Here is a 243,902-nt window from a genome sequence, read left to right as displayed (position 1 = left end):
AAAAGGCAGCAGAGTGAGTCCAGCCAAGAATTCCAGAAGGGTTTGGGTTGGGAGAGCCATAAAATCCCATCCCATTCCACCCCTGCCATGGCAGGGACCCCTTCCACTGTCCCGGGTGCTCCCAGCCCCAGTGTCCAGCCTGGCCTGGGGCACTGCCGGGGATCCGGGGGCAGCCACGGCTGCTCTGGGCAGCTCCCCGGTCGGGATCGGGGTCGGGCCTGGCCGGGTCCCACCCCGGGACCGGCATCGGGACCGGGGCTCGAACGGGTCTCACGGCGGGGCCGAGGCTACAGCGCCCCCACAGGGCGCGCCGCCCATTGGCTCAGACGTTGCCATGAGAACTTCCCTCGCCGCCCATTGGATCTTACGTTGCCATGGGGACAGACCCCGCCCCGCGCCCCCGCGAGGCTTCGCAGTGTGGCGCCGGCGCCGCTGGCCGGAGGGAACGCGCGGGTCGTCTCACTTCCGGGGAAGGGCCGGAAGTGAAGCGCGCGCCGCGCCGGAAGCGCGCGCGGGGCCTGCCGGGAGCTGTAGTCCCGAGGGGCGGCCCGGCGGCGGCAGTCGCGGTGCGGAGGTCGGTGCCGGGCGGGCGGGGGTCGGACCGCGACCCCTGGGGAGAACCGGGGGGGCCGCGGGGGCGGGACGGCGGCGGGAGGAGGGGGAGGAGCGGGGGATGGCGCCGAGCAGAGCGGGGCGAGGCGGGGAGGGCCGTGCGGGGCCGCGGCCTGTGCGGGCGGGGCGGCGCGGGCGGGGATGCTCGGCGGCACCGGGGATGCTCGGCGGCACCGGCGGGGCCGAGGATGCTCGGAGGGCCCCGGGGACGCTCGGGGAGGCTCCGGGGCACCGCTCCCCGCGGGCTCTGGGCGAGGGGCCGGCGGGGAGAGCGGGGAAGGGGCCCCGGGAGCGCGGCTGTCCCCGGAGCTCTGTCGCTGCCCGGGAAGGCTCCGCTCCGCTCGGCACGGAGCCGCTCTCCCGCAGCCTCTGCTGCTCCGTGCCCGCCCGCGCCTCGCCCCGCTGCCGCCGCCGGCCCGGTTTGCCCCGTGGCCGCGGGAACGGTGGCCGCGGTGCCCGTGTGGCCCGGGGCTCGGGGCCGTCCGGAGCCCGCACCTGCAGCCGGCACTGCCGCCCCGGCCGCCGCGGGCAGCGGGAGCCCGCGGGGCTGGCCCGGGGAGGCTCCTGCACCCATCCGCTGTCCTTGGGCCAAAGGAGCCACAGGAAAAAGAAATCCGTGCTGCCAGGGGCGTGCTGGCTGTGCCCGAGCCGGGCAGGGATCCTTGGCGCTGGATGTGCAGCCAGCAGGATTTCTCTGTCCTTTGTTCTCCTCACAAAGCAGCCGGGGCTCTGCCCCTTCCAACACCGCTGGAGTACCCCAGCCGGCTGCAATCACCGTTGCTGGGGTTTCTCCCGTGTCTCTCTCGGGGATGGGGGTTTCCCTCATGTAGTTGTTTTCCAGCGGATCGAGGAACCCCCACAAAGGCCCGATTCCTGCCCATCCTTGGGGATTTGATCTAACAGTTTCTGTGCTGCAGTGCCTGGTGGCACTCTTTGCCTGAGTCTGTTCCTAACAAACTTTCAGTGTCTCTTGTGCCGCCTGGGTCTCTGGAGTTTGCTGGGTGTGAGGCTCCAGGCTCCCATGGATTCTCATCCCAGCCGTTCCACTGCCTGTCCTGTGTCATCCTGGGCCATTTCTTCCCAAACCCAGTGTCCTCAGAGCTCCCACATCTCTCCTGTCATCAGACAAAACACATTTTGAGTCTCCCAGTGCCCCTGTCCATGGTGGTCCTGCATCCCTGGGTTTCCCTGGGGGCTGCAGCAGCTGCCACAGTTGGACGCTTCTTCTTATTTGGGATCAGGATCTGCAGGAGCAAACCCTGGGATCTCCCCCAGGCTGCTGGATGTGCTAAAAGTGATTCCCAGGTCGGGGTCCTGGTGTCAGATTCAGCAGATCCTTTATTCTCCTCCCTGTCCTCCCCAGTCTGGCTCTGACTGGTCCCCAGTAAGGCTCCCAGCCCAGCTGGGCTCTGCAGACAGGATCACCCCAACAGCTGGGCTGGAATCTTGCTTATCCAAGGGGATCTCAGTTGTTTCTCTTGAAACCTCATCCCCAGAGGGTTCTCTGTTTCTTATTTCTTTGTTCTCGATCAGAAAAGACCATTTCTATCAGCTTTATATTGCATTTACCCATTTGGGTTGGAAGAGAGTGTAAGGATCACCCAGTGTCACCCCTGCCATGGCAGGGACACCTCCCACTGTCCCAGGCTGCTCCAAGTCCCAGTGTCCAGCCTGGCCTTGGGCAGTGCCAGGGATCCAGGGGCAGCCCCAGCTGCTCTGGGAATTCCATCCCAGCCCCTCCTCACCCTCCCAGCCAGGAATTCCCAAGATCCATCCCTGCCCTCTCTCAGCTCAGAGCCATTTGTGGGAGATGCCTTTTTCCCACCCCAGGGTGGGTGAGGCATTCCCTACTCCTGCTCCCTGAGTTCCCAGGAGGAATGCTGCAGTTCATCTGCCTTCCTGTCCCAGGACACTGAGGGAGGGGTTCCCTGGGGTACCCCACACACAGCCCCCCATCTTGGGTCAGAGCTGGGGAGGGGGATGTGGCCAGTGCCCTGGCGTTGGATTCCCTGCAGCATTCCCTGTGCCACTCCTGCTTCCCCCTCTCCAGTGCCTCAGGAGTGTTCAGGGATTGGCTCTTTCCTCTTGGAGCAATACTGGGCTCACCCAACTCATCCCAAACCCCCTTGGCTTTGGGCAGTTTGAGCCAGGCTGGGATGATGCCCATGGGAGGGGGCACAGGCTGTGCCTAGCTCCAGCCTTGGGAATCTGGCTCCAGGAGCGCAGAAGAGCTCCCTGACTTTGTTCCCTGCTGTGATTTATCACACCAGGGACATTGCCCTCCGAGATTCAACCACAGCACATTTGGGGTTTCATTTTTGCCAAGTCAGTTTGCTCTGTTTTTATTGATTTCATCCTTGGAAAAGGCCAGGTGTGGCCCTGGCAGCCAGGGCAGGTTGGTGTCCGTGTGTCCATGGGGAAGGAACCATGGACAAGGTGTCACATCCAGAGATGTGGCCAGAAAATGGGGTGGGTTTATTTGAAGCCTTTTGGTTTTGGTTTTTTTGTTGTTGTTGTTGTTGGTTTTGGTTTTTTTTTTTTGCTATTGAAGTAATTTTGTCTTATTGGAAGCAAAAGTGAATAATTGGAATGATAATTGCAGGCTGTTAATTGCATGCACAGGAAGTCATTGATGGGGACAGTTAATGTCCACAGAATCCCAGAATATCCTGACTTGGAAGGGATCCACCAGGATCATGGAAGTCCAGCTCCAAACCAACTTTGTGTGTAAATGATGACCTTCAGTCCTCATCCATCTGATCTGAGTTTATAGAAAATCCCTGTTACTGTTTCCAAGAATCCCTACAGTGTATTTAATACTTGGCTGACAGATAAAACACCCCAAAACAAAGTTGGTTTTCTTATTTGAGCGAAAGTTATAAATAGGAAGTTTAACACAGTTTCAATAAAGAACATTACCAGAAGTACAGGTCTCTTTCTTCTCCTGCCTTTTTTCCCCTTTAAAGGGAATGATGGCAATAATCTACTTCATCCTGGCCTAAAAGGCTTTTAAACCCCCCTCATTTTCACCCCAGAGCCACAGCAGAAGCACCTGAAGCATTTGAAAGGCAGCAGCCATTCTAACCTGCAGTTTCTTTGTCTCCCCGCTGCTGTGCTGTCCCAGGAACGCCCTTCCCGCCGGGATGGAGATGTTCTCGCTGAATTCCCTCAAAGGTAAGAGCTGCCACAGCCCTGGGGGCTCTGTGCTCCAGGGGGAACTGGAGCAGGGGCTGAGGAGGAGTTCTTGGTGTGAGAGGGAGCTCAGCTGTGTCCTGTGGGTGCAGCACGGAGGGGATGTGGCAGGAAGCTGGGACAGGACAGGATTCCAGGGAAGCAGTGGCACTGGGCAGGGAGGAGCCCTGCAGTGTTATCCAGGGACACTGGACACTTGTTTGCTGTTCAGCTTCAAGTACAGTTTCTTTGCCTTTTAATTTTGTCCTCCTAAATATTCCTGTATCCCTCAGTACCAACTCCACGAGCTCTTTGTCCTTGGGATTTGATGCTGTAACTCCTGTCACTGTCACCATGGCTCTTTTCCCTGCCATTGCTTTGCCAGCCTTCCTTTCAGTCATATTTGTCCTCAGAAATCCCTGCAGTCACTGTTTCCTGTTTTAACTCGTGGATCTTTCCTGAGCTCTGTTACTTGGTCTTAGTGGATAGAATGGACTGAAATATTCCAGCTCTGGCTGAGGCAGAGGGACCCTCCCTCCATCCCAGGGAATTCATCCTTCCCCTGGCACTCAGGAAACCCAGCAGTGACCCCACCACTCCTGTCACTGCCCTGCTCTGAGCCACCAGCACTGGGATTTAGCTGAATTTATACTAAAAATCCCAGAATTCTTCCCAGTCTGGGGCAGGAATTGTGTACAAAGTCACCTCAGCTGGGATCAAAGCCCCTCTCCTGCACCAAATCCTGCCAGTGGGGGTGGAGAGATGGAACTTCCCTGGTGAGGGCTGGTGGTTTGTCATGGCCAGGCTGGGTGTGGGACTCTGGGATGCTCCAGCCCTGGGGATAAAGGAATTCCTGAATGAAACTTGGCTCCTTAAGGAGCTGCTGCCTCTGCAGGGCCTTGGCTGGAGGGGCAGGTGCAGCCCAGCTCCTCCCAGGAGCTGCCGGAGCTGGGAGATGGCCCTGGAGATGCTGCCTGTGCTGGCTCATGATGCTCTCTGCAAAATAAAGATACCTGGAATCGGTGACTTCTGGAATTTTGTCATAAATTGACTCTTCACTGCTGCTTCTGTGCCCACAAGATAATTTTTTATATCATTTTTGGTGACAAACCACCAGCCCTCCTCACCCCTGACTGTCCCTGCACACTGGGACTGCCTGTCAGCCTCTTTCCCCAGCTTTTCCAGCCCCTGCCTGTGTGTTCCCAAAGTTTTCCCAGCTTTTCCAGCCCCCTACCCATGCTTTTCCAAGATTTCCCAGCTTTTCCAGCCCCTGCCTGTGTGTTCCCAAAGTTTTCCCAACTTTTCCAGCCCCTGCCTGTGTGTTCCCAAAATTTCCCAGCTTTTCCAGCCCCTGCCCGTGTGTTTCTCAAGGTTTTCCAGCCTCCCTTTCCTTCCAGTCCTCCTTGAAGATTTTATTTCCAAACCACCTCAGTTTATTCCTGAATAAATAGTAAAAATTATGGTAAAACAGTGAAAATAATAGTTTGTGCAATGTGCTGTCAAAAGATTAACACAGGATTAATTCCCTTCAATAGAATTAGTTGTTTTCCTCTTTAGTGGTCTGGGTGATCTTTGCATGATTTTTGAATGAACAATCAGTTTTGAATGATTTTTTCTCATTTTAGTGGACCAATCCCTTAAAATTTGTAATCCAAGTGCCAGAATAACTTCATGTCTTTCAAAAAAAAGTGGGTTTTTTTTTGTTATCTGGTGCTGATTCAGGATCAGGGTTTGTGTTTCCATCTGGGTTTTTTGTGGTTTTGGTTTTTGGCTTTTTTTGTTTGTTTGTTTGGGATTTTTTTTGAAGTAAAAGAACCCACAAAGACAAATCACCAGCTCATTTTAGAGGTTCTAAAACATGAATACAGGAGAAGGCAATCTTGGTGTAATAAGACTTTTTTTTGAGTGTTCAACTCTTCTAAAGTTGTTTTTTTATTTTTTTTCCCCTTTTTTAAAAGTTTGTTTTGTTTTTTCTTTTTCCCTTTTTCCTTAAAGGGTTTTATTTGGTAACTTTGTTCATCTTAAACCTCTTCTCATGGAGCCCAGGCTTTGTAAAACTGAACTGTGCCATTGTATTAGTCAGTATTTTTTGCCTTATTGAAGATTTTTTTTAAAAATCAGAAAAAAACAAAACAAAAACACCTTTTGCATCATGATGCTTAACCAGCCACTCCTGGTAATTTTCCCTTTACACACAAAATACTCTGTAATAAAGTCTTGGACATAAAAATGAGACCCTAGTTTAAAGAAATACAAAACTTGATGGTAATCCCAGTACAGCCAGGGCTGATACAGATTAATTGCTTAGAAAAAAAGAAAATCAGATTTAAATAAATACTCCTGTAGGGTGGGAATTTCAACCAGCTCCGCAGCCTGAAGAATTTTATACCTGAGTTATTATATGAAATAATTCATGTAGAACTGATTAAAGGAGGAGTTGGGGCTGGGAGAAGTGGGAAACGCTGACTTATTTCATGGAGATCCTAAGATCTTTATCAAAGATTATCATTTTAGATTGCATAGATTTAAGATTTGATAAACATTTAAGATTTTAAGTTCCTTAAAAGACTTATTTTAAAGCTTATAAAGAGTTTAATTTTTCAGTGTTTATCGCAAATAACGGGCAATTATTAGCAAATAACGGGCTGCAGGAGCAGCTGGGTTTTAGGGGTACGGGAGGGTGGGACATGGCTCTGTGCGCTCCGGTGTTCCCGGCGGCGATTCCCGGTGTTTCCGGCGGCGATTCCCGGTGTTTCCGGCCAGAATTCCCGGTGCGCCCGGCGGCGATTCCCGGTGCTCCCTGGCCGCAATTCCCGGTGCTCCTGGCTGGAATTCCCGGTGCTCCCTGGCCGCAATTCCCGGTGCTCCTGGCTGGAATTCCCGGTGCTCCCTGGCCGCAATTCCCGGTGCTCCTGGCTGGAATTCCCGGTGCTCCCTGGCCGCAATTCCCGGTGCTTTTATTTATAGATTCTACCGGGAATACCTACTTTATTCTTTATCTCCGTCTAGCCTCTGTTCTAAGTCAGCCTTCCCAGGGCATCGCTCCCACGGCTCCGGGGCGCCGGGACTGCTGCGAGTTGGGGCGGCGGCCCGGAGAGCAGCTCCTCGTCCTTTCCCGGTCCGTCTCCCCCTCTCCGCTGCCTGTCCCCGCTCCGTCCCCGCCGCTCCCGGGCCGCTCTCGCTCCTCCCGCCCGCCGGGGGGCGCTGCCGCCGCGGCCGCCGCGCTGCCCGAGGGCGCAGGGCGGCCCAAGATGGCGGCGCTGGGGCTGCTGCTGCAGGCGGCGGGGCCGCTGCGCCTGTGCCGCGGCCCCCGCGGGCCCTGCGCCGCTCCCCGCGGGCTCTGCTCGGCCCCCCGCGGGCCCGCCGAGCCCCGCCGGGACGAGGAGGACGAGGAGGAGCCCGAGGCGGCGCAGGGTGAGCGGCGGGGCCGGCCGGCGCTCGGGGCCCCGCGCGGCGCTCGCGCAGCGGAAGGGAGGGGCGAGCCCGGGCCCGCGGCGGGGCGGGGGAGCCGCCACATCCCTCCCTCCCTCCATCCCTCCCTCCCTTCTTCCCGCGGCTCCGCCGGGACCGGGATGCGCGGCCAGGGAGAGGAGCCGCCGAGCTGCGCAGGTACCGGGGGGCGCCGCGGGGCCGCTGCGGGGCCGCCCCCGCGGGCCTTTGTTGGCCGGAGTTGGGTTTCCCCGGCGATTCCCCTCAAGGTCGCCGAGCCGGGCCTGGGCGAAACTCCGGCCGCCTCCGGTGGCTGACGCGAGAGGAAAATCCCCGTGGAGCTGCGGCAGGAGAGCGGCCGGGCCGCGCGGGCCGTTAGGGCCGTTCCCCGCTCTCCGTGCGCGGGATCCCGCGGATCCGCCCGGCGGGAGCCCCGGGCGGGAGCCCCGAACAGCTCCGCGGCACCGGGCCCGGTCCTGCAGCGGCCCCGGAGCCCGCCGGGGCTCACGGCTCCGGCCGCAGCTGGGAAGATCGTCCCGGTGGGATGTCAGGGGCTTGCGGGCCCCGGTGGGAAGGGTGGATGCCGTCGGAGTTGTCGCCGCTGTAAGAGAACGTTCAAAACTCGCCTTCGGTGCCGTGTTTTGAATCGCTTTTTGTTGGGTTACGGAGCGTGGAGAACACTTAGAGCTTGGAGGGATGCGAGTGGTTTTGTGCCAGAGGTTGTGACTTGAACCCTTTTTCCTTACAAAAATCGCTGGTTTGGTTTCAGTTTTCTTTCGTAGGCTGCATTTTGGGAATTTGGAGTGTTATTATATTTGAAGTTTGGTTTGTTTTTTTTTTTTTATCAGCCCTCATGCTTCTGTGTTCGGTGTTTTTTTCCCACATGCTCCTGCATTATTAAAGTCATTATTTTCTCAGTAATTTCTGGATTCTTTGGGTCTTGGTTCCATTTGTCTTTCAGAAGCTGCTGAGTTTTATCTGGGAGTTCAGAGTGGGACAGTCTTTCAGTTGTTACATTCAAGCTGTTCAACAGAGCAAATTAACTGCCTGCTAAAGCAAGTGCTGAACCACCCCAAATTATTGTTTAATGAGCTGCTTCAGGTGTTGCCCGAGAAAAGGAATAAACCAGGATTTTTTTTCTTTCCTCTTTTGTACTTCATCCCTCATCACTTTTTTCCTAGTGTGTTTTCAGGCAGTCCCTGAGTACTGTTTGGTCTTCAGTTCACTCATCCTCCCAGTTTGTATGGAGGATTGACCATGGAAGGCTCTTGATCTTGAGATGGGAGTGTGATGATGCTGGAATTGTTTCCAATAATAGATTTGTTTTGGATGAACAAATAAAAGCCCTCAGGGTGTTGTGAACCTGCCCTACCTGTCCAGCTGCTCCTGGAACACATGGAGATCATAAATGTCATTTGAAAAACGTCTTTCTGAGGTGGGTTCTGAGCCCTCAGCTTGTGGGCTGATGTCTCATTAGCTGTCCTCATTTGGCTGCTTTGTTATTAGCCTTGGATGCAGATGTGGAAGTCCACTCAGACCCAGGCCAGCTTCAGAAGTCACTGTTAGATCCACGTTGTTATCTGAGCCTTCAGGTTTTTGGCTCACACAGTGGGTTTGGGGAGCTCAGTCACTTCCCCCCGTTCTGAGGCTGACAAGGCAGGCTGCCCCTGCCCTTGGGTTTGCTCCAGGAGCCCTCCTCTGCCACTGATTAAATTTGTCCTGTAGAGCCACAGCAGAATTTGGGCTGGAGCTCTGGATCCCTTCCTGGAGCAGGGCAGAGTCCTGAGCAGCCTCAGTGGCTCCGAGGGGGAGCTTGGCCGCTGCTCCTTCTCCTCAGCTGGTGCCTCTTGCTTTTGGAGGAGCCTGCTCAGTGTTCCCTGAGCTCTCCTCCAGCCAGGAGCTGCATGTGGGGTTTATTCTGTGTGTGTTGAAGGGGGCCATGGTTTGGGGATGGTTTAAAACCCCCAAATTCCCCAAAAGCCATGCATTGGTGTACTCCAAGCTAAGCTGCCAGGTGGAACCTTCTGTTCCACTCCATCTCTGCAGTGGAACATGTCTGGGCTGATTCCTTGTGAAATGGATATTGTGGAGCCACAGGGCTTTTTTTCTTCCCTGGGGATTTTTGATGTATTGGGAATACGTTTGGAATTATTACTTGAATTTATCATATCTTTTTGAGGACTTTCGTCTTTGACAGTTTGTCCTTGGTGCTCATTTGATGCTTTTCCAGGAAGTAGAATTGGAGAGAAGAGAGAAACTGATGGATTTCCTCTGTCCTCCTTGAAGACTTCGGGCTGTTTTGTTTGTGCTCTGGTACCTGAGTGTTTCCGCTCCTCAGATCTGTAGGGGTTTGGAGGAGGCTGGGCCACTCCAGCTGCGTGGTTTGTTGGTTTTGGGGTCTGGTTTTTGTGGTTTTCAGTGTAGCTTGGAATTATCTTGGACTTTCACAATCAAATTAAGCTAAAGCGCTCACTGGCTTTGAGGAACTTTAATTAGTTAATTGGCTTCTTTGATAGCCCCACCCTGACTTGTCTGCTCTCCAAGACAGGCTTTTAATATTCCTGATGTCAGGGCTGTGGTGTGGGTGTCCCGTGTGGCTGTTTGGGGAGCACTGGGTTGTACTCCTTGTGCTCCCACTGACACAATTCCCACCCAAATATCCACCCTCAGCTGTGGCAGACTGAGACACTCCTTGGAGCAAGATGCTGCAAATCCCATTTGGCAGGGAAGGGAACATTCTGCAGATCCAGTTCTGCAGTTGGGGGTGTTTCAGTAAAAGCTCCAAGGGAGGGATGGCTTCCTGCAGGATGAGATCCTTTCAGCTCTGGAATTGGGGCAGGAACGGGCTGAAGGTGATCCAGCAGCCCTTGGCACAGTCAGAATGTGCTGCTGAATGTGGCATTGTCAGCTGGGGAGAAAACACTGCACCTTGTTGGGAATTCCAAGCCTGAGCTGTCATCACAACTGGACTTTGTTAGTCAGAGATCCTATCTTCCCCTCTAGAGCAGATTAAATATTTAGTGTTCGCTGAGGAGTCACCTCAGAATGTGAGAAACTGCCTCTGTCATAGGTAATTGCACTTGGGGGGGCATTATAAAAATGTGCTTCTTGCACCTCTTATCACAGAATTTCCCAGGTTATTGTTGTAAAAGAGGAAGCAACTGGAAGCCAAATCACCAGGCTGGTGCTGGAGATTTGCTTTTTGCTTTTCTTTTTAATTAGTAAATTGAATGGTGCATTTGGGAGTTGTGTTACTGCTCCTCCCTCCGTTAGTCCCACCAATGTGGAATGGAATAGAACTGCAGAGTGCCAAAATCTTGGACACTTTTCCAGTTTTCCTGAGCAGGCCAAAGTCTGAATATAGAGGAACTTGCTTCAGTTGATAGAAATAGCACATTTGCTGTATAATTACAGAAAATTGGCTCATAGTTTTTCATAAGGCTGAGACCGTTTTCCTTCTCCCTTGGCCAATATATAGAAGGTAATTCATGGACAAATTGTGTTCATAAATCAGAGTAATTCCTGCATTTCCCCTGGAGTTATCCAAGGCTACTGAAAGCATTTATCAAGATCCAGGTGGTTCTTCTATGATTTGCAAGAGGCAGCTTCAAAACTGAGTATCACCAGTGCATCTTGTGTGCTGAGCTGTGGAGCAGGCTGCTGGGTTTTGCTGGAGAGGGTGATGGGATCAGCAATGGCTTTTTGTTCTCCTTAGCCAATGTCCAAGGCAGTGCCAGGCCTGCAGTGGCACAGCAGAACTCTGCTCTCTCTGAACCTCCTGCGCTTTCCCAGTTGCTCCCTTCCAGCGGGGCCCTCCTGGGACAGCAGCATAGTGAACAGCTTCTCAGAGAGCATCTCTTGCTCTGCCTGTGGGACAGAGCCTCTCCTGAATTCTCCTTGCCTTGAACATCTCAGGAAGCGTCCAAGGCCAGGCTGGATGGGCTTGGAGCAACCTGGGATAGTGGAAGGTGCCCCTGCCCAGCTGTTGAATGAATGAATGAAATATCTTCAAGGATCTTTCCAACCCACCCCATTCTGGGATTATCTGCAGTTCCTGTGCTTCTTCATGGCAGTAACTCCAGAATCAGTTTCCAGCAGGCCATGGTGACACATCATGGTGGTGCTCCAGTGAGTGACTCTTGACTCCTCGTTTCTCCTTGCATTTGGTGGCTCAGTTGGAAAGTCTGGATTCTGATGGTACCAGTGATCTCTGTGCTGGCTTCTGATTCATTGCTGAAACTTACCCTGGATTCCTGCAGGGGATTTAGAAACTCTCTGAAAGGGAATGCTCACCCCCAGGGTGGTGTGCAGGGAGGTTACCCAAGTCCTGGCTGCCTGGGGAGTGTGTGTGGGGTGAGGCTGAATGTGTGATGGGCTGTGCTTGCTGCTGCAGAGAGGAGATCCCATCCCTCTCCCTGTTCCCTTCTGCTGCTTTTGGTACCTGCAGGACTGTGCTGGCTGATTCACTTATGAGCCCAGTAAAAACCTGTGGTTTTCCTTTTCCTGCCTTGGTTTTCTGTGGGATTAGGGCTGCAGATTGGCTCCCTGCACATCTGGCTTAGTGGGAGTGCTGGAGCTTGGGAGAAGGGGCAGTTGCCCCTCTGCACAGTTGGAGCTGTGAGACCTCCCTGTTTTTGAGGTGTAGGAACATCTGGAATTGTTATCACATTGGTCTGGTCTTGCTGGGCCTGCTGCTGCTGCTGCAAAAAAAGGCCCTTCCCAGTGCTGGCTATGGCAGTGGTGCAGGTAAGAGGAGCTGGAGCAGCTCCCTCACTGCCAAAACTGCTGGAGTTGGTTAGGGAGCAGGCTGGGACAGAGGTGGGTGTGACATGGCTCTGTCTGGGGCAGTGGGATGATGATGATGATGATTATTATTATTATTATTACTATTTTTAATGAGTGATTTGCTCTGATCATGAACATCCCCTCCCTGCTGTACCCTGAGCAGCATTTCCCTGTGGGGGCAGGGGCCAGTCCCACCTGCCCTCTGTCCTGCTGCCTCTGGGGCTGCTGTGTCTCCCAACACTGTTGGCAAACTTCTTTCCAGGGGGTTCTCTGGGCAATTCACTGAGACTAAACCACATTCCCGGGCTCTAATCCAGTCTCAGTCATTTCAGGAAGTCCTCAGGCATTTTTGTATGTTCCTCTGCTGGTTGGATCTAACGTGTACCTTGTGGGACCCTGGGTTAACCCACGGCTGGGGGGGACGTTGCAAACACCCAAATTGTGCAGTTGTTACTGCTCAGTTGGGTTTTGATATCGAGAAGTGACAAACAGAGCTGGTGGGGAAACAGCACCTGCTCCGTGCTGGTGACAGTGGCTGGGCACAGCCCAGGGCAGGGATTGTCCCCTGTGCTGCCCTGCTGAGGGACCCCCTGGAATCCTGGGGGCAGCTCTGGGCCCCTCCTGCAGGAGAGCCCTGGAGGGGCTGGAGTGAGTCCAGGGAATGGAGCTGGGAAAGGGCTGGAGAATCCCTGAGGGAGCTGGGCAGGGGCTGGAGAATCCCTGAGGGAGCTGGGCAGGGGCTGGAGAATTCCTGAGGGAGCTGGAAAAGGGCTGGAGAATCCCTGAGGGAGCTGGGCAGGGACTGGAGAATCCCTGAGGGAGCTGAGAAGGGGCTGGAGAATCCCTGAGGAGCTGGGAAGGGGCTCAGCCTGGAGCAAAGGAGGCTCAGGGGGCCCTTGTGGCTCTGCACAGCTCCTGGCAGGAGGGGACAGCCGGGGGGTCGGGCTGTGCTCCAGGGAACAGGGACAGGAGCAGAGGGAATGGCCCCAGGCTGGGCCAGGGCAGGTTTGGGTTGGACAGCAGCAGGAATTTCCTCATGGAAAGGGTGCTCAGGCCTTGGAACTGCCCAGGGTCCTCTTACCTGCACCAGGGATGGGCTGTGAGTGCCCATCCCTGGAGGTGGCACTCAGTGCTCTGGGCTGGGGACAAGATGGGCATTGGACACAGGGTGGGTTTGATGATCCTGGAGGTCTCTCCCAACCTCGGGGATTTGGGAGCTCGGTGGTGCCTGGAGATGCTGCAGGTGAACCCTGGATCCTCTGCCTGCCCCCCGTCCTCCCTGTCTTGGTTTGGAAAGACAGGAATCTGCTAAGGAAGGCAGGAGCCTCCCCTGAAATGGAGAATGCAATCCCTCCCCACCCCTCTGAATTGGTATGAATTTTAAATTAAGGGGCTCTCAGGCAAAAAATATGGGAGCAGGAAATAACAGTTCTTTAATAGGGAAGGGAAAAAAATAAAAGGATAAAATAAACAATGCAGTACCCTAGAACAGCACTGACAGAGTCAGAACTCAACCTGACACCCTGTGGGTCAGGGTGTTGGTAGCAGTCCAGTTGGAAAAGGGGCTGCAGCCCTCCTGGAGTGTCAGTTCTGTTGGAGCAGGGGGTCCTGTAGGAAAGGGGTGTATTCTTCCTCTGAAGAGCCAGTTGAAGAGGCAGCTGCTGTTCCTCTGGGGAATCCAGTGGAGAAGCTGTGGAGTTATTCCAGAATCTCCAGATTATATCTGGGTAGCAATTCTTGGCTCCTCCCTCTGGGGGAGCATCTCACAATGGGATGTTATCGTTCTTATCAGCCATGCAGTGATGTTCAATAGCCTCTTATCAGGAGGAGTGATTGTGATCACTCAGAGAGAGATAAGGAGAATTGCCCACTTGACACAAGACAACTGCCATACAGATGGGAATAGAGTATGTCTTGCCTTGCAATCTGGAACATCCCCTCTGAGCTGGTGCTGGAACACACCTCTGGATGGGACTGCACAGCAATTGGGAGACATTTAATTCCTCTTTTTTTTTTTTCCAGATTCCAGAGATTTACTAAAGGAATTTCCACAGCCTAAAAACTTGCTCAACAGTGTAATTGGCCGAGCCCTGGGCATTTCCCATGCCAGGGACAAGCTGGTGTACATCCACACTAACGGGCCAAGGAAAAAGGTAATCCTTGCTGCTGGAAGGGAGCCATGGAACTGCTAATCTTGGAAGTAACTTCCTGGAGAAAATCATGGAAGAGTTTTAATTCCACTTAAAAGTTTGTGATAATCTTTCAAACAAGAAATATTTTTACTATTTCTTATTTTTCCTGATGTTCATGTGCTTTAAAGGTCTATAAGTGCAGGTGCTGTTCCTCTTTTTGTGTGGATATTTTTCTTTTAAGTGACTTGCTGTATCTGGCCTTTCTCAGCAGAAGGACACACAGTCTGTGCTTAAAGGTGTCCTACTACCTTAGAAAATTAAGATTTAAAAGCTGTATTTTAGCCCTTAGGACACCTAGATTTGGTTGTAAATTCCAATAGAACAAATTCCAAAGCCTGAAATGTCCAATTGTGAGCAGAAAAGCGGAATTTCTTTGCAATGGAAGGAGGCTTCTAATAGTACTTAAGAGCAGAATGAAATGCAGCCTCTTTGTTTGTTAAATGAAGCAGAGGAAATCTGAGCAAACAGTTTTCCAGGTAGTTTGAGCTGTCACTGGGATGCCCGAGGCCCAAATCCGGGTCTGGGCTGAGCAGGAATTCTTACCTAGTGGTGCTCTGTGGTCAAAGCTGTGCCTCCTCCTGTCACACCAGCTCTCATTCCAGAGCTGAAAGCCCTTTCCAGCTGAAGTTTAACTGTAACCTACATTCCAGGAAAAGACTCAGTTCTGATGGCTTAACATTTTCCAATAACATTTCTGTCTAAAATTTCCCAGACAGTTTTTATTGCCACATCCTTTTTAAGCATCCCTGGATTTTAGGGCATACATTAGTAATGTTACTTCAGAGTTCTTCGTTATTTGTGTTTGTTTTCCTTGCTCTTTCTCAAGCAGTAGTGCAGTTTCCCAACTTAAATTTTGGAACACCATAGCCAATGCCTCATCCCTAAAATTTGGAGTACCCCAGGCAGTGCCTCATCACTTTAGTTTGCATAATTGGTTCCCATTCTTGCCAGCACTTAAAGAGATTAATGTGGAGAGTGACTTCAAATTAAAAGAAAAACTAAACCAGGAAAATGATAAAAGAGATAAAGGAGCCCTGGGAAAAAATGAGGGTTGGCTCACAAAGAAAAAACAACCCAGCAAATGTGGACAGAAGGACAGGTGAGAGCCCGGACATCTCTTGTTGGATGTGAACAGGGGCTTTCTGAGCACTTGGCTTTCCTGAGACACCTTTTTTCCCAGCAGGTCTGTGCTTTCCAGGCTGTGCCTGAGGCAAAACCCATAGCAATTCCCTCCCTGAGCCAGGTTCAGGGGCAGGAAGGCAGCCAGCCAGGTGCTGGAGAGTCAGGAGCCTGTACTCCAGCCTTGGGGTATCCACTGCTGCCTTTCATCTGTGCTGCAGAAGCAGGAGAGAATTCCCTGGGCATTTCCCTCTGGGAGCCTTGTGGCATCTGCAGGGCTGGGAGCTGAGCAAGCCCTTGATTTGGAGCACTTCTTTGAAGAGGGCAAAGTTCAGCTCTCAGCATTCTTTGCCTCTGCAGGTTTTCATGCTCCCTTGCAGGAGCTGTGGTGGGGCTGTGGTTCTGCCAGTGCTGGGCTGGAGCTGGGTGCTCCTGTGCCCTGTGAGTGCTGGGGAGCCTGGGAGCTGAGGCAGTCCTGTGCCGCTTCCATCACGGGGAGGAAGCACTTGGGAAGATTTCCTGGCTGTTGCAGCTGGAAGCTGTTGGAGAGGGGATCTGCTCCAGGGCACTCTCTGGCTGCTGCAGTGTGCAGAGGGACGCTGGGATGGAATTGTTCCCGTAATGTGCTCCTGGCATTTATCCCTGGGAGCTGACACCCTGTGACACCACAGCCCGTGCTGGACCTCAGCCCTGCAGCTCCTGTGAGGCTGTGGCACCCCTGTGCCCTGCTCAGCCTTTTCCTGCAGAGCTCCTGCAATGGAGCTTCCCCTGAAGGGACCAAGGCAGTACTATGTTCAGTTTTCTTCTGTATTTCTCTTCTTTGCCTGGGCTGCAGAGATGGGTGGAGTGGGTGTGCTCTGCTGGAGGGGAGAGCTTGCCCAGCTCACCCTGTGGCTCTCCTTGCCTTTCAGAAAGTCACTCTGCATATAAAGTGGCCGAAGAATGTGGAAGTGGAGGGCTATGGGACCAAGAAGATCGATGCAGAGCGGCAGGCGGCGGCTGCAGCGTGTCAGCTCTTCAAGGTGAGCCCTGCAGTGTGCAGCCAGCCTGGCCTGCTGGTGGGAGCTCTTTCTCTTTGCCTGTGCACTCCCTTAGTGGGCCCCTCTGGTAGTCAGGGGTAGAGGGTAAAGACCCGAGTCTGAATCCATTTGAGCTTAAAATCCCAGCTGCTCCAGGTAGTCCTGGTCCTTGTTCTTTTTGTCCTGGACCTTAATCAGCTCCTTAACATCTACCCCCAGCAGTTTCCCTCAGGGGGGTTTGCTGGTCACTAACTCCCGCTTCTGCCAGCACAGCTGGGTGTGTTTGCAGTTGTAGGACCTTCAGAGCCTCCAAAGGCTCTTTCCTCTTCATCAAAGCCAGTGTGGCAATTACACGTAGTAACTTACTGTTGCTCTCCAGTTATGCTTTGTTTGGCACTTATTTATGGCTGGAAATGGGTGTGTGCAGCCAGTATCAAACAGAAACAGTAAAACTATAAAGGTCACTCTTGAAGGTGTTTTATAGCTGAGAAAAATACGCAGTTTTATCTCCAGCTCTGCCCCTGGCTGTTCTGTGTTACCTTGAGCAAGTGAGACTGATTTTGGAGTTTGCTGTTAATCTATTCAGTGGAAACAGGCATATCTCTGTGCTCAGGAGAGGATGCTGTGGATGCTCTGGCAGTGAGACAGCTTTTGATTTGCTTGTGGATCAGAATGCTCTTTGAGGAAATGACCAGCCTTCAGAAATTCAGGAGGGCAGTGTTAAAACTCAGCTTCTTCAGCTGTTTAAGCTGATCCTCTGTCATCAGCAAAACTTGCTTCACTCACTGACTTCATTCCACCTCACTCAGTCAGCATTCACTGGGAATACATCTTGGTTTTATGCTCTCTAGTCCAGTTCCCTGCTTTCTTTGAGGCCGTGGAAGTTTTCAAAGGAAGCAAAATACCCTACTGATACATTTTCCCCAAGTTTTGGAAATGGCTGAAGTGTACTTTAGAACTTAAACCAAAACCCAATCACCTGAAACCACAGATTGAACATGCAAAGCTTTCTTTGCCAGCTAAACTGGAACCTGGCAGAAGACCCTTGTGATGGGAGGCCTTGTGTGATCACAGCTATAGAAAGAGCTACAAATGCTGCCTAAAAAGTCATCAGTTTGAGAAAATTAATAGTGTCTAATTAGTACAGAGTGAATACAGAGGCTTTGAGTAGAACAGCGAGCCAGGTGAACTTTGGTGTCTTAGGCACTCCCACAGCACAAAATAATACAGCTTTTTCTAATTCAGGGCCATTAAGGCCATTAAATTACCTACAGCTGTAACTTTTAATTTATTAAAATTAAACCTAGAACTTACTGCAGCAGTCTGGTAATTTCGAAATGGTGTGTGCTGCACTCTGGATATGTCTGGAGCTTCCTGCAAGGTTCAGTCCTGAATGGTGATGGTAGGAGAGTTTTTAATTACTGCAGGCTTGCTCCAGAACCTGACAGGTTAGGGACATTTTCTTGCTGCTTGTACAAAAAACTGTTCCTGGGAAATGGAAGGAGATGACCCGTTCCCTGAATTCTCACCCTGTATTATTCCAGATTATGGTAGTTCAGACTAGCCTTCCCAAAAAGATGTATGTCCTGCTCTGAGGGTGCTTTCAAAACTTGAGGGTGCTAAATACAGCCAAGAGTTTGTAAAACCCCAATAAATCCTGGCCCACCCATTCTAAGGAGCTGTGTGGGGCTGAGGCATACCCTGGGAAGGGAGGGTAGGGACCAGATTCACCATGGGACAGAGCAGTGGTGGGGGAGCGTTCAGAGTTCCTGCAAGTGCCTTTGCTCGCTGTGTCTTTGGGGAAGGCTGGGGCCGCTCCTGCCCCCGTCCCCAGCAGGGTGTGGGTGCCCAGAGCTGCCCTGTCTCTCCTGCAGGGCTGGGGCTTGCTGGGCCCCCGGAACGAGCTCTTCGACGCCGCCAAGTACCGGCTGCTGGCCGAGCAGCTGGGCTGTCCCGACGAGCGCTGGTGCTCCGAGGGCAAGTGGCGCTCCAAGTCCGGGCCCTCCCTCGCCGACCTGTCCACCTGCTGGCGCCGCATGGAGCCCGACGATGCCATCCAGCCCATGGAGCAGGGCAGGATGCCCAAAGCCATGAGGAGGGAGGAGCTGGAGGAAGGGGAGCTGGAGGAGGGGGAGCTGGAGGAGGGGGAGCTGGAGGAGGAGGCCATCGACGTCTCGGACTACCTGCCCATGGCGCACCAGGACGCCCGCGCCCCCGGCAGAGACGCCAGGTGGGTCTGCCTGGGAATGCTGAGCCGGGGCAGAGGGAAGGGAGGGTTTTCCTGTGCCTGGGGAGGGCTGGAGATGGGCCAAAGGAATAGTGGGGCAGCCTGGTCTGGTACCTGGCTGCCATCCAGCGAATGCATAGACTTGTTCCCTGCAGCTCTGCCCTCTGAGAGACTGCTGCCAGTCTTGTTACCTGCCTGATTCTTCTGTGCCTCAAGACATTTCCATCCCCAGCAATGGTGCATGTGCACTTACAGCAGGTTTTGACCACCCTGGTTTTGAGGGCAATGTTAAATCTGCTCCCTTCCATCCCCATAGCTGCCTGTTTGACTTTACGAGCACAGATCTTGGATTTTTAATAGGCAGCAGGAGCAAGATCTGTAAGAGATGTAGGTGATAGTGGTTATTTCTGTGATGTGTTTTTTAAATTCGGAATTATTAATTAAATCTGTCTCAATCTGTTGATGCCATCTGGTTTGTAGCCTTGGTGTAAAGGTCTGATCCCTCTGTAGTAGGTGGCTTTGCTGGGCTGGGTGGTTGTGATTGACAGATTTTAGTAGCAAGGGACAGCACGACTCTGCCGATGACCAGAATTACCTGGGCTTTAACCGAGTAGTTTCAGAGCTCAGCAGCACTCGTGGAGTGAGGCAGGTCTGAGCACAAGTGGGCATTTGCGCATCCAGCTCTACTCTTGTCCCATGCAGCCGAGGAGGGAGTTCCATTGAAATGACAGATGACAACACTGCCATCCGTGCCCTGACGCAGTTCCCACTTCCCAAAAACCTCCTGGCCCAAGTGATTCAGATTGCAACCTCTTCCTCCACAGTCAAGGTAAGGTGCTGTCTGACCCCTGCCAGGGAGAGAGCTCAGGGGCTCCAGCTGGAATCACTTTGGATGCTTTCTTTGGGCAGCAGAACTGGGGAGAGGAGGGAAGTTAAAACTAGGCCTAGAGAAATCAGTGTGAACAGCAAAGGAAAGACTTTGTGGTGAGAGCTGAGGGAATGTCTTAACAGAACCATGAGGAACGTTGCTCCTGAGGCCAGGGCAGTGGAGGAGCTGCTATCTGAATGAAGGAGGTATTTTCTAAGGTTTCCTTTCCCCATATACCTGCTACAAGCACAAGTTTGTGTTGCTGGGAGCGATGTGTAACTTCTGTGCTGATAGAATCTTTCCACAGCTCCATTCTTGCCTGTATCCGGTGATCCTCCTTCCCAGGATGTGTCACCCACCTCCCAGAGCTTGTGCTCAGCAGAAAGGAGCTGAGCTCCACCCTGAGGCTCTCAGGATGCTCCCCACAGTTGTCTGCTCTCACTTTGGCTTAGACAGCACCTTGTGAGCTAGGGGGATGGAGTTCAGTGCAGTAGCCTTCTTCCAGTGCTCCATTAAAAAAATCCAACAAAATCCTACAAGTCCAGCAAAAAAGCCCATGGTGAAAGGTCAGAGGGGCCACATGAAGAATTGCTGAGGTCAGCTGGGGTTGGTTCAGCTGGAGCAGAACAGACTGAGGGCAGAGCTCAGCCGGGGCTGCAGCTCCTCCTGAGGGGCAGCTCCAATCTCTGCTCCCTGTAGCAGGGACAGGACCCAGGGAACAGCTGGAGCTGGGCCAGGACAGGTTTAGGCTGGAGATCAGGGAAGGTTCTTCCCCAGAGGACGCTGGGCACTGCCCTGGCTCCCCAAGGAATGGGCACAGACCCGAGGCTGCCACGGCTCCAGGAGCACTTGAACACCGCTCCCAGGCACAGGTGGGGTTGTTGGGGTGTCTGTGCAGGCCCAGGGCCGGGGCTGGCTGGTCCCTGCTGTCCCACGGAGCCCCTGCTGTCGTTCCTGCAGGAGTACATGCAGTTCCGCACGGTGGGCACCAAGACCAAGATCTGCAAGCTGACGCTGCGCTGGCCCTGCCCCATGACCTTCGCTGCCAAGGGCCGGCGCAAGGTGGAGGCCGAGAACAAGGCAGCAGCTCTGGCCTGCCAGAAGCTGAAGGTGAGTGCCCCTGGCTGCTGCATCCCCTGGGGATGTGCCTCTGGTTAAAGGCTCCTTCCGCCTCACTCGCTGGCTTTGAGCCTGACAGAGGATGCTGGAAAATTCCTGAACTTTGGCTTGTGTCGTGAGCTAGTGCTTAATGAGCTAATGCTTAATAAACATCTGTTTCCAAACCTTGGGATTCACAGCATGCCAGAACCACAGCAAGGGACTCGACAACAGGGTTTTGCAGTCATGGCTGCTGTTCCTCTGATGGGTCTGCTTGAGACCTTGCAGGTGTAGTATCAGGGCAGGTGGTTGGTTCTGGTGTGTCTGGTCCTCCAGAGTTGGAGTGGGATCATGTCTGGTTCCTTGCTGTGGCAAGAAAAGCAGGAATTGGTGGGTTTGGGATGGTAAGCAGTTGGTCTATCCAAACATGCGCTCCAAGTGCTCTGTATCCCAGCCCTTGGTGTGAGCAGCCTCAGACCTGACGGTGTTGTTTGCCTGTTTTCTGCAGAGCCTTGGCCTGGTGGACAAGAACAACAACCCCCTGAGCCATGCCATGTACAACATGACTTCCTTGAGGGAGCTGGGTGAGAACCAGAGGAAGCCCTGCCACATCAAAGTCCCCGAGGCCACCCTGCGCAAGATTGAGAACTACCTGAACCACGTAAGGCTCAGCCCCCTGAGGATCCCCCATGCCTGATCCCATCTCACTTCAGGAATTGGATGTGCTTGAAAGCTTCCTGTCAAAATGTTGAGGGAGTTCATGGTTTGATTGTTGCCGCAAAACCTGATCAGTCTCTGCTGCCCTTTGGGGAAGGGAGACCCTTTCTGGGCAGTGGCAGTTCCCTTTTGGAAGGCTCTGGGATTCTTAAGGTTGAATCCAAAATATGTGATTGATTAAAAGTTCAGCAATTTTTAATCCCATGAACATCTGGGCCAGTGCTTTGATTAGTGTTCTAGACAATTCCTGACTTCTTGCTCCTTGTAGTTCTTCCTGTGGGATGTAGGACTTCAGTTTTTTCTTTTGCCAAGACAGAATATTTCTGGCTTAGCCAAAAGCTTGTGTTTTGCATAAGTTCTGTGTCTGGGTGGTGGTGTAACTTGATAGTTTCCAAAAGTTGTCTTTGAGGGGCTGTTGCATTGCAGAGCTGAAGTTACTGGTCTGTGCCTGTCAGTTCAGGCAGCAGCACTAATACCCCTCCTAAAACAGGGAATGCAACAAGGAGCACACAGGGGGCTGCCCAAATTAGTTCTCACTTTAAATAACCTCAGTTCAGAACATGACTGAGTTACCTAAGATCTGAGGAGATCTTGGCTGAGTCTGTTCCAGGCACTTGCTCCTTTCTGTCCTTCTCAAGACCAGCACTAACCTTGCTGTCCTTGCCTGCTTCCTCCCCCTGTCCCAGTATCCTGTGGACATCAGGGAGTCCAGGCCCCGGATCGCCGATGACATGATGAACCTCACCAAGGAATCCGGTGCCATCAGCGACGCCATCACGGGGAAGACCTACATCCCCATGCTGGAAGCAGAGGAAGTGCGCCTTAGCCAGAACCTGCTGGCCCTCTGGAAAAGGAGAGGAGCCTCCTGGCAGGAGAGCCACCCGCTGCCAGTAGACCCTCACAAGGACACCATCCTGTCAGCCATCGAGCAGAACCCCGTGGTGGTGATAGCGGGAGACACGGGCTGCGGGAAGACCACGCGGATCCCGCAGCTGCTGCTGGAACACTACATCCTGGAGGGCCGCGGCGCGCGCTGCAACGTGGTCATCACCCAGCCCCGGCGCATCAGCGCCATCTCGGTGGCCCAGCGCGTGGCGCAGGAGCTGGGGCCCAACATGAGGAAGAACGTGGGCTACCAGGTGCGGCTGGAGAGCAAGCCCCCTGCCCGGGGAGGGGCCCTGCTCTTCTGCACCGTGGGCATCCTGCTCAGGAAGCTGCAGGGCAACCCCAGCCTGGAGGGCGTCAGCCACGTCGTGGTGGACGAGGTGCACGAGCGGGACGTGAACACGGATTTCCTGCTCATCCTGCTCAAAGGCATCCAGAAGCTGAACCCCGACCTGCGCCTGGTGCTCATGAGCGCCACCGGGGACAACCAGCGCTTCTCCCACTACTTTGGGGATTGCCCCGTGGTCAAGGTGCCGGGCTTCATGTACCCGGTGAAGGAATACTACCTGGAGGAGATCCTGGCCAAGCTGGGCCGGCACCGGCACCGGCACTACGAGATCAAGGTGGGTGTGCAGCGACGGGGGAAGCTGTCCCCATGGATGGGGCACTGGCTTCTGGCCTGTCAGCAGGGGGGCAGTTCGGGCCTGGGACTGCTCCTGCTTCCCTGTCGTTGTTGGACACTGTTGGATTAGCTTTAATTCCGTGCCAGTCCTCCTGAGGTGAAGTCAGCTTAGTAGAACCCCAGAGTATTTTGATTAAATCGTGCATAAAGATGACTTCGCATTGGGGTCAAGTTGCCTTTGTCTCCCTTATGTGGGAAGTTTGATGTTTGAGTAGGCTGAGAGTTCATTGCTGTATGTACATAGACATGTTGTACAGAGTTGAATGTCTGCACACTCTAGGCAAGCCTGGCCCAGGACTGGGATGGTTGTGGGTTCCAGCACTGTTACCTCAGTGCTCACCATCCTGCATGACTGAATTCCCTGACTGCTGCTTTCTGCAGCTGGTCTGACCCTCTGGAAAATGCCCTCCAGACATGTGCAGTGCTCTGGGTAATCCTACACCAGTGGTGGGTCATGGAGTCACACAGTCACAGAGGTTGGCCAGCGTCTCCAGACGTTTTCTGGTCCAACCAGCTGGTCTGGAGTTTGTCAGCCCATTTTTCCAGCCTGGAGAGATCCCTCCCTGTGGCTGAGCAAGTGTCTGGAGTATCAGCCACTTCTCCCAGTCCTGGATCATCAGCAAACTTGCTTGAGGTATCCCATTGCCTCCAGGGCATTCTTCCCGTTTCTGTTGTGGCAGGGATTTTATCTGAGCTTTAATTGTGTGTTTCAAAATCCTGAGAGCTACAGAAGCTGCTGCTCGGAGCCTGATGGATTTGAACTCCCAGATATGTGTGGCAGTTTTGTCCACAAAAATCTCGTGGCAATTCTGTTACTTGTGAGGTGCTGTTCATCAGAGGTGCACAGATCTGGACAGTGGGAAGGGACTGTGCATTCTCTCTGCACAGCAGGGAAACTGGCAGCGCTTGTGACCAGAGCAGGCTTCAGCTGGAGCCCAGACCAGGCTCCTGGCTCCAGGTCCTGGGCAGGCTGTCCAAGTGAGGTGTTTGCTGCCTGCAGAGGGTGCTTTGGAGTGCCCCTGTGCTGTGCTGACACCCCTGAGCCCCCTGTCCTGTCCTGTCCTTCCCAGCAATCCGATGATGAGTGCGTCCTTGACCTTGACCTGATCACCGACCTCGTGCTGCAGATCGATGCCCACGGAGAGCCAGGTGAGTCCTGCCTTGCCCCGAGCTCTTCTTCTGCTGGGGGGAGAGAAAGGGAGCCCCTCCAGAGCCTTTGCAGAGACACCACAGTGCTGAGCCTCTCCTGCAAGGGCTCCTGAATTCCTGCTGGTCCAAGTGGTCTCGAGCCATGTGGCACGAGCAAATTACGAGTCTTTAGCTAAGACAGGGTTATAGGAAATCAGGGCAACCCCAACGAAAGGAGGAATGACAAGGACGACTTTATTGATATCAGAAGGCTAATTAATTACTTTATTATATTATTTTATACTCTATTATACTATATTACACTGAATCTGTGTAAGTATTTAACTCTGCTGACTAGAATTTTGTGACTGTCTCTTGACCAACAGTCTGGACATGCACTTGGCCCTGATAGGCCAAGGAAACAAAACACTGTCACTTTGCATAAACAATCTCTATCTCTCTACATTCTACTTTGGTGCAGCAAATGAGATAAGAATTGTTTCCTGTTTCTCTGAAGTTCCTCGCTGCGATTCCTAGAAAATATCCTTAAGAAGTTGTGCCTTGCTCTTCTCTGTAAAGAGAAATGTAGCTACACAGGGTTGGACTCCTCAGTGCCCTGGGCAGCTGTTCCAAGACTTGTTTGTGCTCCAGCACTGGGAGCTTTGTGCTGTGTAATTACCTTTTCTATTGGAGCCCCATCCCTGTCAAATACCCTTGCCTGGAAGGTGATGTGTTTGGGAAGGAGGCAGGACTCTCAGGTGACTTCAAGAGATTAAAGTGTTTCAAAGCTCTCATGGGCATTCATTGTCAAACTCCAGGTGGCCTGGTAGCTTTCTGCCCTGGAAATGTGTGTCTCCAGCTGGGGAAAAGCACTTGGATTTAGAGGCTGTGTGTTCTTAACTGGTGTGTTCCAGGTGGGATCCTGTGCTTCCTCCCTGGCTGGCAGGAGATCAAAGGGGTGCAGCAGCGGCTGCTGGAGATGCTGGGCTCGCAGAACAGCCGCTACCTCGTCTTGCCAGGTGAGAGGGCAGGGCCAGCCCCTTCTTCCCAGGATTTGGGAGAATCTGGGACAGTTGGCTTGATGTGCCCCTTCAGCTTTGCTCTGCTACAGAGCTGGTGAGCTTTGATGTCCCAGCTGTGTAATGGTGTGTGGTAAGTATGAGTAACTCCTCCTAGCAGAGGCTGAGTAACTCCTGTGTGTGATCAAAGAGAGTGGCTTCACATTTGCCTCCAGCAATTTGGAATTAGGCAAGGAGAAAGCAGCTCAGTTCTGCACTGCTGTAGCTGCACGCTGAGTCTACCCAGAGAAGATCTCAGGACCTGTTCCATGGGATGCAGGTGGACTCTGGAGCTGAGCTTTGATCAGTGAATTTAACATTGCTTGCCCCAGGAGGAAATTTACAACAAAAGCCAGCTTTGCTCTGCAAAGTTGTTAAGGGTTTTGGCAATTTTTTTTTTGTTTTTGAGCAGCTCTGCCTATTCAGTGTCAAACCAGGCCAGGCAGGAGCGGAGTTTTGAGCAGCTGAGCTGTTAATGAGTGCAGGTGTAGTTTGGTGGAAAGTGCCTGCTCTCCTCTGCCCCGCCGTGCTCTGCCAGGAATTCCTATGTGGTGCTGAGCTGTGGCAGAGAAAGCTGGGATACAGGACAGCCATGGGCCCTCCACGAGAACCACTTCTGACAAGCCCCATGTTGCAGTGAGAATCCCTGCCCCAAGGGACTTTTGAGGAGGGGCAGCTGCAGAGCTGGACTGTGGGAGGGAGTGGGATTTCTGCTAGGGATATTCCTGGGATGCCACCAGGCTCTGGGACAAGAGGTGAGCAGAGCTCCTGCTGCTGCTGAGCCACAGGTTGAAACAACTGAAATGAGGCCTTCCCAAATGACTTGTGGGAAATTTTTCCTGGAGTCTGGCTGCCAGGAAGCTGTTGGCTGTGCCCACTGGCAGCTGGTGTCCCCATTTCTGCAAGAGGTGATGGTACGAGGAGACGCTCAGCTGGGCAGGTCTGACTCTGGTTTGGTTTCCCAGTGCACTCCAACATCCCCATGATGGACCAGCAGAACATCTTCCAGAGGCCTCCACCAGGGGTCAGGAAGATCGTCCTGGCCACCAACATCGCGGAGACCTCCATCACCATCAACGACATCGTGCACGTGGTGGACAGCGGCACGCACAAGGAGGAGCGCTACGACCTCAAGACCAAGGTACTGCTGCCGAGCTGCCTCTGACTCACGTGGGACACTCTGGGGCAGAGCGCTGTGGTCAGAGGAGTATTTGAAGTGCCATTATTGGCATGATGGAGCTGCTTCCTGTTTGGCCCCTGGGGCACAGGCGTTGACAGGCGTTGTGTCATTTGGGGAGAGTGTTTGACTCCTCATTAGTGTTTGCTGTGTCCAAGCTCTGGGCCAGGCTCCCCATCAAATTCTGAGTTTTTTCGAACAAATTTAAGGCAAATCCTACCCCTTTCCCAACTCTGTTTCACCATAGAACACTGGCAGCTTTTCTGTTTGCTTTCAGCCTTTTTCTATGATTTCATAAAAAACATCTTGCTGGCCCTTGCAGGGCAGCCCTGACCTGTTAGATCCTGCTCCTGTTTCCAGCTCTCCTGGCCTAATCTCTGTTCCTCAGCTTTTCAAGGGGGATCTGCTGCCCCCTGGCTCATTCCTTGCAGTGCTGGGCCCTGAGCCTGGGAAGGCTCTTGTTTGTACACCTTTGCAACAAAGTGAAGGCAACTGTGCTGCTGCCGTTGTTGGAAAAAGGAATTGTGGCAACATCCTTCTGCCCCTGTTCTAGAACATTATCTCCCAAGGCCGTTCACACCTTGGAGCAGTTCTGGTTTAAATCCAGCCCTTTGGCATTTGCCCAGTTTTATCCCAGTTCGGAATGCAGACCCGGAGGCAGGGCTGGGATGGGGAGCCCTGGGATGGGACAGGGACAGGTGTCCAGCAGGTGGCATCTGGGTCCCATCCACGCAGCCCCGGAGCTGCTGCTGGACAGAGACCAGCACTGCACGAGGCAGGAGAGTGGGAAAGGCTTCCCTGGCCCTTTGGGACCATTCATCACTCGTGAGAGAGTGAGTTCTCTTGGCTGGGAGGAAAGATGGCAAAGGGAGGGACTTTGGGTATGGGCCTGGAATGACAGCACAAGAGGGAATGGCTTCCACTGCCAGAGGGCAGGGTTAGATGGGGTACTGGGAAGGAATTCCTGTCTGGGAGGGTGGGGAGGGGCTGGAGTGGATTTTCCAGAGCAGCTGTGGCTGCCTCTGGATCCCTGGCAGTATCCCAGGCCAGGCTGGACAGGGCTGGGAGCAGCCTGGGACAGTGGGAGGTGTCCCTGCCATGGCAGGAACAGACCAGGACGGGCTTTAAGCCCAAAGCAGTCTGGGTTTCCGTGGTTTGAGCAGGCCAGAGCTGTGGGAGCACTCACCCTGCTGCTGTCCCCACAGGTGTCCTGCCTGGAGACCGTGTGGGTGTCCAAGTCCAACGTGGTGCAGCGGCGCGGGCGCGCCGGGCGCTGCCAGTCGGGCTTCGCCTACCACCTGTTCCCGCGCAGCCGCCTGGACAAGATGCCCACCTACCAGGTGCCCGAGATCCTGCGCACGCCCCTGGAGAACCTGGTGGTGCAGGCCAAGATCCACATGCCAGAGAAAACGGTGAGCACGGCACTGCCTGTGGGGACTGAGAGGGGGCGTGGAGCCCCGGGGCAGGAGGGGGCAGAACCCAGAGTGCCGATGACTTGAGTTCGTGCTTTGCTGAACATGGCGCTGTCAGGGAAGTTCAGAGCAGGAAATGTGTAGATCCCTGAGATCACAGAGTGTGTCTGGAAGCTTGAAGGAATGGAGAGGGCTGAGTCATAGCCCTGTAGGCAAACAGAGAGGGAATTGTGCTGCAGTCTGGGTTCCCGAGGGCTCTCACAGCTGTATAGGAAGCAGGCTCACTTTTTCCCTTTTCCCTTCCCCTGCTGTGTTGCAGGCAGTTGAATTTCTCTCCAAGGCTCTGGACAGCCCTGACATCAAAGCTGTGGATGAAGCTGTGATCTTACTGCAGGAGATTGGTGAGTTAATTATGTGTCCTGAAAACATGTTTGCTGTTCTCAGCATGGGAATGGGACTTGGCACAGGCTGCTGTGGGGCAGACTGGGCAGGATTGTCTCTGGATGGGGATAGCAGTTGGCAGTGACTTCCCCAAACCACGTGCGCTGTGCTGTTTTATTTCCCACACTGCTTTGCTTAAAATTTTGGGTTAACTTTCCAATGTATAAAAAATTAAGGGGAGACTATAGAAGGAGGTGGTGATCTGGAGTTCAGAGGTGGGTGACAGAAGGAGGGGAAGTGGTGATCTGGAGTTCAGAGGTGGGCCTTGTGGATGCTCCTGTGGCTGTGACAGCTGTTCTGTGTCCTGAGCCCAGTTACACCTGGGGGTTTCTGGGTGCTTACTGCAGGCCCCTGTCCCTGTGCCTCTTTTGGAGGTCACCCCAAATCTTCCCAGCCCTGGCAGTTCCCCCATCCCCTGGTTTGGCTGCGCTGGGAGCTGATGGATGTGCCACGTGGGTGTCTCTCCTGCAGGAGTGCTGGACCAGCGGGAAGCGCTGACCACTCTGGGCAAGCGCCTGGCGCAGATCTCCACGGACCCTCGGCTGGCCAAGGCCATTGTGCTGGCCTCCATCTACCGCTGCCTGCACCCGCTGCTGGTCATCGTGTCGTGCCTGACGCGGGACCCCTTCAGCAGCAGCCTGCAGAACCGCGCCGAGGTGGACAAGGTGAGGAGCCCCCCGGCACGGGGGGGGAGCTGGCCTGGGGGCTGCCCGTGGCTCAGCCGTGTCCCTGTCCCAGGCCAAGGCCGTGCTGAGCCGGGAGAGCGGCAGTGACCACCTGGCCTTCGTGCGGGCGGTGGCGGGCTGGGAGGAGGTGCTGCGGCGCAGGGACAGCCGTGCCAGGGACAATTACCTGCAGGACTACTACCTGTACGGGCCCAGCCTGCGCTTCATCAACGGTGAGTTCAGAGCCATCCCGCCCCTCCCCTGGCCCCAGGCAGCTGCTGCACAGGGAGGGACGCGGGGCACAAATGGGCTGTGCTGGGCTGGTGACCCTGGGACAGGGCAGGGTCTGGCTTTGGCCCAGGACAGGGCTCCTGTCCCAGTCTGGGCTGGTACTGCCCATATAAGGTGACTTCATTCCATGGGGGGAAGGAGAGGGTGAATCTCATCCCTGGGGCTGTCTCCTTTCTCCAGGCCTTGTCAAGCAGTTCTCTGAGAACCTCTATGAAGCCTTCCTGGTGTCGTCCCCATCTGACTGTACCATGCCCTCGTCCGTGTGTAACCAGTACAGTGAGGAGGAGGAACTGGTCAAGGGTGTCCTCATGGCTGGGCTCTACCCCAACCTCATCCAGGTACTGGCACTGCCATCGCTCTCTGGGGATGGCTGACACAGCAGGTGGTACTGGGAAGTGCTGAGGTGCCAGAGAAGCTTCTTGGGAGTGAGTGTCCAAGCCAGGCATCCTGCCCTGGGCTCTGGCCTGTGCTCCATTGCTGTCCTTGATCCCCACTCATGAGGAGGGGCCATCCCAGCTTGTGTGGGTCCATGTTTAGGTTCTCATCACTGGGTTTGGGAGCCATTGAAGTGGCGTTTTTCTCCTGTTTGCTGCCTGAGGTGGCATCTTTCTGTTCACGTTGTCTGCAGTGGCACTGAGTGACTGCCAGGTGTGGTCACCCCAGGAATGCTCCACTAACCCACGGAGCTCCTGGGAGAGGAGGGACATCATCCCCCTCCCCATGTCAGAGCGGGGCTGTGGCTCTCAGGGCTGGTGCAGGTGTGTGACAGTCCCCTCCCATGGCAGGTGAGACAAGGCAAGGTGACACGCCAGGGGAAGTTCAAGCCCAACAGTTACGCGTACCGGACCAAGGCCGGCACCGTGCTGCTGCACAAATCCACCATCAACAGGTGGGTGATGGGGAGGGGGGTCCCGCGGGGCAGTGGCTGTGCCGGGGCCTGGCCAGGCTGACAGAGCTGCTCCTGCAGGGAGGCATCCAAGCTCTACAGCCGCTGGCTCACCTACTTCATGGCCGTCAAGTCCAACGGCGGCGTCTTCGTGCGCGACTCGTCGCAGGTGCACCCGCTGGCCGTGCTGCTCATGACTGACACTGACATCCACGTGCGAGGTGAGTGCTCGGGGCGCCCAGCCTGCTCCAGCTGCTCCCTGGCTCCAGGTCCTGCTTCCCGAGGCTCTCGGGCTGGGCACGCATTGCTGTGGCAGGGCCGCAAAGGTGGTGGTGTGTGAACTGTTCCCAGCTGCTGCTCTGCAGGGAAACAAAGCCAGCCCTGGCAGGCTGAGCCTTAGGGCTGTGCCTGATCATCCTGGGGGAAGGAGCTGAGCTGGCAGGATCCCACTTGTCCCTGGGGATGTGTCTGTTCAGCCTGTGGGGTTTTGGCAGTGCTGCAGTCAGTCTCTAGCCCAGAAGCTCAGCAGAGCTATGCCATCGGTCACCTCCTGTGGGAAATCAGGAGGATCCCAGAGCTTGCCTGGCTTTTGTGGAGCTGTCGCCCAGCTGAGTCCCCAGACCGGCTAAAAGGAGTGTGGGGAGGAGCTGCCTCGGGGGCGGCGGAGGAGCCCCAGCAGCCCCGGTCCCCTCACGCGCTCTCCCTCCCCCCAAGATGACGGCTGGCGAGCGACGGTGTCCCTGACTGACAGCGACCTGCTGGTGCTGGAGGGGGACTCCTACACCATCCGCCTGCTGCGCGACTTCCGCGTGTCCCTCTCCAAGATGGTGGAGACGTGCCTGTGCTACGAGATGGCCGCGATCCCCGGGGACCTGCACCACCAGCACAGCCAACTGCTCGACATCCTGGTGGATCTGCTCAAGGGCCCTCCCGGCAGCTTCGGCTCGTAGGCGGAGCTGCAGCCTCGTGTGGGGACTTGTAATTTGTATAAAGATGTTCACAAATGTTTATTTAAATAAAGTTCTATTTATCCCTTGTGAAGTCATCTCTCTCCATCCTAGAAGATTAATGTTGTCTGAATCTCCTGCTGTCGGCTCCGTGCATGGTCACCGCGTGGGAAGAGCAGCGCAGTCCTGCCGGGAATGGACTGGGAGTGCCGACGGACCCCGGCTCGTGGATGCCCACCCGCCTCCTCCGCTCGTCCCTGACCGGGAACAAGGCCACGGCTGCTGCGGGCCTCCTCTGCCCCCTCCCCACGGGGCCAGAGCTGCGCCGGGCTCAAGAGGAGGACGGATGTCCCGGCTGTGCCAGGATCGTGGATGCAGCAGCTCCGGCAGGGAGGGGATCGCAGATCGTTGTCTCTCCGCTCTCCACACGGAGGAAGCCCCGAAAGCTCCAAATGGAGAGGAATTCCACGCGGGATCCGAGGGGCGCTGCCAGCCCCACCACAGTCGTGGTGTCTGAGTGTGAGATGTGACTCGTCCTTCCCAACCTGCCTGTACTTCTCGTCCTCTTGCGTTGTTCCTATGATTTTTTTAAATTCCTGTTCTCCCCACGTGGAGGAGGCCGGATCCCTGTCCCTTGTGCGACACAGGACGTGATTGTAGCTGCCAGGCTGCCTGTGAGCGCCGCTCCTGCGGGAAGCCAGGAGCAGAGGCACAAAATCCTTTGTTTTCTATGAACAGGGACCATATTTCTGTGGAAGGAGGATTGTGACAGGCACAGCACTCACTGAGGAATCTGGAGTTTAATCCCAGCTTTGCCTTGGATTCTCTGTCCGAAGAAGACAGTGACCTACCTCACAGGGCTGTTGTGAGGGTCGGGGTTTGTAACGGGAGCCCTCGGGCCCAGGGCTGTGCCCCCCGGGGCCTGGGCTCCTTTCTTTTTATTCCCATTTCTTACACTCTTTGTACCTGCAGCCGGGAATGGGAGCGAGGCCGTTTCCATGGCCCCCGGGGCCACCCTTTGGTTCTCCCAGTTCTACCATTTAAGTTCCTGCTCATGGGCTTTAGGGCCAGCACAAGGCCTGGGGGGCCCTTCCGAGGCCCCGCTGCCCCCGGCCGTGGGGGACCCTCGGAGTCCTGCAGCCTGGGGTCACTCCAAACTGCTCATCTTCATTTCACTTGCTTGAGGTTGTCACTATTATTTGACCAGTGTTTGTTTCTTTTGGCCTGTATAATGGGCAGTATGGTTTTCCCTTCCAGCAGGTTTAAAAAAAAAAGAAAAAAAAATACAAAAAAAAAAAAGACTAAGCTATTGTCTAAATGGTTCCGAACTAGTGTGATATTGGGATACTTCCGTGGCTGTTATGTGATACTGGATCTTTTTACAACATAGATTAAAGACAATAAAAAGGGATAGAGTAGGAACTGCCTCTGTCCTCTTCATTCTTTTCTTACTATTTTTTTTTTTGTAAAGGTTGGAATTTTGTGCCTTTCCCTGGGTAGGGAAGAGCAGCAACAGCTGCTTCTCTGCTGGGAGAGGTGCAGAGCTGCCCTGGGGCTGTGAGGGGCTGCAGGGCCATGCCATGCCCCCACCCTGAAGGGACAGGGGGCACAGGGGGCACATGGGGCTGGTGCTGCTGGTGCCTGGAGAAACCAGCCCAGCGTGTCCCACAGCTGCCCATGCATGAGGAGGCCAACCCAGGCTGTCCCAGTGCTCCCGTGCCCGTCTTGGGGGCAGCTGGGGGTGGCTGGAGCTGGGGCTGTGCTCAAGGAGGGGCACAGGGCCCTGGAACTTGGCTCCCCGTACTGTTTGGGGTCTCAAGTCAGGTCCAAGCCAGGGTGGGAAACCTTTCCTTTATCTGTGTGAGTGGCCAGGGGCACCTCCAGCTGTCCCAGGTGTTCCAGCTGTGCCATGGGCACTGAGGCTCCCACAGGCCCACGTCCGCCCAAAGCCCCCTCCCCTCTGAGGCCAGGCTTGCGGAGCAAAGCCAGGGATGGGAATTCTCCTGTGGCTGCAATCAGACACCCAAATTCCTTCAGCGCCTTCCTTAGCGCTCTGCCAGCCCCACAGCAGGAGCCCCGGGCTGTGCCACCGCCCCCGCCCGGCCCTCCCGCCCCACAGAGCCACAGCAGCCTGAGGAGGAACATCTAGAAGCTTTATTTCAACCCTTTACAATAGTAAGAATCACAACACCAAGTCAGGAAATGTTGCTAAGGAGACGACGCTCTTACAGCCCCCGGGGAGGGGAGACACAAAGGCAGAAGCAACCGCTGGGCTGCCCCCGGAGCTGCTGTCTCACACCGAGCACTGACCTCCCCTCCCCAGCCCTCGCCTCCCCCACCGCGGGGCAGGGACAGCGGAGTCCCCCCCTCCTCGGGCCCGCCCTGCAGAATAATCCTATGACACAAAATAATAATAACACGTCACATTTAGAGAACACGTCACGCGCTGCTCGCGCCTCACAACAGCCCGGTGAGGTAAAATTGAATCCCCCCCACCTTTGCAGATGGGGAAACTGAGGCAGAGAGGTTGAGTGGCTTCCCGAGACCACGGAGGGAGCCGAGAGCCGGGATCGCCCTCCGGGGCTCTGCCCCGAGCCCTCCTGCCCGGCCGCCCGCCCCCAGCCCGCGGTCACTGCGCTCGCTCCTGGCTCGGTGCTCTGCGTGAGGGACAGCGGGGGCTGCGGGCGGCCGGGCGGGGACGGCGAGGGGCGCTGGGGCCTCGTGTGTGATCTCGGCCGGCGGGACCCGTGCGAGGAGGGCGGAAGGCGAGGGCTGCCGGGCTGGGGCTCAGGCGGGGAGGGAGGAGGGAGAGCCGGAGCCCCTCAGAGCCCTTTCCATGCTGCTGCTGCCGTCCGGAGCCTCTTTCGCCCCACCCGCCGGCTCCGCGGGCCGCTCGGCCTTGGGGGACATTTCCCCTCAGCCTGGAGGCCGCTCGGCCTTGGGGGACATTTCCCCTCAGCCTGGAGGCCGCTCGGCCTTGGGGGACATTTCTCCCCCTCAGCCTGGAGGCTGCTGAGCCCCAGCGCGGCCGCTCAGCCTCAGCAGGGCTGCGGCTCCGCGGGGACTCAGCCCTGCCCTCAGGGGAGCCCCGTCACCCCGAGGACGCCACCGACACCAAGCTCCAAGAAAAGTAGGAATTCTGCCTAGACACGAACACGCGAGGGTCCCGGGGCCCCTCTCACACACCACACTACGCGGGGACAGCACGAGGGGCAGCGTAGAAAACTACATTCAGTTTGCGGCCGGGAGCCGAGCGGGAGCCACGCTGGGGCGGCCGCGGCCTCGAGCCCACGAACTCGGTTACTTGAATGTTGCTGTTTAACAGTACAAAAAGCCCAAAGAACTGTGTACGCCACTGATATGCCGGGAGGCTCCAGCTGCTGCCCCGGAGGAGGCTCCGGCTGCCCGGAGGAGGCGCAGCCCCGCCGGGGTGCAGCTCACACCCGGCCCCGCCGCTTCCCCCAGCCCTGCGGCAGCTCAGCCCCTCCAGAGCTCCGCTCCCCGCCTGAGCCCTGCAAAGGCCTTTGCTGAGCATCCTGCCCGGAGCCAGCCACCAGCGCCCGCCTGGCCCCGCTCAGCCCCTGCCAAGCCCAGAGTGCCCCCAGTGCGGCCAAAACCAGGATCCCCGGCGCCTGCTCGGGACAGGAACGTGTACATTCAACTCGCATCTCATTCAGAGCTCAGCTCCCGTTTCCCCCCGGATTTGCTGCCTCCAGCCCTCGATGGAGCCACCGGTGCCCGCAGCCCCTTCCCCAGCAGCGTTAAGGTCTCAGCACAACCCAGCTCATCCCACCTCTCCAGACAGCAAACTAAAGTCATTCCCACCACACACGGCTCCTTCCCAGCCTAGCAATATGTACAGCCGCTTCCTCAAAATAAAGTTAAAAAAGAAATCCGTATTAAAACTGAAGCTGTCCTAGAAACACCACGGCAAACTAGTGTATCTGGATTTAGTTCATCAGCTAAACACAGGCACAACAAGTGTTAGAGAAGTGGCACAGAAGCACGGGCCGGGGGCTCAGCTGGGCCGGGGTTTGGGCAGGGACAGCCTGGGCACCGCACGCAGCCACCACTGCCCGGCCGGGGCCGCCCGGCGCTCGGGAAATCATCGGGAATGGGAGAAAAGCAGTGCAGGGAGAAGGTGACGTCACTGTCCCTTTGCAGCGGGGCAGGGCTCGTTTGCTTTTTGCAATCTCAGAAGATAAAGTGCAATGTTGCCACTTGCCTTCCTCCTGCAGTCCCTTAACCGGGACCGGCTGCCCCCCTTCGCCCGGGGCATCACCTGGGCACCCCGGGAATGTCATCCCGGGACATCCCAGGGAATGTCATCCCGGGACATCCCAGGGAATGTCATCCCGAGGCACCCCGGGAATCTCATCCCAGGGCACCTCGGGAATCTCATCCCAGGACATTCCGGGAATCTCATCCCGGGACATCCCGGGAATCTCATCCTGGGACATCCCAGGCCACCATCCCTGGGGTGTCCCAGGAAGAGCAGCAAGAGGGACGCGTTATCTCAGCCTCCACCTCCTCTTTGGTTGCCCACGCACATCTCCGGCTGCCGGCCAGCACACAAACGCTGCTCCCAGCGCCCCTCCCGGCCGGTGAGCCTGGAGCTCGGCTCCAACCCTGCCAAGGCCACCCTTGCTGCTCGCAGGCTGGGAACCAGGAGGCTCCAGCCTGGGAACCGGGCTCCAGGCTCACCGTCCTACCGAGGGGCTCACCCTACTCCTCTCCTCTACTTCTAATTTTCCCTCAATTCAAGTGTTGGAAAAAAAATCAACCAAACCAAAGGCAAGGCTGCCAAGCTGAAGCTGGTGTGTAGAATTTAGCAGTAAAGAAAGAAGGAAGCGTCACGGGAGGGCAGTGATATATACCGGCACACAGGGAACGAACAGGGCTCCGGGGAGCGGGGCCGGCTCCAGCTCCTCCTCCGAGCCGGGGCCGGCGGCGGTGGCTGCTCCGGGAGCGCCGGGGACACACGGGGACACACAGGGAGGGCAGGGAGCGACGGCACGGCCGCCTTCCCCGGCTGGGGTCACAGGGATGCGGAGGGGAGTGGAGAGGTGGGGAGGAGGAGAAGAGGGAGGAGGAGAAGGAAGAGGAAAGGAAGCACTGGGAGGTCTCTGGGTATATATAACCGCCCCTTTCAGGTGCAAATCTGCATCGTTTAAATTTGTATTCAGATGAAAAAGCACTTATGAAACTACCAGACGACTTTGATGCAAACTAGTACATTTTAATGCCATTTTATTAGAAACCATGCAAACTTTAATATAAAAAATACAAGTGCAATAAGAATCTTTGTGTGTAAATACAGATTCCGGGTTATCGTGTCGTTGTTGGCTTCCCAAAGAAATACTCCCACAAGCACGAGAAGCTGCAGGCTTCCCTCTGTCCCCTCCTGGAGCAGCCCCCCTTAGCACACGCCTGGTTCAGTTCTCTTTGATCCCAGTGTTTTGTTATTCTGCTTGCCTTTTTTTTTTTCTTTAAATTAGTTTGACCACCCAAGAACACTTTTCTTTTGCTTTGTTTTAATTTATTTACATTTCTTTTCTTTAGTGTCATTTGAAACGAGGAGCTCCAAGAGTGGTTAGATCTCCTTCCTAGTCAGAGCTGCAACTCCCTGGCACCAACCCTGCCCTGCTGCCCCCGAGGGCCCGGGCCGCCCCCGGGATGAGCTCCCTGCTCCTGCTGCCGCACGGCCCTGCTCATCCCGGCGCTCGCTCGGGTCCCCCATCCACCACCCCAAAAACCACACACCCCACACAGCCCCACACAGTCCCCACACCCCCACGGACCTGCTGCAGCCTCGGAACTCCCGGCCCGCACCCTCCTGCCCCCGCCACGGCCGCCTCCTGCTCCCTCCAGCCTCGGCCCTGGCAAAACGGGAGAAATCCCAGGGCTCGGCCGTGCCGTTAATAAGTTAATAAATAAACCAGCTCGGCACAAGGCACCCGGGGAGGGCTCGCGAGCATCAATTAACACATCTCGAGCATCAGTTACAAGTCTCGAGGTCAACACAGGCTCCACCTGAGCTCTCACAGCAAGTTTGCCCTTTACACATTCCTGTGCCTTTCGTTCTGGACATGGCTTAATCCCATGAACTCGCTCCATCGTTTTAAAATATTAAAAAGAAAAAACCCCAAACAACAACAAAGAAGTTACAACGGCTGGATATGTCAGTAAGAAGCCAGCACGGCAGCAGCGGTTAAATGTCCCTAACTCTCCTACGGGTCGGAAAAGAAGGAAAGAGAAAAGGAAACTTAGCACGGGTTCGAACACGATAAATCATCAACACTTCGTCACAAAGAATAAAAGGTTCAAGTCAACAGTTAAAACAGCCTAACGAGTGTGGAGGGGATTTATCAGCATCCCACAGGCGGCAGAAACTGAAGCGGCGAGGAGGGAAAGGGTTAAAAAAAGAGACAGAAAGAAAGATCACAGCTTATCCCTGTCAACTCGGCCTGGCCTCGCACCCAGGGCTCTGCTCTGCTCTGCCCGCCCTGGCACAGCCGGAGCCGCTCGGGCCGGCCCCGACGCGCAGCAACCCTCGAGAGTCCCCGGGCCAGCGGGAGGGCAGGAGAGGGAGGGAGGGAGGGGAGCCCTGCCCGGCCGCCGAGGGACCCCAGCCCGGGCGGGGCCGAGCGCTCCGGAGCGGCCCGAGGAACATCCTCCCCTTCCCACCTAAAGCCAGAGCCGGGTTAAGAGAGCCAAGCTGGGGTCCCCGGGGCGCGGAGCGGGGCCGGGGGTCACAAGCCTTGCTGGGAGGGCGCGGCCGGCGGCGGCAGCGGTGACGGGGAGGCGACGGAGCCCAGGCTGTCGCTGGCGGAGGTGCTACGCCGGGGGCAGGTGCTGCTGGAAAGGGTGGGGGGTTTGGAGACGACGATTTCCGCTCCGTGGTCTGTTCGAGCCTTGGCCTTCGCACGGAACGTCAGCTTGTGAGACTCAATCTGCAGCGACACAAGGGCAGGGGACAAGGGGACACGGGGAGAGGAGGAGACAAGGGACAGGAGGGGAATGGAAGACGATACCATAATGTCATCATTAGATGCCTGGAAGATAAAAGGCAATTTTCTGAATTAAAAGAAAGGCACGACAACCCCGCAGACGTCGCTAGCAGCGGTCGGGGACTGCGGCGGCAGCGACGCCGCCGTGCCCGGGGCTGCCGGGCTCCCTCCCCCCGGGCCCGGGCGGGGCCCGCCGGCACTTACTTGTTTCTTGGATGTGAGTGTCGAGGCTCTGCATTTCCCTTTGGTCGGCGGTGCTGAGGGCGGCCAGGGCCGGCCCCACGCCGTTCTCCCGCAGCGCGGGGGCCGCGGGCAGCTCGCCCGGCCCCGGCCCCGCTCCGTTCGCCGGCGGGAGCTGCGCCGGCTCCGCGCCGCCCTCCGCCTACAATGACAATCGTGGGCACGGGTCAATAGCCACGGCGAGGGAAGGGTGCGGGGACGGGAGGGGATGGCAGCGGTGATTCCGCTCGTGGGAAAGCAAATCCTGCCCGGCCCTGCGGGGTCTGACGGACCCCGGGGCCCTGGAGCTCCTCCGAGTGCCCTCGGGTTCTGGAGCGGAGCTCCCAGCCACAGCTGGGCAGCCGGGAACAGCTGGCACAGGGAATGCCAGGGACAAACCCCAATGTTCTGGGGCCGAGGGCTGGCATGGGGTCATGGCTGTGACACTGGATCATGACCTGGGGACACCCAGAGCAGCTGGGACTGCCCCTGCACCCCTGGATGTGTCCCAGGCCAGGCTGGACAGTGCTTGGAGCAGCCTGGGACAGTGGAAGGTGTCCTTGCCATGGCAGGGTGGCACTGGATGATCCTCAGGGTCCCTTCCATCCCAAACCACTGCAGCATTCCGTGTTCCCAGCACCTGGTGGGTGCCAAACCAGCAGGGCCAGGCTCACACAAGGAGCCCCTTTTCCCTCCCCGCTGAGCCATGGACCAGGACTGAGAGCTCAGAGGGAATCCAGAATCCCCTCCTGCTCTGCTTCACAGCAGAGCTGCTCATCCCACCTGGAGGCAGCAGCTGTCACTGGGCCTGGAGGAGAGCTGAGCCCTCCCGCCCTTGGAGGGGACTCTGCTGCCCTGGGGGATCCCAGGGGTGACAGATCCCCTTGGGAAGGCACTGGGACAGCAGCAGCACTGCCAGCACTGCAGCACAGACACCAGGGAGGGGAAACACTCCACAGTCAGACTGAATCTGAGCTGACTCCACAATCAGACCAAATCTGAGCAGGTGAGAATCTGCAACTTGGGTGGAAGCACCACTCCCCAGCACACAGCACCAGTGTACACACCAGGAGCCCCAGTTCACTGGAATTCTGTTACAGACATTCCAGATCCCTGCCAATGCAGGAGCAGCTTCTCCAGCTCCTTTTAGCTTTCCCTGAGCCATGATTTGCCAGGATGGAGTTTCCAGACAGGGCTGGAGACAGGAGAACCTGAGCAGTGGCCATGTCCTCTGCCCTTGCTTTGCCAGGAATGACTGAGCTCAATCCCCCTGGGAATCCTGCTGCCCCCAGGACTGCTGCTTACCAGTGCTCCCAGGCTTCAACAGAGCTCAGCCCAGCTCTGAGCCCTTCCTGCACACACAGAGCCTCACACAAACCAGGGCTGGGGCGCCCAGGGGATGCCAGTGCCTGGAGGGGTGTCTCCTGTGTCTGCCTGCCCTGCTGGCAGCTCTGAGGCTGCCCCCAGAGGGGTTTTCTCTGCTTCCAGAGCCAATAGCCTGTTTGAAACAGCATCCTCACAGATCTCACATTTGGAGAGGGACTTTTCCTGAGGGCCTAGGGTGACAGGACATGGGGCATGGCCTTAGGCTGAAGGAGAGCGGGGCTGGATGGGATATTGGGAAGAAATTGTTCCCTGGAAGGGTGGGCAGGCCCTTGCACAGGGTGCCCAGGTCCAGCTGGATCCCTGGCAGTGCCCAAGGCCAGGTTGGACATTGGGGCTTGCAGCAGCCTGGGGCAGTGGGAGGTGTCCCTGCCATGGCAGGGGTGTCACGAGCCCCTTCCAGTGACTCCCTGAGCACAATTCCCAGCTCCCTGCGGTTGTGCCAGGCCCACACATCCGTTGGGGAGGGAATGTCCCATCCCTGGGCACAGATGTCCCATTGCTGCAGCCAAAGCATGCAGAGCCAAGGCTGGGGACAGTTTGTGCTCCTGTGGGAGAAGGGATGAATCAGCCACGAGAGCTGTGCTCTGTTCTCACCCCCACACAAACAAAAAAGGGCTGAAGGACTGGGCTGGACAGATCCCTTCCAGCTCATGGCATTCCATGGATCTGTAAATGCTCCCAAGACTGCCAGGTGCTCTCTCCCAGCACAGAGCACATGCATCTCAGCAGCTTTCACTGGGGGTGAAACTGCCAGCCCCTCTGCTGGGGCATGGCCCCTGCCAGCCCCTCTGCTGGGCCCACAGCCTGCAGAGATCCCTGCTCTCAGGTTCCAAGAGTAAGGATGGAGATGGGCAGTGCCAGCCCTTGGGAATGCCCAGCAGGGTCAGGCACCCCGAGGTGGGTCCAGCTCTCTCTGTTCCAGCCTCAGCCAGGGCTCCATCCTCAGCCAGGGCTCCATCCTCAGCCAGGGCTCCATCCTCACCCTGGGTTCCAGCCTCACCCTGGGTTCCATCCTCACCCTGGGCTCCATCCTCACCCTGGGTTCCAGCCTCACCCGGGGTTCCAGCCTCACCCTGGGCTCCAGCCTCACCCTGGGTTCCAGCCTCACCCTGGGCTCCAGCCTCACCCTGGGTTCCAGCCTCACCCAGGGGTGCACAGCAAAGGCCCCAGGAGCAAGGAGGCTGTACCAGGCTGTGCAGGAGGAGCTGCACAGCAGGAGCAGCAGCAGAAGGACAAGAAGTGGATCAAAGGCATTCCCTGGCTGTGCCAGGCCCCTGCCCTCACCTTGACGGCCCCTCCGGCGGGCGAGTGTCCCACGTTGTCCAGAGATCCCACCTTGGCCTGGGCCTTCTCCTTGAAGTTCAGCTTCTGGTTCTCGATTTTGACATCTCCTCCCCCTGCAGGGACAGGGAGCAGGGCTGAGTTTGTTTTGGGGAAGCCCCCAGCATTCCCACGCAGTCCCACCCAGGAGCCCCTGGGGACCCTCTGGAGAAGGGTCAGGACAAGTTCCACAGTCACTGCCACAGCCTCTCTCCGAGAAAAGTTCTGGAATACCAAAGTTGGTGATTTCCAGCCGTGCCAGCAAACAGGGCCCTGGGGAATGCTGCACATCCAGGCAGGCTGGAGAGATCCTCCCTGGATCTGCTCCTGAGGCTGTCCTTCAGCAGAGGTGTGAAATGCCACCCCCACCGTCCCTCACTAGTGCCATTCCAAGGCTGGGTCCAGCTGCTTCTGTCCCTGTCCCTGTCCCTGCCCAGGCCCCTCCAGCCCAGCCACCTGGGCACTCAGCAGTGCCAGGGCACCTCCTGCTCCTCTGTGTCCCTGCCCTTCTCCCCTCCTCACCCCTTCCCCTGCTGCTCCAGCCCTGGCATCCCTGGGCAGCCCTGCCTGCCTGGGCAGCCCCTCTGGCACACACCCCACCTGCAGGAACACTGCAGAGAATGTGGAGGTCACAAACAGAGCTGCAGAATTTCAGCAAGATTTTTCCAGAATGGAATAGATTGCAGATATAGATATAGATAGATTCCTATAGATAGATATAGATATAGATAGATAGATAGATAGATAGATAGATAGATAGATAGATAGATACAGATAGAATAGATAAAACAGAATAGATAAATTAGATATAGATAGATTCCCATTAATCACAGAATCCAGAATGGGCTGGGTTGGAAAGGACCTTGAGGATCATTCAGTGTCACCCCTGCCATGGCAGGGACACCTCCCACTGTCCCAGGCTGTTCCAAGCCCTGTCCAACCTGGCCTTGGGCACTGCCAGGGATCCAGGGGCAGCCACAGCTGCTCTGGGCACCCTGTGCCAGGGCCTGCCCACCCTGCCAGGGAACAATTTTAACTCCCAATATCCCATCCATCCCTGTCCTCTGGCAGTGGGAGCCATTCCCTGTGTCCTGGCACTCCAGGCCTCTGGAAGTAATCTCTCCCCATCTTTCTTGCTCCCTTCAGGTCCTGGAAGGCCACAGTGAGGTCACCCCAAAACCTTCCCTTCTCCAGGCTGAGCAATCCCAGCTGTCTCAGCCTTTCCTCCCAGGGGAAATGCTCCATCCCTCTGACCACAGTGCTGCCTCCTTTACTGACAAATCAGTGCACAAACCCACAGATTGGAATAATGGATCCCAAGGATGATTCCAACCCCTCTGCGTGGACAGGGCCACCTTTCCCTGGCTGCTGTCCCCATCCCAGCAGCTTCTCCAAAGCCCAGCTCGTCTTGCTAAGCCCAGCTTTGCCTTCCAGCAACATCATTAAACCCTCAGCTCTGCTCTGGAAGCCTGGCATGGCCAACGGTGCAAACCAAGGGGTTTGGTGCCACAGAGGCAGCTGAAGCCTTGGCAGGGTGGCAGTGCTCCCATCAGGCCTGGACAAGGCAGTGATTGTCACCCCCGGCTCGTTACTGCCCAGCACCGAGCTCGCAGAGGTCGCGCCCGTGGCACCACGTTCCCAGGGCTCAGAGCCACTGGAGCGAGGGCTCCTGCCAGGAGAGTGCCCTGCTCTGACCTGGCAGCCTGGGCAGCCTGCAGGGCACCCCCAGAGGGCACAAAGAGCAGCCTGTGGGGCTCCTTCCCAGCCTGGGCACTCAACCCTGGCCCTCGTGCTGGTGGCAGCGCTCCTGGCTGGAGAAACGTCCCCAGGGACCAAGGGCAGTCAAGGGCACTGAAGTGACCATGAGCTCCAGGACACTGAGCTGACCATCAGCCCAAGGGCACTGAGCTGACCATCAGCCCAAGGGCTGACCATCAGCCCAAGGACACTGAAGTGACCATCAGCCCAAGGACACTGAGCTGACCATCAGCCCAAGGACACTGAAGTGACCATCAGCCCAAGGGCACTGAGCTTACCATCAGCCCAAGGACACTGAGCTGACCATCAGCCCAAGGACACTGAGCTGACCATCAGCTCCAGGACACTGAGCTGACCATCAGCTCCAGGACACTGAGCTGACCATCAGCCCAAGGGCACTGAGCTGACCATCAGCCCAAGGACACTGAAGTGACCATCAGCCCAAGGACACTGAGCTGACCATCAGCCCAAGGGCACTGAAGTGACCATCAGCTCCAGGGCACTGAGCTGACCATCAGCCCAAGGACACTGAGCTGACCATCAGCCCAAGGGCACTGAGCTGACCATCAGCCCAAGGGCACTGAAGTGACCATCAGCCCAAGGACACTGAGCTGACCATCAGCCCAAGGGCACTGAAGTGACCATCAGCCCAAGGACACTGAGCTGACCATCAGCCCAAGGGCACTGAAGTGACCATCAGCTCCAGGGCACTGAGCTGACCATCAGCCCAAGGACACTGAGCTGACCATCAGCCCAAGGGCACTGAAGTGACCATCAGCCCAAGGACACTGAGCTGACCATCAGCCCAAGGGCACTGAAGTGACCATCAGCCCAAGGACACTGAGCTGACCATCAGCCCAAGGGCACTGAAGTGACCATGAGCTCCAGGGCACTGAGCTGACCATCAGCTCCAGGGCACTGAGCTGACCATCAGCCCAAGGGCACTGAAGTGACCATCCCTCAGGCCAAACCAGGGGCCTCCAGCCCCAGCACTTTGGGATGGGCACAGCTTGGGGACAAACCTGAGATTCCCAGGAATTCAGGCAGAGTAACTGCTGTATTCTCAGTGGGGAGCAGGTAATCCCCACACTCATCCCAGAAAATTCACCCAGGGGCCAGAAGGGTTTCATGTGAGGCAGGAGCTGCCATGGGCTCAAGGCTAAAAGCACCCTGGTATGTGCTCTGAAGGACTGAAGGGAATTTCCTTTATGCTTCCATGTTCCATGAACATCCAGGGATGTTCTGAGTCCCCTAAAGCCTCTGTGAGCATGGATGAAGCTTCCTGGAGTGACTGTGGAAGCATCCCTGTTTTACTTCTCAAATGAGTCAAAGCTGTAGATTATCTTCATGGGGAAGAGGACATCCCACATCTCCTAATCCCCTTCTCTGCTCATCAAAACCACCAGGAACTGTGGAAGAAGCATTTTTAGGAACTTGAGGAGCACTGGGAACATCCCCTGAAAGCAACAAGCCCCTAAAACTATTCCAGTCCCAATCCAGGGCTGCGTTTAAGGGACAAAACTTACAGACAAATGAAGAAATGGCAAAATTCCTACCTGGCTTATGCTTGATATTTGCTTTAGATCCACACTTGGAGGACACTTTGGAAAGGTCGACTTTCTTGTTCTGGATCTGCACCTGGGGAGACAAAAAGCAGCAGCTGAGCACAGAGAAACCCCTGCAGACTCTGGAGGCCAAAGGGTACCTCAGGCTGTGCTCTGTGAGCCTGTGTCCCTGCTCTCATCACTGCTCCTGCAGATTCCCAGGAATCCTGCCTGGCATTCCTGTGCCACTGGCAGCCCTGGGGTCACCCAGAGCCTGGGGCCAAAGTGAGACAGAGAGCAGGACAGAAGGACAGAACCATCACAGGGCTGAGCTCAGGCACAGCCATGGGACACAGAAGCCCTGGAACAGGGACAATAAAAGCCAACCCTGCTGCCAGGGTCCCCACATGGGTTCTGTCCGGCCTGGGGACACGGTCACAGGCCTGAGGCCACCTCAGGGAGCCCTGCTGCAGGGCCAGGGCTGTGCCACCAGCTGCAGGCGCTGCTCTGCACCAGCACATCCAGCCTGGGGAGGAGAAGGCTCCAGGGAGAGCTCAGAGCCCCTGCCAGGGCCTGGAGGGGCTCCAGGAGAGCTGGAGAGGGACTGGGGACAAGGGATGGAGGGACAGGACACAGGGAATGGCTCCCATTGCCAGGGGCAGGGATGGATGGGAGATTGGGAAGGAACTGTTCCCTGGCAGGGTGGGAGGCCCTGGCACAGGGTGCCCAGAGCAGCTGGGGCTGCCCCTGGATCTCTGGCAGCGTCCCAGGCCAGGCTGGGCATTGGGGCTGGGAGCACCTGGGACAATGGGAGGTGTCCCTGCCATGGCAGGGGTGGCACTGAATGATCCTTAAGGTCCCTGCACTCCAAGCAGCCTGGGATTCTCAGAGGGATCTGGTGCCCAGCTGGAATGCACTGCTCCAGCAATCCACCCCTCTCCAAGACCAAGGCCAGTGTGAGAGCAGCCACCAGGTGGAAGCTGCAGGCTCAGTTCTGCTCCAGGTCAGTTCACAGAGGAAACCCAAGGATTTCCTTTCCAATATGAGAAGAATTCCTTGACCAGCAGCTGCTCTGGGAGTTTACTGAGAGCTCTCATGAGAATTTGCCAGAACTCCTCCTAGGGAAGCAGGGATCCTCCTGCTCTGTGTCCAGGGAGGAGCCCCAGGATGCTGCAGGGGGAGCAGAGCAGCCCAGCTCAGCTCCTGACAGGTCCCATGTCCCCAGCTCAGTGACACCCTCCAAAGGTCACTCACAGACCCTGATTGTTTTTCTCAGGAGTAAAGTTACTACAGCTTTAACCACCAGTCCTTGCTCGCTCAGAACTGAGATTACATTTATTTCACAGAATGCACTTGGAAATCTGCTGTTTGTTACCAGCTGTGACTCCTGACCTGAGATCCAAAGTGTCCCACCCTCAGGGAAGGGTCTGCTGGTAGGACTTCAGCAGGAGCTGGGCTTGCACCTTGGGATTGCACTTAGAGAGCCAAACACAGACTCTGGTGCCAGAAATACACTTTGGAGGTTTGGCTCAGGTGGGGAAGTTTGGTCTCAGCTCTCGTTAGCTTTTGTGTCCCTGAGCACGTCCCAGGGCAGCCAAGCAGGCCAAGCCAAAGGCCAGGGGAGCACAGGGACACTCCAAACTCCCTTCCCAAACCTCCTTCACCCACAGACATTGCTGGCACTTGGTGAAATCCACCTCTGCTCTGCTTTCTTGGAACAGAAAACTTGCTCAGAGGTTGGACTCCCCGGTCTTGGAGATGTTTTCCAACCTCAGTGGTTCTGAGAGTGGGAAATACTAAACAAAAAACCATCTAAACCTTTTCCCCAGGAACTGAACTGTGTTTGTGTTTCTGCTGGGCAGCAACTGCAGCTGCTGCTTTTGGGCACAGCTCCTGAGGAATGTGGGCATGGAGAGGAATGATCTCCTTGGGTAAGGGCAGGGGGGGCACCTGAGCAGAGAGCCAGCCTGGAGCCACTGGGGTGGGGTGTCACAGCACACTGTCCACCCCTGGGGTGTCCCTGCCAGCCTGGACAGGGCTGGCAGCAGCCTGGGACAGGGCAAGGTGTCCCTGCCATGGCAGGGGTGGCACTCAGTCATCTCTAAGGTGCTTTCCAACCCAAACCATTCCATGGCCATCACCTCCTGAAGTTCAATCAGGAATTGTTTCTAAACCACAGCACTGTTGTCCACAGGATTCCTGAAAGCTCTAACTGAAGGCACAGACCAGAAGAGACCTTCTAGACAGACCCACCTGGGAATTAAACATCGGGAATTCTATCAGAAGTGATCACAACTACCTGAGCAAGACAACATCTTGGAAGAGGTCACTAACATCACAGTGCTCCAAAGGGAGTGGGATGATACAAAAATGAATAAAATAAAAATAAAAACACCCACACTGCCTGTGCTGGAGGGCTGGGAATGCTCTCCTGGAGCTGCTCTGGGAGCATTTGGAGCCTGGAAATCAGCTTTTGGCTCAGAAAATGCAGAATAAAGAGCTGCTTAAGCAGCTGAGCAAGGAGCAAAGCTGGAGAGGAGAGGAGAGGAGAGGAGAGGAGAGGAGAGGAGAGGAGAGGAGAGGAGAGGAGAGGAGAGGAGAGGAGAGGAGAGGAGAGGAGAGGAGAGGAGAGGAGAGGAGAGGAGAGGAGAGGAGAGGAGAGGAGAGGAGAGGAGAGGAGAGGAGAGGAGAGGAGAGGAGAGGAGAGGAGAGGAGAGGAGAGGAGAGGAGAGGAGAGGAGAGGAGAGGAGAGGAGAGGAGAGGAGAGGAGAGGAGAGGAGAGGAGAGGAGAGGAGAGGAGAGGAGAGGAGAGGAGAGGAGAGGAGAGGAGAGGAGAGGAGAGGAGAGGAGAGGAGAGGAGAGGAGAGGAGAGGAGAGGAGAGGAGAGGAGAGGAGAGGAGAGGAGAGGAGAGGAGAGGAGAGGAGAGGAGAGGAGAGGAGAGGAGAGGAGAGGAGAGGAGAGGAGAGGAGAGGACACAGCTGTCCCCAGGGCTGGGAACACCTGGCAGTGCAGAGGGAAGGACAGGATGGTGATTCATGAGCAGAAGGACACTTCACTGACACAGTTAATCAGGCAAGGAAAGATCCCCCACATGCCAGCCCCATTTCTGGCAGCCTGAAAGAACAGGGAAGGCACCTGTGAGGTTCCTGAAAGGCTGAGCAAGGTAAGGTGGCAACATTGAGGTGGTTTATAGAATACAGCTTCTGGGAGTGCATGGGCAGGGAAATGCCACCAGCTGCTCCAGAACTGTCATCAGTGTGGCCAAAGGCACTTCTGGGACAGGCTGGGGGCAGCACCAGGGGAACAGACAGCAGGAACAGAAACAGGGCTCAAAACCCCCTGAGGGCTCCCCATGGACACCAGGCTCAAGGCCAGCATTCCAGTATCCTGTGGGAGCATTTCCATGGGAAACACTCCCATAAACACAGTGTAAATCATGGAAACAGCAGAGAGCCACAAATCCCAAATTCCCAGACAGGAGGGCAGCAGGGATGTGGGAAGGCAGCCTGGCTTCAGTGGCACAGGTGTGACTTCAGCATCTTTGGCCACCCTGGCAACCAGCCTGGAGGGAACCAGGTGTTAGGAACCCACATTTGGTTGCCAGTTGCAAAGATTTGTGGAAAAATCAGTCATGTAGAGGTTGAGCCAGCTGGACATGATCTCCCAGGACAAGTGGCCCCCAGCTGTCTCCACAGGCAGGTCCTGAGCAGGGTTTGTGTCACTGCCCCAGGCTCTGACCAGACACCCTGGGCACCTCACCTTATGTGGCAGCTGGCCATCCCTCCTTGGGAGCCCAGGATATTTAAACACCTCTGGAACAAACTTCCCGGGGCTCAGGTCCTTCAGTGTCTTTGAAGCCACCCAAACTTTGCATTGCTGAACCTGCCCTGTGCCAAACCAGCCCAGGTTTGTCAGGGCAGCACAGATCTGCCCCAGGGACTGAGCCCCCAGAGCATGCTTGGGCTCTCCCAGCCTGTAGGGGCTGGACAGTGAACCTGGCTTGCCTGGCAGACACTTGGAGCATCCCACACCCCAAACCAAGCTGCAGACACCACCAGATTAACTTTCTATTTTAATAAGCTCAGCCCTGCTGCCAGAGATACCAGCAGCCTTTAAATTTAGAAATTAATCTCAGCTCAAAGGTTAAGTCCCAGAGTCTTTGCCTGCTCCAAAGAACCTTTTATGAAACAAGGAGTGAATGAGTGTGGCTCCAGCTGGCCCTGAGAGCCAGGGGAGAGTAACAGGCACTGCCAGGCCATAATGGATCTGCTCTGGGGAATGCAGGCTCCAGGGATGTCAGGGGTGAGCTCAGTCCCAGGCTCAGCCACGTCCCCACCCCTGTGTTGGTCACAGCCAGCCCAGGGAGCAGGAACAGCCCAGGTGTAGCTGCACACTGACACAAACCCCACAGTTCAGCCTGGCAGCCCCACAGCGTGCAGGAATCCTCCAGGCTGAGCTGTGTCCAGGAGCCCTGGGCTCTGCCACAGCTCCTGCCTGCAGCACAGCACTCCTGGGGCTGGCACCCCCACCACAGCAGAGAGAAGCAGTTAGCAGACACACGGCTTGCCCAGACCCATACTTACATTCCCACCTCCAGGGACATGCTTAATATTGTCCTTGGAACCACACTTGGACTGAACATGGCTGTAGTTCGCTTTTTTGGAGACTATCTGGACCTGGAACGTCACAGAACGGAGACAACACAAGGGAAGAGGACTGGTTAGAGATGTCATTCTGCAGGGCACCAGGGGCTCCTGGGGCACCAGGGACCCTGAGCAGCTGGACCCAGAGCTGGGGGAAGGCACCAAGGAGGAGAGTGAGAGACAGTGAGGGACAAGAGGCTGCACAGACAGTGTTAGTGCCAGGCTGGGAGTGCCCAGTGACAGCCCAAGGACCCTGCAGAGCCCTGGGGGGGCTGGGCTGGGGCTGCCCAGGGCATGGAAACCCGCTGGGGCAGGGACAGCCAGCCCAGAGGGACAGGATGGCACTGCCCAGGGCATGGAAACCTCTCTGGGGCAGGGACAGCCAGCCCAGAGGGACAGGATGGCACTGCCCAGGCCATGGAAACCCGCTGGGGCAGGGACAGCCAGCCCAGGGGGGTGGGATGGCACTGCCCAGGGCATGAAAACCCGCTGGGGCAGGGACAGCCAGCCCAGAGGGGTGGGATGGCACTGCCCAGGGCATGAAAACCCGCTGGGGCAGGGACAGCCAGCCCAGAGGGGTGGGATGGCACTGCCCAGGGCATGAAAACCCGCTGGGGCAGGGACAGCCAGCCCAGAGGGGTGGGATGGAACTGCCCAGGGCATGGAAACCCCCTGGGGCAGGGAGAGCCAGGTGGGATGGGACTCTCCATGCCCTAGGAGGCTCCTGGGAGGTTTGCAGTGACAGGTGGCCAGAGCAGGGAGAGCCAGCCCTCGGAGCCACCACTCCCAGCACGCTGTGAGCTGCTCCATGGCCACACCTGGGCTGGCTCCAGCCCTGGGTAATGTCCCTCCACAGCCCTGGGCAGTACAGCTGGGTCTGAGAAACATTCTGCTCTTGAAGGTGGTCACACCTTCAGCTGAATGACCTCAGATGAGTCTCAAGTTAATGAAATCGTTTCTCCTTCACACTGACTCGGATTAAGGGTGTGAGAACGTGGTTGGTGGTGGTTTGGCAGTGCTGGGGATGGTTGGACTCCATGATCTCACAGGGCTTCTCCAGCCTCAGTGAGTCTGTGATTTTTAAGGCAAGAGGAGTGGTTTAGGTGAGTTCTACTCACAGCAGTAACTGGGTTAGACACCAGTGTTTACAGAGGTTAGTTACAACACAGGTTTAGTCTGGAGCTGAGTTATTACCACAGCACAAGCAGGCCCCAGCTGGGTCCTGGTTCCTACAAGGTGACAGGCTTGGAGCACAGCAGGGATCACCCAACACTCTCACCTGGGCAGGCTCCCAGAGCTCCTCAGCCAGGTCAGAAAGGCTGGACTCAGGAACAGCAGCCCTGGGAACATACCTGTGCCATGGAGTGTGGGGTGCTTCACTGACTCCCTAGAGGTACAAATCCTGCTCATTCCTGACCATTCTTGCCTGGTAATATTGGAATTAATCTGGGGCACTCCCACCTCACGCCATCTACTTGTACTTTGGAGTAACCCATCCAGTGGTGATGGCCTAAGGCTTGGAGTTACAGAATTTTGGTACAACTGGGTTGGGAATATTGCAGGAAAGCTGTGAATTCCAACATATTGTGCAGTCTTAAAGGAAGCAGCTGTGAACTCAACCTCTCTGCCTCGTTACAAACTGGTTCTGTGTGTGAAGAACTGGTTTAAGGGAAACTCTCTGACTCCAAGTTAAGCCTGTATTAACCTGGAGGTGAAAGAGGAGGACTCTGCTCTGGAAACCTCTCCAGCAGGAGTGGAGAAGGTCCCTCCCTGCAGGAGTTTCCCTGGGAACACCTCAGGGTGCAGGGGAGAGAAGGGGAAGTGTCTGTGCAAGGACAGTGCCACTGACAGGAGAGAGCAGGACAGCTGGAGAGGAGGGACAGTGACTCAAAATGGAAACGTTTTCCTTCATCTCCCCCAGAGAAAACTGTGAAAGCAACTCACTTTCCCATTGGGCTGTTTGGGGACCCCCTCTTTTGCTGCCACTTTAGGAGCCACTTTAGTGCCCGCGCTGGGCTCAGAGCTGGGCGCGGCGCCGGCTGACTCTGGCCTTTTCTCTACCTTCCCCTGGATGGAGACAAAGGGATGATTTCAACCAGCAAAAGCAGAACTCGGGCAGGAGCACAGGAACACGAGAGACCTGCTGCAGAGGAGAGCCAGGAGAACTCCCTGCCTGCTCTAGTTCCCAGGCCAAGGATCATCCCGTGCCCGGGAGCGGTGACACAAGGGCTCAGCAGTGCCCGGCTCTGAGTGGGCACCCTGGGGGCACGGAGCAAGGACTCACTTCTCAAAAAGCTCCTGGCACCCTTCCTCGGGATCCAAGCAACCCCAGGAGGCTGATCCTGCCAAAAAATTCCAACCAAATCCCTGGGGAGCCCAAGAGCAGAGCCAGCTCCTTCACGTGGAGGACGTGGTGCAGGTCTGGGAGGTGAAGACAGCCAGGGCTGGTCTGGGGCTCTGAGGGCTCTGCTGGACACACACCCCGAGCTCCCAGCTCTGATCCCCACCCAGCCTCGCTGCACTCAGCCTGGGAGCTCAACAGCTCCTTCGGTTTTAACTACCAAAAGGCAGGTGCACCCAGAGAGTCCAGCTGAGCAGAAAATCGAAGGAAAATTTACAGGTTTCATAAAAATTCAGCAACTACCTCAGGATAGTCATTGTTTTGCTAGTTTAGATGCAGGGAAGTGCAGCAGGACCTGCATTTTTGGGTGGGCTCAGCATAAATCCTATATTTCACTAACCTACAGACCAGTGAACAAAAAAACCCAATACTACAATTCTCAGACTCTAAAAACAGCTCAGTGTAAACAGGACTACAAAAAGGACAATTTGCTTAACAAGGCAATTGTTAGGATTTGATAGCTCTATGAAAATACTTAGAAAATGAAGGACAGTGCAATTAAATGCAAATGAAAGTCCCCTGAGCTGACACAACGAGGGCTGTGCTGTGCTGCTGCCCAGCCAGGAGCCTGCTGCCTCTGAGGATAAATCCATGCTGCATCAATGCTGTCTGGGACACACAACACCCAGCCAGGAGTGCCCTTGACTTTAATGTGCCTGAGAGCAGATTAACGCTCTCCCAGCATGGAACGTGCTCCCTTGGCAGCAGATTAAAGTTCTGGGCCCGGTTATTCAGCACCACAGAGCTGCAGCAAAGAGAATGGAAAGATCTGTGTCCCACTGGGGGGGAGGCACAGCCCTCTGGCTGCTGCTGACACACGTGGCCAGGCCAGGGCTGGGCTTACACAACAGCTAAGCAGGGCTCTCCACGTTGTTCAGTGCTCAGGGGCTGCAGGTGGATCCCACCTTTGTCCTTTCCAAGGGACATGCCAATGGTGGAAGTGCCACCTAAGGGTGTCAGGAGGCAGTGAGAGCCCCAAGTTTTCTCTCTGGTAATGGTTTTCCAGCACTAGCCTCTCCTCATGCCCGCCACGGGTGGTCCCAAAAGACTCATTCCACGTTAGCTGTGGGCCTGAGGAGTTGGGCATGGGAAAGGCGCTGTGCAATCCAGAATTCCCTCATCCTAGTGCACCACTCCACCTCCTGTACCGTTCAGCAGGCAGTTCCTCCACCCAAGGGCAAAGGGCTGGACCATGGACAGGACTGAGGGAGGCACAGGGTGTTTCTGTGCCAGGCTTGGGGCAGGAGAGCAGCAGCAGTGGAGCTCTGGGTTCTGCTCTGGAGCAGGGCTGGCTCAGGGGCGGCTCCGGCGCTCTGCCAAGCAGGACCCAGCGAGGAGCTGGAGAGAGCAGTGAGGACACAGCCACCAGCCCAGCAGAGCCCGGCACAGACCCAGAGCAGGCAGGGCGGGCAGGGCAGGGCAGGGCTCACCTTGCCGCCGCCGGGCTGGTGCTTGATGTTGTCGGTGGAGCCGATCTTGGAGCGGACGTGGCGCAGGTCGGGCGCGGCGGCGCTGGCGGGGCGCGGCGCTCGGGCCGCGGGGCCTTTGCTGCCCGCGGCCTTGCCCGGGGCTTTCTTGGCGTCCGCCGACACCGTGGAGGCCGTGGCGGCTTTGGGGGCGGCGGCTTTGGGCTTGGGCCGGCTGGCGGCCGCGCCGGGCGCGCTGGAGGCCGCGGTGGAAGGGGTGGCGGCGCCGCTCTTGGTGGCGTTGCCGGGAGCGCTCTTGGGGCGGCTGGAATCGGCTGAGGGATGGCGGGGAGGGACGGGGAGATCAGGGTCAGCCGCAGGAACCGCCCCGGTCACACGGCCCGGCAGGGCTGGGAGCTCGGGGATCAGCTCATCCCGGCCCTGCCGTGGCAGGGACACCCTCACTGTCCCAGGTGCTCCGTGCCCACCCAAGCCAGCCTGAGGCAGCCCCGTCCCCAGAGAGGTACAGGGACCCCTTAGTGACCCCAGCCCAGACAAAGGGGACTGGATTCAGACTGAGGAAACAGAGCCTCAGGCTGTGCCAGGAGAGGTTCAGGTGGATACTGGGAATATTCCTTCTGGGAATAGCTGCCCAGGGTGGCTCCCCATCGCTGGAGGGATGTGACACCCGTGGAGGTGGCACTGGGGACATGGTCAGTGCTGGGGATGGGTGGGCTCCATGGCCTTGCAGGGTTTTCCCAGCTGTTTCCCAGAGCCCAGGCAAGGAGGAGGGTGAGCAGTTACCTGAGGGAGACTTGGCAGGGGGTTTCTTGGCATCTGCCGGCTTCGCGTCCGTCTTGATGGCTGCCAAGACAAACACAGCGGTCAGGGGAGATCCCTGCACACTCCAGCCTGGAACCAGCCCAGGAATTCACTGCTCTGTGGGAGCACCTGCCCGGGCAGCTCCCGCTGCCACCACAACCCCCTCGTGCACCAATCCTTGTCAAAGGATCCTCACTCCGTGACACCACACACCTGGGGATGGGCTGCATTGTAACTCACATTAACTTCCTGAATCTGACAGCACTCACTGGGAGTATTGAAATCCTGCCTCACCTTCATTTCTTAAAAAAAACCCAACCAAGCAAAAAAAGCCACCCCAAAACCTTTCCTTCCTTTAAAAAGGAACAAAAGCAGCCCCACATTTGTCCTTGCCCAACCTTGCTCTCATTGCCAGACCAATCCTACCCCGTGCCAATTTTCTTGCACAAGAGTTATTGCACATATTTTGGCTCCTATTTTAATTGTATAAACCCAAAAATCAATCCCCAAACTGAGCTGCCTTTGGGCAAAGCCCAATGATCATGACCTGATTACACTGCACAGAGCACACTCCAAACCAGGGATGCAGCCACACTTCTCCAAGCAGGAGAAAACCAAACACCAAATTGATCAAAGCAAAAACCACAAACTGAAAAACAGAAATGGGACTTTATTTTAAGGAACTCTTTGATCGTGAAATTGTAGAGGTTTTACTATCAGTGATGAGCACGTTTGGGTAAATTCTGCCTCATTTCAACAGCCAAAGGAAGGCAACATTGAAATGAAATAATAAATGGAAAAGACCCAAGTTAGAAGTTATGAAAACCCTCATTTTTTTAATATTTAATTTCCATTAAGTCTCAGATTTTCAGATACACTCCAGCAGCTGTCAGGGTCCTTTATGGAATATCAATACCAAAAAGACCAAGGGGAAGAGGCAGATAACTACAGGCCAAGTTAGTCTGGATCATTCCACCCTGACTTTGCTAAAAGCATTCAATTAAACACCCCAGATAAGGTTCCAGCTAATGAGGTGAAACCCATTTGGATAATTTAATAAGGCCTAAAGGATGGATACATAATTAATAGCAAACACTTCAAACAAGGTGCTGGCAAACCAACCTAATTTCATTCCTCGAGACCACAACTTTAATTGGGGAAACTGCATGGACAGAACAGCCTTAGGTTTGTGTAAAAGGCAGAGGAATATTATGTTACATTAATATACAGAGATGTTTTGTCTGCTGGTGTCAGTGGGGAGCCAAATGCTGAACACTTCTATCTGTATGAACGTGAGGTGCTGAAAACCCAGACAGAGCCCCTGGGACAAGGGTCTGTGTGACAGACTTTGATCTGTGCCTGATCTGAAGGGCTGAGCACGGTCTTGCACAAACATTAAAGTCCCTTCCACAGGGAGGGGAGCAAAAACTAATGAAGAAATAAAATTAAAAATCAAAATATCAAGCCCCACATAACCCATGGCTCTCCTTTAGCAGAGAAAATGACTGACCTGAAAATACCTGAAAAAATGGAACTATATAATGTCAAACCTGGCCTTTACAGACACATTTCATGTGAGACAAGGACTGAAACTTGATGGCAGCTGTGACCCCAAGAGCTCCAGGTGTTCCCACTGACATCTTACCCAAACCACACCAAAGCGAACCCAACCAAACCCAACCAAACCCAACCCAACCAAACCACACCAAACCAACCAAACACAACCCAACCAAACCAACCCAACCACACCAAACCCAACCCAACCACACCAAACCAAACCACACCAAACCAAACACAACTCAACCAAACCACACCAAACCAAACCCAACCCAACCCAACCCAACCAAACCAAACCAAACCAAACCAACCAAATACAACCCAACCCAACCAAACCCAACCAAACCACACCAAACCAAGCCAACCAAACACAACCAAACCTAACAAAACCCAACCAAACCAAACCAAACCAAACCAACCAAACCCAACTCTGAGCACTGGGCTTGCTGTGGTTCCCTTGAGGCTCCAGGGCACCTTCCACCCTCTGTCCCACCCCTGCTTCCACCTCACCCAGAACAGGACCCCCTGCTCTTCCCATTCCTGCCTTCTCTGTGCATTTCCAGGTCCAGGTCCAGATTTCTCAGCCTCCCCATGGGGTCCCTCCAGCTGACCTCATCCTCCCTCACCCCAGGGCCCTGCCTGTGCCCTGGCAGGGTCCCACCACGTTCCTGGTGCCACAGTCCCTTGCCCTGCACCTCCTGCCTCTTGGAACAGCTCCCTGCAGCTCTGCATGGCTGCCTCCATCTCCTTTCAGCAGCAAACACTGCTTTGTTTGTGGCTCACTTTGAGCAGCAGGAATGAGCCCAACTCATTAGAACAGATCCTGCATTCCCGGGCTCCTGTTTGCCTCCAAGACCACACAAAATGAGTTTTACTCACAAAATGAGTTTATCAGAGAGGATATGTGGCTCTTGGAATGTGCAACACCTTCTCTACACTTGGTTAATTAGATTTTCCCCCAGAGCATAAAGTCTGGGATGCCCATCAGGCCAAATCCATCCCAGCACAGCTAAAACATGACAATTCTTTTGGGAAAGCTGGGATAGGAATCCATGCTTTGGGATTCAAACCATTCTGTGTCATTTTACACTTTTATTGACAAATTTTGTCACTGAGGCCCAGCCATTTGAAAAGACTTGAGAAGACTTAACTATAATTTTATCTGATATTAAATCTCTCAAGCTGCATTAAAAAGAGTGAGAACAGTGTTAGTTTAGCAAAAACACTGCTCAGGTTTCTTGTGGAACTCATGGGAAGTTCCCTCTTTAGCAGCAGTAGGAGTGGGACACTGTTTTTGGATGAAGCTGATGTGATTTCAGCTCCAAATTCTTCCTGCTCTACTAAAAATGCTCCACTTCTGCTCAACCCTTTTGGATTTCACACACCAGTTCAGGTGTTTCAAGTCCTCTTCTGAGAATTGCTTTTTTGAACTTTTATTTAGTGCTTATTCTGTTCCTATGGCAAAATACAGGAGGAATGGAATGCCCACTCTTAAATCGAGTGTGTCCAGTAATTCATTAACCCTGGATCACACACAGCTGATGGAGGGTGGCCCTGAAGGCAATTTGGAAGAGGAAGCCCTGGAGAGAAGAACACTTGAGCCACTGTCAGAATCCAGGCAATGATGGAGTGGCTTTTGAACACTTCCAGAGGTGAGGGCTCCACAGCTGTGTCAGGGCTGGAGAGCCTTTTCCAGGAGGAACATTCCCAATATCCACCTGAGGCTCCACAGCTGTGCCAGGGCCGGAGAGCCTTTTCCAGGAGGAACATTCCCAATATCCACCTGAGGCTCCACAGCTGTGCCAGGGCTGGAGAGCCTTTTCCAGGAGGAACATTCCCAATATCCACCTGAGGCTCCACAGCTGTGCCAGGGCTGGAGAGCCTTTTCCAGGAGGAACATTCCCAATATCCACCTGAGGCTCCACAGCTGTGCCAGGGCTGGAGAGCCTTTTCCAGGAGGAACATTCCCAATATCCACCCGAGGCTCCCCTGCCCAGCCTGAGGCCGTTCCCTCTCCTCCTGTCCCTGCTCCCCCGGCTGTCCCCTCGTGTCAGGAGCTGTGCAGAGCCCCTGGTCCTGCCCAGCCAGGAGGCTGCAGGTGCTGGAGGATGGATGTTCCCAGGAAGAATGGACATTCCCAGGGAAGGGGGAGCACTCACACGTCGGCCTCTTGGGAGGAGTGGGCGCCGTGGTTTTGGCAGCGGCCGCTGCCGTCACCGGTGACGGCGCCGTGGTCCGGGGAGCAGCAGAGGAGCTCCTGGAAGGAGTTTTGGGGGTGGTGGAGGATGGAGGCTTGGACAGGGAGGTTCTCTTCTCCGCGGGCTTCGCATCCGCGACCTGCAAGGGAGGGAGCGGCGTCAGAGCGGCCGGAACGGCCCCGGCAGAGCCCGGGCTCAGCGCCAGGGGAAGAGCCAGGAGGGGCTGAAAGGAACAGGAATCCCTGAAATGCCTCAGCACTTAATGAAGCCTGGCACTGCTGAAAGGTTATAATGCAATTAAAATATAATTGAGACGTGCAGAAGCGAGTGGTGGTGTGGAGGGCAGGAAACGGAGCACGGACGCTGCGGAGGAGCAGCTCCCAGCCAGGCCTGGCTCAGCTTGGACGCGGGGGGGCCTCTCCAGCTGGGAAACAAATTTTGATTTCTGGATAAAATGGAACCAGCAGAACACCAGCAATGCTCCTGGGAGAGATTCCCATCCTCCAGGAGCAGCAGTGCTCCCTAAGCTGGAATTTGTTTTAACAGTGAGGACATGAGAACTGGGTGTCCACTGCTCATCCCTCTTTCCTGCTGCCCCTGGTCAGGCACTTGTTTGTCAACTGCCTGATCTCTGAGGTATGAAAATACTGAATTAATGCAGGGGAATAAATACTATTTTATCAAAAAGGGATTCAGAATGATACAAAAACTTGAACCAAACCGAAGTCACCAGCTCAGAGAAAAGTGCAGTTTTACACCTGGGCTTTCATTTGCCTTCTGTTATTTTTAGTTAGTTCTAAAAGACACTCAAATGTAGTGATCTGAGCTTAATACAGCAGGACTGGTGGTGTTCAGCCATCAGTGAAAGCTGAAGAAATAGTTTTGATGTTCCTCTTAAACCTGAATTCCTCTACTCTCTCAGATCACAAGTTAACACAGGGATCATTCAAGGGACACCTCCCATTCCTGGGGAGTCCTAGGGAATCCCACGGGGATATCTTATCTGCTTATCTGAAGATGTAACACTGTCCATAAATCCTCTCTTTTGGGCAGTTACACATCTCCAGAGTTTTCTAAGTGTTATCAGTCCTCTCTGTGCAGTTCTGCAGTGACCACACATCACAAAATAACCACTGTTGGGAAATAAGGAGTGGTGTTCATGTGGATTTGTTTTTCTTTAATATTCATATCAAATGTCTCCTAGTCAGGTTTCCCATGTTCTTATCCTGATTTAGGAGTTGTACACAGAAAGAATTCCTGGCTGGGAGGGTGGGGAGGGGCTGGGATGGAATTCCCAGAGTGGCTGCCCCTGGATCCCTGGAATGTCCAAGACCAGGCTGGACAGGGCTTGGGTCACTCTGGGAGGGTGGAAGGTGTCCCTGCCATGGCAGTGGAAGGTGTCCCTGCCATGGCAGGGATGGGATGGGATGGGATGGGATGGGATGGGGATGGGGATGGGGATGGGATGGGATGGGATGGGATGGGATGGGATGGGATGGGGATGGGAATGGGGATGGGATGGGATGGGATGGGATGGGATGGGATGGGATGGGATGGGATGGGATGGGATGGGATGGGATGGGGATGGGATGGGATGGGATGGGATGGGATGGGATGGGATGGGATGGGATGGGGATGGGGATGGGGATGGGAATGGGGATGGGGATGGGGATGGGATGGGATGGGATGGGATGGGATGGGATGGGATGGGATGGGATGGGAATGGGATGGGATGGGATGGGATGGGGATGGGAATGGGGATGGGAATGGGGATGGGGATGGGGATGGGATGGGATGGGATGGGATGGGATGGGATGGGATGGGATGGGATGGGATGGGATGGGATGGGCTTTAAGGTTCGTCACAGCCCAGCCCAGCCTGGGATCCCTGACTGATGGCAGCTCATCAGGAGGATCTCAGCACTACACTCAGGTTTAATTCTCCTCTGTGATGACACAATTCAGTGCCAGGAACACGATGCCATCCCTGAGCACACTGAATGCCACTCCTGATCTCACCTAGCACAGCAACTCTGCCCTGCCCCGTGGCTGAGGGCTGGCAGTCTGTCCTGCCAGCGAGCCCTGGTGCTCCCAGAGCCAGGCAGTTCTTACCTTTGGTTTAGTCTCTTTTGGAGTTAGGGTGGAGGGACGGGTGCTGCTGGTGCCGGGGCGTTTGGTGCCTGGAGCAGGAGCTGCAGTTGGGCTCGTGGGCTTTTTGTTTGTGCCCGGGGTGGCCGAGCTGGGCCGCTTGGGGCTGGTGCTGGCCGAGGGCTTGGCCTTGGCTGCCGCCGCCTTGGCAGTGGAGGAGGATGCAGCAGGCTTTAGGGATGGGCCAAAAAGCAAAATCCAGGATAAAACCAAAGAAATACAACAAAAAATAGCGCATTGTAAACCAAAACATTGAGCTGCAACAACAGAAAAGTGATATTTTAAAGGAAACAAATAATAATAATAATAATAATAATAATAATAATAATAATAATAATAATAATAATAATAATAATAATAATAATAATAATAATAATCTTTCTGTTTTCTGAGTGCAACAAAGACTGAAATGCAGCAGCCTCCAGGGCTGGGGGATTCTGCCATTCAATTCCAAACCAACAGGATTTGTTTCAGCAGCATGGAAAGCAACAGAAGGAATGGCTGGTAAAGCTGGATTAGTAATTGGGTGCTCCTGGCATCCAGGGCTACGTGCAATCCACGGGCCGTGGCTTTCCAATTATGGGCACGCAGGGATTGCGAGCTCCAAATCCCCTGGGATCAGCTCCCGTGGTCACACGGGCAGGGCCTCGAGGGGACAGAGCCCCTGCCCCCCCAGCCCTGCTGGGGACACTGGGGGGACTTTGCTGCGTGCTGGGAGCTCCTGAGAGCACAGCTCCAAAGCCAGAGGGGCCTGAGCGGGGCTCTGCGTGCACAGAAACGGCCGGGAAACAACTCACAGAGTATGGCTGAGCACACTGTGAGGGGTTACTACACGTTTACTACGTGTTTACCACTGCTACGATCAGTGCACCAGCCAGGGAATTCACTGAAATGGAGTTTCCACGCTTTGATCAAAGTTTGCCACAGGCAGCTCCGAACTGGATGGGTTTGCTGCAGGGACAGGGCTCCCAGGGGCAGCTCAGAAAACAGAAGTGGGGCTGGCACAGCTGAGGAAGCAGAAAAGCTGGGAAATGAAAGCCCTGGAAGCAGAGATGGGAGCAGGGAACAGCTCCTACCTTGGTCTTCTTCTCGGGGCTGGGGGGCAGCTCCTTGTTGGGAGGAGCTGTGATGTCGTTCCCACTCACGGCCTCGGCTGCTTTGGGCTCCTCTGCCTTGGCTGGGGGAAGGAAGGCACATTTGTGAGTTTAAGCTTTTTTTCTTTTTTTAAAGATATGTGTTTTAGTTTGCTGTTATTCAACACAGCAGCAGCAGGAGACAGAACTGACACAGCACAGGCTGGTGTTAGTAGAAAAGTTCCTAAACCCCAGAATACCTGCAGGAAGAAAGATTTTCCCTGCAACAGGACAGGTTCATCCAGGTGCTGTTAGATTCCAATTTCTCACATTATCCCAGTGGGAAAAGCCAGACAGCAGATGAAGGAAACCTGTGGTTTACTTTAAATAGCAAATCTTCTCATCTTTTAAGTTGTTACAAGGAATTGTTGGAATGTTCATGGTGAAGTCCTGACTTCTTCCAGGTTTTACACTTATCCTGGAGTGGGGCTCTGTTCCCAACTATCCCCATTGTTACAGCTGCTCCTGCTCAACCTTTCTTCTGCCCACACCCAGAGCTGGAGCCCTCAGTGAGCAGGGAAGGCTCCTGCAGCCAAAGGGAGCAACAGGAAAGGCCACACAGGTCACAGGTGCCAGCCCTGATCCAGCAGCACAGGGACCTGGAGCTGCTGCAGGGCTGGAGCCAGGCTGAAGAGCTGGGAATGTTCCCCTGGAGAGAAGAAGGCTCCAGGGAGAGCTCAGAGCCCCTGGCAGGGCCTGGAGGGGCTCCAGGAGAGCTGGAGAGGGACTGGGGACAAGGCATGGAGGGACAGGACACAGGGAATGGCTTTGGCTGAAGGAGGGTACATTTAGATTGTTTATTAAGAGGGAATTCTTCCCTGGCAGGGAGGGCAGGCCCTGGCACAGGATGCCCAGAGCAGCAGGGTGGGCTGCCCCTGGGTCCCTGGCAGTGTCCAAGGCCAGGTTGGACACTGGGGTTTGGAGCACCTGGGATAGGGGAAGGTGTCCCTGCCATGGCAGGGGTGGGATGGGATGGGATGGGATGGGATGGGATGGGATGGGATGGGATGGGATGGGATGGGATGGGATGGGAATGGGGATGGGATGGGATGGGATGGGATGGGATGGGATGGGATGGGATGGGATGGGATGGGATGGGATGGGGTGGGATGGGATGGGATGGGATGGGGTGGGACAGTCCTCAATGCCTCTTTCCATCCAAACCACTCCAAGACTCCCACGAGAGCAGGAACATGGAGATCCCGTTCTGGCAGACACTGACCCCTCGCTGGAGCTGTGTTACAGCACAGAGCTCAAGGCCAGTTCCAAGAAGTGCCAGTTTTCCCTGTGATTGTTCCTTTTGTCCCCCAGGCTGTGACACTGGCTGGGGACAGGGAACACACCCAGGCTGTTCCCTGAGGGGCAGGAGAGCAGCACCCCTCCTTGTGTCCTCTGGAAAGCCAGAACCCAAAGCAGCCCCAGGAGCACCAGCACTGCCCTCCAACCCAGCAAATCATTCATTTAGGAGCAGTTTCCCCAAGTTTTCTCCCCAAATCCCTGAAATCCCACAGCAGCCCTTGGTGCTGCTCAGCACCAGGGGACAAGCAAGCAGCAGCTTCCCTCCAAATCCCTCCCAAGCCCTCCTTCCCCAGGATGCAGCTGCACAACCACCCTGCCCTGGGCTGGATCCTGCCAGGATCCTGTGCCAAGAGCCCAGCACAAATTCCTGCAGCATCTCCCCTGTCATCTGGGGATTCAAATCCAGCCTTATCCGTGTTGGACGCTGCTTTTTATAACCCTGAACAGATTGTGACAAGGCCAGGGTAAGGATTCCAGCAGTAAACAGCCTGTTCTCCACATCTTTTGGAAATTGCAGTTTCTGTTCCCTGGTTTCCTGCTTGTCAGACTTGACAGGAGTGTCTCAGAGGATGGCTCAGCCCTGCTACAAGCCAGGAAAATAAAATCACCCCGTGCCTCCCTCCCACCAGAGTATGGGTTGTTGTTTTTATGTTCTGACTCCAGGGTAAGCTCAGGATAAGCCTTTTTCCCCCCTGAATTGGTTTAACCCCTTCCTACCCATCTGGCCTTCCAGTTTTGCAGCACTGGGCTGAGCATCCTGGGCACGTAAGAGGGTTGTGAAGGAAAATCAGCAAAATGTAGAGGCTGAACACCTGCTTTAATGCAAAATCCTTAGGAATTGTGTCTGTTCACCTGGAAAACCTGTTTTTATTGCACCTGATCTCTATTGGCTCCTGATTCCTCCCCTGCATTTCAATAATCCTTTCTCTTCTCCTGGTTTCACCTGTCAGTTCCATCCACAGCAATGCCAGCAGCAGCAGTTGTCAGCAGTTCCCTCTCCTGAAAAACAACTCCTGCCCATTCCCTTCTCTCTGCTCCCAGAACTGCTTCATTTGGAATCCTACCAGTCTCAAATATCCCCCACATCAAGGTGACTTCCAGCAGGTAAAAGCTGCTGTCATTAATTATTTCAGCTAATTCAGCACCAACATTAAACCTCTGGCTAATGAGGGGTTGCAGCACCACTGACAAAATTCCCAGGATCAGGGAGTGCTCCGCAAATCCTGTAACACCCAAGAGGGTCAGGATCTGAACTCCAGAAGCATCCACATTTCTGAACCAGTGACAACATGAATTTCATGTTATTTCATGCTGCTTAATAGAAGGTGAGTAAAAAACAGGACAGGACACAAGGAATGGCTTCCCACTGCCACAGGGCAGGGATGGATGGGATATTGGGAATTGTTCCCTGGGAGGGTGGAGAGGCCCTGGAATGGAATTCCCAGAGCAGCTGTGGCTGCTCCTGGATCCCTGGCAGCGTCCCAGGCCAGGCTGGACAGGGCTGGGAGCAGCCTGGAACAGTGGAAGTGTCCCTGCCATGGCAGGGGTGGCACTGGATGGGCTTTAAGTTCCCTCCAAACTCAACCATTCATTATAATTATAATTATAATTTTTTTTTTTTTTTTTTTTTTTTTTTTTTTTTTTTTAATTCAGGGAAACTGGGTAGAGACCTTCTCTACCTGAGGGGCCATAACTCAGGCTCCATCTTGCACAGACTGACATTCCAGGATGCACAACCCTGCCCCATCCCCCAGGGATTACAGAAGGAGAGGTTTGGGGTTTAATATTCATTAGTCCTGTGCTCATCAGGACATTTGCTCTCATTCATGGTTTAATTACGAGGCTGTTCTCAGAGCAGAGAACTGGGACCATTTCCTAGTTAAAGGGAATATTAGGAAAAGCTGCCAAACCTTAATCAAATTTGTTCATTAGGCTGCAAGAATTATTTAGGAGACTTTTCAGTTTGCTTGCTGCCCCAGGCAGAGCCGAAGCCCCTGGAAGATATTTGAAAGGCATTTGGTTGGAGCTGCTGTGCCCCGAGCTGGCTGCCCCGGCTCCGGCTGAGTCAGCAGCACCAGGGAAGCTCTCCCGAGGGAAAGGGGCTTCAAGGAGACAGGGAAGGACATTCCCATCTGCCATCCTCCATGGATCCCTCCTGGGCACAGCCCTGCCAGCAGCAGTTTCTCTCCACACTGATGGCAGTGTGCTGGCAGTGCCTCCATCCCCGTCCCCTGTCCCCACCACTCCTGTTCCTAATGGTGAAAATCAGAATTCTTGGGCTGTCCCAACAGTTTCCTAGAGCAGCACTGCAAGAAATGATTCCTACCAAGAAATGATTCCTATCACGACTCCTATCACGACTCCTATCAATAAATCATTCCTATCACTGATGAAGCTCTAGCAGAGGGTGCCCAGAGCAGCTGTGGCTGCCCCTGGATCCCTGGCAGTGCCCAAGGCCAGGCTGGACAGGGCTTGGAGCACCCTGGGCCAGTGGAAGGTGTCCCTGCCATGGCAGGGGTGGGATGGGATGAGCTTTAAGGCCCCTTCCGACCCAAACCATCCTGGATCCCCGTGGCCTCAGCAGTCCAGCTGCAGGGACACCCTCAGGTGACATGGGGACACTGAGCAGTCACAGGCTGGAGGAGCCCAAAGAGATTCCAAAGTCTCCATCCATGGGAGGGACACACCTGGATGGGCCTGGAACAGCCCCCTCTGCTTGCACAAAGCTCTGGGCCAGGGTTAAACCAGTCCAGTCCAGTCCAGCCTAAGTGACTCCTGTCCCAGCTGCAGGGGGGGTGCCCACCATGCCCACAACTCCTCCAAGGGTTTCCTGAAGCCAAATCCTGATTCTGGGTAACTATAAATAGAATTCCTAACCAGAAGGAGGAAAAAACCCATCCCACCCACTCCTGGAAAAACCATCTCTGTGAAGTGCAGTCTGGAAGCACCTGCCTGCCCAACAGCTCCTGGGCACAGGCAGCCATGGAGTAACAGGACCAGGCAGGCTGGAGGGGCTGAGGGGAGGTCATTTACCCCAGTCCCCCCCTCCAGCTACACCTGACTGCTCAGGGGTGTTCAGTCTTACTCTGAGCATCTCCAGCAATGGAGATTCCACAGCTGGGAGCTTCTGCTCCTCTATCTCATCACCCTCCTGGTAAAAAAAATTAAAAGCTAAAATCTCACAGTTCCCAAATTCCTGGCAGAAGCTGTTTTACAGCTTTGCTGAAATCTCTCAGCAGTCACCCAGCATGGTTTGCTTCCAGCTGCTGCTGTTATTTTAATTTGCTGACCCATATTCCTATCCTGGAAAACCAGAGCTGTCTCCTCTTGTTCACAACCCCCCTGCCATTGATGACTTTTCAGACACAACCACAACCTCCTCCCTCCCCACGTTCCCTCTTCCAGGCTGAGGAGTCTCGTTTGGCCACTGCCTGTGCTGGCTCCCCAGGATTATTTATTTATTTATTTATTTATTTATTTATTTATTTATTTATTTGTCACAGCTCTCATTCCAGAGAGCCCCTGGAGGACCAGGTGTGCACTGAGACATTGGACTCAAAGGGAAGCACATGGAAACATGGAATTCCAGGATGGTTTGGGATGGAGAGACCCTAAAGATCATCAACCCCCTGCCATGGCAGGGACACCTTCCACCACCCCAGGCTGCTCCCAGCCCTGTCCAGCCTGGCCTGGGACACTGCCAGGGATCCAGGGGCAGTCACAGCTGCTCTGGGCACCTCCCCACACTCACAACCAGGAATTTTTTCCATTTATCTTCACCTGACCTTTCCCTCTTTCAAACATTAGGATTTAAGAATTGACAGAGTTTTTTCATTTGTTCTCCCTCTTTCTGGATTCCCCCAAATCCCTGTGCTGGAGGAAAGCCACACAGAAGCCTCCTTATGGCACCTCCATCCTACAAATCCAGTGTGGAGTCCCAGCTGCTGTGAGGTGATGCTGAGCTGAGCCAGGAGGGAGCAAACACAAACCTTCAGTTTTGTGTAACAGCTCTCACAAAATCTGCAACTCTGTGTGAAAAACCCAAACAGGCACGAAACCTGAAAAGCTTTGCTGTTTGTATTCCCTGAAGAAGTAAAACAAGGCAACAGCACTTTCAGAAATGCACCCAGGAGGATCTTTTTGAAGTTAAACTGTGTTACTGCACTGTTTTATAAATCATAGAGCTCAGGAGCAATGCCTGTGGGCAGCTCAACACCAACCAGCAGCTTAGGAAAGAGCAAGCATTCCCAAAAATCCATCCTCATGCCAAAAGGAAGGCTCTGCTAGAACCTGTCTTGGGCTCCTCTCAGCAGGCCAGAGGTGGTCCTGGTTTCTGGTCCCATGGTAGGCAAAGGCTGGATCTGTAACCCCATCCTGCCTTTTGGGACTGCTGCTCCTTGTGTCCCATCCAGAGGCTGCTGGGCCCTGCCCAGGCTCCCCAGGGAATGGGAACATTCCCAACCCTTCCCAGGAGAGTTTGGACAGCGCTCTCAGGGATGCCCAGGGTGGGATTTTGGGGAGTCTGTGCAGGGCCAGCAGCTGGATCAATGGTCCCTGTGGGTCTCTCCTGCCCCAGGATATTCCCCATTTTTCTATGATTCATTTCTCCCTCTAATAAAGGAGATTTCCACGGATGTTTGAGGCTGTATCCCCCAGATGCTGTCCCTCCCAGCTGTCCCTCTGGCTCTGTGTGGCAGTCCCTGTGTCACCTGCCCTGCCTGCAGCTGCAGCCCAACGTGAACCAGGCCAGGCATCATCCCCAGATCCCCAGCCAGGGATATTTAGCAGGCTAAGCTCAACTAAAACATCATTCAATGAAACAGCTCCATAATTCTCATCGGGATTAGAGTCATCAGCTGAAAATCCATTAAGAGAAATAGATTAAGCAATAAGGCAATGACCATCCTTGTCTTTACTCTCCCTCTTGAACGTAAACAAGCCCTGGAACAAAACCTGCTCCTGTGGAACCATAGAGAGGAACCAGCTCCTTCCTTGTCCCTCAGCTCCTTCCTCATCCCTCAGCTCCTTTCTCATCCCTCAGCTCCTTCCTCATCCATCATCACCCCAAAGGAGCAGCTGCATTCCAAAAACCACCCTCAAATAAAGCATTTTTGTCTAAGGCTCTTCAGAAAAGTATCTACAAATACAACAAATCTTGGTTTGGGCAGAAATATAACCCTGAGCTGCTCCCTCCTCCCCAGAAAAGGCAGAATCAACATCTCCTGCTTGACCCAAATGCAGAGGGCTCAGCATTTTATCTGGAAACAAATGCAACTCAGGCAACATGGACATTTTCGCTGGTTATCACAAACTGAGAATAAATCAGATGTCCTCTTTGCCTGCATTTGTAACCCTAAGGCTCCAGGATTGTTAAGACTCTATTTTCACTGCAGCAAGTGCAATCCTAAATCAGAACAACCTGAAGTGCCTCCCACATTCACCCAAGAGGGCACGGCCTGGACAGATGAGGCTGCTCTGAGCAGCACCTCCCATCACAGTGACCCACCAGCAGAACCACCCCTGAACTGCAGCTGCCTTAGCCAGCACATCCAGTGAGGAGCAGCCAAAAACAGGGCCCAGATTCCAGTTTCAGGCTGGCCCTAAAGCTGCTCTGAACGTTGGTGAAGCCCCAGACAATCTCCAGGTGCCCACCTGAGCTTGGGCAGTGCTTGGGCCAGGGGACATCCAGGGTATTTTCATGGAATTCAGAGATTCCCAGACTGGTTTGGGTTGGGAGGGACCTTAAAGCTTCAGTGCCACCCCTGCCACGGCAGGGACACCTTTCACTGTCCCAGGTGCTCCAAGCCCTGTCAGCCTGGCCTTGGGCACTGCCAGGATCCAGGGGCAGCCACAGCTGCTCTGGGAATTCCATCCCAGCCCCTCCCCACCCTCCCAGCCAGGAATGCCCAATTGCCAATCTCCCATCCATCCCTGCCTCTGGCACTGGGAGCCATTCCCTGGGTCCTGTTCCTTGAGGCCTTTGCCCAAAGCCCCTCTTCAGCTTTCCAGTGTCTGAAGGCATAAAACTGTCCCACCCTGTTCAAAATGTAAAATAGAGACAATCCTGTCTTGGAATACTCAAGCACTGAGGTGTCACTGATGATCCCATGAATTCCAGGGAGGTTCCCCAGTATCCCCCAATGCCAACCAGGCACAGAGCAGCTGCAGTCACTTCTGTCTTTTCTCCCCTATGGCAAACTCCCTTTCCTGTGCCACCACCACTGCAGTGTTGGCTTTGTACAGGCTTTTTTCCTGGGCTGACATTCCCAATCCCAGCACTAACTTAAATCAGTGCAAACCTGAGGCCAGGGCTCTCCCACCCTCACTGTTGCTGGGAGTCCTGGATTCTGTACTCCTCTAAAACACATTGTTCTGCTGAAAAAAAAAAATCCTTCGGGAGATTGGAAGTTAGGCTGGACTTCATGGAGTATAAAAAACCTGAGCTGAAACCCAGGATGGTTTCCTGATGCAGACACTGAGCTGGTGTTGGGTGTGACAGACCCAACCTGCAATTCCTGGTGTTCCAGAGCAGAAAACATCTCAGGGAAAGGCCAAGGAAGTGAGAGAAGGCAGAAGGTGAAGGGAGTGCTGAAGGACATCACTCCTGGCAGTGACAGTGCTGGAGGTGACACTGGTACAAATGAATGCCAATAAATCACACAGCACTCAGGTGTCAAACCTGTCCTCAGTGCTGGGAACAACAAGGCCGCTTGTCCAGGGAGATTTGATTCCTGAGGGAGCTGAGCAGGTCCTGGGGCTCAGCTCTGATCAGGACTAATCTGCAGCCAGGATCTCCTGGCTGAAAATACCCGCCCTGGGCACGCGAGGGCTTGGAGCAGCAGCGCCTTGGGGGCAGCTCTTAAAATGAAATTAAACTAAAATTAAACTACATGTGCCATCACCACATGGGCTTTAAGGTCCCTTCCAATCAAACCACCCTGGGATTCTGTGATCACACCAACACCCACCTGTCTGCAAGGAAGAAAAATAAGTTTCGTGTACAATTCTACTAATTCCTTCCATTAAAAGAACACAAGAGGAGCAGATATTTAGCAAAAAATCCCACAACCCTGGGTGGGCAGAACCAAGGAAGTCTACTTTAAGTGGAGATACCATACAAATGATTTGGATCAGGCTGCACAATTCTTTAAAGTATTTTTAGGCTGATAAAAGGTGCAAGTGACAGAATTTGTTACCCCAGGTGTGAGCACTGAGGTCAGGGTGAACAGACAGAGCAGGCAGAAAAAGAGAGGGGTTAACAAAAAGCAGGAAAAACCTCTTTCTGTCAGATCAAATGGATGCACTGAGCACTTTGCCTGGTGAGTGGATGGAGAGCTGCAAGGTGAGTGCTGAGATGAGGCAGGGAGGCTGATCAGGATCTCAGGATAGGAACTGAGTGTGAATGAAATGCACAGGAGGGATTTAGCACCAGCTCCACCTTCCAGCCAGCACTGCCTGCTGGGGGAGTTATTTTTACTATAACCACCTCTCTGCTGATTAACAGGGGAGAGGGAAAAATCCTCAGCACAGAAAGTTGGGAAGCTTTTCAGGAACATCTGAGGAATTTTTGTCTGGTTTCTCTTGCGTCCTGGAAATCCTTTAAACTGCACATATAGAAAACATTTCATTGCATCTACTGCTTGCTTTGCTCCCAGGAGAGGATAAAACCAGAGATTAAAGAGTAAAAACCACAAAGAGTAGAAAATAACTTTTCAAATTCTACGATACTGATGCCTGTGAGAGCTCTGCCAGCTCAGTTATCTCTGTACCAGCTCACCCAGACCTGTGATTGTGAGGACAACAAACAAGCTTTCATAACAAAGACTGCAAGAGCAAAATTATAAACCAAATGGTAAAAAACCCTCGGCAATCTGAATAAACCATCTGCAAAACACAACCCAGCCAGAACACTCGGAGCACTCCCATCCCAGTGACCTTTCCATCACTGATGCTCAGCCCCTCTGGGGAAAACATGTCAATCCACTTCAGATGAGGTTTTAAATGTTCTGTCTGATTTAAAGATCCCACAGAGCTGTGCTTTCAAACAGCTGTCCCTTGAGTTGGACAGAATTCACCAGCCAAGCCAAACTGGGGGTGCCAGTTGCCCAAAATATGAACCCTGCTGCTGGTTTGTCTTGTAGTTAAACTTTGGTGTCAGGGCAGGTGTTGTCAAATCCCATCACCCCCAAAAAAGTGGGACATGGAAAGTGTCAGGAAACACCACCACCCCCAAAAACTGGGATGTGAAAAGTATCAGCAAATCCCTCAAACTGTGACAAGAAAGGTGTCATCAAACCCCAAAAAAAACTGGCACATGAAAGACTTCAGCAAACCCCCAAAAATCTGTGACATGAAAGGTGGTGGCAAGCCCCTTCACCCCGAGAACTCTGACATGAAAGGTGTGCACAAATACTTAATTTTTGGGGTTTTTTCTGCTCCACATTTGCTGTCAACAGCTCTTTACTCCTGCCATGTTTCAGTTCCCAAGACAACTGATATCCCTCTCATGTTCAGGTACAAAATCAAGCCCAGGTGACCACGGAACACAAGGGTCTGACCTGAGCCCAAGAGAACATCCCCAGGTGTCCTGTCCAACCTTGGCTTGAGCCAGGACCACCCTGGGACCACCACAGGGCAGCCAGTGGCTCCCACCTGCCTGCCAGGAGCTGACAGCTCTGCTCAGACTCCAAGGAGCCAGGGCTATCCGAGCTCATTAAAATCTGTCCCTGGAGCCAACCGTGAGGAACCAGGAAACACTGAGAGGATGGAAGGGAAAGAATCTCTCCATCCTCAACACCCCATCCCTGGAAGTGTCCCAGGCCAGGCTGGATGGGGCTCAGAGCAACCTGGGATAGGGGAAGGTGCCCCTGCCCATGGCATGGATGGGCTTTGAGGTCCCTCCAACCCAGCCCATCCTGGGATCCTGTGGTTCAGTGAAAAGGTGAGACACATTGGCACATCACAGAGGGGAGTTTGTACTGCCCAAACCTTGTTCCACAGCTCCCCAAACATGAGGTTGGGACCTGAAGCATCTAGAGAGATAACTGGAGAAAGCAGAAGTCTCCTTAGGCCCAGCAGTGGTGAGTGACCAAAGGCTGCAGGGCCATGACCAGAGCCCGGCGCGGGCAGTGAGAGTGACCATGGGGTGTCACTCACACACCACAAACCCAGAGGAGAACAAACCCAGGGCTGTGTGAGCACAGCCCCTCGGGGACTGCCCTGCCCCGCTCAGAGAGCTCAGCTCACCCCAAGAGTTTTGGGGCTCCACCTGAGGAGCTCACTCCCCTGCACACCTGAGTTTTACCCTCCTGTCCCTCGACAACGTGACACTTTTCATTTCACATCAGTCCTCCCAGGGGCTGACAAACCAGCTGGCTACAAAAGGATGCAAAAATTCTCTTGCAAATCTTTTGTCTTTATCCCCTGACACATTTTCTCTACTCTCGTTAATGCGGGCGACAGACAAAGCACAAACACCGTGGTCGCATCCAAAATCTGGGAAAAAAGCAGGTTTATTGCTGGCTGGGGCTGGCAGGGGGGACACAGAGATGTTGTTCCAGGCGGGAGAACAAAGATTAACTACTCTTCTCACAGATTTTAAATCCGGGAAGAGTGACCTCATACACCACAGCACCATTGAAACAACAAACCCCACAGAATACAACAAGCTGCTATTGACCCTTGGAATGGGAACGGCTCCATTCAAACGGGGGGTTTGGGAAAGAGCTTCCAGAAAGTGACAGGGAAATTCCACTTTGAATTTCAGCACCGGGAAGAGCTTAACTCCATAAATCACTGCACCCATCACTCTTGTGCTCCCTCAAACTGAATGCCAGAAGCTTACGGGAAAAGCACAATCCGCAGATTTTTTTGGCAGGGTTTGCTGAGAGGGTTTAACTTTGCTATCACCCTGCTCTCACAATACAGCTCGTGATCTGGGGTACCTCTGCTCGGGGGAGCTGTGGCAGGAGGGGACCCGGGGGAGACCGGCGGGGACCCCTGTGGACGCCACGGATCTGAGAATCCATCGCTCAAGTTTAGGATCCCGACAAGCCATTAACAGCTGCTGCTGCACCAGACGCTGAGCAACCAGCCAGGCAATTAATTTCCCCCTTTCCCCTCCATTTCTATCTGTACAGACCCATCCTTTGTTCTGCCTGCAGAGCACGGCGGTGCCGGGCTCCCAGGTGCGCTCTAAAGTCACTCGGCTCTTCCCAGCTCCTGTCCGCTCCCTGCCCGGAGAGGTAAAAATTAGTAACATACCATCACGTGGTAAATCTCCTTGCTTGGGAGACGGAGAGCTCTGCACATTGCTGACCTCGATTTCTTTCCTCTCCAGAGGAGCCGTTTTGCCGGGCTCCAGCTCGGCGCCTTTGCCCTGGGGAGCATCGAGCCCCGGCGCTCCATCGCCGCCGTTCCTCTTGTCCCTCTTGCCCGCCGCCTCCTGCCGCTCTTTGTCCTGGCTGCCGAGCTCGGGGATCTGCTCCAGCTTGCTGTGGAACACGCTCGGGCTGCCCAGCTCTTTCTTGAGCGAGTTGCTGCCGTTCCACTCCTCTCGCTTCTTGGCGGCCGGCTCCTCCCGCGCCGGGGCCGGGGGCTGCGCGCCGGGGCCGGGGCTCGGCGGGGCCGCGGGGCCGCCCAGCGCCGCCTGCTCCTCCGCCACCGTCAGCGACCGCTTCATCGGGGAGCTGGGCTTGCCGGCCGTGGGGCTGCGGCTCTGGGTCAGGCTGCTATTAGGAGAGAGCAGCCCAGTGGCGACGTCTTCTCTAAGCACCGGCTCAGGGTATTTATCGGCCAGGTTAAGGGTTAGGGGCACCGACAAGTGAGAGCACTCTGACATCGCACGCCTCATCGCCTTCCTCTGGTGGGCAGCCCTGGCCAGCAAACTGCCCTCAGAGCCCAGCTGCTCCTCCATCTCCTCCTCCATCTCGGGGCTCTCGCTCAGGTCACTGCTTTTGGACTCGTCCTGGGCCAGCTCCACGGTGGTGGTCGGAGGGGCCGCTTTGGCTGCGGGAGCGGGGGAAGAGAGCCCGCTCTGCCCGTAGCTGTCGTTAAGCACCCCCAGGACACAATAGCCGGGGGCTCCATCTTTTTTCGCGGCCGCTTCTTTAGACCCCGAGTCGTTCGGCAGGATAGGCTGGAAATTGGGGTTCCAGACGCTGATTTCCTGCTCCTTCATGAATTTGCCGGCATCGCTCTCCGGCACGGAGAGATGGGGCAGCTTTGGCTCCGGCTGGCACTTGGTCTCCATCCCAGCCTTACCCACGGCTTTCTCCTGGTCGGTGATGGCTTCATTTTTACCCAGCCCGGGAGCGGCTTTTTCGGCTCCCGCCTGTCCCACGCGGAAATCGGTGGCTTTAGGGTTCCCGAAGTTGCCTTCTGCAGAAGGAAAGGTTTCCGAAATCAGGGACCAGCTCTCAAGGTGACCTGCAGCCGCCTGGTATTTCTTGCCCGGCACCTCAAATTCTCTTTTGTCTTTCTGAGCTATTTTTAGCTCTTTGTCTAGTTTTCCCTCGAAGAAGCAGAGCTTGTCCTCATCCGTGAAACCGGCGTTCTTAACGAGCCCGTCCTTAATCGGTCCCCCCGAGTTCACGTTCAAGCCAATCTCGTTAAGCTTCCCCTCGGTCCTCTGCCACTCGAATTCGGTTTTGCCGAAGTCTTTCGGGGACTCCATGCGGTGGAAGGCGGCCGGGAAGCTCTCGGGGCTCTTGCCCTTGCCCAGCGGGCTGTACTCGGGCTGCTGGTTGGAGAGGGACATCGCGGCGGCTCCGCGGCTCCGCTGCAGCGCTCGGCGCGCCGGGCTCGCTGCCGTGACGACACGGCGTGCCCCCGGTATTCGTGACAAACCCCGTCCTCCCCACCCCCTGCGCCGTCGCCTTCACTTACTGCAGGCAGCCACTAGTTCAAAAGAAACCGGCAGGTTGCATCCTTTTGTGGAGAATCCTCAGGAATTCACTTGGGGAAGGCGAGCGCCCGGCCCTGCGCTGAGGCTGCCGTGGCTTTATCGGCTCAGGGGAAGGGTTTTTCTGTCAGCAGCCTTTGGGGGGTCCCGACACATCTGGGGGGGATTTCGGCCTCTCCTTCTGCTCTGCCAAGCTCTGCTGTGATCGATGCTTTGATCGGTATCAGTTCCTGCTGATGAGCCATTCCGAGAACACGCAGGACCCAAGGTCAGCGATCCATCCCCCCGCAAACCAAATCAAGGCACGGCCCCCCCAGCCCAGCCCCAACAGCACAGTGCAGAATGAGCCCTTTCAGCACAAGGGCTTTGTTTTCTGTGAATTTTAATATATTCTTCTGGAGTCAACAGTGATCACAAGTCCTGCTGTAATGAGCATTTCACAATTCACAAACCGGATCGCTCCCGTAAGCAAGAGGACAAAGCTGAAAAGGATGGGATGGGATGTGTTTGGAAAGGTCCTGGAGTCTCAAATACAGCAAGATTCATTTTCATCATATGTTTTTGAACATGAACATATCTTACAATATTTTTAGCTGATTTAAAGACGCCATATATCTGTGTTTTGAAGCAGCTGCCTCTTTGGGTCCACAGAATTTGCCAGACAAACCAGACATGCGCCCCAGTTGACAAAAATACAAGCTTCGTTGCTTGTTGTCCTGGTTGCAGGTGGATTTTTTCTGTCACCCTTCATCCACACCAGCACTGCACGCTTTGTGTTGATCCATCCCAACCCAGCCTCAACACCTGTGATGTGCCCTCCTCAGCCACCTCTGTCCCAGCACCCCCACAACGCTCCTTCCTTCAGCTGGTGTGACTTGGACACCACTCCCCTGGTTAAACTGGGCTGCAGGTTGCTCAGAGGCTGCATCAGCACCAAACTGCAGATTCAGCTTTTATTCTTAAGTGTCTGGGGCAGCTTAATCCTTGACTGAGGCAGATTTTGCTCTCTCAACCAGGGTCACAGCACATCAACCATCCCGGGTATCACCACACTCCACTCTGGAGAAAATGTCCTCAGAGCTCATGGAAAAGGCCTCCCCTGCTCGAGTTGAACTGAAAGAAATGTATTTTTATACCCAGAGCCTGCAAGTTCCACTACGCCCCCTGAATTGAACCTGCTGTGAGAAATGCTACAATCCACACATTTATCTGCTTGTATTTAAGCTTGGGATTTAAGGCAGTGCTATATTTAAAAACAATGACTAAGGAACTGTAAGTTATATGAATCTTTCCTGACAGCCTCTAATTAACCAGAATAGTTCCACCCACAACCTTCACTTCTCAAAGAGCCTCAACAATTTTTCTCTGCTTTAAAATATTCCGAGGTGTCTTGCTGTGGGAAACGGGCTCTCAGCTCACGGCTCGTGCTCTCCCTCCTCCCTGATGTAGGACTAATGTTTGCAAGCACTTGCTCACTCTGAAAGTACTGACTGTGCTCCCCAATCTGGCAGGCCCTGAGTTCCTCTAATCCGTGTAATTACTGTCATTCCTCCATTGCTCACTCAATCCAAACCAAGATTTTTTTTACAGGAAGTCTCAATCCACCAGAGATCCCTTAAAGCACTTCCCCAGGAGTGAGGGCAGCCCTTTAAAGCTCTCTGAAACCACCTAGGAGCTTTCATTTGATTTTTTTTTTTGCACTTAGAAAGCAAATACCTACCCTTTCTAACAGAGGAGAAACCCCCCTTTGATTTTGGGGCTGGTACATCAGAGCCTGGGATCATGGAAGGGATTTGCATGACATGGAAGAAAAGCCTGGCTCCATGTCAGTGCACAGCCAGTAACAGCCTCTGCTGCTGCCTCATTAAATAATATTTTCTAATGCAGGAAATGAACCACAGTCAATACCTGGGATGCTCAGAAGCAGGAGAATGCTTAGCTATGAAAAATCTCCAAAGTCAGCCAGTATTTAATCTTTCAGGACATTAATGGAGGTAATGTAGAGTTCACAGACGGAGAGCTTCCCAACAGCCTCCTCCTGCCCACAGCATGCTGCTCCCAGAGCCCTGCCCAGCTCCAGTGCCCTGGCCTCTCTATCTTCTACCCAGTCCAGTTCTTTTAATTTCTATTTATGAATATTCTGCCTCTGAAGCTGTGCCACAGTGGTTGTGCAAGGCCAGGACCTGCTGTGACCAGCAGCTCTCCCACCAGAGCTTTGCTCCCTATTTCTTCCTTTAGATTCCCATAAACCTTTAATTCTCTGAAGAATTAAAAGGCAAAGTGGTCAGTGAGGATGAGCCAGAAAGGGTGGAAGGATGTTCAGAATACAGAGTTGGGCAGATTTGGAAAGGAGACTCAAGTAAGGGAGGGTCTCACTGGAGCAGAGCTGGGTTGGAAGGGAGAGTCAGATACCCTCAAAGGAGCTCCACCACTGCTTTTACCCTCAGGTCATCATGGAGGAACATTTCCTACTCTTCAAGTACCAAATCTGGGGTTTTCCTCTCCTCCTGGGCTCTCCACCACCTTTCATGCCAGGAGCAGTGACACCATGACAAGATCCTGTAGATCAGGCCTCAGTCCAGCTCTGCACGTGGAGCTTCTCTCACTGCCTCAGGGTCCCAGTCCCTTCCAGAGGTGAGAGAGCCTTCTCTCAAGGAGGAAGGCTCTGTTTTGCCTGTTCACAAGGAGGAAGGCTCTGTTTTGCCTGTTCACATCCTTTTATTAAACCCTGGCCTTGCTGGCAGGTCGAGCTGACAGGATCAGCCTGGGCTGCTGAGCACGCCCAGCCCAGTCTCAGTCCCAGCACCAACCACCTCTGCAGGCACTCAGATCTGCTGGGATGCTTTCACTGATCCTTTTCCAAGGGCAGCCATCCCAAGGGATGCCTGAGCCCTCCCTGGGCTGCTCCAGGTGGAGCTGGGCTGTGCCAGTCCCCGGAGCAGGCGGAGATCACTACATCCCACGTCAGCTCTGGTACCCAATCTGCAGCCTCCCAGCCTCAGCAGATGAATCAGCCTAGTGCTTCTATTTTTGCTTCACTCCCGAAGCTATTACTTATCCCTGCTAATGCTCTGGGGTTTTTTTTTGCTTTAATCTAACACAATCGTTTCTGTGCAGCCTCTTGCACTGGTTTCTAAGGCAACATCACTTTCCAGGATGATGAGCTCCTCGGTGCCAGCGTGGCTGGTGTGGTCTCTAATTAAGAGTTATTAGCAAGAACAGCAATCAGAGCGAGCAGAGCCACGAGGACATGCTCTGTGTGCCCAGGACCCTGGGATTTACACACTCTGCCCCCTGTGCTCACACACACACATGGGTTGTGGAACCAGCCCTGCTCAACTCACGCTTCACTTCTTCCCACAGGCTGCAAGAAGCCAGGCTGAAGGATAAAACTGGAATATTTAGGATTCTGACCACCAGAACCTTGCACTATAAGGTCAACATTGCAAAGGTGTGGAGTTGTACAAACCTTAAACACAACCTCATGTTTTATAGGATGGGTCATTTACAGATCAAACCCTGCTTTAGAATTTACATCAAAAAACAGAGATCAGCCAAAATCAGCAATCAAACACACTCAGAGTGTTTCCAACTCAATATTTGCTTATTGTGGGGATATTTCATAGCAGAAACCGAGCAGAGGCAACACGAGGTTCACAAATGATGCACAAGCCACAGACTGGCAACATCAGCCAGGGAAAGAGGTTTGGAATTCAGATTTCCCAGAAAGTTACACAGCACCACGAAGGAAATGTGGTCAGCAGCCTCAGCCTGGCAGACTCTGCAGCCAGAAGCGGATTTGTTTCGCTCCCAGCTTTTCTTGAAAATCTGAGAGTCAAGGATGAGCAGGAATATAAAATAAAGGAAGGAAATCAACCTCAGGAAGGCTGGCCAAGGACCAGCTCCAAGGGAGAGCTGGGCACGGCTGCATACGCTGCAGAGGAACCAGAACTGGTGCAGCAGGGTGGGAAAGCAGCCGGGGAAAACCAGGGGCATCTGCAGTGGGATCAGCTGCTCTGGGCAACCTCGAGAGAACACAGAGCTGTGGGGTGGGGAGGGAGCCCAGAGCAGCTGGGGCTGCCCCTGGATCCCTGGCAGTGCCCAAGGCCAGGCTGGGATGGGGTTTGGAGCAGCCTGGGACAGTGGGAGGTGTCCCTGCCATGGCAGGGGTGGCACTGGATGAGGTCTGAGGTTCCTCCCAACCCAAACCATTCAGGGATTCTGTGATCCTGTTGGATCAGAGGCCCCTGAGCACACAGCAGGGCAGAGCTGCACCTCTGGAAAAACATCCTGTAAGCTCAGCTCAGCTCAGCTCAGTTTTTAGCCAGGGACAGAAGTGACACCTCCCCAACACCTTCTGTTCAGGCTGAACCAAACTCACAGCAGGGCCAAGGGCAGGAGGGCAGCCCAGGGCCGAGGTCCCCTCTCAAAGCCCTGTGACACTGCCAGACCTGCCTGGTGACACCGTGTGGGGCTCAGCTCCCTCACACAGCCCTTGGGATAACTAACAGGCCTTTAATTAATGAACAGCCTGCAATATGATGACTCTGAGCATTTCCAAAGCATTGTTAGAGCACCTCTGTTATTACCAGCTCCTGCACACAACTGCATGAGTGCTGATGATCTCAGGATGACTGGCTGCACTTCCACATCCTTCAGCCCCTGCCCTGATTAACAGAGCGTTAATCAGCTGATGAATTCCTGTCAGACAAACCCAATTACAGTTTGGGGTCCCACAGGAGAACTACAAACATGGCATGACTGAAAGGTTACTGTGCAAATGCTAGACCCACTTAAAATAATGGAAACCAGGCAGGAAAAGAAAATATTTACAGCAAGAGCTTCTCTGTGGCTGCAAAAGCAAAGCAAATCCTGTCATTAGACAGGGATGGGCATTTCTTGCTTTTAAATGGATTTGATTTGCACACAAACTGTTGAGAAATCTGCCCTGCATCCGACAGGGTGACTGTGGCAACGGGCAGCACGACAGCCTGGCACGGGCTGGGGACAGGAGGCAGCCACAGGGATGGGGATGGATGGGGAGGAAAGAGGGATCCAGGCATGAGAGGAGCACTCCAGCAGCCCCCAGCCCCCATTGGGGGCAGGAATTCAGGAGCAGACTGTCAGCACCACAGGGTGGTTGTGCAATGAGCACTCGGCTGTGGAGCTGGCCCTGGGCTGAACAGCTTATGCAAATCAAAATCCATAAGAGGATACAGCCCCCAAACACTGAAACAAATTAATTTCTTTTTCTAAAATCGACTATTCTTCAAGGACAGATTGAAAAGAAAAATCTTCTGCCAGTCTCTCTTTGAAATAGAGCTTGAGGAGCAGAGGGAAGGGGGATGTCAGCAGCAGATCAGAATCCAACAGCCCAACCCTGGCCCAGTGAAAACTTTCCATCATTCTCCCCTTAACCATTCCCTAGCACCCAGCACCTCCTTGGAAATTCAGAATGGAGGCCCCTGATTGTCACCTCTAATTCCTAAATTGAGTTTTAATTCACACAAGAGACACCACAAAGGTTCAGTCACATTGGAAAGGCTGATAATGCCTGTGGTGTTTCTGTTATCAGCTCAGCTGCCTCCTGACATTAAAAGGTATAAAATAATTTTCCAGGAGGCTCTGGGGCAGTTCTTCCAATGGCAACGACAACAATGAGAAGCTGAAATAAACCCAAAAGAGGGATAAGGGATTAAATTTAAGAATTGCACAATCAGCCTTATAGCCAATGTTCCTAAAGCTGCACAGTCAAAAATAGAAAAAAATAAAATTACACAAGTGTGCAAGGCCTAATTTACAGGAGATGGATCCAACTGCTGTCAGAGAGAGGGATCTGCAGCATCACAGTTGCCATGACTCCCGAGGGAGCTGCACCACAACCCTGGCACCGATTTTAGCAGCACAGACAGGAGCTGATGTTTGCAGGGAAGCATCCTGTTATCCTGGAACACACAGTGTAGGACATGGGAGCCTGGCTAAAGAGATTTCATCACTGAACTTCAGCAGGGGGTCCTCCAAAATGCTTTAAAGTGGGGATAAATCACTGCCTGCCCACCAGGGGAAAGAAACAAGAAAGATGGAAAGGAACTGGGGACAAGGGATGGAGGGACAGGATACAGGGAATGGCTCCCACTGCCAGGGGCAGGGATGAATGGGAGATTGGCAATTGGGAATTCCTGGCTGGGAGGGTGGGGAAGGGCTGGGATGGAATTCCCAGAGCAGCTGTGGCTGCCCCTGGATCCCTGGCAGTGTCCCAGGCCAGGCTGGACAGGGCTGGGAGCAGCCTGGGACAGTGGGAGGTGTCCCTGCCATGGGAGGGGTGGCACTGGGTGCTCTTTAAGGTCCCTCCACACCCAGACCATTCCAGGATCTCGTGAGGATATCAGGTGTGCAGCAGGAGCCTCCCAGTCCTGCCTGACAGTCACAGGTGAGGTGTTGGCCAAGGTGTGGCAACAGCTAAAGGCAAACCCCCTGAGCATGCCATTGTACAGAACAGGAGCACAAACAGGAGGGGACACACAGTCCCTGTGACACCTGGACTTCCACAGAGATCTCGTGGATCCCTGCAGCCCTCCCAGGGGAGTGCTGCCACCACCAGCCCTGGAAATGGTCAAAAACATGTGGATGTGGCAGGGGGGAATGTGGGTCAGGGGTGGCCCTGGCAGTGCTAGGGTTAAAGGCTGGACTTCTCCAACCTGAACAATTCCCTGATCTCTGTCATGAACAAGCACAGTCACCTGGCCAGGGATGCCAGCACCTCTGCCCTCCCTGAGTGCTGGGCTCAGCTCGGTGCCACTGGGGTGTGAGTTCCCTCTCCAGGCACTTCCACACCACTTGTGCCAACTGAGGGACCCAGCCAGGCCCTGGGGGCCTTTGCAGCTCTGGAACAGCTGGTCCAGGAACGGCCAGCATGGATGGAAATGGAGACAAAAGCCTCAGTCATGGATCTGGATTTGTGGGCAGGGGCTGCCCAGGGAGGTTTGGAATGCCCATCCCTGGAACTCCTGGAGGTGGCACTCAGGGCTCTGGGCTGGGGACAAGGCTGGGATCGGGCACAGGACTCCAACCTTAATGATCCTGGGGCTCTGAGATGGCAAAGCCCCTTCAGCTGCTGCGGGAACACAGCACCAGGAGCTCCAGAACCAGCCCTGGAACCATGGAGGAAGCTCCTGAGCTGGGAGGGACCCACGGGGATCATTGATCCAACTCCTGCTCTGCACAGACCCCAAAATCCCAGCCTGTGCACCCCTGAGAGTGCTGTCCAAATGCTCCTGGAGCTCTGGCAGGGTTGGGAATGTGCCCACTCCCTGGGGAGCCTGGGCAGGGCCCAGAACCCACCCTCTGGGGGAATTCAGAGCTGGGCATTCTGAGCTCCTCCTAAAAACCCCAACAAAACAATCCTTGACTCTGTATACAAAGTGTTGAAAGGAGGAAAGCAATGGGAGGTTACCAAAGCCCTGAGTAAACTGACATCAGGACAACTTCCAGGTGCAAAATTTGTGCCAACTTACTCACAGGCTGCAGTGCTACTCTGAGCCAGGACTCCTCCAGTCCCTGCACCGTTACCTGTGCAAGAAATTCAGGAGGAGCTTTTCCTTCAAAAACTCCTGGCAGACAATGGAAAGGCTTGGAAGAAATGTTGGTTTTGTAAAAGATGCTGCCTTCAGCTTTCCCTTTGTTTTGTTGCATCATGCACCAAAGAGCATCACTTCTGCAGGCACAAGTTCATGCAGAGAACACCACTTCCACTAAAATAGAACTACTTCAGGTTATGCAACACTCATTAAAATTACAAAACCTCTCAAAAACCTGAGCAGCATGTTAAGGCACTCTGGAGCTTGGGGTCTGGTGAGTTAGTGGCTGCATCATGCAAACTGGCAGCAAGAAACTCCGCAGGAACAGCAGCAAACTTCCATGCCTGATGACAAGGCACAAATGGAGAGCACCTGAGGGCAGGGACAAACTCCCCGGCCCGCCTCGGCAGAGTGGGGTTCACAGAGATGCCAACTCTTTCTGAGGAAGCTTCAGAATGAGCACAAGTACAAGAATATTGGCAATTTCATCTCTAGCCATATTTCAAAATTTCTAAGAGCTGGATTCAGTTCTGTGGGATGAATTCCAGCTCATTTCCTATGAGCACAGGGACCTTGTTCCCTGGAGAACAGCCAGGGTGCCCAGCCCTGGATGCTGACCAGCCCATCCAAAGTCTCCCAAGAGGGATAAAGTCCCAAAATTTACATCAGTCCCACCATTGTTTTGTTAGAGCTGCTTTGGAAAAGGTTTTGATTCGAGAAGGAAACACATTTTGTGGATGAAGAGGCTCAAGGAGGCTCAAGCCAAACCAACTGCAGGAGGAGAAGGGGATGCAGTTGGTCTGAGGTGGGAGAAAGCCAAACCCTGCCAACAGCAGGGACCCAGAACATTCCCTGCCCCTGGCATCCTCCATCCCTGAGCAGGGTCAGGGGACACTGTCACACCCCAGCTCAAGGCCAGCTGCACCCAAACCCTCCACACCAGCTGGAACTCAGTCCCCACGGCTGACCCCAAGGCAGAGCCTGGCACCGGCAGCGAGCTGCCAGCTCTGCCTTTGGGGTGAGCCCTGTGAGCCAGGCAAGCAGCCCCAGCAGCCCCTGAGAGCAGCCAGCACCCCTCATGCCACGCTGGGATGCCCACGGGGGCTCATGCCAGGGCAGGACGGGCAGCAGGCCCTGGGCACACACACACCTCTGTCCGGCCGCCGGGGCACGGCTCTGCCCGCCAGGGCTGGCACCAGGGCTGGCACCCCCCGGGCCTTGGTGGGTCTCATGTAGCCCTTGAGCTGCTCTGCTGCCTTCACTCTCTCTTTCTTTGCCTCTTGCACCACTTTCTGCTCACGTTCTTCTTCTGTCTCTTTAGCTGGAGCTCGAGATTCCTTCTCTTTAGTTGTGTCCTGAGATTCCTTTTCTTTGGCTGTGTCTTGAGATTCTTTTTCTTTAGTTATTTCTTGAGATTCCTTCTCTTTAGCTGTGTCCTGAAATTCCTTTTCTTTAGTTACTTCTTGAGATTCCTTTTCTTTACTTACTTCTTGAGATTTCTTTTCTTTAGTTGTGTCCTGAGATTCCTTTTGTTTAGTTGTGTCCTGAGACTCCTTTTCTTTAGTTACTTCTTGAGATTCCTTCTCTTTGGTTATGTCTTGAGATTCCTTTTCTCTAGTTGTATTTTGAGTTTCTCTTTCTTTGTTTGTGTCCTGAGACTCCTTTTCTTTGGTTTTGGCTTGAGAATCCTTTTCCTTGGTTTTCTCTTGAGGTTCATCCCCCTCAGACTTTGACACCAGAGCATCCTTCAGGAGAACCTCCCCAGCACGAGGAGCATCATCCTTCAGGAGAGCAGGGCCCTCCTCTGCAGGCTGACAGGGACCTTTTTTGTTCCCCTTGGGCTGTTTTTGGGTAGTTTGGGCAGCTGTCCCAGCAGCATCAGGCTCAGTGCCCTGGTGTTGGGGTGAGCTGTGCTCATTCCTCATGTCCCTGCCCTGCTCAGCCCCTCCAGCTTTCCTGTCCTTGCCAGCTCCTGGCACAGCCTGGGACACGGCTGCCTCGGCTGGGGAGCAGCTCCCTGTGCTGCCAGGTGTCCCTGCAGGGGCTGGGGACCTCCCTGTGCTGCCAGGTGTCCCTGCAGGGGCTGGGGACCTCCCTGTGCTGCCAGGTGTCCCTGCAGGGACTGGGGACCTCCCTGTGCCCTTCTCTGCACAGGACACAGCAGCCTCTGGTCCCCCTGTCCCCTCAACAGCTCCAGAGGCTGCTCTGTGTTTTGGATCTGCTGCCTGATGAAGAAGCTCAGAGGGAGCCTTGGCAGTGTTGTGCTTTGTATCAGTGGGTTTTATTTCTTTATCATCCACCTTTGTATCAGTGGGTTTTATTTCTTTACCATCCACCTTTATATCAGTGGGTTTTATTTCTTTATCATCCACCTTTGTATCAGTGGGTTTTATTTCTTTATCAGTGGGTTTTATTTCTTTATCGTCCACCTTTGCCACAGGACAAAGGTGACTTTTGTCCTCGAGCTGGCCACCCTGGGAACCAGTCTCTCTGCTCTTCCCACCCTCCTGGGAAACCTCTTTTCCAGGTTCTTTGGGCTGCTCATGAGATCTCTGGGTCTGCATCTCCTTCTTAGCACCAGCTCCAGGCTCTTTGCTGCTTTTCTCTGCCACTGCTTTCGGAGGAGGAGGAGGAGGAAGGCCCCCAGTCCCTGCACCCCCTTCTCCCTGCTTTGGGAGGCCACAGGGAGCATCACCCCCATCCCCAGGGCCATTTGCTGGTGTCTGAGACATGGATTTGAAGTCCCTTCCTTTATTATTCCCAGGTCTTTGAGGGCCAGTGGGAAAGTTTTTAATATTTCTGTTTTCATCTACAAGATCTGTGTCTTCCACCCCACATTCCAGCCCAGCTCCCACGGCAGGCTGTGCCTCACTCCTGTCTGCTTCTGCCTGCAGAGGAACAGGCTGCCTGGAGGCATTTTTAGCCTTTTTACTGCTTCCATCATAGCCCCTCTTTTTAGATCTCTCGGAGACTGGGGCCAGGCTGGGATCTGACACTGCTGGATGCTCTGGAATAGGATTTGTATTCCTGCTGCAAGGACTGGCACCTCCTGCCTCAGGTTTATCCTTGATCTCCAGGCCAGCAGGAGGAAACATCCCTGCTCCTGCTTTATGCTCCAGCAGAAAAGGCTGCTGTGGGTCAGGCTCCTCCTTTCTGTGCTTCTCTTCACCACCTGTGTGTGATTTCCCTGGCTCCAGAGGCAAAGCAGGAGCCTGTGCCTTGGCAGGATCAGGCAGGTGACCCAGCAGCACCTCTGGAGTCCTGGAATTCTCTTTGCCCTTCTCAGACTGAGTTTGTTGAACATGTCCCACTGCAGGGAAGACACCTGGCTGCAGCTCAGGACTGTGCTCAGCCTTTTTGCCTTTCCCATCTCTGCTTTTACCCTTGGGCTTGTCCATGCCCAACTCCCTGGTGGGACTGTGCATCCCTACCCTGTGCCCTGGGGATTTATCTGCTTCCTTCCCTTTATTCACAGACCAAGCTTCCTTAGTGTCCAAGTTCCCTTTCTGTATTTCTGGCTCTGAAGTCTCTGTTTTATGGCCTGAAAGATTTGGCTGCTCAGAGAAGCTCCCAGTGCCACCCTGGTTTTTGGGCTTCCCCAGCTCCTCCTCCAGCCTCTCTCTTTGCAAACCAGACCCCTTCTCCTCAGCCAAGCTCATTTCCTTCCTGCCTCCAGCCACCTGCTCCTGCCTGCCTTCCCTCCCAGCCCCCAGGACAGCTGCCTGCCTAGAGGGGCTTTTCTCAGGCTGCTTCCTTCTCCCATCACTGCTCCTCTTCCTGGGTTTCTCTGCCAGCACTGGCACATCCAAGCTGAGCCCAGCAGCTCTGGCCTCTCTGCCTTTCCCAGCCAAACCCAGCTGCTCTGTGGGGCTGATGGTGGCAGCCACAGCAGGATTTTTAGCTCCCTCTCTGCTCTTCTCCAGCAGCAAAGCTTGGTCTAAAGCTCCCAAATCAGCTGTTTCACCTTTCCCAACATTTTCTTTCGGTTTCTCCGGTCCCAGCTCAATTGGCCTTTCCATTTTAGCTGCATTTTCCTGCAAGCCCCCAGCAGGGACACAGCCCTGCTCTCTGCCCTTATCACTGCCCTCCTTCACCTTATCAGCTCCCTCAGGAAAACTCCCTAAGTCCATCTTATTCTCAAGGAAAGGCTGCTGGAAAAAGCTCCTTTCCCCTTTTTTGCTCCTTCCATCACTGCCTCTTTTTTTGGGCTTGTCTGCAGGACAGGCCTGTGCAGCGCTGGCTGAGGGGTGTCCTCTGGCAGGAACAGCCTGGCCATTTTCAGGATAAACTGTTTCCTTCCCAGCCTCATCTGTCCTCCCTCCATCAGTGGATTTGCCTCCATCCTCTGAGAGCATCATCTGCTCTGAGCAGCTTTTCATTCTTTTGCCCTTCCCTTCACTGCGCTTTTTCTTCGGCCTGTCCATGCTGTGTGCCAGGCTGGGCTCTGTCCCAGCCTGCTGCTCACAACCAGGGACTCCTTTCCCTTGCTTTGGCTCTGCTGCCACCCCCCTGCCCCCTGCCTCACCAGGACTGGGATGTTTGGGGACACCCTGGGCCCTGCCCTGCCCAGCTGGAACTTCCCCAGGTTCTGGTGGAACTGGAACAGGAGCTCCAGGAGCATCTGTTGGGCTCCTCAGTCCTCCCTCTGACCCTCCTGCACTTTCTCCAGCTGCCTTTGGCTCTGCAGGGAGCTTGTCCAGGGCTGCAGCCTCCAGGTGAGGCTGTTTGAGGGATTCCCTTTCAAGCCCTTTGCTTTTTTCCCACTTCTTCTTGGCTGCTGTTTCCAGGGAAGGCTGCTGGACAGAGTCAGCGGGTGCTTCCTGCCCTGGAGATGGGGATTTGGGCTCCTTGTTTTCATGGGACAGGGGCAATTCCAAAGGTTTGGTCTGTAAGGGAGTTCCTGCTGCGCTCAGATTGACCTTCAGCTCGGCACCTTTTGACTCCTTGTCCTCCCTCTTCTCATTTTTCCTGGGGAAGTCTCTCTCCATGGCCTTGCTGGCTCCCTTGGCTGCAGCAGATTCCTGCACCTCAGCCCTGCCCACCTGCTCTGAGGGCACCTCTTTGCTTTGGCCCTTAGACCCCAGCGTCCAGCTGGCCCCTCTCCTTCCCTCTGGCTCCATCTCCTCCCTGGGGCTGCCATCCAGCACGCTGCATTTTGGGCCCTGCTGTCCTGGGGCTGGCACAGGGAAGGTGTTTTTCTCCTCCAGGATATGACTCCCAGCACTTATTTGAGCATCCTGTGGCACATCCAGAGCTCTGCTTCCAGGGGGTGTTCCAGGACACACGGCTGGGTGCTGCCACTCCCCCCCAGAGGGAGCCCTCCTGGCACCTCTGGAGGCTGTTCCATTCTCATCCCAGAACTCCATCCCTCTTGGCAGCTGGTTTCTCCTTTGTTTTGGTTTCTTTTTCTTTTTCTTCACCATGGCACCTTCCAAATCCCAGTTTTCCTGGGGGGGATCTCTGCAGCTCTCCACAGGCTCCGTGGGGACATTGGTGGCCTTTTTGTGAGGGACCCTAGAGCGAGGGGATGCTCCAGCACCACAGCCAAGCTCCACTGAGGAACAGAGGTCTGCTCTGGGCTCAGGACTCTTCTGCTGTGGGACACCTACAGGATGCTCCTCTGGCACATCTGTGAGAGGCACTGGGGCAGGCTTTGCTCTGCCAAACCCACGGTCCCTGGATTTGGGAGCGTGCCTGACTTGTGCAGTGGGAAGACCTGGAATACAGGAAGCCTGCTCAAACATCAAGGCCACTATTTGCTTGATAAAAGAAATAATAAATATATTCTCTATGTGGCTGCAGCCCTCTCAAACAGGCCCTACAGGCAGGATTTCCCAGCACTGAAACCACACCAGAGCCACCTCAGGAGGGCCGGGGTAGGTATTTACCCCAACACCTCTGTGATCTACCCCAAATCCATCCACCAGTGCTGTTTAAACACAAGTCTGACACAGGCTCTTACCCCACCAAAAAGCACCAGTTCTTGCAAGGACGTGCCATTGCTTTTTAAAAATGCATTAAGGATCCATTTTGTCTCAGCAAGACAAGATCAGAGAGAGCCTTTTTATATCTCTAGCTGGCATCCTTCCAGAGTGGGAAAACAGAAGTTTAGTGGGAAGATGGGAAGAGAGATGGGGGCAAGAGAGCCAAGTTTCCCCAGCAGCCAGGGAGGAAGCAGGGGGAGGCAGAGCCTGTGTCCCAGGGTCACCTGCTGTGTCCCTGGGGATCCCTCAGGGGGTGAGGAGAGCAGCAGTTTGTCACTCAGCCCTGGCCCACAAATCCTCCTCCACACCAAGTGTGAGCAGCACCAGCCCCTCTGGAGGCTGGGTCAGTGGAGCAGGAGAAAATCACATCTTCCTTTGGCAATTGCACAGCTCACTTGGGAAGGATCCTCCCTGGGAATATCCTCGTGAGAATGAACAGTCCTTTTCAACACCAAAATAAAAGCCAGTGCTGATGGCAGAGAGATGGGAGCTCTGCAATCCCCCAGCACATGTGAGCCAGTCCCAGTGATAAAGCACTCAGAGCACAGGGATTTGGGCTTTGGGTTTGAATGTGGGGGGAAAGAGCCTTGGAGAGAGCAGGGATCCGAGGGGAAGGGTGAGCCCAGCACCAGGAGCACTGAGAGCCACACAAAGACATTTCTGCTGGCCCAGGTGGCCCCACAGCCAGGAGCAGAAGGTGGAGAGTTCCCAGAGGAGGTTTCCATGAGGAAATGGAATTATTTTATAAGTTATGGTTTCTGTCCTACCTGTGGGCTCCTGCAGGGTTTTCTCTTCCTGAGGTTCTGCGTGCTGGACGTGGTTGTGCTCAGCCTCCTCCTTCTGTGTCTCACCATTCTCAGCAGGAGCAGATTTTTCTGGAAGGTCTTTATTTTCTAGTGCTCTTTTTGCTTCAGCTGGAACATGAAAGACAGGAACAGAAAGCTTCAGGTCTCAGGAGTACAAGCAGCCTGCAGCTAAACCCCAGCCCTTGCAAAGGGGTTGATTTTGTGTTTAACAGGAATGAGTTTATGAGGCATGGTTGGTTCACCCACTCACAATCCCATTTCAGCTGCACTTTTATACTTGGCACACGCCAAGGTGGGGGTAGAACACAAAGCAGGGGCTGTTTCAGGGCTTTTAAGCACAGGGTGAGGGTTTGTTTGGGTTTTCTCCTCTTTGTAATCAGCCCAGTTCAGACTATCCCAGCTTCCCACTGGGAATTAAAATCCAGAATGAACTCCATTATCAGCCTGGAGTCCCTGGCTAATGCTGATCATCTTGTATTCATCTATACCTTCCAATACATCCACACAGCCACCACAACATTCCTCACTCTGCATAATTACAGCCAGTTCTCATTTGTAAGGCATAATTACAAGGGAGAGCAGTTCTCTCTGTAATTAATTTTATTTAAATTTTAAACAGAAAGGGAAACGATGACAGGCATTGGTACAACAACTGTGCAGGGGGAAGGAAAGGACAAGTTCTGTGACTGTGCCCCGTGTCAGCAGGCACTGGGAACCTGCTGGGGCTGCACTTTGGAGCCTGGCCCTGGCTGGGGCAGCAGCAGTGCCCCTGTGGGGCTGGGCCAGAGCTGTGCCCTGGCTGCATTTCCCACCTGCTGCCTCCGGCGGCTGCTTGGTTTTCCCGGGAATTTCCTCCTCCCGGGGGCTCGGGGGAGGTTTCCTGTCCTTCATCTCCTCTGAGTGATCCACACAAACTTCTGGGACTTTGGATTCCGCCTCCACCTTTGCTACTGCTTCTGCAAAGGGAATGTAAAGAGTAAAAATTCCTGGTTTTAAATATAGATCAGATTAAATTAGATAAAAATCACTCCCTCGCCCAATTTTTTATCCTCTGTAAGGAACTGAAGGGTTTCCTCACTTTCAAAACCTGATTTTTAGGATCTTTCTACCTTCCTGCATTGTCTTGCACTTCCTCTTTCATTCATCCACCTGGGCCTCTCAGTCTCTACATCCTAGTGGGTTTTTTTGTTAAAACTTCTCTCCTGAAAGTTATCCTCATCATTAAACTAAAGAGAAGGTAAGAAAAAATAGCTCGCTCCAACCCCATCCACAACCAATTCATATGCTGCCTCTGCCCAGGACTATTTGCTGCATTTTAGTAATGTAAATATAAATAAATACAATTTTGGAGAGCAGTTTTCTCTCCAGAGGGATGGTGTCCCTGGAGAAATCCACACAGCACAGCAAACCTGCACATGGAAAACCAAACATGCCCTTCCCAGCATTCAACACCTACAGTCATCCCAAGAAAAGGTCCCAACATTATCAACTAAGCCTTTTAGTCTCTTCAGAAATTGTTTTCAAGAACCTCTGTTTGTCAGCTCTGTGTCCTACAGGATCTGGGCAATTTCAGGGAGAGCTGAGGGTGGTGGTGACACAGAGCCAAGCACAGCAGGGATGAGCCAGCACGGCTCCATGGCTGTCCTCAGACCACTCAGCACTGCTCAGAATGCCCAATGACAATTTAAAAATCATTAAAAACCTCTGGTTTTATGTTTTGTAAATGAAGAATCCCCATGATGCATTTTCTGTGTCTCCTGAGAGCAGAGCTGAGCTCTCCTCAAGGTGCTTCACCCAAAGCCAACCAACGCTGGGCTCCCTGACCTCAGAGGCCTTTTCCAACCTGAATTAGCCATGGGACTCTGGGATTTGGGCACACTCACCTGCAGGAGCCTTGTCCTGCTGAAGGGCAGCCTCAGATGTCAGCAGCTCCCCAGACACAGCAATGCTGGGGGCAGCTACAGGGCCAGGCTGAGCTTCCACGTTCCCACCATCCACAGCAGGGACAGGCTTGGCTGGAGCTGCAGGAGCAAACCCAGAATCCAGGCCGTGGTGATGGTTGACTTCTGCTGCTGGGCCAAACTCAGAGCCCATAATGTGCTGAGCTTTGTTATCAGCTGCTGGAGCAAATCCCAAATCCAAGGTATGGTAAGGTTCTGTGTCTGCTGCCGGAGCAAACCCCAAATCCATGTTCTGGTGGGACTCCACACCTGCTGCTGGAGCAAATCCCAAATCCATGGTCTGGTGAGATTCCACACCTGCTGCTGGGGCAAATCCCAAATCCATGTTCTGGTGGGACTCCACATCTGCTGCTGGGGCAAATCCCAAATCCATGTTCTGGTGGGACTCCACATCTGCTGCTGGGGCAAATCCCAAATCCATGTTCTGGTGGGACTCCATACCTGCTGCTGGGGCAAATCCCAAATCCACCCCGTGGTGGGATCCAGCATCTCCTGCTGGGGCGAAGCCGAGCTCTGTCCCCGGGGTGGATGTGTCATTGACACCTTTGGCAGGGCTGGCTTCAGGTGCAGGAGCAAAGCCCCCATCTGTGGCCTGGAAAGGGCTGGCTGCTGCTGCTGCTGCTGCTGCAGGACTTTGGGGAGGTTTGGTGTCTCCAGCAGGGCCAGCCCCAGCTTTCTCTGCAGGAAGGGACACGGCGGTGGGAACAGAGGCTGCACCTGGAGGAACACAGGCACCACAGGTCAGGGAGAACCCCTGGAAACTCCTGACCTGCTGCTTCGTGGAACAGCCAGGGCTCACTCCCTGTGTCTCCTCATCCCCCTGCCAGCAGCTCACCCAGGTGTTCCAGTCCTTATCCACTCCTGGCTGCATCCAGAGCTTCTCCTGCTGCAGCCCCCGTGCCCTGTGTGCCCTCCTGGCTGCAGTGGGGCTCCCATCTGCTCCCAGCCTGCAGCAGCTGCCTGGGATTGCTGCTGTGCCAAAGCTGCCTGATGCCACCCAGCTGGCAGGGGGCCAGAGCTGCTGGATCCTCTGCCAGGAGCACATTCCAACAGAGCCCAGCCAGGAAGCACAGCCAGCAGAGCCCCAGCATGGCTGGAGCTGCAAGGCACCTTCAAGGTGTCCCAGCTTCAGCCCCACTCCCTTCTCCTGGCAGGGACACCTCCCACCACGCCAGGTTGCTCCATCCTGGCCTGGGACACTTCCAGCAGCCACAGCTCCCTGGGAAAGCTCTTTTTCCCTCTAGTGCAAGACACAGAAAATGTGGAATCACCTGTGTGAGCCCAGCAGGTTTCCCAAGAGCAGGAAAAGTCCTGACACCCTCCAAAGCCACACACTTCATCCTAAACATGGTTTGTGCTGGTGGTGGGGTTTGGTTGGTGCTCGAGCAGGAGCTCTGACACTCCTGACACAAAATCCTCCCACGAATCCCAAATTCCCTCTATTCCTTCAAATTGGCCTTGTTCATTTTTCACACAGTATCTCCTAACACTGAGCTGGTAGCTCCAAACCAACATTTGTCACTTCACAGCACAATCAAACCTCTGCATTTAAGCTCCTATTTGCCTAAAATCCCCTTGAAGGAGGTTTTTCAGTCAGTTTTTGTTTAATGTTTCAGCTGTCCAGAGGCAAGCTTTTCCAAATGATCAGTGCCAGAAGCACTGGATCTCTCTGCTGCAGCTCCTCAACTCGACAGCCCCAAGCCCTGCCCACCCTCTGTGTCCTGCAGCTCAGTGCCCTCAACATCTCCCATCTATTGCTGACGACCAAAAAAAAACATTTCTACTGATTTTTTGAGTCACATCTAAAAATATCCTTCCCAACCAGTGGAAATTGTATGAAATCTAATTTAGATATTTAAACTGAAGTCAGAAAGAAATAGAAAAATAAAAAAAATTCCTTGTAAAATGGTACTTAAGGATCCATTTAGATAAAACAAATATTTTAGTGAACCAAACCAAAAGGATCCATCATGCACCAGCTCTCATTTGGGTTTGACTTTGTTGTGGGTTTTTTAAGTGATATTATGATCTTCTCCAAAAGAAAACATTAAGATTGTGATTTTACACATGAATAAGACTGTAAATAGATACTAAAAGCAGTATGGATGTTCCCTGGAGCATTAGGGAAATGAGTGGGATGAAGTATTAGGAAACTGGACAACAACTGGCACTATGAGTCTGGGTATAAATGCGTTAAAACTGGTTTTTTTTTAAAAAAGAATCTTTTAAAAGGACAGTTTCAAGGCCCTTGTGAATAGATCTGGCCCCTGGGGCCGCGGGTCAGTGGTGGCCTTGGCACTGCTGGGGAAGGGCTGGACCTGGTGACCTCATGGGGCTTTTCCCCCTAAACCATTCCCTCTGCTGTAACCACAGCCTTAGGGTTTTCCTGGAGCTAAAGTGTGGAGACAGCAAAGAGCCATGGAATCAGCTCCTGGACTGGGACACAACTGAGCAGGTTTGCTGCTTCTCCCACACCTGCAGGCACAGCAGATCTGTTCCCACCTTGCTGTGTTTCCCGCAGGAGAGGCAATTCCATGTTCTCCCACCCCCTGCCCCCCCTCCAGGCTGCAGAACTCACCTGGAGCCGCAGCCCTGGGTCCCTCTGTGGCTGCAGCCTCTCCTGGCAGCGCTGGGGCTGCAGCAGGAACGTTTCCAGGGGCTGCTGATGCCGTGGGGCTCTCGGGCAGGCTCGTCCTTATGGCTTCTGTGGCTGCAGGGGGCACTGGGAACAGAAGCAGCTGGAATCAGCTCCTGGAGAGACCTCGGATCATGGAGCTGCTGGCATGGGGGGGACACCCCAGGTGCTGCCCCAGCCACCCTGGGGAGGGAATCCCCCTCAGCTCAGAGAGAATTGGCTCTGATTGCCCATTCTCAGGAAAATAATTTGTGCAGCACCCAGGAAAACTCTTGAATCCCAGGAGAAGTGGCAAAGCTGGGGAGGGTTGGGCTACAAACCCTCCCAGCCCCAGCCCCAGCACCAGAAACACTTCCTACCCATCACCAGGGTGAAACTGTTCTCAGCTTCTTCACAGAAATAAAGATCCCATTGTGGGTCAAGCTTTGTAATACATAAAAATTCCCAATGGAATAATGCTCCAGTGGAGCTTCAAAGATTAAACTGTGACTAGAATTTAAAGGTAACTGTAAAATCTCAGAATGGTTTGGGTGGGAAGGGACCTTCAGGATCACCCAGTGCCACCCCTGCCATGGCAGGGACACCTCCCACTGTCCCAGGCTGCTCCCAGGGATCCAGGGGCAGCCACAGCTGCTCTGGGCACCCTGTGCCAGGGCCTGCCCACCCTCCAGCCAGGAATTCCTTCCCAATATCCCATCTAACCCCACTCTCTTTCATTTTAAAGCCATTCCCACTCCTCGAAGATGCATTTCCATTCTAAACTGATGTGAGCAGCAGAAGCAGTGCCGTCCTTGGCCAGCTCCCACGTGGCTGTGTCCCAGCCTGGTGTCCCTTGAGGAGGCAGACAAGGAGAGGAGCTGGTTCTGCTGCTCAGGAGCTCTCTGCCAACACTTCCTGCAGATCAGGTTTTTACCTGGTGGCTCAACAAAGAAAGAGGTATCTGGTCCCTTCATGTCCTGCTGAGCTCCCATCCAGTATTCTTCAGGGGCTGTGGGAAACAAACACACTCAGTCCAGCCCTGACACCACAGGGCTTTGACTTTCCCAGGGGAAGGTTTGACTCTGCTGGGTTTGGGGTTCATCCTCAGGGAATTTCAATTCCCTCTGCAAGAGGCAGCAGAACCTCTGTTCTTCCAGGATTATTGGGAGTGAGAGCTCCCATCTGACAAGAGTTACACCCAGCACTGGCCCCAGGAGCCAGCAGAGGAGTTTCTTTCCTCAGTTCTCCTGGACAAGTGGCTCTGGGTAGCCCTGCCTAAGCAGGGAGGTTGGAAAAGTTCCAAGCTCAACCTTCCTGTGACCTCCTAATGTAGAATCCCAGCATGGTTTGGGCTGGAAGGGACCTTAAAGCTCATCTCATGGGCAGGGGACACCTTCCACTATCCCAGGGTACTCCAAGCCTCATCCAACCTGGCCTTGGGCACTGCCAGGGATCCAGGGGTAGCCACAGCTTCTCTGGCTGTGCCAGGGCCTCACACCAGAACACTCCCCTGAAACAAAAACTGTCCATGCCAAGAGGAAACTTTCCAATCTTGACTCAGTTTTTGTATCAACTCCCCACCAAGATTCTTTAGGACTCCTGAAGAGGGATTTCCCAGCTGCAAACGCTCCATACCCAGGCAGTCAGAGGAAACATTTGTTTCTCACCTGCTTTTCCTGGCAGGAATTCTGTGCCTGACTCCAGGCCGATGAAGGCTGACGGGTCCAGAGCCTCTGCAGGGGAATACAGGGACCCCAGGAAAGGTTGTTCAGGTCCCATCATGGATCCATGTGGAGCTAAGGAAATAACAAAACTTTTGTTAATCACCAGCCCAAACGACTCCTCTCCTAAATTTCAAGTCCTACCACACCTGGACTGTTCTGCTCAGCAGCAGTTCAGATCACTCTGCATCAATGTTAGTTCTGCTTCACAAACCATAAATTCTGTATTTAACAGAACCTTCTGACAAGGCTTAAGAGAGTAAACACAGGCAAATTATTTCCTTTGGCTTTCTGCTTCTGCTCCCATGAATTCCAGCTGGTAATCCCTTAATAATCCAATATTGATATAATAATCCAAGAGCTGAAATCCTGAAGAGCACTTTGCAGCAACAGCTCCTGAGTATCTGAGCTTTAGCCATTAAAACAAGAGCAGGGAAAAAAATGGTTTGTGAATTCACAGCTGTGGAAATGTCCCTCGTGGATCCCCTGATGGGGAGACCCCTAAAAAGTTCCGTGCCAGGATTGAGAGATGGATGGGACTTTTGTTCTTTTCCGTCTTCAGGTTGTTGTTTATTTTTCTCTTATCCGAAGTTCTGCACACCATCTACATCTCAGACTTAGTGCACAAAGAGAAGGCACCAAAAGCCACAAGACACATAGGTTCAAGGACTTTTAAAACTATTTTGTCCAATTAACTCTTAGAATGTATTTTATTTCTACCTTTCTACTAAGAGAGGTAGAAATGGGTTCCAACATCAACCTTCATTTTCAGTACATGAAAATGAACCTTCAACCAACACCCCTGGGCTCCAACATCAACCTGAATTTTCAGTACAAGAAAGACAAGAGAGAGAAGTGCCCAGCTGGCAGCTGGGGAGGGCTGTCCAGGGGGGCTCACCAAGCATGTCCCTGGCAGTGTCAGCATGGCCCGGGAACAGCGGCGCGCTCTTCATGTCCGCGGGGAAGGACAGCTCCGGCAGGTTCTCCCCTCTGTGCATGCTGAAGGGGTCTGGCAGAGACACAAGCAGGCAGGGACACCACTCAGGGTGACAGGGACACCACTCAGGGCACAAGGAGCACCATTGGAACAAGAGGATGGAGGTGCAGCAGGTCCCAACACTGCACTCCAAGGAAAGGCTGCTTTTGGAGCAAACCCCTTCCCAATCAGAATTTGCACCCTACAGTAACACCCAGTTGCTCTGCCTGATTTTTGGGGCAAGTGGATCATGAGTGTTCCTGGAGGAACTGTGCCCTCCCCTCCAGGAGGAATCATCTTCCTCTGCCCTGAGGGACACAGCCCATGAATCTGAGTCAGGAACAAGGGCTGGGCCCAGCTCAGCCCAGAGCAGGGAAAGGTGTGGCATCTCTGAGCATTCCCAGCCAGGAATCCCAGTATGAGCTGGGGTGGTGGACTGGTATTTTAACCAAGTTACTGGGAAACGGAAACATCCCCCAGGGCCCCAGGCAGACTGTCCTATCCCTGGCAGTGCCCAAGGCCAGGCTGGACAGGGCTTAGAGCAGCCTGGGACAGTGGAAGGGGTCCCTGTCATGGCAGGGGTGGGATGAGATGGGCTTTAAATCCCTGTCACCCCTGCCCTCTGGCAGTGGGAGCCATTCCCTGTGTCCTGTCCCTCCATCCCTTGTCCCCAGTCCCTCTCCAGCTCTCCTGGAGCCCCTTCAGGCCCTGGCAGTGGGTCTGAGCTCTCCCTGGAGCCTTCTCCTCTCCAGGTGAGCACCGTATTTCCAGACACTCGGATTTCCTCCCAGCTCAGGGGGATTTGGCTGAGGGCTGTGACTCATTTTCATGCCAGAAGTTCTCCCTGCAGGGCTGAGAGCCCAGCCTGAGCTGTTCCCATGCCCACAGTGGGCTGGGATGTCAAGATCAGGTGAGCAGAGTGAATTCCTTTATAAACCTGTCAGATTATTTGAGATGCCAAGACAACATCATGTCTCGGAGCAAGATGCAGAATATTTTGATTTTGAGCTGTTTACAACAGTATTGTCAGGTCTGAACAACTGCCGTTCTAATTTAAAAAACCAACCGCAAAAAACAAGGGAAAAAAAAAGAGCATGACTGAAACCAATTTAAAACTAGAAGAGATTCTGCTGATGCTCCCTCTTTGCCCAGCAGTTGGATAATGTGGAAAAAATGGGCAGCTCAGATCTCTGGGCCAACCCACCTCTGCTCCAGAGGGAAAAGGGGAGGAGTGGGGGAGCTGAAATTTCCCCTCTTTCTTCCCAAGAACAAGGAATCATAGGGATGGTGGTCAGGAGATCCTTTACACCACTGGCCAGAGAATCCTCTCCTTGGGAGGGAATTTGTCCTCCCATTTTCCAAAGAGTGGGCTCACCAATATTGAATAAACCCACAGACTTCTGAGTCTGATGTTCCCATTTTCCTCCTGTTGAAAAGTCCTTAAAGCTGCTCTGTGTCCTCTGCTCCATTACAGGAACTCTAAGCATTTATATCCAATTGGAAGAGCAACACAGCACAACCCCAACTTTGATCCTGAACTTTATGTGGTGCCTGTGCAGGTGTGCAAGACACTCAAGGACATGAAACCTAAAGAAATGTGGTTTCATGCAAATAAACTAAAATATTCCTAATATTCAGGCCAAAAGAACACTGGCTGCTGGGCCAGGTATGTAAATTGCTCCTAATTAACAAATTTGACATCTGGCTCTTGAGCAGAACAACACCAATGTCCCGTTCCTGCACCCACACAGCAACAGGAGGGGAAACCCAAGAAACCTGTAGCTCTTCCATGCATTATTTCTTATCCTTGTAAAAATACATCAGTTCTTCACAGTCAGTAAGAACATCATGCCCTAAGAAGGCCTACAGTACTCAAAAATATATTAAAAAAAAAGAAGTTCAACCCTGTATCATTCCAGGTTGATTGCCTGGGATAATCTGGGCAGGACCCACACTTCTCAGGTGCTCCTGGAGCCAGCAAGCAATTTAATTTCAAAAATGAGGGGTAAAAAGGAGGATACTGAGGGGAAGCTGGAAGCTGCGGGGTGAAAGTGTATCAGTGTGCAGGGCTGGGTTGCACAAGGTGCAGCTCATGCTCAGCAGTGCCAGCAGCTGCAGAGCTGTGGGACAGCCCCAGCTGCAGGGCAGGATGTGACACAGGGACAGGCACTACCTGGGGACACTGCAGGTCAGAGGGACACATCTGGGGAGGTGTGCACTGAAACCCACAGTGCTCACAGCAGCTCAGCTGTGGGAGTCCCCCAAAACCTGCTCTGGGCATAGAACCCCAGAATTATTTGGGCTGGAAAAGAGTTCCAAGACAATCAACTCCAACTTTTGACCAAATAACCCCAAAACACATCGCAAAATGCTGTGTCTGCTTGGGCTTTGAGCACTTCCAGGGATGGGGACTCAGCACTGCCCTGGGCAGGCCCTGCCAAGACTGAACCACTCTTGAGTGAAGGAATTTCCCCAATATCCACCCAAACCTGCCCTGGCCCAGCCTGAGGCCGTTCCCTCTGCTCCTGTCCCTGTTCCCTGGAGCACAGCCCGACCCCCCGGCTGTGCCCTCCTGGCAGGAGCTGTGCAGAGCCACAAGGGCCCCCTGAGCCTCCTCTGCTCCAGGCTGAGCCCCTGCCCAGCTCCTCAGGATTCTCCAGTCCCTTCCCAGCACCCTCCGGAATTCTCCAGCCCCTTCCCAGCTCCCTCAGGGATTCTCCAGCCCCTTCCCAGCTCCCTCAGGGATTCTCCAGCCCCTGCCCAGCTCCTCAGGGATTCTCCAGCCCCTGCCCAGCTCCCTCAGGGATTCTCCAGCCCCTTCCCAGCTCCTCAGGGATTCTCCAGCCCCTGCCCAGCTCCCTCAGGGATTCTCCAGCCCCTTCCCAGCTCCTCAGGATTCTCCAGCCCCTGCCCAGCTCCCTCAGGGATTCTCCAGCCCCTTCCCAGCTCCCTCAGGGATTCTCCAGCCCCTGCCCAGCTCCTCAGGATTCTCCAGCCCCTGCCCAGCTCCCTCAGGGATTCTCCAGCCCCTGTCCAGCTCCCTCAGGGATTCTCCAGCCCTTTCCCAGCTCAGTTCCCTGGACTCACTCCAGCCCCTCCAGGGCTCTCCTGCAGGGGGGGCCCAGAGCTGTCCCCCAGGATTCCAGGGGGTCCCTCAGCAGGGCAGCACAGGGGACAATCCCTGCCCTGGAGGTTCCACGGGGTGACGGGGCCCTGAGGGCAGGCCCTGGCCCTTGGCCATGGATCCAGCCTGTGCTGATCCCCCTGGAGCCTCCTGCCCCCAGCACAGCCACATCCACCCACCATGCTGCCCATGACCACGGAGGGGTCACCCCACGCCCTCACCCCCATCCGCGGGGGGATCCCCGGAGCAGGGCTGGGCCCAAAACCAAAAACAACACCTGGAGAGTCCGGGGGCTGCCGAACGCCATGAGTGGAGCAGGAGCCCCTCAGGGATGGAGCCTGCAGGCCATGATTGAGGGGAGCAGGAGCCCCTCAGGGATGAAGCCTACAGGCCATAAAGGGAGCAGGAGCCCCCGAGGGATGGCATGAGGGGAACAGGAGCCCCTGAGGGATGGAGCCTGCAGGCCATGATTGAGGGGAGCAGGAGCCCCTCAGGGATGCCATGAGGGGAGCAGGAGCCCCTCAGAGATGGAGCCTACAGGCCATAAAGGGAGCAGGAGCCCCTGAGGAATGCCATGAGGGGAGCAGAAGCCCCTCAGAGATGCCATGAGGGGAGCAGGAGCCCCTGAGGGATGCCATGAGGGGAGCAGGAGCCCCTCAGAGATGGAGCCTGCAGGCCATGATTGAGGGGAGCAGGAGCCCCTCAGGGATGCCATGAGGGGAGCAGGAGCCCCTCAGGGATGCCATGAGGGGAGCAGGAGCCCCGGAGGGATGGAGCCAGGAGCCCATGAGGTCCCCCAGGTGCTGAAATCAGGGTGCTCCAGCTCCTGAGCCATCCTACCAGCCATGTCCATGGGTTTGAAGCACAGGTCCCTCTCCTCTGCTGACCAGGAGTCGTTGCGATCCAGGAACTCTTTGTAGGACATCTTCTCATCCATTATTTCTCCTGGGAATACTGACACGGGAGAAGAAAATGACCCAGTCAAAAGCCAAACATTGAAATATTTAAAATGGATCACTGCACTATGTGACATTTGGGTGTGACATCCCCAGGTAAGAGGGACTGGCAGCCAAACCAGAGACCATAATATTCATTTTTGAGTGGTTTGATCCAGCTCTTCAAATACAAGACCCAGAATAATGGGGATTTCTGTCTCCTGAGGCACATGTAAGATCAAGAACAGACTCACATGGAAGTGCTGTCCGGGTCCACAGCCCCCAGTTGTACAAAAGAATGAAACCAGAGGCCCTGAGGCTTTAAACAGGACAAACACAGTGGAAAGGTTCAAAATTAATACCCAGACTAATGACTTTTAGCTTTATTTCTGTTTTAAGCAGGCCTGAATTTGTCAACTCTTCTGAGGACAACATTAGAATTTTAAACTGGTTCCAGTTTCTTGTGGAAAGAAACAGAAATATTTACAGGGACTCCTTCTCTCATCCCCCATACAACATTCTCTGCTCTCTGCCAATACATCTCTTTATGCTTTTAATATTTTTACCTTCACTTAGGCTGACAATACCTGCAAGCCTGGAGCTCAGGAGATGAAAGTCATCACAAAATATCCCTGGATATAACCCTTAATTCAGTGCAAAACTGCAGTTGCTAAAAACAACCTAATGTTAAGGCACACAAGGACCAGAAGGAAGAATTCATTAAAAACACAACCCTGGTCTGTAAAACCAACAGCCTGGAGGTGTCAGGTGGGCAGAGAGCTCACAGCAAGGTGGGCAGAGACTCAGCTCTGATGATGATGATGATGATGATAATAATAATAAAGTTGTGAGAGAGAAGAAGGTGAAAAATGGCTTTTGTGGGGCTTGGAGTTTGTTTTACATCCTAAAACAAGGAAAGGTCACCAGTACAAATCATCAGGTGGGTTCAACAATTTGCTCAGAGAGTTTGGGTTTAGAGGAGCAGGAGGGGATTCCTTGGAGTTTTAAACATGTCCAAATCTCTGTTTTGGGTAAATATTAAATATTAATTCTAATTAATAATAAAATTAATAATATAAATAATTAATGATTATTTAAACAATAAATTAATAAAATTCATGCAATAATTGAAATTATAATACATTTCTATAATATAATATATTAGATAATTTAGGTTATGTATGTTATAAATAAATATAATACATAAATATATAGCATATATTATATAGCATATACATTTGATATATTATATACACATTATAGGTACTTCATTATATATTTTATATGTTTTCATGCACATTATACTACATATTATAGTATGTATTTTATCATTATAGTTCATATATTTTCATGTGGTTTATATTATAGATTACAGTGTCTTATATAATGTATATTATATAATATTTATATTTTTATAAATATATGTAAATTATGTCTTATATATTATTCTACACATATTTTTATTTATATATACACACAGACACACACACATATACATATATATAAATATAAATGCATATGTGTAATGGCTAATACAATTAATGTAAATATTACTTCCAGTCGGGCTCTGGAGCTCTGAGCGCTGCTGTGTCCCCAGGGTGTGGCCTGTGGCTCAGGGCCATGTGACACTCACTGTCTGTGTGACACTGTGCGTGTGTGTGACACTCCCTGTGTGTGACACTGTGTGTGTGTATGACACTGCGTGTGTGACACTCCCTGTGTGTGACACTGTGTGTGTGACACTGTGTGACACTCTGTGTCTGTGTGACACTCCCCGTGTGTGACACTCTGTGTGTGTGTGACACTCCCTGTGTGTGACACTGTGTGACACTGTGTGTGTGACACTGTGTGTGACACTGTGTGTGTGTGTGACACTCCCTGTGTGTGACACCCCCGGTGTGTGACACTCTGTGTGTGTGACACTGTCTGTGTGTGTGACACTCCCCACATCTGACACTCTGTGTGTGTGTGTGACACTCCCTGTGTGTGACACCCCCGGTGTGTTCCCTTTGTGTCCCCGTTCCCAGACGATCGCGGGCCAGGCAGGAGCTTGCCGGGGTTCGGGTGGCTCTGAGGGTCACATGGAGCTTAGGGCCCCGTGCTCAGGGACACCTCGGTGCTGGCACTGTGCCCCCAGTGCCACCCTGGGCAGGAGCAGGACACGAGCTCCGCCTGCCCCTGTCCCAGCATTCCCACCTGGGTGTCCCCAGCAAGAGCTGCCAGGGGCAGGGCAGATCCTAGAGAGATGCTGGTCCAAGGACACACAAACAAAATGGGTCTTTTACACTTACACACGCTGGGAAAGCCAGGCTGGGAATGAAAGGGAAATTCCAGGGATCACAACACTCACACCCCTTGTCTCCAGGAGAACAGGAACCTGAGCTGCCCTGCAGCCCTGCTCTGATCCATCCCATCCATCCCCTGCAGCCCTGCCCTGATCCCACTCATCCTGAGCAGCCCTGCCCTGATCCATCCATCCATCCCATCCATCCCCTGCAGCCCTGCCCCAATCCCACTCATCCTGAGCAGCCCTGCCCCGATTCATCCATCCCATCCATCCTGTGCAGCCCTGCCCTGATCCATCCATCCCATCCATCCCCTGCAGCCCTGCCCCGATCCCACTCATCCTGAGCAGCCCTGCCCCAATCCCATCCATCCCATCCATCCCCTGCAGCCCTGCCCTGACCCACCCATCCCTGGGCATCTCTGGAGCTGCTGTCCCTCCTGTGCAGCCCCAGCAGCGGGGCCTGGCACGGACACTCTGCTTTTCTGCCAGAGCTGGGAGCTTTAATTCTGCTCAGTGGCTCCATTTGCCGTGGCTGACTTCAGCAGGGGCACTCAGCAGTTCCCAGGCAGGGTGACACCACCCCTGCCTGCCCCTGACAAAGGACAGGGGGACACAGGGGACAAGCCCCCGTGTGTCCCGTGGAAAACCCAGCCTGGGCAATGCTGTCCGAGCCTGCAGCAGCTAAAAGCCTGATCATTTCAGGAGAAAATATTTTATTAGTATTTTATCTGATAATATAACATAATGTTGGTACTATTTTATTTAGCTTTGCAAAGTGCTTTGGAGATAAAGTGCCACTGCAATGTGTCAAGAGACATTATTATTATTTACCATTATTTGTGGTACAGAACAGCAAGGGATTTAATTAGATTCCACTGTAAATTCCTCTAGACAGGAGCCTGTCATTCGTGTGTCTATAAAACTATTTAAAGAAAAAAAAAATAGAAGACACTAAAAGTCCTTGACAGTGTGAGGAAGAGCCTGGGAGCAGTTAAAGCATTCAAAAACTTCCTCAAAGATGATATTATGATATTATGACACTAACAGAGTGCTGGGTTGGACCCACACTGAGGCTGATGGAGAGCACCCACTGCTTGAACTCTGAATATTTGAAACAAATCGATTTGTTAGCACTAAAAATACATTGGCATATTGCCATGATGAAAGATTTCACAGGGAAGAACATAAAATTAGGGTCAGAAAGGTAAACCTGAATAAAACCCTCCACTTTGGGGGGGGGGGGGGTTTAGTACCAGGTTGTGTTCATGCCTTTCAATACAGAAGGGAACCACACTTGGGGCTGGAGAAGGAGGGGGCAGCAGGAGACAAAAGGAATTGGGATGGGAAATATTTCCATTTGCCATCAGATGAAACCAAGTTGAGCAAAACTCAGTCAGTGTTTGCAAGCCCTGAGCTGCAGCAAAGCCCCAGAGCCGGCTGCAAGCTGCATCAGGAGCAGTTGGGAGCTGCCTCTGCCAAATCCTTCCAAATCCAAACCCAAGACTGGAATATTCTTCACACAATATTTTCACAACAGATTCAAGTTAAAAACCCAAAGCAGGCAGTGCTTCCCAGCAGGAATCCCGGTGCAAGGAGGGACGGAGGCAGCTCTGGAGCAGGGAGAGCAGAGCAGGGCCAGCCACAGGGACGAGGCTGGAGCAGCCACCCCTTCCCTGGGCCAGCCAGGACCCAGCTGCTCCTGCCAGAGCCAGGACAGCAACGATTTCTGGATCACAGTCACCATCAGCAAACCCCCTCTGCTCTTCCCACAATGTTTCCCAAGCTATGTGCCATAACTTCCAGCTTATCTGTCATCCCCACCCCATGCCAATATTCAGTTTCCCCTTATCAGACCTGGAACACAAAACATGATCTCAGATTTCCCAAGGACTGGGAGAAGAGGATTTTTCAGTTCCAAACCCAAGCTCCCCAGACACACCTTCTGCTTCTGACCTACCAACAAAAGACACAAAACAACAAAAAGGAGAAGCCAAACTCTTCCAAGGCCCAGTGCTGCCAGTGCCCGTGGATGTGCAGCAGCAGATAATGCACTCCACACAAAATGCAAATCTGACAGATCCCACAGACCTGTAAAGCAATTTTAGCAAGTATTAAAGCTGGCTGATAGCTGAAAATCCGGTTACGAGCCCTGATAATATAAACCAACGTAGGATTAGAGCTTACAAAGTCTTGCTTAAAGGAAAAAAGACCATTAACAACATACTTACAAAGCAAACTTGCTTCTGAAAGGAAAAACAAGGATCCCATGCAAGTAGCACCTTCTGTGCACTGCTCCCAGGGCAGGATGAGGGTGGAACATTTAGCAGGGCTGCTGACAGCGTGGAATTGTTTGTTTGATCATCTCTCTGCACAGGTCAGCTCGGTCACAGCACCCAATTCACAGCTAATCCAGCCAAAAGTGCCCCTGTGGCCACCTACCCCTGTGCCCGGGCTGGGAGCTGGGAGCTGGGGCAGGACACGCTCCTGGAGCTGCTGGCACACAGGACACCCCGGGAATGTCCAGCCAGGGGCTCTCTGAGCACAGGATTACCCTCTAAAGCCTTTTCCCTGCAGGAGATGCTAATCTTGGCAGGTCACTGGCCAGACCTCCAGCTCGGGGTTAAGGAGCTTCAAGATTACTGAGTGAGCAGCCAGGAGAGGGCCCTGCCAGCAGCCAGCAGGGAAAACAGGGAAAGGGAGGCTTGGGAGCTCCATTCCTGCAGAGGATCCCAAAAGGAATTTGCCCAGATGACCCTGGGATGGAGAGGCACAGTTGGCCTTGCTGGAATCCCCAAAGTGCAGCAGTTTTATCAGCCATCCCAATCAATTCCCATCAGCCCCACAGGGAATGAAAGTCCCCCGAGACAGATCCCCCTCTGCAGGGTGTGGGATCTGCAGCCTCAAAAAGGAGCTTCAGAATCAGAGTCATGGAATGGTTGGGCTGGAAGGGACTTCAAAGGCCATCCAGTGCCACCCCTGCCATGACAGGGACACCTCCACTGTCCCAGGCTGCTCCCAGCCCTGTCCAGCCTGGCCTGGGACACTGCCAGGGATCCAGGGGCAGCCACAGCTGCTCTGGGAATTCCATCCCAGCCCCTCCCCACCCTCCCAGCCAGCAATTCCCAATTTCCCACCCATCCCTGCCTCTGGCAGTGGGAGCCATTCCCTGTGTCCTGTCCCTCCATCCCTTGTCCCCAGTCCCTCTCCAGCTCTCCTGGAGCCCTTTTAGGGTCCAAGGTCTCCCTGGAGCCTTTCCTTCTCCACACAGGATGCTGTAAGGATTCCACATGAGATTGAGGCTGTTTTGGGAGCACTTGGTGCCTTTGTGAGGAACTGCCTGTGCTCAGGACATTTATTACCAGGAGCAGCTTCTGATTCCCACCTGAGGGATTCATGAGAATTCATGAGAACCCTGCCTGCATGTCCTGTCTGATTTTCAGGCACACACCCCTTCAGTCTGCTGCCCAGTGCTGCTGTACAGGATGGAATCTACCTGAAACATCAGGTAAAAACCCCAACAGGCAGCCAAGACATTCCAGGGTCTCCTTCCCTTGCCCAGGACATTATTTCCAGAAATTATTTAGGGTAAGGGAGGCAAATGTGTCCCCTGAAAGGTCACAGGGTACTTCCTCCAAGAAGCTCAGGCTCTCTTTGCGCCTGCTGGCTTTAGAGTAAACATGGAGTATCCTGCAGGAATACTCCCTCAATGCTTTATGATCAGTCTCCTCATTTTGTAAAATAAAATATTGTCTAGCTCAGTTCAGAGTGAAGGGTCTGAAAATCCCCGTGAGTGAGTTCTGCAGACAAGCTTCACTAATCCCCAAAATCTAAGGGATAAGCACAGACAGGAGCTACATGGGAAAAGATGTCACCCAGCCACCCAAAGGGAGGCTGCGCATTTTTATCCAAGGGAATAAGAGCTCAAGATTCCAAGAAGTTTTTGCATTTAATGAATGTCTAAAGCACTAAGCTGGCAGCCCTGATGGAGGACAGCTCACCCAGAGCAGAGCTGTCAGAGCTGGTTACTCCCTCCCTTTCCTCCTGTCAAAGTGAAAGGCAGCAATTCCATTGAGAACTGAGCTCTGAGGGGACTGGACACAGGGCAGGTTGGCCAGAGAGGCTCTGGAGTGTCCAGCCCTGGGCACCTCCAAACCCAGCTGGGCAGAGTCTGCTTTCCCTGCTTTGGGCAAAGGTGCTGGGCTGAGCATGGCAGAGCTTCCTCCAGCCTGCTGAGCCTTCACAGGCTCCTCACACCCAGCTTTTTGGAGAAAACACATTTCTGTCCTTGCAGGAGAGGAAAATTTAATCCCAGGAGCTAGTGCTGGCTGAGATGACACAAAATACTTTAATTTCCTAGAATATCAGAATGGTTTGGGCTGGAAGGGACCTTAAAGATCATCTCATTCCAACCTCCCACTGTCCCAGGCTGCCCCAAGCCCTGTCCAGCCTGGCCTTGGGCATTGCCAGGGATCCAGGGGCAGCCACAGCTGCTCTGGGAATTCCATCCCGGTCTCTCTCCACCCTCCCAGGCAGGAATTCCTCCCCAGCATCCCATCCATCCCTGCCCTCTGGCACTGGGAACCCACTCCCCCATGCCCTGGCACTCTCAAGTCCCTGCAATGAGAAGCAAATTAAATTCCACCACTGAGCTAGATGGGAAGAAGATGATCAGGAATCTATGAAAGGCCCTCAAGGAACTGCAGGGCATTTCAGAGGGTGCTGACAGTTCCAGAAGGGCTTTGCTGCCTTCCCTCTGAAATTCCATGAGGTTACATAATCCTGAATGCTAAAAGGGCCCTGTGCCTACAACTGTCAGAACCACTATCTCCAAACTTCAGAGATGCAAAGTCAGTAGCTTGAAAGTTCAACACAAGGTTCATGTTCTGCCTTGTAAAAAAAATCTACAAGGAAAAAAAAAATGCAGTTGCTACAGATTCTTGTCCGGCTTTTTTCCCTTCCCTTCCTTACTTCTCCTTCCCAGAGGGAACTTTCAGCAGCGACTGCTTTGTCATGGACTGGGAGGTGGAAGCAGGGAGGTGCAGAGAGCTCCCAGCTCTGCTCTAACTGCTCCCTATTTGTCCTGCTGCTCCTGCTCCCCATTGGGACTGCCAGCTGCTCAGGGAGTTGGGAACCCTCAGCACTGCTCGGATTTATTCCTCAGTGCCCTGGACCATGGCACAGCCCAGCTCCCACCTCCCCAGACTCCTCACCTGGAGCCAGCCTGCACAGACTCATCTGGTAATAACATTTGTTAATAACAAAGACTCATCCAGTAATAACATTTGTTAATAACAGAGACTCATCTGGTAATAACATTTGTTAATAACAGAGACTCATCTGTTAACAACAAAGGCACCCAAAGCTCTGTTTTTAAACAAAAGGCTCACTAAAGACTTATTCACACCACACTGGAAATACAGCAGGTGTTGGGAGCTGGAGAGTTGGGACTGGGGACAAGGCATGGAGGGACAGGACACAGGGAATGGCTCCCACTGCCAGAGGGCAGGGATGGATGGAAGGAATTCCTAGCCAGGAGGGTGGGGAAGGGCTGAGACAAAATTCCCAGGGCAGCTGTGGCTGTCCCTGGGTCCCTGAAGTCCCCAAGGCCAGGTTGGAAGGGGCTTGGAGCACCTGGAATAGTGGATGTGTCCCAGCTTGGACTTTTGGTTTGGTTTTTCTCAGCCAAGTGGCACAACTGAGACACTTCTCCTGTTTCACTTGGGGCTCCTTCCTAAAGCCAGGAGCCTTCTGCACATCCTTGGCAGGGAACATTTCCATCCACAGCCAGGCAAAACCCCCTGGACCTGTTCAGCAGGCCCAGGGTGAGGTGCAGGTGATGCAGAGACCATCTCCTGGGGAAAGCCCCGGGCAGCAATGCCAGGGCTGAGGCAGCTGAGTCCCTGCCCCATTCCCTGGCCTTGCATCCTGCCTCAGAGCTGAGGAGGAGAGCCCAGAGGAAGGTCGGGGGCACCCTGCCCAGGCTGCCCTGCCAGAAATGTCTGAAGCTGAAATAAACTCAGTTCTGAGGCAAAAGAATCCTATTGAAGAGTGGGCACAGGAGGCCTGTCCAGACCCCACTGTGCTAGCACAGGGAGAGCCCCAGAGATCCCAGGATCCTGCAATCATCCAGGCTGGAAAAGCCCTCCAGGATCACTGAGTCCAAGCTGTGCCCAGTGCCCACCTTGTCCCCAGCCCAGAGCACTGAGTGCCACCTCCAGGTGACACCTCCAGGGGTGGGCACTCCAAACCTCCCTGGGCAGCCCCTGCCAAGGCCTGAGCACCCTTTCCATGGAGAAATTCCTGCTGGTGTCCACCCTGAACCTGCCCAGCCCAGCCTGAGGCCGTTCCCTCTTCTTCTGTCCCTGCTCCCTGGAGCAGAGCCCGACCCCCCAGCTGTCCCCTCCTGGCAGGGAGTTTTGAAGAACCACAAGTTTTTCCCCCCACCAAGCCTCCTTTTCCCCAGGCTGAGCTGTAGCACCAGCTGGAGCCTCCTCCTCCCTGTGCCAGCCTGGCCACAGCTCCTGAGCAGGAGATCCCAGAGCCACCAGCACACAGGGCTGGGAGTGATGTGACAAAACCCTGAGGGACAAACCCTCGGTGTAAAATAAGGGTCACCTGAGCTTCCATGAACTCTCCCACCGAGTTGTGCTGCTTTAATGCCCTACAGAAGCTCCTGAGTCCCAGAGCAGCCTGGCAGGAGCCCCAGGGAGTTTGGGGGGGATGGCAGCCCCTCCCTGGCAGGGGCCAGCCCAGGCAGGGCAGCGTGTCCCTGTGCTGGCACCAGGCAGCAGTGACAGTGCAGTTTGCAGAGCTGTGACCCGCAGTGCTGTCAGCCTCCTCCTGAGCAGGGAAAGGCAATTTCCCCTGAAAGGGCTGTTACCAAATTTACACTGCTCCAGCCTGATTCAGGGAATGCTCCAGTTCCAGCTTCAGCTCCTCGGCGGGGCAGAGGCTGGAGCAGATCTCAGCCTAAGGAGCCTGCCCAGGCTCCACGCTAAGCCAGGCTCAGGGGGGGAACAGGACTGAGAGCAGCAGCCCTGCACAAGGGCAGGGCACAGGAGGGAGCCAGCACAAGGACTCGTGCTCAAAGGTCACTGCTGAGATTGCTCAGACCTTTCACACAGGGACACAGGAATTGTCACCCTGCAGGGGCTTTCAAGGCAGGCAGGTCTGGAAGTTCCTCTCCCTCAAGAAAACTGAAGCAGTCTCTAGGACAGGGACACAGATCTCCTCTAAGGCTCTGGAGAAGGGGGAGGGATGAGCAAACATTACCAGAGACTCACCAGACCCAGACAGGGAAGCCAAGGATTCGGAAGGTGAGCAGGAGCAGCTGTGAGCTGGAGAATGTGCTCCAGTCCCTCCCAGGTGTGTGGTGACTCCCTGGGGCTCAGGAGATGGGGACAGGCACAGGGTGCCCAGAGAAGCTGTGGATTCCAAACTCTGGCAGTGTCCCAGGCCAGGCTGGACAGGGCTTGCAGCAGCCTGGGACAGTGGGAGGTGTACCTGCCATGGCAGGGGTGGAACTCTGTGGGGTCCCTTCCCACACCATCCCATGACTCTTGGTTCTGCTCTTGCTCAGCAGGAAGCTCAGGAATACCCTCCAGTCCAGCTGAGATTTTGGGCTGGTACCAGACACAGTTCAGGGAATCCTGAGCTGCAGCCTGGGCTGATGCCAACACCTGCAGAGGGTTCAGGACACCACAAACACAGAAGAGCAGCCAAATCACCATCTGCTGCCAGTCTGCACACAGGACTGACACTTGCAAAGTGCCTCCTGCTCCCAGGAAACCCAAGAGCCACAGAGTGAAATTAAAAAAAAAAAAAAAACAAAAAAACCTGAGGAATAAATAGTCAGCAAAATTTTGAAAAGAAAATATCCCTTACTTCCCACTGATGATGATCTGGTACCTCAAACCTTCCCTAAGCTTTATCCTTCTGAGACCCAAGCACATCTACCATAAAGAGCAGAGCTGCAGGCTTCTCTTCAGCTGAGCACAAAGCATTCCTTCACCTTCAGATGCCAAGGCAGGCCAGGACTTCTCCTCCTGCTGTGCCCCAGCACACAGACCAACCCGGCTCTGCTCTCTCCATGGGAACGGGGTACCTGAGCTGCCTTCCCAGGGCTCAGGCAGGCAGCACACGTTCCCCACGTCCCCAGAGAGATTCCCTCTGCCTGGCAGAGCCTGGGCAGGGCTGCCCAGCCGGGCCCTGGCAGGAGCAGCTGGAGCAGTGCCCGGCTCCCACACCCATCACCCCAGCAGGACACGGACAGTGCTCTCTGTGCTGCCCGCTGCAAACCCCAGATCCTCCCCTGACACCATCCAGCACCTGAATTCTTCTCTTCTAAAAGCAATCAGGGCCAGAGAAGAAAACAAAAAGAAGTAAAAGCAGCACTTACAGACTCTGCTGGAGATCACAAGCTCCAAGTGTGCTCCTTGGAGAGTCAATATTTACAGAACCACGAGGAAGAACAAGGTCCACACAGCAGCTCACTTGATCCACTAACAGCACTTTTCAGGAGCTACTCCTCAGGCTGAGGAGGGCACAGAACTCTGACTCTTCTCAGAACTTACAGCAGATCAAATACATGAAGAAGACATCCTCACTGCACCATGCTGTAGCTACACCCTGTCTGCTGCCTCCTCACACTTGTATCACTCCAGCTGGCTCTTTCTGGTTGGGCCAGCACTTGTCCTGATATCTTTTAATGAACTAGGTTACAAATTAATAATCCTTCACACACCTAGGTGGTGCCTGCCCTGTCCATCACCTGGAACACCCATCCCCACCCCTGGGCTACCCTGGGTCCTGCTCCCTGGCCTGGATGGAGCCCGTGCTCTAATCCTTATCAAACTATAACAACCAGAACTAAAGCAGGCTAAGGGCTGAACCCTGCAGCCTCCTGTGCACCACTTTCCCCTCCATCTCCATTTAACAGCTTTCTTCCAACCTTCTCTTATCTCTAATAAACTGGAAATCCTCTTCTTTTGACTCGTGCACTTCAGTGCTGGTAAATCACTGTGCACCATAATCTGGGCAGTCCTTAAATCTCTCCAGCTCTAAGTCCTTGCTCCCATTTTTATTAATTTCCTCCTTTTTTTTTCAGACTCTTAAAAGCATTTGACACAGCCTCCTTGGAGATGGTCTGTGAGTGTCTTTCCTACCCATACAAATCACTTCCCTCCATTAGTTTTTTAGCACTTCACCTTCCCAACAGGTTTAACTCCTGCCATCCCTGACTGCCAAGGTGAGTTTGAATTTATTGCCCTTTTCTCCCCCTTGCTCTTGTTCTAAAAACAGCCAATCCCATCATATTCCTTGTTTCCCAGCTTTCCTCAGCCAGCTGTCCCAAGGGAAGCCATCCAGCAGCTCCATGATTAACCCTTCTCCAGGCTCAAAACATCCCAACTCTTCAGCTCAGGCTGGGAGCCCACATTTGTCCCCAAGAGCTGTCAGAGAGGCAGCCCCTGTGAGGACGAGGAATGAATTATAAATACATAAGGAGTGTGGGAACTCTGGAAAACATCCCCATAATCCTGCCCCACGTTCCACCACACGGTACCAGTGCATCCAGCCTGGAATTCCAGCACTTGATTGCTGCTTGGATGCAAAATACTTCATTTCTTTTGACCTACATATTTTGGCACTTTCACTCTGCCTCACATGAGATGGAGAGGAGCCATTCAGAAGTGACAGTATTTACTGTCACCCTTGAAACACACACATATACACACACATACATCTCTATACACTCATTTGTATTTTTTCTCCTCCTTCCTGGATCCCATCTGTGGGTGCACGGCCCCAACACCCCCCCACATGCTTGTTGTGCAGAATGAGATGGTGATAATGGAAATAAGGGCTTAAAATAGCAGCTTTCCCTTCAGCACTCAGTGTGTTTGTTTGTGGCTGTGATTCCAGCATCCCTGCTCACACACATCACCCTGACCTACTTTCAGCTTCCCCAATCCCGTGGCACAGGCAGCGAGCTCACAGGAGGAATCAGAAGCAGTCAGGAGAAATCTCTCTGCCACGTTTGTAATAGAGTTTTATGGCCATTAATTCCAGCTAGTGTCAAACTAATGACACGAGGGACATCAAAGCATGAAGCCATTTACATAATAACCAGAAGAATCTACAATTCTATTACTGTTTATTCAGGCAGCTTCTGCTTGAGAATGAGGAAGATGACACGCTGTCTGTGCTCTTTTGAAATCATTCTAATTTACAGCCCTGTAGAGAGGCAGCCAGTTTTCTAGGAATTCTTTAATTCCTCACTAAGGAGTTTCTGATGTTTTGAAATGAACCCTGCCAATTTGATTTTCCTCTGAAAATCTAGGAAATAAAATGCTTTCATTCCGGTGGACGAGCCCTGAGAGACTCAACCTGGCATCTGAGGGAGCGGTTCCCCTCAAAGCAGGGCTGTTCCATGGGACTGCCACCTGACCCCCACGGACTTGGGATGGAAGGAAAAGCAAAGTGAATTCTTGCCCAGATCTGTGCTCTGGCACTGAACTGTCTCACCTAGATGGAGCTGACAGGCGGGCGGCGCCATGCTTTGACGCTGACACCAGAGGACATTTCCAGGCTTCTGGGAGCTGCTCCCAGCCCTGCTCACCCTGCAGGGCTCAGCCAGCCCAGACGTGTCCCCTGGGCTCGGGGACAGCACAGCACAGCACACAGTGTCACCTTCAAAGCCAGCCCCGTGCCCCGGGGGGACGCGACGGTGCCACCGACCCCGCTGGCACAGGGAGAGGCTGCAGGAGGGGTCTGGCACAGGGCAGCTGGGCGTGACTCCAGAGGACACCAACAAGGGACAAAGCCTCAGTTCCTGCCCTCCAGGTCCCTGTGGGGGTATGGCCTGAGACTGGAATCCACCACCAAACAGATGAGAACAGAATTCCTGAATGGTTTGAGTGTGGAGGGACCTTCAGGATCATCCAACGCCACCTGGGCAGGGACACTTCCACTGTCCCAGGCTACTCCAAGCCCTGTCCAGCCTGGCCTTGGGCACTGCCAGGGATCCAGGGGCAGCCACAGCTGCTCTGGGAATCCCATCCCAGCCTCTCACCATCCTCCCAGCCAGGAGTCCTTCCCAATCTCCCACCTGGCAGTGGGAGCCATTCCCTGTGTCCTGTCCTTCCATCCCTTGTCCCCAGTCCCTCTCCAGCTTTCCAGAGCCCCTTTAGCCCTTGCTGAACTTCTGGTTGTCTTCAATTCACAAAGGTTTAATGCTGAAATTTCCTGATTTTAGCAGGACTGGAAACACCCCTGAGACAGAAATGTACCACAAGACTCAGAAGGTAAAAATCTGACGTGACCCCTGTGAGCAGCAATTCTAAAATCACCCCAGTTGAAACCTCTCATCAGCTCATTTATAAATATATTTATGTGTTTTTAGCTGAAAGTCTGGCCAGGTAAGTCTCATCTTCCTCAACTCTCAGCTGCAAAATGGGGCAACTCTAATTTGGATTTTTCCATGATTATCAGGTTCCCATTCCTATTGAATCTCAAATTGTCTTTGGTAGAATACAGAGCTGCCAAAAACTATCTGAAACTTTCAGTGATGCACACAAAATTGCAGATTTTTTTTCAAAGCAGAATCATTAATTTTGGTTGTAAAACTGAGACACAGAGCCCTTAAAGTCTTGCCAAACTGCCCATGAGTGACATTTGGAAAATGCTGTTTGCATCACTGGGAAGCAGGAGAGTGTTAATGTAGGAGATGGAACATCACAGATTTTCCAGGCAAAGCATGGAAGACTTGTCAAAGCTGAAAGCAAAAGTATTTTTATCTGTAGCCAGGGGAAATGTTAGGGAAAGTGGAGACACAAGGAAATGACACAAAGGTAAATAAAGAGTTGGCTAAGTGACAAGTGGCAAGGCAATGTCAAAAGGGGAATTCTCTTCCTGGAGGAACATAACCAGTTATTAGAGTGTGAAGATCGAGATCCAAAACAACTCTTGCTTAATGTTTTCATTTTTAATCCTAGAAACCCAAAACTTCTGATGAAATGAAGATAAAAGTATCTTTGCTCAGAGAAAATATTCAGACTCAGCTGAGCAGTGCAGTTTCTGTCACCTGTGTGTGCTGGAGGAACAGACCAGATGCTGCTGCCCAGTGATCAGAACCTCCCTGGAGTTGGATGATCCCTGGGTTTCCCTCCCAATCCAGGCTATTCTGATTTTATGAATTCTCTTGGCAGATTCCACTCCCCAGCCCAGTGCTGGGATGGGAGATTTGGAAGCACAAAAAGCTGGGCCCCAATAAATGCAGAATTGGGGGCATCCTCAGAGCCAGACCCCCCCCATCCCTTCCCCTGTGGCAAATCCATGCACAGGGAATGTCACAGGGCCACTGCAGCCTGAGCCACCAGTGTCCTGCTGGCCAACACTGCCAGAGCCCTGCTCCTGCTGCTCCCCCTGCCAGGGCTGCCTGGGGAGGCACAGCTGTAATGGTTGGCTCAGGAAACTGAGCTCTGCTCCCAGCCCTCCCTCCAGGAGCTCCTCCTGGAGCTGGGGAACAGCCACACAACATGGGCAGCTTTAACCTGCACAGCTGAAAAAGGACTCCAGAAGAAGGAAATGTTGTTTCTCAGTCCTTCAGTCATCTCTGAGAGAAGCCCCAAGCCTCTGAATCCAAGTCACTGCTGAACCCCCAGGAGCTCAGGCAGAACTGAGTTTGGCCAGGCTGGGTTTTCAGGCAGCCAGACCAAAGTGAGGGCATGGAAAACACAACTTCACAGAATCACAGAATATCCTGAGCTGGAAGGGACCCACGAGGGTCATCCTGGTCCTGCACAGGTTGAACTTGTCACAGAGAGCCACAGGAAATTCTCTTTGAGAGGAGACAGATCAAACCTCTGCAGCCCCACAGCTCCTGGCAGGAGGGGACAGCCGGGGGGATCAGGCCCTGCTCCCAGGGAACAGGGACAGCAGGAGAGGGAACAGCCTCAGGCTGGGCCAGGGCAGGCTCAGGGTGGGCACAGCAGGAATTTCTCCATGGAAAGGGTGCTCAGGCCTTGGCAGGGGCTGCCCAGGGAGCTCTGGAGTGCCCACCCCAGAGGTGTCACCTGGAGGTGGCACTCGGTGCTCTGGGCGGGGGACAATTTGGGTACAGCTTGGACTCAATGTCCTTGGAGCTCTTTTCCAATCAGTAATTCCATGATTCAGTCAGATGCAGTGTGCTCTCACTGCAAGGAAGAAGGTTAAACAGCATCCTAAGTTATGTGACAGAACAAAATCAAACATCCCTCCCAGACATTTTTGGGGGTGGTGAACTGTGTTTTGCTCATGTCCTGCAGTCTCCTGTCACTTCTGTGCCTTGCCAAGTCACTTCTAATTCCAGAGGTGCCTCCAGCATCAATTGTCCACAGAAACAGCCCCAGCCAGAAGTTCCAGAACTGTTCCCAAGGGAGCTGTTAATCCTGCACTATTTAGCAGCCATTGATTAATGCCAAGAGAAGCAGGGATCCTGCCTGGCCACCTCCAGGAAGGGGCTTCTCCTCTGCTGCAGAAGGAAGGGACAGCTTTATGGGAACAGCCACACAGAAATCCCAGTCCCACCACGGGAAGGAGCAGCTCCAGGTGAGGAGGGAGCAGCTCTGCCATGCTGAGGTCAGCTTTTACCCACCACATGGAAAATCAGGAGCACACAGGAAAAACACCCAACCCAGCATCTGCCACCATTTCCAAGGGCAGGGTGAGCCTGCCTTGCAGCTTCATCCCACGGGAGGGGAAAATGTTCCAAAGGGAGCAGGCACAGCTCCCTGGGCTGGGAGAGGATGAGGATCCTGAGCATCTCTCACACATTATTTCAGTTTTGTAACTCCAAAAGCAGCAGAGCTTTCCTGCTCTGATACTCAGCAGGAATTCAGGATGGTTTTAAGCCACACTTGCCAAAAGCCAGAGTGTTTCAGACACACCAACTCCTCACAAGGTGTGCTCAGTATTTCATGGGTCAGAGCTGGAAACCAACGGCAAAAATTGCACCAAAATAGCAGCAAAAAGGGGAGACTACTGCTGAGGATACAGGTAATTTATATTTCAGGGACTTGCTCATGCAGGACTAAGAGAGCTGAAGTTGTCCAAAGCTCTATCCAGGGAGAGCAGCTCTGTGGGGTTTAATGAGGAGGCACCACAGCCTTGCTCAGCATTGCTGAGCTGCCCTTTGCTCACCACTCCAAAGCTGCCCTTGCTTCCAGGTGTAGATCTGCTCTCAGCCCCAACCACCAAAGAGCTCCTTACATTCCTTAACTATAAAATTTCCTTTTTCCAAAAAAAAAAGGCCCCATTAATCCAAGATTACCCCCGTGCCAACCCACCCCGAAACGAGAACGCTCGATAACAACAGCTGGGGTGCAGCTAGGAAAGATAAAATGCACAATATAATCAGCCTTACCCTATTTGCAGTGATGGGACTGGAGTGGAAGAAGATTAAAGAGCTCAGGCCTGCGAGGGAGCCACGAGCAGAGGCAGGATTAGGGAAGTTTCCTATCCCAGGTTGGATTTAGCCTGGGTCACACGACATCGCAAAGCCACCCCAGCACACGACTCTTCCCCAAGGTTTTGTAAGCAGGATAAACCCCATCAAATCCCTTCTTACCAGCAGAACCCCAGGTCTGCAGGAGGAATGAAAGGTGGGGAAGGCAAGCTGAAAAGGGAGAGCCTGGTGGGAGGGGAGCAGCCCTCCAGACCCAGCCCCAGCTGGCTGTGGGTGCTGCTGCAGAGCAGCTCTGGTGGAGCTCCTGCTGGGAATGGGATCCAGCAGCCCCCAGACCTCCCCCAGCCCTGCAGGAGGACATGGCTGAAGCTCTGCAGATAGAGATGGATGAAACCACGGGGATGGAGGTGGCTGAAGCCCTGCAGAGCTCATCCCTGCTCTTTGTGCTGTCAGCCCAGGAGCTGATCCCGGGCTCACCCCGACAGCTCCAAGGCAAATATTTCAATATTTACCCAAGTGATCGAAGGCAGAGATTAACTCCCACTGTGAAGCCAAACCATGAACCCCCCCTAAGAAAAAGGTGATGATAAAGGGTTCAGACTAAGCTTAATTTTTGTGTCTTTTACGGTGCTGCTGTTTATTTTCCTTTGACAAGCCTCTCATTGAAATTCCCTATTTAATCTGAGCTACTGGAATAAGCAAGGGAATAAACATGATGCTGTTTTAAGCACCAAAGAAGGGGGGAAAAAAGCATCTTTTAAAGCTGCAGTTAAGTTGCAGAGAGACAAATTAAAGGCAAATTGGGTAATGTAAGTGCAGGATAAGAGCAGGGCTCTGGATGAGGAGCAGTGAGGGTCAGCCAGTCCTCCTTGTCTGCAGCACTGAGTCTCTGTCTCTCTCCTACCTGCCTCAAACCCTCCTGAAAACACCAAGAGTTTAAAAAAGCTGGCTCATTATGTGCCCAGAAACATTCCAGCTCCACCGAAACACGGTTCAGAGAAATGACAAGTCAGTTCAGAGTGAAGGCTGACGAGCTCAAAGGATGGGCAGAGAAAAGGGTTCACATCCTCCAGGAGGTCCCAGCCTGCACAGTTCTGCAGCACCTCCCCAGACAAGGTGCTTTAAGTGCACTAACAACACATTAAACCCAAGCTACAAGCTCCAAAGTTCATGGCTTGAATATTTTAAGTCCCAGCTACTTGCTCAGGCAATTCAAGCCTTGGAGGACCCCATTAATTCACCCAGCTGTCAGATCCTTGCTAGAACAACTCCTGAGCACGCTGCAAAACAGAAAGGGTTTGTATTCCCAGTTTTTAAACCTCTCTAAGCCTCCCTGTTAAGCTTTTAATAGACTTCTCAACATATGTATGACTTCATTATAATCCTTTTAATTTCCTATTCAATGAGCCAGGCCAGGGACATCCCACCTCTGAGGCCAAGGCTGAAACAAAAGAAGAAAAGCCAAGCAGCAGGTTGGTGGAAAAGCACCATCTGAGAGAGAGCCAGCAGGAAATCAGCATTTTGTAGGCAGAAAAGGTCCCTGCCTTTCCTTGGAGCCCCCAGAGGAGCCCCCAGGGCGTTCCCAGGGCTGCAGCAGCTCCAACACTCACAGCCCTGTGGGGACACACGGTGACACTGGGACAGCACAGCGCTGGCATCCTGAGGAACCCCCAGCTTCTCCACCCCTCATCCCAGAGCTTTTCTCCACATCCTGACACCACAGATCCCAGAATTCCAGGATGGTCTGGGGTGGGAAGGATCTTGAGCCTATCCAGTGTCACCCCTGCCATGGCAGGGACACCTCCCCCCGTCCCAGGTGCTCCAAGCCCAGTGTCCAACGTGGCCACCCCAAGTTCCCATTCCAGCCTGAGCCTGGCAGGGGACACAGAGCATTCCCTGCAGCACTTCCAGGGGGCTGCCTGGCTGCTTCCTCCAGCAGCAGCACTTCCACAGCACCTAAGCTGCCCTGCCAGCACAGAGCAGCCCCCTGAGCACGTCCTTCCCAGCTGGGAAAGCTGCAGAGCGCTTCCTGCACAGCAGGAGGAACCTGGGGATGGCACCAGTGCTCCCAGCCCAGCCTTCTGCTGGCTTGCACTGCCTCTCCCCCAGGAACAGGCAACAAGGAATTCATGCAAGGGTCACTCACTCCCACCCCTGCCATGGCAGGGACACCTCCCACTGTCCAGGCGCTCCAAGCCCTGCCCAGCCTGGCCTTGGGCACTGCCAGGGATCCAGGGGCAGCCACAGCTGCTCTCTGTAATTCCCAGGGTTTATCAGCACTCCAACACCTGGGAAATGTCTTTGTGCTCTTTGAAAGCCTCGGGAGTAGCTCAGGAGCTAAGATTGCGCAGCTGCTCAGCCCCTGAGCCGTAGGAAGCCACAAATTCCTCATCTGACAGAGCAGCAGGACCTGCAGAAAAAACCCTCATCCCCCACTCCCCCTCCAGAGCCGGGGAAGCTCCACATTCCCTGGAAGGGCCTCTGTCCCCCCATCTGTCACATCCCCTTCCCCACTGACCCTCCCCCAGAACAAGCACCCCAAGGCTCAGGGGGACTCACACAAACCTCTGAGTCACAGGAACTCAGCAAAGCTGCTGAATTATTCACTTGGCTGCTGTTTTTAGACTGCAGCCAGGGAAACGTGAACTGCCCAGCAGTGAGCATGGCTGGATGCAGCCCCCTCTGAGGAGCTGGAAAGCTCTGCCTGAAGCCCAGGAAGGATAAAAGCCTCTGTACACAAAAACTTGCACCAAGAGGGAAATACACAGGCAGGTAAAAGAGGAAGGCCAGTAGAAAAGTTCTAACTAGAAGAACACACCTGTAGCTGTCCTAGTTACAGAATGCTACACAGAATAAACAGATTTTGGGATGGTTTTGTTGCGTTTTTTGTTTGGCCTGGGGGGATTTTTTAATGCTTTTCTCCCACAAATCTTGTCCTCAGGGCTCTCCATCCCTTCATTCCAGCCTGGATTTGTGCTTGGGATTGCCCCAGCCCAGGTGCAGAACTTTGGCCCGAGGCTGGCACAGCCCCACCTCTCCAGGCTGGCCTGATGCCTTAAGTTCAGCTTCCATAGTTTCCAGATTCTGTGTATATTAGTATATACATAGATATTTATTTATTATTATTATTTTACTCTGAACTTCATATAAAGTGTTAGTAAGTTCTCCTCACAGCTCAGTCACACAAAGCCATCCTTTTCCAGCCCCAGGACCGAGGATACCATTACAGCTTCAGGCCCAAAAAGTGCAAACAACAGTGAACTGAGGAGAGCAAACTGGGAGGATGGGGCTGCCTAACCTGAAGCTGGAATTGGACAATTAACCCAAATATGTAAATGGACCAAAACTTATAAAAATATGAAAACTCGTGACTTGGAGTCCATCTTGGGTGTAGCCTCAGCCAGGCTCTTGTACTGCCCAAGGTGCATCCTTTGAAGGCCTTTTTGATCAATCCCTGCTTTATTCCTTTAACACTGTCCAGCCCCTGTTCCAGGGAGCCTCCTGAGGCATCAGCCAGGTCCCTGTGGGTGCCCCAACCCCTCCCTGCAGCTGGGACAGCACCAGAGCTCCGTGTCACCAGCACCAGAGCTCAGTGTCACCTGGACCAGAGCTCCGTGTCACCAGCACCCAGAGCTCCGTGTCACCTGCACCAGAGCTCAGTGTCACCAGCACCAGAGCTCCGTGTCACCTGCACCAGAGCTCAGTGTCACCAGCACCAGAGCTCCGTGTCACCTGCACCAGAGCTCAGTGTCACCAGCACCAGAGCTCCGTGTCACCAGCACCCAGAGCTCAGTGTCACCAGAGCTCCGTGTCACCAGCACCCAGAGCTCAGTGTCACCTGGACCAGAGCTCAGTGTCACCTGCACCAGAGCTCCGTGTCACCAGCACCCAGAGCTCAGTGTCACCAGAGCTCCGTGTCACCAGCACCCAGAGCTCAGTGTCACCAGCACCAGAGCTCTGTGTCACCAGCACCCAGAGCTCAGTGTCACCAGAGCTCCGTGTCACCAGCACCCAGAGCTCAGTGTCACCAGCACCAGAGCTCCGTGTCACCTGCAGAGTGCCCAGGGTGCCCCAGCCCCACTGCCAGGGAGGCTGGACAGTGCTGGTGCCACCCCCAGTGTCCCTCTTGTCCCTGCTCTGCACTGACACCGAGCCAGCAAGTACAGCTGAGTGTGACCACCCAGCCCCTTGCTCACCCAGGAAATCCCTGTCCCTCAGCCTGGGGACAAGGACGAGGTGTGGGACGGGTTCCCAACCTCTGCAGGCACCAAGGACTGCAGCTGCAGCCACCAGAGACCCAGAACATTCCCTGCAGGACCCGGCCTGGGCTGGCAGCAGGGCCCAGAGACTCCCAGCACACAACAACTCGGGAGGGGTTAGTTTGAGACGTTTATTAGGGAGATTTATTGCACAGCAGTTACAGCTTCACATCATACAGAGCATTGCAAAGAGGAACTCAGCAAGGAGTGACAACAGACAGGGGGGCAAGCACAGGGTTAGAGCACAGCACAGCCCAGCCCCGGGGCTGCAGGAGAGCAGATGTGAGCAGAGAACACTCCTGGGCCTCCCTGCCCCTGGGGCTGCACAGGACACTTCCAGCCAGCTCCCAGGGGGACACAGGGCTGTTTCCAGGAGGGACAGAAGCTGCACAGACCCCCCATTCCCTACATCCCCTGGCATCCCACCCCAGCACACCCAGAGCTCGGGGGCAGTGCTGCAGGAACATCACCCAGCCCCAGAGCACAGCTCCCCTTGGCACAGCCCCCTGTGCAGCCCCCTGCCCACCAGTGACCCCACAGCACCCCAAATGACCAGGGCACAGGCATGGTGGGAGCAGGGGTGCCAGGGGATGGGTGCTCCATGTTTGCAGCAGGGACAGCCAAACCCTGGCTGGAGGAGCTGCCCTGCCCTGCCTGCCCTGCCCTGCCCTGCCCTGCCCTGCCCTGCCCTGCCCTGCCCTGCCCTGCCCTGCCTGCCCTGCCCTGCCCTGCCCTGCCCTGCCCTGCCCTGCCCACCCCCGGGGGTCCCAGCACAGGCAGCTGCTCCCAGGCTCCTCTGCCCACCCCACCCTGGCTACAAGTCCCTCTAGCCAAGGCTTTAAAGCATTGCTGCCTTTCACTAAAGTAAAGCATCCCTGGGAGTGGGCAAAGCCTCATCTTCAGGTACTGAAACCTTCCATAATTCAATCTTAAAATATTCCATATTTCCATATTCCAATCTGAAATTTCCTTCCTTACTTCTGGGGTTTTTGGCCAGGAGGGTGACACCAAAGCCACTCCCTAAGGCAGAAATTTGGGGTTGGCTGTTTCCCTTCATACTCCCAGTTATGGGAAGGGCTGGGACCCCAAAATGCACCCCTCAGACACCAGTCTTATTTATTCTCTACTTGTAGGGCACAAGAGCTAAGCCCACTTAAGGCAAAAGGTGAGAAAGAACAATTGAGGAGCCAAGTTAAAGTGATGCTGCCTTGCTTCAAAATCACATTTAAAAAAAAATAGCTACGAAAAGGTTCTTGAAAAGAAAGCCAAGAAGGCCAGAATCTCCTTTTATGGCCACAGACACCAAAAACCCAAAGGAAAGCACAACAGGAAGGACTCAGAGGTTGGAACTGGTCTCAGGTCTTTCCCAACTTGAATGCTGCTGTGAAATTCATGGGTGGGAAGGAGGAGCCCAGTTTAGGGTTCCAGGACCTGGAGTTTGCCCAGAACCAACAACAGTGCCCCAGGGAGGAGGAGAAAGCGCCGGGGTCGGTGGCTGGGAGCTGGCACCACGAGGATGGAGCTCCTCAGGGGGGCACAGAGGGGCAAATTGGCACCAAAGGGGGACAAAGTGCCAGCTCCTGCCACAGGGGCCAGGCTGTGACTCGGCGCTGGCACTGCCACCCAGCTGGGGACAGACAGCACAGCGAGGCTGCCCTGGCAGGGGGAGATGCCCAGAGCTGCTCTGCTGGCCCTGGCAGGGGGAGATGCCCAGAGCTGCTCTGCTGGTCCTGGCAGGGGGAGATGCCCAGAGCTGCTCTGCTGGCCCTGGCTGGGGGAGATGCCCAGAGCTGCTCTGCTGGCCCTGGCACAGCCCTGGCAGTGCCCACTGCACCCAAACCCTGCCTGCAGAGGACGGGGCTGCAGGGGGGACCAGGGCAGCTCCCCTCACAACAAGGAAATGCCATTTCAGGCAAGGGAAGCTCTCAGCTCTTGTTCTGGGCAGTTCAGCCTCAGGCTGCATTTGGGTTCAATTAAATCCCTTCCATCAGGTGTTGCAGGCCAAGTACCCTGAGCTACAGCACAGGATTCTCCTCACCCAAAGAATCCCTCACCTCCCAAAGCCAGGCTGAGCCTGCCTCAGGTTAAACACCGATTTCTCTCTCTAATTATCTCCTCTTTCCATGCTTTGTTTCACCTATTGATGGAAAATTGAGCACTTTTGTCTTTGGAAGGCTTTGCACCTCTGTGGGGCAGTGGGGATCCCACTGGACAGGCTCCTGTAGGTCTGGCTTAGGTTAAACCAGGCCTGTTCCTTCGGGTGCTGCTGGAAATTGTCATGATTGCAGCACAATATCACATCTCAGTGCTTTTGTTTCCCTCAGTTTTAGCAGGGACAGATTCTTTCTCATGGCAGGTAAAATTCCACCCAAGGATTCATTCCCCACAGGAAGCCAGAGGTGTGAAGCTAAAAAGGCAATTTCCTTCCTTCCTTCTGGGGTTTTGGGAAAGGAGGGTGACACCAAAGCCACTCCCTAAGGCAGGAATTTGGGGCTGGCTGTTTTCCTTCATACTCCCAGTTATGGCAAGGGCTGGGACCCCAAAATGCACCCCTCAGACACCAGAGCCGATCCACCTGCACCTCGGGACACTTGCTTTTCCCTGATCTGTTTCTCAAGCCTACAAAGGCTGAAATGATGTGAACCCACCCCAGAAAACAACATTGTTACAGACCAGAACCTCATGGGAGAGGGTTTCAAAGCAGCAGGAGCAAGGCAGGTACTCTAAAAGGCTGTGGTGAGCGTGGGGAGAAGGGAAGGGAGCTGCAGTCATGGTGGACCCATCCACTATGGAAGCACAACTGGAAATTTCAAACCTTCTCTTATCCAGCACCACGAAAACGGAGAGAAATTAAATTTAAAGGTGATCAAACCAAAAATGGAGCTGTGGTGGTGATCTCAACCCAGAGGCACAGTGCAGTTCCAAAGCAGGGTGCACTCTTGTGCTTACACAGACAGAGGAAGGTTTCAACAAGCACTGCAGAGCACGGGGAGGAGGAGCAGGATGGAGCCACCCTTTGGTTCTTCTACAGCCAAGTCCAAGGAGGTAAAGCAAGAGCTCTGTAAAATGCTGCAGATTTTAGAAGTGTAATGGCAGGTAGAAAAGGACACTGGCCTCGTGTCAGTGGCAGCCCCAGTGTTAGGAGACAGTCTAGGCTTCTAGGAGGAGAAAATAGAAGAGAGGAAAAGAAGTAGGAGAGGGAAAGGGGATGGGGAAGGGGGCAAGAAAGCGCAAGTGATTAGTAAACATCGCCGTGGAGCAGCCCTGCAGCACCCCCAACGCCTCGGCAGGGCGCCAGCACAGCTGCCAGGTGACACACACACACACACACACAGCCCTGCTCTGGGGGCTGCAGGGCTGTCCCCTGTCCCCACAGGCCCAGGCCACCACAGGGACAGGCACACAGACTGCACTTCTGCAAACAGGACTGCGTTTCTGTGAGCCCACCTGCCAGGACAGAAGTGCCAGCAGGCTGGCTGGAGGGAAAGCCAGCTAGGGGAAGCATCAGCATCCAGCAGGGACACTTCCCTAGGGAGCTTCTCACCTGCCAGCCAGAGCATGGACAGCACCTTGGGCAAGAGGCACATCCAGATCAACCAGGTGACCATCCCTGATGGATTTCTTTCCAGAAATTTGGCTGGCTTTTAATTTTAAATACATATTTCCTTTGCACTCTAGGCAAATACCCTGCAATGAAGAGTTGCAAATTGCAAATTAGCCATGAATTTTTGGCTCTAAACGTGCTGCTGGTTTGACTAAGCCCTCCCTGGCCCTGGCCTGGTGGAGGTGGGCAGTGAGCTGCCTCCCCCAGAGGGATTCCAGAGCACCGCCGAACTCCCGCTCCCTGTTCCCAGCCCTGCATCCCTGGGAATGCTGCTCCAGCCTCTCCATTTCTCCTTTTAAGGAAAAGGAGAAGGGGATGTGCCCAGCACCCAGAGCTCCCCTCTGCAGCTCTGCAGATCCCAAACCCCCAGGGCCAGGCAGCCACGGCCACGTCGGGCTCAGCCCCGCCAAGCCCTGCCCAGGAGCTGCCAGGCTCTCCTAAAGCCTGGCCTAAGCACAGCCCTGAGCAGGGCTTTGAGCACAGCCCTGCCAAGGGAAAAGGATCCAACACTCAGGGAAGGGTCTGGCCGAGCTGGAGGGGTTTGGGTCTCTGCCAGCTGCTGCAGGGAGGGTGTCTGGCAGAGCCAAGGAGCGCCAGCAGCCAGGCCTGGCTGCTGCCAGCTCTGCACACACAGCCCGAGGGCTGCAGAGGATGCTGCTGCAACAGAACAAGGTCACTCATCACCTTGTTGGATGTGATGAGTGAAGGAAACCATCCAGCAGTGCCTCCTGAGCTCCAGCCCAGACAGATCCACACGTGGATGTGCAAACAGCTGAACTACCCCTTTTCCTTGGAGTGTTCCAGGATCAACTTAAACCCAGCTCTGCTTTCCAAAGCAGAGCTTAGAACACTGGTTTTTAACCTGTAGCTTTTTGAACACTTGTTTTTAACACTGGTTTTTGTAGCAGCAAGCTGGTTTGCCTGAGCATCCCCTGCCTCAGCCCCCTCCTGGCTGCTCCATTTCTCTGCTCTCATGCCACATCCCACAGAATCATTCCAGCTTTCAGACACAGGCAATGGATGTGCTGAGCACAGCCCCAGAACTGGAGGTGGTTTGGAGCCAGGGATGCAGCTCTGGGCAGCAGCACCTCTGCAGAGTGGGAGAGGCCCTGCCCAAGGCCATCCCAAGAGCACCAGCTCTGAAACCCACAGTGCCCAGTGGAAATTCAGCATTTCTCCTTTCTCTCCCATGGAGAACCAGGATATGGAAAGCATTCCACAAGGAAGGGGGCAGGGAAAGAGGCCATGAAGGAATTGTGTCATGTACATCTCCTGTTACTCTGGCAAACCTAATTAACTTGATGGCCACAGCTCCTCATCCTGACACCCTGCTCTGCCACTTTGATGTCAGTTAAAGACACACTCAAACAAGAGAAGAAAAAAATCGACTCTACCCCACAAAGAGGGAACATATTAATAAATTAAAAAGCTCCAGACACATAAAAGTATCTTTGATCAAAGTTGTTAACATTTAGTGTGAAGAGTTAAACCTCCACAAAGCAAGAGTGGGGCAAATAACAAATGATTTTTTAAACACAAGCCAGAAGTTCAATACAAAAATCCTGATGCCTTTAATTATTCAGACCATAAATCTGATAGCATTTCTATCTCCTTTAGTTAGAAGTATTAAATAAGAGGAAGGAAATATCCTTAGGAAGGTTCAGAAGTGTTCTTAATTTCAGTTTATACTGAATTATAGAAGATGCACAACTTCCTTTTGACCAGATTTCCAATGGCAAATGAAGCACAAAGATCAATTCTTCTATTCCCATCCTCACTAAGGACATGAAACTCACTCACACTAAACCAAACTCTAAAATCCTGAAGAGAATCATAGCAAAGAGGTGTTTTAATTCACCCCCATCTCCCAAATGTTCATCACCATTTCCTGAACTGGTCTTTCACTTGGGGCTGCTCCTCTGGATTAGGGATAACACTGGGAGCACCCAGGAATCCTCAGCAAAGATCTGGAGCTGGGATCACCCCAGGGAGACCAAGGGAAGTCCCCAGCCAGGCCAGGCTGACAGCTGACTCTGGAATATTCCATCCCCAAGCCCAAGCCCTTGTGACAGAGGGAAGAGATGGGCTGGAGTTTGGGGGAACCCCAGCCCCCAGCAGAGAGGCTCAGGGGAGGGAAGCAGAGCTCGCTGCTGCCTGGGACTAAAGCAGGACCAACCTCAGCACTCCAGCCTGACTGCAAAGGATTTGAAAAATTCTTTTCCAGGTTCTGCACAAGTCTGAAATATTCATCCAGTTCTATCACAAGGTTCTGGCAGTCAGAACCAGCCTGGTGCCACGGGAAAGGCCCCAGAGGCTCGGTGTCACCTGTGCCACTGCTGGAGCAGGTGTGGGGACACGTCCATGGAGGGGAGCTTGGGGGGAGGACACAGCTGGGTCAGGGCAGAGAATAAAAACTGCTCCAAAGGATGGGGAGGTGGGAAACACCGCTGTGGGTGCCAGGGGAAGTCACAGGACAGGGGACAGTTCACCTGTGGGTATTATGGACTCTCCACAGCCATTTCTGTCAGCTGCCTTCCCAGCACTGCCCACGGATAGAGAACATCTCCAGAACAAGCTTTTACCCAGAGAAACCCTTTAAACCCCAAAGAAACTGCAGCTCTGTTCTGCTGCCCATTCCTTGAGAGCTCTTTGGAGGCAAGGGCAGCCCCTGGGAGGAGTGAGGAGGGCAGAGCAGAGGGTGTGGTACCTGTGTGGTGGTCCTGCAGCCCGTGGTCACCGTTCTCCACCACCGTGGGCCCCGAGGCTGAGCAATCTGCAAGGGATCAACACAGGGGTTAAACTGCATGGATTCATCTCAGTCCAGACCTTGAGAACAGCTCTGTGCAACTGAAGAATCATTGAGGCTGGAAAGGAGCTCCAAGATGGAGCCCAAGCTTTGATGGATCCCCACCTTGTCCCCTGGTGGCGATCCTAAAACCAGCAGAAGAAATTATCAACTCCAGCCCTGAGCATCCTCACAGAACCCTAGGATCCCCGAGGCTGGAGAAGCCCTCTGGGATCACCACAGCCAGTTTGTGCCCCATCCCCTCCTTGTCCCCAGCCCAGAGCTCTGAGTGCCACCTCCAGGAATTCCTGGACACCTCCAGGGATGGGCACTCCAACCCTCCCTGGGCAGCTCCTGCCAAGGCCTGGGGAGAAATTTCCATGGGGAAACTCCTCCTGAGACACCAAATATTGCTAAAGCAGGGATCAGGGGAGGTTTAGGGGAGGGTGGTCAGGGTGGAAGATCACCAGTTCCAAAACCCAGCACAGGAAATCCTTATCACTGTGAGAGTGAGTCCCCCTTGTTCTGGCACTGACAGCCACAATCTGAACCAGCACCAGGATTTACAGACTGCACCTGGGAAACCTGGCAGCAGTGGACAAGGGGAACAGTTGGAAGCTACAGGAGGGTCCACTGAGATTAAATAAAAGAAGTTGTTTTATACAGTGAGGGTGGGAGGCCCTGGCACAGGGTGCCCAGAGCAGCTGGGGCTGCCCCTGGATCCCTGGCAGTGTCCCAGGCCAGGCTGGGCAGGGCTGGGAGCACCTGGGACAGTGGGAGGTGTCCCTGCCATGGCAGGGGTGGCACTGGGTGGGCTTTAAGGCTCCCTCCACCCCAAACCAGGCTGGACTCTGTCCCTTTATGACTCTGAGCAGTCTTAGGGAAGCAGAACAAGCAGCACCAGCTCCTCCCTGGGCCCTCAGCTCTGCTGACAGCGAGGAAATGCTCATTTTATAAATAATGAAGATTTTTCCCAAAGAGACACACACTCAGTCACCTGGAGCTGCTGCTGGCACCTCCTGAGCCCCAGTTTTATAACAGAGCCACGTTCCCAGGGCCCTTCAGACACAGCAGGGCTGAATCCAGCCCTCAGCAAAGCAAAAGGAAAAGTATTTCCAGCTCCATCTGCGCTCATCCTGGTGCTCTGCAGAAATTCCCCATGACCTTGTCAGTTTACAGAAAAACACACACCTCCATCCCCCTGGAAGAGCTGGGAACAGCACAGGGACCCCTGGAGCTGCTCCCCAGCCAGGCTGGGCAAGGGCTGCTGTGCACTGGGACAGGGAATGGCCTGAGGCAGAAACTGGGGGAGGTCCTGGCATTGCCTGGATCCCCCGAGATCAGGGTCAGTGTGGTTTCAACAACACTGAGTCTCAGCTGTGTCAGGGCCCTGCAGTGAGATCCCTGAGGAATTCCAGGGGATTCCATGCAGGAGCTGCTGAAGCCCCTGGGAGCTCAGCCCAGCTGCAGGAGCCACTCATTCCATGAGCCCTGCAGAATCATGGAATCTCTGAGAGGGAAGGAAGGAGCCACAAGGAGCATCCCAGTCCAGCTCCTGGCCCTGCAGAGGACAGCCCCAAGATTCCCTCCATGATCACATCCTGCTTTCCTTTCTCTCAGAGCTGCTCCTTGCACCTTGCACAGGCAACTGAGCTGCTGGGATGCTCCACATTCTGAAGGGATTTCCCCATGGAAAGGGGGCTCAGGCCTTGGCAGGGGCTGCCCAGGGGGGTTTGGGGTGCCCACCCCTGGAGGTGTCCCAGGAAGGGCTGGAGGTGGCACTCAGTGCTCTGGGCTGGGGACAGGGTGGAGATGGGCACAGCTGGCACTCCATGGGCTGGCAGGGCTTTGCCAGCCTCAGTGACTCTGTGACTCTGATGCCACCACGATTATTAATGCATGAAACCCCTCCAAAGTGGGTTCCCACAGGAGCAGAAGGAACAGAAATGCCATGGCTCTCCTTGGGAAGGACAGAGAGCAGGTTAAATGGTTCTCTTTACAGTTTGAGCTTTTTGGGAAGAAAAGAAAAATCAGGTCAAATGCCACCAATCCAGCCAGCAGGAGTGGTTGTTATTTTTAAGGCTCTGAAGGTCAGTGCCTTTGGAGCAAATCAATCTGAGTTTGGCTTGCTGAAGCCCCAGTGTGAAAGCACCCAGCAACCTGCCCAGGGCCAGGGCTCCTCCCCTCATATTCTAAATTGCATAAACCCAAAACCATGTCAAGATGTTGTAACTACCTAATCCTCATCAGAATCACAAGACAGTATTTGCATCTGGCTGGTGGATCAAAGGATTGTTTTTATATAAACAAATTTCAGGCAGCGCTGGCTGCAGCGCTAATCTGGAGCGGATGGGCAGAGGCAGAGCAGCCCCTGGTGCAGGGCAGCCCAGGGGACAGCAGTGGGGACAGCAGCAGGGCCAGCACGTCCCCAGCAGCTCCTGCAGCCTGCTCCAGGCACACCTGGGGGCTCTGGGGGCAGGAGGACCCGTGCAGGTTTTGTCACAGCTGTCAAATGCTGACACTGAGAGGAAAAGGTGAGTGAAAACACTGGGGGACAGAGTGTGACCCAGCTGGTGGCTGAAACACGGGGTGCAATCTGCTCCCATCCATTCCTTCAAATATCCTGCCCCAAAATCACCTGCACAGCTGCCCCAGCCCTGAGCCAACAGCACAAGGAGCTGGAGCCCCTCTGCTCTGGAGCCAGGCTGGAGAGCTGGGAATGTTCCTCTGGAGAGGAGAAGGCTCCAGGGAGAGCTCAGAGCCCTGCCAGGGCCTGAAGGGGCTCCAGGAGAGCTGGAGAGGGACTGGGGACAAGGGATGGAGGGACAGGACACAGGGAATGGCTCCCACTGCCAGAGGGCAGGGATGGGTGGGAGATTGGGAATTGGGAATTCCTGGCTGGGAGGGTGGGGAGGGGCTGGCACAGAGTGCCCAGATGTGCTGGGCATCACTTTAGTGAGGCAAAACCAGCACACCAGAGCAGCTGTGGCAGTGTCCCAGGCCAGGATGGGCAGGGCTTGGATCACCCTGGGACAGTGGAGGTGTCCCTGCCATGGCAGGGGGGATGGGATTTCATGTCCCTTCCAGTCCAAACCAGTCTGGGGTTCTGTGATGGAACAACTGTGGGGCAGGAATGGGGCTGGACAGACCTTGAGAGGGAAAAGGTTTAATGTCTCAGCAAAAAATGCAAATATCATCATCTGCTGATCCATCTGTGATCCCTCTGGAACTCTGGGCCGTGGGGAACATGCTCCATCTCCCCTTTCATACGTGACCAAGTGTCTGAATCCCTCTGGCTAAAGCACATCCTGCTGCAGGAAGGGCACTTATTCCTGGGGTGGGAAGGGAGGGAAAGGCAAAGGAGCCGAGCTCTGGCCCGGGGTTCAGCTGTGGGACAGAGGGCAGCAGGGCCAGCAGAGCCACCTCGTGGTGACACCTCTGGTCCAGAGCCACTGCTGGGATCGATTCAGCTAAACCAAGGCCATCCCTGCTGGCAGGCAGGGTGAGTCCTGCAGGGCTCAATCCCACGGCAGTGGGGCCCAGGGAGCCCCCAGCCCTGCCCCAGCCCCTGGGGAGGGAGTGCAGGGCAATGAACCCCAGGGCTCAAGGACAGACTAATACATGAGATAAAATAACAGAATTATAATAGTGAAAAGAGATGGGGGAATTGCTCAGCCTGGAGCAGAGGAGGCTCAGGGGGCCCTTGTGGCTCTGCACAGCTCCTGGCAGGAGGGGACAGCCGGGGGGTCGGGCTGTGCTCCAGGGAACAGGGACAGGAGCAGAGGGAACGGCCCCAGGCTGGGCCAGGCAGGTTTGGGTGGATATTGGGAACAATTCCTCTTGGAAGGGGCTCTCCAGCCCTGGCACAGCTCCCAGGGCAGGGGGGAGTCCCCATCCCTGCAGGGATTTAAAAGCCCTGTGGATGTGGCACTTGGGGACAGGGGCAGTGCTGGGGATGGTTGGGCTCCGTGGTCTCTGAGGGCTTTTCCAAGCTCAGCAGTTCCCTGGTTCTGTGGATAAAACCCAAGAGGAACCAGTGGTGCTCAATCCCCTGGGTCAGCAGGCTCTGACAGTGCCCAGCCTGTCCCCAGCAGTGACTGGCAGCTCCTGGCCACCTCTCCCAGTTCATACTGGGCAGGATGCTGTGGGATATCCCTCAGGCCGGGTGGGATCAGCTCTCCTGGCCGTGCCCCCCCCCCCCCTCCTGGCACCTGCTCCCTGGCTGAGCCTGGCAAAGCAAAACCTCCTGGATCCAGAGTGGGCAGGGCAGGAATCCAAACCAGCCGGGTGTCACCAACACCATCCTCACACCCACCTGCACACACAGCACCGCCCCAGCCAGCGGAGAAAATCAGCTCCAGCCCAGCCCAGATCAGGACAATCCCCTCCAACAACATCCTGCACTCAGGGTTAAACTCCCCAGGGAGTCTGTGAGCAGTGCCAGGACACAGGGACTGAGCATGAGGCCATGTTCCTGCCAGCACAGGGCAGAGCTGCCCTCTGCTCTGTGCTCAGTCCCCCACCAGTAACACAGCTCCTCACCAGTAACCATCTCTGCAGAGACAATCCTGCTCCTCACCTCAGCTGAAACACTCCCCAGCAGCTCTGCTGCACATCATGAAAGCCCAGAGTTTTCCTTTCCCTTGGAATGTGCTCCCACCTGGACTCCCTTCCTTCACCCACTGCACCAGCACCTGAATGGAACTGCTGCTGCAGGAGCTTTCCTGGAAGCTCCAGAGGGTCCTGAGAGCCCTGGAGTTGCCAAGGAAAGCCAGCTGCAAGCAGGCAGCACACACCCCTTGCTTATGTACAGCCCACAAGGTCAAAAGGGGATTATCCCAGAATTTGCCAAATTGCCACATCCAGCCAGGTGTGAGGAAGAGTAAACCCATTCCTCCCTGGTATTTTAGGAGTTAACATTATTAAAGCTTTGTTCTAGGACAGATTTTTAGGTGACCAAATGACTGCTCATCACAGGTCCCTGCTCTTCTCCCCCCTCTGTACTCACCCAGCCCAGGCTGGGGCCCAGCTCAACATTAACTCCCCCAATCTGGCTCCTGGGCTTAGGAAAAAAGTGAAAGAAAACCCTGGAGCAGAGCTGGAGCAGCTAAAGCCTGACAGGATGGAGGATTAAACCTCTTCTGACTGGGGAAAGACAATCTCAGGAGCACAGACCGTGATGTCAGAACACATTTGCGCCTTTTAACATAAATAAATGAACAAGTGGAGGCTGGAGAGCCTGAGCTCTGCAGGCTGCTCCTCTCCCTCAGGAAAGCCAGGCTGTCTGGAGCCAGGGATGTGGAACTCTCTCTGCTGTTCCCCAAAAACTTGGTGTCCCACTCACACGTGGAACTGCAACACCAAGACCCCTCAGGACCCTGCAATCTCAGCCAGAGCTCATTTATTCTGGAGCCTCAATAAACGAAGCTCCTTCACTTTACTTTTTAAACACTTACAAATCTTAAATAAATTTCATGGAAGAAACAGGTATCTGTTTCTCCCTGGATATCCCACACTTCTATTCCACCTCCACACCCACAATCCCAGTTCTGTCATTCCATTCTGGAAGCTTCTCCACGGCCCCAGGTCAATGCAGTGTTCTCTGGGGGGTCAGCGCCTGGCAGCACAGAAATCTGAAATTCTCAGCAGCCAGGGCTCCTACAGGTATCCCCAGCACTTCAGGGAATGAAGGAGCAAATCCTGAGCCTGGTCTGTGGTACCTGACCCTGCTTTAGCCTTCAGTCCTTCCCTGCTGCTCCGAGGTGGGAAAGCTGAACGGCTCCACTCAGGGCAACTTCTGCATCTCCTCACTAGGGTCTCGTCTGCAGCTTGCCAAAGATTTAGATCATGCTCCTGACTGCTCTCCAGCTCTCCCAAAAAAGGGAAAAACCAATCTCCAAAGCAGGAATAAGAAACTGCATCCCTCCTTGCCAGGGAGGAGGGAAATGCGTTCTGCTCCAGCAGCCCCGGGATGGGTGTGCAGAGAGGGGACAGGAGGGCTGGAAAAGCCAGGAGACCCCAGAATCCAGAATGAGTGAGGCTGGCAAAGCCCTCCCAGCCCCTGAGTGCCAGCTGTGCCCAGGGCCCTCCTTGTCCCAGGGCCCTGAGTGCCACCTCCAGCTGTTCTGGGACACCTCCAGGATGGGCACTCACAGCCTCCCTGGGCAGCCCCTGCCAGGATTTAACAACCCTTTCCAGGAAGGAATTCCTGCTGAAATTGTGCTTCTTCCCCCTGTATTTGTGCCTGAGCTCTGCCCACAGGACCCAGCCTTTCTCCCACAGAGTTTTAATTCCACAAAGCCACAAGGCCTCGCTACCCCAGCCCAGGGGGTATTGGAGATATTGGAATAATGAGTTGGGATAGTGATGCCCTAAAAACAGAAAGCTGAACCCCAAGGTACCAATAGCAATGTCCAGGGATACACAGCTGGCAGGGCACACCTAAGGGCCTTGGATTTTACACCAATACTGTGTAATGATTTTAGCACTGAGAAATCCTGGTGCTGGGATGGTTTAGGATCTGCAGCTTCTACAACAAAGGATTGCTTTAGAATACCCTCAAATCATATTCAAGATGTTAACAAGCCCTCCTGTTTCTCTGCTTCTGCAATGCTAAAATAGAAATGAAATAAATAATACACTGCCCAAAGTTCCAAGTTTGATAATAATCCCTTTGCCCATTGCCATCCCTCCTGCTCCTTTGGTGCCATTTAATAACTGTGTCAGCATGGAAAATTCAAGGTTACACTTTCTGTATTACAAGGCACCCAATGCACTTCTAATCAAAGCAAATGCATGCCTTGAAGAGAGCAGAATTCCCCATGCTGTGGTCCTGGAGGTTCTGTTTGTTCTGAGGAATCCCATCCCACCTTCCTCTGCACTGATGAGCAGCAGCATGAAAGCAAAAAAGAAACCTTCTTCTGAAGGAAGTCATCAGGTTACCAAAGGTTTTCCTCTTCTACACAGCACAGATCAAGGCCACAAAACAAATAAAATCTTCAAGGCACTGCTGGTCCCAGTGACAATTCCCACTTGGGCAGGGAGGGAACAGCACACAAGCAAAGGAGCAATAATTTAAATTGTTCACTGGGAAAGAAACCCATTGCATGACCCCCAAACCTCACACCTTTCCCTTTCACACAGGGAAGCATCTGTTTAGAAATCTTCTTTTCCTGAAGTTTTTGATAAAGCTCTTACCACAAATGAATTGGTGATGTTCCACCTCAAACTCCTGGGGCAGTTCTGGGGTCCCCAGGTCCAGGACAGACCCAGAGGGACTGGAGTGTGTCCAGGGAAGGGAATGGAGCTGGGCAGGGGCTGGAGAATTCCTGAGGGAGCTGGGAAGGGGCTGGAGAATTCCTGAGGGAGCTGGGAAGGGGCTGGAGAATCCCTGAGGGAGCTGGGCAGGGGCTGGAGAATTCCTGAGGGAGCTGGGAAGGGGCTGGAGAATCCCTGAGGAGCTGGGCAGGGGCTCAGGCTGGAGCAAAGGAGGCTCAGGGGGCCCTTGTGGCTCTGCACAGCTCCTGGCAGGAGGGGACAGCCGGGGGGTCGGGCTGTGCTCCAGGGAACAGGGACAGGAGCAGAGGGAACGGCCTCAAGGGCAGGTTCAGCTGGATATTGGGAATGTTCCTCCTGGAAAGGCTCTCCAGCCCTGGCCCAGCTGCCCAGGGCTGTGGTAGAGTCCCCACTGCTGGAGGGATGTGACATCCATGTGGATGTGGCACTTGGGGACATGGGTCACTGGTGGCCTTGGCAGTGCTGGAGGAGCTGCTGGGTTTGATGATCTCCAAGATCTTTTCCAACCTTAATGATTCCATGATTCTAAACATCAGCTGGGCTGGAAAGTGCTCAGCAGAAGCAGCAGCAGAGGCAGCAGAGGCAGCAGCACATTTTGGTACCATGCACACAACCAGCCCAGCCAAAAGAAATCCAAGTAAATCAAGCCTTGGGTCAGAACCATGGGATTCAGCTGTTAAACACTTGGGAGATGATGAACATTCCCATCTTCCAGTTCATCATCCACCTTTCCTGCTTGGCTCTGCCACCGTGCACAGCTCTGCTGTTTGTGGAGCGTGGCACCCCAGAATTTGGTCAGTGCTTCCCCTGAGAGCCCCAGAAGCACCCAAGCCCAAACACAGTGCAAAGCACAGCCTCTCCTGTGGCCAGCAGGGAGAGGCTGTCTCACAGGCTGAAGGGCAAAAAGCAACAATCAGGGCTTGACCTCGGTCTTGGCTTTTGCAATACTCCCGTCAGACTGAGGCCAGCAGCAGAGCACGTCCTGTCCCAGCAGGGTCACAGCGAGCACAGATGTTCCAGCTGTGCCAGTGGCGCTTTTGGGGACACTTGGGACACTTACGTTCCACGGCAATTCCATCCACGTGGCCTTTGCTCTTGGGCTCCTGGCTGCCAGGCCTGGCCTGCTCCTCATCATCCAGCAGGGGCACGTAGTCTGTCTTGTCCACAGTCTCCCCCACCACGTCATCAAACTTCTCTGCCTCCAGCGTGGCAATGAAGTCTCTCTTCACCTCCTCCTCCACGTCAGGGGGCGGCTCCGTCAGAGCATCGGCCAGGCTCAGGGAGTGGTCCAGGTCAGCCATGCCTGAGCACCTGCAAACAGCCAGGGAGACAGAGAGAGCTCCATCAGACACCTCTGCCCACTGCACGTCCCCTGTGCTGTACACCAAACCTTTGTGCAGTGCTCAGTAATTCCCAGATGTTCCTAAATCCCCCCACGTCCCCTGTGCTGTACACCAAACCTCTGTGCAGTGCTCAGTAACTCCCAGATGTTCCTAAACCCCCCCATGTCCCTTGTGCCTTCACACCAAACCTCTGTGCAGTGCTCAGTAACTCCCAGATGTTCCTAAACCCCATCATGTCCCCTGTGCTGTACACCAAACCTTTGTGCAGGGCTCAGTAACTCCCAGATGTTCCTAAACCCCCCCAGGGGATCAGAAATAAACTGGGATCATCTAAAGCGGGTTTAGCTCAAGGATGTGACATTTCATGGGGTCTTTCATCAGAACCTTGAATAAAAAAGGTAAAAAGTACCACCCAGCACGGGGCCAGGGCAGCCATGGTGTGCCACTGGCCTGCCCCAGATCTGAGTTAATGACACCCCAGATCTGGAGCTAATGACACCCCAGATCTGGGGTTAATGACACCCCTCAGCAGCACAAATGACGCAAGGGAATTTAGTGCCGGGCTTGACTCCACCCAGCCTCCCCTATGGAGATTAGGATTTTACATAATCTCTGATGTATACTTCAGTGCTGCTCCTGATCCCTCCCAGAGGGTCCTGCAGCACATCCATGTCCTCAGCAAACCTCGCTAATCCCAGCCAACCCCCTCCAGCCCTGGGATTTGGGAGGGAAAGTGACGTTTTAATAATGTTGACATGAAAAAAATGCAGCAAAGTGCACACGTAGGCATTATATCCACAGCTATGAACTGGAAACAGAAGTAATCACCAGTTATCCCTCCTGATTTGCATCTCTGGGTTCAATTTATTCCTGGCACCAAGCTGAAAAAATGCACCTGAACTGACTCATCTGCAGCCTTCAGGTTGGCACAACACACACCCAGCACCAACTCTTTACTTCTTCACTCTTCAGCCTTTTGAGGTCATCCTTGGGAACAAGAGCCAGCAGAAGCTGCTGGAATGCACAGGAAGGCTTTGTCCCCAGTCCCTCTGCAGCTCTCCTGGAGATCCTGAAGGGGCTCTGAGCTCCCCCTGCATTTCCCCCTGTCCAGGAGAGCACTCCCAGCTCTCCCAGCCCAGCTCCAGCCCCTGCTTAGGAGCACCAGGAGCTGCTGCCACAGGGCTGCAGCCCCAGGAGCACAAGGGACACTTGTTGTGCTGGCTCAGGAGGGGTGACCCAGTGGCCACTGTGCAGCAGCCCAGGCCTGCTGCCTTCCATGGGGTGGCAGAACACAGATCCTCTTGTTCCCCAAACACAAAGGCTCCTACTCCTTGAACTCCAGGAAATTCTGTGTCAGCACTGCAGGGCCAGCACATACCTACAGGCTCCAGCCTCACATTCCTTGGGAACAATGGGGTCCCACTGACAGTGGGGATTCTGTCCTTCCAGGCAAGTCTATTATGGAAAATAATTCAGTCCAAGCTCTTCTTTTTCATTCTTTGAACAATGAAAGGTCAGGCTGGCAGACAGACCACACTTCAGGCAGCAACTGCAGTTCTTGGTGGTTTAGATAAAGGCCCTGAGTCACAGCTTGGAAATCCAGAGGTGAAAAGTTTGGAGCTCTTCACCTCCCCCTGTGCAGGGTCACAGTTGAATGAATTATGGTCAGTAAAAAAAAAAAAAATTATATTTAAACGAAAAAGGCTTATTAAAAAGGTTTCTTTCAGAGTCCTGACTATTTTAAGACAAACCATCATCCAGATGTGCACACAACTGGCTGCATCACCCTGTAGGGAGCACCAGCCAGGCAAGGCACTTCCAGAAGTTTAATCCCTGCACTGACCAGTCTCCTTCAAGGAACAAATGGGGCTCAGACAGAGCCAACTCTTCAGGCACATCCTCCTTTGTTTTCAACTCACAAGTGAACTGATGGCTTTAGGTCACTGAGCCTCAATGTGCAGTGATGAACATTTAATCATCATCTTCTGAAAATGTCATTTAGCATCAGAAGGAAAAACAATATTTACATTTCCCAACAAGCTGCATCATGAGCACAGAGTGACTGAGGCTGGAAAAATCCCCTGAGTCCATCCAGCCCAGCCAGGGCCACCACCAATCCTGTCCCCAGGTGTCACATCCACAGGGTTTTTAAATCCCTTCACCAGTGGGGACTCCAGCACTGCCCTGGGCAGCTGGGCCAGGGCTGGACAGACTTTCTGGGGAAGGAATTTTCCCAATATCCAACCTGAGCCTCCCCTGGGCCAGCTGGAAGCTGCTTCCCCCTGTCCTGTGCCTGTTCCTGGACGTGCAGCTGGCTGCACTCCATGGAAGGGCTGCCATAAAACACGTGGCACTTGTGGGGCTGGTGGCACTGACAGCGCTGCTAGCTCAGGTCTGCACAGAACCAGGACACTGGAGTGATCTGCTTGCTGGGGAAAACAATAATGAGGCTATGCAGCCTTATCAGCAGGACATTTCCTTAGCCATATTTAGCTAAACAGGGACTGTAGAAAGGATGTATAAAAATAAACCAGTGTACCTAAGAAAAGCCATTTTAAATACAGCACTGGTGTCCCAGCCAGGCAGGAGCACCTGGCACAGACTGCAGGGATCCCTCCTCAGCCCAGGTGGGCTCCAAGGACAGCCACAGCCCCTGGGAATTCCTCCTGTTCCCTCTCTGCTGTTACAGCAGCCAAATTCCCAGATTCCCAGGGCCTGTCTAAGGCAAGAGGAAAATGAGGATATTGCAGGGATTGTGCCCAAGGGTAGAGAGCAAATCCTGGAGCATATTCATGTGTTGAGCAGCTTAGAGAGGCAGATGCTTCCCAGCCCATTTCCACCCATACAGCACAGAGCTGCCTGGGAAGCATTAAAGGATCCTCAGCAAGATGCACCTCACTCTCCTTCCTCCCCAGCCCTGTAAATCAGACACCAGCAGAGCCCAGGGAAGATGAATTCTGGCACTGACCTTGGGATGAAAGAGAACAACTGAGGAGTGACAGGGATTTCTGAAGGCAGAGGTTGAAGAATGCACTGAAATTCCTCATGGAAAGGCTGCTCAGGCTTGGCACTGCCCAGGGAGGCTGGGAGTGCCCATCCCTGGAGGTGTCCCAGAATACCTGGAGGTGGCACTCAGGGCTCTGGGGTGGGGACAAGGAGGGCACTGGGCACAGCTGGCACTCAGGGGGCTGGGAGGGCTTTGCCAGCCTCAGGGATTCAGGGACTGTGAATAATTGTTCAGCTGCCCAGGTCCTCGTGGCTGATAAATCAGCAGAGGGAGTGGAGCAGCCGCGGGTGACACCAACCTGACTCCAGGTTCGTACCCAGGACAGCCTCCAAGGACAGCCCAGCCCTCCCTGACGACAGCAAAGGGAGGAGTTTGCTCCAAGGAAAGGTGTGGAAGGAGCAGGAACAGCCCTGCCTCAGTGACAGGGCAAGGAGAAGGGGTTTCCTGCAGCCACACATTCCAGGAAACCTTCAAACCACTCCAAAGCAAATCCATCCTGTTCCTTGAACTCACACATTATTTTTACACAGGAGGGTTGTTTAGATCTCTCCTGTTCCAGGCACAGCTGATCTGTTACACTCAGGGTTTGCTCCATCTGCTCTTCTCCAGCTCAGAATCTCTGTGTACTTACTCAGTGAGTAACCTGTTTGCTGGGGTAAATAAAATCCATCTCTCCTCAGCTAATCTGAACAACTCAGCAGGGTTATTTTAACCCCTCACCCTCCATCCTGGTGTCTTGTTCCAAAGAGTTCCAACTCTTCACTGGATTTTAGTCCCAGCTGCCCCATCCCTGGAAGTGTTCCAGACTGGTTTGGGTTGGGAAGGACATTAAACCCCATCCAGTGCCACCCCTGCCACGGCAGGGGCACCTCCCACTGTCCCAGGGTGCTGCCAGCCCTGTCCAGCCTGGCCTTGGGCACTGCCAGGGATGCTGGAGCATCAGCAACTTCTCAGGGTGTCAAGAACTTCTCTTCAGCAACTTCCTCACTCAGGTTTTACTTCAAGTGACCCCCTGGAACACCTTCCCAGAGCCACCACCCCGCTCACCACCCTCTGGAAAAGGAGGCAAATCAAACCTGCATGAGCCACAGCTCCAGCTTCTCATCCAGGGAAGAGCAGGATTTATTTCCTCAACTTTGTGCTTCCATTTTGCAGCTTCCCTGCCTGCTCTGTTGTGTTCCTGCCTCCAGGCACGCACAGGCTTGGAATTTCAAGTTATGATCAGTCTGACCCAGATTCTGTGTTCTTGTCTGAAGACAGAGAAAGAGGAGAGCTGGCACGGGGATGCTGCCCAAAAACCCAAACCTGAACGCCTGGAAAGTGTCCCAACACAGGGACACTCAGTGTGGGACACTGCCTGACCTCCCTGGCACAGGGAATGCTGGCTCTGGTTTTCCCACAGGAGCTCACCCAGGGACCTGCTGATGCCTTGTGCAGGCTGCCCTGGAGCAGAGACTGGGCAGAGCTGAAGAATAAAGCAGGGATTTATCCAAAGGATCTCCTCCATGGACCCACCTTGGGCAGCACCAGAGCCCAGCCAGGGCTGCACCCAAGATGAACCAAAATGGCCCCAAAATGCCCGGCCGGGCACGGGGTCTCTCCCTGGGATCAGCTCTGCTCCATTTGCACCTTGCAGTTCATTGTCCCATCCCAGCTTTAGCCCCTGCAGTCCCACCCTGCTTGTTTTTCTCTCTCCAGCCCACGGGGTTTGTGCTCTGGGCTGAGATTTGGCTCATTTGTCCTTGGTGCCCAGCTGGAGCAGGAATTGTTTTGTCTCCCTGCTCTGTGCACAGAGCTCACCATGCCCTGATGTGAGCCCAGACCCACACACTAAAGCACACAGAATGTGAAAATATAAAAGCTAAACCTGAGGCCTGAGAGCCCTGCAGTGACAGTGACACAGCATTCCAGCCCCAGAGCCCTGCCAGGCTCCCTCCATGGCTCCATCCTGCTCCAGACAGGCTGGACCCAGCCCCTGGCCCAGCACCTCCCTGCCAGGGAGGGAAGAGAAACCTGCTGCCATCCAGGAGGAACAGGGCAGGAACACTTCCTCACTTTTGCTGGTTTAAAGGAGACCCTGATGTCCACACATCCATTATTCCATCAGATCCACTTGCTCCTTTAAAATTAGCTCCTAACTCCATCCCAAATGCAATGCCTGGCTGGGAGGAACAGGGACAGCTCGCTCATAATTCCCATTTCTCCCGGCTAAGTCAGGTTGCTTTTCTTAGCTGTGAGTGTTGGGAGCACTGAGCCGTGGCTGCTGAGGAAACAGGAGAGCAGAGATCTGCAGAGTCATCCTCCTTCCAGAGCCCTGGAATCCACGGAAAGATTTCTGCATCCATCCTCCCAGGGGAGAGGACACAGCCACCGCCTGGGCCGCTGACGTTCCTCACATTCCCTGGCTGGGCACAACAATCTGGGACCCAATCTGTGCATTTCTTAGATTTTGGCACAGCCTAAACCAATGGGATCCACTTATTTATTGGTTTAAAGTGAAACACAGCAAGAGCTCTGCTGTATGGCTGTTTCTGGAGACACAGGAAATCCCACAGATCACCAGAAGCTTCTTAGAGGCACAGAGATGGAGGCTGAGAGATCTTAAATAAAATCTTCCCAGCACTTAAAATCACTCTGCTCAACTGCTGGAAAAACCAGCCTCAGAAAGGCTTCCAGAATCATATTCAGGCATCAGTTCCTCCAGGAGGATGTGCAGGTACCACCCCTGGCAGAGGGAAGGTCTCCAGTTTTTGGGATCTCCAGACATGCTGGACCAGCCCAAGCACCCAATGGCATCATCAAACAAGGATTAATTATGGGGATTCCAGCTATTTCCACAGCAAAATCAAACCAAACTTCAGCTTGGAGGAGTTGCTGAGACCAGAGTGAGCTGGCAGCTTCCTCAGGGCTCCAGGAGGGCAGACAGGGAGGCAGCACATCAAATATTCCTGATTTCCAGAGCACATTTGCACTTCCAGCAAATGAGGATTTCAGGGAGAGTCACAGAGCCATCTTCTCCTTCAGACAACCCAGAAACACTGCAAGGGATTTTCCAGCTATTATTTATAGGCTTAAATGACTGCTGCCCTCCTGTGTGAGAGATGAGAGACAGGGCAGGAGCAGAGGAGGCAGGTTTGGGGACAAAGAGAGCAGGTTTGGGGCATTTGATGATTTTTACCTTGCACTCCTAAAACAGACAAAGCACTTGTAGAGTTGTTTCCCTTCTCAGCACAAACTCCCTGAGCCTTCTGGCTCACTTGAATTTCTCAGAATAAATTCAGTCAGCCCCAGAGCCTCCAGGCTGCTACAGAAAAGCCAGAAATGCACAAGCAGAGGGAAAACAGCTCCTACTATTGCCTCGACAAGGGAACACAAGGACAACACAGGACAACACTCAGGAGTCCCAGATTCCCCCTGCCAGGGCCTGGAGGGGCTCCAGGAGAGCTGGAGAGGGACTGGGGACAAGGGATGGAGGGACAGGACACAGGGAATGGCTCCCACTGCCAGGGGCAGGGATGGATGGGAGATTGGGAATTGGGAATTCCTGGCAGGGAGGGTGGGGAGGGGCTGGGATGGAATTCCCAGAGCAGCTGTGGCTGCCCCTGGATCCCTGGCAGTGCCCAAGGCCAGGCTAGACAGGGCTGGGAGCAGCCTGGGGCAGTGGAGGTGTCCCTGCCAAGGCAGGGGTGGCACTGGGTGATCCTTGAGGTTCTTTCCAACCCAAAGCAGTCTGGGATTCCAGGACTGTAACCATGAAACAGCTCTGAAGGCTTCCCACAGATCTCAGGCACTTCCACAATCCCTTCATGGCCACACAGCAGACAATAAACAGGAAGTTTTAAGTTCTCACTTCAGATGGGTTTAATGAAGTCTCAGCAGGGTCCCAAAGCTGAGGCAGAACTTCAGCCCTGAGTGCTTCCCCCTGCCACTGTCTGCTCCAGCCACGTCCTCCTCCAGGCCTGGCATCTCCCTCCTTCCACCCCTCAGGTCGGGAACAACCTCTCCCACCTGGGCCTTCCACCACAGGGACCTCTGAGGCTCCTCAAGGGTGTCCATCAACTGTAGGGTTTCATTCCTGAGGGATCTGGAGCCATTTCTCTGTTTCAAGTACTGGTTTTGCTGTTATTGGTACTGCAAATAAACCAAACTTGCTGCATCCCAGTCCTCAATGATGATTTCTGCTCCATGATCAGAAACATTCTCATCAGCTCCATTTCCCTCAGGAAAGCACTGATGGAGCTGTGCCTTCCCCACCATCAATTATTCAGATGCCACATGAATGAGCAGAGCCTGGCAGCAGGCAGCTCCAGCATCCCTGCCTCGCTGGGAATGTTAAAAAGATTCTCTCCATTTCTGGAGATTTGAGGAAATTTCTATTTTCTGCCTGCCTCGCAGCCACTCGTGGCTTGGAGAGCTTCAATTTCATGGGATGATGAAGTCTCCAAGGATAACCAGGCACAAATCCCACTCTAGCCAAAGGCAAGTTGTAAAACAAGCTCCTACTCACTGTCAACTCCAAAGCCATTACTGAGGGTGGCCTGGAGGCTGCCAGACCAGCACTTCCCAGCTTTGCTAAAGCAGCTCCCACCTGCTCTTTTTAATGTGGATATTCATTCATACCGAAATTATCTGCATTTCATTCAACAAAAAAAAAGGGAACAATTGTTTTTTAAAGTACAGGGACTAGGGAAAGTGCAGGACCAGAAGGGCACCCAGGGGAGGCAACAGCAACTCAAGGCCACTTGAGTTCAGCTGTGGTTTGGTTGATATGGGGGTGTCAGTCAAAGGCTGGGAGTGTGTGACTCTGGGAAAGATTCTGTGAAGCTGCAGAGTGCATCCCAGGAACATCACACAGTCCAGGCACCCATAAAAACTGCACTGGAGCTGCAAGAGTGCTGCAGGAGCTATGGCAACCCCAAGGGACAATGCACACTTAGAGCTGGAACAAGCCCAGGGTGACAGGGCTGCTCCAGGAGGGTGCTCCCAAGGCAGCCAGCCTTATCCATGGATCACTGGATCCTCCAGGAGCCTCTCAGCTCTGCAGGGAGCTCTTCCAGGCTCTGCCCTGCTCAAACACAGCCTGTGCCCCAGCCAGAACACACCTCACAGTGTGCTTCAGGCACCTGGGGCGCTCCAGCCTCGACCTTGGCTGGGATTCCACAGGAATGGATCTCACCCCACACCTCACTGCTGACCCTGGCACAGGCCAGAACCTGCCAGCAGCCACTGCCTCTGCCACTGCCTCTTCCCATCTTGCTGCCAGTTCCTCCCACAGAGCACCCCCTCCCCAGGGCTGGGGCACAGCATTCCAGGGAGGGATCTCTGCACACCCCATGGCATTCCACGGGACATGTCCTGTGCAAGGGCTTTTACAGTGACTGCTGGCAGCCAGAGAGGATCCACATTCACCCTGAAAGGATTTCCTACCAAGGTGGTTGACATTGAAACCGAGAAAGAAAGAAGGCTAAATAAGAGAAACCTGCAAGTGCCTGTTCCAATGAGCACTTTGTTTGTCTCTCCTGACCAATGAGTAAAGTGCAAAGTCACTTCTGTAAGTTTTGTAAGAATGTAGAAAAAGCAGGCATGCTGTAATGAAAAGGGTTTGAAGCCTTCTGGAAATGGAGTGTGGTGCTTTGTATTGTCTCCATCTCAACTACAACAGTTTCCCCCTCTCACAGCACAGTTGCCTGGGGAGGACTGATGCCATCATTGCCAGGTGTGATGGAAGGTTCCAGGTCTCCACACAGAGGGATCACTGTGGCCAGGGCTGTTGTCAGCAGAGGAAAGGGAACAGAGGAATAAACACCAGGGCTTCAGGACTTCGAGGAATTCCAGTGGTGGGCAACATGAATATTACCTGTCCCTGATTAACATTATTTTCAACTCAGTAAAAGCAGTTTAAAAATAAAGTTTACACTCTGCACTTATGCAAAACAAAAGTAATTAGCTGCAGCCAGATCTCTGCCAAAGATCAAGGCAGAAGGAATATTCAAATGCAAGAGAACCAGGGAGAATTCCTGTTTGAGCGAGGCTCAGTACACACACACCCACACACCCACGTGTGCCTGGAATGCTGTCAGAGGATGGTTTGGCTTGGAGGGACCTTGAGAGATCCTCCAGTGCCACCCTGCCATGGCAGGGACACCTCCCACTGTCCCAGGCTGCTCCAAACCCCATCCCAGCCTGGCCTTGGGCACTGCCAGGGATCCAGGGGCAGCCAGAGCTGCTTTGGGCACCCTGTGCCAGGGCCAGCAGCCCCCAGCCAGGCCTCTGGAACTCAGCATTTCCACGGCACAGATGCCCTGTTTGATCTCAGTTCAGCTCTGCAAACTCCCATTTCAGACTCTCACTGCAGGATTTCCATCAGCTCCCCCTGGCCCTGTTTCAGCTCCCCCTCTGCTCAGGGTGAGGAGATTGCAGAAGCAGCCCCTGTGTTATCAGGGCACTCCACAGCAACTCCCGCTGCTCTCAGGCTTTGGGGAGCCACACTCTGCCCAAGAACTCAGACAGAAAACTCCAGACACCCAGGAGAGCAGCCCTGCCACATTCCTGGGAGTGACACTGCAATAGCTCTGCACTTGTCCAGAAGCCTGAGGGGGGTTTGCAACCTCCCTGTGGAGGCAGCAGCACAGAGGCAGCGGCACAGAGGCAGCAGCAGCACAGAGGCAGCAGCAGCACAGAGGCAGCAGCACAGAGGCAGCAGCAGCACAGAGGCAGCAGCAGCACAGAGGCAGCAGCAGCACAGAGGCAGCAGCAGCACAGAGGCAGCAGCAGCACAGAGGCAGCAGCAGCACAGAGGCAGCAGCACAGAGGCAGCAGCAGCACAGAGGCAGCAGCAGCACAGAGGCAGCAGCAGCACAGAGGCAGCAGCAGCACAGAGGCAGCAGCACAGAGGCAGCAGCAGCACAGAGGCAGCAGCAGCACAGAGGCAGCTGAGCTCCTCAGCCCCAGCCAGGGCCCTGAGCCACCTCCCAAACCCTGCACTGACACCACACTGACCACCAACAATAGGGCAGAATTGCTCCAGCTGCCCTCCTGCCCCAGTCCCTGGAAGCAGAACCTGAGGGAAGCCCTCCTGGAGCACTGGAGTGTTCCTGGAGCCAGAGCAGCCCTGGAGAAGGAGGGATGGCGGGAAGGGAGAGGGCTGGAGGCCAGCACGGCCACAACTGGATGAAAAGCAGAGCTGGGAGGCTCCAGGAACGTCAGGCTGAGCAGAGGAGAGTGACACAACTGCAGAGCATGGCCCCAGCAGGCACCTGCAGCCCCGAGTCCCCTCCAGCAGCCCCCATTCCCACAAAGGACCTGTGGCAGGTACCTGTGCCTGCAGAGAGCCCTTTGCTACAGGGAATTACAGCTGAGATAGGAGCCAGCACCCTCGAGAAGATTCCCTCCCTTTGGGCAATCCCAGAGCCACCCAGGCCTCGGCAGGATGGGGCAAGGCTGTCCAAGCTGGATTGCTCCATCTGAGCTGTACCCTTTCCAAGCTGATAAAAAGTCACATTAATAAACTTGCCTTAAGTTACAGAGAGAGGTGCTGTGCCAGAGCAGCTTCACTGGGAGGACAAGAATAACTTTCCTCTAAGCCCCAGCAGGGATTAGGGACTCTAGAAGGTGGGGATTAATGCTCTTGGCTGGCCTTCAGAACAGCCACATGGAAGATGAGTTCATAGATAATAACTGTGAGGGACTTTCAAGAGTCGAGCTCTGCACAGGCCTACCAGCACTGAAGCAAGAGGCCTAAAAAGGACTCCAAAAATCAAATATTTATCTAAGGAAAAAAGAGAGTTTGCCCACCTCCTGCCCAGACCTGGAGGTTTTAGCTCCCAAGTGAGCAGCTGTGAGAAGGCAGCCCCCAGAGCCCCGCAGGTCCCAGGGCCTGGCAGCAGAGGGGATTTCGTGTGCTGCTTCCCCAGAGAGGCAGCACCAAAAAAGGAGAGTTTCATCAATCATGGGGGAAGAGGCTCCTGGCTTCTCCTGGCACAGGGAAGGAGCAGGGGGGGCAGGGGAGGAAAGGGCTGTTTGCAAAGCACTTTCTCCGGAGGATGCTGGGCTGAGCCCCAGCCCCAGCAGCTGCTCTGTCAGCTGCTTTCCTTTAATAGACCAGGGAGGAGCTGGATCCCACCTCCCCCCAGGGCAGACCCACTGCACAAGGGCAGCCTGGCTGTGCCCACAGAGACCCTGCCCTGGCACAGAGGCAAGGCTGGCACATCCCTGGCACAGAGCATCACCCCACAGTTCTCATCCTCACCTCCTCCCTCCTCCTCCTGCAGCACCACCTCACTGCCACAGCCTGGGCACCACGGCTGGGAGCACAAAACGGAGAAATTCCACCACAAAAGTTCTCCTCAGCCCCTCTGAATTCATCCAATTCCACGTTTGTCTTACACACATTTCTCCCAGAATAATGGACTTTGTTCTCACATGAGAATTTGAGCGTTCATTTCTAAGATGGGATGAAAACTGTACAGCACCAACACTGGAAGGACAAACCCAGAGATGAGAATGAGTTCAAGTCATGCTGTGAGAAAAAAATTCAGAGGTTTAGACTGACCTAATTACAGTTTGAGTACCAGTGTGCAGGCCCTCAGTGCCTTCATCAACTGCCAGTGTTGCCTTCTGTATATATAATAATATATAAATATGTGTATATACACATCTGGGAGCGTAGGAGGGGAAGCAAGGGCAGAGAGGATGAATTGTGAATTAATTCTGGGGATCAGGCACAGGCTGGACACCATCTCTGCTCCCAGCCACTCCACTCCACACAGGCTCCACTCCTTTCCCTGCACAGAACAGTTCCAGTTGTGCCAGTGACTGTACCAGAGCAGCTGCTGCACTTTTAATTAAAATAAGCCCTTCTCCTGACAGCTTAATTACAGAGCACCAGAACCTGCCCATCAGGACACAGGACTGGAAGCTTCCACATGACAAAGCTGAGGGCAGAATTATTTTCATTCATGGCAACTCTCAGCACCAGCTTGGTGCTCCAGAGGAGTGGAACAGCAAACCTGGCTGTTTTTTCAAGGGGATTTTTTTTCAAGAGAAAACAATATTTGAAAGCTTTCAAACACTACAGGAAGGTAAAAAAAGCTTTGGAAGAATGAACCAAAGCATTTCTATACCAAGAAAAGAGTTTTAGCTATTTGCAAATTCTGCAAGACCTTGGCTACAGCAAGTGAGGGACTGCAGGGGCTCAGCAGCTGCCTCTGAGGAGCGTGGCTTTGCAAACTCCCAGAAAAGAGACCCAGAATCTGCCCCAGAGAACCTGGGAATGGAGCAGGCACACTGGGAATGGAGCAGGCAGACTGGGAACGGAGCAGGCAGACTGGGAACGGAGCAGGCACACCGGGAACGGAGCAGGCACACTGGGAACGGAGCAGGCACACCGGGAACGGAGCAGGCACACTGGGAACGGAGCAGGCACACCGGGAACGGAGCAGGCACACCGGGAACGGAGCAGGCACACCGGGAACGGAGCAGGCACACCGGGAACGGAGCAGGCACACCGGGAACGGAGCAGGCACACCGGGAATGGAGCAGGCACACTGGGAACGGGGCAGGCACACTGGGAACGGAGCAGACACACTGGGAACGGAGCAGGCACACTGGGAACGGAGGAGGCACACTGGGAACGGAGCAGACACACTGGGAATGGAGCAGACACACTGGGAACGGAGCAGGCACACCGGGAACGGAGCAGGCACACTGGGAATGGAGCAGGCACACTGGGAACGGGGCAGGCACACTGGGAACGGAGCAGACACACTGGGAATGGAGCAGACACACCGGGAACGGAGCAGACACACTGGGAATGGAGCAGACACACCGGGAACGGAGCAGGCACACTGGGAATGGGGCAGGCACACTGGGAATGGAGCAGACACACTGGGAATGGAGCAGACACACTGGGAATGGAGCAGGCACACTGGGAATGGAGCAGGCACACTGGGAACGGAGCAGGAACACTGGGAATGGAGCAGGCACACTGGGCTGCCCTTTGGAAACCACTGCAAAGCTGTGGGGAGGCTCTGACAGGGCAGAGCAAATGCGCTGTGCCCACGCTGGGCACCTGCTCCTGCTCCACGGGGACATGCCCAGGGACCACGCCCAGGGACCACACACAGGCACCTCCCCACTCCATCCAGGGGGGTTTCAGGCCAGGAACCAAATTCCCTCCTTTTCTGTGCAGAACACTCAGGTGCTCAGAAATTAATGGAGAATTAAAATCCCTAAGCACATTTAGGGTGGGAGCAGAATATACCTGGAGGGCTCCAAACTGTAGAGCCTGTTCCTGACTCTGTTAAGCCCAGCTCTGGGATCTCCCTGTTCCTGACTCTGTTAAGCCCAGCTCTGGGATCTCCCTGTTCCTGATCCTGCTGAGGACAGGGTGTCCTGTTTGGGATATCCCAGCCAGCCCTCACACCAGTGTGCCACTAGAACATGTTCCAAAAAGGCCTTTTTGCAGCACCTTTGGCAATTCCATGGATGGACTGTGTTCATCTTGGGGCAGCTCCACAACTGATGTACTGGAGATTAACCACATTCCACAGTAACAGGAGTTACTCCTAAGAAGGGATATTTGTGCCTACACACAGGTGAGAAAGGCACAACTCTGAAATCCTTTTAAACAGAGGTAGGAGCCTTTAGCTTTAAAAGCTCTGATCACATCTCAGCAAGCAGAGCTGAACCCTTGGCTACAACAGCTCAGGAAAGGATTTGTTGGAAGGCTGGGAAGCAAAACCTGTGATCAAGGGAGAGGGGCACTCCTGGTGGTGGTGGTGCAGCCCCCAAGGACGGGCAGAAGGATAACTGAGCTTCAGAACGGGGTGTGAGGCAGGGAAGGTGCAGGGAGTCACCCCAAACCCCCCCAGGTGCTCTGAGGGACAATTCACAGCTCCAGCATTAGTGCAGAGGGAGGGACCTCCTCCCCCAGCCAGGGAATTCCTGGGAACATGAATTAGCTCAGCCCCAGAGCAGGAGCCACAAGGCAGCACCATCCACTCCTCCTGCAGCCCTGCAGCTCCTCCTGGGCTGCCCAGGGCAGGGACAAAGGCTCAGCTCCAGGGAAGTGCCTGGGAGCGTGTTCAGTGGCACATCCAGCAGCATTTCAGCCAGAGGGAGCTCACACAGTTCAGCAGGTGCATCCCCACCTCCTTCCACAGGGACCCAGAGGGTGCTGATGGATGAACCCAGCAGGCTCTGTCCTGATCAGCAGCAAGGAGAGCTGCAGGGGCAGGCCAGCTCCTCCTGGGGCCCCTGCAGCTCATCCCTGCAGCCAGGGATGAATACAAGAAAAAAAAAGATGGTGTAGAAAATAATCTCACCCCTAAGGAGTTGCAGCCAGGCCAATTATTTATCAAAGATCAGGAACAGGCCTGGCTTTAACAGGCACAGCTGTAACCAACGAGAAGAAGAGTGCTGTAAAAGAGTGAGGTGGTTGAGAAGGGAACTGGAGTCAGTGCTGTAAAAGAGTGGGGTGGTTGAGAAGGGAACTGGAGTCAGTGCTGTAAAAGAGTGGGGTGGTTGAGAAGGGAACTGGAGTCAGTGCTGTAAAAGAGTGGGGTGGTGTTGAGAAGGGAACTGGAGTCAGGGCTGTAAAAGAGTGGGGTGGTTGAGAAGGGAACTGGAGTCAGGGCTGTAAAAGAGTGGGGTGGTTGAGAAGGGAACTGGAGTCAGGGCTGTAAAAGAGTGGGGTGGTGTTGAGAAGGGAACTGGAGTCAGGGCTGTAAAAGAGTGGGGTGGTGTTGAGAAGGGAACTGGAGTCAGCTGGCTGCTCTGTGAAGAGGAGAGTCAGTGCTCTGAGGAGCTGCCCAGGAGGAGCACCAGGAAGGTGTGAGACCTTTGTGATGAGGAGACAGCATGTGGAACCCCTGCAATCAGATGGAAGGAGGGGGATGCCAGCCCAGCCCCCGAGCTGCTGCTGTTACTGCCTCCCAGCAGGGCACTTTATCCTCCCAGGCAGGGGGACACTCCTGCTCTCACATGATGTTTATTCTTAGAGAGGATCCCGGGGATTTTTCTTGAGCCGCTTCAGCCCCACAGCTGGCCCAGGGCCAGAGGAGCAGCGCTGAGCTCTGGGCAGGGAGCAGGGACAGCCCCAGCGCCACAGACACATCCCACTCTGGCTGTGGCACCTTAGGCAAGGAAGGCCTGGTGACTGAGGAGAAATAAGTGCCCAGGAAGTTGTTCCTGCCACACGAAGTTCATGCCAGAGTCAGTAAAAAAAGCAGATGACAGGCACAGAGTGAGGCCAAGTGACTGCTCACATCCAACAGCTGAGCCCAATTCCTCCCGGCTGAGCAAAGAACAAATTCTACATCGGAGCCTTTCTGCTGTCCTGACCTGGTTTTAATGACAAAATTCCTGCTGACTGAGAGATCAACCAACATTAGCTCCCAGTGACCAAGCACATCCAGCACAACCTCACTTGGGCAAAACTCTCAAAAGCAGCTGCAAACTCAAGGCTCTGAGACTCAGGCTGGTGAAGGCTCCAGTTTTTTTAGTTTTTCTTCTAGGAAATGAGCTCAAATGTTGCAAGGAGAAGAATGCAGTCTCAGTTCAAGTAGAACAGTGCCTGTGTGGCTTATCTAGTTAAAAAATGGGATGTGCTGGTAGGCAGGAGCTTGGGGAAATGCCAAGAGGAGCCACAGCACGAGGCCTTGTGTGAGCTCTTGGTCTCAAGGAGAGAATTGTCTGTCTCTGAAATGTGATGAGGTGGCAGCAGGGGCAAGAACAGTGCTTTCTGAATGAATTAATGCAGAAGAACGGCTCCCCCCTTCCCAAGTGCATGCAGGAAGGCAGGGGGAGGAAGGGAGGAGCTGCTGCAGCCCCAGCACCATTGTATTTACATTTCCGTGCTCCTGATAACAAACACATTCAAGGGTGCCTGGAAAACAAGGCTTTGCTTAGAAAACAAAAGCTGAGATTTCATGAAAGAAAGAGCAATAAAGACATTCCAGGTGTCCCTGCAGCTTATCAGGCATGGTGTGGTGGTTTCCTTAGGGAATGATTCATTTTCTTATCCCAGGTGTGGCTGCAGTGTCCTGGGCCACGCAGAGGTGCCCCTGGACACAGCAACTCCCTTCCAAAAGGGGAAAAGAGGGGAATAAATAAATAACTGTTCAGTGTATAACTGAAAAAAACCCCACCCTTTTGATTTTAGTTCAGGGTGCTTCCCACATCACTTTAGGAAAGTAAAACCTTGAGTGGTAAAGTGACTCAGAATCCTCAAATTCCTGAAGGGTTTGGGTTGGAGGGACCTTAAAGTCCACCCAGTGCCACCCCTGCCATGGCAGGGACACCTCCCACTGTCCCAGGTGCTCCCAGCCCCAGTGTCCAGCCTGGCCTTGGGCACTGCCAGGGATCCAGGGGCAGCCCCAGCTGCTCTGGGCACCCTGTGCCAGGGCCTGCCACCCCATAAAACTGACCCTAAAGATGTGGGTTTGTGGGGGCTTTTCCCAGTTAGAGCCATTGCACAACAAAACACAAATCCATCCAGCAGGTAACGTTTGCAGAAGTGTCTTCTCCCCATGTGTACACCTGGAACCAACACCAGAACCAAGTGAGGATCCAGGTGCCACTGTCATTCCCAAACATTCCCCTGGGCTTGGCTGCAGAGCTCCCAGTGGAGTGAGCAGGAGGAACTGGGGGATTCCTGAGGGACAGTCTGAGATTAGAGGTGTGTAAAGAACCCAGGATATCCTCAGCCCGGTCACTCCAGCAGGAGCAGCCCAGCTCCTTCCCCGTGCCTGCTCTCCCAGCTGCCCCAGGATGTGGGGGAGGAAGCTGCAGCTCCTCATCCTCACACTGAGCCTGCCTTACACATTCCCAGATAAATCACTCCAGGAAGCACTTGAGCTGCCCAGTGCAGCCTGGGGGAAGCACCTGCACGTCCTGGAGCCCTGGGCAAGGGCAGTGGAGCCAGGGCTGCCCCAGGCAATCCTGCCACAACTCCGGTCTGCACGGCGGAGCAGGGCAAGGTCCTGATGGCAAAGTCACCTCCTGGCCAGGCTGGGAGGCACAGCAGAGTGTCAGAGCTGCAGGGGGCTGCAGAGCACTCTCCTTGCTCCAGGTGCTCCTGTGAGGAGCAGCACACTGGACTCCATGACCCCTAAGGGTCTCTTCCAACTGCAGATATTCCATCAAGTCCAAACCCAGTCCAGACATCCCAGGAGCCTGGCAGACCTTCACACCACACCGGGCCAAGCCAAGAGAGCAGAAAAGAGGAACAATAAAACCCACTCAAGAGTGGCAGGTGAGGGAGGAGAAGACCAAGCTCTCCCATTCCTCTGTCACCTTCCCTTCCCGGCTCCTCCTGAGGAGGTGACACCCTGTGACCCCGGCAGGTCCACCCAGGCCACGGGGACAAGCACGTGGGGACAAGCTCTGGGCAGGCCCCCCTCCAGCCCACCCAGGGGAGATAAGCCATCTTCCCTGGCTTCTCTTCAAGTGGCTTTGAGACAACAGCTTAAGACGGTTTGGCTGGTGGCCACAGCCCTGGGAGTGGCAGCAGGAATGCCCAGGGAGCCTGGGCACAGCCCCTGCAGCGCTGGCAGCCCCTCCCAGCCCCCTGGGGAACTGGGACACAGGAGCCTCTTCCCGTCCCACCACGAGCAGGAGCATCAGCCCCACTGAAAATGAAGGACTCTGCACCTACAGGGTTATCTTTGCATGTGACACTTAAGGACACTGGAAAGAAAAAGGCACCAGAGGAATAATTTTATCCCATAGCTGAGTTTTAGGAGAGGCTCCTGTGACCTGCAGGCAGTTCCAGGAGATGACAGTGATAGAGCTGGTGATGGTAAATCAAGGTGTTACAGCTCTGTCCATGTGACCCCTCTGCACTCCTGAGAGCCAAGGGTCACTGCCACTGACAGCTCAGGAAAAGGCAGATGGATGGCTCAAACAGGGAAGAAAACAGCAGATATTCCTCTCAGGACTCCAAGACATAACCAGCATTTGAGAACAATCCCAAACTGCTCTGCAGAAACACCTGGGTCTCTCAGTCTACACAAAATCAGGAATAAATTGTAATTCCTCCCCCAAAGCACATCAGGTGAGCACCTGCACCTCAGACATCCCCACTGCAGAGCTGAGGGCAGATTCCAGAACTGGAGCTGTGCTGTGCCTCCCCCAGAGGACAGCTAGGATAAAAATCCTGCATGATCTGCTTCTCCCAATTCCCAACAAATCAAATCAGACTTGTTTTTCTTAGCCTAGTTTACCCATTTTAATCTTTTGTAGTCCTCTTACTGTGATAAAAAGAAGATTTGGATGACCAAGTTAAACAAGATGTGAGCCCTTTGAAGCAGAAAAGGCAAGGAAAGAAAGTGGCCAGAAAAGATAAGCCTGGAGTTCCACACCAGCCCTGTTATCCCAAACAGAACCCCAGCAATGTCTGAAACATCAATGAATACCTGAAAGGCTGGAGCCCCTCTGCTCCGGAGCCAGGCTGGAGAGCTGGGAATGTTCCCCTGGAGAGGAGAAGGCTCCAGGGAGAGCTCAGAGCCCCTGGCAGGGCCTGAAGGGGCTCCAGGAGAGCTGGAGAGGGACTGGGGACAAGGGAAGGAGGGACAGGACACAGGGAATGGCTCCCACTGCCAGGGGCAGGGATGGGTGGGAGATTGGGAATTGGGAATTCCTGGCTGGGAGGGTGGGGAGGGGCTGGGATGGAATTCCCAGAGAAGCCATGGATGCCCCTGGATCCCTGCAGTGTCCCAGGCCAGGCTGGACAGGGCTGGGAGCAGCCTGGGACAGTGGAGGTGTCCCTGCCATGGCAGGGGTGGCACTGGGTGATCCTTAAGGTCCCTTCCAGCCCAAACCTTTCTCTGACTCTGTCTGGAAGGGTTTCAAGGGGCAGGATGTAAAAGGAGCAGTCATTAGAAGGTTTCTCAGAGCAGAATGGAAGGTGAGTGCATTCCAGCCATGCCTGCTCCACACAAGCTCCCAGGGGCAGAATTCCCACCTCACATCTCTGGCTGGGGCTGCAGTTCCCAGCACAGCTGCTCTGGTGGCACACACAGCTGTACAAACCCTGATTCTGAATGAAACACCTCCTGCTGGGTCAGCAGAAAATCAGTTCCTACCTCAGAGCAGGTGTTCCCTGGGCAGGTTCTTCAGTCCTCAGGAGCTGCTGATCTGCAAGACAAAGCAGAGGGAGCTGTGTGAGCACAGAGCCCTGGATGGCAGGAGTCAGGGATGCTGGGACATGAGTGCTGCTCCTCAGAATTAACTGAGGCCTGGGAGGTTTTGCTGCAGTCCCCCTCCAGTGAGCCAGGCAGCTTTTCTTGGTGTTCCCTCCTCAGCAGGAGTAAGATCTCCTGAGTGAGGGAGGGGATCCTGCCCCTCCACTCAGCCCTGCTCAGGCACAGCTGGGGTGTCCTGTCCAGCTCTGGGCTCCCCAGCCCAAGGAGCTGCTGCAGAGGGTCCAGCAGGGGCCACAGAGATGTTCAGGGCTCTGGGGCATCTCTGATGAGCAGGGACTGCAGGAGCTGGGCCTGCTCAGCCTGGAGAAGGGAAGGCTCCCAGGGGATCCCCTCCATCCACACAAATCTCTCCAGCTGTGTGCAGGAGGAGGGTGCCAGACTCTGCCCGGTGCCAGCACAAGGAGCAGCGGCCACCACCCAACCCAGAGCAGTTCCAGCCCAGCAGCAGGAGCAGCCCCTGTCCATGGAGGGGCAGAGCCCTGCAACAGCTGCCCAGGGGGGCTGGAGTCTCCTCTCTGGAGACATCCCCAACCCCTGGGCACAGCCCAGGGCACCCTGCCCTGCCAGGGGCTGGCCTGGCTGGCATCCAGAGGTCACCTCACACTCCAACCACCCTGGGATTGCTATTTGCCATCAACACCTGCTCAGCTGTTCAGGATATTCCACGAACACTGTGAGCCACTTCTCCCTCGTTGCACACCTTAATAGGTTTCTCCAAACACAGCATTAAAGCTGAATTAATCCAGGCTGATCAGGACATCCCTGCCCTAAGCAGCATTTCAGGTGCTCAGTGAATGGCTTAAGAGCTCACAGGGCCCCTGGCAGTCCCTGTCACACCTGCCCAGCCACCTGTGACAGCCACATCCCAGTCACGAGCCCACCCTGATCTGCTCCAGCTCTTTTCCTGCCTTTGCTGTGACTCCAGTGCAGCTGCTCCCACCAGATTTACCAGGAACCATCTCCTCACCTGGCTGTCCTGCTCCAAATTTTTCTACTCAATATTTTATATTCTGTTGCTAATGTTTCTTAATTGTGAAGCAAACACAGCTGATAAAAAAATTTCTATCCCAGTAATTACTCCTTCCAGCCCCCTTGCAGAAGAGAACATAAACTGAGCCACAGTGTTAAAGTATTTCAATCCCCATGGAGAAATAAATGTCCAACTTGTTCTCTACCACTGCAAGTCATCAAGCCAATCTCCCAGGAAAATATCATCTCAGTCAGACAGAAACACCAATCCACGCTCCTCTCCCCACAGATGGACATTTCGTGTTCCAGGGAAGTGAAATGCCAGAGCTTTTAGCTAAAGGAGGAAACAGCCCAGTGTAAAGTGTCATTTTAGCTTCAGTGAAGCACTCAGGAGGGAGAAAAGCCTTCCAGATGAGCCCTGCTCCCTTCAGAAGGGCTGGGAAGGTGAGTTACCACATTAATTAAGGAAAGGAGGAGTCTCTGGGGCAGGATTCAGCTGCACCAGGCGCTCAGTGCCTTCCCCAGAGGGACACTGCTGACACACACCACAAAGCAGCACCACACCTCCTTCCTCCACATCCTTCTGGGCAGGTGACCCCCCCTGTGACCAACTGGGACCCCAGGGTCCTTCTCTCCAGCTCCTTCCACCGGAGAACACCCCCAGCCCCTCCAAGGCATCACAGCCCCCCTGGCTGCTGCCCTGGCCTCCAGCCCACTGCTCTTGCTGAGATCCACTCTCACACAGGAGATTCCAATCTCTTTGCACTGAAACCACCAAAACTTTACCTTATTTGTTAAGAAAAACAACCCAGAGACCTCTTTTTTTTGGGCAGAATTGCAGAAAATGAGAAGCAGGAGCTGCTTTTTTAGTGCTGCTCCAGTTCAGATGGGGCAATGCTGGGTCAGCCTGGTAACTGTGAGATAAAATCCACCACAGCTCCTCGGTCTGGGCAAACCAACCTTTCCTTTGGTAAAGCTGCACCTCTAGCTGCTATCTAAATAACCCCTGAAGGGCAGAATTCCTGTGCTGTGGGGGTCTTAACTGCCCCATTGTAAAACCGATGCTCTGTAAGTTAGGGGGTGTTCTCACTGACAAGCAGAGGTGTTAAATATCTAAAAACCAACAGATTTGCTGAAATTGAAGGTGTGGCTGCAAAGATTTCTTATGTATTGGGTCTTAAAATAATCTGAGAGACCCTACCCCATCCCTTCACATGATAAATTGAGGAAGACTCTGGCTGTTCCAGAAGCTTTGCTGAACAGGAGAAAAGCCATATATCCAGCAAATCCCAGCTCCTGTGGCCATGGCTAACCAGCACTGCTCTGCAGTTTGGAGAAACACCTCTGAGAACTGTTTTAAGGAGCAGAGACAGCTGTCCCTGCACTGTGACCCCAAGCTCCCAACTTCCTTCCTTCCTCCCCAGCACTGTTTCCCCAGAGCTGCCAAGGAAAAGCAGCCCAAGGCAGAGCAGGGATCCCAGGAATGGCACTCCCCAGGGCCCTGCCTGCACTATCAGGGAACAGGCACTGCCTGGCCTGCAGTCTGCTCCCTCTGAGATCCAGTTCCACATCCTGCACCAGCAGTTCTTGTTCCTCAGCTCCTCTGCTCCCCATCCTGTTAGCACAGAGCATTCCAACTTCAGAGATTCCCCTCCCAGAAAAACTGCATCCCATTAGCACACTGACTACCCCAGTTCCCACCCAGGAGCTCAGCAAGCACAGCCCATCTCTAACACCCTGCTTATTCCTGGGAGTTCATAGCCAAAATCATATCCACATTTCAACCCCCTTCAGGGTTTTGTGATTTTGATGGTTCTTACTACTCTTAGTAGCACCTACTCATCTCTACCAGTTTGCAAGGACAGCCCCTTGCAGGATGAACTCCCAGCTCTGGCTGCTCCTGGGAAAAGCACTGAGCCCATCTTGGTCAGGCACCCAAAAAGGATGCGAGGATCCCCGCTGGCCAGTCTCCAGCTGCAGCACCCAGGGCTGTCTGTGTGCACAGTGACTGTGCCAGCCCCAGCCCAGGATGGCACAGACAGGGAGCAGAGCAGTGCCTGCACTGTCAGTGTCCCAGCCCCAGCCCAGGATGGCACAGACAGGGAGCAGAGCAGTGCCTGCACTGTCAGTGTCCCAATCCCAGGATGGCACAGACAGGGAGCAGAGCAGTGCCTGCACTATCAGTGTCCCAATCCCAGGATGGCACAGACAGGGAGCAGAGCAGTACCTGCACTATCATTGTCCCAATCCCAGGATGGCACAGACAGGGAGCAGAGCAGTGCCTGCACTATCAGTGACCCAGTCCCAGCCCAGGATGGCACAGACAGGGAGCAGAGCAGTGCCTGCACTATCAGTGTCCCAATCCCAGGATGGCACAGACAGGGAGCAGAGCAGTACCTGCACTATCAGTGTCCCAATCCCAGGATGGCACAGACAGGGAGCAGAGCAGTACCTGCACTATCAGTGTCCCAATCCCAGGATGGCACAGACAGGGAGCAGAGCAGTACCTGCACTATCAGTGTCCCAATCCCAGGATGGCACAGACAGGGAGCAGAGCAGTACCTGCACTATCAGTGTCCCAATCCCAGGATGGCACAGACAGGGAGCAGAGCAGTACCTGCACTATCAGTGTCCCAGTCCCAGGATGGCACAGACAGGGAGCAGAGCAGTGCCTGCACTATCAGTGTCCCAATCCCAGGATGGCACACACAGGGAGCAGAGCAGTGCCTGCACTGTCAGTGTCCCAGTCCCAGCCCAGGATGGCACAGACAGGGAGCAGAGCAGTGCCTGCACTATCAGTGTGCCAGCCCCAGCCCAGGATGGCACACACAGGGAGCAGAGCAGTGCCTGCACTATCAGTGTCCCAATCCCAGGATGGCACACACAGGGAGCAGAGCAGTGCCTGCACTATCAGTGACCCAATCCCAGCCCAGGATGGCACAGACAGGGAGCAGAGCAGTGCCTGCACTATCAGTGTCCCAGCCCAGCCCAGGATGGCACAGACAGGGAGCAGAGCAGTGCCTGCACTATCAGTGACCCAATCCCAGCCCAGGATGGCACAGACAGGGAGCAGAGCAGTGCCTGCACTATCAGTGTCCCAATCCCAGGATGGCACACACAGGGAGCAGAGCAGTGCCTGCACTATCAGTGACCCCAGCCAGGTGGAATGCACTCCAGAGCCACTGAGGCTGGAACAAAGAAGGAATGTGCCATTCCCCACCTCGGCAGCCCCTATCAGCTCCCTTCAACCCCCTACACAAGCAGCACTGTCTGTTTTCCCACCCCAAACTCAGGAGTGTTTCTGTGCCCTCCACCTCGGAGTTTCCTGTTCTCTCACCCTTCAGGCCTGCTTCCCAAAGCTCGGGATAAACAGCTCCCTTTAAATAGCTCCTGTCTCCAGCACACAGGGCACGGAGATCACTTGATAGAGGAGCCAGGAGGGGCGTTGCCCATCCCAGCTCCAACATTCCACATGCAAAGCAGTCCCAGGGTGTCGGGTGCCGGCTCCAAAGGCAGAGGCTGCTGAACCCTGAGCTAAATATACACCCTGGCCATGAAATCCAGGTTGGGCAGCTCAGATTTCCATCCCTGCCTCTTCCCAGCAATAACCACAACAACCTGACAAGGAGTCACAGAACCACAGCATGGTCTGGGGTGGAAGGGACCTTAAAGATCTCATTGGAATCTCTGCCACGGGCAGGGACACCTTCCCTGAGAAGGAAAATTGCCTTTATGGCCACAACCTCCTACACTGTCTCTCTGCCTGTTCCTGAACTCACCAAGATCCTAAACCGAGAGTTTATTCACAAATACATGATGGATTTTTTTTTTCCTTCATGGGCACCGCTGCCCGATACTCAATGAATTTTTGTTCAGCATCAAACTCCTGTTCTTACACTGGCACGAGGCATCTGCATAAGGGTGACAGTAAATCCTAGGAGAAATGGATAATGGAGCTGGGCAGGGGCTCAGCCTGGAGCAAAGGGGGCTCAGGGGGCCCTTGTGGCTCTGCACAGCTCCTGGCAGGAGGGGACAGCCGGGGGGTCGGGCTGTGCTCCAGGGAACAGGGACAGGAGCTGAGGGAACGGCCCCAGGCTGGGCCAGGGCAGGTTTGGGTTGGACAGCAGCAGGAATTTCCTCATGGAAAGGGTGCTCAGGCCTTGGAACTGCCCAGGGAGGCTGTGAGTGCCCATCCCTGGAGGTGTCCCAGGAACACCTGGAGGTGGCACTCAGGGGATTGGGCACAGCTGGGACTCGATGGCCTTGGAGATCTTTTCCAACTCAAGTGATTCTGGGATTTGAAAGAGACTGCTTTCACATTTAACTGCAGGCTTTTGAGTGGAGCTTCTCCCAAGAGAAGTTGAGTTAGACTAATAATTTAAAGAGTCTTCAGAACACAGGATGTATTTGCACTGCACTTGAAGAGTGAAGCATTTTCTAGGGAAATATTCATGAGCAGCAAGTCGGAGCTCCACGGCAGTCACGCAAGTCCTGCCGCCTGGAGAAGGAGAGGATCCTCCCCAGACCCAGGTAGAACAGGGGAGGATGAAGGCCCTCCACTGCAAAGCAAGCAGACACTCTTTGGCAGCATCCACATTTCATCCTTATCCGAGGGGACAGACTTTAAAATGAGAGTCTGGGGCAGCGATTGGGGCTGACAAAGTCAAAGCCCAGTGAGGTTCATACAGTCAGACAGGAAATAAGCAGCTGCACAAGCCGGGCTGTTTTTATAGCACCACGGATTTGGGGATGTCAGGAGCAATTTGAAAAGAAGAAACAACGTGCAATGACTCTGGGAAGTTGAGGAGTGACTCACGGGTTGCCACAGTGCCGTGTCAAGGACCAGCCAAGGACCTTCCCAAAGGGCTCTGGAGGGCTGGGCAGAGCACCAAGGGCTGCACTCACCTGGGAAGGAAACTCCCAGAAGCCAGAGCCCTCTGCTTTGTGAGTGCCTGAGACAGGAACGTGGGAGAGACGGTGTTACACATAAACTCTGTGTGACAGGAGGCTGCAAACACCCAGACAAGCTGAGATGAAGGACTCTGACACAAGCGATGCGTAGAAAGATTCAAAGATATTTCCGAAGTGTCAAAACAAGACAAAAAAAACCTTTAACATCCAGATTCACACCAAAAGGAAGCCAGCACCAAAAGCCAAGGCAGAAATTGCCCTTGGTGAGAATCAGCAAAGCCTGTCCGTGCTCAGCAGAAGCTCAATAAAAAAAGAAAGTGATTTAAGCAAGAGCGAAGTGTCTCTTTTCACAGCTGAAGGACTCTGCTGCTCACAGGACTGAATTAGCTAAAATTAGCTCTCACAGTTGCATTCTCACCAGCACCTCCAGCCTCCCGTGTGGATGAGTAGTTTTGGTGAAAGCAGCTTTAATTTGGATTCAGAGCATGCAAATTTAAGGAGAATAGTGATTTCTGACCAGCTCCTTCCATGAACACTGATGCATAAAAAACACTGACTCTCACATTCAAGTTTAATCCTCTTCTGAAATATTTATTTTTGGAACAATTCAGGGAACAGAAAGCCTTCAGCCCAGACGAACTCCATCTAAAAATAGATGGTTTAAGAATTCAGGAATTCTTCCTACTGTTCTGTCTGATCAATACAGATCCACTGTGACTCCTGTCATCTGCTTTATTTGTCAAAGCACATCCCCACACCCACCCCCTGCCAGCATTATCCAACCTGCATCTTCTGAGATACTACAGGCCAGAAATAGCATTTTTAATGATCTGAGATTCATAAAGACTCTGTTGCACACACATTATACATTATACAAGGAGCAGCAAGAACAGAGTCAACTCCTGAACTATGAAATCATCCTTCAAGGCTGGAGCTCTTCCAGCACCCATTCTGCCCTGGCTGGGGAGCATTAATGAGCTGTTTGATGGCAGCAAGGAGAAGAAGCAGCTTTCATTATCCAAATGTCAGTTGTCCACTAATGAGAGGCTCTAAGCCTTCCTGAGAAGCCTTCCTGCACCAGGAAGGATGGGAAGGAGCTCCTTGATGCCACAGCTGAGTTAGAGAGACCAGGAACATCCTCACAGATCAAATCCTGCTCTCCACACCAGGGCTGCTACATGCAAACAGATCTGAGAATGGCCCTGGTCCACGGCAGCTCTGGAACAGCACCCACCAGTGTGTGGGACAGGAGTTCTGCCCAGGATCAAAGGCTGCAAGAGCAATTCTCCTGAAATGAAACATGCCAGCACTACCAGGAGTCACCAAACATCCCATAACTCATGAGCACAAGGGCTGCCAGAGACACCAGACTGTGAGCAGCTCTTACTGAACCTTTTTTATACTCACATCACCCCAGCCTCCTGGGAGCTCCAGCAGCCCAGCTCACCTGGCACTACACAAGAGCAAAGCAGCACAAAAGCCTCCCCAGCCCACAACTGCAACAAACAGGGCATTTGTAAGGGATTATCTCTCAGTGCCTTTTTAAAAACTAACACTTTTACTGGTTTTTACAAAGTCTCTCAGCCAAGGTGTAACAGGCTGTTCAAGAGGTCCAGCACAAGGATCCCCCTGTTACTGCACACACCATAGCCAGAGCAGCAGCAGCAGGACTGGGCTGCTCCCCCCAGCTCCCTGGCAAGGCTGGAGATGCTTCCAGAACAGCCCCTGGGGTTTATTCCACTTGCACCCACAACAAACTCTTGCTGTGCAGATCCAGGGCTCAGTGGAATGGTCAGCAGTGTTAGGGACAGCCAAAAATCAGAATGTGCAGCCATGTCCTGCCTGCACCTAAAGGGGCTTAGGTAAAAGACAGAGAGAGAAAATGGTGATAGAACAAGGGGTGATGGGCCTCAACTGAGAGGGGAGAGACTAATATCAGATATTGGGAAGTGGGAATTCCTGGCTGGGAGGGTGGGCAGGCCCTGGCACAGGATGCCCAGAGCTGCCCCTGGATCCCTGGCAGTGCCCAAGGCCAGGCTGGACAGGGCTTGGAGCAGCCTGGGACAGTGGGAGGTGTCCCTGCCACAGCAGGGGTGGCACTGGGATGACCCTTAGGGTCCCTTCCTTTCCAATCCAAACCACTCCATGACTCTGTATCAAACAAACCCATGCCCCCAGAATGGAGAATTCCCTAATGCCAGTGAACTACTAAACATTGGCTTTGCTCCACTTTGGAAAAGGAAAACCAAGAAGGAAGCTGCAGGCACCAACCATGATTTTACCAAGCCACACCAGATGAAGCAATGTTGTCTGCAGTGTCAGCTCAGGCCCTGCTGTGGGCAAACAGAAGCAAAGTTTGGATTTCCCACCCCCCTGGGCCCTGCAGGCTGCCACAGACACAGCTTCAGAGCCAAACGGCTCCTGGAGAATTCCCAACTGTCCCTGACATTTATTAGTGTAAGAAAGCATGAAAATTCATGAGCCTGAGATCTCCTTAGGTTTTCAAGGCTGATGCCTGCCAGGTTTCATAACGCCAGGGCCCAGCTGCCCACGAATGTCTGCTCACCTACACCAGGTCACAGCCTGTGACCTGTCCTGGGGATGGAGGGGATTATCCAGGGGCACGTGTGGGTGGCAGGGAGCTGCAGGTCTCAGCTCAGGACAGCTGATGGACCTCAGTGAGCACTTCCAAACCCACCTGTTTCATGGGATGTTATGGGAAAGGATCCATGCAGAGATCAGTGGGTGCTCCTGGAGCTGAGCTTTGCTTGGTGCTTGTGACTGGAGCATTTTACAGGGACTCCAGGGTGGTGGAACCACTGACCTGTGCTGCTTCACCCCAACTCACAGCTGCCCCAGGCCTGACCTATAAGCACAATAGGGATTTTGGATTTATTTAACTCCGGGCTTTTCAGGTGGGAAACTTATTATGGCCGTAGATTTTGCATGGATGCTTCAGAGGAAAAAAAGAAAAAATACCGAAGTTCAACAGAATACAGGCTGGCAGCATGACCAGGACAGTGGGATAAAAGCTCTGAAAATGCATGTTATTTGGTTAATAAACATATAAATATTTCCATGAAGGTCATCGATATCCATTTCTATAAACCCAAGTCTCATGGCCAGATGTGCCCTCAATAAAGAGCAGCAGATCAGTGTGACAGGTTAAATAAGCTGTGTATTTGAGGGGAAGTATTTCAGATGTGCAGGAACACACAGGGAGAGCGATGCAGGCATTCCTCATGTCCCCAACAACCAGTCCCACCAAAGGTGATGAACACTAAGATGAATCCACCCCACAGCAAGCTCAGCCTCTCCTCTGCTCAGTGATGGCTTTTTATGAGCTGCAGAATAGGACTGGATGGGATCTTGGGAGGGGATTCCTGGCTGGGAGGGTGGGCAGGCCCTGGCACATCTCAGAGCAGCTGTGGATGCTCCCTGGCAGTGCCCAAGGCAGGCTGGACAGGGCTGGGAGCAGCCTGGGGCAGCGGGAGGTGTCCCTGCATGGCAGGGGAGGATGGGATCAGACAGAAGGTCCTTTCCAACACAAATCACTCTGGGATTCTAGGATTTTGCTATTACCTTTCCACATCAGTATGGGGACAATGATGATACAGCAGATGCTTCATCACTCTTTTTAGGCAAAAGGATTACAACTTTTGATTTTTAAATGATGCCAGACAGCAACACAAGCAGTGTTAGAGCAACACATTAAAAACCAAACAATCTTTATTTTCCACTGCACAACAGCAGGTTCAAAGTCTCAATCATCAGTTGATTTCTCTGTGAATTCTCAAGAGCAAAACCATGAACGTGGATCAGAAGGAGAAGATAAAAAGGCATTTACACCCTGTGCAGACACAGGACTGCTGCTGCTCCAGGGCTAAGTAATCACTGAGTTCCCTGCTTATCTTCTGGAATCTCCTGCTCCTGAACCAGCTGCTGAAACATCGGTGACCTGCAGCTCTGATGACACCAAGCACCAAATCTCCCTTGGTTCTTGAGACACAAGAGCCTCCCTGAGCTCCTGCCCCTGGAGCAGTGGGTGCTGGGACCAGGGGACAGATATTCCTGCTGAGGACAGACAAACTGCCCAGGGCTTCAGGGACCCACTGTCTGACAGCTGAATATTCCAAACCTGGTACTGCACAGCCTGGGCTGCCCAGTGAAGAATTACAGCTCCTTGCTGTGCTTCTGCAGCAGGGGACAAGCTGAGCCTGCACTCAGGGCAATGAATGAGCACTGTAAGGCAGCCCTGGCATGGTGCTGTGCCCAGGCTGGGTTTTTCTTCCCCTCCTTCTTCCAGCTAAAAAGCTTTTCCAGGAGCCACAGCTGCTCAGCAGCACAGAGAGTGTGATACACTTTGTCTAGTGTCAAAATAGGTAAATCAGAGAATCAGAACTGCAGGGACAGATTCAGATTCCAGGTAAAGCACAGAATCAGAATTCCAGGGACACCTCCCACTGTCCCAGGCTGCTCCCAGCCCTGTCCAGCCTGGCCTTGGGCACTGCCAGGGATCCAGGGGCAGCCACAGCTGCTCTGGGCACCCTGTGCCAGGGCCTGCCCGCTCTCCCAGCCAGGAATTCCTTCCCAATATCCCATCTAAACCTTCTCTCTGTCAGTTTGAACCACTCTCCCTTGTCCTATCTCAGCTGAAGACCCTCTCCATTTTTTGTTGGCTTCTAGACTAGAGGGCATCCTCTGCTACAGAACTTAATGACACTCAAAATCATTGCCCAGACAACATGAAGTGTCAGAATCAATTCAAACCAAACCCACTCAGAATATGAGCATATTCCAGAAGTTTTCAGAAGATTTTTGTTACTGAAAGTTTTCCCTGGAAAAGCCCAGATTAGCAAGAATTAAGCAGCATCTGTGTCCTGAGATACCAAAACTCTAAAATATTGAACTCCAGATTACACAGTGACTTTGCCAGGATCCCACTGGGATCCAGCTGGGCAGAAGTCACTCATGGAACATCCCAAATTCTCCTGGCAAATTCAGGAGAAGCCTCAAAATATCACTTGGGGACAGAGCTCAACACCTGACAGAACTAGCACCTCAGTTTAGGCAGAGCTTTATTAGGTCAGCTCTGAGTGATTCCCAGCACAACCAACCTCTGTCCACCCCAGAAACAAGAATTTGAGCACTACCAGGGTGCAGGAGATCCAGAGAAAACCAACACTCTCCTGTAATTTCAGATTTCCAGCTAAAATCAGAGCAGATCTGCTCTGGGAAGTGCAAGCAGAAAGTGATACCTGTACCTGGGGAAAGGGGAGCTGGGAGATAAAGGCCAGAGCAGTGCACCTAGATAGGGTTAAGGTCATTAACATTTAGTTCTTTGCCTCTCAGCTCACAGATCACGTTTCCAAGGCATAAAGATACTCACCTTACCCAAGCTTTTCAGACTCAGATTGAAAAACAAACCCACCAGCAAAAAAAAAAAAAAAGTCCATTTATAAGGGGTAAGTTTCCCTTTGTTAAAGGTACACTGGAAAAGCAACCACTCAGAGTAAGACTCAAAGCCATCTTGTGGATAAATTCTTGGACTGAGCTGCAACACATTCGTTTTTTCTGCATCAAAACTATGGATTTTAGGGATTTTTAAGCAGTGTCACCTTTTAGCAAATTCAATGCAACAGTGGCTGGCCCTGAAATTACCTGATAAATCTTTCAGATGTTTATTTACAACTAAAGTAGAGTAATTAACGTTTCTAAAGAAAAAAGTTTCTAAAGCCAAAAAAAAATAAACAAACAAACAAAAAAACCCAAAACTGGAACAGAAGATGAGCAGTCACTTCCCGTTATGCAACTGTCTGAAAAAACAGATTTGTTCAACTCAGCGTGAAAAACTGGGCTGGAGTGTGAGCACCCACCAGCAGCTGCTGACAGGTTCCAACAAGGTGCAGACAGCTGTGGTAAACCAGATCCCAGGAGCAAATTGCTGCAGGAGCTGAGACAGGGGAAGGGGGAAGGCACACCCAGACCCCAGACACACCCTGGAGGGCTCCAGGGATGGCACTGCCACCCACTGTCCCTCCAGCCTGCCCTAGAGCTGCGGGGTGCTGCTGAAAGCTCCTCATGACAGGCTGGTAACTGGATCTCTGCTTATGGGGAGGCCAGGAGCATCCCAGGAGCGAGACTGGGAAGGAGCTCCGAGGTCACTGAGTGAGCCCTGTGCCAACCCCCACCCTGTCCCCAGCCCAGAGCCCTGAGTGCCACATCCAGGAATTCCTGGGGCACCTCCACGGATGGGCACTCCAAACCCCCCTGGGCAGGGGAAATTCCTGCTGGTGTCCACCCTGAGGCCATTCCCTTTCTCCTGTCCCTTGCTCACTACAAACTCCTCCCAGGCACCGGGAGAGAGAGAAGGTCCCCCTGAGAGTTGAGCACTTTCACTTTGCTGCATTTTTGAAGGCTCAGTCACAGTAAACAAACCAGCTATATGAGAACTACAGGGACAATAAAAGCAAGGGGGAGATTCAGCACCTTCAAAGACCCCACCCCACAGCCCCTCTCATCCTGGGAGAGCAGAGGAGCAGCTCCCACCCTGGCTGTGCTATCAGAGCAGTGACAGCCTGAGCCCAGGGAGCTGCTGCAAGTGTTTGCTCTGATCCTTCTTCTGGGCTTATCAAGGAAAGCAACTCCTGCCCTGAAAATGCAGCAGGACCAGCAGCAGTTTCCTCATCAAGATTGGAACCAGTACAAAGTGTGTTACTTCACACCCCAACCAAATAAATCAGTGCAGACTCAATGCTCCAAAACCTCAAATAACCCCTTCAAAAGCTGCACTAATAAATACTGAATTATGACTGAATGAACATGCTTCAGAGGTACCTGTAAAATGAATTTCCAGCACTATACATAATCCACCCGATTTCTATTTCTCACAGCGACTGAATTCAGAAAGTTCTGCGGTTTAATGCACAGGTTCTTACTGCAAAGACCAATTAAAAAATAATTATACCATCCAGCTTTTAATCTGGACTTAGAACTGTTCAGCTCAGACTCATTAACAAAAAAGAAGAAGAAAAAAAAAAAGAAGAAAAGCCCAGCTATTCATATACACATATCCACACTTTCACTTGTTCCTGGCTGGGACACAAACCCATTCCTGGCACTGGTCACTCACCCAGAGCCACAGGATTCCATGGGGTGTGCAGGTGTGTGAGACCCCCCTGCAGAGCTGCCCCAGCCCTGAGCCAGCAGCACAGGGCAAACCTGGAACTGCTGCAGGGCTGGAGCCAGGCTGGAGAGCTGGGAATGTTCCCTGGAGAGGAGAAGGATCCAGGGAGAGCTCAGAGCCCTGCCAGGGCCTGAAAGGGCTCCAGGAGAGCTGGAGAGGGACTGGGGACAAGGGATGGAGGGACAGGACACAGGGAATGGCTCCCACTGCCAGAGGACAGGGGTGGGTGGGAGATTGGGAATTGGGAATTGTTCCCTGGGAGGGTGGGGAGGGGCTGGGATGGAATTCCCAGAGCAGCTGGGGCTGCCCCTGGATCCCTGGCAGTGTCCCAGACCAGGCTGGACAGGGCTGGGAGCAGCCTGGGACAGTGGAGGTGTCCCTGCCATGGCAGGGGGTGGCACTGGATGATCCCTAAGTTCCCTTCCAGCCCAAACCACCCTGGATTCCAGGATCCGGCAAAGCTCCTTCACTGCTGCTCCGTCCCTGCACTGCCTGCTCAGCTCAGCGCTCCAGGAGCACACCCAGGAGCTGGGAAGGCTCCCTGGAGCTGGGAATGCAGTGACACTGGCTGTGCAGCACATCTGACAGCTCCTGAGGACACCAAAGCCGTGCCAGAGCCCAGAGCCCTGCCCTGCAGGAGTTGGGCATTTGAGGCAGCCCCTCCACGGTGCATCAGCCGCTCACGAGCAGGAGCTGCTGCAGCTCCAGCTCCTTCTCCCACAGCTTTAAAGACAAATTCCAGTGACAAGGGAGATAAGTCTAACACATTGTCTCACATGCAATTCCCTTATTTTCACTGTTCTCAGCATTTCTTTAGTTGGCAGAAATAAAAGATTTGTACTGGAGCTGCAGCAGCCTGCAAACCTTCCGGCCTCCCCTCCACACCGAGTTTGCAATTTAACCTGGAACCAGCATCAGGCTCCCAGCGCCTCCAAGGACAACAAAGCAGCTTATCAGGGTGAGAAACTGAAAGAACAAAGGATAATACAACTTCTGGTGTTTAAAGTTGTCTTAGAATGAAGCAAACTGTGTTTCTGGCACATCACTGAATGCCCACTCAGCAAGATCCCGGGGTCAGCCCCCACAAGCATTGCACCAGTTGAATATTCAGGCTTTGCCCTTACTACAAGGAGTTTTCCCAACCAACTGCTTGTTTTAAAGCAACAATTTCATAATTTTAAAAACAGAAGCACGTAGAAAGCACAGAAGGCAAACTGAATCACCATACTATGTTTTAAAAGGAGTCACTTAAAATTATGAAGCCAAAAGCCACTGATATATAATTTTTAATTTCAATCTTGCCTGGCTCCACCTCAAGACCTAAGTGATGTTTCTCAGTGAAGATTGGGACCACATTTCTTCACTCTTCTGTCACCTCTCTTCATTAGAGGGGTTTGGGTTGGAGGGACCTTAAGGACCCCCCAGTGCCACCCCTGCCATGGCAGGGACACCTCCCACTGTCCCAGGCTGCTCCAAGCTCCAGCCTGGCCCTGGGCACTGCCAGGGATCCAGGGGCAGCCCCAGCTGCTCTGGGCACCCTGTGCCAGGGCTCACCATGCTCACAGCCAGCAATTTCTCCCTAATAAACAATTCAAATCCACCCTCCTTCAGTTCCAAGCCATTCCCCCTTGCCCTGGCACTCCATGCCCTTTGTAAAGAGTCCCTCTCCAGCTCTCTCCATGTACCTCAAATCAGTGCAACTGCCAGAAAAACAAACACAGCAAATCCACAATCCAAACTGGTGCTGAGCTCTCCTGGAGGCTGAGATCCCTGGGGATGGCCCCACACTCCCAGCACGACCCCCAGCCCACGCTGGGTCCAGCAAACAGCTCCAGCCCTGCCCAGTGCCCAGCTGGGCACCAGGATGAGCTCATTCCCAGCAGCAAACTCCATCAAGAAGCTTTTTGTTACAAGCTGCTGTCGTTCAGTTTGCTTGGTTTTTGGATTAATTAGTAAAGATGTTTTACAGAAAGATCCACTTTATTATTCAGAAAATGTTCAGTACTTCCTCCCCCCCCTTCTCTTACACTTCTACCTCTTTAGATTTAGAATATTTATAAGGCATTTTAAAAAAATTTAGCCAAATTGTTAGAACCATGAGGGGATGAATTCTGGAGGGGTTGTGGAGGGGCCTTTTCTTTGTTTTGTTTTGGTTTTTTTTTTCCCCCTCTTTGGTGTTTGAAAGAGTAAATACTTTCAGGTTCTACTTTCAGGTCTGTAAATCCCATCCCCTTCCTAACCAGGCATTCCAGGTTTTGACTTCTGTTTCAGGAACTGCTTCTGTGTTTCATGCAAGAAACTTTCCAGAATAAACCAAAAATAATTCCAGTCTGTTTTGGGTTGGAAGGGACCTTAGGGATCATCCCAATCCACCCCATTCCCTGGACAGGGACACCTTTCACTGTCCCAGGGTGCTCCAACCCGTCCTTGGGCACTGCCAGGGATCCAGGGGCAGCCACAGCTGCTCTGGGAATTCCAGCCCCATCTCCCACCTAACCCTGCCCTGTGCCAGCTGAAATGGTGCAGATTTCAGATTGTACAGCCCAGAGCTGAAATCACAGCACAGGGACATTTATGAACAGCCAGGCCTCAGGAATGAGGAGGACACAAGCCAGAAGCCCTGCAGTGTTTAGGAATCAAAGATTCTGATTCTGTGAAATGCCCAGCCCTGAGATCTGCGCTGAGGCACAGGCTGCCTAGTCCCTGTTCACTCTCCAGAAGGAAGCTCAGATGCCTCAGAGAGTTTCACTCTGTGCTGGGTTTGTTTTTTCCTTTACCCCATCATGTGCAGCCTCAGCCAGACTGAATGAATGAGTCACTTAATTAACCCAGAATTTACACAAAGGACATGGGAGAGCAAAAGCCTGCCTTGAATCTGGTCAGCCCAGTGAGCATCTGAAAACACTCCATTTTCCTTTTTTTAAATATATTTTCAAAAATAAATCAGTAGAATAACAGAATTCAGTAAAAACTTGCTGAGAGAAAACAATCTACATGCAACTTCCACATTAAAAACCTAAGATTTCAGTCAATTCCATAAAACACAGCCTACATCCCTGTTTAGCAGCTGAAAATTCTCCTTCCAGTACACAACCCCCTTTTTTGGTACTATGCTTCTGAAAAGTACAATATCAAGTACAAGAGTACAATATAAAGCATTTAATCTGGAAATCCCAGCTCCTGTACTTTGAGAGATTACCAGAAAACTCTCACAAGAGATAAGCAGGGAGAGGAGGGTTCAGTGGGAGCTGCAGGTGTGAAACCCTGTGCTGAGAGGACAAAGGTGACAGTGGCAGCCACAGATAATCTTTTTTATTTGCCAGTATTGAGACTTCAGAGCTGGGTTATTTCCTTGGCACCACCAGTGCCAACCTGTGCACTTGGCTTGGAGGAGGGAAAGGCATTTTCTGCTGCAGATGGAGAGACCCTGAAAAAGCCAAATTAGACAGCTGGGCTGGGGCACCCTGGGCACTCTGCTGGTGACACCGAGCTCTGGGTGCTGTCCCAGCTGCAGGGAGGGCATGGGGCACCCACAGGGACCTGGAGAGGTGGGGCTCTGCCAACCTCAGGAGGTTCAACACGGCCAAGGGCACAGTCTGCACCTGGGCTGGGACAATCCCAAGCACAAATCCACAAATGCAGGCTGGGAATGAACAGAGAGCGGCCCTGGGGAGAAGGACTGAGGGGTGAGAAGCTGAGCACGGCCTGGCCAGGGACTCCCTGTGCCTGGGCTGATCCCAGCCTGGGCAGCAGGAAATGGGGATTCTGCCCCTCAGGTGAGACCCCACCTGCAGAGCTGCCCCAGCCCTGAGCCAGCAGCACAGGGAGCTGGAGCCAGGCTGGAGAGCTGGGAATGCTCCCCTGGAGAGGAGAAGCTCCAGGGAGAGCTCAGAGGGGCTCCAGGAAGGGGCAGGGGTGGAACTGGATGATCCCCAGTGTGGATTGTGTGACCTGAACCCCACACAGCCCCCAGGACCCTCAGAGGCTGCAGCACAAACAAAGCCATGGGGACACAGCCCCCACTCCCCAACAACCAAGAGTGACAACCAAGGGGATGAACAAAGGACAGAACAGACACCAAACCCGCTCTGCACACACAGGAACCTTCTGCCTGATCTGCTGGCACCGTTTTTACATTCTGATTTAATATGCCATAACGTGGGGAGTGCAACACTGTCCTGCTGACTGCCAAACACAGATCACAGTAACTGACTCACCTCACCCTCCTGCTCTGCTGTCCGTGCTGAATTATTTGCATTTATTCCTCTGATCCAGCTTTTTTTCTTCCTTCCCCTAATCCCACAAAAAAAGTTTAGGCTTGAATTTAAAGCATTAACAGGATTGCTGAAAGAAAACTACTTTGAAAAGCCTGTTATCAGTCAGAGTGTGCAGCTGGTGGATACCCAGCCTCCCTTTGTAGCTGGAATTCTCTAATAAAGGAACATCTGAGCTTAATCCAAAGCCTCTGTTTGATAAATAATGAGATTCTGCAATCTTTCATTTGAAAACTAAACTAATTCAAGGACAAAATGCAGGTCCTCCGAGGCACTTTGGAGGTTTCCTTGCTTTGAAGCAAGGGTTAAAAATTCAGTATGGAAAATTACACTGCTCAAGGTGATCTGTGTTAAACAAGACCTCCATCACAGAGCCCCCCTGCTTCACTGGTGCCTTTCAGAGGATCATTTCCCAATCTCTGTTTATGCTGCACACCTCAGTTAATAAAGTGGGAAGTTTCTTTTAAGTCATATAACTATTTAGAATAAAGCAGGGTGCTACACTTGTACAACCAGGATGCTCTGATGCATTTCCATTTAGATTAACTATTTTCATTACTCCTTGTGCTCCCCCCCACACATTTGCAAAATTACTTCAGCACAATGTTTAATTATTCAAATAGAGCTGAAAAAATAACTCCCACTGAAATTTTGATGAGGTGTTAAGGATCTGTAACCTGCTTCCCCCCCTCCTCAGGCATAAACTGCCATCTCTTAATTACAAAATGAGCAAAAGCAAAGTTACTGAATAGCACAAACAGCTACATGAAAAATACACTAAAATAACAATTCCACATGGATTTTAAGAGCAAACTTTGCACTACATAATTTCTTGTTGAGGTCAAATTCAAGGGCTTGATTACATCAGCACCTCAAAATGATCCTGGAAGACGTGAAGCTTGCCAGGGAATTTCACTGGGGAAACCTAACAGGCACAGTCAGCATATCTGGCTGCTGAAAAATTATTCTACAGATAAATTACATACCAGAAAAAATAAACATACCCCAGACTAGCAAGAAAACCAGCTTAATTTTGATGAATCGTGGGCATTTTCCATGTTTCTGTAGGCATACCCCAGCCCAGGGAAATCAATATTCCATTTCAACTGCACAGGGAGCTCACACTGCAGGAGCAGCGTGTGCAGGGGCTGTGGGCAGCCTGAGTCTGAACTCCAAGGGCAGGAGCTAGGAAAGCTCAGGGAGCTCAGTGACTCCCTGCCAGAAACCAGCTGGCTTCCCCAGAGTGTATCCAGCCTCCCAAAATCCCTGCTGAGGGACAGCAATCTGCTCTGGGAACTCCCATCTTTATCCCATCCCAAAAACCCTGCTGAGGGACAGCAACCTGCTCTGGGAGCTCCCATCTTTATCCCATCCCAAAATCCTGCTGAGGGACAGCAACCTGCTCTGGGAACTCCCATCTTTATCCCATCCCAAAAACCCTGCTGAGGGACAGCAACCTGCTCTGGGAGCTCCCATCTTTATCCCAGCCTCCCAAAAACCCTGCTGAGCGACAGCAACCTGCTCTGGGAACTCCCATCTTTATCCTAGCCTCCCAAAAACCCTGCTGAGGGACAGCAACCTGCTCTGGGAGCTCCCATCTTTATCCCAGCCTCCCAAAAACCCTGCTGAGCGACAGCAACCTGCTCTGAGAACTCCCATCTTTATCCCATCCCAAAATCCCTGCTGAGGGACAGCAACCTGCTCTGAGAACTCCCATCTTTATCCCATCCCAAAATCCCTGCTGAGGGACAGCAGCCTGCTCTGAGAACTCCCATCTTTATCCCATCCCAAAATCCCTGCTGAGGGACAGCAACCTGCTCTGGGAACTCCCATCTTTATCCCATCCCAAAATCCCTGCTGAGGGACAGCAACCTGCTCTGGGAACTCCCATCCTTATCCCATCCCAAAATCCTGCTGAAGGACAGCAACCTGCTCTGGGAACTCCCATCTTTATCCCAGCCTCCCAAAAACCCTGCTGAGGGACAGCAACCTGCTCTGGGAACTCCCATCTTTATCCCATCCCAAAAACCCTGCTGAGGGACAGCAACCTGCTCTGGGAACTCCCATCTTTATCCCATCCCAAAAACCCTGCTGAGGGACAGCAACCTGCTCTGGGAACTCCCATCTTTATCCCATCCCAAAAACCCTGCTGAGGGACAGCAACCTGCTCTGGGAACTCCCATCTTTATCCCAGCAACAGCAGAAAAAGGCAATTTTCACCCTGGCTCCTGCACAGGGCTTGGCACTCCTGGGAGGGACACAGAGGGGAAGCAGAGGGATTAGTTAGCTCCCTGGAGACAAAGCCACATGCACAAATTCAAAATTAACTTCTACTCATGGCTTCAAATCCATCAGGCAAAGCCAGCACAGCTCTTGGAGGGTCAGACTTGGAGAGTTCTGCTTGGGAGCAGCTTATGGAGAAGGAAAAGCGGTTTGGAAAGGGTTAAATCCTCCAAGAGGAATCCTAGATGAGCACTGGCCAGCTCTGGCCTCACCACAACCTTCCTTGCACTGCTCTGCCCTGGTCACTCCCTCAGTTAATTCCCTAAATGTGCTCCTCTCACTTTCCCAAGAGCACTCGAGTTACCCGTGCCCTCCTGAGCGAATTTCCCATTCTCCTGTCTAACGGTCAGCCACCAAAATAACTTTTCTATTCTCCCAGTGTCACTTTTGGAGTATTTCCTTCTCTCATTATATAACCACAGAGCTCTGCTTTAAAAGGGAATCTCCTTTTATCACAGGAAGTCAAACCCCAAGGGGAAAAAACATCAAGTCTGTGGTATGTTTAAACAAGACACCATCAGCTGATGCCAGCCAGAGTCAGGATTTCTGGGAGCAGGGTGCTAAACTCTCTGCTCCAATCACCTTTTCTTTTTAAAAGGTCTTTGTAGCAAAAAAAAAAGCCACCCTACACTGAATACATTCAGATGGCCTAAAACAGGATCTGAGAAAACAAATATGGGAGAAAAACCAGCAGCGGGGAGCTTTGGAGAGAGAGCAGAGGGAAACCTGTGGCACAAACACAGCTCAGGGTAAGGAGGGGAGAAATGCAAATGGAAGCTCTGGGGCTGCAGGGCTTTGTGAATCACAGCTGTCCCTCCTCCAGCACCACCTGAAGGGTCCCAGAGCTGCAGTGGCACTGAGCAGGGCAGGGGGCTCAGAAAACCCCTCTGAAGCCCAGGCTGGAGGCAGAAGCAGCTGCCAGGCTCTGCTCAGACACAGCACACAGGGATGTGCCCAGGGGCAGAGTCTGTCAGCAGCAGCAGCAATTACTGCTCATTTCAAAACCTTCACTGCAGAACACCCAGCTTGGAGGTGCAAGGAGCTCCCTTTATGTTCCCCCACGCCTTCAAATTCATGGTAATTCCTTCCAGGAGAGGGAAATCCCACTGAAGCTGCCAGCTAAGGGGCACCAGAATCATGCAGAACAGCAGAGTGAAAGACTTGTTACAGTTCTAAGAACAAGACAGTGACTGATGCAACGAAAGAATCTTGGGAAGTTGGAAATGATAAAGGGTTTTTCCACACCATTAAAACCCAGTGGTCTCAAATCTGCAGCTCATGGGATAAATTTGGGTTTCAGTCACCGTGCAACACTGCTCTACATTCATATTTACAGCTATTAAATCCTGGCAAAACCACCACTGCTTTTAAAGGAAAATACAGTCAAATTATAGCATCCCTCCTTAAAAGTGAATTCCCCAAGCTGAAAATAGTTTGGAGCAAAAGCAAATCAGCTCGAGTCCCATCAAAGCAGGGCTAATGCAGATATACATCCCTATAAATCCAGTCATTCACCAATTACACCCATGCAAGCTCCTAAGAGGGTCACTTCAGGACAAATATGTAATCCCAATGTGACACTTGATCCTATTGCCCTACATGCTCTGTCCAAATCCCAATGCAAAAAAAAAGTACATTTTATCTAAAAAAAAAAAACCAGTTAAAGAAAATCCAGCCCTCAGAACACGAGATGGAAATATCCTTTAATTCTCATGTCGTAAATGCTTAAATAGGTTAAAATACAGCCTAAGGAAAATTAATATGCATGCTCTAAGCATGAAGATATCCTGGAAAAATTAACCCTGCAGATTACATACACTGTAGTTTCATCTATAAATGCAAATTTGTGATATTCAGTCCAGCTCCAGCCGCCCCCAGCACCCTGCAGTCCCCACTGGGGTGGTGTCACAGGACCACCTGACGTGGACACTGTGTGCCAACCCCACAGCATGGCACCCCAGGGGACTGAATGCAGGACTGAGGCTCAGGGACACCCTGAGGGTGTGTCCATCATCCTGCACCACCCTGCCCATGGAGGTGGAACCAACCTCCACTCTGGGGTCACATCCTGCAGCCTGGGCAGGAGCAGACACACACAGCACCCAGAGCAGCTGCTGAGCTGAGCAATCACTCCAGAATCAGAGACCTGGGATGAATTTGGCTGGAAGGGACCTCAGAGCCCACCCAGTGCCACCCCTGCCATGGCAGGGACACTTTCACTGTCCCAGGCTGCTCCAAGCCCTGTCCAGCCTGGCCTTGGGCACTGCCAGGGATCCAGGGGCAGCCCCAGCTGCTCTGGGAATTCCAGCCCAGCCCCTACCTGCCCTCCCAATCTCCCACCCATCCCTGCCCTCTGGCAGTGGGAGCCATTCCCTGTGTCCTGTCCCACCATCCCTTGTCCCCAGTCCCTCTCCAGCTCTCCTGGAGCCCCTCCAGGCCCTGCAAGGTCACACTGAGCCCACCCCAAAGCTTCTCCTCTCCAGGTGAACATTCCCAGCTGTCCCAGCCTTCCCTCCCAGCAGAGCTGCTCCATCCCTGGGATCCCCCTGGAGCCTCCTCTGGGCTCTGTGCAGCAGCTCCAGCTCCTTCCCCTGCTGGATCCAGGGCTGGGGGCTGCACTCAGAGCCGTGAAATCCACACTGCTGGGGCTGTGCAGCCACAGCATCCCAGTGGGAATCCAGCACCAGCCCATCACACTATTCAATTCACTGCTGCTTATTTATACCACTTAAATCCACAGCTCCTGCTAAGTAAGGAGTTTGAATGATGCACCATTAACACCCAGAACCCTTTTGCTAATTGCTCAGATTTATGACTTAAAACAGAAACGATTCCCTCCCACCACAAGAGTCCAAAGGAAGGAAGAGAGGGTGACTCAGTTCTTTGTCTCATTCTCTGCCTCCCCTGTCTGCAGAGCCTCATTCAGAGCCTCTGCTGGAGCTGCTTGGGGATTTTTGTCTTTGCTCTCCCAGGTTGGAAGTTTCCCATTACCTAATTAACAGCAGTGGAAGTATCCATGGACAGCTGAAAAACTTCTGAGCTTCCTTAAAACCAGTGCTGATAAGCAAAGGAGCATTTTTAACAGGGCACTGCACTTAATAAAGCTGCAACACAGAAATGGCTGAAATTGAGAGGTTAAACAGAAAAAAAAACCCGAAGAGGAATACACCTCATCAACAACACCAAAATCCCCCATCCCTGGCAGTGTCCAAGGCCAGGCTGGACAGGGCTTGGGGCAGCCTGGGATAGTGAAGGTGTCCTGCCCAGGGCAAGGACAGAATGAGAGATATCTCCCACACCATTCTAGGATTCTAGGGAAAATTAGCATTCCAAATTCAGGGCTGTGTTGAGTGTTAAAACCAACATTTCAGTGCACCACAAAGGGAACCTGGCTGCAGAGAGCAGTGAGGGCACAGGCAGGAGTTAAACACTTGGAACTGCTATAAACAGCACCAACAATGACATTTAAAAACACTTTCTTTAAGCTGCTGTTTACAATTGGGTTTTCCTCAGTATTTCCAACAGCATTTCACATCCAACATCACTGCTGACTTCACATCATTGCTGATTTTCTCCTCAAGTGTGCAGCAAGCTGTCCTTGCCCACAGGGAAGGGAGCAGGTGAACTTCCTGAGCAGATGTCACTCCATCAGCAGATGGCACTGCCAGGGGCACCTCCCAGGGACCCTCAGCCTAAGCCAGGGAACTCCTCTCACCACAGCCCACCTCCTCCTCTGAGTGTGCCTGGAACCCAGGCAGATCTGAACTCCTGAGAGTCAGGTGCTTAAAAACGCCCAGTGCTTTCCAGAGGGGATTACAGGAGAAGCGTCAGTGAAACACAACTTTAAGATCTGCATTTGCATCCTGCTCAGAGCAGTCCCAAGTGCTTCATTCCTGCCCTGTCCTCACCGAGGTCTGCACTCAGGGTCCCTTTCTGATGAGCTGAAATGGAGTTAACAGCAAACACAGCAACGCTGAATTTGGATTTGGGGTCTGGAGCATTTCCCAGATGAGGAGAGGCTGCAGGAGAAATCCCCCCAGGATGCAGGGCTCCTGCCTGCTCTGCTCAGCCCAGCTTTCCCCCCATCTCCCACCAGCCTGCCCCAAAGGACCCCCACCCTCTCCCCTGGGGATGAACTCTGTGGAGATGAGGGTGGTGCCAGACTCTGCTCAGTGCCAGCACAAGGAGCAGCGGCCACCACCCAACCCAGAGCAGTTCCAGCCCAGCAGCAGGAGCAGCCCCTGTCCATGGAGGGGCAGAGCCCTGCAACAGCTGCCCAGGGGGGCTGGAGTCTCCTCTCTGGAGACATCCCCAACCCCTGGGCACAGCCCAGGGCACCCTGCCCTGGGTGATCGCCTGCCTGCTCCAACCATTCTGGGATCCAGGTGTGCCTGGCAGCCTCAGCCTTCCCAATGAAACTTGGCCAAGCATTTTTCACCCCAAGCTCTTACTCATCCCACTGACAGCATTTCCCCTCACATTTTCCCCAGCAAAGCCAGTGTGCTGAGTGCTCAGCATCCCCTTCTCCAAGCAGTTGTTTCCACTTCCCCTTTAACAGAATTGATGCAGCTTCTAAAATCAGTTGTAGAAATCCCACCTGAGCACCGACCCATTTCTCACTGCCCTATTTCACTGCACTGAACTCCTGCCACAACAACCTGACAGAAAGCATGAAGTGGAGGAGGGCTGGAACCTCAAACGAGTTTTGTTAGAGAAAATCAAGTCATAATATGGAAACAAACCCTCAGTATCAACCCCTGGAAGGACAAACTGCCAGAGTATCTCCAGCCAAGAGCCAACACACCACAGCCCCTGCAAGAAACACGTGGGAGGAGGGAGTAATGAGAGCAGGTAAAAGCAGCTGGATGTTTCCCTGCCCCTTCCAGAGGATTTTAAGCACTTCACAAACATCATTCCAGTTACATGGAGATATTTGCCCCAGTCCTCAGTGTGAGAGCTGAGGGCTTCCACTCCCAAGGATGAATTGAGCCCCGGCACTTCGGGAGTCCCAACTCCAGAGTATGTAAACACACTTTGAAATTGCTCTGATAAATGCTCCCATAGCTTTACTTTGTTTAGAGCAAGTGTCAACACCCTAAATTCAGCTGAAAAACAGCTTTTGGGGATGATGTAGCCCTAATACAATTTTACAAAAGACAATGACTCACTCCCAGGCGGGAATGTGTTGGAAGTGTATGACCTAATGCTCAGAGACGTTGGCTTTTCCAAAAAGGTCCAGTTTGAGAATGAACAGTACCTCCCCAGCCAGAGAAGTTTTTGAAAAAAGAGTTTTTGCACACAGGAATTTACACAATTACCTCATTTTTGTCTTTTTTTCCACTTCTAGTCAAAATCCAACCAGCTGATGTGCAGTTTCCCTACCCTCAATTTCAGCCTTGTCTTTCCCTATCATCCCATCCCTGGCCTTGCTCTCCAGCCCATTCAGCCCTGGCTGCTGGAGGCCAGAGGAGCCCTGCCCCGAGGTGCCAGGCAGCACGAGGAGCTCCTCAGCACACAGGGATGGAGATGTCAAAATCCAAGTGTCAGGACACACCAGACACGGAATGTGAGCAAGACGAGCCTACTCCATGCTCAGCCGCACTCCCCACAGTCCTGCTGAGGCTCCTCCAGCTGGGAAGGGCTGATTTCTCAGATGTTCTCTTCAGCCAGCAGCTGGGCAGCTTTCTGAGAACTCTGTTCCAACACAAAGCCCAGAATCCTGGGATCCATTCACAACTCCCAGCCTCGCTGCTGCTCACACTTGAAAACACCCTGGATAAAAAGGGCGAAGTGTAGGAGGAAAATGGGAGTGAGTGACACAGGCTAATCAGGATTTTAATCATGCTAATGGATGTGATTAACTGCATACTTGTCCCAGAAGCTCCTCGGAGTAGCCTGATAGCCAGCACGCAGCGCTGCTCAGCCCACCTTAATCCCGGCACGTCACCTGTCACCTGCCTGGGGACACCTGGGGCTGAACCTCCTCCCACCCACACTGCCACTCTTGGGCAGGGGACAGACTCCAGCACGCTGCTTGGCTGTGTTAAACTCCCTTTACAAGGGCAGCTCCAGCTCCAGGAGGCTGGAAATCCAACCTTGGCAAAGGAAAGCTAATCCAGGGCCTGTTGCGTTACACAAACCTCCCTCGACAGCGCAACTACAACTCTTGTTTTCGTCTGCCAGCTTTGTTCAAATCACAGGGACACTGGGAGTTTTATCTCAGTGCTGCTATCTTTCTACTCCCCGGAGGAACTACCCATTCAGCAGTTGCCACTCTACCCGAGAAAAGTTCTAAGAGGCAGGGAGTAAAATAAAATAAGGCAAGGATTAAAAGTGCAGCAAGGAGCAGCCTTTTCTGAGAGAGAGGGAAGAAACCAGCCCCTTCCCTCCCTGTCTCCAGGGGAGCACAGAATAAATAACCCAGCACCCTCCCAGCTTCCAGCAGACACTTCCAGGGAACAATGTGCATTATGTTGGTGGAATACACCATCATTTACATGCACAGACATTTTTATCCAGGGAGTAACCTACACTTCCCATGAACTCGGTGTCTCCTGTGTTTTCTCCAGCAGCAACTACAGAAAGTTTTGCTCTCCAGCATTCCAAAATATGGGCTCTTGTGGCAACACAAAAAATTGAGTAATTTACTCAGAGGAGTCCAAGGCTGATCTTGTTTGGGGCAAATCCTCAGCACTATCCTGATGTAATTTTTAAGAGTGCTAGAGCATCACACCAATGTCTGTTCATAATCCTTCAGGGTCAGATTTCCCCATCATTTTAAATAAATTCAATATTTAATAATTTCTAACGTAATATTAAGAACCCAGAGCAACACAGGGCACCAGTGTGAGCCACAAGTATTTCATTCTTCTCACTACCAAGTTTAAATCTGCATAACATCTACAGCAACTGATTTCACTGACCTTTTCTTCCCACGAGAAATTCCTTCCCCTGTGCGCAAGCCATGGAATTGCTCTCTGAGCTGGAGGAGGTGAAACCCCCCACGGGATGCAGGGGTCCCTCCTGCTCTGCTAGCCCAGCTTCTCCACCACCTCCCTGAACCTGCTCCAGAGGACATCCACCCCTTCTCCTGGAGATGAACTCTGCGGAGATGATGCAGCTCTAGTGGCTCTGGCTCAAGGCTCGAGCTCTCTGCCCCCTCCCACGTGCTGTAATCACAGACCCCTGGCTTCTCTCATCTACAGCTGACTATAATTTCATTTGCCTTCAAGGAGGAAAGGAAGAGAGCACATAAATAATCAGTTCAATTGCTGTTAAAGCACGAGGAAGCTGTGGACACAGACATTTGACTAAGCAAGAGTTTAATCTGTTTCATTTGAGACAGGAAGCACAAACTCAAGAGTTCCAGGAAACAACTCTGCCTTTTAGAGCACTATCAGCTTCTTCAATTTGCCTTTGAAACTCCACAGGTACCTACACAAATTATAATTTTGTTGTCTGCAATCTGACTCGCAACAACACGATGAGTAACACGCCTTGAACTCTTCATTCTCAGCGGAGGAGGCTGGAATTTTATCTTCCCATCTATGTCTGGCCTAGCAAAATAAATTATTTGGGTTTTTTCTGGACCAAACCAAGGTATAGTCACACATTATTTCGCTTTCAAGTAACCATCACTTTCATGTGAATTGCAAGTAGCTTGAATTCACCCTGACAGACCTAAACCCTGTCTGACCAGTGGTTTCCCTGAGTCATAAGTCTGGTGTAGGTCAGAATTTGGGAGCTTGCACATCAAGACACGGTGCAGAGAGACAAATGCAGTCCAAGAACTGAGTGGTGGAGACATCACTGATTCAGCAAACAGCAGGTGAGTTTAAGCCTGAGGTACACAAGAGCAAGAACATGCAATGGGTGTAAACCAGACCTGAACTCTGCCAGAACTCAGAGCTGACTGAATGGCTCAGATTAATTTATTTCTAGGGAAGACAGTCAACCACTAAAATACTACAGGGGTTGGGACCTCAAATATAATTACAGCTCCATTGGCTGAAATTACAGCTGTGTCAGCCCTTTTACCAGCAGGAATACGTAATTCATCTGGTTCAACTGAGCACTCCTCAGACTGCACATAACGAGCTTAAGGCTGGAAATCCAGTCCTGCCCCAGCCTCCACTCAGCCTCACCTTCTGCCCCTCCAAAACCCAATTTGCTTCTGTTCTCACTGTTGCTCAGGCTGCTGGAGGCGTGGGGGTGTGTCATATCATCACAGAACAGTCTGGGCAATCCTCTGCTGCTTAAAACCTTGACTTAAACTGCCTGGTGTCCCTGGGAGGGAACAGACGAGTGCACTGACCCCATAGAGTTCACAATTAGTACTGCCACCTGTAAATGACGCTCACCAGAGTAACTCCAGTTGGGTTCCAGCAGTGGCTGGGAGCCCCTGGTGGGATTATTCACCCCCTGGCCACTCCAGTGCTCACCCACACATGGCTGCTCTCATCGCTTCCCACAGCACCCACAGCCTTCAAAGCTCCCCACAGCCAAATCATGCAGCTTGTTGGAGCAGATCTCCAGATCTGCTGCACTGGCAGAGAGGAGCCCTGGTGTCCCACGGTGTCCCCGCTCCTGGGAGCCTGCTGGCATCAGTGGGCAGCACAGGACAGTGCCTGGCACAGCCCTGCCTTTGGAGGAACAAGCTGATAAAGCCAGGATCTGCTGCCATAGGTGTCCTCCAGCAGCCTCCCCGTTTGTTCTTTAAGGCCAGGAGTGACATAATCCTCTCCTAATATCAGCTGAGGGCTCAGGGGGAACCAGGGTGACCCACAAACTGTACCCATGGCAACACTGGGCTCTAGCTGAACTCCCAGGCTGGCATCTTCAAACCACTGACATTCTTTGTATTATCTGATCTTTCCCTGATGTCATTTCTGCAAGACACATAAAAACAGATTTAATAATATCCACGGCCTTCAGCTTCAGAGTCAACAATCACAGTCACAAACAGATCAGCTATTCTGCTTCAAGCTTATTATTTGTCACTAACATGTAATTATTACCAAACAAAACAAAAGACACAGGATATTACTGCTGTTGCAACAGCAAGTAAGTTAAGCTCTTTTTCAAACTGAAAAAGCCCATCTCTTCTGATGCAAGAAGGCACAAAAGAATAAAAAAATTAAAACTTCAAAAGAGCCCGTGAATCCTGCAAAATGCATCTGGAAGGATAATCAGAAATTTCATTGCTTCTTGCAAAGAAAAACAAACAAAAGCCCCTAAAGTGAATTCGACAGACAGGTCTGTCCAGCCAATGTCACCTTTATCATAATTGTATTGTCAACCTTAATAATTTTGAGTTACAATTTCTCTTTCTCAAATAAAGGAGGAGTTCATCAAGCTGCAACAGCAACTTATAGATACAATACCAGCAAAACATATCAAATGAGACATTAGGCCCTGGCAAGCAGAAAAGAAGCTTTAGAGTTGTAAAACTCCAGAGCAGTCCTGTCCCTTCATTTTACAAAACGAAGCTACAGCAGCATCATACACAGAGCAGGAGGAGGCCCTGAGCAAGGCTTGTTACTCCACATTGAAACTCTGAGCAGGACTTGCATGGCAACTGTATTATTCAAGAAGCCTTCCAGCTGGAATTGTAAACTGGGAAGAACATGGTTCACTGGCTGGAATAGATGATTCCAGCTTTAAAAATAAATAAAAACTTCTTTAAAAACTCTAAAATCAATGGATTAATCTGCTAAATCCATACAGGAATCAGGGGAAGGAAATAAGCGAGGGGAACCATCAAGAAGGAGACATCAAGAACCACCTAAAGAAAAGAGAACTAAACCTCTAAATTCAGGTTCAGTATGTTCACAGAGCGGGCTTTTAACACACCCCGCGAAGAGAGGCAGAGCCTACAACACTCATACTACCAGGATACACTTAGAAGCAGCTTTTGGCAGCAGAACAGCATCCGCAGAACCCAAAACTTCACCGCTGTGAGCTAAACTTATTAACAGCAGCCCCGCACGGCGCCGTGGCGAGCATTTGTTCGATTGCTGTACGCCGGAGCCCGGCCGCGCTCCGCAGGAGAAGTTTGCTCATCCCGAAAGCGGGCCCGCTGCGTTTGTGGCCGGGCTGCGCTGCGATGACTGAGCAGAGGCCTGGATGGAGCCTGGCGCATCCCGGCCCGCCACACCCAGCGCTCCGAGCCGCGCTCTGCCCATGCTCATCCCCAGCCCGCGTCCCGCTGCGAGCCCGCCGCCCTCCTTATAAAGCCGGGAACGAGGGACCCAGGGCGGCCAGCGGGGCAGGACGGGGCGCGAAGGCGGCACGCGAAGTTTCCAGCCGTCCCGAGGAGAACTGCGGAACCGCTGCGTCGCCCTTGAGCGAAACCCGCGGTTCCGTGTGCCCGGGGCAGCCGGGCCCAAAGATGCCCTGCGGGAGCAAGGCCGGGGAACGCCCGGAGCCCCCCCGACCCCCGGACCCAGCCCGGCCGCTGCCCCCGACCAACAAAGCCGCGCCCGGGCAGCGCCCGCTCCCTCCGCCGGCTCCCCCGGGAGATGCTCGGGGATGCGGCGGGCGCTCCCTGCGCTCCCTGCACGTCTCCCAAGCCCCGCAGCCCCTCCCGGCCCGGCCGGCCCCGGCCCCCCGGACACCGGCGAGGCCGGAGCCCCCGCTCGGCCCGGGCCGCCCCTCCGCCGCGTCGGACGGCGGAGCGCCCCCAGCGCGGTGTCCCCGCGCCCCGTCCCCGGCCGCAGCCCCCTCCCCGCGGCCTTACCGAGCGGCGGGGGCGCGGGGCAGCGCCGGGACGGAGGCGCCTGGCGAGTGTCGCTGTCCCCTGCGGGCCCGGCGGGAGGAGGAGCGGGGAGCGGAGCCGCGCTGGCCGCGCGCCGAGCGCACTACCCTGCTGGCTGGGGAGGCGGGGCTCGCGCCGCTCGACCAATCAGCGCCGCGCCGCGCCCGGCACCGACCAATCAGCGCGAGCGCGGGCGGCGCGCGGCCGCGCGGGGCGGAGGCGGCGTTGCGGTGAACGGGCAGAGCGGTTGGGTGCGGCGCGGGGCGGGGCTGGGGCGGGGCCAGTGGTGGGGGCGGGGCTTGGGTGGGGCCAAGGGGCGGCGATGGAGGATGGGGACGAGAGGACGGGGCTGAGGAGAGGGACGGAGCTGAGGGGACATGGCTGAGGGGAGACAGGAGCTGAGGGGACACGGCTGAGTGGGGGTGAGGGGAGAGAGGAGCTGGGGGGACAAGACATGGCTGAGGGGAGACAGGAGCTGAGGGGACACGGCTGAGTGGGGGTGAGGGGAGAGAGGAGCTGAGGGGACAGGACATGGCTGAGGGGAGACAGGAGCTGAGGGGACACGGCTGAGTGGGGGTGAGGGGAGACAGGAGCTGAGGGGACAGGACATGGCTGAGGGGAGACAGGAGCTGAGGGGACACGGCTGAGGGAACAGGCCTGAGTGGGGCTGAGCGGTCGCAGCTGAAGAGACAAGGCTAAGGGCATGAAGGAGATCCCAGCTTTGGGAAGGGTGATGTGGGGCAGGAAAGGGCGATATTTAAAGCGGGAGAGGAAGCCCTGGGAGCGTGTGCACGCCTGTGTGGCACAGCACGCGTGGCTGTGAAGGAGCTGAAGGAGGCTGCTGATAGAGCAGGGCCCGGGGACAGATGGAGCGCCCAGCCGCCCCTCCAGGTGGCCGAACAGCAGGGACCACTCGTGCTGCTGCTCCTAATCCTCCGTGGCCCTTCTGGCCCAGAAAGGCAGCCCTCTGCGTGTGCAGGAGGGCAGGAGGAGAGCAGGAAAACAGGATAAAGGGATGAAGTGTAGATAGCAGGACGGTGAGGGATGAAGGGATGTGTTTTTACAGCAGGCACAGCTGCAGTCACAGAATCACAGACTGGCTTAGGTTGGAACCGACCTTAAGGATCACCCAGTGCCACCCCTGCCATGGCAGGGACACCTCCCACTGTCCCAGGCTGCTCCAAGCCCTGTCCAGCCTGGCCTTGGGCACTGCCGGGATCCAGGGGCAGCTCCAGCTGCTCTGGGCACCCTGTGCCAGGGCCTGCCCACACTCACACCTACCCTCCTGCAGTTTAAAGCCATTCCCTGTGTCCTGTCCCTCCTTCCCTTGTCCCCAGTCCTTCTGCAGCTCTCCTGGAGCCCCTTTACGCCCTGGAACTCCTGACCCCTGAGTGTCCCTCTTGTCACTGCTCTGCACTGACCCCAAGCCAGTGACCACAGCTAAGTGTGACCATCCAGCCCCTTCCTCGGAGTGCTCCATCCAGGAAATCCCTGTCCCTCCACTTTGGGGACAAGGATGTGATGTGGGACAGTGTGGAACGCTTTGCACAAATCCAGGTGGGTGACACAGGTCACTGTTCCCTCATCCACCACCACTGTCAGCTCCATTGTTTGCCCTCAGTGAAACCATTTCCCATGGCTGAAACTCCCTGGGACGAGTGTGAGGTGACATTGGGTTGGTGCAGAGACAGCAAGCACGCGGGAGGAACATCCAGCCTCGCTCTTCAGGGAGAAGCCATTACAGGGTGCTTTGGGAGTGAGCCCGGGCAGCAGGCAGGAGGGACACTGGCCCCTGCCTGTTGACAGCCAGGCTCCTGCATGTCCCCGAGGGCTCTGTGTCACCCATCTGCCCAGAGGGAGCTGCAGAGCTACTAAATCATGAAAATATGGGACACGCTGGCATGCCAGATAAGCAAATCAAAGCACAGTGACTAAATTAAAACAAAAATAGGTGTGGCTCATGTCTGGTCACTGGAGGGAGGAAACACCCTTGGCAGGAGGTGTGGGAGGGGGCACACCCCATCCAGGCAGGGTTAAGCTGCACCCTCTGCCCACCCCTCTCCCAGCCTCCCAAGCCTGGGTACCTTGCCAGGGCCGTAGCAGGTAAGGGGAAATCCCGTGTCCTGATGAAAGGCAGATCCATAACAACTGCTTGTACCATGTGCTATTTTTAAGCTCCGAGATAAAATAGCATCCTGATGGCTCTCTTTGGGAGGGTCGGGCAGCAGTTTGAATTTCAGGGCTGTCCCAGCCTACCCTGATCATCAGACATTCAAAGATCCCTCTCTCTCCTTAGGAAATCCACCTCTGGAGCCTTTCTGCTGCCTGTCTCTGGGACAGGGTGCACCCTGGCCCTAGAGCAGGACAGTGCTTCCTATGTCTGTGGAACAGACTCAGTAACAACAAAAAGCAGGGGTTACAACACAATAATACAACAAAAATTACTGGGTTACATCAGTGCATGTCCAGCCTCTGGGCTGACAGCTTTTGGCTTCAAAAAGAGCTTCTGGGTCATTCCTTCTAAGTTCTGAGCCTAGAATTTACTCCCCAAAAGAAAAACCTGAGAGCCCAAAGCCAGGCCTTCACTGCACAGTGATCACACAGAGCAAACCTTTGGTAGATTAAGGACATGGTGTGCCCAGGCTTCTCCCTGTCACACCACAGCTCTGACACCTCCTCCAAATCCCAGCCAGGTACACCTGAAATCAGAAAGCAGAGCAGGTAGAGCCCTGTAAAGCCACAGGTGTGTCCATTGTAAAGTACAGATTGCAGCAGGCAACTGTCCACTGTAATCCGGGCTTCTGACCTCCCAAAGCCTGGCTGTGTGACCCTGAGCTCCCAACAGCCCCACAGCTTTGGGATTTCCTTCCATGAAATCACTGAATAGCTGGGATGGATGGATGGATGGATGGATGGATGGATGGATGGGGGATGGATGGATGGGGGATGGATGGATGGATGGATGGATGTTGGATGGGGGAAGGAAGGAAGGAAGGAAGGAAGGAAGGAAGGAAGGAAGGAAGGAAGGAAGGAAGGAAGGAAGGAAGGAAGGAAGGAAGGAAGGAAGGAAGGAAGGAAGGAAGGAAGGAAGGAAGGAAGGAAGGAAGGAAGGAAGGAAGGAAGGAAGGAAGGAAGGAAGGAAGGAAGGAAGGAAGGAAGGAAGGAAGGAAGGAAGGAAGGAAGGAAGGAAGGAAGGAAGGAAGGAAGGAAGGAAGGAAGGAAGGAAGGAAGGAAGGAAGGAAGGAAGGAAGGAAGGAAGGAAGGAAGGAAGGAAGGAAGGAAGGAAGGAAGGAAGGAAGGAAGGAAGGAAGGAAGGAAGGAAGGAAGGAAGGAAGGAAGGAAGGAAGGAAGGAAGGAAGGAAGGAAGGAAGGAAGGAAGGAAGGAAGGAAGGAAGGAAGGAAGGAAGGAAGGAAGGAAGGAAGGAAGGAAGGAAGGAAGGAAGGAAGGAAGGAAGGAAGGAAGGAAGGAAGGAAGGAAGGAAGGAAGGAAGGAAGGAAGGAAGGAAGGAAGGAAGGAAGGAAGGAAGGAAGGAAGGAAGGAAGGAAGGAAGGAAGGAAGGAAGGAAGGAAGGAAGGAAGGAAGGAAGGAAGGAAGGAAGGATTCCACCCAAGCTTAGCACAGCTTCCCAGGGCACTGTTTAACATGAAACTTCCTTGGTTTAGATTAAAATCTGATGTCTATTCTCTGCTTCCTGGGAGCAACCTCAGGCCACACTCCGTTTGCTGCCTCCCCACATACTTCACCTGTGCAAAAATTCAAAGCATCTCCTTTATCTTTGTTTGTCCCTCTGAAGAAAATAACCCGTTTTCTTTCCACTTGCTTTTCCGGACTCCGAGTCCTCCCCATCTCCATGTGGCCTGGAAGGGAGAGCAGCAGGAGGCAATGTCCTCGGTGTAAGGCAGACAAGATCTGTGAGACGCCACAGGTGTGTCTGTCCTTGTCCCAGCAGAGGGGGGGATTTTGTTTGGTGGGGTTGGTGGCAGGACAGAAAGTGTTTAGGCAATGGCTCTGCCCTTTCATCAGGCCAGACAGGGAAAGTGGCTGTGGAAAAGGGAAAGGGCCCAACTCATCTCCCTAAGGAGTCACTCCTGGCCAGCCCCATCAGCCCAGCAGGGCAGGTAGGGCAGCCAGCACCAGGGCTGCTCTCAGTGTGGGCCTGGCCTGTGCTGGGTGAGTCCCCTTGGGCACTGGGAGAGCTGGAAAGGGAAAGCTTGGTCTGAGGAGCGCTCGTTTGTCACCGCTTTGATGGGAGCCGGTGCAAATGAAGGACGCTGGGTGACACAGGCGATCCCAGGGCACTGACAGCACAAGTGTTGGAGATAAGCAGTAATGAACCAGGCAGCTTTCCTGCCCATTTGGCAAGAGTTCGTCATTCCCTGCTCAAAGCAGGGACGTGGCTGCCCACAGGGGCGGTGCTGCAGGGTCTGTCCAAGCTCTGGGGTCTGTCTGAGCTCCAGGGTCTGTCCGTTCTCCAGGGTCTGTCTGGGCTCCAGGGTCTGTCTGAGCTCCGGGCTCTGTCCAAGCTCTGAGGTCTGTCCAGACTCTGATGTTTGTCCAGGCTCTGGGGTCTGTCCAGGCTCCAGGCTCTGTCCGAGCTCCAGGGAAGTGGTGCTGCTGGGGCTGAGCTGTCCCTCCTCGCATCCCTCACTCATCCCAGCCAGGCAGCAGAGCCCATGCAGGGCTCATGTCCAAAAAGGAGTGCTCAATAGTGCAATCAGTAAGTAATGAACCCGAACTGTAACAGGCAGAAAAACTCAAGAAGAAGAAGAAGAAGAAGAAGAAGAAGAAGATCTGGAATGGGTTTGAGTGGAATTGCCTCCACACTTGGAGCAGCACCCACAGACTCTCATCTTCAGGAAATTTCATCTCATTCACTTTTGAAAGTGAATGTCTGTAAGCAGCTTGGAGAATTTGAATACTCTTACAAAACAAATGTCTCATCACTGCCCTATCGTGGATCAGGGATGCAAGGAGAAGGTAACTACTCAATGAGGCAGGACGCTGCTCTGGAGACAACAAAAGCATTGTGGGTCACTGGCAGACATTTGCCAGCCAGACAGGGCTGTTCTGCTCATCAAAGCTGACTCCAGCACAATGGAAGGCATGGAATTCCAGCCAGGGATCCCTGCCATCCCAGAGACCTGTCAAGGCTCTCTGACTGGTCATGGGATTTGCCTTGCAGCTGGCACACCCCGTGATCTCCTGATCTGGGATCTCTCCGTCAGCTGTAACCTGGTGTGGGGCTACAGAGGAGGAGGGGGAGGAGGAAGGTGGCTGGGGGCTGCACTGAGGCTGGGGCAGTGACTTCCATTGCCAAGAGCTCTATGGTCCCAGCAAACACAGCTCCTGCTGCTGTCCTGCACCACAGGTCCTGCAGTGGGTGACCTGGGACACTTCCCACACACAGCTCAGGAACAGGAGCTTGGGATTTCACATGTGGGAAGAGCAGAGCCTGCAGAGGCTTGTCAGGATGCAGGAGCTGATATTTGCATCGTTCTCTCTCCAAGCAGAGTCCTGGGAAGCACGGGGCAGCCTGGCTTTCTGGAGGGCCTCATCCTGCTCCTCTGGAGAGGGCTGTTAGTATCAGAGATGATCTCTTCTCTAGCCTGGGCCTTCATAAACCAAGTCCAATTATTCTGAGGCAGAAAAATCTGTGCTGTTATGACAGAATGAAATGTCCTCAGGAGTTTGCGCGTAGCCTTAAGTTACCTTTTATAAATAGGTTAACAGCTGGAGGGCCCGTGGTTGTTTAAAGGGAAAAGACATACAGGACATGCCCTATATGATATGTTCCATCCTAAGCAATTCTGCCACTCTGCTGATTTATATCTGCAGATTAAAGGATTTGCCTTTCAATCAAATTATTCTCCTCAAACTCCCAAGTGGGGGACAGAGGGGATTGTGACATTCCCCACTCGGTGCAGCTCTCCCTGGTGCAGCCATGGATGTTTTCTTCCTTGCTGTGCGAAACGCGCAGCTCCCAAATTACTCCTGATCACTTGGATGGTGATTTGCTATTTCTGTCCTGCTTCTGGTGCACAGGACACTTGGGGGACAGGAGAGGGTGAGAGGTCTTTGGGCCCTGAGGAGCTCCCAGCCCGAACTAGACAGAGCATGTAACCAGGACTGACAAAAGCTGCCTGATGAGACAGAAGACGACTGTTCTGGGGGAAAGCCATCTGCAAAGAGCCCTCTCCACCAGGCCTGAGGGTCTGCAAGAAGCTTTGTGCAAGTCATTCCCTCCACTGACAAGGACAGTGTGTCAGGGACCACAGCCTGGCTGGTTTTATTGACTCTTCCTTCCCCAGGTACCTGAGCAGGTACAAGATCAGGTGCAGAGACCTGCACAGGGGAAAGTTCTGACCACTCACCTGCAGGCTGGGAGGAGAGGCCTGAGGGTGCTGACATGAAGGACACGGTGTCCAGAGGATTTCCAGGCCTCTGCTGTGAGACCTGCTGGCACTGCTGGGACAAAAAGAGGGAATTGAGAAAGGCAACCAAAGGCCACATCTGGTGTCGGGCCATGTGTGGGGACAGCTGTGCCAGGTGTGGGGACAGCTGTGCCAGGTGTGCTGTGCCAGGCACAGGCAAGGCCCGGCCAAACAGGGGTGACCTCCTCATGCAGAGTCTCCTCCTGGGCTGCTGGGAGCTCTGGGGCAGGACTTTTCAGAGCACACACTTTTCACACCACTCCTCAGGACTACTCTGGGCAATGCTGGGACCCAGCAGTCCGCTTCTTTCTGAGTCCTTCTAACCCAGGAACAGCACTTCCTCGTGGCTATAGCTTACAGAGGGTAGTGGTCCTGCCTTCTAATTCCTCTGTTTTCATGTTACAACAGAAAAAACAATGGAGGCTTTCTGCTGCATCCTCCCTTGGCCATTCAGAACTTGCTCTGGTTCCATCACATCATTTCTCTGCTCTCCTGAGGTGGCTGATCTCTCAGTGTCTCACCACGTGCTCTCCTCTCTTCCACAGGTGTCCCTCCTGCTCTTGGTGAACTCTCCTGAATCTTGCAGTGTGCTGTAGGAATTGCCTTTGGAAAGGCTGGGCTGTCTCCATGCATTTCCTGCATCACTCATCGTGTTCCAATACTTCCATCTCCTTTCATCTCCCTTCCCTTCAGTCTCTGGCACCGTGTTCCTCCTGCTCCAGCCTGGCAGAGGTCAGGACTCTGTACAGGAGTGCCCAGGCCACATTTTGGAAATGCCTCTTTAGAAACCTGACCCTCATGAAGCTCCCCTGGCCATGGGGATGGCTGGGGGCACTTTGGCTGCCTGAAGAATTCCCAGGGCATTTTCTGTTGTTGATTTTCAGTTTGGGCAGCCAGGCCATTTGCATGCGGCCTGTGAAGGACATGGGTGCTGGGAAGGACACGTGTGATGCTCCTCCTGAGCTGTGCAGCCACTGCTGGCCCTGTCCTGCACACTCAGCACTCCAGGCATGCAAATAAAGGGTGTGTGGCTTTCATGCAGATGCTACAGCTTTAAATATGAGCTGCGCAGGGAAATTGCATGAAAAACACCTTTTCAGGCTAGAAGCCTGTGTGGATTAAAGGCAGTGTCACCTCAGCAGCAAGGGCAGAGCTCTGCTTGAGTGGAGAATTCCTGGTTTGGCTGGGAAGGGACCTTGAGGATGATCCCATTCCACCCCTGCCATGGGCAGAGAGGCCCAGCCTCGGGGCAGCTCTGTGGCCTCCTCTGGATCCCCTGGAGGAGCCAGAGCTGGTTCCTGTCCCTGGCAGCCCCTCGGCCCCAGCTGCTCATGCTGGGCTGAACTGGCAGCTCCAGGTAATGAATCCCACACAGCTCCACAGCCCTGGAACATGAACCCTCCACACCAATCCCCTCACCAGGAAGGTTTTCCAGGCTTGGAAAAGTTTCCTGCCTCTGCTCCCAAGCCCCTGCTGCCAGAGCAGAGCAGAGCAGAGTGAATCAGCTCAGCCCTGCGGCTGGGGCAGAGAGGGGAACTCTGAGGAACTGTCTCACATCCAAAGCTGGGGTGAGGACAAGGAAGGGACAGCTGGGGTGAGGGTGTGACTGCAGAAAGTGGTCCCAGGGAGCACAGTGAAAGTGCAGCACAGGCTGCAGCAGAGCTGCTCCAGTTACAGCTGAGCCAGAGGGTGGCTGACGGGGGAATTAAAAGTTGCCTGGAAATGCCGAAGGATGAAACTCAATCTGTCATCTAATTTAATCACCATGTTGGTAAAGCCCAGCTTTCTGGAAGAGACAACATAAACACAGGCTCTAGAAGGAGATTTCTTCCCTTGAGACTCCACAGCAGACCTGGAGACCTGATTGTGAAATTCCATCATTGCAGGGAGGAAAAAAATGCCAATAATATCCAAAGCTTGTGCTCAAAGGCCACAAACTGCCATGATTTCTCTACATCTCTTTCTGCTCTTGCTTTTAAGACATGAGAGCTGGGGGAAATGACAGCAGCTCTCAGTACTGTGGGGGAGAATTCCCATTTAAATTCTTATTCATCTCCCAAAAATGAGCGACTTTAAGGGGGAGGGGGTGAATGTGGTGCAGTTGCTTGGAATAGGAATACAACTTGTTATACAAAGCATGGAAAATCATGATAATCCAAGGGGAAAAAAATCTTGGCAGGCTATGAAATTCAAAAAAGACAGAAGACTAGAAAGTCTGAGCAATGGCAGAAGCAAAAAACTGAGAGACAGCCCCTTTCCAGCCTTTTGAGAGATAAAACAGCCTTTGGGGAGAGCAGGCAAGTCTGAGGGCCCAGCAAAGGAGGATGTTGGCAGCTGATCTTAAGTATTATCTTGGCATTTTAATTTTTGCAGCCAAGAGGATTTATCACAGAAAACAGCAGGGCAGCAGACAGGCAGGAATTAAGGAAAATTTAGGCCCCTACCTCTGTGAATTGATTATAATTGGAAGCATCCACCAGCCAAGGATCCAGGCAACCAAACAGCCCAATTGAGCTATTTTCAAGTTTTTGGTAAACTGAATGAGTCCCTAATAGCAGCACTCAGCTGTGAAGTGGTGTCTGCATTAAAAACTGCTTTTAAGGGGAAGAAAACAAACTCTGAAGGAATCAAAGCCCCTCTTGTCCAAACTACTCCCAAATTCTCAGATGTGAAGAAGGTCTGTGGCAGCTGGGAAAGTGAAGGGCATGAAATGCCACACCAAGTAGGTGATAAAGAAACAAGTGCTGAAGACATCTATAAATAGAGGTGTTCAGTGCCAGCATCAGGCATTGGATAGGGCATGGTACAGGCAGAGCAAGCTTGGGAAAAGCTCCTGGAGAAGGAGAGGGGAAGATGACAGGAGAGTTGTGAAGATCAGAGAGCTCTGTGGTAATTAACTCGTGCCAGGGAGAGATGAAGGCGCTGGTGACAGATAAGGGAACCCTCAGGGCATCAGGATGCCATGTGAAAGTCGGGACATGGTGGCTGGGGAGCCTGAATGACTCAAGGATCCTTTCCCAAATTAAAGCCAGTCCCCAAAGGTCATTACACATCATAATGAGACACCCAGTGCAGTCTCTGCTCAGGAGCAAATCCTCTGGCCCTCAGGTGGCCCAGGCTCTGGGCTTGCCCAGTCTGTGAGCCACAGACTCACTGAGGGAACGTGGGAGGGCCTCACTCCCCTCCCAGCAAAGAATTTTCTCTTAATAAACAATCTAAATGTACCCTCCTTCAGGTAAAGCCATTCCCTGGGTCCTGTCCCTCCATCCCTTGTCCCCAGTCCCTCTCCAGCTCTCCCGGAGCCCCTTCAGACCCTGCAAGGGGCTCTGAGCTCTCCCTGGAGCCTTCCCTTCTCCAGGTGAACATTCCCATGTGGGGTGGACTGAACCTGAATTGAGGTAACAGGAGAAACTCTAGAGGCAACAGGGAGTTTGGAATGCTGTGGGGTCATTTAGTGCCCAGACAGATGGGACAAGGCATTTAAGGTGTCTCAGCACATTCCTGAGGATGACCTTCAGGCTGCCATTCCTTCCAAGAGGAGCACCCACAGTCCATGGAAGAGCTGCTGGAGTTCAGCCTTTGCTGTGTGCAGTTCTTTCCAGGCCCATTACTAAATCACTGATAAAAGATTTTAACTAAAATCCTGCAGAAAAGAGGGTTTCAGCTGAAAACCCTGCAGGCTATGCTTGTGGCTTCTATAAACCCCATCTGAACCCGGATGAGGCCAGGACAGCATCCAGATCCTGCTAGGAGAGCACTTGGAAACCTTCATAGTGCTTGGTTTCGTGGAGCAGAGAGCCCTTTAATCTCTCATTGCAGAGGCAGTTTTGGAAAGGGAATCTGCTTGAAGTTGTGTCCCATGTGGACATCGCTCCCTTTCCTCGTTAATGGATGGCTTCTGTCAGAGTTGGCCTCAGAGCAGTTTTCAAAGGCAGTGAATTAATTCTCCTCCCTCTGAGAACAGGCTCCCATGGCTGCTGTCTCCTCTCCTTGGCCATGGAGTCTTTGGAAGGGAGAATTAGGGATAATCAGTTTGTCACAAGTGTCAGGAACGCGCTGCACAGAGCTTTACATGCTGACAGAGTAGTGCTGGTTGTAACCAGCCCAAGCGCTTCCCTAAAATTAGTATCTAAATAAATCCATTCCTCTGGGAAAGCATCTGCTTTGGAATTAAATTATTCCAGATCTGAACATTAGCAGGATTTTTGCTAAACTCGAGCTGTCACCCTACCAGATCACAATTAAACATTAAGTCTGCAACAAATTCCTTAGGAAACCTGAGAAGTCAAATGTGAAACCACTGAAAAGAACCAAATGACTTCAATGTCAAATTGCTGCTTCAGCAAATGGAAGCAGATTTGGGGCACTGGGGGAAGATGCAATTTCTGGGTTGAGAAGATGAGCCACAGCCATAATGAGTGTTTTGCCAAGCCTGTATCTAGTTTCAAAACCTTCCCACAGTCATCCCAAATAAGCACTGGTGAGAGGGAGTCATTAAAGAGGGGATGGACTAAGAGCAGCCTGAGCATTAATGAATGAGTGCAGGTTTGCAACAGAGCTTGTTACATTGGGGGACCTGCTCAGGTTCTCACATGGGGACAGGGCTCTTGCAAAAGCAGGATGGGGAAAGCAGCTGGAATGAGCCTTGCTGTGTCCCACCAGGGCCCCAGAAGCTGAGCTCTGCAGCTGAGCTCACAGCACTGCTGCTCCCAGCCTCTCCTCCCCACAATGGTTGGGCTGGAAGGGACCTTAAGGATCATCTAGTGCCACCCCTGCCATGGCAGGGACACCTTCCATCATCCCAGGGTACTCCAAGTCCTGCCCAGCCTGGCCTTGGACACTGCCAGGGATCCAGGGGCGGCCACAGCTGCTCTGGGCACCCTCTGCCAGGGCCTCCCACCCTCCCAGCAAAGAATTTGCTCTTAATAAACAATCTAAATCTCCCCTCTTGTCCCTCCATCCCTTGTCCCCAGTCCCTCTCCATCTCTCCTGGAGCCCCTTCAGGCCCTGCAAGGGGCTCTGAGCTCTCCCTGGAGCCTTCTCCTCTCCAGAGGAACATTCCCAGCTCTCCCAGCCTGGCTCCAGCCCTGCAGCAGCTCCAGGTCCTTGAGCTGTTGGCTCTGGGGCTGGGGCAGCTCTGCAGGTGGGGTCTCACCTGAGGGGCAGAGGGGCAGAATCCCCTCCCTCAGGATCACCCAGGAGCACCAGGATCCCCTCCCTGCTGCTCTGTGTGTCCCCCAGGGCAGACCTGAGGCCATTCCCTCCCCATGTCCCTCTGTGTCCCCCAGGGCAGTGCTGAGGCCATTCCCTCTCTGTGTCCCTCTGTGTCCCCCAGGGCAGTGCTGAGGCCATTCCCTCCCTGTGTCCCTCTGTGTCCCCCAGGGCAGAGCTGTGGCCATCCCCTCTCTGTGTCCCTCTGTGTCCCCCAGGGCAGTGCTGAGGCCATTCCCTCCCTGTGTCCCTCTGTGTCCCCGTGTCCCCACAGGGCTCCCCCCACTGATCCCTGCAGTGACCCCAGGCTCCTGCCCTGCTCCAGCAGCCACAGCCCAGCCCTGACTCCTCCAGAGGAGCTGCACGGATACAGGAGAGGAAATAAAAAGGAACTGAGGCAGGGGGAAAGGGTCCTGACTGCAGAACTGCTGGGTAGGCTCTTCCAGGAGCTCTGGGATGTGACCAAGGCCATGGGCTCAAGGGAAAGGTGACAGAAGGGCAGCAGTGCCCCTGATTGCCCTCTTCACTGCCATGAGTGTAATTATGCCCTGTGTTAATTACAGCCCAGACTCACTGCCTCCACAAATGCACTCAGGTGTTTTAGCAAAGGTGACTCTTTTTTTTTATCTTCTGGCTGGGCCGGAGGAGCAAGGCCTTGCTCTTCCTCACCAGCTTTAAACCTTCACCATGAAATGGGAGACTGATAAAAGCAAAAAACACTGAAAGAAACTTTCCTTACTTGTTCAGAAACTGAAATTCCAGCATAACACCCCCAGGTCCTTTGTGGAGCACCAGAGCTGACAGGAAAGGCTGGAGCTGGGGAGATCCCAGGAACTGGGACCACAGGAGCCCCTGCAGCTTCCCAGTCCTCTCCTTTCACTGCAGGGATGTTGCCTTGCAGGCAAAAGAAACCATTTTTTCCTTTGCTGATGGTTCCGCTGACAAGGTCCTGCACCAAACTCTCCATGAGCTGCCACCAAGTCGGGCTTTGGTCTGAGAAAAGAGAACCAACAACAGAATTTGGCAGGGTGCTGAGAGACCTTTGGAGTAAGGATTGTGTGTAAGGTTTCTCTAAGATTACATTAAAAGAGAAGAAATCCTGGAGGGTTTGTGATGAAAGAGAATTTTCTTTGTCTGCATGGTAAACATGCCCAATTATTAAAGCACATTAGGATGTGATTTGTAACCAAATATTACAAATATGGCTATTTATTACCAAATTATCCCTGGTAATCCCTCAGGGCTTCCCAGCCAGGACACTCCAGCACAGAGAGAGGGGAGATCATCTGTCCTCTGGCAGCTGACAGCAGACAGGCTCTATTCAGAGAGAAAATCAGGACCAAACTGCAAGAATAGCTCAGGAAAAGCAAGACTCTTCTTAGGGAGGGTTGGAGCACCCACAGCCGACTGCTCAACCCCAAAAAAGGCATGGGTGGGGGGCTTGGCTGTTAGCTGCTATTCATTTATCACTGAAAATGCACTGAGCTGAAAACAATCAGCATATTTTTGAACACTGATGTTCATTAGAATAAATATTTCCTTTTCTGCCAGGCCAGCAGAGGAAATGGAACCAAACCCCCGAGATGGCACCGTGATGTTGCGCAGAGCCTCACCACAGCCCCGGGGGGAGCAGCTTCAGCTGAGCCCCACAGCAGCTCTGTCTGGTTCTAATCTTTCCAGGCCATTAATCCTGCAGCAGTTAAAGCTGCCAAACAAAGAGACAGCGTAAAATAGACATTTTGGGCATATACATCTCTGTAACCATGTGCAGGAGGGATTGCTGCTATTGTTTCTTCAGGGAGTCACGGAGCCACGGGATCCCAGAGTGGTGTGGCTTGGAAGGGATCTCCAAACTCATCTCCTGCCAGCCCCTGCCATGGGTGTGGACATGAGTGGGTGATGTTGCTCTCTGTCACCTGGGGGTGGCTGTGGCAAGTCCTGCTCCTGGCTGTGTGCCATGGGAGGTGTGGGGCTGGAGGGGCACCGGGGATGAAGGGAAGGGATTCAGGATGCTGCCAAACCCACACCTCTAAAAAGACCAGGCCTTTCATCCCTGCACCTCCTCTCCCCACCTCGAGCACACCTCCTTCAGGAGCTGGACTCCATGGTCCTTGTGAGCCCTTCCAACTCAGGATATTCCATGATTTACTTGTGGGAGAAAGGCTCAGGGGCTGCCAAAAAGCACCTTCTGCCCAGTTTGTCCATGCTGACATACAAACCTCACAAAGGATCACGTTCCAGTGCTGAAATAATCCCACTGGCACAAATCTTGGCTGCTGTTATTTGAATATTGAATTTCTTCTCACAGGAAGTGTGATAGAGCATGGAAGTGCCTCAGGGCACTGATTGTGCTGGGGGGAGAAGATGGGAAACCCTCATTCTCCTGGGCTCCTTGATGTGTTACAGACTGAACCTCCCTGCACATGTGGCCGGGCTGTGAAGTGCTGAACTGTTCTGTTCTTTTCTGCTGGAACAGCTTCTCCTCCTGGGCTGATTAAAATGTCTTGCACTGAAAAGCAGCCCCAGGAGAGCCAGGCTGCCCCGGATCAGCTGCAGAGGCAGCTCTGGCTGGGCTGCTCTGCTGGGGAGAGGAGAGCACTCACCACAGCACAGATCCACGGGGACCATGGCAAAGGCCAGCTCTGTTAGGCAATAACCGAGTTATTTATGAGGGGGTGGGTGGCTACATGCTTCTGTCAATAGCAACATGGTCCCACAGAAAGAAAAGACTCTTCTGGCTCTCCTGTGGTGAGGGAGGAGAAAGGGCCTGGCAGGGAGCTCCTCATCACTTCCAGGGGGAAGATAAAACACCCGAGCCCCAGTTTGGCCATCAGTGCTCAGCAAGGCAGGGAAGCTCCTCCTTAGTTCCAGCCAAAAGCAGGCTGGGAGAAGAAGCTGCTCCGAGGGCTGGGAACAAAAACTCTCCACGTTTTCCTGGGGCTCTCCTGTGGCAGCAGCAGGGTGTGAATGCGGGCAGCAGCCAGCACTTCCTGCCGGCTCCGAGCAGAGGAGCAGCCCTGGGACCGCGCCTGGCTCTGGCTCCTGCTGCATGGGTAGGAAATGCCCAGGATGCCGCAAATTCCCTGCTGTGCTCAGCCAGGCTCGGGGCAGCTCCGCTGGAGCGGGGCAGCGCTGCCGGGAGATGCTCTGGGGACAGGAGCGGTGACTGTGAGTGTGAGTGTGAGTGTGAGTGTGCAGGGGTGGGTGACACTCAGGACAGGGTGACACGGCTCCGTGGCTCACCTGAACTCCGCGGTGCTCCTCCACTGCCGCACGGAGGTACCGGCGCCCGTGACCCAGAGGGATTCGGAGCTCCAGGCGGTCTCAGCCCGCCGGAACCGGAGCAGCTCTGCAGGGAAAGGAGCTGGGAATGCCCACCCTGTCCCTCAGCCCCTCTCCCTCCCACGGGCCGCAGGGATGACACAAAGGATCCCTGAGCATCCCGCAGCGCCCACCCGGGATGCCGGGAGCACGGGATGCTTTGGGCTGGCCCGGCTGGCCCAGACAGGACAGGGACAGGGGGACACAGCCCTCCGTGACGGGTGGCTGCTCCCAGAGCGGCTGCTCCCCATCTCTTGGGCTCTGCCGGCATCCAGCAGAAGCCAGGCGGAGATTCCCGGAGCGTTCTCCTGCCCGGAGCCAAACCGCGCCTGGTCCCCGGCCCAGCCCGGAGCTGCAGCGCGGCTGTCCCGGTGCCTGCCCGCTGCTCTGTGCCCAGCTGCCGGGCGGTTCCCAGTGCCCACAGGGGCACCGGGGAATTGTTTTCCACGAACTCCAGCTGCTGCTTGGCAGCGCCCGGAGACTCCGGGGCAGCCCCGCTCCTCCCGAGCCCCGGCAGCAACAATCGCGCCTTTGTCCGCGGCTGCCGACGGCTTCATGGCCGCTGCCAGCCCTGCGGGCAGGACACGGTTCCCAGGCCCGCACGCACGGACAGCAGCTGCCGCTGCTCCGGGGAAATCCCGCTGCTTCTCCTGCCCAGCGGCTGCTGCAGCTCAGAGCGGGCTCTGCTCGGCCCCAGCCCCGCTGGGGACCCGAATGGTGGCTCACATCCCGCCTGAGGTGAATTTGGGGTGAAATGCCCCGGGAACAGGCCCTGGGGCACAGTGAGGGCTGTGCTGGGCAGCGGGGAGCGCAGGCAGCCCCGGCACCCCAAAGCCGCTGCTGCAGAGAGCTCCTGGTCACAGCTCCCGACAAAATCCACACTGGGAACAGCTCCGCGGTCCCAGCAGCACCGCCGGCAGCCTCGGGACAGCCGGGAGCAGCTGGGAGCGGGAACAAACAAACAAACACCCTCGGGGCATGCAAAGGCCTCTGTGCACAGCTGCAGTGTGGGGCTGGGGCTGTGCACGTACCGGGGCACAGCGAGCTCCTCTGCTGCCCGGGACAGTGCCAGGCCGTGCCCTGAGGGTGAGCCCTGCTGCCCAGGGACAGTGCCAGCCCGTGCCCTGAGGGTAAACCCTGCTGCCCGGGACAGTGCCAGGCCGTGCCCTGAGGGTGAGTCCTGCTGCCCAGGGACAGTGCCAGCCCGTGCCCTGAGGGTAAACCCTGCTGCCCGGGACAGTGCCAGCCTGTGCCCTGAGGGTGAGTCCTGCTGCCCGGGACAGTGCCAGGCCGTGCCCTGAGGGTAAACCCTGCTGCCCAGGGGCAGTGCCAGGCCGTGCCCTGAGGGTAAACCCTGCCCTGAGGGTGAGCCCTGCCCTGAGGGTGAGCCCTGCTGCCCAGGGACAGTGCCAGGCCATGCCCTGAGGGATGGCTCTGCTGCCTGGCCCGGGGAGGAGCGGGTCCTGCTGCTCCCCAGTAGGACATGCTGGAGGAGAGGAGAGGGAGAGGGAGAGGGAGAGGGAGAGGGAGAGGGAGAGGAGCTCTCCTGTGGAGGGCTGGACTGTCGGGCCTGGAGAAGGACATTCCCCCTTACCCTGTCACTCCATGGCCTTGCCCAGAGTCTCTCCTCATCGTTCTTGTAACTCCTTCAGGCACTGGAAGGCCTAAGAGAAATCACCCCAAAGCTTCTCTTTTCCAGGCTGAACAATCCCAATTCTCTTTCCTTGCAGCAGAGCTGCTCCAACCCTCTGATCACCTTGGTGGCCCCATCTGGACTGGCTCCAAGAGATGGATGCTCAGACCTCTTACCCAATTCCAGCCACGCTGGATGGAGGGGAGAGGAGCAGCCCAGGGGCTGAGGATTGCTGGGGCTGCTGGGGATGTGACCAGCTGTTCCCAGTGCAGAGTTGTGGCACCACTCCTGCTGCAACAAGAAAATGTCTAGGATCAAACTCATCCCCTCCACACACAAAACACCAGCTCTGCACCCAGGAGAGCCCCAAAAACAGCCCCAAATTCCCTTGTGCTCGCTCTGCCGGGGCAGACCCCACATTTCCTGGGACCCTGGTGATGCTGGGAGAGTTCCCACGAGCACAACATTCCCCCATGGACCTCAGCACTCGCCAAACTGGTTCAGTGGGTTTGGATCCTTTGTCATACTGCTTCCCAAAGCACAGCACAGCTCCTGAGGCTGCTTCCCAAAGCAGGGCTCTGCCCCCCAAGCACAGCTCTGCCCCCCAAAGCCGGGCTCTGCCCCCCAAAGCACGGCTCTGCCCACCAAAGCACGGCTCTGCCCCACCAAAGCACGGCTCTGCCCACCAAAGCTGGGCTCTGCCCCCCGAAGCACAGCTCTGCCCCTCAGCCTGGGTGCCAAGGGCTGCAGTGGGTGGGTGGTGGCAGTCAGGGACCTGCGTGGGCCCAGCTGTGCCTCTGGGACTGCCCAGCCCCGGGAGGAGGAGGATGGTGGGAGGAGGAAGCAGGGCTGAACCGGGGCTGAACCAGGGACAAACCCCAGCAGTGCTGGCACCTACTAATTATGGCATTGGCAGTATCACCACAGCCAGGACTGTGGCTGCCCGTGGCACAGCCCAAAGCCTGGCACCTCCTCTGCCCTCTCCCAGGGCAGGAGACCCTCAGGACAGGCCAGGGCACAGCCACCTCTTGGCATGGGCAGCCTGTGCCCAGAAAGGCTCCTTGGGGAGCCTCCACTGATCTATGCTGGGTGTCACAGAGCCCTGATGTCACATGGGTCACACCCTGGGGCAGCTGCCAGGTGACCCTGGGTGCCAGCTCGGGATTCCCTTGGGGGGTTGCCTGAGCTGCCTGCGGCAGGAATCCCAGTGAGGAGGTGACAGAGACAAGCGCCACAGAGCTGGGCTTGTGCCCTCCCACGGCACCTGGCAGGGGGTGGCAGGGGTTACCCGTGGGGTGTTTGCACCCACTGCTCTCCTCCCATCTTCTTCCCCACCCTGCTCAATTCCTTCAGGGGAGACTCTCAGGACCCAGCCACAGCTCCTCCACCACCAGCACCCCCAGCAGGGTCCCACCTTCCCATGACACCAAAGGCAGTGGCAGGAGCCACCCCAAGTGGACATTCCTGCAGTGGAGGGGGAGCTCCAGCAGAGTTCCACCCTGCCTCCAGCAGGAGCTCGCCCCCGGGCCCCCTCCCCAGTTCCCTGCCCTCCCTGGGCCCGAGCTGCTGTTGGGGTCATTCCTGTGGTGGCACAGCCATGGCCATGTCCCGGTAGTGGCCATGCCTGGCACAGGGATGTCCCCGTGATGGCCACATCCCTGTGGTGCCGTGTCCCCGTGGTGGCAGAGCTGTGGCCATGGCCCTGTGATAGCAGAGCCATGGCCATGTCTGGCACAGGGATGCCCTGTGGTGGCCATGTCCCCATAGTAGCAGAGCTGGGGCCGTGTCTGGCACAGGGATGTCCCCCAGGCTGGGGGATTTCCCTCACGGAGTGAAAGAGAAAGAAGGAAAGGGCTCTTGGCCACGTTCCTCTTGGCCTCCTTCCCCTTTCTGCTTTTGATGTTGTTCTCCCTTTTTATGCTCCTTGCTCGAGCCCCGAGCCCCAGTGAGTGTGGAGAGTTCATCCAGCAGCAGCAGCCAAGGAGGGAGAGCAGCACACACAGCCCTGGTGTGCCCCCAGAGCAGACAGAGCCCAGACAGACCCCTCTGGTGGCCCTCTCAGTGACATCCCTCCCTTCTCCAAAGCTGCCCGAGGGCCTTCAGACACCCCAGAGAGTGGTGCCTTGTGCAGGAGGTGACACGGAGGGGCCTGAAGGGCTGCCTGCCCCCACTCCCACCTGCACTCTTCCCTCCAGGGAAGGGATTTTGGGTCAGGAAAACCCTGTCAGTGCCACCCCTGCCTGCTGCCTCTGCTGCCTGGGGTTGGTGGCAGTGACAGATCTGATGGAACAGGTGGATCCAGAGCAGAGCCTGCTCCCCTCGGGAAGGAGAACCTGGGGGGAACTCATCATTGCTTCATGCTGTGTGCCACCCCAGACCCCCCTGTGCCACTGCCTTTGAGCAGCCCTCAAGGCTGCCCTGGGAGCACGGGAGGACCCAGGGCCCAGCACTGGGACAGGGACAGGGCCACCCGGAGCCACTGCCAGCCCCGGGGCTGGCACCGCACCCGCCGGAGCTTGGCTGGCCAGCAGGAGATTAGCTTCCCTTCCAGCTCTGCCTGCATTTCGTGACCTCTAACAGGGACCTTGCACCCTGCCTGGCAAACTCCACTCCTTGCTCCTGCCCAGGATCCTGGGGAGCTGGCACTGTCCCCTGGCCCTGCTGGGGAGCTGGCACTGCCCCTGGCCCTGCTCCTGTGCAGGGACAGGGTGCAGCTGTGCCCAGAGGGAGCCCAGGTGAGGGACCAGGCCGTGGCACAGCAGGATCACCCCGTGCAGGAGGGGCTGTGGGCACCGGGGTGTGATGGAGCCCCGGTAATGTCCCTGTGGGAGCAGCCACCACCCAGCCCCAGTCCCACAGAAGCCCAGCTGGCAGCCTGGCCCCAGCCCGGCACCAACATTTCCAGGAATTTTGGGGCACTGCTGCCCACGCAGCAGCTCTCCAGGAGCCAGCTTGGCACTAAAGGCCACTGCGAGGACAAGAAGCCAAGAATTTTCTTCAAGCAGGTTCTGCCCAGCAAAGCCACGTGAATCCCCCTCAGGAAACAATCCACCCACCGAGGTACAGCCAAGATTTCATCCCAGGCAGTTCCTGCTGTGTCTTCTCCCTGCCAAACCCCTCAGCTCTTGGGAGAGGGGGCTCTCCCAGCCACTGCCTGACATACCTGGCAGTACCACTTGCAAACCTGCAGGAGCTTCGCTTGTTGGGGAATTTTAGTGAATTTCACCTGATTTGAACCTCTGCCCAAAGCAGCAGCACTCAGGCCCTGCAGAGATCCTGCTTTGCCCTTTCCTGGTTCTCACTCCATGCTCCTGCCTCCAGCTGGGACAATCCCTCCTGGTCCAGCAGAGCCTCAGCTGGGGCAGTTTCACTGGACAAAAAAATTACAGAAAGTTCCAAGTTTGGAATTCACAGGGGCCGGGCACGTGCAGGGCAGGAACAGGGATGTGGGAAAGGAGCAGGGATGTGGGAACAGGCTCCAAGAGGCCTGGGAAGAGCTGCTGCACAGAGAAAACAGAGGAGGCAGAAAGGCAAGGACGGGTTTGTTTGAAAAGATGAAAAAGGATTTAAAAACAGACAATTGCCTGGTTATGGCTAAAATCACCTTTTGGCTGTTCTTAAGGAAGCCTGAACACCCCTGAGGCAGCACTGGAGGGATGTCCAACACCCACTGCCAATTCCCAAGGGAATCCAGGAGCACCAGGAGCTGCTGGCACAGCAGGGCCGCTGGCAGCTGGCCTTTATTAGCCCCAAAGACAGAGCATGAGAGTCCTTTAGGCCACAAAGGTAACGGGGTATGGGAGGAAGCACCGAGCTCTGCAGCCTTCAGGAGCTGGGGGGCTGAGGCTGATGGTTTAAGCTGCTTTCAACACCAGTTTTCAGGGTGACAGATGGAGGGAAGGGGAAAGAAACCCCACGCCATTCTCTGGCCAAGCCTCCTGAGGCTTTGGAGGCACCGTGCTGGATTTCCAGGGAAGCTGTTCAATCTGACCCCATTGTTGGCGTCCTGCTCTCACATCCTTGACACAGGAGCCTCCTCAAGTGCCCCCCAGGAAAAAGTCCAGCACAGAGCAGGACTCTCAGCCAGAAGCCAGCTGTGACTGGCCCCAGCATGCATGGAGAGAGGAGAGCACACAGCTCTGACACTCAGGGCTGCAGCCCTGATGGTGGAACCCCAAATAGTTTGGGTTCAAGGGACCTCAAAGCCTACCCAGTGCCTACCTGCCATGGCAAGGACACTTCCCACTGTCCCAGGCTGCTCCCACCGGGCCTTGGGCACTGCCGGGGATCCAGGGGCAGCCACAGCTGCTCTGGGAGTTTATCCTGGAAGCAAGAAGCAAAGACACAAAAAGCACCCTCCACCAGCATGGGGTTCTGCCACCATGAGCAAGCAGATCATCCATGTCCTGTTGCAAGGAGAGGTGCAGGCAGTAACTTGGGTTTTTAGGACTTTTTTTCCCAGTGCCCATAGCAATCTCTCAGTTTTGAGTTTGGATCCCGCTTAGATCCCTCTCCCACCCCAGGACTCCCAACATACAGAAGGGGGTGGGCTGGGACATGGACAGGGGGTCTCCTCTGCACCCCTCTGGGGTTTCAGCCATTCCCAATGCCTGCACTGCTGGGACACAGCCACACCACTCACCCCACACCCTGAGCACCAGGAGGGTGGGACAAGGAGAGGAGTGAGGGGAAGTGCAGCTGTGAACCAGGACTGCTGCCATGGTTGTGCTGCAGCTGAGTGACCTTGGAAAGGAGCATCCTGACCCCGGCCAGTGTCCATCTGCTCTTTCTGGACAGGAGGAGGAGTTAAAACACTCCCATGGAGCAACTGTTGGATGGCAGAGTGGGACTGAGAGATCCTGCCCAGCCCTTGTGGTGCTGAGCTGGTGCTTCACCCCTGGCCTGGACCAAAGGGCACTTTTGGGCACTCAGTGACCTTTCCTGACTCTCCAGCACCCCACATCCCCTTCCCAGATTCAGCCCTTCCCAAGGGAATGGAAGAAAATTGCAACCACCACTTCTGATTTAACATTTCATCATCTCCCCATTCAAGAGATTCAGCTCCGAGACAAAACAGCAAATTCCAATTTTTTTTTAAACAAGAAAGCATTCCAAGTTTAATCCTCTTGGGAGCAAAAGGATTAACAGCAGGTTTTAAGAAATAGGTTTCAAAAAAAAGCAAGTTAAAATTCCACATAAGGCACCCCCATTTCAGTTTTTTTTTACATGGATACAACAGAATGAACCAGGAAGTTCCCAGGCACGTGGAGCTTCCCAGGAGCATCTGGAAGTTGGTGTGAGGAAGATGGATTTAGGAGTTGGGGCTGAAGTGACCCCAAGACCAGCAGCAAAGCAGTTTGGGGGGTCTAACACAGCTGAGGAAGTTCTGCTTCCCCCACGGATAAACTCCACCTCCTGCCTTTCCTAACAGATGGAGAGGTGGCCACAGCAAGCCCCAGGGAAGCGGTGTCAGAGTCAGAGCAGCTTCTGGGATCCCTCACAGCCAGGATCTGCTCTGGCAACGTTTCAGGATAAGAACAACAACTCACAGGCTCAGAGGCAGCAGCGACACCGCTGAGAATCCTGGGATCACCCAACTGCTGAAGCCCCTCAGCTCCCAAATCCTCTCCCTCCACCGAAACACCAACTCCTCCAGAACCACCACACACAGCCCATGAAATGAAATGAAACACCCTGGAGTGAACGAGGTGAATGTGATGTTTATGAACAATGAGCAGTTTCCCTTAGATGGGCTCCCAAGGCTTCCTGCAGTGCTGGCCCAGGTGAGAATCCTGAGCCATCATGGAATATTTCCCATTTGCCTTCCCACAATGCTACACAGAACCAAAAACTGCATTGAGAAAAACAATGACCCCCCAATCCCCCCCAGCAGGTCGCCCTGGAGCAGAAACAAGGTTTAAGTACAATCCAACCACAGCGGTATTGGCTTCATTTGACTGTATTTAAATAAAATTAAGCATTTAAAAAATTAACAGGCACTACAATTCCCTGGCAGTGCTGACACCGAGCCCAGGCCCACGAGGCTGTCCCCACCCTCCCTGGGCGAGCTGGGGGTGTCACACAACACAAGAAGCCACAACATTTTCATGAAGCAACGTAACCAAAAGAATCCCAAGGCAGCTCCCAGCCGGAATCCGGCTCGTGGGGCCGAGGTCCAGGTGATCCCAGGGAGGAGACAGCCCAGGGTGTGGGAGCACAGGAACACGTGGCTGTCCCACTGCAGCCCCCAGGCTGGGCAGTCCTTGCAGGTCCCTGCAGCCCTCAGAGCTTCTTGAGCCGACTGTACATCTCCCTCTTGCTCTTCTCCCCGGCCCAGGTCCGGCTCTTGGTGCGGAACCTCTTCAGGTCCTCCTTGAAGTCCTTGTGGTGCATCGGGCGGTAGCTCTGGGGCTCGCAGAAGCTCTGGGGAAACAGGAGCTGGCGTCACCTCAGTGTCACCAGGTGCTGATCCCAGCACCAGCAGCCACTGGAGCAAATGGGGACAGACCCCCCCCTTCCAGGCAGGAGCTCTGTGGCAGACACACAGAGCCCGGGGAGATTCAGGTTACAGCCATCAAAACACGGCCTTTGTGTACAGGGCTCTCATCCCAAATTTCCTGGCAGACAACACACAGGCTGAGCTGGTTGAGAATTCACCTTGCAAAGCACAGACTGGAAGGATGTTCCAGCTCAGTTTTTCGGAGCAGGGTGGTTGATCACAGCAAGGTCGTGGATTCAGGGACCAATGACCACTGCGGGTCCCCTCCAGCCCCGAGCATTCCATGATCCGTGTGCCTAGGGACAGCTCCCGGCTCCCAGGGAGCTGCCCTTGGCTGTCCCGTGCTGCCACCTTGAGGCCTCGGGGCCCTCTCCTCAGGACAACACAAAGTCCACGGGGACACCCCAAACCCCGGGTATCCCTCAGCCAGGGAGGCAGCAGATCGCAGGGAGAGCAAAATCCCAGGCAGCACTGGCTGCCATCGGCTGCAGTGCTGAGAGAGCCCACATCCCACAGGGAAGGAGCTGACAGCCCCATCCAGCTGGCCATGGACAGGCCAGCTATCTCCGACCTCCCAGGGATGACTAGAAGTGTGGGGGCCTGAAGAGCTGAGGCCCATTTGTGTCACAGCAGCAGGACAGAGCCCAGGAGTGCTGGGACCATGGAAATGCTGCAGGAGCAGGAGCCAAGGGCAGGAGAAATCCCAGCCCCAAAGTGCTGGGAAGAGCTGGGGGATGGGTTTTAGTTTCCTTGTCTCAATTAGAGGCTGCAAACTCCAAGCTCGGGTTTTCAATTTTGCTGGTTTAGGACTGTACAAGACCTCAGGTTTCCATTTATTATCCAGCAATTACTATCAAGCCTTGTCTTCTCCCCTGCTCTAAGCAGGCTGAAATCCTTTCTCTGAGTGACAGTTTGTTCTAAAGGGGCAGAAACCACTTCTATTTTACTTGAGACAAGTGGAAAAGCGCTTCAGCTATGGCAGGAAGGCAGCTCCAAGACAGAACAGGCTGAGCTGCTCTGGGAACAGCCCAATGAAAAAGAGAGAGGAGGAAAAGCCCCCCAGCCAAACCACTCTGCCTCAAGGAGAAGTTTGAGTAAGAAGAAATTAATATTGTTTATCTGTGTGTGATAGAGACCATAGAAAGGCTTGGGTTGGAGGAACCTAAAAGGTCTTGTCCCACACCCTGCCATAGGTAGGGACACCTTCCACTGTCCCGGGCTGCTCCAAGTCCCTTCCCACCTGGCCGTGGACACTTCCAGAGATGAGGAATCCATGTTACCCACCTGGCACCTCAAAAAGAAATCCTTGTAGCCCCCCTTGAGCACGTAGAGCTCTGGGTAGTGCAGGTTGGGGTACTCATTGCTCAGCCTGTCCTGCTCCCTCACGAACCGGCACCTGCAGCAGGGAAAATCCCGTGTTATATCCCACATTCACCCAGTAACTCCCAAAGCTGCACCCCAAACCCCCCATCCCTCAAAGGAGGAGCTGGAGCTGCCTGTCAGGGAGAGCCTGGGCAGCCCCACAGCCACAGTTCAGAGGCTTTTCCTTTCCCCTCTGAACATTGCGGTGCTCCAGCCCAGGCCCAGCATGGCTCCTCACCCCCCAGGCTGTGCCAAACCCTGCCAGAGGTGACAAGCACCCCACCAGATGTGCACAGCATGTGGAGCCAGCCCAGTCCCTCCCAGTGCTCCCAGTGCTGTGGGAATGCCTGCCCCAGGGAGAGGAGCTCACATGCGCGGGCCCCGCTCCGAGGAGAACTCGCAGTGGAACACCACGATGACGCGCTTGTCCTCTGACGGCTGGATGGGCTTCTTCAGCAGGAAATTCTGCACCTCCTCCTCCATGTGGAGGTTTATGGCACCCTGCAGGGGCAGAGTCCAAGTTCTGAGTGAGGGGAACAGCCACAAACTCATCCCACTCCTTGGGAACCAATTCTTCATCTGGGTTTGCTGGAGGAGCTCTGGAACCCTCTCCCAGCACAGCTCCAGACCCCACCAGGGCACCAAGGACAGTCTGGAACCCTCTCCCAGCACAGCTCCAGACCCCACCAGGGCACCATGGACAGTCTGGAACCCTCTCCCAGCACAGCTCCAGACCCCACCAGGGCACCATGGACAGTCTGGAACTGGCTCAGTGTGATTCCTCAGCCAGGAATCCCTTCCCCATATCTCATCTGTCCCTGCCCTCTGGCAGCGGGAAGCCATTCCCTGTGTCCTGTCCCTCCATGCTTTGTCCCAAGTCCCTCTCCAGCTCTGCTGGAGCCCCTCTAGGCACTGAAAGGGCTCTAACATCACAAGGTCTGGGTGACCTGTTCCTGGTTATGTTTTACACAGCCGTTTTTCCTTTGAAGTCTGTCATCGATATAAAGTTTAGCATTCCAATTTTAGCCTCCTGAGATATGAGGATGCTGGACACTGAGTGTCACATCCTCCTCAGGAACCTCTGTCACCCTGAGGGCCACAAGTCCTTCCTCTGCTTACAGAGAGCAGAATGTCCCCTCTTCTAAGGGAACAGCCACTTCATGGCCCACATGTGGGCTCAGGGTCCAAACCCAGGCAGTGGGTGAGCATGACAGGATCCCAGAGAGGCCCCTCAGGAATAACATATCCACAGGGCCTTGGATAAAAATCAGCCCCACAGGGCTCCCAGTGACCCCAGGCTGCAGCTTCAGCCCACCTGCGCTGCTCCTATGGGGCCAACATACCTTGATGTGCCCCCCTTCATACTCATAGGGGTATCTACAGTCAATTATCACACACTGCTTGATGAAGCTCTCAAACTTCCCAGTCAGCACAGACACAATCTGAGAAAAAAAGAGCACAAAAACCAGAGTTCAGTTGTTTCAAGCCATTTTTGTGTTGTTCCCCAACCCCCACTAAAGAATTTTTCTGGCTCCCTGGGAGCACTCACCATTTCGGAGTCGATGTATTTTAAATCTTGATGTTTCCCATCGACAGTGTCAAATAAATAACTCTGGAAGAGACAGGATTGAGAAAATTCCAGCTGTGAGTCATGTGGGTGACAGCACAGCATCCAGCAGTTCACTCTCTAACAGACACTCTGCTGGCCAGAACCTCTGCAGGAGTTAAAACTCCTAAGAATGCTAAAATCAGGCACAGGATTTCTTTTTTGGCTCCTACACTAGAGGATTTTATAGGGCTTTAACCACAAATGGATCAGTTTGGGTCCAACCTGGGCCATCCCCTTCTCACCAACAGCCTCTCCTAGGTTGTTTGAAGACCAAAGAATTGTTAAGGCTGGAAAAGACCTCCAAGATCAAGTCCAAAGAAGCAAGGCAGGTTTATGAGGGAACAGAAGAGCCTCTCTAAAGGGAAGTGTTTTTCTGAGCTGGTTTGAGACATCCCCACTAAGAGAGGCCCTTAAAACACTTCATTCAACACTTGGCCAAGGAATCTCTGGAATTACCTTGGAGAAGTCCCCGATAAGGTCCCTCTGGTCACTGTCCAAAATGCTCTCAATCTCTGCTGTGGAGGGCTGGGTCCTCACCAGCTTCAGGCTCTGCAGGACACAGGTCAGACATGTCCCATTCCCTGTTTCCCACAGCTGACAGCTTGGAGTGCACTCCCAAGCCCTGAACTGCCCCCTCAGCTTCCCTGCTCAGGGCAGAGCTCAGGTTCAGGACTGTGGAATTGCTGCCCCAACAATCCACCTGGAAAATCTCCCACCAACCTTCACAAACCAGACCCCGACTCTGCATCTCCCCTCATCAATTCTGTGTCACAAACTGGATGCTGAGCCACCAACCATGGAGTCCTCGGAAGTTCCGGGCAGGCTTTTCCTCTTCTTGCTTTTCCCTGGAGAATTCTCCTCCTGGGATCTCTCCATCCTTTTCTGGGTGGTTCTTCCTGCAATGCTTGACATGGATGAAGAGCCAAACAGCCGGCATCGCTTGGCCTACGAGGGAGGAGAGGAGTTGAGTTGTCCAGCCAAGGCTTATAAAAGAAAATAAACACAACTGAGGCTTTCAGATTATTCCAGACTTGGCCTCATTTAAGGCACCACTACTGCAGAGCAACAGGGGGCTGTTAATCTGAATTATCCAGGCTTTGCATTTCCAGTAACACTTGTTACTGGGGGAGCATGGGGCACCATAAGCAAGATAAAGAGCCAGCAAAGTGCTCTACATCAATTAGCAGCCAATTTATCAGCAGATTAAGGAGCTTTCTGCTGGAGCTCCTTTCCCAGTCTGTTATCAAAGCATCAGGTTACAGCATTCCAGGTGAGTCCCTGCAGAGTGAATTCCACATATGCCAAGATTCTGATAAGGGAAGTCAAGATCTTCTCACATTTATGAAGTGCAAGAAGAAATTCTATTCCTATAAACACCAATTGTTCCACACTGACAAAGTCTGCCAGGTGAACTGCTCCAGAGATAAGGGAATTGCGCAGGGGGTTATGCCAGGGCTTGTTCTGTTCTCAGGGATGCAGAAGACAGTGGGGTCACACAGTCCTGTCCCCTGTGGGGACACTCACCCGACTGTCCGCTCTCCTCATGACCAGCGGCGCCGTCCAGAGACTGGACACGTCCGAGGGCATCTCCTCGTCGTTCTGCAAGAGAGGGAAATCCTGCTCATCCCTCAGCACAGACACGCTGCAGGTACAGCTCCTGCCTGGCTCAGGTGAACCTTCCAGCTGCACTCAGCTGCCAGAGCAGCTGCAGGATTTAACTCCATCATCAGTGCCATTCTTCAGGAAATAATGGAACTGAGCAGGGCCATGCTGGAGAAGGTGAGTTTATCAGTTCATTGATTAACACAGATGAGCCTCCAGGGCTTTAAGCATTTCAAATTCCCTTGGAAGCAGTTTTGTATCTAAGTGGCTCAAAGCAATCACCACCTCTGACTTTTAAGCAAGTTTCTACAGAAAAGTGCCAACTGTTCAAATAATTCCCTTAGTTCTCAAACTAAAAATAATTCACTTGTTCAGACCCCAAACAAATCCCACTGGCTGCACTAGGAAAGAGCATTTATAAGATAAAGACACCCCAGTGTGAGTTAGAAAAGATGATGAGAACTAATTAATCTCCTTGTGTGAGATGTCCCTGCCCATGGCAGGGGATTGGAACTGGATAAGCTTTAAGGTCCCTTCCAACCCAGAGCAGTCTGGGCTTCTGTGACTCCCAAAAACCCAGCGTGGTGCAGCCTGAGCACCCTGACTGCAGCCAGAGCACACCAAACACACCAGGCAGAGCTGATTTGGGGATCTCCACCCCACCCCCTCTGCACACACCTTCAAGTCCTGGTCATCCAGCAGCTCCATGAAGCCATCATCATCCTCACTCTCCGAGGAGGGCAGGGAATGCTGCTGCAGGAAGGCTGCCCTGGAGTTCTCCTGTTCCCCAGAGGCTGTTTCCCCCATGGGCAGCTGAGGGGAGACATAGGGAGTTTTAACAGCATTCCCTCTGCTCCCTGCAGGATGCTGCAGCCAAGGAGGGGCCACCAGGGCTCTCTGCACTCTAGGGAACATGGTGGTTACCCCAGCCCTGAGCTGCAGCATGGGCAGGGATCAGCAGGATTCTGGAAGGGCTGCTGGATCCAGGGAGCTGAGACAAGGCTTGGCCCCCCAGCTCTGTTTCTGTACAATGGTTTTTCAGTTGCTTTTTCTCAACAGGGTATGAATAAGGTAAATTTTCTCCATGGATGCCACACCTGGACACAAAATCCAGCTGCATTTACAGAGTTTGGTTTGTTGTTCCAAATGCATCTGCCTGAACATTCAGTATCAACTTTACTGATCATTTCAATCCAAATCAATGTCCACACTCCCTTCCCTTACTGAGCAGAAACCCAGCTCTGTCCTGACTCCTCTTTCCCAGAACAATGTTTCAAATTTCTCATGAGCCAAAGGTGAGAAGAATTCTCTTATCTGGCAGATAAATAAGTTTTTCCATCTGGCACCTGACTGACATCACCACTTTGGAACCCTGACTTGGTTATTTTGATCCCAGAGCATTAGGTGAGAATTAGTTGAAAAGAACCAAGTACCTGAGCTGGAGATGAATTCTGCCTTGCTCCAGGAACACCCCTTCCATCACGGAAGCCACGAGAAGCTGGTTTGGTTGGCTTCTTGAACTCAAATGATTCCTGAAATAAAAACCAGCAAAATGATCATTTTACCAAAGTTACAAACTCTGTTCAGCTGCTTAGATCCTTTTATCTTTTCAAATTTCTTAAACTGCCCGACATTTTGGATTTAAGCTCCCTGCTGCCAACAGGAATAGGCTGAAGGTGAATGTTTTCAAATTAAAGATGTTACAGCAGTGCTTCATCTAACATAATCCAGCATTTATGCTCTTGGCATCACCTACAGGCTTCAGGGCTTTTCTATTCCTGTCAGTCAATTCTCTGCAGAATAAATAAATCATTCTTGGAGGCAGCCAAAGCTGTGTCCTGACACCTCATCCCCCACACGATTCCCAGCAGCCAGGGCAGACCCAGGACGCTGAATTCAAGAGGAACCAGGGCTCCCCATGGCAGCAGTGGGGATAGCCAGGGGTGACCTCCCCAAACCCCTTCTGGAGGCAGCTCCTGCCCAGAGCAAGCAGATTTTCCTCTGCCACAGCCAGAAAGGAATCAGGGTCAGCGGCACCAAGGCAGAACTGGGCAAAGTCTTCCCAATTTTTATTAACCTGCCAACAGTTTGCAGCCACTCTAATCAGAGCAGCAAGCTCCCTTCAGAAAAACTGAGCTAAAGGTGGTTGTGCCTGAAGAACAGCCTGGCAGGGAATAATTGAAGCCTTTCCCATCACATGTCCTGTGCAGGGATGTGCTAATCCAGCTGTCCCTCCCCTCCCACAGGCATCAGGAAAGAGCACTCACATTTTCCTTATTTTCATCCTGTTCCAAGGGCTGGAAAGCATCAGTGTCCAGAGACTCAGAGTGGCTTCTCTTCAGAGCAGGGCTGGAGCCCAGCAGGCTTTGCTACAACACAGAAGGGCCAGATGAGGACTGTGCATCAGTCCTTGCACAAGCACATTTCAAGCACTAAAGGGGTTAACAAAGACTAGAAAGCCTCTGAATTCAAATTTTGCACAGCCTGTGCAGGAATCCTCTGCTGACATCTTGGTACAGGGACCAAAATGCTTCAGTGCAGCAGCAATGGAGCCACACCACAGAAATTTCACACTAAATTAAGGGAGATTGGGAATTTACAAACTGCAGTTCTGACATTAAGCACCCCAGCAGCTGGTGTTGAAGCCAGAAAATTAACAAGTACTCAACTAAATGCATTCAACCAAAACCATGCTAAAGCCTTTAACATGTATAAAACATCAATCCCACTCTCACTTACTGGCAGGGAATGGATTCTTCTCAAAGGTATTCGAAGGCTACAATGAAAAAGAACCAAAATTTATTTCAACATTTTGCTTTAAAAGGCAGTGACATGAATAGAAATCACCCCACAATTCCATAATCTAAAAGAGACACTGAGGAAGAATTTAAAATAGAATATACTTACTTCAGCCTGCTGGATTTGATTGCTTTCTCAAACCTAAAAGCAAAAGATCAAAGGTTGGACTTGAAGGTCCTAGAGGTCTTTCCCAAATTAAATGGCTCTGTGGTTCTTAAGGCACAGCCTTAAACCAATGTTAAAAGGTGCAATTCAGACAGACCCTGGTGCAGCCCCAGGCTACAGGCAGGTGCCAGTGCCATGTGGTCAGCACAACAGCCTGCTCAGAGGCAGCGCTGCAGGGCCCTGGGCAGGGGCAGGGCCAATCCCAGCATTCCAGCTCTGGAGCACATGGAGAGGTGCAGCAGGGAAGCCCCAGTGCACTGTGCCAGCAGAGGAAAACCCTGCCCAGGCCTCAGCAGCCCAGGTTTGTTAACGAGGCCAGGTTTGGCACAGGGGCACTCACATGTCCTCCATGGTGTCGTGTGAGCTCGCAGGGCCAGGAGAATCCAAAGCCAAACCTGCAGAGGAGACAGATTTCGCACTGATTTATACCCAGGGAGTATCACACACTGCTACAGATTTCCACAGAAAGACCCAGGAAATCCATGTGCAAAGTCCCACTGGCAGCCTGACCTCAGTGCAGAATAGAAAGGAGTTACAGCCACTCCCCACCGTGGGGTTTGCCTGTGGATCATCAAGTGCCAGTGCCTGAGAACTTAAAAACGCCCCCCAAGCCCTGCCTGGGCTGTCACGTGGAACAGAGTGCTGGCACCCAGCATGGAATACTCTTTTTATTCTCTCACACACACCTTAATAAACAATTTAGTCCTTCAGGGTTTTTTTTTTAAGCTATGTTTTTAGTTACACCTATGAAGAAATTTTGGGCTCATTCCCAGAAATAAGCAGTCAAAAGGCCCTTCTGAATGTCCTGGAATTACCAGGAAGCACTTCAGAAGCACAAAGCAAGCACAGCTTTATAGCCCCAGAGCATTTCAGACACATCCAGAGTCACTCCAGCACTGACTCCTGAGGAGCCACAGAAAGCGAGGCTTTAGCAAGGCTGGTTGCTCTGTCCTGCTCAGTGGTTTGTAAGCTGTACTCGTGCTTTAGCACTTCACAAAGGTCTTTTTTAGCCTGAAAGTGCCCTCAAAATGGGGCTAAATCCAGGTGGAAACAGTGATTTCCCTCAGCTGGAGCAATGAAGCACCAGAAAGAATCTACAAGTTATGGGGTGAGAGCTTATTTCATTTTCAGTGATAAAACATCTCGTGTGAAAAACAGGAAATCCTCACAGGAAGTACCAGAACTGAGGGGTTTCAGATCATCAACCAGCTCTTGTAACAGGAGAACACAGGACAGAGCCACTCAGTGGCACAGTGTGGGTTTAAAGAGAGAAAACACAGCGAGGACTTGTGTTCCCTCCCTACTGCTCACAGTCTCCAGGACAATTAAAGAAAAAAAAATTATTTTACATATATATATATATATATATCCACAGCCCAAACCCTGAGCTGCAGTGGTGTCCTGGGGGCATTTTCCACCTGCCTCCCTCCTTCCAAGGGCCAGTTCTCTCTCCAAAGCCCAGGTGCCATGTAGAAGTGCATTGCTTTCCAACCCCTAATCAGTATTTGTTAATTGAGGCAGCCCTACCTGAGTCTGTGGACTCTGAAGAGGCTGATCTGTGCAATCCATTTTTGGTTCCCATGTCTTGGTCCAGGTTTTCACGCTGCCTGGAAAGGAAAGCTTGGGATTTAGTTTAAAAGCAAGAAACACAACACTGCAGGTAGGTACAGCACAGGTGGGCATCACCTGGATTCCTCCCAGAGCCCAGTTATCCTTCCTGGAACAGAAATCCTCTCTTTGGCAGCCACCCCTTTAATACAGGTTTTGCATAGAGAAAATTGCCAGATTTCTAATTCAAACCCATTTTGATAAATAGTTACCTTCCAATTTTTGTGTTATCTGCTCAACCTCAGTGCTGAGAGAGAAGAAAATCATATGGAGCCCCACATATATAAGGGAAAAGCTACTTGAGTGAGTCTACAGCACATGGTTAATTAAAAAAAAAAAAAAAAAAAAAGTAGCCAGGGCTACAAAGTCAAAAGTCTGAATAACTTCCAAGGGGGGCACTGCCAATGGTCTGCAGGAATCCCAGGAATCTGAAGGAAGGAAGGACCATAAAGCAGGTGGTGGCAGAAATGAAAGAAAATCAACAAATAAAACCCAGGAGGGTCATTGAGACCTGAGTGGGCCAGGACAAAACAGGAGCCACACAAGGGAGGAACTGTGGGAATAATGGGATTAGAGGAGTTCACAGAGCAGCAAAATGGAGCAGCTGTGGCTGCAGTTTGGGGAACGGGAGCAGCTGCAGAGCACAGACTGCAGCACCTGGGACACAGCAGAGAGCAGGAACAGGGCTGGGATGGAACAGGGCAGGCAGGAGGACACGGAGGGGACACAAAGGGATTTGTGGGAGACAGGGAAGGCCAGGGAAGGGCTCCCGAGGGAGGGGGATGCCCAGAGCAGAACCGGGGCAGGGGGAAGGTGTCCCAGAGCGTGCATCCCTGTGGGATGGGGCAGGAGGAGAGAACGGAGGGAGGCACCAGCAAAGGGGTGGGGGACACTCAGGGACGCATGGAGGTTTGCAGGGTGGGTGGGCGTGGGGAGAAGGAACAGCTGCGGGAGGCGCCGTTTCTGGGGGAAGGGCTGGGAGAAGGGGGGCTGCAGGCCCGGGCTGGAGCCTGGGGAGGGCGGCGGCAAGGGGAGCGGGCAGGAGGAGCCCTCAGTGCCGCACTGCCGGGGGGAGAAGGGCACTAGCAGAGCCCCGAGGCCTCCCCTGGGGGCTGGGGGAAAGGAAAAGGAGGGATCCACGAGGCCTCGCTGTGTGCTGGGGCTGAGGGCAGAGGAGCACCCCGAGGCCTGCCTTCGGGAAGGGGGGGACGCGGAAGGAAATGAGAGCTCTCCTGGGAGCTGGCAGGGGCAGCAGGGAGCAGAGACGCTCCGGAGGGCCTGGGGAAGGGGGTGTTAAAGGACATGGCTGGGGCTTTGGGGCTTCAGAGGGGCATGAAGGCATCCCAGGGGGGCTGGGGTTTTTCTTTTGTGGGGGGCGGGCGGGAATTCCAAAAGGCTTCACTGCGCGGGAGGGAATTCCGGGGGTGGATGGGACGGAAGGAAAACGACTCCAGGAGGCCTTGGGGGTTTTGTATATGGGGGAGCCTCCCTAGGCCTCGCTTCGGGTCCGGGAGGGGGAAGAAAACGTTCTGGAGAGGGGACAAAGTGCCCGGGAGGGCTCGTAGGGATGGCGGAAAGGAGAAGGAAGCTCTCTTGGTGCGGGAGGAAGAAGCGGGAGGTAAAGCCTCCAAACCTCGCTTTTTCTGGGGGGATCAGGACAGCGGCGAGGAAAAGGAGAGGGCCCGGGCCCCGACTCACCCGCGCCCCAGCTGCTCCATGGTGAGGCGGAGGTCCGAGACAGGCGAGAGCTCATCCTGAAAGAGCGCCTTGACCACGGCAGGCGAGGCAGGGGACGGCGGCGAGAGAAGCAGGAGGCGGCGGCGGTGGGAAGCGCTCGGGGTGGGATCCATCGGAGGGGGAACGGGAATCCAGCGCAGCCGTCCCGTCCCTGCCGTCAGCGCGGCCGCCGCAGCGTTTTGACCCCAACCGGTACCCGTCGCCCGCTCCGAAGCTGGCGCCAAACCGCGGCTCAGCCAATCAGCGCGCGGAGCCCCGCGGGGGGCGGGTTGTTTTTTTTCAAACCTCCCCTCCCACCGCGCGCGCCCCGGCCAGTAGGAACGGCGACGCCGCGGCCAGGCCCCGCCCACGGCTGTTGCTTGGCGTCGCTGTGGACCAATAGAAAAGCCGGAAATCCAAGGCGGGGGGAAAGCCCGCCAGTGCGGGAGGAAGACTACATTTCCCAGTATCCCTAGCAGGCGCGCCGCTGTATCGCTCTCTGCATTGCATGCTGGGGAATGTAGTTCCCGGCTTACAGCGGCGCCGCTTTACCGCCATGTTTCCGGCCGTCTCCCTTTAGCCTGGGCGTGAGGGGAAAATGGGGAACATGAAGGAAAAAAGGCAAAATTCAGCAGATAACACCGCCTCGCTGAGACAAAGAGCCCTTCTCATATCATTTCTCCTCAGAGAGCACTTCCCACATAATTTCTCATCAAAAGAGCTCTCCATGAGAACAAAAGCCACTTTATGAGGTGTTTGGTGAGCGGCTGGGGAAATAAGGCAGTGCACATCCCTGCGACACCAGGATGGGGTTCACGGAGAGATGAGCAGGAGAAGGGAGACTTGACAGTTCCCCACTTGTACTCTACATAAACTCTTTAGGACACACAGCTTCTCCTGAGCTGGGGTTGTCACATCTTGCTGTCAAGCCTCTGGCAAATCCTCTGCCATGTCTCTCTGGTGGTTCCAGAGGCTGCGGTGTCCAGCTGATGGCTTTGGATCCGGGGGATCTCCAGGACACCACCCACAAGCCGTGTTGCTCTGCCTGGGCCCTGCCGGTCACACAATGCCGGTTCCTGCATTAGACAGCGGGGTGTCTGCTCCTTCCCCGGCACGCCAGATCGCACAGACCGCCCTCACACCCGGCTCCTGCTGCTCTTCCAGGTGCCCTCACCCCTGCTATCGCTCCTTGAACATTTTCCTTTTTACAAACTTTTTGAGCAGTTATCACCACTAATGGACAAGGCATTTGATAAGGCATCACTAATGGATAAGGCATTGGGATTGTGGGTTCTGTCCCATCTGGGGTGCCAGAACTGAGGCCTTCTGAAGGTTGACCTACAACAGAAGCTAGACAAAGTTAAAGTTGGGATTTATTAAAAGGCCTTAATAGCTACATCTTGGGGGGTAGCCTGGCCAGGGATGCACCCAAGATGGACCCAAAATGGTCACAAAATGGATGAGCTCACAAGGTCTCTCACTTATAAGTTCTGCTCCATTTGAATATTGGAGTTAATTGTCCAATTATAGCTTTAGGTTGTACAGTTGCATGCTCCTTGTTTTTCTCTCTTCAATTCACTGTTTATACTTTTTGGGCCTGGACCTTGTATGCTTGGTCTCAAGCTAGGAAAGGATTGTTTTGTCTACCTACCCTGTGAAGAGAACTTCCTAACACTTAACATGAAGTTCAGAGCTACACACCAAAGTAGCACAGAATCCAAAAAATATGAAAGCTAAACCTCAAGGCATCATTACCAGCTTGTGGCTCCAGCCTGGCTTCCTGAGTGCAGGGTGGCTGCATCCTCCAGCCCAGCCGCCACCAGCCCTGCAGTGCTGCCAAAGGCTGGCATGGACAATCAGAGCCTCTTCCCTCCTCCCCCCCAGTGATTCTGTGGCCTCAGTGCCCACAGGGAGAGGTAGGACACCCTCACCATGGCATCTAGCCAGGATGGCAGCACGCAGACAGCCCCAGGCAGGACAGCACTTCTTTAATGCTCCAAAGGACTTAGCGGGAGGAGATGCAGAAATTGCAGAGGATCCAGCCCAGGCAGAGTTGCAGTGAGGCTGCAGTGTGATGCCGTGTCATTCCCACAGCTCCTCCCTGCTCAGCTGGCCAAGGGCACGGGCAGGGGCCCGGCAGCCATCCCACCCTGTCAGTCACACACCCAGATGACAGTATCTCCTGAGCAGACCCAAAAATATGGGAAGACTTTCTCAGTGAAGGTGGCCTCCAATTGCAAGATCTGTGTCATGTCCTTTGTGTTGTAGAAGGTCACCCGGCCCATTTCATAGTCCAAGCAGACCCTGATCCTCTGGAGTTTTTCCCTCAGTGTCAGCACCTCAGAGGTCATGGAGACTGCTCTGTACTGGCCCCTCCAGTCCACTTGCAGGCCCCAGACCTTCTCAGATCTGTGCAGGTTGAGCAGCTCCTTCCTTGGCACAGACTCCAGGGCCACCCCCACAGCCCAGTAGCCCTCTTCACTGACCTCCACCTCCCAGTAATGTCTCCCAGACGTGAACCCCTGGGAGCCCAAGACACTGAAGCTGATTGTGAACCTCTTGGGGGTGTCAGGGAGGTTTTGTTCTTCACTTCTGAACCAGACTGTTTTGCGGTCCCGCGAGAGGATCAGACAAGGATGTGCCGTCTGTGGGTCCAGCGTCACCTGCTCTAATGGGTGACAGAAATATCAGTCTCTGCCTGCTGAGAAGAGAACCAGCACCTCTCCACCACCCTGCACCACAGGACTGGCACATGTCCTGGGAGCACAACGGGCAGTCCTGCAGCCCCCTGGGGTGGCATGGGACACGGGACCCTTACTGTCCCCACGCTGGCACCTGAGGTTGAACAGATGCTCCCTGAGGCAGGACTGAGCCAGGCAGTGTCCCCACACGCAGGGGACAGACAGGATGGGCTTTGCTAAACCTGCTCCCAGGTCTGCTGGATATTACAGCCTGTGGGGAGCAGTGCATGCCGTGGCTGTGAGCAGGCACTGCTGCAAGGCAGGAGGGGCCAGGCCAGTCCCTGCTCCTGTGACAAGGGCTCACCCAGCTCAGACCCCTGCTCTGCCGAGCAAGCAGGCAACCTCGCTCCACAGCCGGAGCTCCCCGTGCACCAGGGATGTTCTGCTGCCATCCTGTGGCCATCCCATAAGGCCACACAGCTGTCACTGTGCAGTGTCACCAGCCCAGACCCTCCGCCAAACACACTCCTCCCAGGACGGAAGGGGGGAAACGGAGGCACGACTGTCCTGTGCTCAAGTGCATCACCCCAAAAACAGAGAGTGTGGAGAGCGGCCTCAGCACAAATGGTGCCAGCCACACCTCAGCCTAGCAATGCTGCATCATGTGGGCCCTGAGCACCTGCAAAAAGCACTTCTGATCATGCCTAAATGCCAGCTAAAATCATGTACAGCCCTTCTGCTTAACTGGGCACACCTGACACGGCCTCCTGCTGTCCTGGCCCTGGCCTGGCGTCACAGGACAGGATCCCTGGCAATGCCTGGCACAAGGACAGACCTGGATTTCTATAGCAGGCGTAGTCACAACAATAGGAGTCAGCTCTAGACAGATGCTGGGTTTAGATGTGCTGTGAGCCCATCTCTGCACCAAGGACATGAGGACACTCATCCTGGAAAGCTTTTCCCCCTCAGTTGTGCTCAGCAGCTCCAGCTTACCCTTTATATCCCAGTCTATCTCACGCCACAGGTTCACTGGAAGAAGGAAAGGAAGATGCATGAGTGTGTCTCCTGTGGCACCTTTCCTGCTCCCCATCAGGGCAGCAAGGCAGATGGGGAGCCCCAGGCTCCAGCAAAGCCCATCTCGGGGATGGTTCCCATCTGCAGCAGCCGTTTTGCTCCTGAGCCCCAGGCAGAGGCACCAGGCAGTGAGCATTTCCCACTGCCAGCCAAGGCCAGGGGAAGCACAGCACACAGCCAGCAGGCCTTTACCTTTGAATTCAGCCACCATGTCCACGACCCACTGACTCTTCTCAGAGAGGCTCTGAATGCTCTTCTGCAGCTCTGGGGAAACTGGCTCTGGGATCGGAGCCTTGGCTGCCTCACAGCTGAGGGGAATAACAGGGAGAGGAGCTCAGAGCCCAGCCACCACCAGGGCCAGGAGGGAATCAGGGAAACCCCTGCAGCCACAGAGCCCAGGGCAGCCGTGTCCCTGCTGTCAGAACAGGAACCCCATCTTTAGGAGGGGTGCAAGGGCCTCTGGTTCCTGGTAACATCCCATGAAATCCCAAATACCCAGCGGGGCAAACCACCTCCTTCCCGGCTCCTGCAGCGCTCCCAAAGCTCTGCCCAAGGGAGCTGAGCAGGAGGAGAGGGACACCCAGCCTGTTTCATACCTGCTCAGGATTTTGCCAACATCCTGCAAGAGACAAAACACAGGTGAGCTGTGGCACTGCCGAGGGACAGGGAGCTGCAGTGGCTGCCCAGCCTTGCGAACCAAGTTAAGGGGGCTGGGGCTCAGCCCACACCTCATCCCAACCCTCCCTTCCCTCAGGGCCCTGACCAACAGAGGGCACAGCACAGTGTCACATCACAGGGTCAGTGTCACAGTGTCACAGCACAGTGTCCCACCATTACACCGGGCTCCACAGTGATGCAGAGGGTGCCAGGTGGGTGTCCCCAGCCCCAGCAGGGGTCACAGTGCCCAGGGGCTGATGCTGCCTCACCATGAGGAACTCGACTGCTGGCTGGTCCTGCTTCTCCTGGATCTGAGCAATCACCGTGTCCAGCAGCGACTGCCTCTCCAAAACCGAGGCTCTGTATTCCTCACTCTTATTGACCAGCTCCAGGAACTTCTGCTCCAGCTGGGCCAAGAGGATCTTCTTCTGGTCCTCCATGCATTGCTGCAGCTCCTCAAAGGTCTTGGGCACACGCTGCAACTCCCACATCACTGTCATCTGCATGGCACCACATGGAGGCCCTGAGCCCACCCAGGCTCCGGCTGCCTCCGCAGGGACACGGCGGCTGCAGAGAGGGGGCGAGGGGAACAGAACTTTGGAACAGGAACAGCAGGAAGAACAGAGAGGGGTGGCAAGTCTGGATGCTGATGGGCCCAAGGAGGCCATATGGGATGGACAGAGAAAAGAACGGTTAGAAGATAAGTATATATGGGGAGAGGGAAAGATGGGACATTCCTGGGGAGCCAGGTGGCTGAGCAATGGGGGGCATGGAGAGGAACACACACCTGCAGGTCTTTATTTCTCTGGTCTCCTCTGCTCTTCAAGTTTTCCTTGTGTTCTTGTAAAGAAAGCAGGTTTCTCTCGAGTGTCTTCTGTAGCAGAGATTAAACAAACGGCATTTTTAGTAATTTTGGAGTGACATTAACAGGAGGGAGATGGTGTCACCAAACAACCCCTGCGGGGACTACCCCAATCTGAGGAGTCACTGGGGGTGACCCCTGAGTGTGTGGGAGTGAGTTTTGAGCTCAGAGGCAGCACCCACCTCTCCAAACTCACTTCAGTCAGGCTGGGGAGATCCCCATCCACAGCACTTATGGCCAGAAACATTTCTGGAATAACTTCATTTGGAAACCCTGGAGCTTGTGTTTCTTTAAATTGTTTCTTAATTAGAAAAAAGAATTCTAAACATAGCAAGTATGATTTCTGGGAAGAGGTTTGCAGTGACAGTAGCAGGGACTCAGACACACCCCATAAATTTGCTGGAGTATTAACAAACTCCTCATGCTCTGAGGCATCTCCTGCGTTGCAGTGAGCCGAGACCCCAGCCCGCACTGGGGGGGAAGAGGCCTGGATGGGGACATTTGGGGCACATGGGGACCCAGAGGGGCGAGCAGTGAGCGGGACCTGGGCTCCTGCGTGGGCTGGGGCCAGGCGATGGGAGAAGCAGCAGCCCCAGCAGGGTGGGGTACAGCAGCCCAAGCTGGCAGCCAGACAGGGACCCCAGGCAGCAGCCGGCAGAGGGCCCACGGTCCGTGGCTGGCCAGGGACACGGCCCAAGCTGTGCGTGGAGGGGAAGCAGAGCCGTGCCCTGAGGGAAGCCCAGACCCCGCTCAGAGGAGACCCAGCCGTGCATGGAGAACAGCCAGACCCACACCCAGAGGAGCTCATGCCCAGAGCAGCCCCCAGACTGTCCTTGAAGGGAGCCCAGATGTGTGCCCGGACAGGACACGGAGCTGTGCCCACAGGGGACCCCAGCCTGTCCCCGAGGGACCCCAACCCCTGCTGGAGAGGATCCGCACCTGTGGCCGGAGGGGACCCCGATCTGTGCCCCTCGGCCGCCCCACCCGGGCCAGCCGAGGCCCCCGGCCCCTCCCCAAGCCCCGGCCCCTCTCGCGGCGCCGCCCCGTACCCGCAGATCCCGGGCGGCCTCTTCGGCTGTGCGGACACGGTGCCGGCGGTGCTCGGGCTCGTACTGGCAGAAAGCGCAGACCAGGGCGGCGCAGGGCTCGCAGAACAGCGCCAGGGGCTTGCCGTGCTGGGGGCACCGCGGCTGCGCCGCCACCTCTTCCAGGGACCGGGCCAGCCCGGTCATGTTGCCCAGGGCGCGGTTGGGGCGCAGCGAGCCCGGTTCCACCGGGGCGCGGCACTGCGGGCAGGGGGAGCGGTGCGGGGGGTCCCCCATCACGACCGCCAGGCACTGCCTGCAGAAGCTGTGCCCGCACGCCGTGAGCACGGGCTGCTCGAACAAATCCAGGCATAACGGGCAGGTGGCCTCGGCCACCAGCTGCTCTCGCAGAGCCAGCAGCTCCTCAGCCATTTCCGCGACGGACGGGAACGGACGGGAAGGAGCCGAGGCGGGGCCGGGCCGGGGCCTTCCCCCGCGGCACAGTCCGCGCGATACGGCAGGCGCCTGCTTGCTCGGCGCGTAGCGCTGCCAGCGCCCGCTTTAATGTTTAAATTCCTATAGTCATCAATAAGCTGGAACGCATCCAGCCTGGCTCGGCCGTGGCGGCGGCTCAGAGATACGGAGCAGAAATCCCATCTCCAGGCCTTGCACTGTGTCCTGGTGTGACTTTATAATGCTCATATTCCTATTCGTCCCTGTCGCTCAGAAATAAATTGTCCGTATTTAGGATTGGTTCTGAGAGCAAAGAGGGGGTAAGAAGAAGAAGAAGAGGCGTGTACTTTGTTTTCAGAAAACTGCGCTCTCTCCTCCATATTCGTGCTGCAGGACGATTTTGTCTCCAGCACGAACAGGCAGCGGGACAGAGCTCTCCTTTGCTTTTAGTTACTTTTAGCTAGTTGAGGCAGAGAAGATCCCAGGACTGTGGCTTTTTTTCCCTTTTTCTTTGGAGCTGTTTAAACCTGCTCTGGACTGAACACACAGAAGAGCGCCGGCAGCTCACACCTGTGGCCCATCAGACCAGGCCTGACCGCAGCATTTCCAGCACTGGAGGGACTGATGAGAGATTAAGTGAACCAAGCTACAGTTCACAAAGGGGACTTTCTGAGTTTGTCATCTCTTTTGGAGTAGGTTTTATTGGTGAATATGGTTAATTATTTGTGCTGGTGAATTGTTTGCCTGTTAAATAAACATTTCTTTCAACTTTTCTCCAAGGAAATCCTTTTTCTCCACCAGTTGAGGGAGGGGCCGCTTGAATTTGCCTCCCAGGGGGAAACCCTTTAAAGGTTTTTCTCCCAAAATCGTCCTAAACCAGGACACGATGCGATCCTTCCCGAGGCCCGACTCCAGCCGGCCGCCTTAGTGCGGTTTGCAGGGATTGTGTCGGGGCGGCAGCTGCGCCCTGAGGGAGCCCATGGTGATCGTGCGCTGCCTCCCCGCGCCGCCGGCCCGGCCTGCCCGCCCGAAATCCCCCCACGCCCCGACTGCTCCGGCCACGAGGGCTGCGGCTCCATCCTCGCAGCGCACGGCTCCGGCGCCTCTCCCGGTGTGTCCTGCACTCTCAGCCCGGCTCCAAAGCACAGGCACAGGCACTGCCAGCCTGGCCACACCTGGCACTGCGGGGGACAGCCAGGCTAGAACAGGCACCTCAGCTGGTTCATTGCCAATAAAAAGCTGAATTCATCCATTTTTAGGAAGATAAAACGACTCTGCCAGGTCCGTGTCGCTGCCAGTGTGACAGACACGAGCCACGGAGAACCAGAACCAGTTCTGCTTTTCATTTCCTCCTTCCCCATACTTGCATCCAGTCCTGGGGAGGGGGATGCAGGGAGGCTGCTGAGGGACACAGGGCTGCGTCCAGGCCCTCCTGTCCTGCCCCTACACCTCCCTCCCAGGACATCAGCCCCACCACCATGAAAACAGCACTTTTCATGGAATCCCAGCATGGTTTGGGTGGGAAGGGACCTCCAAGCTCATCTTGTTCCACTTCCCTGGAAGGGCAGGAACACCTTCCACTATCCCCGGGTGCTCAAAGCCTCATCCAGCCTTGCCAGCTTACAGAGACTGAAGTGTCAACTCCTGTCAAACAGCACGCCCTAACCTGAAACCCCAAACTTCTTCCAGGGAGTTGCAGGCACCACCCCAGCAGTGGGAAGACAGGAACCTTGGCAGGAGCCTGTGGATATGATATTCTGCTCAGAGAGAGAGAAAGCTAGATAAGCTTTCCTATGAATTTGGTCTGGAAATTTTAGGGAGGCAGAGAGAAAGAATGATAAACAAATGGTAACTTATCTGCAGTTGCTGTTCCTAACAAGTTGTTTTTCTCATACAGATGTTTAGTGAAGGGTGTCTTAATTAGCCAATCATGTGAAATGTGTTTATTAAATGAGCAACCAGGTCCACCTGTAGCAGACCATTGTATAAAAGAAGGGGTTCAATAAATGCCGGGATTTTAGCTTCTTAACCTCCAACCCAGCTTCTGTGACATCCCTGACTCAATGGGGACAGAAGCCTCCCCAGGCAGCCCCAGAAGCTCCCAGGCACAGCAATGAGCAGGTGGTGGCTCTAAAGAATAAAGCAGGGATTTATTACAAGGCCTCAGTGGATTCACCTTGGGCAGTACAAGAGACCAGCCAGGGCTGCACCCAAGATGAACCAAAGTGGTCACAAAAAGGATGAGCACTCACACTTTTATAAGTGTGGTCTTACGCCTTTATAAGTTCTGCTCCATTTGAATATTGGAGTTAATTGTCCAATTATAGCTTTAGGTTGTACAGTTGCATGCTCCTTGTTTTTCTCTCTTCAATTCACTGTTTATACTTTTTGGGCCTGGACCTTGTATGCTTGGTCTCAAGCTAGGAAAGGATTGTTTTGTTTACCTACCCTGTGAAGAGAACTTCCTAACACTTAACATGAAGTTCAGAGCTACACACCAAAGTAGCACAGAATCCAAAAAATATGAAAGCTAAAACTCAAGGCATCATTACCAGCTTGTGGCTCCAGCCTGGCTTCCTGAGTGCAGGGTGGCTGCATTCTCCAGCCCAGCTGCCACCAGCCCTGCAGTGCTGCCAAAGGCTGGCATGGACAATCAGAGCCTCTTCCCTCCTCCCCCCCAGTGATTCTGTGGCCTCAGTGCCCACAGGGAGAGGTAGGACACCCTCACCATGGCATCTAGCCAGGATGGCAGCACGCAGACAGCCCCAGGCAGGACAGCACTTCTTTAATGCTCCAAAGGACTTAGCGGGAGGAGATGCAGAAATTGCAGAGGATCCAGCCCAGGCAGAGTTGCAGTGAAGCTGCAGTGTGATGCCGTGTCATTCCCACAGCTCCTCCCTGCTCAGCTGGCCAAGGGCACGGGCAGGGGCCCGGCAGCCATCCCACCCTGTCAGTCACACACCCAGATGACAGTATCTCCTGAGCAGACCCAAAAGTACGGGAAGACTTTCTCAGTGAAGATGGCCTCAAACTGCAAGATCTGTGTCATGTCCTTTGTGTTGTAGAAGGTCACTCGGCCCATTTCATAATCCAGGCAGACCCTGATCCTCTGGAGTTTTTCCCTGAGTGTCAGCACCTCAGAGGTCATGGAGACTGCTCTGTACTGGCCATCCTCGTCCAGTCGCAGCCGCCAGACCTTCTCAGATCTGTGCAGGTGGAGAGGTTCCTTCCTTGGCACAGACTCCAGGGCCACCCCCACAGCCCAGCAGACCCCTTTCCCAACCTCCACCTCCCAGTAATGTCTCCCAGACGTGAACCCCTGGGTGCCCAAGACACTGCAGCTGCATGTGAACCTCTTGGGGGTGTCAGGGAGGTTTTGTCCTTCACTTCTGACCCAGACTCGTTTGCGGTCCCGTGAGAGGATCAGGCGAGGGTGTGCCGTCCGTGGGTCCAGCGTCACCTGCTCTAATGGGTGACAGAAACATCAGTCTGTGCCTGCCAAGAGAACCAGCACCTCTCCACCACCCTGCACCATAGGACTGGCAGATGCTCTAGACAGATGCTGGGTTTAGATGTGCTGTGAGCCCATCTCTGCACCAAGGACATGAGGACACTCATCCTGGAAAGCTTTTCCCCCTCAGTTGTGCTCAGCAGCTCCAGCTTACCCTTTATATCCCAGTCTATCTCACGCCACAGGTTCACTGGAAGAAGGAAAGGAAGATGCATGAGTGTGTCTCCTGTGGCACCTTTCCTGCCCCCCATCAGGGCAGCAAGGCAGATGGGGAGCCCCCGGCTCCAGCAAAGCCCATCCCGGGGATGGTTCCCATCTGCAGCAGCCGTTTTGCTCCTGAGCCGAGGCACCAGGCAGTGAGCATTTCCCACTGCCAGCCAAGGCCAGGGGAAGCACAGCACACAGCCAGCAGGCCTTTACCTTTGAATTCAGCCACCATGTCCACGACCCACTGACTCTTCTCAGAGAGGCTCTGAATGCTCTTCTGCAGCTCTGGGGAAACTGGCTCTGGGATCGGAGCCTTGGCTGCCTCACAGCTGAGGGGAATAACAGGGAGAGGAGCTCAGAGCCCAGCCACCACCAGGGCCAGGAGGGAATCAGGGAAACCCCTGCAGCCACAGAGCCCAGGGCAGCCGTGTCCCTGCTGTCAGAACAGGAACTCCATCTTTAGGAGGGGTGCAAGGGCCTCTGGTTCCTGGTAACATCCCATGAAATCCCAAATACCCAGCGGGGCAAACCACCTCCTTCCTGGCTCCTGCAGTGCTCCCAAAGCTCTGCCCAAGGGAGCTGAGCAGGAGGAGAGGGACACTCAGCCTGTTTCATACCTGCTCAGGATTTTGCCAACATCCTGCAAGAGAGAAAACACAGGTGAGCTGTGGCACTGCCGAGGGACAGGGAGCTGCAGTGGCTGCCCAGCCTTGCGAACCAGGTTAAGGGGGCTGGGGCTCAGCCCACACCTCATCCCAACCCTCCCTTCCCTCAGGGCCCTGACCAACAGAGGGCACAGCACAGGGGTCAGTGTCACAGTGTCACAGCATGGTGTCAGAGTGCCACAGAATGGTGTCACAGTGTCACAGCACAGTGTCCCACAATGGCCCCGGCCTGCACCATGATGCAGAGGGTGCCAGGTGGGTGTCCCCAGCCCCAGCAGGGGTCACAGTGCCCAGGGGCTGATGCTGCCTCACCATGAGGAACTCGACTGCCGGCTGGTCCTGCTTCTCCTGGATCTGAGCAAGCACCGTGTCCAGCAGCGACTGCCTCTCCAAAACCCTGGATGTGTATTCATCAGTCTTATTGACCAGCTCCTGGGACATCTGCTCCAGCTGGGCCAGCAGGGTCTTCTTCTGATCCTCCAGGTACTGCTGCAGCTCCTCAAGGTCTTGGGCACGCGCTGCAACTCCCACATCACCGCCTTCTGCAAGGCACCACACGGAGGCCCTGAGCCCACCCAGGCTCCGGCTGCCTCCGCAGGGACACGGCGGCTGCAGAGAGGGGGCAAGGATCACACAGGAGGAGAACAGAACTTTGGAAGAGGAACAGCAGGAAGAACAGAGAGGGGTGGCAAGTCTGGATGCTGATGGGCCCAAGGAGGCCATATGGGATGGACAGAGAAAAGAACGGTTAGGAGATAAATATATATGGGGAGAGGGAAAGATGGGACATTCCTGGGGAGCCAGGTGGCTGAGCAATGGGGGGCATGGAGAGGAACACACACCTGCAGGTCTTCACTTTTCTGGTCTCCCCTGCTCTTCAATTTTTCCTTCTCTTCTTGTAGAGAAAGCAGGTTTCTCTCGAGTGTCTTCTGTAGCAAAGATTAAACAAACGGCATTTTTGGTAATTTTGAAGTGACATTAACAAGAGGGAGATGATGTCACCAAACAACCCCCCTTGGGACTATCCCAATCTGAAGAGTCACTGGGGGTGACCCCTGAGTGTGTGGGAGTGAGTTTTGAGCTCAGAGGCAGCACCCACCTCTCCAAACTCACTTCAGTCAGGCTGGGGAGATCCCCATCCACAGCACTTATGGCCAGAAACATTTCTGGAATAACTTCATTTGGAAACCCTGGAGCTTGTGTTTCTTTAAATTGTTTTTTAATTAGAAAAAAGAATTCTAAACATAGCAAGTATGATTTCTGGGAAGAGGTTTGCAGTGACAGTAGCAGGGACTCAGACACACCCCATAAATTTGCTGGAGTATTAACAAACTCCTCATGCTCTGAGGCATCTCCTGCGTTGCAGTGAGCCGAGACCCCAGCCCACACTGTGGGGGAAGAGGCCTGGATGGGGACATTTGGGGCACATGGGGACCCAGAGGGGCGAGCAGTGAGAGGGACCTGGGCTCCTGCGTGGGCTGGGGCCAGGCGATGGGAGAAGCAGCAGCCCCAGCAGGGTGGGGTACAGCAGCCCAAGCTGGCAGCCAGACAGGGACCCCAGGCAGCAGCCGGCGGAGGGCCCACGGTCCGTGGCTGGCCAGGGACACGGCCCAAGCTGTGCGTGGAGGGGAAGCAGAGCCGTGCCCTGAGGGAAGCCCAGACCCCGCTCAGAGGAGACCCAGCCGTGCATGGAGAACAGCCAGACCCACACCCAGAGGAGCTCATGCCCAGAGCAGCCCCCAGACTGTCCTTGAAGGGAGCCCAGATGTGTGCCCGGACAGGACACGGAGCTGTGCCCACAGGGGACCCCAGCCCCTGCTGGAGAGGATCCGCACCTGCGGCCGGAGGGGACCCCGATCTGTGCCCCTCGGCCGCCCCACCCGGGCCAGCCGAGGCCCCCGGCCCCTCCCCAAGCCCCGGCCCCTCTCGCGGCGCCGCCCCGTACCCGCAGATCCCGGGCGGCCTCTTCGGCGGGGCGGACACGGTGCCGGCGGTGCTCGGGCTCGTCCCTGCAGGGCGCACAGAGCAGGGCGGCGCAGGGCTCGCAGAACAGCGCCAGGGGCTTGCCGTGCTGGGGGCACCGCGGCCCCGCTCCCACCTCTTCCAGGGATCGGACGACTTCCGCCAGGTCGCCCAGGGCGCGGTTGGGGCGCAGCGAGCCCGGTTCCACCGGGGCGCGGCACTGCGGGCAGGGGGAGCGGTGCGGGGGGTCCCCCATCACGCCCGCCATGCACTGTCCGCAGAAGCTGTGCCCGCACGCCGTGAGCACGGGCTCCCTGAACAATTCCAGACAAATCGAGCAGGTGGCCTGGAACAAGAGCCGCTCGCGCAGAGCCAGCACCACTTCAGCCATGGCCGCAAACAGCGGGAATCGGACGGAAGGGGCCGCGGCCGCGGCGGGGCCGGGCCAAGGCGCGACGGGAATGGGCTGGGCTGGGGGCCGGGAATGGGCCTGGATGTGAGTGTGTGTGTATGAGTGTGCGCGTGTGTGTGCGCATCCATATCATTGCATGTGTGGCGTGTCACACCGTGTGCACTCCCGTATCACTGTCAGTGTGTCTGAGTTTGCCTCGGTGTGTGTGCCTGTGTGCGTGGAAGTGTCCCCGTCTCTCCCGGAGCGTATTCCTGTGCCTGGATCTCACACACACGCGTGTCCGTGTCCATGGGCGTGTGTGCAAGCAAGGGAGGGGCTAGCAGGAAAGCCCCGGGGGACACGGGCACGGGGCCGCTGTGTGCGCTGCGTGTGGCCGTGTTTGCAGCCCACGGGAGCGGGGACGCGGCAGCGGCCGCGGAAAGGGAGGGCTGGGGTAAGTGCGAGTGTGAGAATGATCATGAATGTGAATATGAGTGTGAGTGCCAGCGGGAGTGTGAGTGCAACTGTGAGCACAAGCCTTCATCCCAGCCTTCCCCCAGGGTGCAGCCGGCACGGTGCTGCCAGCACCCGCGGATAATGGGGATGTTTAAATCAGTTGAACCGTTAATAACCTAGCCGGGAGCTTCGCCCCGGCCCGGCCCCGATGGCGAGGTGGAGCGGCGGGCGGGAGCCCCTTCCCCACGCCGTGCCCCGCGATCCTTCCCGAGGCCCGGCTCCAGCCGGAGCCGCTCCCGTCCAGCCGGGCTGCCTTAGAGCGGTTTGCAGGGATTGTGTCGCGGCGGCAGCTGCGCCCTGAGGGAGCCCATGGTGATCGTGCGCTGCCTCCCCGCGCCGCCGGCCCGGCCTGCCCGCCCGAAATCCCCCCAAGCCCCGACTGCTCCGGCCACGAGGGCTGCGGCTCCATCCCCGCAGCGCACGGCTCCGGCGCCTCTCCCGGTGTGTCCTGCACTCTCAGCCCGGCTCCAAAGCACCCACAGAGCAGCAGCAGCAGCAGCAGCGCTGAGGGAAGCAGAGCCCCTCGAGCTGCCTGGTGCTTCTCGGCCTGCTGGGCCCACATTGGCCCTTCTGTGCTGCTGCCCTGGGCTCAGCGCCGGAGGGTGCTGGCTGCCCAAAACCAAGGCCCCGTGTTCAGCCGTCACTTCTGATCCTCCTGCACCTCCTGTGCTGCCAGCCGGGGCCCAAGGAGAGTTTTGGGGGGCACCATCCACCCCCTGGCACGATAAAGCAGTCGAACAAATCCCTCTGCAGGTGCTCACTGCCCTGCCATGGCCGTGCCCTCCTGAGTGTCCCTGCCACCCCACTGCCAGCTTCCCTGCCCCGGTGGCTCCCAGGCCCTGGGCTGTGACAGGCCATGACGGCACTGCCAGCCCCTGCCCACCGTCCCTGCAGCACCCCGGGGTGACAGCCTGACGTCCCCACTCATCTGGAGCCCCTGGGCTGCTGCCTGGGGGTACCCTGCCCATCTCACCCCCAGGTGGGGACAGCGGTGGCTCCTGCTGATCCCCTGTTCCTGGAGCTGCTTTCTGGCTGCATCTGTGTCCAGTTCTTCCAGCAGCCCAGGCCAGGGAAGGCTGGGTGACTGTCACCGGTGGCCCCAGCTGCAGGGACAGGAGCCATCCAGTCCGTGTCCCACCACGGGACAATGCTGTCATTTGTCACCACCATGGATTTCAGAGCCACTGGCACCTGCGCTCAGGGCCACGCTGGCCGTGTTGTCCCACTGGCACGGGAGCTGTCTCTGCAGAGGGATCGGTGACATTTGGGCTGCTGAAGGTCACCGGGATGTTGCTGAATCCCAGCAGTGTCCAGTGGCCGAGGCTCTTAGAGCCATGTGTGGCGGGTGAGGAGCAGCACGAGGGGCAGGGGCTGCTGTGTGGGGCCCAGTGACACAGAGCAGGGCACGGGCACTGCCAGCCTGGCCACACCTGGCACTGCGGGGGACAGCCAGGCTAGAACAGGCACCTCAGCTGGTTCATTGCCAATAAAAAGCTGAATTCATCCATTTTTAGGAAGATAAAACGATTCTGCCAGGTCCGTGTCGCTGCCAGTGTGACGGACACGAGCCACGGAGAACCAGAACCAGTTCTGCTTTTCATTTCCTCCTTCCCCATACTTGCATCCAGTCCTGGGGAGGGGGATGCAGGGAGGCTGCTGAGGGACACAGGGCTGCGTCCAGGCCCTCCTGTCCTGCCCCTACACCTCCCTCCCAGGACATCAGCCCCACCACTGTGAAAACAGCACTTTTCATGGAATCCCAGCATGGTTTGGGTGGGAAGGGACCTCCAAGCTCATCTTGTTCCACCTCTCTAGAAGGGCAGGAACACCTTCCACTATCCCCGGGTGCTCAAAGCCTCATCCAGCCTTGCCAGCTTACAGAGACTGAAGTGTCAACTCCTGTCAAACAGCACGCCCTGACCGGAAACCCCAAACTTCTTCCAGGGAGTTGCAGGCACCACCCCAGCAGTGGGAAGGCAGGAACCCTAGGAGGAGCGTTCCACTGCAGCCCCAAAATGCTGCCACCCACAGCGATGATGGCTCTCAGGAGCTCCATGTGGCTGCATTGCCCTCTGGCACATTCTAGCACTGTAGAGGCCGTAAATCCCAACTTAGGAGGGGTTCATACACCAGGTCCTGGATCAGGACTTGGGTTCTACAAAGGCATTAACAGGTCCCGACAACTTCTCCCATCATCTCTCTTGTTTATTGATGCCACTGTCCAACATGAGATCTGACAGCACCAGGAAGGAGCCCGGCATGCTCCGGGGAGCTGGTGTCACCACCCCAGCCTCAGCTGGTGTCACCAGCCCAGCCCCAGGTCACCCCTTTGGATGGCTCTCACCCAGCCACAGCCCAACCTCAGGAGCTGCACAACCAGGAGGTCAGACCAACAGCAGGGAGATAGATCGTGTCCCACCCACCCCGGCAGCAGGTGCCCAGGAGCAGGGAGGTCTTTCCTTGGAGCCAGCTTGGAGCTGTTCCTCCCCTGGGAAGAATCCTGCCGCTCCTGCCATTGAGGAGGGCACGGTCGATGCCCCCGGCAGCGGCTCAAGGACAGCAGAGCAGTTAAACACAACAAGGTCTTGCTCTCAGCCCCTGCTGGCCCCACAGCAGCCCATGGCCAGACCTACAGCACCCCATGCCCTTGGGGGCAGCAGGGCCAGCCCCCGGCGGGAGGATTGAGCGCTGGGAATGAGTGTTTGGGGGAGCCTTGTGGAGGGGTCCTACCAGAAAAAGGGTCTTTTACTGCAACTAGAATTTTATTCTATTGTATAATTCAGGAGTGCATCACAGCCCCGCAAGCTGGGCAGGCACCTATCAGCGCTTCCAATCTAGACACACGCAGAACTTCCTCATCAGCTGCATCTGTTAATTACTCACCTCCCCCCCGGTTGGAGCTCCTCCTGTCACATCCAGCCCGGACGGAGCAGCACCTCCACACAGCTCCTGGACAAAAAGTGACTGTGCCAGAATCAGCCTACAGAGCAGTTAACAAAAAAAAAAAAAAAAAAAAAAACAAACAAACAAACAAACAAACAAACAGAAAACAAACCCGAAAATAAAATCTTGCCCATCCTAAGGTTGCTTATCAAATAAAAAGTTCCTCCACATTTATTAAAAAAAACCAAACAGTAGATTTAAAAAGCAGTTACGAGTCCTACTCCGGCAAAACACCCTGTGTACAGGTTTCTTTTGTTGGTGGTTTGTTTGCTTGTTGGTGAGGATTCCCCCTAAATCAGCTGCTTCTGTTAATTTTTTATATATATAATCTTTTAATTTTGCCGCGCGTTGCTTGCTTTAATTCATTAATTTATTTCCAATCAGCCGAGTCTCCACCAGACCAGTGGCGCTACCACACAAAGCTTCCTTGATGTCCATGCCCTGAGCCGGGGTGAGGGGAGATGGATGGAGGGAGGGTGGGGGAGATCAGTGGAGGAGAAGGAGGATGAGGAGGAAGGGAGGGATGGAGGGAGGGAGGGAGAGGAAGCCTCGGCAGCCCCTCACTCTCCCATGTGCGTCCTCAGGTGGTACTTGAGCGACTGCTTGTAGCGGAAGCACTTGGTGCACTCGGTGCAGGGGTAGGGCCGCTCGCCGGTGTGCGCCCGCTGGTGCTCCAGGAGGTGATGCTTCTGCGTGAAGTTCTTGCCGCACTCGGTGCAGTGGTAGGGCCGCTCGCCCGTGTGGATGCGCTGGTGCTCCAGGAGGTGGTGCTTGCGGATGAAGCCCTTCCCGCAGACGGCGCAGGCGTGCGGGCGCTCCCGCGTGTGGATGCGGTAATGGTTGGTGAGCTTGGACTTCTCGCTGAAGGTCTTCTCGCACTGGCTGCACTGGTAGGGCCGCTCGCCGGTGTGAGTCCGCTGGTGCCGCAGCAGGTGGGAGGGCCGGGTGAAGTTCTTGCCGCACTGGGGGCACAGGAAGGCCATCTCGTTCTTGCCCGCGTGGATCCTCTGGTGCATGAGCAGGCTGATCTGCAGGCGGAAGCTCCTCCGGCACTCGCCGCAGGTGAAGGGCCGCTCCCCGACGTGGGTGATCTGGTGTTTGCTGAGGCTCGACTTGTGGCTGAAGCTGCTCTCGCACTCGGAGCACTTGTAGGGCTTCCCCGGGGGTGGGGGCCGCGCCGGGGGCTTGAGGCCGTGCTCGGGGCGCCGCGGGACCCCCACGCCGCGGCGCGTGTGGCTGCGCTGGTGCAGCAGGAACTGCTGCTTGTTGCGGAAGCTGAGGTCGCACTCGTGGCACTCGTAGGGCCCTTCCTTGAGGTGGTTGCGCTGGTGGATCATGAAGTTGATCTTGAGCATGAAGCTCTTGCCGCACTCGGGGCAGATGTAGGGTCTCTCCCGCGTCCGGTTCCGCTGCTGGCCGCCGGCCGGCTTCATGTCCCCGGAGTCCCTCTCGCAGGCCGACGGCTTCCTGACGCGGGCCAGGCTGCGGGGCTGCGCCTTGGAGCTGCACTGCGCCTCGCAGCCCAGCCCGGCCTCGTGGCTGGGGAACGCCGGCGCCTCGCTCCGGCCCGAGAACATGGCGCACGGCTCCAGCGTGTCGGGGTCATCCTCCTCCTCCTCCTCCTCCTCCTCCGTCTTGATCACGATCCCATCCTCTGAGGGGGGAAATCAAACAGCATTAGGGTCATTGGGTGGGCCTCTTATACTCCTGGGTGCTACAGAAACACCTGCATGGGTTCCTGCAGCTGTTTGTGCTCTGGGAGGCAGCCCGTGCCACAAATGGGGCTGCAGGTGGAGCCCAGAGCGCTGGGATGGGCCATGTGCCCTCAAACATCGAGTTCAGACAAACCACCCCAGTCAGGCTCCTCTGGAGGGTGTGTTCCAACCGCCTGCCAAAAGGTTTGGGAACTTCATGCTGCTGCAGGATGTGAGGGATAAAAGCACTATGGGGTCGCCAGGGCTCGGGTGGCCGAGTGATTTCAGAGCAGCTCCATCTGCTGCCCTTTCACTAGGCTGCAACAACACCCCTGGCACGGCACCGCTCGACAGAAACAGCGCCGGGCTGCTAGCTCTGCTCCGGGGACAGCACAGCCCACCTGGGACTGTCTCCTTCCCTCAGCCCCACTGCCATGTGGTGTGGTGAGAGACCCAGCCCTCTCCTTCCCAAAGCACCCAGCAGTGGGCTGGATCAACAGTGGGATGGGACGGATGGCAGCAGGCCAGGCTCCCCTTCGTGTCACCAAGGCCGGAAGTGAGCCAGGGACTTTGTTTGGTGACAGCAGACATGCCAGGGACACTCGGCAGGACATGCGGCCAGCACGGCCCAAGGAAAGGCCCACAGGGCATTCCTCATGTCACCCCACACTGGACTGTGAGCCAGGCCTAGATGCTCTCCCAGGAAGAGCAGCTACACTTTCCCAAGAAAAGGAAACCGATGGGAGTGGTTGTCTCAAAGCTATGGCCCTCTTCCCTCCGAGGAAGGGAAAACCCAGGTCCTTCTGCCTGCCCCCTCTGTAGGCCTGGGGGCTCAGCCCCCATCCTGGCCAGCAGAGCTGCAGCTCCTGCCCAGCCCCACCAGCTGGGCCCTGAGCCCTGGCAGAAGCAGACAAGGATCAGCTTCGGCCCCCTGGTGGCTTGGCTGATTTCCCTCACAAAGCCTTGAGGAGACCACAGGACCCACAAGACGGAGTTGAGGCCCTCAAGAGCCCAACTCTCTGTGTCTTGGTTTGTGTTACACCACCACAAAGCACTCAGGAGGAAGGAACCCACCATTCCCTACCTCTCGTCTCCCTGCTCTCCCATCCCCAGCCTTACAGCACATCTGCAGGACTTGGCCTCTATCTGCCACTCCACCAGCAGAATTCTACACATTAAACACTCGGTGCCATCATCTCATCTCTCCACAAATCACCTCATCCTTCCCCTTCCCTCCTGGCAGCTTGCAAATCACAAAGCTCCAGCCACATTCTTCCCTATCCTGTGGAGCTGCCCTGAGCAACTTCCACATGTGGCAACCTGCAGCACCTCCCACATTCCTCCAGCAGCGTCCAGTGTGCAACCATCCCCTCCTCCACACCTCACACCAACCTCCTGCCCTCTGCCACAGCGGGGTTTTGGGAACAGGGCTCACTGGGGCTCTCACAGAACACAGCCTGAGACACATCTTCCCTGGGTCTCCATGGCTAAGCAGGGCTTTTCCCAGACTCAGAGGACTGGGCCAGTGCTTGCTCTGCTCCTGAGCAGGACAGGAGCCCTTGGAGACCACGTTCTGTGTCCGCCATGGACGTGCCGCCTCCTCCTCCAAGCTCAAGGTGTGACCAGAGCCACTCTTGGAAATTGCTGCGGCCAGAACCATTCCTTCTGGTGCCGGTTCTGGGGGGATTTAACTCCTCCTGTCCATCCAACCCCTTCCCCACCTCTTCCTAACCCACCACAGCCCCCTGGGCCTCCTGTCCCTGACACAGCACGTGTGCAGATCAGTGTCCCGAGTGGCTCACCTGTGCAGCCCCCGTGGTGAACGATGACCCTCTGGATCTCGCTGAAGTCGGCTCCGTACTCGGAGGAGTCCCCCAGGCTGGTGCCCGGGAGGTCCCTCGGGGGGGACACGGAGCCGTAGGGGCTCTCGCAGGCCGCCTCCTCGTCAGGGCTCTGGAAGCTGCCCTCGGACTGCCCCGACATCCCGTGCAGCTCGGGGTTCTCGGGGCTGTCTTCAGGAAGGAGCTCCTCCGTTTTGATCACCACCCTTATTCCAGCTGCAGCAATGAGAGATTGCCACCTGCCATCACTCCTAGAGCCAACAGGAGGGACCTGATCCCAGCAATTCCCGCCGGCTCCAGCTGCTGATCCTGCTGAGGGGTCTCCCTTCTGCTCTCCCTTCAGCCCCTGCCCTTCACCCATCCCTGCCACGCTCCCAGCTCCAGCCCAGGAGCCTTCACAGGCACAGGGAACTCGCTCCACTCAGCCTGGGGCCACAGCTCAGCGCCCCTCGGCCACCCCACATCCCCCAGCTGCAGCTGCACGTGGGCCCATGATTTTCCCCTTCCCATTGGGCCTCAATTTAATTTCAAGATCCTTGTGATGGAGAGCACAGGCAAGGGTGTTGGTGTGACCCCACATGCACAGCCTGGATTCAGGGATTACGAGTGGGGGTGGCACCCTCTCTTCCAGGCCACCTCTTAACTCCTTATCAGCCCCCTTATCACAGAGGAGGAGTTGCTCTGGGACTCGGGGTCACTGGTGCCCCATTCCCAGCCCAGTCTTGGCCCTCACCATCCCATCTCCCTGCACACAGCCTGGGACCAGGCCTCCCTGCCCGGGAGGATGCTCCAAGAATAAACCCAGGCACCATCCACAAAAAGAGAGGGTGGAGGATTTTCTGGGTGGATGGGTTCTCCCAATGGGACCCAATTCTCTGTCCTTGCTGGGCACTGGCTCCCTGAGGACCTGGTCTGGTTGCAGATGTGTCCCTTGCTGGGAAGGGCTCCCAGTGCCCAACTCTCCAGGCTCTGCTTGCCCTGGTTTCTATGTTGAGCTGTACCTGGACATGAAACCTCCAATCAGCCCAATTTATCCCATTCCTAGGCAAGGCTTCTCCTGATAAACCACATCAGCCACAGCTCCCAGTAGTATCTGCTCCAGCCTTGGGATGAGCAGCTCCTGGGAACACAACCCAGGGCTGCCCTGGTGCCAAGGTGCCACCTCACCTGCTGTGGCATCAGTAATGATCTCACTCTCCTCCAGGTCCTGCTCATTCCTGCCTCGGGATTCCTCCCCTTGCTCGATCTGAGACAAAACACCAGGTTTGGAAATTGCATAGTCTGTTGAGAGACAGAGGGGTGGGAGAGAGGGATTACTGCACTGGGAATCTGACACTGGCTTCCACCTCTTCCCAGCGTGCGGGGGGACACGTGAGGACACTCGGGAACATCCACAGGTGCAAAATCCTCTGAAGGGATGCATGGGCTGGCACCCACTGCAGACCCAGAGGATGCAGGGAAGCCCTCCCAACAGCCATGGGGAAGGAAGGAGCTTGTTTTGGATGGCATAACTGTGTCTGGAAGAGGTTTGGGAGGTCTCCACCTCACCTGCCCACAGGGCATCCCTCGCTCAGCCAGAACACCACCACGGCATGAGCTGGAATAAACCCAGACTGAAAACATCCTCCTGTCTTTTCAAGCCTTTAAAATGGGCCATTTGGGTCTCATCCAAGGGGATCTCCAAGGAGGAGCCAGAAGGAGCCTCCTATCCCTCAGCAGTGCAAGGACACCCCATATTTACCCAGGGAGATCAGAGACTCGTAGTTCCCCTTCATCACATTCTTGTAGAGCTCCTTCTGCCACTCCTCCAGCTTCTCCCACTCCTTGTCATTGAAATAGACGGACACGTCATCAAAGGTCACCGGCACCTGCAATTCCAACAGCGCCTTCAAGCAGGAGCCTGGACACTGCCAGGCTTCAGCTCCTCCGAGGCCAGCAATGAGCTGCTTTTTGCATTTAAAACAACTCCTGGGCAGGTATTTCTTTGGGAATAAAGGACTCAACCAAATGGATGGTTCCTGGTGCTGAATCCGGACTGGGATTTCCCCAAAGGACCCCGAGCTCCTCAGTCCCTGCTCTCTGCAGGGTGATCCGGCTTGGGGGACCACAAGGGAGAGAAAACCCAGGAGATGGGCTGGACTCATCCCTATTGATGAGCTGACGTAGCTCCCGGATTCAATTACCCCAGAACTCCAGGGAAAACTCTACCCAGGCCCGCAGGGCTCCCCATTATCCCTGGTTACTGTGTGCCCACCATCTGCAGCTTCCCAGCTTGTTAGCCAAGGAATAATTCCTAAGGATAAATTCAGGATGTGCAAACTGTGTTGTGCTGGAGTGGAGCTCTTCAGAGGGAATGCAGCACTCCAGTTCTGTCCCCCAACTGCACTAACGGGGTGTCAGGGTCTGAACCCACCTTTTCCTGATCCTCTCTGCTCTCTCCAGAGATACTCCCTCTCCCATGTCCTACGTGGTCTCATTTGCACACTCCTTTAGCAGGAAGGTTGTGAAATTCAAGTAGGAACTGAATATTGATGGTGGGCTCTTTCCAGAGCTATGCCCAGGGAGCTCATCTGCCTTCCTGAATCCCAAAGCTTCCCCCTTCCCTGCAGCAGCAGCTCCCACTTGCTCCTTCCCTGTCCTGGGAGACTCTGCAGCGTCAAGGTGGTCAAAACAGAAGAACCACAAAATCTGCAGGGTTTCTAGAAATGGTGGCAAAAAAAAAATGAACAAAAGAAGAGTCAACGGCCCCAGGGCTGTGCAGCGCAGTGGAGCAGAACTGAAACCTCTGGCCTGCGTACCAGGATGTCCTCTCAGGCCTCTGTCCCTCCGTATTTTAGCCCCAGCAGGGGATGAGCTGGGAAGCTGCAATGAGCAGCTGCAACGGTGAGAGACTCACCCGAGCGGGGGCTGTCCCCGCTCACCCACCCCGGGCCTGCCCCCCGGGAGCATTGCGGGTGCAGCACCCGGCTCCCGCTCCGCAGGACACCGTTACCTTGGGGACTTCCCCCTTCCTGCCCGGGGGCAGCCGCAGGATCCAGAAGTTCCTGTTCTTCAGGAGGTTCTCCATGTTCTCCAGGCGCCGCTGGAGCAGCCCGTACTCCTGGATGAGGGTGCCCAGCGCCGCGCACTTGCTCTCCAGCTGGTTCCCCAGCTCCGCCGCCGTCTTCTCGCAGTCGATCAGCTTCTTCTCCGCCATGCCCGTCCGACCCTCCAGGTCCAGCAGGCGGGTGGAGTGGGAATCCACCTTGCGCTCCACGGCCTGCACGGCCGCCACCACGGTCAGGGACAGCTCAGCCGTCTGCGTCTCCCGCTCCGAGGTGCGCTCGGGGCCGGCCGCTGGCCGGAGGGGCGAGGGGCAGCGCGGCGGCCGCACCGGCTCCGGCGCCTGCGGACACAAGGGCGCGGGGTCAGAGCGGGGGATGCCCCCAGGGGGACAGGGACCCTGCCGGGGTGAGAGAGCCACCCCCCCCGCCCCCGGTGTGACGGGGGCCCCCCGGGGCGATGGGGACATCCCCGGGGCCATGCGGACCCCGCGGGGGGGCCGCTGCAGGGCCCGGCGCTCGCCGGGGCGGCGGGGACGTCCCCGTGTCCCCGCTAAGCCGCTTACGGCGGCCCCGTGCCGGTCCCACGGGACGGGCAGGACCCGCGGCAGCGGGGGTGGGGGGAGGTGACAGCGCGGGGCCGAGAGGTGACACGGGATGGGGGGGGGCGCGGGGTGACACGGGCCGGCCGAGCCCCGTTGCCATGGGCACGGCGAGGGGACACCCGGGGGGCTGCGGGCGCCCCGTCGCCATGGGGACCGGGAGGTGACACGGGAGGCGGGGGCGGCGGCGGGTCGGTCCCGGGGGGCCGCAGGGCCCGGTGGCGGAGCGGGGGGCGGCGCGGCGGCCGGGCAGGCCCGGCCTCGACGGCAGCGCGGGCGCAGCCGGCCGCGGAGGCCCGGGCGGGCTCGGCGCGGCGCCGCCGCCCCCCCGGGGCCGCCCGTCCCGTCCCCGCCCGTCGCCCCGGGGGGGCAGCCGCGGCCCCGCGCGCTGACAGCGCCCGCCGCCCGCCGCCCCCCCCGCCCGCCGCGGCCCCGACGGCGCGGCCCGTGAGCCCCGACGTGCGGCCCGCGAGCCGCGGGCGGGCGGTGCGCGCCGGGCCCGGCCCCGCGCCGGGCGGGCGCCCTTTACCTGAGCGGGGGCCCCCTCGGCCATGGCCCTTTGTTCCGTGCCCGGGGCCCCGGGGGCCGCGGCCGGGAGGATCCAGCGCCCGCTCGCTGCTTCACCTCCGCCCGCCGCCGGGCATCGGGCTGGGCGCGGGGCGGCGCGGCGGGGCGGGGGCGCGGCGCGGCGGGGGCGGGGCGGAGGCGGCGCGGGCCTAGCGGGCGGAGGCGGCGGGGCGGGGGCGGCGGCGGCTCCGACACCGAGCGCGGCTCCGGGTCCGGGTCCGGGTCCGGCGCTCCGGCCGCGCCGCTGCCCCGCCGCGCCGCCAGGGGGCGCTGCCGCCGCCGGACCGCGCGCAGAGCGGGGCGGAGCGGGGCGGGCGCGCGCCGCACAGCGCCCCCTGGCGGGCCGACGGCATCAGCGCCCCGCCCCGTCGGGGCCCCCCCACGGCACCGCC

At 54.4% G+C, this 243,902-nt stretch overlaps 5 protein-coding genes across 12 annotated transcripts; 1 reads left to right on the top strand and 4 right to left on the bottom strand.

The window, feature by feature from the left end:
• Positions 1-554: 554 nt before the first annotated feature.
• DHX30 (DExH-box helicase 30) lies at positions 555-32,214 on the top strand. 3 transcript variants are annotated; one of them, XM_084221631.1, is made up of 20 exons: positions 555-574; positions 3,737-3,786; positions 14,020-14,150; positions 16,220-16,330; positions 18,202-18,557; positions 19,257-19,383; positions 20,383-20,532; positions 21,029-21,181; positions 21,924-22,745; positions 23,875-23,953; positions 24,847-24,951; positions 25,956-26,131; positions 27,373-27,579; positions 27,899-27,980; positions 28,492-28,685; positions 28,759-28,918; positions 29,157-29,314; positions 29,762-29,865; positions 29,944-30,083; positions 30,577-32,214. In XM_084221631.1, exons 2-20 carry the CDS (start codon positions 3,756-3,758, stop codon positions 30,810-30,812), a joined length of 3,522 nt encoding a protein of 1,173 aa, XP_084077757.1. In that variant the 5' UTR covers positions 555-574; positions 3,737-3,755; the 3' UTR covers positions 30,813-32,214. The 3 variants fall into 3 exon arrangements, with proteins under 3 accessions (XP_084077757.1, XP_084077755.1, XP_084077756.1); XM_084221629.1 differs by lacking the exons at positions 555-574; positions 3,737-3,786 and adding an exon at positions 5,411-7,197; XM_084221630.1 differs by lacking the exons at positions 555-574; positions 3,737-3,786 and adding an exon at positions 7,280-7,392.
• A 732-nt stretch (positions 32,215-32,946) lies between these two features.
• On the bottom strand, positions 32,947-184,948 carry MAP4 (microtubule associated protein 4). 6 transcript variants are annotated; one of them, XM_084213528.1, is made up of 25 exons: positions 184,844-184,948; positions 154,363-154,414; positions 134,988-135,238; positions 126,554-126,619; positions 99,159-99,272; positions 95,117-95,227; positions 94,165-94,293; positions 93,432-93,506; positions 92,462-92,605; positions 89,806-90,600; positions 88,735-88,878; positions 87,884-88,030; positions 83,263-86,848; positions 82,283-83,223; positions 60,298-60,398; positions 59,186-59,392; positions 57,036-57,213; positions 53,302-53,361; positions 52,522-52,832; positions 50,635-50,757; positions 48,631-48,723; positions 44,059-44,140; positions 40,709-40,821; positions 38,024-38,201; positions 32,947-37,864 (listed from the first exon to the last, which is right to left on the bottom strand). In XM_084213528.1, exons 3-25 carry the CDS (start codon positions 135,226-135,228, stop codon positions 37,857-37,859), a joined length of 7,947 nt encoding a protein of 2,648 aa, XP_084069654.1. In that variant the 5' UTR covers positions 135,229-135,238; positions 154,363-154,414; positions 184,844-184,948; the 3' UTR covers positions 32,947-37,856. The 6 variants fall into 6 exon arrangements, with proteins under 6 accessions (XP_084069654.1, XP_084069653.1, XP_084069651.1 ...); XM_084213527.1 differs by having other exon boundaries at positions 82,283-83,432; positions 83,469-86,848; XM_084213525.1 differs by having other exon boundaries at positions 82,283-86,848.
• Positions 184,949-207,387: 22,439 nt separating this feature from the next.
• CDC25A (cell division cycle 25A) lies at positions 207,388-218,976 on the bottom strand. Its single transcript, XM_084216394.1, has 16 exons — positions 218,801-218,976; positions 217,022-217,101; positions 215,835-215,889; positions 215,438-215,470; positions 215,270-215,306; positions 214,798-214,899; positions 213,964-214,062; positions 213,209-213,343; positions 212,453-212,527; positions 211,724-211,873; positions 211,385-211,477; positions 210,869-210,931; positions 210,663-210,761; positions 209,690-209,820; positions 209,242-209,353; positions 207,388-207,881 (listed from the first exon to the last, which is right to left on the bottom strand). The coding sequence occupies exons 1-16, from the start codon at positions 218,950-218,952 to the stop codon at positions 207,741-207,743; spliced, it is 1,557 nt and encodes a 518-aa protein (XP_084072520.1). The 5' UTR covers positions 218,953-218,976; the 3' UTR covers positions 207,388-207,740.
• A 1,858-nt stretch (positions 218,977-220,834) lies between these two features.
• LOC311157756 (uncharacterized protein) lies at positions 220,835-232,316 on the bottom strand. The gene is given in 15 exon segments (XM_084212678.1): positions 220,835-221,486; positions 222,493-222,528; positions 222,766-222,881; positions 223,170-223,192; positions 223,500-223,730; positions 224,018-224,104; positions 225,142-225,676; positions 228,522-229,035; positions 229,236-229,271; positions 229,502-229,617; positions 229,906-229,928; positions 230,266-230,468; positions 230,471-230,495; positions 230,796-230,882; positions 231,899-232,316. Coding segments are annotated over 15 exon segments (2,955 nt in total). The 5' UTR covers positions 232,307-232,316; the 3' UTR covers positions 220,835-220,971.
• A 3,025-nt stretch (positions 232,317-235,341) lies between these two features.
• On the bottom strand, positions 235,342-243,607 carry LOC311162089 (zinc finger protein 783-like). The gene is made up of 6 exons (XM_084220229.1): positions 243,473-243,607; positions 242,293-242,685; positions 241,042-241,168; positions 240,468-240,581; positions 239,262-239,516; positions 235,342-237,419 (listed from the first exon to the last, which is right to left on the bottom strand). The coding sequence occupies exons 1-6, from the start codon at positions 243,494-243,496 to the stop codon at positions 236,326-236,328; spliced, it is 2,007 nt and encodes a 668-aa protein (XP_084076355.1). The 5' UTR covers positions 243,497-243,607; the 3' UTR covers positions 235,342-236,325.
• Positions 243,608-243,902: the final 295 nt, after the last annotated feature.

The sequence above is a fragment of the Fringilla coelebs genome, assembly GCF_963513975.1.
Source record: "Fringilla coelebs genome assembly, chromosome: 1".
Classification (NCBI taxonomy): Eukaryota; Metazoa; Chordata; class Aves; order Passeriformes; family Fringillidae; genus Fringilla; species Fringilla coelebs.
Note: the sequence above shows the minus strand (reverse complement) of the source record. Positions and strands in the feature narration are given on the sequence as shown.

Excerpts from the sequence above, each read along its gene's own strand:
- DHX30 (XM_084221629.1), top strand. The coding sequence starts at position 6,471 with ATGGCTCTGTGCGCTCCGGTGTTCCCGGCGGCGATTCCCGGTGTTTCC. Across the intron at positions 23,954-24,846 it reads CGATGCCCACGGAGAGCCAG|GTGGGATCCTGTGCTTCCTC; the intron begins GTGAGTCCTGCC and ends GGTGTGTTCCAG. Across the intron at positions 24,952-25,955 it reads CCGCTACCTCGTCTTGCCAG|TGCACTCCAACATCCCCATG; the intron begins GTGAGAGGGCAG and ends TTGGTTTCCCAG.
- MAP4 (XM_084213525.1), bottom strand. The coding sequence starts at position 135,228 with ATGGCTGACCTGGACCACTCCCTGAGCCTGGCCGATGCTCTGACGGAG. Across the intron at positions 93,507-94,164 it reads ATTCCTGCCAGGAAAAGCAG|CCCCTGAAGAATACTGGATG; the intron begins GTGAGAAACAAA and ends TGTTTCCCACAG. Across the intron at positions 57,214-59,185 it reads CAAAAGAGACTAAACCAAAG|GTCGCGGATGCGAAGCCCGC; the intron begins GTAAGAACTGCC and ends CCTCCCTTGCAG.
- CDC25A (XM_084216394.1), bottom strand. The coding sequence starts at position 218,952 with ATGGATCCCACCCCGAGCGCTTCCCACCGCCGCCGCCTCCTGCTTCTC. Across the intron at positions 215,471-215,834 it reads CACGACACCATGGAGGACAT|GTTTGAGAAAGCAATCAAAT; the intron begins GTGAGTGCCCCT and ends TTTTGCTTTTAG. Across the intron at positions 211,478-211,723 it reads GAACTTCCGAGGACTCCATG|AGCCTGAAGCTGGTGAGGAC; the intron begins GTTGGTGGCTCA and ends TGTGTCCTGCAG.
- LOC311162089 (XM_084220229.1), bottom strand. The coding sequence starts at position 243,496 with ATGGCCGAGGGGGCCCCCGCTCAG. Across the intron at positions 242,686-243,472 it reads CCGAGGGGGCCCCCGCTCAG|GCGCCGGAGCCGGTGCGGCC; the intron begins GTAAAGGGCGCC and ends TTGTGTCCGCAG. Across the intron at positions 241,169-242,292 it reads GGAAGGGGGAAGTCCCCAAG|GTGCCGGTGACCTTTGATGA; the intron begins GTAACGGTGTCC and ends TTGGAATTGCAG.